This window comes from Rattus norvegicus, chromosome 1, assembly GCF_036323735.1.
Source record: "Rattus norvegicus strain BN/NHsdMcwi chromosome 1, GRCr8, whole genome shotgun sequence".
Taxonomy (NCBI): domain Eukaryota; kingdom Metazoa; phylum Chordata; class Mammalia; order Rodentia; family Muridae; genus Rattus; species Rattus norvegicus.
Window position 1 is genome coordinate 74,346,402 of NC_086019.1, and position 283,584 is coordinate 74,629,985.

Below are 283,584 nucleotides of genomic sequence, written 5' to 3' on the forward strand. Positions count from 1 at the left end.
TAGCCATTCTAATATCAAATAAAATCAATTTCCAACTAAAAGTCATCAAAAAAGATAAGGAAGGACACTTCATATTCATCAAAGGAAAAATCCACCAAGATGAACTCTCAATCCTAAATATCTATGCCCCAAATACAAGGGCACCTACATACGTAAAAGAAACCTTACTAAAGCTCAAAACACACATTGCACCTCACACAATAATAGTGGGAGATTTTAACACCCCACTCTCATCAATGGACAGATCATGGAAACAGAAATTAAACAGTGATGTCGACAGACTAAGAGAAGTCATGAGCCAAATGGACTTAACGGATATTTATAGAACATTCTATCCTAAAGCAAAAGGATATACCTTCTTCTCAGCTCCTCATGGTACTTTCTCCAAAATTGACCATATAATTGGTCAAAAAACGGGCCTCAACAGGTACAAAAAGATAGAAATAATCCCATGCGTGCTATCGGACCACCACGGCCTAAAACTGGTCTTCAATAACAATAAGGGAAGAATGCCCACATATACGTGGAAATTGAACAATGCTCTACTCAATGATAACCTGGTCAAGGAAGAAATAAAGAAAGAAATTAAAAACTTTTTGGAATTTAATGAAAATGAAGATACAACATACTCAAACTTATGGGACACAATGAAAGCTGTGCTAAGAGGAAAACTCATAGCGCTGAGTGCCTGCAGAAAGAAACAGGAAAGAGCATATGTCAGCAGCTTGACAGCACACCTAAAAGCTCTAGAACAAAAAGAAGCAAATACACCCAGGAGGAGTAGAAGGCAGGAAATAATCAAACTCAGAGCTGAAATCAACCAAGTAGAAACAAAAAGGACCATAGAAAGAATCAACAGGACCAAAAGTTGGTTCTTTGAGAAAATCAACAAGATAGTTAAACCCTTAGCCAGACTAACGAGAGGACACAGAGAGTGCGTCCAAATTAACAAAATCAGAAATGAAAAGGGAGACATAACTACAGATTCAGAGGAAATTCAAAAAATCATCAGATCTTACTATAAAAACCTATATTCAACAAAATTTGAAAATCTTCAGGAAATGGACAATTTCCTAGACAGATACCAGGTATCAAAGTTAAATCAGGAACAGATAAACCAGTTAAACAACCCCATAACTCCTAAGGAAATAGAAGCAGTCATTAAAGGTCTCCCAACCAAAAAGAGCCCAGGTCCAGATGGGTTTAGTGCAGAATTCTATCAAACCGTCATAGAAGACCTCATACCAATATTATCCAAACTATTCCACAAAATTGAAACAGATGGAGCCCTACCGAATTCCTTCTACGAAGCTACAATTACTCTTATACCTAAACCACACAAAGACACAACAAAGAAAGAGAACTTCAGACCAATTTCCCTTATGAATATCGACGCAAAAATACTCAATAAAATTCTGGCAAACCGAATTCAAGAGCACATCAAAACAATCATCCACCATGATCAAGTAGGCTTCATCCCAGGCATGCAGGGATGGTTTAATATACGGAAAACCATCAACGTGATCCATTATATAAACAAACTGAAAGAACAGAACCACATGATCATTTCATTAGATGCTGAGAAAGCATTTGACAAAATTCAACACCCCTTCATGATAAAAGTCCTGGAAAGAATAGGAATTCAAGGCCCATACCTAAACATAGTAAAAGCCATATACAGCAAACCAGTTGCTAACATTAAACTAAATGGAGAGAAACTTGAAGCAATCCCACTAAAATCAGGGACTAGACAAGGCTGCCCACTCTCTCCCTACTTCTTCAATATAGTTCTTGAAGTTCTAGCCAGAGCAATCAGACAACAAAAGGAGATCAAAGGGATACAGATCGGAAAAGAAGAGGTCAAAATATCACTATTTGCAGATGATATGATAGTATATTTAAGTGATCCCAAAAGTTCCACCAGAGAACTACTAAAGCTGATAAACAACTTCAGCAAAGTGGCTGGGTATAAAATTAACTCAAATAAATCAGTTGCCTTCCTCTATACAAAAGAGAAACAAGCCGAGAAAGAAATTAGGGAAACGACACCCTTCATAATAGACCCAAATAATATAAAGTACCTCGGTGTGACTTTAACCAAGCAAGTAAAAGATCTGTACAATAAGAACTTCAAGACACTGAAGAAAGAAATTGAAGAAGACCTCAGAAGATGGAAAGATCTCCCATGCTCATGGATTGGCAGGATTAATATAGTAAAAATGGCCATTTTACCAAAAGCAATCTACAGATTCAATGCAATCCCCATCAAAATACCAATCCAATTCTTCAAAGAGTTAGACAGAACAATTTGCAAATTCATCTGGAATAACAAAAAACCCAGGATAGCTAAAGCTATCCTCAACAATAAAAGGACTTCAGGGGGAATCACTATCCCTGAACTCAAGCAGTATTACAGAGCAATAGTGATAAAAACTGCATGGTATTGGTACAGAGACAGACAGATAGACCAATGGAATAGAAGTGAAGACCCAGAAATGAACCCACACACCTATGGTCACTTGATTTTTGACAAAGGAGCCAAAACCATCCATTGGAAAAAAGATAGCATTTTCAGCAAATGGTGCTGGTTCAACTGGAGGGCAACATGTAGAAGAATGCAGATCGATCCATGCTTATCACCCTGTACAAAGCTTAAGTCCAAGTGGATCAAGGACCTCCACATCAAACCAGACACACTCAAACTAATAGAAGAAAAACTAGGGAAGCATCTTGAACACATAGGCACTGGAAAAAATTTCCTGAACAAAACACCAATGGCTTATGCTCTAAGATCAAGAATTGACAAATGGGATCTCATAAAACTGCAAAGCTTCTGTAAGGCAAAGGACACTGTGGTTAGGACAAAACGGCAACCAACAGATTGGGAAAAGTTCTTTACCAACCCTACAACAGATAGAGGCCTTATATCCAAAATATACAAAGAACTCAAGAAGTTAGACCGCAGGGAAACAAATAACCCTATTAAAAAATGGGGTTCAGAGCTAAACAAAGAATTCACAGCTGAGGAATGCCGAATGGCTGAGAAACACCTAAAGAAATGTTCAACATCTTTAGTCATAAGGGAAATGCAAATCAAAACAACCCTGAGATTTCACCTCACACCAGTGCGATTGGCTAAGATCAAAAACTCAGGTGACAGCAGATGCTGGCGAGGATGTGGAGAAAGAGGAACACTCCTCCATTGTTGGTGGGATTGCAGACTGGTAAAACCATTCTGGAAATCAGTCTGGAGGTTCCTCAGAAAATTGGACATTGAACTGCCTGAGGATCCAGCTATACCTCTCTTGGGCATATACCCAAAAGATGCCTCAACATATAAAAGAGACACGTGCTCCACTATGTTCATCGCAGCCTTATTTATAATAGCCAGAAAATGGAAAGAACCCAGATGCCCTTCAACAGAGGAATGGATACAGAAAATGTGGTACATCTACACAATGGAATATTACTCAGCTATCAAAAACAACGAGTTTATGAAATTCGTAGGCAAATGGTTGGAACTGGAAAATATCATCCTGAGTGAACTAACCCAATCACAGAAAGACATACATGGTATGCACTCATTGATAAGTGGCTATTAGCCCAAATGCTTGAATTACCCTAGATCGCTAGAACAAACGAAACTCAAGACGGATGATCAAAATGTGAATGCTTCACTCCTTCTTTAAATGAGGAAAAAGAATACCCTTGGCAGGGAAGGGAGAGGCAAAGATTAAAACAGAGACTGAAGGAACACCCATTCAGAGCCTGTCCCACATTTGGCCCATACATATACAGCCACCCAATTGGACTAGATGGATGAAGCAAAGAAGTGCAGACCGACAGGAGCCGGATGTAGATCGCTCCTGAGAGACACAGCCAGAATACAGCAAATACAGAGGCGAATGCCAGCAGCAAACCACTGAACTGAGAATAGGTCCCCTATTGAAGGAATCAGAGAAAGAACTGGAAGAGCTTGAAGGGGCTCGAGACCCCAAAAGTACAACAATGCCAAGCAACCAGAGCTTCCAGGGACTAAGCCACTACCTAAAGACTATACATGGACTGACCCTGGACTCTGACCCCATAGGTAGCAATGAATATACTAGTAAGAGCACCAGTGGAAGGGGAAGCCCTGGGTCCTGCTAAGACTGAACCCCCAGTGAACTAGTCTATGGGGGGAGGGCGGCAATGGTGGGAGGGTTGGGAGGGGAACACCCATAAGGAAGGGGAGGGGGGAGGGGGATGTTTGCCCGGAAACCGGGAAAGGGAATAACACTCGAAATGTATATAAGAAATACTCAAGTTAATAAAAAAAAAAAAGAAAATGCAAAATGCAAAAAGGTGCTAACCCAAAACATCCAAGAAATCCAAGACACAATGAGAAGACCAAACCTGAGGATAATAGATATAGAAGAGAGGGAAGATTTCTAACTTAAAGGGCCAGTAAATATCTTCAATAAAAATATAGAACAAAACTTTCCTAACCTAAAGAAAGAGATGCCTATAAGTACAAGAAGCATACAGAGCTCCAAATACATTGGACCAGAAAAGAAATTCCACCCATCACGTAATAGTCAAGCAACAATCACTATTCCTTAATATCTCTTAACATCAATGGACTCAATTCCCCAATAAAATGACAGAGACTAAGAGGCTGGATCTGTAAAGAGGACCCAGCATTGCGCTGCATACAGGAAACACACATGAGGGACAAAGACAGACACTACCTAACAGTAAAAGGCTGGAAAACAACTATACAAGCAAATGATTCAAAGAAACAACCTGGAGTAGCCATTCTAATATCTAATAAAATCAACTTTCAATCGAAAGAAATCAAAAAAGATGAGAAAGGACACTTCGTATTCTTCAATGGAAAAATCTTCCAGGAAGAACTCATAATCCCAAATATCTATTTTCCAAATGCAAGGGAACTTACATTTATAAAAGAAACCTTAGCAAAGCTCAAATCACCCATTGCCCTTACACAATAATAGTAGGAGATTTCAACATCCCACTCTCATCCATGGACACACCATGGAAACAGAAATTAAACAGAGACAGAGAAACTAACAGAAGTTATGAACCAAATGGTCCTAATAGATGTTTATAGAACATTTCGGCTGCCGCTGCAGAGAGCCCGTGGGCAGCACCCCACGAGCGAACTTGAGCCTCGGGACCACAGGTAAGACCAAATTTTCTGCTGCAAGAAAGCTGCCTGGTGAGCTTGGGACACACGGAAGCAGAATTCCTCTAGGACCGGGCACGTTCTGTGTTTACCGGAAGTCCCACACTTGCGGATCCCAGCCCGCAGCAGCTCTCTGCTCCCAGACCCCGTGAGAGAGAGAGACCTCACCTCCTGGTCAGGTGGGCACTCCAGAGGCTGCAGAGCGGAAGAGACCACCAACACTGCCCACCCCTGCCCACATCCCTGGCCCAAGAGGAAACTGTATAAGGCCTCTGGGCTCCCGTGGGGGAGGGCCCAGGAGCAGCAGGACCCCTGCCTGAGACACCGCCTGAACCTGAAGGAAACAGACCAGATAAACAGTTCTCTGCACCCAAATCCCGTGGGAGGGAGAGATAAACCTTCAGAGAGGCAGACAAGCCTGGGAAACCAGAAGACACTGCTCTCTGCACACACATCTCGGACGCCAGAGGAAAAAGCCAAAGACCATCTGGAACCCTGGTGCACTGAAGCTCCCGGAAGGGGCGGCACAGGTCTTCCTGGTTGCTGCCGCTGCAGAGAGCCCATGGGCAGCACGCCATGAGCGAACTTGAGCCTCGGGACCACAGGTAAGACCAAATTTTCTGCTCCAAGAAAGCTGCCTGGTGAACTCAAGACACAGGCCCACAGGAACAGCTGAAGACCTGTAGAGAGGAAAAACTACACGCCCGAAAGCAGAACACTCTGTCCCCATAACTGACTGAAAGAGAGGAAAACAGGTCTACAGCACTCCTGACACACAGGCTTATAGGACAGTCTAGCCACTGTCAGAAATAGCAGAACAAAGTAACACTAGAGATAATCTGATGGGAAGAGGCAAGCGCAGGAACCCAAGCAACAGAAACCAAGACTACATGGCACCATCAGAGCCCAATTCTCCCATCAAAACAAACATGGAATATCCAAACACACCAGAAAAGCAAGATCTAGTTTCAAAATCATTTTTGATCATGATGCTGGAGGACTTCAAGAAAGACCTGAAGAACTCCCTTAGAGAACAAGTAGAAGCCTACAGAGAGGAATCGCAAAAATGCCTGAAAGAATTCCAGGAAAACATAAATAAACAAGTAGAAGCCCATAGAGAGGAGACACAAAAATCCCTGAAAGAATTCCAGGAAAACATAAATAAACAAGTAGAAGCCCATAGAGAGGAGACACAAAAATCCCTGAAAGAATTCCAGGAAAACATAAATAAACAAGTAGAAGCCCATAGAGAGGAGACACAAAAATCCCTGAAAGAATTCCAGGAAAACACAATCAAACAGTTGAAGGAATTAAAAATGGAAATAGAAGCAATCAAGAAAGAACACATGGAAACAAGCCTGGATATAGAAAACCAAAAGAAGAGACAAGGAGCTGTAGATACAAGCTTCACCAACAGAATACAAGAGATGGAAGAGAGAATCTCAGGAGCAGAAGATTCCATAGAAATCATTGACTCAACTGTCAAAGATAATGTAAAGCAGAAAAAGCTACTGGTCCAAAACATACAGGAAATCCAGGACTCAATGAGAAGATCAAACCTAAGGATAATAGGTATAGAAGAGAGTGAAGACTCCCAGCTCAAAGGACCAGTAAATATCTTCAACAAAATCATAGAAGAAAACTTCCCTAACCTAAAAAAAGAGATACCGATAGGCATACAAGAAGCCTACAGAACTCCAAATAGATTGGACCAGAAAAAAAACACCTCCCGTCACATAATTGTCAAAACACCAAATGCACAATATAAAGAAAGAATATTAAAAGCAGTAAGGGAAAAAGGTCAAGTAACATATAAAGGCAGACCTATCAGAATCACACCAGACTTCTCGCCAGAAACTATGAAGGCCAGAAGATCCTGGACTGATGTCATACAGACCCTAAGAGAACACAAATGCCAGCCCAGGTTACTGTATCCAGCAAAACTCTCAATTAACATTGATGGAGAAACCAAGATATTCCATGACAAAACCAAATTTACACAATATCTTTCTACAAATCCAGCACTACAAAGGATAATAAATGGTAAAGCACAACATAAGGAGGCAACCTATACCCTAGAAGAAGCAAGAAACTAATCGTCTTGGCAACAAAACAAAGAGAATGAAAGCACACAAACATAACCTCACATCCAAATATGAATATAAAGGGAAACAATAATCACTATTCCTTAATATCTCTCAATATCAATGGCCTCAACTCCCCAATAAAAAGACATAGATTAACAAACTGGATACGCAACGAGGACCCTGCATTCTGCTGCCTACAGGAAACACACCTCAGAGACAAAGACAGACACTACCTCAGAGTGAAAGGCTGGAAAACAACTTTCCAAGCAAATGGTCAGAAGAAGCAAGCTGGAGTAGCCATTCTAATATCAAATAAAATCAATTTCCAACTAAAAGTCATCAAAAAAGATAAGGAAGGACACTTCATATTCATCAAAGGAAAAATCCACCAAGATGAACTCTCAATCCTAAATATCTATGCCCCAAATTCAAGGGCACCTACATATGTAAAAGAAACCTTACTAAAGCTCAAAACACACATTGCACCTCACACAATAATAGTGGGAGATTTTAACACCCCACTCTCATCAATGGACAGATCATGGAAACAGAAATTAAACAGTGATGTCGACAGACTAAGAGAAGTCATGAGCCAAATGGACTTAACGGATATTTATAGAACATTCTATCCTAAAGCAAAAGGATATACCTTCTTCTCAGCTCCTCATGGTACTTTCTCCAAAATTGACCATATAATTGGTCAAAAAACGGGCCTCAACAGGTACAAAAAGATAGAAATAATCCCATGCGTGCTATCGGACCACCACGGCCTTAAACTGGTCTTCAATAACAATAAGGGAAGAATGCCCACATATACGTGGAAATTGAACAATGCTCTACTCAATGATAACCTGGTCAAGGAAGAAATAAAGAAAGAAATTAAAAACTTTTTAGAATTTAATGAAAATGAAGATACAACATACTCAAACTTATGGGACACAATGAAAGCTGTGCTAAGAGGAAAACTCATAGCGCTGAGTGCCTGCAGAAAGAAACAGGAAAGAGCATATGTCAGCAGCTTGACAGCACACCTAAAAGCTCTAGAACAAAATGAAGCAAATACACCCAGGAGGAGTAGAAGGCAGGAAATAATCAAACTCAGAGCTGAAATCAACCAAGTAGAAACAAAAAAGACCATAGAAAGAATCAACAGGACCAAAAGTTGGTTCTTTGAGAAAATCAACAAGATAGATAAACCCTTAGCCAGACTAACGAGAGGACACAGAGAGTGCGTCCAAATTAACAAAATCAGAAATGAAAAGGGAGACATAACTACAGATTCAGAGGAAATTCAAAAAATCATTAGATCTTACTATAAAAACCTATATTCAACAAAATTTGAAAATCTTCAGGAAATGGACAATTTCCTAGACAGATACCAGGTATCAAAGTTAAATCAGGAACAGATAAACCAGTTAAACAACCCCATAACTCCTAAGGAAATAGAAGCAGTCATTAAAGGTCTCCCAACCAAAAAGAGCCCAGGTCCAGATGGGTTTAGTGCAGAATTCTATCAAACCTTCATAGAAGACCTCATACCAATATTATCCAAACTATTCCACAAAATTGAAACAGATGGAGCCCTACCGAATTCCTTCTACGAAGCTACAATTACTCTTATACCTAAACCACACAAAGACACAACAAAGAAAGAGAACTTCAGACCAATTTCCCTTATGAATATCGACGCAAAAATACTCAATAAAATTCTGGCAAACCGAATTCAAGAGCACATCAAAACAATCATCCACCATGATCAAGTAGGCTTCATCCCAGGCATGCAGGGATGGTTTAATATACGGAAAACCATCAACGTGATCCATTATATAAACAAACTGAAAGAACAGAACCACATGATCATTTCATTAGATGCTGAGAAAGCATTTGACAAAATTCAACACCCCTTCATGATAAAAGTCCTGGAAAGAATAGGAATTCAAGGCCCATACCTAAACATAGTAAAAGCCATATACAGCAAACCAGTTGCTAACATTAAACTAAATGGAGAGAAACTTGAAGCAATCCCACTAAAATCAGGGACTAGACAAGGCTGCCCACTCTCTCCCTACTTATTCAATATAGTTCTTGAAGTTCTAGCCAGAGCAATCAGACAACGAAAGGAGATCAAAGGGATACAGATCGGAAAAGAAGAGGTCAAAATATCACTATTTGCAGATGATATGATAGTATATTTAAGTGATCCCAAAAGTTCCACCAGAGAACTACTAAAGCTGATAAACAACTTCAGCAAAGTGGCTGGGTATAAAATTAACTCAAATAAATCAGTTGCCTTCCTCTATACAAAAGAGAAACAAGCCGAGAAAGAAATTAGGGAAACGACACCCTTCATAATAGACCCAAATAATATAAAGTACCTCGGTGTGACTTTAACCAAGCAAGTAAAAGATCTGTACAATAAGAACTTCAAGACACTGAAGAAAGAAATTGAAGAAGACCTCAGAAGATGGAAAGATCTCCCATGCTCATGGATTGGCAGGATTAATATAGTAAAAATGGCCATTTTACCAAAAGCAATCTACAGATTCAATGCAATCCCCATCAAAATACCAATCCAATTCTTCAAAGAGTTAGACAGAACAATTTGCAAATTCATCTGGAATAACAAAAAACCCAGGATAGCTAAAGCTATCCTCAACAATAAAAGGACTTCAGGGGGAATCACTATCCCTGAACTCAAGCAGTATTACAGAGCAATAGTGATAAAAACTGCATGGTATTGGTACAGAGACAGACAGATAGACCAATGGAACAGAATTGAAGACCCAGAAATGAACCCACACACCTATGGTCACTTGATTTTTGACAAAGGAGCCAAAACCATCCATTGGAAAAAAGATAGCATTTTCAGCAAATGGTGCTGGTTCAACTGGAGGGCAACATGTAGAAGAATGCAGATCGATCCATGCTTATCACCCTGTACAAAGCTTAAGTCCAAGTGGATCAAGGACCTCCACATCAAACCAGACACACTCAAACTAATAGAAGAAAAACTAGGGAAGCATCTGGAACACATGGGCACTGGAAAAAATTTCCTGAACAAAACACCAATGGCTTATGCTCTAAGATCAAGAATTGACAAATGGGATCTCATAAAACTGCAAAGCTTCTGTAAGGCAAAGGACACTGTGGTTAGGACAAAACGGCAACCAACAGATTGGGAAAAGATCTTTACCAACCCTACAACAGATAGAGGCCTTATATCCAAAATATACAAAGAACTCAAGAAGTTAGACCGCAGGGAAACAAACAACCCTATTAAAAAATGGGGTTCAGAGCTAAACAAAGAATTCACAGCTGAGGAATGCCGAATGGCTGAGAAACACCTAAAGAAATGTTCAACATCTTTAGTCATAAGGGAAATGCAAATCAAAACAACCCTGAGATTTCACCTCACACCAGTGAGAATGGCTAAGATCAAAAACTCAGGTGACAGCAGATGCTGGCGAGGATGTGGAGAAAGAGGAACACTCCTCCATTGTTGGTGGGATTGCAGACTGGTACAACCATTCTGGAAATCAGTCTGGAGGTTCCTCAGAAAATTGGACATTGAACTGCCTGAGGATCCAGCTATACCTCTCTTGGGCATATACCCAAAAGATGCCTCAACATATAAAAGAGACACGTGCTCCACTATGTTCATCGCAGCCTTATTTATAATAGCCAGAAAATGGAAAGAACCCAGATGCCCTTCAACAGAGGAATGGATACAGAAAATGTGGTACATCTACACAATGGAATATTACTCAGCTATCAAAAACAACGAGTTTATGAAATTCGTAGGCAAATGGTTGGATCTGGAAAATATCATCCTGAGTGAACTAACCCAATCACAGAAAGACATACATGGTATGCACTCATTGATAAGTGGCTATTAGCCCAAATGCTTGAATTACCCTAGATCGCTAGAACAAACGAAACTCAAGACGGATGATCAAAATGTGAATGCTTCACTCCTTCTTTAAATGAGGAAAAAGAATACCCTTGGCAGGGAAGGGAGAGGCAAAGATTAAAACAGAGACTGAAGGAACACCCATTCAGAGCCTGTCCCACATTTGGCCCATACATATACAGCCACCCAATTGGACTAGATGGATGAAGCAAAGAAGTGCAGACCGACAGGAGCCGGATGTAGATCGCTCCTGAGAGACACAGCCAGAATACAGCAAATACAGAGGCGAATGCCAGCAGCAAACCAATGAACTGAGAATAGGTCCCCTATTGAAGGAATCAGAGAAAGAACTGGAAGAGCTTGAAGGGGCTCGAGACCCCAAAAGTACAACAATGCCAAGCAACCAGAGCTTCCAGGGACTAAGCCACTACCTAAAGACTATACATGGACTGACCCTGGACTCTGACCCCATAGGTAGCAATGAATATACTAGTAAGAGCACCAGTGGAAGGGGAAGCCCTGGGTCCTGCTAAGACTGAACCCCCAGTGAACTAGTCTATGGGGGGAGGGCGGCAATGGTGGGAGGGTTGGGAGGGGAACACCCATAAGGAAGGGGAGGGGGGAGGGGGATGTTTGCCCGGAAACCGGGAAAGGGAATAACACTCGAAATGTATATAAGAAATACTCAAGTTAATAAAAAAAAAAAAAAAAAAAAAAAAAAAAAAAAAAAAAAAAGACATAGATTAACAAACTGGATACGCAACAAGGACCCTGCATTCTGCTGCCTACAGGAAACACACCTCAGAGACAAAGACAGACACTACCTCAGAGTGAAAGGCTGGAAAACAACTTTCCAAGCAAATGGTCAGAAGAAGCAAGCTGGAGTAGCCATTCTAATATCAAATAAACTCAATTTTCAACTAAAAGTCATCAAAAAAGATAAGGAAGGACACTTCATATTCATCAGAGGAAAAATCCACCAAGATGAACTCTCAATCCTAAATATCTATGCCCCAAATAAAAGGGCACCTACATACGTAAAAGAAACCTTACTAAACCTCAAAACACACATTGCACCTCACACAATAATAGTGGGAGATTTCAACACCCCACTCTCATCAATGGACAGATCATGGAAACAGAAATTAAACAGAGATGTAGACAGACTAAGAGAAGTCATGAGCCAAATGGACTTAACGGATATTTATAGAACATTCTATCCTAAAGCAAAAGGATATACCTTCTTCCCAGCTCCTCATGGTACTTTCTCCAAAATTGACCATATAATTGGTCAAAAAACGGGCCTCAACAGGTACAGAAAGATAGAAATAATTCCATGTGTGCTATCGGACCACCACGGCCTAAAACTGGTCTTCAATAACAATAAGGGAAGAACGCCCACATATACGTGGAAGTGAACAATGCTCTACTCAATGATAACCTGGTCAAGGAAGAAATAAAGAAAGAAATTAAAAACTTTTTAGAATTTAATGAAAATGAAGGTACAACATACCCAAACTTATGGGACACAATGAAAGCTGTGCTAAGAGGAAAACTCATAGCGCTGAGTGCCTGCAGAAAGAAACAGGAAAGAGCATATGTCAGCAGCTTGACAGCACACCTAAAAGCTCTAGAACAAAAAGAAGCAAATACACCCAGGAGGAGTAGAAGGCAGGAAATAATCAAACTCAGAGCTGAAATCAACCAAGTAGAAACAAAAAGGACCATAGAAAGAATCAACAGAACCAAAAGTTGGTTCTTTGAGAAAATCAACAAGATAGATAAACCCTTAGCCAGACTAACGAGAGGACACAGAGAGTGCGTCCAAATTAACAAAATCAGAAATGAAAAGGGAGACATAACTACAGATTCAGAGGAAATTCCAAAAATCATCAGATCTTACTATAAAAACCTATATTCAACAAAACTTGAAAATCTTCAGGAAATGGACAATTTCCTAGACAGATACCAGGTATCGAAGTTAAATCAGGAACAGATAAACCAGTTAAACAACCCCATAACTCCTAAGGAAATAGAAGCAGTCATTAAAGGTCTCCCAACCAAAAAGAGCCCAGGTCCAGACGGGTTTAGTGCAGAATTCTATCAGACCTTCATAGAAGACCTCATACCAATACTATCCAAACTATTCCACAAAATTGAAACAGATGGAGCACTACTGAATTCCTTCTACGAAGCCACAATTACTCTTATACCTAAACCACACAAAGACCCAACAAAGAAAGAGAACTTCAGACCAATTTCCCTTATGAATATCGACGCAAAAATACTCAATAAAATTCTGGCAAACCGAATTCAAGAGCACATCAAAACAATCATCCACCATGATCAAGTAGGCTTCATCCCAGGCATGCAGGGATGGTTTAATATACGGAAAACCATCAACGTGATCCATTATATAAACAAACTGAAAGAACAGAACCACATGATCATTTCATTAGATGCTGAGAAAGCATTTGACAAAATTCAACACCCCTTCATGATAAAAGTCCTGGAAAGAATAGGAATTCAAGGCCCATACCTAAACATAGTAAAAGCCATATACAGCAAACCAGTTGCTAACATTAAACTAAATGGAGAGAAACTTGAAGCAATCCCACTAAAATCAGGGACTAGACAAGGCTGCCCACTCTCTCCCTACTTATTCAATATAGTTCTTGAAGTTCTAGCCAGAGCAATCAGACAACAAAAGGAGGTCAAGGGGATACAGATCGGAAAAGAAGAGGTCAAAATATCACTATTTGCAGATGACATGATAGTATATTTAAGTGATCCCAAAAGTTCCACCAGAGAACTACTAAAGCTGATAAACAACTTCAGCAAAGTGGCTGGGTATAAAATTAACTCAAATAAATCAGTGTCCTTCCTCTATACAAAAGAGAAACAAGCCGAGAAAGAAATTAGGGAAACGACACCCTTCATAATAGACCCAAATAATATAAAGTACCTCGGTGTGACTTTAACCAAGCAAGTAAAAGATCTGTACAATAAGAACTTCAAGACCCTGAGGAAAGAAATTGAAGAAGACCTCAGAAGATGGAAAGATCTCCCATGCTCATGGATTGGCAGGATTAATATAGTAAAAATGGCCATTTTACCAAAAGCAATCTACAGATTCAATGCAATCCCCATCAAAACACCAATCCAATTCTTCAAAGAGTTAGACAGAACAATTTGCAAATTCATCTGGAATAACAAAAAACCCAGGATAGCTAAAGCTATCCTCAACAATAAAAGGACTTCAGGGGAATCACTATCCCTGAACTCAAGCAGTATTATAGAGCAATAGTGATAAAAACTGCATGGTATTGGTACAGAGACAGACAGTTAGACCAATGGAATAGAATTGAAGACCCAGAAATGAACCCACACACCTATGGTCACTTGATTTTTGACAAAGGAGCCAAAACCATCCAATGGAAAAAAGATAGCATTTTCAGCAAATGGTGCTGGTTCAACTGGAGGGCAACATGTAGAAGAATGCAGATCGATCCATCCTTATCACCCTGTACAAAGCTTAAGTCCAAGTGGATCAAGGACCTCCACATCAAACCAGACACACTCAAACTAATAGAAGGAAAACTAGGGAAGCATCTGGAACACATGGGCACTGGAAAAAATTTCCTGAACAAAACACCAATGGCTTATCCTCTAAGATCAAGAATCGACAAATGGGATCTCATAAAACTGCAAAGCTTCTGTAAGGCAAAGGACACTGTGGTTAGGACAAAACGGCAACCAACAGATTGGGAAAAGATCTTTACCAATCCTACAACAGATAGAGGCCTTTTATCCAAAATATACAAAGAACTCAAGAAGTTAGACCGCAGGGAAACAAATAACCCTATTAAAAAATGGGGTTCAGAGCTAAACAAAGAATTCACAGCTGAGGAATGCCGAATGGCTGAGAAACACCTAAAGAAATGTTCAACATCTTTAGTCATAAGGGAAATGTAAATCAAAACAACCCTGAGATTTCACCTCACACCAGTGAGAATGGCTAAGATCAAAAACTCAGGTGACAGCAGATGCTGGCGAGGATGTGGAGAAAGAGGAACACTCCTCCATTGTTGGTGGGATTGCAGACTGGTACAACCATTCTGGAAATCAGTCTGGAGGTTCCTCAGAAAATTGGACATTGAACTGCCTGAGGATCCAGCTATACCTCTCTTGGACATATACCCAAAAGATGCCCCTACATATAACAAAGACGCATGATCCACTATGTTCATAGCAGCCTCATTTATAATAGCCAGAAGTTGGAAAGAACCCAGATGCCCTTCAACAGAGGAATGGATACAGAAAATGTGGTACATCTACACAATGGAATTTTACTCAGCTATCAAAAACAATGACTTGATGAAATTCATAGGCAAATGGATGGAATTGGAAAATATCATCCTGAGTGAGCTAACCCAATCACAGAAAAACACACATGCTATGCACTCATTGATAAGTGGCTATTAGCCCAAATGTTTGATTTACCCTAGATGTACAGAACACATGAAACTCAAGAAGGATGACCAAAATGTGAATGCTTCACTTCTTCTTTAAAAGGGGAACATGAATACCCTTGGCAGAGTTTAGAACAGAGGCAAAAGGAACACCCATTCAGAGCCTGTCCCACTTGTGGCCCATACATATACTGCCACCCAATTAGATAAGATGAATTAAGCAAATAAGTGCAGGCCGGCAGGAATGGGATGTAGATCTCTCCTGAGAGTCATAGTCAGAATACAGCAAATACATAGGTGAATGCCAGCAGCAAACCACTGAACTGAAAATGGGACCCCAATTGAAGGAATCAGAGAAAGAGCTTGGAAGAGCTTGAAGGGGCCTGAGACCCCATATGAACAACAATGCCAACCAACCAGAGCTTCCAGGGACTAAGCCACTACCCAAAGACTATACATGGACTGACCCTGGACTCTAACCTCATAAGTAGCAATGAATAGCCTAGTAAGAGCACCAGTGGAAGGGGAAGCCCTTGGTCCTGCTAAAACTGAACCACCAGTGAACGTGATTGTTGAAGGGAGGGCAGTAATGGGGGGAGGATGGGGAGGAGAACACCCAGATAGAAGGGGAAGGGGAGGAGTTAGGGCGATGTTGGCCCGGAAACCAGGAAAGGGAATAACATTCAAAATGTAATTAAGAAATTCTCAAGTTAATTTAAAAAAAACGAAATGCAGGACAACCCAGTTAAACAAATAAAAGCCCCTAAAGAGTATACACAAAAATCCCTAAAGAATTCCAGAAAACATAACAAAACAAGTGAAGGAATTGAACAAAACCACCCAGGATTTAAAATGAAAATAGAAACAATAAACAATGAACAAAGAAAGACAACCCTGGAGATAGAAAAGCTAATGAAGAGATCAAGAGTCATAGATGTAAGCATCACAAACAGATTACAAGATAGAAGAATCTGAGGGGCAGAAGATACCATAGAGAACATTGACACAACTGTCAAATATAATGTAAAACACAAAAAGCTCCTGGCCCAAAATATCCAGGAGATCTAGGACACAATGAGAAGATCAAACCTAAGGATAATAGGTATAGAAGAGAGTGAAGACTTCCAACTTAAAGAGCCAGGAAATATCTATAACAAAATTATAGGGGCTGGAGAGATGGCTCAGTGGTTAAGAGCACTGACTGCTCTTCCAGAGGTCCTGAGTTCAATTCCCAGCAACCACATGGTGAGTCACAACCATCTGTAATGAGATCTGATGTCCTCTTCTGGTGTGTCTGAAGACAGCTACAGAACTCATATACATAAAATTAATTAATTAATTAATAATTCTAAAATAACAAAATTATAGGAAGAAAATCCCTAACCTAAAGAAAGAAATGGCCTGCACCCAAATCCCAGGGGAAGAGATCTGACCATCCAGGAATGCAGACATCCTGAGACCACAGGACAAACTGCCACATCTGCACATCTCTGACCACATACCTGGTCCAAGGAAAACTGCACAGTACCTCTGGAAACAGGGATATAGAACAGACAGCCAACAGTACCTGTGGTTCTGGTCTGTGCCCAGGACCAAACTGAACCGGTCAAACAGCTCCCTGCACCCAAACCCCGTGGGGGGAGAGCTGGAACCTCAGAAGTGCGGGTACTCCTGAGAAGTCAGAGGAGAATACCCTCTGCCCACAGTCCAGACCCAAGAAGGAATTGCATACTGCCAACTGTGCCCACTGGGCACAAGGACCTACATGAGCAATCAGGGATAGGACCCTTTAATCCTGCCTGTGCCTAGAGCTGGAAGACAGTCTCCAGAAGCGCCAACACACCTGAAATCAGAACATCTGTTTCAGGAAAGGCAGAAAGAAAACAGGAAAACAGATCTATAGGAGTACTGAAACAGAGGCCTACAGGAGGGTCAAGTCACTCGCAAAAAAAAAAAAAAAAAAAAAAAAGACAAGCAAACACCAGAGACAACCCAATGGCTAGAGGCAAGCACAGGAACCTAAGCAACAGAAACCAAAATTACTTGGCATCATCGGAGCCCAGTTCTCCCACCAAAGAAAATACTGGATACCCAAACACACCAGAAAAGCAAGATTTTGATTTAAAAATCACATTTTTTGGTAATGATGCAGGACTTTAAGAAAGACATAAAGAACTCCCTTAAAGAAATGCAGAAAAACACAAGTAAACAAAGAAAATCCCATAGAGAGGAAACACAAAAATCCCTGAAAGTATTACAGGAAATACAGTCAAACATGTGAAGGAATTGAAATATGGGAATTAAAAACAATAAAGAAAGCAAAAAAAGGATATGGCTCAGTGGTTAAGAGCACTGACAGCTCTTCCATAGGTCCTGAGTTCAAATCCCAGCAACCACATGGTGGCTCACAACCATCTGTAATGAGAGCTGAGGCCCTCTTCTGGTGTGTCTGAGGACAGCTACAGTGCACTCATATATAATAAATGAATAAATCTTTTAAAAATAAACAAAAAAGATAGCAAAAAGGGAGACAACCCTGGATATAGAAAACCTAAGGAAGAAACAAGGAGCCATAGATACAAGCATCAACAACAGATACAAGGTATCAAAGTTAAATCAGGAACAGATAAACCAGTTAAACAACCCCATAACTCCTAAGGAAATAGAAGCAGTCATTAAAGGTCTCCCAACCAAAAAAAGCCCAGGTCCAGACGGGTTTAGTGCAGAATTCTATCAGACCTTCATAGAAGACCTTGTACCAATATTATCCAAACCATTCCACAAAATTGAAACAGATGGAGCACTACCGAATTCCTTCTACGAAGCCACAATTACTCTTATACCTAAACCACACAAAGACCCAACAAAGAAAGAGAACTTCAGACCAATTTCCTTTATGAATATCGATGCAAAAATACTCAATAAAATTCTGGCAAACCGAATCCAAGAGCACATCAAAACAATCATCCACCATGATCAAGTAGGCTTCATCCCAGGCATGCAGGGATGGTTTAATATACGGAAAACCACCAACGTGATCCATTATATAAACAAACTGAAAGAACAAAACCACATGATCATTTCATTAGATGCTGAGAAAGCATTTGACAAAATTCAACACCCCTTCATGATAAAAGTCCTGGAAAGAATAGGAATTCAAGGCCCATACCTAAACGTAGTAAAAGCCATATACAGCAAACCAGTTGCTAACATTAAACTAAATGGAGAGAAACTTGAAGCAATCCCACTGAAATCAGGGACTAGACAAGGCTGCCCACTCTCTCCCTACTTATTCAATATAGTTCTTGAAGTTCTAGCCAGAGCAATCAGACAACAAAAGGAGGTCAAGGGGATACAGATCGGAAAAGAAGAAGTCAAAATATCACTATTTGCAGATGACATGATAGTTTATTTAAGTGATCCCAAAAGTTCCACCAGAGAACTACTAAAGCTGATAAACAACTTCAGCAAAGTGGCTGGGTATAAAATTAACTCAAATAAATCAGTGTCCTTCCTCTATACAAAAGAGAAACAAGCCGAGAAAGAAATTAGGGAAACGACACCCTTCATAATAGACCCAAATAATATAAAGGACCTCGGTGTGACTTTAACCAAGCAAGTAAAAGATCTGTACAATAAGAACTTCAAGACACTGAAGAAGGAAATTGAAGAAGACCTCAGAAGATGGAAAGATCTCCCATGCTCATGGATTGGCAGGATTAATATAGTAAAAATGGCCATTTTACCACAAGCAATCTACAGATTCAATGCAATCCCCATCAAAATACCAATCCAATTCTTCAAAGAGTTAGACAGAACAATTTGCAAATTCATCTGGAATAACAAAAAACCCAGGATAGCTAAAGCTATCCTCAACAATGAAAGGACTTCAGGGGGAATCACTATCCCTGAACTCAAGCAGTATTACAGAGCAATAGTGATAAAAACTGCATGGTATTGGTACAGAGACAGACAGATAGACCAATGGAACAGAATTGAAGACCCAGAAATGAACCCACACACCTATGGTCACTTGATTTTTGACAAAGGAGCCAAAACCATCCAATGGAAAAAAGATAGCATTTTCAGCAAATGGTGCTGGTTCAACTGGAGGGCAACATGTAGAAGAATGCAGATCGATCCATGCTTATCACCCTGTACAAAGCTTAAGTCCAAGTGGATCAAGGACCTCCACATCAAAGCAGACACACTCAAACTAATAGAAGAAAAACTAGGGAAGCATCTGGAACACATGGGCACTGGAAAAAATTTCCTGAACAAAACACCAATGGCTTATCCTCTAAGATCAAGAATCGACAAATGGGATCTCATAAAACTGCAAAGCTTCTGTAAGAGAAAGGACACTGTGGTTAGGACAAAACGGCAACCAACAGATTGGGAAAAGATCTTTACCAATCCTACAACAGATAGAGGCCTTATATCCAAAATATACAAAGAATTCAAGAAGTTAGACCGCAGGGAGACAAATAACCCTATTAAAAAATGGGGTTCAGACCTAAACAAAGAATTCACAGCTGAGGAATGCCGAATGGCTGAGAAACACCTAAAGAAATGTTCAACATCTTTAGTCATAAGGGAATTGCAAATCAAAACAACCCTGAGATTTCACCTCACACCAGTGAGAATGGCTAAGATCAAAAACTCAGGTGACAGCAGATGCTGGCAAGGATGTGGAGAAAGAGGAACACTCCTCCATTGTTGCTGGGATTGCAGACTGGTACAACCATTCTGGAAATCAGTCTGGAGGTTCCTCAGAAAATTGGACATTGAACTGCCTGAGGATCCAGCTATACCTCTCTTTGGCATATACCCAAAAGATGCCCCAACATATAAAAAAGACACGTGCTCCACTATGTCCATCGCAGCCGTATTTATAATAGCCAGAAGCTAGAAAGAACCCAGATGCCCTTCAACAGAGGAATGGATACAGAAAATGTGGTACATCTACACAATGGAATATTACTCAAGTATCAAAAACAATGACTTTATGAAATTCGTAGGCATATGGTTGGAACTGGAAAATATCATCCTGAGTGAGCTAACCCAATCACAGAAAGACATACATGGTATGCACTCATTGATAAGTGGCTATTAGCCCAAATGCTTGAATTACCCTAGATGCCTAGAACAAATGAAACTCAAGACGGATGATCAAAATGTGAATGCTTCACTCCTTCTCTAAAAGGGGAACAAGAATACCCTTGGCAGGGAAGAGAGAGGCAAAGATTAAAACAGAGACTGAAGGAACACCCAATCAGAGCCTGCCCCACATGTGGCCCATACATATACAGCCACCCATATAGACAAGATGGATGAAGCAAAGAAGTGCAGACCGACAGGAGCCGGATGTAGATTGCTCCTGAGAGACACAGGCAGAATACAGCAAATACAGAGGCGAATGCCAGCAGCAAACCACTGAACTGAGAATAGGACCCCCATTGAAGGAATCAGAGAAAGAACTGGAAGAGCTTGAAGGGGCTCGAGACCCCATATGCACAACAATGCCAAGCAACCAGAGCTTCCAGGGACTAAGCCACTACCTAAAGACTATACATGAACTGACCCTGGACTCTGACCTCATAGGTAGCAATGAATATCCTAGTAAGAGCACCAGTGGAAGGGGAAGCCCTGGGTCCTGCTAAGACTGAACCGCCAGTGAACTAGACTGTTGGGGGGAGGGCGGCAATGGGGGGAGGGTGGGGAGGGGAACACCCATAAGGAAAGGGAGGGGGGAGGGGGATGTTTGCCCGGAAACTGGGAAAGGGAATAACACTCGAAATGTATATAAAAAATACTCAAGTTAATTAAAATAAATAAATAAATAAAATAAAATAAAATAAAAAGAATAGAAGACAGGAAATAATCAAAGCCAGGATTGAAATCAACCATGGAAAAATGAAAAGAATTATACTAAGAATCAACAAAACCAGGAGCTGGTTTCTTGAGAAGATTAATAAAATAGATAAACCCTTAGCCTGACTGACAAGAGGGCACATAGACAGAATCCAAATTAACAAAATCATAAAAGAAAATGGAGAAATAACAACAGACTCTGAGGAAATTCAAAAAATCATCAGAAAATATGACAAAACCCGATATTCAACAACACTGAAAAATCTGAAGGAAATGGAAATTTTTCTAGACAAATACCAGATACCAAAGTTAAATCAGGACAGATAAACCATGTTAAACAATCCCCTAATTCCTTAAGAAAAAGGTGCAAAATTCTATCAGACCTTCATAGAAGACATCATACCAATACTGCCCCACTATTCCACAAAATAGAAATAGACTGGGCACTATCAAATTCCTTCTATGAAGCCACAATTATCCTTATAACTAAACCACACAAAGACCCAACTTAGAAAGAGAACTTCAGACAGATTTCCCTTATGAATATGGATGTAAAAAAAATAAATAAAATTCTCACAAACCAAATCTAAGAGGATATCAAAACCATCATCCAAATACTGGCACGAGACCGATAGCCAACAAGTACCGTAAGGGAAAGTTGAAAAGAACTTTGAAGACAGAGTTCAAGAGGGCATGAAACCGTTAAGAGAATTATTTATTTTGTGTCTATGAGAGTACACTGTGACTGTCTTCAGACACACCAGAGGAAGGCCTCATCCCATTACCGATGGTTGTGTGCCACCATGTGCTTGCTGGGGATTGAAAACTCAGGACCTCTGGAGGAGCGGCCAGGGCTCTAAACCGCTGAGGCATCTCTCCAGCCCTCTTTTTCCAGTTTGAAATAAGCCTCCATGGTGACCAGACTGCCTTGGGGTAATCAGAATGGAGGCCAGAACCAGTCTTTTTTATGACGCACTGAGACTACATACCAGCCGATTTGGAGAAAAAGATGTCCCTCTCCTTCCCTTCCTCCCTCCCTCCCTCCCTCCCTCCCTCCTTGACCCATTTTCCCTCTTCCCCTATACACTCAATAAATTTAAAGTAAATAAAAAAAAAAAACCATCATCCAACATGACCAAGTGTGCTTCATCCCAGGGATGCAGAAATGGTTCAATAAACAGAAATCCATCAACTATATCCTATATAAAAAATTAAAAGAAAAAAACACATGCACATTTCATTAGATGCTGAGAAAATATTTGACAAAATTCAATACCCCTTCATAATAAAAGTCCTAGAAAGAATAGGAATTCAAAGCCCATACCTAAACATAGTAAAAGCCATATACAGCAAACCAGTTGCTAACATTAAACTAAATGGAGAGAAATTTGAAGAAATCCCACTAAAATCAGGGACTAGACAATGCTGCCCACTTTCTCCCTACCTAGCCAATATAGTTCTCGAAGTTATAGCCAGAGCAATCAGACAACAAATAGAGATGGAAGGAATACAGATAGGAAAGGAAGAAGTCAAAATATCACTATTTGCAGATGATATGATAGTATATTTAAGTGATCCCAAAAGTTCCACCAGAGAACTACTAAAACTGATAAACACCTTCAGAAAGGGGGCTGGGTATAAAATTAACTCAAATAAATTGGTAGCCTTCCTCTACACAAAAGACATAAAAGGCGAGAAAGAAATTAGGGAAACAACACCATTCATAATAGTCCCAAATGATATAAAATGCCTCAGTGTGACTTTAACCAAGCAAGTAAAAGATCTATACGATAAGAACTTCAAGCCTCTGAAGAAAGAAATTGAAGAAGATCTCATAAAAAACTCCCATTTTCATGGATTGGCAGGATTAATGTAGTAAAAATGGCCATTTTACCAAAACCGATCTACAGATTCAATGCAATTCCCATCAAAATACCAAACCAATTCTTCAGAGTTAGACAGAACAATTTGCAAATTCATCTGGAATAACAAAAAACCTAGGATAGCTAAAACTATCCTCAATAACAAAAGGTCTTCCAGGAGAATCACTAATCCTGAACTCAAGCAGCATTACAGAGCAATAGTGATAAAAACTGTATGGTGTTGGTACAGGGACAGACAGATAGACCAGTGGAATAGAATTGAAGACCCAGAAATGAATCCGCACACCTATGGTCACTTGATTTTTGACAAAGGAGACAAAACAATCCAGTGGGAAAAAATAGCATTTTCAGCAAATGGTTCTGATTCAACTGGAGGTCAGCATGTAGAAGAATGCAGATCGATCCATTTTTATCAATCTGTACAAAGCTTAAGTCCAAGTGGATCAAGGACCTCCACATCAAACCAGATACACTCAAATTAATAGTAGAAAAAGTGGGGAAGCATCTCGAACACATGGGCACTGGAGAAAATTTCCTGAACGAAATACCAATGGCTTATGCTCTAAGATCAAGAATCAACAAATTAGATCTCATAAAACTACAAGGCTTCTGTAAGGCAAAGGACACTATTGTTAGGACAAAAGGGCAACCAACAGATTGGGAAAAGATCTTTACCATTCCTACAACTGATAGAGGGCCCATATCCAAAATATACAAAGAACTCAAGAAGTTAGACGGCAGGGAGGCAATACCCTATTTAAAAATGGGGTTCAGAGCTAAACAAAGAATTCACAGCTGAGGAATGCCGAATGGCTGAGAAACACCTAAAGAAATGTTCAACATCTTTAGTCATAAGGGAAATGCAAATCAAAACAACCCTGAGATTCCACTTCACGCTAATCAGAATGGCTAAAATCAAAAATACCGGCAATAGCAGATGCTGGTGAGGATGTGGAGAAAGAGAGACACTCCTCCATTGTTGGTGGGATTGCAGACTGGTACAAACCATTCTGGAAATCAGTCTGGAGGTTCCTCAGAAAATTGGACATTGAACTGCCTGAGGACCCAGCTATACCTCTCTTGGGCATATACCCACAAGATGCTCCAACATATAACAAAAACACATGTTCCATTATGTTCATAGCAGCCATATTTATAATAGCCAGAAACTGGAAAGAACCCAGATGCCCTTCAACAAAGGAATGGATACAGAAAATGTGGTACATCTACACAATGGAATATTACTTAGCTATCAAAAACAATGACTTTATGAAATTCATAGGCAAATGGATGGAACTGGAAAATATCACCTGAGTGAGGTAAGCCAATCACAGAAAAACACACATGGTATGCACTCATTGATAAGTGGCTATTAGCCCAAATGCTTGAAAAACCCCAGACCCAGAGAAAACATGAAACTCAAAAAGGATGACCAAAATGCAGATGCTTCATTCCTTCTCTAAACGGGGAACAAGAATACCCTTGGGCGCTGATAGGGAGGCAAAGTTTAGAACAGAGGCTGAAGGAACGCCCAATCACCGCCTGCCCCACATATGGCCCATACATATGCAACCACCAAACTAGATAAGATGGGTGAAGCAAAGAAGTGCAGGCTGACAGGAACCGGATGTAGATCTCTCCTGAGAGACACAACCACAATACGACAAGTATATAGGCGAATGCCAGCAGCAAAAACTGAGACCGTGACCCCCCCCCCCTTGAAGGAATCAGAGAAAGGACTGAAAGAGATTGAAGGGGCATGATACCCCATATGAACAACAATGTCAACCAACCAGAGCTTCCAGGGACTAAGCCACTACCCAAAGACTATACATGGACTGACCCTGGGCTCCAACTGCATAGGTAGCAATGAACAGCCTAGTATGGGCACCACTGGAAGGGGAAGCCCTTGGTCCTGCCAAGACTGAAACCCCAGTGAATAGGATTATTGGGGGAAGGGTGGTAAGGGGAGGAGCATGGGGAGGGGAACACCCATATAGAAGGGGAAGGGGAGGCGTTAGGGGGATGTTTGCTTGGAAACCGGGAAAGGTAATAACAAATGAAATGTAAATAAAAAATAACCAATTTAATAAAGATGGAGAAAGGGGAAAAAAGAATAATTAGTTCTAAAAAAAAGAAGAAGAAGAAGAAGAATCATGGTCATATTCATACAGCGAAAACCTATATCCCAAAAAATTTAAAAAAAACCTGCAGACGTATTTGGATCAATATCCACAAGAAACTCTAGTAAACTTGGAGACGTGTCTCAAGAAACTCTAGTAAACATGGATAACTGCAGTCTACCCACGATCACATACTTTGTTGACTGAGCAGAAGGACTTAGGAAAATGATGATGGTAGGTGTTGGGCCAGAAGATGGCTCAGAACATAAGTGCCTGCTGCCAACCTAAGACCTGACTCTGATTCACAGGTCCACACTGTACAAGGGAAATGGATTACTGAAGTTTTATTCTGACCTCCATATATGTCCCTTGACTCACATGCACATATATAAACATACATAAAAACAAACAGTAAAAGATGAATAGAAATATGTTTCCATAAAATTGTAAATAAAACACAAATATTGAAGAAAAAAGAGAAATTTTAGTCCCCAATGGTAATGTGTCTTGTGAGACTATGAAGAAAAGGCTGTAAATCTCACTCCAAACTGATGAGCACAACAGGACCCTCCTCAGGGGCATCAAAATGTGGAAAAGAAGGAAATATTTCACATAAAAATGTGAAAAGAAAGAAGCAAAATGACAATTTAATTCTGTTCTGTGAGACGTTCCCACAAGTCTGCTACAATATGGTCTGACAGTGCTGTGCACAGGTGAAGCAGACACTGGTGGGCTGAGGAAATGTCGTCTGTGTAAGGCCTGATCGCAGAGTTCTACTGCCTGGCCTAGTCACAGCATTGAGGAAGTTAGAGCAGGGTGCCTGAGGAGGGCTGTTCCCCTTTCTGTAGGGCTGCTGAAAAATGACCAATCATGGGGACTGCCCTGCTTCCAGGGCCACACCCTGTTTCCAATCCCTTCAGAAAAGCTCTGTAGCTCTGCTCTCAAGCAGAGTTGCAGCCTCTGAGAGGAGATGCCATGACCTTCACCTTCACAGCCCTGCTCTGTCTTGGTGAGAAGTGAAGAGGAGGTGGGGATACTGAGGTCTAGAAATGAGCAGGGCCTGGAGCTCAGCACTCACCCATCAGGAAATCTCAGGGTCTCAGGCAATTCTGCAGAGGGGAGGACTTACTCAGTCTTACCTACAAATCTCTTACAAAGAACTCTCTTCCAGGACTGACTCTGGGCCTCTGGATCCCAGTGCTGACAGGTGAGTGTCTGCAGCTCTCCTGAAATGCTCTTCTCTTCGTATCCAGGAGCCATGTCTGGGCAGTGATGGTGGAAAACACCACATGTGTGTTATTCTGGGGGTAGCTGGAAGGTCACCCTGTTAAGGACTACAATCTGAGCATGTGTGTCCTGAGTCTTAGCTGCTCTGTTACTTGCAGGGTCCCTCCCTAAGCCTATCCTCAGAGTACAGCCAGATTCTGTGGTCTCAATGGGAACTACGGTGACCTTCATTTGTGAGGAGACCATTGGAGCCAAAGAGTCTGATCTCTATAGAAATGGAAACCTACAGAGAAGAGTTCCAAAGAACAATCAGAAGCCAACAAACAAGACTGAATTCTTATTTTTAAATGTAGGCCATCAAAATGCAGGGCAATATCACTGTTCCTACAAGTCTCAGGGTAAATCATCAGACTACAGTGAGCCCCTGGAGCTAGTGGTCACAGGTGAGTGAATACACAGGTCCCAAGGACTCTCAGATTTTGACTGTTTCCCTGTGTGGACATTTAACTGATTCCTCCTTCTCTCCTAGGAGCCTACTCGAAACCCAGCCTTTCAGTCCAGTCCAATCCTGTGGTGACCTCAGGAGGGTATGTCACCCTCAAATGTGAGCCCTCACATTATGATCACACATTGATTCTTACTGTAGAAGGATCTCAGAAACCCTCCTGGAGGCAGGAAACACAGTGTAACCACTACACTGGGAAGTGTCATGCCCTGTTCCCTGTGGGCCCTTTGACCTCCAACCAGAGGTGGATATTCAGATGCTACAGCTATGAAACTAACACACCACAAGTGTGGTCAGCTCCTAGTGAACCAGTGGAGCTCCTGGTGTCAGGTGAGGAACCCCAGCCTTTCCACAGAATGACATTCAGTGATACAGGTGCTCAGAGACTGCTTAGTATGTGCTGTATGTGAGGATTCAGGACTTTTTAGAACTTTCACACACAGCCAGGAAACACTGGGACCCAAAGTACAGAATCAAAGGCTGAGAGTGATAGCCAAGCCCAAGGTATAGAATAGAACGATGATTCTTCATGAGGTCTTCTGTTAGTCTGGATCAACTTCAGCATAATCCACTAGAGCTCAGGGAATCCAGAAGAACAGGGAGAGGAAGGATTGCAATAGCTAGAGTGGTTGAGGATACCAGGAGGAACATGGACCACAGGCTCAACTAAGCAGGAATCATAAGGGCTCACAGAGCCTTCATGGGTCTGCCTCAGGCCTGCTGCTGTGGCTGTTTTGAAATTTTGGTTTTTGTTCACTTGCTTGTTTGCTTGCTTGCTTGCCTGTTTTTTTGTTTGTTTGTTTGTTTGTTTTTGTTTTTGCTTTGCTTTGGTTTGGGTTTTTTGGTGTTTGGGGGATTCACTGTACAGTCATAGTTAACTGTCCTGGAACTCACTCTGTAGACCAAGCTCCCCTCCAACTCAGAGTTCCCTGCCTCTGCCTCCTGAGTGCTCTGATTCAATGTGGGTGCAACAACCACATGGCTTGCTTTAGTTTCTTCTTGGACTCCTAACAGTGGGAATGGAAATGTCTCTTCTACTTGCACCTACACGTGGGATCTTTTTTCTACCACTGGTTTGCCCTATCCAGTGTTAATATGGGGGTGCGTTCCTACTGTTCTGGCATCTTGTTCTGCCATGTTTAGTTGATATCAGTGGAAAACATTCTCTTCTCTGAAAGGAGACAGAGGAGCAGTGAACTTGGAGAACAGAAGAGGTGGAGAGAATTGTGTTATATTACGAAGGATGGAAGGATGGGAGGCTGTTTCCAGTGTATGGTATGAGAGAAGAACAATATTAAAAAGCAGCATCCACTGGTGGGACATTGTCTGTGCCACTTTCTAACCCAGCCATGTGCTTCTCTCCTACTTCTATGTAGGGAAACTGCAAAAACCAACCATCAAGGCTGAACCAGGCTCTGTGATGCACTCTGGAAGGGCCATGACCATCTGGTGTCAGGGGGACCTGGATGCAGAAATATATTTTCTGTATAAGGAGGGAAGCCACAATACACAGAGCACACAGACCCTACAACAGCCTGGGAACAAGGCCAAGTTCTTCATCCCTTCTGTGACACAAAGCCATGCAGGGCAATATGGCTGTTACTGTTACAGCTCAGCTGGTTGGTCAGAGCCCAGTGACACCCTGGAGCTGGTGGTGACAGGTAAGGAGACAGTCAGATTCTCATCACCAGGCTCTGCTCTCAGGAGTATTCCTTTCCCACAGAGTGGACCTAGAGAACATTGTGAATGTGTGAGAACATGTAACAGACTGCCTTTTTCTCCCCCAGGAATGTACAACTACTATCCACTCATGCTGTCAGGACTGCCCAGCCCTGTGGTGCCAGAGGGAGGGAACGTGACACTCCACTGTACCTCACTCCGAAACTATGATAAATTCATTCTCACCAAGGAAGATCAGAAGTTCACCAACTCACTAGACACAGAGTATATACCTTCTACTGGACAACACCAAGCCCTGTTTGTATTGGGACCCATGACCCCAAACTACTCAGGGACATTCAGATGTTATGGTTACTACAAGAATACCCCACAGTTGTGGTCAGTACCCAGTGAGCTCCTAAAAATACTCATCTCAGGTAAGTCCCCTCTGTCATTCTCCAATCATTTTCTGAGACCCTAAGCCCTTGCCATGTCATGCCCCTCTGTGGAGTTGCAGGTAGAGGAGGACCAAATGAGGAGCCTGTGTTCTCAAACACAGCCCTGCTGAGGGAAAAGTTGTGACATGTGCTGGGCAGGATGGGAGGGCAAAGACACTTGGTAAGAACCAAACCTCACTCCATAGCTCTCACCTTTCCTTTAGGACCATTGAGGAAGCCATCTCTGCTAAGTCATCAAGGACGTATACTAAATCCTGGAATGAGCCTCACACTGCAGTGTTACTCTGACATCAATTATGACAAATTTGCACTGTACAAAGAAGGGGGAGCTGACATCATACAGTCCTCTAGCCAGTGGACCAAGGCTGGCCTCTCCAAAGCCAACTTCACACTGGGATATGTAAACCACTCCACTGGAGGCCAATACAGATGCTATGGTGCACACAACCTCTCCTCTGAGTTGTCGGCCTCCAGTGACCCCCTGGACATCCTGATCACAGGTGAGGATCTATAGAGATTCAATCAGGTACCTAACCTCTGCTCAGGCTCTCATGGAGGATCCTAATAGCTGAGGGCTGGGATGAGGAACAGAGATCTTGAGGAGGAGCAAAGGCAGAGACAGATCAACGGGAAGTAAGCCCAGTCAGGTAAAAGAGACGGAGTTCAATGTTCTCAGGGTGAAAATGTGTGGTTTGAGCTGAGAACAAGGAAGCATGTCTTTCACCATCCCTCTTCTCTTTAGGACAGATTTATGACACACCTTCCCTCTCAGTGATGCCCAACTCCACAGTACACTCAGGAGAGAATGTGACCCTGATGTGTTGGTCAAAGTACTCTGTGGACACTTTCATTCTGTCAAAGGAGGGATCAGGCCAGCCACCCCTTCGACGAAAGTCAAAGTTCCAAGATCAACAGTACCAGTCAGAATTCTCCATGAGAGCTGTGACATCCAAGCTCTCGGGCACCTACAGGTGCTATGGTTCTCCCGACTCATCTCTCTACCTGTTGTCATTTGCCAGTGCCCCTGTGGAGCTCATAGTCTCAGGTAAGGTGGTGCTGACATCTCAGTGTCACCCACAAAGCATAAGAGATCTTTTGATTTGAGTGGGATTAAGAGGACAATATGAATGGATGGTCACAGGGCACAGTCCACAGCATAGAAATGGATAGAAGCAATAATCATTCCTGTAATGATCACTCTGTCTTAGGGAGCTTACAGAGCATATGTAGCACACACAACACAAAGAACATCCTCTTCTTGTTCTGTCTCATAGAATCCATCGAAGCCTCCAGCTGGCCAGCTAAAAGGTTCATCACAACAGCCAGTAAGTATTAGGCACCTCTTTATAGGGAGCATGCTACAAACACAGGCAGTCTAACAAACAGCTCTTATTAATCACAGTTCTCACTTCTGTCATTTGAGCTTGTGAGTATGAAAGAATAATAAAATGTCCCAAAGGACAAACCTTAGGCTGAGGCTTAACTGTTGGAATACAGAAGATAGCATCCAAACAGACTCATTTAGCCTCATCCTGGATGATCGGGCAGATGGGTAAGTTTATGAGCAAGGAACCCAGAAAGGCCCCTCTCCATGATTCCCCTAAAAAACAATATTTCACCCGCATAGAGTCAGGCCTAATGGGGCTAATATAGATTCTGTTCGCACATAGGCCCAGATAGGCTAGACCTAATTCTGGGATCAGGAGATTCTACTTGGAGAAGCGCTTCTCTCTCTGGGATGCTGTTCCTTTTCCTATAAATGAGAGAAGCCTAATTCACACGTCTTAGTTTTTTCTATGCTGGTGGTAGCTGTGACCTCTCCAGACTGAGGAAGTCTGCAAAACCTTACTCTGCAGTGAGTCTCATGAAAACATGCTGATGCATGGCAAGGGTGTGTCAAGTTGCCATGGCAGGGGATTCAGGCTCCTTCAGTCTTGCTCATGAGTCATAATTCTAGGACTCTGCAGAAGGTCTGTGACTCCAACCTCAGGAACATCTTCAGGTGCTATAGATACCTCCACTCATCTCTATACCTGCTGTCACAGAGCAGTGACTCTGCAGATTGGGGTCCCAGGTGAAGTTATCCAGATCTTTCTGAGCTGAATGGGTTTCTCAGCATTCTCCATTTACAACAAATATTAGCTAGCATAGGGTTTGAATGCTGGAGAGTGAGAGTCAGATGGGTATTTGTCCTCATAATGGTGGGGGGGGGGGCATTAACAGAATCATTCTGGAGATGAGCACTATTCTGCCTGCTAATGGAATGAAGACGAGTCATGGAGTTTGAAAGAGCATTTTTGAAAGGCAACAGACAGTTATAAGATCCTAAGCAGAAACTGGTCCACAGTGACAACATCATCTTCACACCCACAAATAAACAGTATTCACAGGATCTCTCTCATGCCCTTGCTCTCACTGCAGCCATAGACCACCCTACTTATAGGAGAGGACGTAGCCTTGGTGTAACAGTTACAATTGTTCTATACTATCCCTCTGTTTAAATCAGATTCAAACACATACATAATCCCTTCCAGACAAAATTCTCCATGAGGACTAGAACATAACAATTTTCACATTAAGGAAAATAAAATCCAACACTTGCAATCAAACCTATTGCATTAGGAAGTCTGAAACATTTCCTCCCAAGTTAAATAGAAGAAATGTATGATTCAGGCTTCATTTGAGAGGTGACAGCTAAGAATGCCCTCTGGTAGGCCTTGGTACACCTGTCTAAAAAAGAGAAGATTTTGGGATAGGATCTCCATGGACTCTCTTCCACTGATCCTTGAGTCTTCTAAAGTATAGGGGATCATCATCACTCTCTACTAACAGTGTGACACATCCTGTTGTCACAGTAATTATTATTTGTAAAGACAAGAATAGTAAGAGGTACATGTATAAGGCTTAGGTTCTATGCATAATGTAAGATAGCTGTGTTATGTGGAAAACTCTTAGATAAAATCCTAATAGCCTATCATTCACGCTCTTTCTGGTTTTTACACACACACACACACTTACACACACACACACACACACACACACACACACACAAACACACACACACACACTAGAGGAATGGTAAGATCAAGTTTGAAATGGAAGGGTCTAAATGTCACAAGGGAACCAACTCTCAGAAAAAGAAAAAAACCATATTGCTAATCAGAGTCTGCACAACCTCTAAAGGCCTCACCAGAAGAACCATACTAAGAAAATGGCCTTTTGTTGCTCAGAACAGTGACCTGCGGCCCACTATCTGAATGAATTGTCAATTTGTTCTACTCTGAATTTACTGGTATCACTGGTATGTCATAGGCTTTTTTATTAGCAAAATAGTCCTGAAGAATTTAGTAAGAATTAAGAGAGGGTACACAGGTACGCCACAGGGAAGGTTCATCCCAGAACTCCATGATTATGTATGGCAAGAATGATGGGCATCTACATTAAATGATTACGTGGAACTCAGAAGAAACACTAAGGTCTCTTAAGTACACACACATCCTACTCTTCTATTCTCAGGACTAGCTGAGACAATCTGTCCATCCTACAACATACGCAAACCTCAGACAATTGAATAAAGAGAAGTCCACCTCGTAGCATGGGAAAGAGTAGAATCTTATCCTCTTCAGGAAAACAAGGGCCCTGGAGGGATGTTTCATCCCTAACTTCTGTGACTTCTGTATCTAATACCACAGCTCCAGAAAACCAGGATCACACAATGGAGAATCTCATCAGGATGGGGATGGCTGTCCTGGTCCTCATAGTCCTTTCGATTCTAGCTGCTGTGGCCTGGCAAAGTCATAGACAGACCCACCACGCAGCTGGCAAATAATCTAAAGAGAAAGGACAGCTTTCAATGTTCTACACTCTGCGAAATGAATCTGATGATCCAAAATTTTCTGTCAGAAAAATGTGTTGTGATAGAAGTCCAGGGAGCAAAACTGTTTGGGGTTCTGAGGAAAGAAGTTTTATGATGAGGTGATTCCTTGGTGAACAAATATTTGTCCCTCACATACTGGGGGTCTTTGCTTCCTGAACCCACACTCTTCTGAAACTATGAAATAATAAAATATTCTGTCCCATCTGACTGGAATTTCTTTCAGCTATTGATTGTATTTTTTTAAGGGATTAACTCATTCACCTTTGAAGGCCTCTGTCATCTTTATAAATTGTATTTAGGGTCATTTCCTTGTTTGTTTTGTGCTTGTGTGTGTGTGTGTGTGTGTGTGTGTGTGTGTGTGTGTTATCTTAATGTCATCCGGTATGCCTGGGCTTAGGAGGAATAGGGTTAGTTGGTGTTCCTGGTGGCAGCAGGCCTCCTGGAAAGCATGCAGGGCTGTAGGGTGGGAATTTGGAGTATGCACTGTAGTTTATTGCTCTTTGCATTCAGCGGAGGTGGCAAGCCAAGGTTTGGTGGTAAGATGCTACCTGGTGTTCCTTAGGATTGCCGCCTGCTAAGTAAAGAGGAAGTGTTGTGGGTGCTACTATTTTTTAAAGGAACATCCCAATAAAATGATTCCTAGATCAATATCTTACTTAACAATTATCAGAGAAGCTTCCTACTGCAGGAGATGTGAACTAATCAGAGACCCACAACTGAACAAAGAGCAGATACAGGTCTAAAAACACTGAGTTATGAATGGAATGTCTGCATCTTTCTTGGCTCAGGGAACTTTGAGGAATAGGAATTGGAGAGACTGTGAGAGCCACAGGACATGAAGGACCCCAAGGAAACTATGCTTTCCAGACATAAGAGTTTGATGCAAATATGGACTCGAAATAATGTGGCAATATTCAAAGGGCCAGCACAGGTCGGTGTCACATCCTGTCCCAGTGCTGAGAGATGTGGACACAGATTTCTTCTGTACCCCAGAAGCCAACCACAATTGATAAACACTTGTAAAGAAAATTTCATTTTTCCAACAAAGTCACACTACTATGCAAAGCACACTGAAGAGCACATGAGGCCAACACAAAATCAACCCACGGGTATTTTGGGAGGTTTTGCTTATGATGCTTGTCTTATACTTATATATTATGATGTCCTGTTTTGTCCTTATATGATTTCAGGGAATTCATAATGTAGATGTGTTTTTAAAAAATCACAAAATTACACATCTGAAGAATATACAATTGTACCTAACACTAATTCATGTATGAATTAAAAAAAAAATTTTTTTTCAGTCTGGAGAGATGGCTCACCAGCTGAGGACACTGACTGTTCTTCCAGAAGTCTTGAGTTCAATAACCAGAAACCATAAGGTGGCTCACAATTACCTGTAATGGGATCTGAAGCCCTCTTCTGGTATGTCGGGGTACAGCAACAGTGTACTCACATACACAAAATAAATAAATAAATATTTATTAAAAAAAAAGGGGGGGGCAGCAGCTCTCTGCTCCCAGACCCGGTGAGAGAGAGACCCAACCGCCTGGTCAGGTGGGCACTCCTGAGGCTGCAGAGCGGAAGAGACCACCAACACTGCTCACCCCTGCCCACATCCCTGGCCCAAGAGGAAACTGTATAAGGCCTCTGGGCTCCCGTGGGGGAGGGCCCAGGAGCGGCAGGACCCCTGACTGAGACACCGCCTGACCCTGAAGGAAACAGACCGAATAAACAGTTCTCTGCACCCAAATCCCGTGGGAGGGAGAGCTAAACCTTCAGAGAGGCAGACAAGCCTGGGAAACCAGAAGAGACTGCTCCCTGCACACACATCTCAGACGCCAGAGGAAAAAGCCAAAGACCATCTGGAACCCTGGTGCACTGAAGCTCCCGGAAGGGGCGGCACAGTTCTTCCTGGTTGCTGCCGCTGCAGAGAGCCCGTGGGCAGCACCCCACGAGCGAACTTGAGCCCCGGGACCACAGGTAAGACCAAATTTTCTGCTGCAAGAAAGCTGCCTGGTGAACTCAAGACACAGGCCCACAGGAACAGCTGAAGACCTGTAGACAGGAAAAACTACACGCCAGAAAGCAGAACACTCTGTCCCCATAACTGACTGAAAGAGAGGAAAACAGGTCTACAGCACTCCTGTCACAAAGGCTTATAGGACAGTCTAGCCACTGTCAGAAATAGCAGAACAAAGTAACACTAGAGATAATCTGATGGCGAGAGGCAAGCGCAGGAACCCAAGCAACAGAAACCAAGACTACATGGCACCATCGGAGCCCAATTCTCCCATCAAAACAAACATGGAATATCCAAACACACCAGAAAAGCAAGATCTAGTTTCAAAATCATATTTGATCATGATGCTGGAGGACTTCAAGAAAGACATGAAGAACTCCCTTAGAGAACAAGTAGAAGCCTACAGAGAGGAATCGCAAAAATCCCTGAAAGAATTCCAGGAAAACACAATCAAACAGTTGAAGGAATTAAAAATGGAAATAGAAGCAATCAAGAAAGAACACATGGAAACAACCCTGGATATAGAAAACCAAAAGAAGAGACAAGGAGCTGTAGATACAAGCTTCACCAACAGAATACAAGAGATGGAAGAGAGAATCTCAGGAGCAGAAGATTCCATAAAAATCATTGACTCAACTGTCAAAGATAATGTAAAGCGGAAAAAGCTACTGGTCCAAAACATACAGGAAATCCAGGACTCAATGAGAAGATCAAACCTAAGGATAATAGGTATAGAAGAGAGTGAAGACTCCCAGCTCAAAGGACCAGTAAATATCTTCAACAAAATCATAGAAGAAAACTTCCCTAACCTAAAAAAAGAGATACCCATAGACATACAAGAAGCCTACAGAACTCCAAATAGATTGGACCAGAAAAGAAACACCTCCCGTCACATAATTGTCAAAACACCAAACGCACAAAATAAAGAAAGAATACTAAAAGCAGTAAGGGAAAAAGGTCAAGTAACATATAAAGGGAGACCTATCAGAATCACACCAGACTTCTCGCCAGAAACTATGAAGGCCAGAAGATCCCGGACTGATGTCATACAGACCCTAAGAGAACACAAATGCCAGCCCAGGTTACTGTATCCAGCAAAACTCTCAATTAACATTGATGGAGAAACCAAGATATTCCATGACAAAACCAAATTTACACAATATCTTTCTACAAATCCAGCACTACAAAGGATAATAAATGGTAAAGCCCAACATAAGGAGGCAAGCTATACCCTAGAAGAAGCAAGAAACTAATCGTCTTGGCAACAAAACAAAGAGAATGAAAGCACACAAACATAACCTCACATCCAAATATGAATATAAAGGGAAACAATAATCACTATTCCTTAATATCTCTCAATATCAATGGCCTCAACTCCCCAATAAAAAGACATAGATTAACAAACTGGATACGCAACGAGGACCCTGCATTCTGCTGCCTACAGGAAACACACCTCAGAGACAAAGACAGACACTACCTCAGAGTGAAAGGCTGGAAAACAACTTTCCAAGCAAATGGTCAGAAGAAGCAAGCTGGAGTAGCCATTCTAATATCAAATAAAATCAATTTCCAACTAAAAGTCATCAAAAAAGATAAGGAAGGACACTTCATATTCATCAAAGGAAAAATCCACCAAGATGAACTCTCAATCCTAAATATCTATGCCCCAAATACAAGGGCACCTACATACGTAAAAGAAACCTTACTAAAGCTCAAAACACACATTGCACCTCACACAATAATAGTGGGAGATTTCAACACACCACTCTCATCAATGGACAGATCATGGAAACAGAAATTAAACAGTGATGTCGACAGACTAAGAGAAGTCATGAGCCAAATGGACTTAACGGATATTTATAGAACATTCTATCCTAAAGCAAAAGGATATACCTTCTTCTCAGCTCCTCATGGTACTTTCTCCAAAATTGACCATATAATTGGTCAAAAAACGTGCCTCAACAGGTACAGAAAGATAGAAATAATCCCATGCGTGCTATCGGACCACCACGGCATAAAACTGGTCTTCAATAACAATAAGGGAAGAATGCCCACATATACGTGGAAATTGAACAATGCTCTACTCAATGATAACCTGGTCAAGGAAGAAATAAAGAAAGAAATTAAAAACTTTTTAGAATTTAATGAAAATGAAGATACAACATACCCAAACTTATGGGACACAATGAAAGCTGTGCTAAGAGGAAAACTCATAGCGCTGAGTGCCTGCAGAAAGAAACAGGAAAGAGCATATGTCAGCAGCTTGACAGCACACCTAAAAGCTCTAGAACAAAAAGAAGCAAATACACCCAGGAGGAGTAGAAGGCAGGAAATAATCAAACTCAGAGCTGAAATCAACCAAGTAGAAACAAAAAGGACCATAGAAAGAATCAACAGAACCAAAAGTTGGTTCTTTGAGAAAATCAACAAGATAGATAAACCCTTAGCCAGACTAACGAGAGGACACAGAGAGTATGTCCAAATCAACAAAATCAGAAATGAAAAGGGAGACATAACTACAGATTCGGAGGAAATTAAAAAAATCATCAGATCTTACTATAAAAACCTATATTCAACCAAATTTGAAAATCTTCAGGAAATGGACAATTTCCTAGACAGATACCAGGTATCGAAGTTAAATCAGGAACAGATAAACCAGTTAAACAACCCCATAACTCCTAAGGAAATAGAAGCAGTCATTAAAGGTCTCCCAACCAAAAAGAGCCCAGGTCCAGACGGGTTTAGTGCAGAATTCTATCAAACCTTCATAGAAGACCTCATACCAATATTATCCAAACTATTCCACAAAATTGAAACAGATGGAGCCCTACCGAATTCCTTCTACGAAGCCACAATTACTCTTATACCTAAACCACACAAAGACACAACAAAGAAAGAGAACTTCAGACCAATTTCCCTTATGAATATTGACGCAAAAATACTCAATAAAATTCTGGCAAACCGAATCCAAGAGCACATCAAAACAATCATCCACCATGATCAAGTAGGCTTCATCCCAGGCATGCAGGGATGGTTTAATATACGGAAAACCATCAACGTGATCCATTATATAAACAAACTGAAAGAACAGAACCACATGATCATTTCATTAGATGCTGAGAAAGCATTTGACAAAATTCAACACCCCTTCATGATAAAAGTCCTGGAAAGAATAGGAATTCAAGGCCCATACCTAAACATAGTAAAAGCCATATACAGCAAACCAGTTGCTAACATTAAACTAAATGGAGAGAAACTTGAAGCAATCCCACTAAAATCAGGGACTAGACAAGGCTGCCCACTCTCTCCCTACTTATTCAATATAGTTCTTGAAGTTCTAGCCAGAGCAATCAGACAACAAAAGGAGGTCAAGGGGATACAGATCGGAAAAGAAGAAGTCAAAATATCACTATTTGCAGATGACATGATAGTTTATTTAAGTGATCCCAAAAGTTCCACCAGAGAACTACTAAAGCTGATAAACAACTTCAGCAAAGTGGCTGGGTATAAAATTAACTCAAATAAATCAGTTGCCTTCCTCTATACAAAAGAGAAACAAGCCGAGAAAGAAATTAGGGAAACGACACCCTTCATAATAGACCCAAATAATATAAAGGACCTCGGTGTGACTTTAACCAAGCAAGTAAAAGATCTGTACAATAAGAACTTCAAGACACTGAGGAAAGAAATTGAAGAAGACCTCAGAAGATGGAAAGATCTCCCATGCTCATGGATTGGCAGGATTAATATAGTAAAAATGGCCATTTTACCAAAAGCAATCTACAGATTCAATGCAATCCCCATCAAAATACCAATCCAATTCTTCAAAGAGTTAGACAGAACAATTTGCAAATTCATCTGGAATAACAAAAAACCCAGGATAGCTAAAGCTATCCTCAACAATAAAAGGACTTCAGGGGGAATCACTATCCCTGAACTCAAGCAGTATTACAGAGCAATAGTGATAAAAACTGCATGGTATCGGTACAGAGACAGACAGATAGACCAATGGAATAGAATTGAAGACCCAGAAATGAACCCACACACCTATGGTCACTTGATTTTTGACAAAGGAGCCAAAACCATCCAATGGAAAAAAGATAGCATTTTCAGCAAATGGTGCTGGTTCAACTGGAGGGCAACATGTAGAAGAATGCAGATCGATCCATGCTTATCACCCTGTACAAAGCTTAAGTCCAAGTGGATCAAGGACCTCCACATCAAACCAGACACACTCAAACTAATAGAAGAAAAACTAGGGAAGCATCTGGAACACATGGGCACTGGAAAAAATTTCCTGAACAAAACACCAATGGCTTATGCTCTAAGATCAAGAATCGACAAATGGGATCTCATAAAACTGCAAAGCTTCTGTAAGGCAAAGGACACTGTGGTTAGGACAAAACGGCAACCAACAGATTGGGAAAAGATCTTTACCAATCCTACAACAGATAGAGGCCTTATATCCAAAATATACAAAGAACTCAAGAAGTTAGACCGCAGGGAAACAAATAACCCTATTAAAAAATGGGGTTCAGAGCTAAACAAAGAATTCACAGCTGAGGAATGCCGAATGGCTGAGAAACACCTAAAGAAATGTTCAACATCTTTAGTCATAAGGGAAATGCAAATCAAAACAACCCTGAGATTTCACCTCACACCAGTGAGAATGGCTAAGATCAAAAACTCAGGTGACAGCAGATGCTGGCGAGGATGTGGAGAAAGAGGAACACTCCTCCATTGTTGGTGGGATTGCAGACTGGTAAAACCATTCTGGAAATCAGTCTGGAGGTTCCTCAGAAAATTGGACATTGAACTGCCTGAGGATCCAGCTATACCTCTCTTGGGCATATACCCAAAAGATGCCTCAACATATAAAAGAGACACGTGCTCCACTATGTTCATCGCAGCCTTATTTATAATAGCCAGAAGCTGGAAAGAACCCAGATGCCCTTCAACAGAGGAATGGATACAGAAAATGTGGTACATCTACACAATGGAATATTACTCAGCTATCAAAAACAACGAGTTTATGAAATTCGTAGGCAAATGGTTGGAACTGGAAAATATCATCCTGAGTGAGCTAACCCAATCACAGAAAGACATACATGGTATGCACTCATTGATAAGTGGCTATTAGCCCAAATGCTTGAATTACCCTAGATCCCTAGAACAAACGAAACTCAAGACGGATGATCAAAATGTGAATGCTTCACTCCTTCTTTAAATGAGGAAAAAGAATACCCTTGGCAGGGAAGGGAGAGGCAAAGATTAAAACAGAGACTGAAGGAACACCCATTCTGAGCCTGCCCCACATGTGGCCCATACATATACAGCCACCCAATTAGACAAGATGGATGAAGCAAAGAAGTGCAGACCGACAGGAGCCGGATGTAGATCGCTCCTGAGAGACACAGCCAGAATACAGCAAATACAGAGGCGAATGCCAGCAGCAAACCACTGAACTGAGAATAGGTCCCCTATTGAAGGAATCAGAGAAAGAACTGGAAGAGCTTGAAGGGGCTCGAGACCCCAAAAGTACAACAATGCCAAGCAACCAGAGCTTCCAGGGACTAAGCCACTACCTAAAGACTATACATGGACTGACCCTGGACTCTGACCCCATAGGTAGCAATGAATATCTTAGTAAGAGCACCAGTGGAAGGGGAAGCCCTGGGTCCTGCTAAGACTGAACCCCCAGTGAACTAGTCTATGGGGGGAGGGCGGCAATGGTGGGAGGGTTGGGAGGGGAACACCCATAAGGAAGGGGAGGGGGGAGGGGGATGTTTGCCCGGAAACCGGGAAAGGGAATAACACTCGAAATGTATATAAGAAATACTCAAGTTAATAAAAAATAAAAAAAAAAAAAGAAAGAAAGAAAAAAAAAAAGGAAAAAAGAAAAAGATCGTCCAAAGTCACAGTTGTTGTACAAGCCTGCAATACGCCCAACAACAAAGGAGGGTTCCTCTTTCTCCACACCCTCACCAGCATCTGCTGCAACTTGGTTATTGATCTTAGGCATTCTGACTGATGTCAGGTGAAATCTAAGGGTTGTTTTGATTTCCATTTCTCTGATGACTAACCATGCTGAACATTTCTTTAGGTGTTTCTCACCATTTTGCATTCCTCAGCCGAGGATTTGTTGTTTACCTCTGTACCCCAATATTGGATAGAGTTATTTAGCTCTCTGGAGTCTACCTTCTTGAGTTCTTTGTATATAATGGATATTAGCCATTTATCTGAAGTAGGATTTGTAAAGATATTTTCCCTATCTGTTGTTTGACCTTTTGTACTATTGACAGTGTCTTTTGCCTTACAAAAGCCTTGCAATTGGGTTGGAGATTCAGCTCAGTGGTAGAGCACTTGCCTAGCAAGCACATGGCCCTGGGTTTGGTCCCCAGCTCTGAAAAAAAGAAAAAAAAAAGCTTTGCAATTTTTGAACTCCCATTTATCAATTCTTTCTCTTAGAGCATAAACCATTGGTGTTCTGCTCAAAAATAGTTCCCTTGTGCCAATGTGTTCAAGGATCTCCCCCATATTCTATTTGGTTTTATGTGGAGGTCTCTGATCCACTTGGATTTCAGCTATGAACAAGGTGATTAGAATGGATCAATTTAAAATCTCCCACATGCTGACCACTAGTAGAACCAGCACCATATGTTGAAAATGCTGTCTTTTTTCCACTGGATGGTTTTAGCTCCTTGTCAAAGATCAACTAACCATAGGTGTATGGGATCATTTCTGGGTCTTCAATTATATTCCATTGATCTACTTGCCAGTCTCTGCACCTATACCATGCAGTTTTTATCACTATTGATCTGTAATGCTGCTTCAGGTCAGGGATGGTGATTCCCCCAGAAGTTCCTTTATTCTTGAGAATAGTTTTACAAGCTGGTTCAACCACTCAGGAAATCATTCTGAGGGTTCCTCAAAAACTACACACAGCAATAGCACTTCTGGATATATACCCAAAAGATACTCCATGGTGAGGACGTGGAGAAAGGGAGACACTCCTCCATTGGGGTGGGATTGCAGACTGGTACAACCATTCTGGAAATCAATTTGAAGGTTCCTCAGAAAATTGGACATTGCACTACCTGGGGACCCAGCTGTACCTCTCTTGCGCATATACCCAAGAGATGCCCCAACATATAACAAAGACACATGCTCCACTATGTTCATAGCAGCCTCATTTATAATAGCCAGAAGCTGGAAAGAACCCAGATGCCCTTCAACAGAAGGATGGATACAGAAAATGTGGTACATCTACACAATGGAATATTACTCAGCTATCAAAAACAATGACTTTATGAAATTCATAGACAAATGGATGGAACTGGAAAATATCATCCTGAGTGAGGTAACGCAATCACAGAAAAACACACATGATATGCACTCATTGATAAGTGGCTATTAGCCCAAATGCTTGAATTACCCTAGATGCACAGAACACATGAAACTCAGGAAGGATGACCAAAATGCAATGCTTCACTTCATCTTTAAAAGGGGAACGCTCTGCTCCCAAATCCCGTGGGAGGGAGAGCTAAACCTTCAGAGAGGCAGACAAGCCTGGGAAACCAGAAGAGACTGCTCCCTGCACACACATCTCGGACGCCAGAGGAAAAAGCCAAAGATCATCTGGAACCCTGGTGCACTGAAGCTCCCGGAAGGGGCGGCACAGGTCTTCCTGGTTGCTGCCGCTGCAGAGAGCCCGTGGGCAGCACCCCACGAGCGAACTTGAGCCCCGGGACCACAGGTAAGACAAATTTTCCGCTGCAAGAAAGCTGCCTGGTGAGCTTGGGACACACGAAAGCAGAATTTCTCTAGGACCGGGCACCTTCTGTGTTTACCGGAAGTCCCACACCCGCGGATCCCAGCCCACAGCAGCTCTCTGCTCCCAGACCCGGTGAGAGAGAGACCCAACCGCCTGGTCAGGTGGGCACTCCTGAGGCTGCAGAGCAGAAGAGACCACCAACACTGCTCACCCCTGCCCACATCCCTGGCCCAAGAGGAAACTGTATAAGGCCTCTGGGCTCCCGTGGGGGAGGGCCCAGGAGCGGCAGGACCCCTGCCTGAGACACCGCCGGACCCTGAAGGAAACAGACCGGATAAACAGTTCTCTGCACCCAAATCCCGTGGGAGGGAGAGCTAAACCTTCAGAGAGGCAGACAAGCCTGGGAAACCAGAAGAGACTGCTCCCTGCACACACATCTCAGACGCCAGAGGAAAAAGCCAAAGACCATCTGGAACCCTGGTGCACTGAAGCTCCCGGAAGGGGCGGCACAGGTCTTCCTGGTTGCTGCCGCTGCAGAGAGCCCCTGGGCAGCACCCCACGAGCGAACTTGAGCCCCGGGACCACAGGTAAGACCAACGTTTCTGCTGCAAGAAAGCTGCCTGGTGAACTCAAGACACAGGCCCACAGGAACAGCTGAAGACCTGCAGAGAGGAAAAACTACACGCCAGAAAGCAGAACACTCTGTCCCCATAACTGACTGAAAGAGAGGAAAACAGGTCTACAGCGCTCCTGACACACAGGTTTATAGGACAGTCTAGCCACTGTCAGAAATAGCAGAACAAAGTAACACTAGAGATAATCTGATGGCGAGAGGCAAGTGCAGGAACCCAAGCAACAGAAACCAAGACTACATGCCATCATCGGAGCCGAATTCTCCCACCAAAACAAACATGGAATATCCAAACACACCAGAAAAGCAAGATCTAGTTTCAAAATCATATTTGATCATGATGCTGGAGGACTTCAAGAAAGACATGAACACACTTAGGGAAACACAGGAAAACATTAATAAACAAATAGAAGCCTACAGAGAGGAATCACAAAAATCCCTGAAAGAATTCCAGGAAAACACAATCAAACAGTTGAAGGAATTAAAAATGGAAATAGAAGCAATCAAGAAAGAACACATGGAAACAACCCTGGATATAGAAAACCAAAAGAAGAGACAAGGAGCTGTAGATACAAGCTTCACCAACAGAATACAAGAGATGGAAGAGAGAATCTCAGGAGCAGAAGATTCCATAGAAATCATTGACTCAACTGTCAAAGATAATGTAAAGCGGAAAAAGCTACTGGTCCAAAACATACAGGAAATCCAGGACTCAATGAGAAGATCAAACCTAAGGATAATAGGTATAGAAGAGAGTGAAGACTCCCAGCTCAAAGGACCAGTAAATATCTTCAACAAAATCATAGAAGAAAACTTCCCTAACCTAAAAAAAGAGATACCCATAGACATACAAGAAGCCTACAGAACTCCAAATAGATTGGACCAGAAAAAAAACACCTCCCGTCACATAATTGTCAAAACACCAAACGCACAAAATAAAGAAAGAATATTAAAAGCAGTAAGGGAAAAAGGTCAAGTAACATATAAAGGGAGACCTATCAGAATCACACCAGACTTCTCGCCAGAAACTATGAAGGCCAGAAGATCCCGGACTGATGTTATACAGACCCTAAGAGAACACAAATGCCAGCCCAGGTTACTGTATCCAGCAAAACTCTCAATTAACATTGATGGAGAAACCAAGATATTCCATGACAAAACCAAATTTACACAATATCTTTCTACAAATCCAGCACTACAAAGGATAATAAATGGTAAAGCCCAACATAAGGAGGCAAGCTATACCCTAGAAGAAGCAAGAAACTAATCGTCTTGGCAACAAAACAAAGAGAATGAAAGCACACAAACATAACCTCACATCCAAATATGAATATAACGGGAAGCAATGATCACTATTCCTTAATATCTCTCAATATCAATGGCCTCAACTCCCCAATAAAAAGACATAGATTAACAAACTGGATACGCAACGAGGACCCTGCATTCTGCTGCCTACAGGAAACACACCTCAGAGACAAAGACAGACACTACCTCAGAGTGAAAGGCTGGAAAACAACTTTCCAAGCAAATGGTCAGAAGAAGCAAGCTGGAGTAGCCATTCTAATATCAAATAAAATCAATTTTCAATTAAAAGTCATCAAAAAAGATAAGGAAGGACACTTCATATTCATCAAAGGAAAAATCCACCAAGATGAACTCTCAATCCTAAATATCTATGCCCCAAATACAAGGGCACCTACATACGTAAAAGAAACCTTACTAAAGCTCAAAACACACATTACACCTCACACAATAATAGTGGGAGATTTCAACACCCCTCTCTCATCAATGGACAGATCATGGAAACAGAAATTAAACAGTGATGTCGACAGACTAAGAGAAGTCATGAGCCAAATGGACTTAACGGATATTTATAGAACATTCTATCCTAAAGCAAAAGGATATACCTTCTTCTCAGCTCCTCATGGTACTTTCTCCAAAATTGACCATATAATTGGTCAAAAAACGGGCCTCAACAGGTACAGAAAGATAGAAATAATCCCATGCGTGCTATCGGACCACCACGGCATAAAACTGGTCTTCAATAACAATAAGGGAAGAATGCCCACATATACGTGGAAATTGAACACTGCTCTACTCAATGATAACCTGGTCAAGGAAGAAATAAAGAAAGAAATTAAAAACTTTTTAGAATTTAATGAAAATGAAGATACAACATACCCAAACTTATGGGACACAATGAAAGCTGTGCTAAGAGGAAAACTCATAGCGCTGAGTGCCTGCAGAAAGAAACAGGAAAGAGCATATGTCAGCAGCTTGACAGCACACCTAAAAGCTCTAGAACAAAAAGAAGCAAATACACCCAGGAGGAGTAGAAGGCAGGAAATAATCAAACTCAGAGCTGAAATCAACCAAGTAGAAACAAAAAGGACCATAGAAAGAATCAACAGAACCAAAAGTTGGTTCTTTGAGAAAATCAACAAGATAGATAAACCCTTAGCCAGACTAACGAGAGGACACAGAGAGTATGTCCAAATCAACAAAATCAGAAATGAAAAGGGAGACATAACTACAGATTTGGAGGAAATTAAAAAAATCATCAGATCTTACTATAAAAACCTATATTCAACAAAATTTGAAAATCTTCAGGAAATGGACAATTTCCTAGACAGATACCAGGTATCGAAGTTAAATCAGGAACAGATAAACCAGTTAAACAACCCCATAACTCCTAAGGAAATAGAAGCAGTCATTAAAGGTCTCCCAACCAAAAAGAGCCCAGGTCCAGACGGGTTTAGTGCAGAATTCTATCAAACCTTCATAGAAGACCTCATACCAATATTATCCAAACTATTCCACAAAATTGAAACAGATGGAGCCCTACCGAATTCCTTCTACGAAGCCACAATTACTCTTATACCTAAACCACACAAAGACACAACAAAGAAAGAGAACTTCAGACCAATTTCCCTTATGAATATCGACGCAAAAATACTCAATAAAATTCTGGCAAACCGAATTCAAGAGCACATCAAAACAATCATCCACCATGATCAAGTAGGCTTCATCCCAGGCATGCAGGGATGGTTTAATATACGGAAAACCATCAACGTGATCCATTATATAAACAAACTGAAAGAACAGAACCACATGATCATTTCATTAGATGCTGAGAAAGCATTTGACAAAATTCAACACCCCTTCATGATAAAAGTCCTGGAAAGAATAGGAATTCAAGGCCCATACCTAAACATAGTAAAAGCCATATACAGCAAACCAGTTGCTAACATTAAACTAAATGGAGAGAAACTTGAAGCAATCCCACTAAAATCAGGGACTAGACAAGGCTGCCCACTCTCTCCCTACTTATTCAATATAGTTCTTGAAGTTCTAGCCGGAGCAATCAGACAACAAAAGGAGATCAAAGGGATACAGATCGGAAAAGAAGAGGTCAAAATATCACTATTTGCAGATGACATGATAGTATATTTAAGTGATCCCAAAAGTTCCACCAGAGAACTACTAAAGCTGATAAACAACTTCAGCAAAGTGGCTGGGTATAAAATTAACTCAAATAAATCAGTTGCCTTCCTCTATACAAAAGAGAAACAAGCCGAGAAAGAAATTAGGGAAACGACACCCTTCATAATAGACCCAAATAATATAAAGGACCTCGGTGTGACTTTAACCAAGCAAGTAAAAGATCTGTACAATAAGAACTTCAAGACACTGAGGAAAGAAATTGAAGAAGACCTCAGAAGATGGAAAGATCTCCCATGCTCATGGATTGGCAGGATTAATATAGTAAAAATGGCCATTTTACCAAAAGCAATCTACAGATTCAATGCAATCCCCATCAAAATACCAATCCAATTCTTCAAAGAGTTAGACAGAACAATTTGCAAATTCATCTGGAATAACAAAAAACCCAGGATAGCTAAAGCTATCCTCAACAATAAAAGGACTTCAGGGGGAATCACTATCCCTGAACTCAAGCAGTATTACAGAGCAATAGTGATAAAAACTGCATGGTATTGGTACAGAGACAGACAGATAGACCAATGGAATAGAATTGAAGACCCAGAAATGAACCCACACACCTATGGTCACTTGATTTTTGACAAAGGAGCCAAAACCATCCAATGGAAAAAAGATAGCATTTTCAGCAAATGGTGCTGGTTCAACTGGAGGGCAACATGTAGAAGAATGCAGATCGATCCATGCTTATCACCCTGTACAAAGCTTAAGTCCAAGTGGATCAAGGACCTCCACATCAAACCAGACACACTCAAACTAATAGAAGAAAAACTAGGGAAGCATCTGGAACACATGGGCACTGGAAAAAATTTCCTGAACAAAACACCAATGGCTTATGCTCTAAGATCAAGAATCGACAAATGGGATCTCATAAAACTGCAAAGCTTCTGTAAGGCAAAGGACACTGTGGTTAGGACAAAACGGCAACCAACAGATTGGGAAAAGATCTTTACCAATCCTACAACAGATAGAGGCCTTATATCCAGAATATACAAAGAACTAAAGAAGTTAGACCGCAGGGAAACAAATAACCCTATTAAAAAATGGGGTTCAGAGCTAAACAAAGAATTCACAGCTGAGGAATGCCGAATGGCTGAGAAACACCTAAAGAAATGTTCAACATCTTTAGTCATAGGGGAAATGCAAATCAAACAACCCTGAGATTTCACCTCACACCAGTGAGAATGGCTAAGATCAAAAACTCAGGTGACAGCAGATGCTGGCGAGGATGTGGAGAAAGAGGAACACTCCTCCATTGTTGGTGGGATTGCAGACTGGTAAAACCATTCTGGAAATCAGTCTGGAGGTTCCTCAGAAAATTGGACATTGAACTGCCTGAGGATCCAGCTATACCTCTCTTGGGCATATACCCAAAAGATGCCTCAACATATAAAAGAGACACGTGCTCCACTATGTTCATCGCAGCCTTATTTATAATAGCCAGAAGCTGGAAAGAACCCAGATGCCCTTCAACAGAGGAATGGATACAGAAAATGTGGTACATCTACACAATGGAATATTACTCAGCTATCAAAAACAACGAGTTTATGAAATTCGTAGGCAAATGGTTGGAACTGGAAAATATCATCCTGAGTGAGCTAACCCAATCACAGAAAGACATACATGGTATGCACTCATTGATAAGTGGCTATTAGCCCAAATGCTTGAATTACCCTAGATCCCTAGAACAAACGAAACTCAAGACGGATGATCCAAATGTGAATGCTTCACTCCTTCTTTAAATGAGGAAAAAGAATACCCTTGGCAGGGAAGGGAGAGGCAAAGATTAAAACAGAGACTGAAGGAACACCCATTCAGAGCCTGCCCCACATGTGGCCCATACATATACAGCCACCCAATTAGACAAGATGGATGAAGCAAAGAAGTGCAGACCGACAGGAGCCGGATGTAGATCGCTCCTGAGAGACACAGCCAGAATACAGCAAATACAGAGGCGAATGCCAGCAGCAAACCACTGAACTGAGAATAGGTCCCCTATTGAAGGAATCAGAGAAAGAACTGGAAGAGCTTGAAGGGGCTCGAGACCCCAAAAGTACAACAATGCCAAGCAACCAGAGCTTCCAGGGACTAAGCCACTACCTAAAGACTATACATGGACTGACCCTGGACTCTGACCCCATAGGTAGCAATGAATATCCTAGTAAGAGCACCAGTGGAAGGGGAAGCCCTGGGTCCTGCTAAGACTGAACCCCCAGTGAACTAGTCTATGGGGGGAGGGCGGCAATGGGGGGAGGGTTGGGAGGGGAACACCCATAAGGAAGGGGAGGGGGGAGGGGGATGTTTGCCCGGAAACCGGGAAAGGGAATAACACTCGAAATGTATATAAGAAATACTCAAGTTAATAAAAAAAAATAAAAAAAAAAATAAAAGGGGAACAAGAATACCCTTGGCAGGAAATACAGAGGCAACGTTTAGAACGGAGGCAGAAGGAACACCCATTCAGAGCCTGCCCCACTGTGGCCCATACATATACAGCCACCAAACTAGATAAGATGGATGAAGCAAAGAAGTGCAGGCTGACAGGAACCAGATGTAGATCTCTATGGAGAGACACACCTAGAATACAGCAAATACATAGGCGAATGCCAGCAGCAAACCACTGAACTGAGAACGGGACTCCCGTTGAAAGAATCAGAGAAAGGACTGGAAGAGCTTGAAGGGGCTCAAGACCCCATATGAACAACAATGCCAAGCAACCAGAGCTTCCAGGGACTAAGCCACTACCCAAAGACTATACATGGACTGATCCTGGGCTCCAACCTCATAGGTAGCAATGAATAGCCTAGGAACACCACTGGAAGGGGAAGCCCTTGGTCCTGCAAAGTCTGGACCCCCAGTGAACATGATTGCTGGGGGAAGGGTGGTAATGGGGAGGGATGTGGAGGGGAACACCCATATAGAAAGGGAGGGGGAGGGGTTAGGGGGATGTTGGCCGGGAAACCGGGAAGTGTTGGGAGCAGCCTTGAGATGGCGAAAGCAGCCTTCAAGTTAAAAAGCAATTGTATTCTAGTATTCTAGCCTCATGCTGAAATAATAAGCAATAGTCTTCAGGTTAAAAAGCAATTGTATTTTAACCTTATGATAGAACAAAAAACAATAGCCTTAGGTTAGATCAAAGCAGCACCTGCGGCTCTACATAAATTCAATAGATAGCATAAATCTAGGTGTCAGATCACTGAGTACCGGTGGTCAGGCACTGAAGGTCAGGTCACTAAGCAACCCACCCTGCTGTTCCCCTGCTTGGCTGATTTACCCAGCCAATATCCTGGTTATCAAGCCAGGCCCATTCTTTTATGGTCGCCCAACCCCTCCCCACATTTTGCTTCTACCAGCATATCTTCAGCCTGAGAAAAATTAAAAATTGTCAGCTTGATCAGACTTCTTGGCTTGCTGTCTGATCTTTGCGTCTCTTGTCCCCCATTCTCTCCTAGGTGGACCCCAGACCCTGGTCGACTGCCCTGCAGGTCTGGGCAGGGAAGGGGAATAAAAATCGAAATGTAAATAAGAAATACTCAAGTTAAAAAAGCCTGCACCACATGTGGCCCATACATATACAGCCACCAAACTAGATAAGATAGATAAAGCAAAGAAGTGCAGGCTGACAGGAACTGGATATAGATCTCTCCTGAGAGATATAGCCAGAATAAGGGAAATACATAGCCGACTGCCAGCAGCAAACCACTAAACTGAGAATGGGACCCTTGTTGAAGGAATCAGAGTAAGGACTGAAAGAGCTTAAAGGGGCTTGAGACCCCACATGAACAACAATGCCAACCAACCAGAACTTCCAGGGACTAAGCCACTACCCAAAGACAATACATGGACTGACCCTGGGCTCCAACCACATATGTAGCAATAAATAGCCTAGTAAGAGCACCAGTGGAAGGGGAAGCCCTTGGTCCTGCAAAGGCTGGACCCCCAGTGAACGGGATTCTTGGGGGAGGGCGGTAATGGGAGGAAGATGTGGAAGGGAACACCCACATAGAAGGGCAAGGAGAGGGTTTAGGGGGATGTTGACCTGGAAACCAGGAAAGGGACTAACATTTGAAATATAAATAAGAAATACCCAGTATAATAAAGCTGGAGGAAAAAAGATTCTCCAACATATAACAAGGACACATGCTCCACTATGTTCATGCCAGCCTTATTTATAATAACCAGAAGTTGGAAAGAACCCAGATGCCCTTCAACAGAGGAATGAATACAGAAAATTGTGGATCATTTACACAATGGAATACTACTCAGCTATTTAAAAAAAGACTTCATGAAATTCTTAGGCAAATGGATGGAAATAGAAAATATCATCCTGAGTGTGATAACCCAACCACAAAAGAACAAACATGGTATGAATTCACTGATAACTGGATATTAGCCCAAAAGCTCCAAATACCCAAGGTACAATTCATAGCCCACATGATGTTCAAAAAGAAGGAAGAACAAAATATAGATGCTTCAGTCCTTCTTAGAGGGTGGAAGAAAATACTCACAGGAGGAAATATGGAGACAAAGTGTGAAGCAGAGGCTGAAGAAAAGGCCATCCAGAGCCTGCCCGACTTAGGGATCCATCCCAAATACAGTCACCAAACCAAACAATATTGCTGATGCCAAAAAGCACTTCCTGGGCACTCAGCAGACCTTGGGCGCTGGTCTTGAACATATTTCCACAACATCCAGAGAAAGTCCAAAACCCATGTGCTCTAGAATGGCCAGGAATAAGGAGAGGAGAGCACAACGTCTTCCCTAACACCTGGAGTAACTGGGTCCCCCGCGATACAGGGTCACAGGAACACCCCCAACCCCCACCCAGTTATTGGCATGGGTTCATTGCCATCTGAACTTATGCCCTGAGCAGATCTTAGGCACTGGTTGCACACCCATTTCCACAACACCCACAGGAAGCCAGTCACCAGGTGCTCCAAAACGCGTAGGATCACAGATAAGGAGGGCACATCTGCCCCAACACCCAGAATAATTGGGTCCTCCGGGACCCAGGGATGCAGGAACCCCCGCCTAGCCAGTAAAGCAGGTCCCTTTAAGTCTGAACTTGTGCTCTGAACAGACATTGGGCACTGGTTCTCCACCACTCCCACAACACTCAGAGGAAGCCTGTCACCCAGGTACTCTAACACATCCAGGACCACAGGAGCACACGATCACAGATGTGCTAACATGCCCAGGAGCACAGGAGCAGAGGAACACAGAGGAAGCTTGATTTGCAGATCAGACACAGGAGCAATGGAGCTCTGAAAAACTCACGATCACAGTTGAGCCCTCAACATCTTTCCCAATACCCAGCATAATTGAGACCCACATAAAAACCAGAGAAACACAAACCCCCACTCACCCAGAGGCACAAGTATCTTCCCAGAGGAAAGATCTGTGCCGAGAGAAAATTCAGGGCTCCGACCCCCCCACCCTCACCTATGCAGCACTCAGAGACAGCTTGACTCTCAGGAGCTCTGACACAACAAGATCTCAGGAGCTTGGTCACTCCAGGACTACAGAATTTCAGAGGAAATTTGACTCCCAGGACTTCTGACACATTCAGAATCCCAGGATGCCAGAATCACAAGATCACAAAAAACCCCTGGACTCTGAGGAGTTGTGACACAACCAGAATCACAAGAAGGACAGGCTCCAGACAGAGGCAAGTAGCACTAAAGATAACCAGAAGGCTAAAGGCAAGTACAAGGACATAAGCAACAGAAACCAAGGCTATTTGCAATCATCAGAACCCAGTTTTCCCATTACTGCAATTCCTGAATATCGCATCATACCTGAAAAGCAACACTCCTATTAAAGTCATATCTCATGATGATGATACAGTATTTTAAGAAGGATATAAATAACACCCTTAAAGAAATAGAGGAGAACACAACAAATGAACTGGTAAAGGAATTGAGTAAATCCCTACTAGATCTAAAAATGGAAATAGAAACAATACACAATACACAAAGGAAAACAACACTGGAAATAGAAAACCTAGGAAAGAGATAAGGAGCCATAGATGCAAGGATCACCAACAGAATACAAGAGATAAAGAGAATCTCAGGTGCAGAGGATACCATAGAAAACATTGACATAACCCTCAAAGAAAATGCAAAATGCAAAAAGGTGCTAACCCAAAACATCCAAGAAATCCAAGACACAATGAGAAGACCAAACCTGAGGATAATAGATATAGAAGAGAGGGAAGATTTCTAACTTAAAGGGCCAGTAAATATCTTCAATAAAAATATAGAACAAAACTTTCCTAACCTAAAGAAAGAGATGCCTATAAGTACAAGAAGCATACAGAGCTCCGAATAGATTGGACCAGAAAAGAAATTCCACCCATCACATAATAGTCAAGCAACAATCACTATTCCTTAATATCTCTTAACATCAATGGACTCAATTCCCCAATAAAATGACAGAGACTAAGAGGCTGGATATGTAAAGAGGACCCAGCATTTCGCTGCATACAGGAAACACACATGAGAGACAAAGACAGACACTACCTAACAGTAAAAGGCTGGAAAACAACTATACAAGCAAATGGTTCAAAGAAACATCCTGGAGTAGCCATTCTAATATCTAATAAAATCAACTTTCAACCGAAAGAAATCAAAAAAGATGAGAAAGGACACTTCGTATTCATCAATGGAAAAATCTTCCAGGAAGAACTCATAATCCCAAATATCTATTTTCCAAATGCAAGGGAACTTACATTTGTAAAAGAAACCTTAGTAAAGCTCAAATCACCCATTGCCCTTACACAATAATAGTAGGAGATTTCAACATCCCACTCTCATCCATGGAAACACCATGGAAACAGAAATTAAACAGAGACAGAGAAACTAACAGAAGTTATGAACCAAATGGTCTTAATAGATGTTTGTAGAACATTTCATCCTAAAACAAAAGGATACACCTTCTTCTCAGCACCTGATGGTACATTCTCCAAAATGGATCATATAATCCATCACAAAACAGGCCTCAACAGATACAGGAAGACAGAAATAATTCTACACATCCTATCAGATCACCAAGGACTAAGGCTGGTCTTCAATAACAACAAAAACGTCAGAAAGCCCACATATACATGGAAGTTGAACAATGCTCTACTCAATGATAACCTGGTCAAGGAAAAAAAAGAAAGAAATTAAAGACTTCTTAGGCTTTAATGAAAATGAAGGCGCAACATACCCAAACTTGTGGGACACAATGAAAACCATGCGAAGAGGAAAACTCATAGCTCTGAGTGCCTTCAAAAAGGAACAGGAGAGAGCATATATCAGCAGCTTGAGAGCACACCTGTAACCTCTAGAACCAAAGAAGCAAATACACTGAATAGGAGTAGAAGGCAGGAAATAATCAAAGCCAGGACTGAAATCAACCAAGTAAAAAAAAAAGAACTGTACAAAGAATCAACAAACCCAGAAGATGGTTTCTGGAGAAAATCAATAAGAGAAATAAACCCTTAGCCTGACTGACCAGAAGGCACAGAGACAGTATCCAAATTAACAAAATCAGAAATGAAAAGAGAGACATAACAACAGACTCTGAGGAAATTCAAAAAATCATAAGAAACTACTACAAAACACTATATTCAACAAAACTGAAAAATATGGAGCAAATGGACAATTTTCTAGACAAATACCAGATACTAAAGTTAAATCAAGACAGATAAACGTGGAAACAGTCCCATAACTCTTAAGGAATAGGAAAAGATGTGTTTAGGGCAGAATTCTATCAGACCTTCATAGAAGACATCATACCCATACTGGCCAAACTATTCCACAAAATACAAATAGACAGAGCACTACAAAATTCCTTCTATGAAGCCACAATTATGCTTATAACTAAATGACACAAAGACCCAACTTAGAAAGAGAACTTCACACCAATTTCCCTTATGAGTATGGATGTACAAATACTCAATAAAAGTCTCACAAACCAAATCCAAGAACACATCAAAACCATCATCCATCATGATCAAGTAGACTTCATCCCAGGGATGCAAGGATGGTTCAATAAACAGAAATCCATCAACGTAACCCACTATATAAACAAATTCAAAGAAAAAAGCCACATGATCATTTCATTAGATGCTGAGAAAGGATTTCACAAAATCAACACCCCTTCATAATAATAGTCCTGGAAAAATCAAGAATTCATGTCTCATACCCAAACTTACAAAAAAACAATATACAACAAAATTTCTGTGACCTCCAAACTCAGGAACATCTTCCGGTGCCATAGATACCTCCACTCATCTCTATTCTTGCTGTCACAGAGCAGTAACTCTGAAGATTGAGTTCCCAGCTGAACTTATCCAGACCTTTCTGAGCTGAAGGGGTGTCTCAGCATTCTCCATTTACAACAAATATTAGCTAGCATAGGGTTTGAAATGCTGAAAAGTGAGAGTCAGATGGGTATTTGCTCTCATAATGGTGGTGGGTGGTTTAACTGAATCATTCTAGGGATGAGCACTATACTGCCTGCTAATGGAATGCAGAGAAATTAAGGAGTTTGAAAGAGCATTTTTGAAAGGCAACAGACAGTTATAAGATCCTAAGCAGAAACTGGTCCACAGTGACAACATCTTCTCCACACCCACAAATAAATAGTATTCATAGGATCCCTGTCATACCCTTGCTCTCACTGCAGCCATAGCCTACCATATCTACAGGACAGGACACAGCCTTGGAGTAACAGTTACAATTGTTCTATACCATCCTTCTGTTTACATCAGATACAACCTCTTTCAGATAAAATTCTCCATGAGAATTACAACAAAGCAATTTTCACATTAAGGAAAATAAAATGAAAAACTTGAAATCAAACTTATTGCATTAGGAAGCCTGAAACATTTCCTTTTGAGTGAAATAGAGGGAATGTATGATTCAGCCTTCATTTGAGAGGTGACAGCTAAGAATGTCCTCTGCTAGGCCTTGGTACACCTGTCTGAAGAAGGGAAGGTTTTGGGATAGGATCTCCAGGAACTTTCTACCACTGACCCTTGAGTCTTCTAGATTATGGGGAATCATCACCACTCTCTATTAACAGTGTGAAACATCCTGTTGTCAGCATAAATATCATTTGTAAAACCAAGAAAACTAAGAGGAACATGTATCAGGCTTAGGATAATATAAGATAGCTGGGTTATATGGAGAACTCTTAGATAAAATCCCAATGGCCTATCATTCACACTCTTTCTGGTTTTTACACACACACACACACACACACACACACACACACACACACCAGAGGAATGGTATGATCAAGTTTGAAATGGAAGGATCTGAATGTCCCAAGGGAACCAACACTCACCAAGAAAAGCAAATTGCTAATCAGAGATGCACAACCTCTAAAGGCCTCACCAGAAGAACCATACTAAGAAATGACCTATCACTGCTCAGAACAGTGAACTGGGGCCCACAGTCTGAATGAATTGTCAATTTGTTCTACTCTGAATTTACTGGTATCACTGGTATGTCATTGATTTTTTTATTAGCACAATAGGCTTAAAGAATTTGGTAAGAATTAAGAGAGGGTACACAGGTATGCCACAGGGAAGGTTCATCCCAGAACTCCATGATTTTGTATGGCAAGAATGATGGGCATGATAACGTAAATGATAACGTGGAACTCAGAAGAAACACTAAGGTCTCTTAAGTACACACACATCCTACTCTTCTATTCTCAGAACCAGCTGAGACAATCTGCCCACCTTAGAAAATGCCAAAACCTCAGATAACTAAATAAAGAGAATTCCACATCATAACATGGGAAAGAGTAGAAACGTATGCACTTCAGAAAAACGGGCCCTGGATGGATGCTTCATTAGGAAATTTTGATCATGCCTAACTTCTGTAACTTCTGGGTCTAATACCACAGCTCCAGAGAACCCGGACCTCACAATAGAGAAACTCATCAGGATGGGGATGGCTGTCCTGATCCTCATAGTCCTTTCAATTCTAGCTGCTGAGGCCTGGCAAAGCCATAGACAGACCCACCATGCAGCTGGGAAATAATCTAAAGAGAAAGAAGTACATCTTTCAATGGTTTACACTCTGGGAAATGCATTTGATAATCCAAAATTTTCTGTCAGAAAAATGTGCTGTGGTAGAAGTCCAGGGAGCAAAACTGTTTGGGGTTCTGAGGAAAGAAGTTTTATGATGAGTTGATTCCTTGGTGAACAAATTATTTTCCCTCACATACTGAGGGCCTTTGCTTCCTGAACCAACACAGTCATGAAAGTATAAAATAATAGAATATGCTGTCCCATCTGCCTGGAATTTCTTTCAGCTGTTGATTGTATTTTTCTGTATTTCCATAAGAGATTCACTCATTCACATATGAAGGACTATGTCATCTTTATAAATTGTATTTCGGGTCATTTTCTTGTTTTCTTTGTTTGTGTGTGTGTGTGTGTGTGTGTGTGTGTGTGTGTGTGTGTGTGTGTGTGTGTTAGACTAATGTCATTGGGTGTGCTTGGACTTGGGAGGCAAAGGATTAGTTGGTGTTCCTGGTGGCAGCAGGCCTCCTGGAAAGCATGCAGGGCTATAGAGTGCCAAATGGCAGTATGCAGTGTAGTTTATTGCTCTTGCATTCTAGGGAGTTTGGCAAGTCAAGGTTTGGTAAGAAGATGCTACCTGGTGTCCCTTAGGATGGCAGTACTCCAAGTAAAGAGGCAGAGTTGTAGGTTCTACTATTTTTTAAAGGAACATCCCAATAAAATGACTCCTAGATCAATGTCTTACTTAGCAATTGTCAGAGAAGCTTCCTGCTGCAGGAGATGTGAGCTAATCAGACCCACAACTGAACAATGAGCAGAGAAAGGTCTAAAAACACTGAATCATGAATGGAATGTCTGCATGATTCTTGGTTCGTGGAACTTTGAGGAATAGGAGTTGTGAGAGCCACAGGACATGGATGACACCAAGGAAACTATGCTTTCCAGACATTAGAGTCTGATGCAAATATAGACTCACAAAAATGTAGCAATATGCACGGGGCCAGCACAGGTCTATGTGAGATCCTGTCCTGGTGCTAAGAGATGTGGACACAGATTTCATCTGTAGCCCAGAAGCTAACTGCAATTGATAAACACTTGCAAAGAAAATTTAGTTTTTCCAACAAAGTCACAGTACTATGCAAGAAGAGCAGATATACTGAAGAGCAGACAAGGCCAACACAAATGAACCCACTGGTATTTTTGGAGGTTTTTGCTTATAATGCTTGTCTTTTACTTATATATTATGATGTCCTGCTTTATTTTGTTTTGTTTTTTGAGATTTCAGGGAATTCATAATGAAGAGGTGTTTTTAAAAATCACAAAATTACACATCTGAAGAAAAAAGAAGTGTACATAACAGTAATTCGTTTATCATTTAAAAAAGTCTTTTGTGTCTAGAGAGATGGCTCAACAGTTTAGAATGCCAATTGTTCTTCCTGAAATCCTGAGTTCAATTACCAGGAACCACAAGGTGGCTCACAATCATGTGTAATGGGATCTGATGCCCTCTTCTGGAGTATCAGGAGACAACAACAATGTACTCACATATACAAAATGAATGAATAAATATTTATTAAAAAAATAGAAAAAGAAAAGATTGGCCACAGTTGTTAAATTAGCCTGCAATACCAACAATAACAAAGGAGTGTTCCTCTTTCTCCACATCCTCACCAGCATCTGCTGTCAACTCAGTTTTGATCTTAGCCATTCTGACTGATGTCAGGTGAAATCTCAGGGATGTTTTGATTTGCATTTCCCTGATGTTTAACGCTGTTGAACATTTCTTTAGGTGTTTCATGCCATTTTATATTCCTCAGCTGAGAATTCATTGTTTACCCCTGTACCCTATTTTTATTAGAGATATTTGGTTCTCTGGAGTCTAACTTCTTGAGTTTTTTGTATATAATGGATATTAGCCCTCTATCTGATATAGGATTGGTAAAGGTCTTTTTCAAATCTGTTGATGCTCTTTTGTGCTATTGACAGTGTCCTCTGCCTTACAAACACTTTGCAGTTTTTGAATTCCCATGTATCAAATCTTCCTCATAGAGCACAAGCCATTGGTGTTCTGTTCAGAAAATTTTCCTCTGTGCCAATGTACCCAAGGATCTCCCCCACATTCTATTAGTTTCAGTGTATCTGGTTTTATGTGGAAGTCTTTGATCTGCTTGGATTTGAGCAAGGAACAAGGTCAGTAGAGTGAATCAATTTGCATTCTTCCACAACTGACCACCAGTTGAACCAGCACCATATGATGAAAATGCTGTCTTTTTTCCACTGGATGGTTTTAGCTCTTTGTCAAAGATCAAGTGACCACACATATGTGGATTCATTTCTGGGTCTTCAATTTTTTTTTTTCGGAGCTGAGGACCGAACCCATGGCCTTGTGCTTACTAGGAAAGCACTCTACCACTGAGCTAAATCCCCAACTCCTAGGTCTTCAATTCTATTCCATTGATCTACCTGCCTGTCTCTGTACCAATGCCATACAGTTTTTATCACTATTGATCTGTAATACAGCTTGAGGTCAGGAATGATGATTCCCCCAGAAGTTACTTTATTCTTGAGAATAGTTTTGCATGCTGGTACAACCACTCTAGAAATCAGTCTGACATTTCCTCACAAAACTGAACACAGCTACACAGAGGCAAAATTTCTCTGGGACTGGGCACTTCTGGTTTCTAGCTAGGGTCAGAACCTCACTGATACTGGCCCACAGCTCCCTGCTAGCAAAACCCCATGGGAGAGAGAGCTCTTCGCCCAGACAGGGGGGCACTCCTGAGACTGCAGAGCAGGACAGACTGCCAGTACTGCCCGCCCTTACCCACATCCCTGGCCCAAGAGGAAACTGTATAGGGCCTATGGGAACAGGAAGATAGGGGAACTCAACTCTGTGGTACAGACACCGCCCAGATCTGAAGGGACCCAGTAAAACAGCTCCCTGCACCCAATTTCCATGGGAGGGAGAGCTAGACCTTCAGAGGGGCAGACACGCCGGGGTAGCCAGAGGAGACTACTCTCTGCCCACATTCCTGACTCTAGAGGAAAACACCTAATGCCATCTGGGCCACCTGTGCACAGGATACTGAGCAAAGGCAGGGCAGACCCTTCTGGTTGCTGCCCTCATGTAAAGCTGAAACCGGGCTCTGAGAATTGACTCCAGGCCTGAGACCAGAGGTAAGACCAACATTTCTGCTCCAAGTGACCTGCCTGGTGGACTCAGAACAAATACCCACAGGAATACCTGAAGACCAGTAGAAAGGAATGACTACACGCCTGAAAGCAGAATACTCTGTTCGCATAACTGGCTGAAAGAAAACAGGAAAACAGGTCTACAGCACTCCTGACATACAGGCCTATAGGACAGTCTAACCACTGTGAAATAGCAGAAAAACATAACACCAGAGACAACCTGATGGGAAGAGGCAAGCGCAGGAACCCAAGTAACAGAAACCAAGACTACATGGCATCATCAGAGCCCAATTCTCCCAGCAAAGAAAACACTGAATGTCCAAAGATACCAGAAAAGCAAGATCTAGATTTAAAATCATGTCTGATCATGATGATAGAGGACTTCAAGAAAGACATAAAGAACTCCCTTAGAGAAATGCAGGAAAACACAAAAAAAAACAAGCAGAAGACTATAGAGAGGAAATGCAAAAATCACTGAAAGAATTACAGAAAAACACAATCAAATATGTGAAGGAATTAAAAATGGAAATAGGAGCAATAAAGAAATACAAAGGGAGACAACCCTGGATATGAAAAAACAAAGGAAGAGACAAGGAGCTGTAGATGCAAGCATCACCAACAGAATACAAAAGATAGAAGACAGAATCTCAGGAGCAGAAGACTCCATAGAAATTATCGAAACAACTGTTAAAGATAATGTAAATCAGAAAAAGCTACTGGACCAAAACATACAGGAAATCCAGGACACAATGAGAAGATCAAACCTAAGGATAATAGCTATAGAAGAGAGTGAAGATTCCCAGCTCAAAGGACCAGTAAATATCTTCAACAAAATCATCGAAGAAAACTTCCGTAACCTAAAGAAAGCCCATAAACATACAAGAAGCCTACAGAACTCCAAATAGATTGGACCAGAAAAGAAACTCCTCCTGTCACATAATAGTCAAAACAACAAATGCACAAAATAAAGAAAAATATTAAAAGCAGTAAGGGAAAAAGGTCAAGTAACATATAAAGGCAGACCTAACAGAATCACACCAGACTTCTCACCAGAGACTATGAAAGCCAGAAGATCCTGGACAGATGTCATACAGACCCTAAGAGAACATAAAGGCCAGCCCAGGTTACTGTATCCTGCAAAACTCTCAATTAACATAGATGAAGAAAACAAGATATTCCATGACAAAACAAAATTTACACAATATCTTTCTACAAATCCAGCCCTACAAAGGATAATAAATGGGAAAGCCCAACACAAGGAGACAAGCTACATGCTAGACAAAGCCAGAAACTAATCGTTTTGCAACAAAACACAGAAGAAAAGCACCAACATAATCCCACATGCAGACACGAATATAACAGGAAGCAACAATCACTATTCCTTAAATCTCTCAACATCAATGGACTCAATACCCCAATAAAAAGACACAGATTAACAAACTGGATATGAAATGAGGACCCAGCATTTTGCTGCCTACAAAAAACACACCTCGGAGACAAAGGCAGAAACTACCTCAGAGTAAAAGGCTGGAAAACAACTTTCCAAGCAAATGGTCAGAAGAAGCAAGCTGGAGTAGCCATTCTGATATCGAATAAAATTGATTTTCAACCAAAAGTCATCAAAAAAGATAAGGAAGGACACTTCATATGCATCAAAGGAAAAATCCACCAAGATGAACTCTCAATCCTATGATCCAATTACAGGGAACCTATTTACATAAAAGAAACCTTACTAAAGCTCAAAGCACACATTGCAGCTCACACAATAATAGTAGGAGATTTCAACACCCCACTCTTATCAATGGACAGATCAGGAAAACAGAAATTAAACAGAAGCGTAGACAGACTAAGAGAAGTCATGAACCAAAAGGATGTAAAAGATATTTATAGAACATTCTATCCTAAAACAAACGAATATATCTTCTTCTCACAACCTCATGGTACTTTCTCCAAAACTGACAAAATAATTGGTCATAAAACAGGCCTCAAAAGATATAGAAAGATAGAAATGATTCAATGCATCCAACCAGATCACCACGGGCTAAAACTGGTCTTCAATAACAATAAGGAAAGAATGCGCAAATATAGATGGAAGTTGAATAATGTTCTACTCAATGATAACCTGGTCAAGGAAGAAATATAGATGTGAATTAAAGACTTCTTAGAATTTAATGAAAATGAAGGTACAACATAACCATCCTTATGAGACACAAGGAAAGTTGTGCTAAGAGGAAAACTCATACCTCTGAGTGCCTGCAGAAGGAATCAGGAGACAGCATATAACAGCAGCTTGACAGCACACCTAAAAGCTCTAGAACAAAAAGCAGCAAACACACTCAGGAGGACTAGAAGGCAGGAATTAATCAAACTCAGAGCTGAAATCAACCAAGTAGAAACAAAAAGGACTATAGAAAGAATCAACAGAACCAAAACCTAGTTCTTTAAGAAAATCAACAAGATAAATGAACCCTTAGCCACACTAAACAGAGGACACAGAGAGTGTGTCCAAATTAACAAAATTAGAAATGAAAAGGGAGACATAACAACAGAGCCAGAGGAAATTCAAAAAAAATCATCAGTTCCTACTACAAAAGCCTATATTCAACAAAACTTGAAAATCTGCAGGAAATGGACAATTTCCTAGACAGATACCAGGTGCCAAAGTTAACTCAGGAACAGATAAACCATTTAAGCAACCCCATAACTCCTAAAGAAATAGAAGCAGTCATTCAAGTCTTCTAAACAAAAAAAGCCCAGGTCCAGATGGGCTCAGTGCAGAATTCTATCCAACCTTCATAGACAGACTTCATACCAATACTATCCAAACTATTACACGAAATTGAAACACATGGAGTATTACCGAACTCCTTCTATGAAGCCACAATTACTCTTATACCTAAACCACACTAAGACTCAACAAAGAAAGAGAACTTCAGACCAATTTCCCTTATGAATATCGACACAAAGATACTCAATAAAATTCTTGCAAACTGAATCCAAGAGCATATAAAAAAAAATCATCCATCATAATCAAGTAGGCTTCATTCCAGGCATACAGGGATGGTTTATTATACGGAAAACAATCAACGTAATCCACTATATAAATGAATTGAAAGATAAAAACCACAAAATCATTTCATTAGATGCTGAGAAAGCATTTGACAAAATTCAACACCCCTTCATGATAAAAGTCCCGGAAAAAATGGGAACTTAAGTCCCATACCTAAACATAGTAAAAGCCATATACAGCAAACCAATAGTTAACATTAAACTACATGGAGAGAACCTTGAAGCAATCCCACTAAAATCAGGGACTAGACAAGGCTGCCCACTCTCTCCCTACTTATTCAATATAGTTCTTGTAGTTCTAGCCAGAGCAATCAGAAAACAAAAGGAGATCAAAGGGATACAGATTAGAAAAGAAGAAGTCAAAATATCACTATTTGCAGATGATATGATAGTATATTTAAGTGATCCCAAAAGTTCCACCAGAGAACTACTAAACATGATAAACACCTTCAGCAAAGTGGCTGGGTATAAAATTAACTCAACTAAATCAGTAGCCTTCCTCTACACAAAAGAGAAACAAGCTGAGAAAGAAATTAGGGGAATGACACCCTTCATAATAGTCACAAATAATATAAAATACCTCGGTGTGACTTTAATCAAGCAAGTAAAAGATCTGTACGATAAGAACTTCAAGCCTCAGAAGAAAGAAATTAAAGAAGACCTCAGAAGATGGAAAGATCTCCCATGCTCATGGATTGGCAGGATTGATACAGTAAAAATGGCCATTTTACCAAAAGAGATCTACAGATTCAATACAATCCCCATCAAAATACCAATCCAATTCTTCAGAGAGAATTCTTTAGAAAGAACAATTGTCAAATTCATCTGGAATAACAAAAAAACCAAGGACAGGGGCTGGAGAGATGGCTCAGTGGTTAAGAGTCCCGACTGCTCTTCCAGAGGTCCTGAGTTCAATTCCCAGCAACCACATGGTGGCTCACAACCATCTGTAAAGAGATCTGATGCCCTCTTCTGGTGTATCTGAAGACAGCTACAGTGTACTTATATATAATAAATGAATAAATCTTAAAAAAAAAAAAAAAAAACCAAGGATAGCTAAAACTATCCTCAGCAATAAAAGGACTTCCAGGGGAATCACTATCCCTGAACTCAAACAGTATTACAGAACAATAGTGATAAAAACTGCATGGTATTGGTACAGAGATAGACAGATAGACCAATGGAACAGAATTGAAGACCCAGAAATGAACCCACACACCTATGGTCACTTGATTTTTGACAAAGGAACCAAAACCATCCAATGGAAAATAGATAGCATTTTCAGCAAATGGTGCTAGTTCAACTGGAGGTCAGTATGTAGAAGAATGCATATTGATCCATGCTTATCACCCTGTACAAAGCTTAAGTCCAAGTGGATCAAGGACATCCACATCAAACCAGATACACTCAAATTAATAGAAGAAAAAGTGGGAAAGCATCTCAAACACATGGGCACTGGAGAAAATTTCCTGAACAAAACACCAATGGCTTATGCTCTAAGATCAAGAATCGACAAATGGGATCTCATAAAACTGCAAAGCTTCTGTAAGGCAAAGGACACTGTGGTTAGGACAAAACAACAACCAACAGATTGGGAAAAGATCTTTACCAATCCTACAACAGATAGAGAGCTTATATCCAAAATATACAAAGAACACAAGAAGTTAGACTGCAGGGAGACAAATAACCCTATTAAAAAATGGGGTTCAGGGTTGGGGATTTAGCTCAGTGGTAGAGTGCTTGCCTAGCAAGCGCAAGGCCCTGGGTTTGGTCCCCAGCTCCAAAAAAAAAGAAAAAAGAAAGAAAAAAGAAAAAAAATGGGGTTCAGAGCTAAACAAAGAATTCACAGCTGAGGAATGCCGAATGGCTGAGAAACACCTAAAGAAATGATCAACATCTTTAGTCATGAGGGAAATGCAAATCAAAACAACCCTGAGATTTAACCTCACACCAGTGAGAATGGCTAAGATCAAAAACTCAGGTGACAGCAAATGCTAGTGAGAATGTGGAGAAAGAGGAACACTCCTCCATTGTTGGTGGGATTGCAGACTGGTACAACCATTCTGGAAATCAGTCTAGAGGTTCCTCAGAAAATTGGACATTGAACTACCTCAGGACCCAGCTATACCTCTCTTGGGCATATATCCAAAAGTTGCCCCAACATATAACAAAGACACATGCTCCACTATGTTCATAGCAGCCTTATTTATAGTAGCCAGAAGCTGGAAAGAACCCAGATGCCCTTCAACAGAGGAATGGATACAGAAAATGTGATACATCTACACAATGGAATATTACTCAGCTATCAAAAACAACGACTTTATGAAATTCATAGGCAAAAGGATGGAACTGGAAAATATCATCCTGTGTTAGGTAACCCAATCACAGGAAAACACACATGGTATGCACTCATTGATAAGTGAATATTAGCCCAAATGCTTGAATTACCCTAGATGCACAGAACACATGAAACTCAAGAAGGATGACCAAAATGCGAATGCTTCACTCCTTCTTAAAAGGTGAACAAGAATACCCTTGGCAGGGAATAGGGAGGCAAAGCTTAGAACAGAGGGAGAAGGACTAACCATTCAGAGCCTACCCTACATGTGGCCCATTCATACACAATCACCAACCTAGATAAGATGGATGAAGCAAAGAAGTGCAAGCCGACAGGAACCAGATGCAGATCTCTCCTGAGAGACACAGCCAGAATATAGCAAATACATAGGCGAATGCCAGCAGCAATCCACTGAACTGAGACCAGGACACCCATTTAAGGAATCAGAGAAAGGACTGGAAGAGCTTGAAGGGGCTCAAGACCCCATATGAAAAACAATGCCAACCAACCAGAGCTTCCAGGGACTAAGCCACTACCCAAAGACTATACCTGGACTGGCCCTGGGCTCCAACCTCATAGGTAGCAATGAATAGCCTAGTAAGGGCACCAGTGGAAGGGGAAGCCCTTGGTCCTGCCAAGACTGAACCCCCAGTGAACGTGATTGTTGGGGGGAGAGTGGTAATGGGGGGAAGATGGGGAGGGGAAGCCCTTATAGAAGGGGAGGGGGAGGGTTTAGGGGGATGTTGGCCTGGAAAGCGGGAAGTGGAATAACTATCAAAATGTAAATAAGAAATACTCATGTTAATAAAGATAAAAAACAAAAGAAATACCAAGTTAATAAAGTTGGAGAAAAAAAAAGAAGAAAAACAATCTCAACAAACCAGAGCTCCCAGGGATAAAACCAATACCCAAAAACTATACATGAATTAACCCATGGCTCCAGCTGCATAGGTAGCAGAGGATGGCAATGCTGGGCACCAATGGAAGGAGAAGCCATTGTCCTGCCAAGGTTGGACCTGCAGTGTAGGAGAATGTTGCCTGGAACAGGAAGGGGGATGGAAAGGGAGGGGATTACCCTTACAGATGAAGAGGAGGGGGATGGGAGTCGGGGAATGGGAATAATACTTGAAATGAAAATAACTAAATAAACAGAAAGAGCAAGCATTTCCCAAAGACAGAGTGACTTACAAGAAGGAAAAGCATTCTGGTTTCCCAAATACTCAACAGTGTCCACTTGCTAATAGGGAAAAAAAGAAGAAGAAAAAAAAAAAAAAAACTCTAGCAACTGCTTTTATTTCACACCAGCAGATGGGGAAGACAGAACCCAGTTGAGTACAACATCCAGAAAGATCCACCCTGCAGTTGGTGCTGGGCTTTTGTGGTAGCTTCATCCAGCAACCACTTTGCTAGCTTCTCAAGTTTACATCTGCAACATGTTGATTGAGTCATGCTCAAAAATGATGCCCATGCCCGCACCACTACCTGTTGAACTGCAGCAAGAAGAATCATGGCCATATTCATACAGCGAAAACCTATATCCCAAGAAACTAAAAAAAAAAAAAAAAAACCTGGAGACATATTTGGATCAATATCAACAAGAAACTCTAGTAAACTTGGAGACATGTTTGCACCAGGGTCCTCAAGAAACTCTAGTAAACCTGGATAACTGTTTGCAGTCTACCCACGATCACATACTTTGCTGACTGAGCAGAAGGACCTAGGAAAATGATGATGGTAGCTGTTGGTCCAGTGAGATGGCTCAGAACATAAGTGCCTGCTGCCAACCTAAGACCTGACTCTGATTCACAGGTCCACACTGTACAAGGGAAATGGATTACTGAAGTTTTATTCTGACCTCCATATATGTCCCTTGACTCACATGCACATATATAAACATACATTAAAAAAACAGTAAAAGATGAATAGAAATATGTTTCCATAAAATTGTAAAGAAAACACAAATTTTGAAGAAAAAAGAGAAACTGTAGTCCCCAGTGGTAATGTGTCTTGTGAGATTATAAAGAATAGACTGTAAATCTCACTCCAAGCAGATGTACACAGCAGGACCCTCCTCAGGAACATCAAAATGGGGAAAAGAAGGAAATATTTCACATAAAAATGTGAAAAGAAAAAAGCAAAATGACAATTTTATACAGTTCTGTGAGACGTTCCCACATGTCTGCTACAATATGGTTCTGACAGTGCTGTGCACAGGTGAAGCAGACACTGATGGGCTGAGGAAATGTCATCTATGTAAGGCCTGTTTGCAGAGTTCTACTGCCTGGCCTAGTCACAGCATTGAGGAAGTTAGAGCAGGGTGCCTGAGGAGGGCAGTTCCCCTTCCTGTAGCGCTGCTGAAAAATGACCAGTCATGGGGACTGTACTGCTTCCAGGGCCACACCCTGTTTCCAATCCCTTCAGAAAGGCTCTGTAGCTCTGCTCTCCAGCAGAGTTGCAACCTCTGAGAGGAGATGCCATGACCTTCACCTTTACAGCCCTGCTCTGTCTTGGTGAGAAGTGAAGAGGAGGAGGGGATACTGAGGTCTAGAAATGAGCAGGGCCTGGAGCTCAGCACTCACCCATCAGGAAATCTCATGGTCTCAGGCAATTCTGCAGAGGGGAGGACTTACTCAGTCTTACCTACAAATCTCTTACAAAGAACTCTCTTCCAGGACTGACTCTGGGCCTCTGGATCCCAGTGCTGACAGGTGAGTGTCTGCAGCTCTCCTGAAATGCTCTTCTCTTCGTATCCAGGAGCCATGTCTGGGCAGTGATGGTGGAAAACACCACATGTGTGTTATTCTGGGGGTAGCTGGAAGGTCACCCTGTTAAGGACTGCAATCTGAGCATGGGTGTCCTGAGTCTTAGCTGCTCTGTTACTTGCAGGGTCCCTCCCTAAGCCTATCCTCAGAGTACAGCCAGATTCTGTGGTCTCAATGGGAACTACGGTGACCTTCATTTGTGAGGAGACCATTGGAGCCAAACAGTCTTATCTCTATAGAAATGGAAACCTACAGAGAAGAGTTCCAAAGAACAATCAGAAGCCAACAAACAAGACTGAATTCTTATTTTTAAATGTAGGCCATCAAAATGCAGGGCAATATCACTGTTCCTACAAGTCTCAGGGTAAATCATCAGACTACAGTGAGCCCCTGGAGCTAGTGGTCACAGGTGAGTGAATACACAGGGCCCCAGGACTCTCAGATTTTGACTGTTTCCCTGTGTGGACATTTAACTGATTCCTCCTTCTCTCCTAGGAGCCTACTCGAAACCCAGCCTTTCAGCCCAGACCAATCCTGTGGTGACCTCAGGAGGGTATGTCACCCTCAAATGTGAGCCCTCGCATTACGGTCACACATTGATTCTTACTGTAGAAGGACCTCAGAAGCTCTCCTGGAGGCAGGACCCACAGTGTAACTACTATACTGAGAATTGTCATGTCCTGTTCTATGTGGGTCCATTGACCTCCAACCAGAGGTGGATATTCAGATGCTACAGCTATGAAACAAACACACCACAAGTGTGGTCAGCTCCTAGTGAACCAGTGGAGATCCTGGTGTCAGGTGAGGAACCCCAGCCTTTCCACAGAATGATGTTCAATGATACAGGTGATCAGAGACCACTTAGTATGTGCTGTATTTGAGTATCCAGGACTTTTTAGAACTTTGACATACAGCCAGGAAACACTGGACCTAAAATACAGAATCCAAGGCTGACAGTGATAGCCAAGCCCACAGTGTGCAATAGAACGATGATTCTCTATGAGGCCTTCTGTTAGTCTGGATCAGCTGCAGCATAATCCACTAGAGCTCAGGGAATCCAGAAAAACAGGGAGAGGAAGGATTGCAATAGCTAGAGTGGTTGAGGATACCAGGAAGAATATGGACCACTGAATCAACTAAGCAGGAATCATAAGGGCTCACAGAGCCTTCATGGGTCTGCCTCAGGCCTGCTGCTGTGGCTGTTTTGAAATTTTGGTTTTTTGTTCGCTTGCTTACTTACTTGCTTGCTTGTTTTTTTTTTTGTTGTTGTTGTTGTTGTTTTGTTGTTGTTGTTGTTGTTGTTGTTGTTGTTGTTGTTGTTGTTGTTTGGGGATTCACTGTACAGTCGTGGTTAACTGTCGTGGAGCTCACTCTGTAGACCAAGCTCCCCTCCAACTCAGAGTTCCCTGCCTCTGCCTCCTGAGTGCTCTGATTCAATGTGGGTGCAACAACCACATGGCTTGCTTTAGTTTCTTCTTGGAATCCTAACAGTGGGAATGGAAATGTCTTGATACTTCCACTTACACATGGGATCTTTTTTCTAGCACTGGTTTACCTTGTCCAGTCTTAATATGAGGGTGTGTTCCTAGAGTTCTGGCATCTTCTTATGCCATGTTTAGTTGATAGCACTGAAAAGCATTCTCTTCTCTGAAAGGAGACAGAGGAGCAATGAACTTGGGGGACAGAGTAGGTGGGGAGGATTGTGTCATGTTATGAAAGATGCAAGGATGGGAGGCTGTCTTCCAGTGTACGGTATGAGAAAAGAATAATATTGAAAAGCAGCATCCACTGGTGGGACATTGTCTGTGCCACTTTCAAACCCAGCCATGTACTTCTCTCCTACTTCTATATAGGGAAACTCCAAAAACCAACCATCAAGGCTGAACCAGGCTCTGTGATCCACTCTGGAAAGGCCATGATCATATGGTGTCAGGGGGACCTGGATGCAGAAATATATTTTCTGCATAAGGAGGGAAGCCACAATACACAGAGCACACAGACCCTACAACAGCCTGGGAACAAGGCCAAGTTATTCATCCGTCCTGTGACACAAGGCCATGCAGGGGACTATCGCTGTTACTATTACAGCTCGGCTGGTTGGTCAGAACCCAGTGACACCCTGGAGCTGGTGGTGACAGGTAAGGAGACAGTCAGATTCTCATCACCAGGCTCTGCTCTCAAGAGTATTCCTGTCCCACAGAGTGGACCTAGAGAACATTGTGAATGTGTGAGAACATGTAACAGACTGCCTTTTTCTCCCCCAGGAATATACAACTACCATCCACTCATGCTGTCAGGACCGCCCAGCCCTGTGGTGCCAGAGGGAGGGAACGTGACACTCCACTGTACCTCACACCGCTACTATGATAAATTCATTCTCATCAAGGAAGATCAGAAGTTCAGCAGCTCACTAGACACAAAGTATATATCTTCTACTGGACAACACCAAGCTCTGTTTGTTATGGGACCTATGACTCCAAACTACTCAGGGACATTCAGATGCTATGGTTACTACAAGCATACCCCACAGTTGTGGTCAGAACCCAGTAACCTCTTAAAAATACTCATCACAGGTAAGTCCCCTCTGTCATTCTCCAATCATTTTCTGAGACCCTATACCCTTGCCATGGCCTGCCCTTCTGCAGAGTTTCAGGTAGAGAAGGAATAAATGGAGACCTGTATTCTCAAACACAGCCCTGCTGGAGGAGAAGCTGTGACATGTGCTGGGCAGGATGGGAGGGCAAAGATGCTTAGTAAGAACCAAACCTCAGTCCATAGCTGTCACCTTCCCTTTAGGGCTGTCCAAAAAACCCTCTCTGCTAAGTCAGCAAGGCTATTTCCTGGCCCCTGGAATCAGCCTCACACTGCAGTGTTACTCTGACATCAACTATGGCACCTTTGCTCTGTACAAAGTCGGGGAAGCAGACATCATACAGTCCTCTAGCCAGTGGACCAAGGATGGCCTCTCCATGGCCAACTTCACACTGAGCCACTCCACTGGAGGCCAGTACAGATGCTATGGTGCACATAACCTCTCCTCTGAGTGGTCAGCCTCCAGTGACCCCCTGGACATCCTGATCACAGGTGAGGATCTTAGAGATTCAATGAGGTACCTAGACTCTGCTCAGGTTCTCATGGGGGAGCCTAGTAGCTGATGGCTGGGATGAGGGACAGGGATCTTGGGGAAGAGCCGAGGCAGAGACAGATCCACAGGAGGTGATCTCAGTCAGACAAAAGAGACTGAGTTCAATGTTCTCAGGGTGAAATCATGTGTGGTGTGAGCTCAGAACAAGGAAGCCAGTCTCTGATCATCCCTCTTCTCTTTAGGACAGCTTCATCACGTTCTTTTCCTCTCAGTGATGCCCAACTCCACAGTACACTCAGGAGAGAATGTGACCCTGATGTGTTGGTCAACGTACTCTGTGGACACTTTCATTCTGTCCAAGGAGGGATCAGGCCAGCCACCCCTTCGACTAAAGTCAAAGATCCAAGATCAACAGTACCAGTCAGAATTCTCCATGAGTGGTGTGACATCCAAGCTCTCAGGCACCTACAGGTGCTATGGCTCTCACGACTCATCTCTCTACCTGCTGTCATTTGCCAGTGCCCCTGTGGAGCTCATAGTCTCAGGTGAGGTTGCCCTGACATCTCAGCATGAATCACAATCCACACTATAGCCAAGCTCTGGACTCCAGTGGGATTAAGGAGACACAAGAATGGCTTTGTCAGAAGACATTTTTCTTGGCAGTGTAGTGGACACCAGCAGTGGTTCGACTAATGTTCATTGTGTCCTCTATTGCAATCTATGTTTGCAGTAGTGAGTACGAGGGTCTTCGAGAGGTTACAGGGCAGATCGAAGACAGTGAACAGAGTTCGTATCCTGGTTTTGCATCTTATCCTCATCCTCTTCTTGTTCTGTTTCCTAGGACCCATCAGAACCTCTGACCTGCCACCCACAATGTCCATACCACCAGATGGTAAGTATCAGGCACCTCTGTGCAGGGAGTACGCTCCAAACCCCAGCTGTCTGGCAGCTCTTGTCCCACCAAAATCCTCATTTCTCTCACTTCAGTTTGTGAAGCTAGGCAGCAAACAGAGATCCCAACAAAGGCCACAGAAGCTGGGGCTTAGAGGTGGGCTATAGAAAGGGACATTCATAGAGAAATACTGAGGCTCAGGATGGGGAATGGGGCAGGTGGAGGTACTTGAAAGCAGGGAACACAGACACTCAACTTCCCATCCTGGCCCTAAGTCTCTGAGAACAAACATATCATATGCATGGAGTCAGAACCCAGAGAAGTAATAAAAATTCAAAGATGTAATAAAGACTCTGTTAAAATGTGGGCTCACATGAGTAATAGCTAGTTAGAGGCTTGATATAGCTGCTTCTAGAAATCCTGACTTGGTCAAGTCCTCTGTCAGGGTGCTGTTCCTCTGAGTGTCAATAGGAGAAGACTGACCCACATGTCTTATGTTTTTTTATTTTTTATTTTGTTTTTAAGTTTGGATTTGTTCCTTTTTTGTTTCCATGCTGGCCTTGGTTATGAATTCTCCTGACAGAGAAGATCTCCAGAACAGCAGACCCACAGAGCAGGGGGACAGACCCACAGTGTGGCAACATGTACGGGTGGGACACACAGCCATGACATGACATTCAGGCTCCTTCCCTCCATCTCACTGTACTCAGCTCTGGTGCAGAGACCAGGGCTGTAAGTCAGAGTCCCTGGGTTCAACTCCCAAATCTGTCACTTCCAGTAAGGTGACCTGAGGCAGGTGAACTGGCTAGAGAGGAAAAGACACAATTCCATGGTGCATGATTGTGAGGATGGAGATGATGTGTGCAGAGACCCAGCATGAGCCTGTCACACAGTACATGTTCAGGAAAGCAGCAATGGTACCCACTCATGATGTCACTTGTGCTTCAGGACTGCAAAGGTACCTGAAGGCTCTGATTGGAGTGTCCGTGGCCTTCCTCCTGTTCCTCTTCATCCTCATCTTCATTCTTCTCAGACGAAGACATCAGGAAAAATTCAGGAAGGATGATGAGGATGGTATGTGTAACTTGGGCTTCAGGAGGTGGTAGATTCCCCTGTGAACATCCAAGCAGGAACTCAAGACACCAGCCATAGGGAAACCTTAAACTGGGGCAGGATAGCTCAGAAACTTGTGCAGATCTCAGATCAGAGGGCAATTTGTCTCAAAACCTGTGCAATATCAGTGTTCTGTGAACTTTACCATGTTCTGGGACATTTGCTCGCTCACCCTTGTGATTCCTTCCCTGCACAGGCCTGGGGGAGGGGCTTCCCATCGTCCTAGCTCAGAATCCTTTCCCTTGCAGCCCAGAAAGGGAAAGAATTACAACTTTCTACAGGAGCTGCAGAGCCAGTAACCAGGGACAGAGGCCACCAGAAGAGGTAAATCAGTTAGAGACCTAGACTCCTGCCTGCCTCACATACCTCACTGCTAAGTGACATCTCCTTGTCCCTCCAGGTCAAACCCAGCTGCTGCCACCCAGGAAGAAAGCCTTTGTGAGAGAAAGGGAGTCCTGGGAGGGGAGATGGCTGAGGTTTCAGAATCGCAGGGGTGGTGGAGATGTCCTGAGGGTGTCACTGTGTGGGTTTGAACTTCACACAGTGGACCCAGAGATGTCACAACTTTCCCTGGTTCTTGGTCCCCACCTGAAACAAGACAGGAAACTAGGGGTCTGAGACATCCCTAGACTCTGCTCAGGAGAAACTCTGTTTGTTCTGCTATGACAGATGCTTCAGTGGAGGACATGGAAACTAAGGATGGTGTGGAGCTGGACACTTGGGTAAGGTCCCTGTCCCCATCCGCAGTGCTAAAACTTAGGGCTCAGTTTAGTCCAAGGGCCTTCTTTCTTTCACCTTCCCTCAGCCTTCAATTTCCATAGCTGACACTCCCTCCCTTCTGCCAGCAACTGCCTCCTGTGTGTTATGGCCTCTCTCCTTCTTGGCATCTGTCTTCTTCTCTTCTGAGGGGAAACATGGTGGAAGAACCCACAGAGACATCTAAGGGACAGCAACTCCTGGAAAGGAACAGAGAATCAAAAGAACTTAAGCAGATACTGTGTATGGGTCTTTTGCCTGCATATATGGCTCTGCATGATATGCCTGCGTGATGCTCACAGAGGTCAGAAAAACATGTCAGATACCCTAGAACTAGAGTTACAGATGATTATAGGCTTCTCTGGGGTTCTGGAATCTAAACCCAGGTCCTCTGCAAGAGCAGCCAGTGCTCTTAATCATAGAGCCATTTCTCTACCCACCAGAAACATGTTCTCAGGAAGATGGACTGTGTGTGGCTAGAGCCAAGACAACAAGGGTTAGAATCTCTCAGGTCAAGCCAGAACTATAGGAAGGAAGCCCAAGACGATCCCATCAGAGAGGCAGTAAGATAAACAGGTCATTCTAGCCATGCTATGAAAACTGACCACAGGAGATTCCCAGGGGAACACAGAGATGCTACCTGTACCTCACAACCTCTCTGCTACAGAAACCACCTGAGGGAGATCCCCAAGGAGAGACATATGCCCAGGTGGAACCATCCAGGCTCAGGAGGGCGGGAGCTATCTCACCTGTCGTATCAAGGGAGCAGCTGAACACAAAATATGAACAAGCAGAAGAGGGCCAAGAGGTGGACAGTCAGGTGGGTCCTATCCTCCACAGACCTGCAGGTTCCCCAAGCCAAGCAGATACCTTCCTCTCACCCTCTCCCACTCCAGGCTACTGAATCTGAAGAGCCTCAGGATGTGACCTATGCCCAGCTGTGCAGCAGGACACTCAGACAGGGGACAGCTGCACCTCCTCTCTCCCAGGCAGGGGAAGCCCCAGAGGAGCCCAGTGTATATGCTGCTCTAGCGACTGCTCGCCCGGGAGCTGTTCCTAAGAACAAGAAGCAGTGACACTCCAGTGATCCTGGTAGCCTGCCAGGATGCCTACCAGAGACCTCCAAGAGACTCTGGGAACTTTTGGAAACCTGACTGCACTAAGTAATGTAACCGTTTGGAAATAAAGGCAGATATTTCTCAATAATCAAGTGAAGTGAGAAATGAAATGGAAGGGAATGTTTTACATTGAGAGCTAACTTTAATGACATTTCTCAACAAAGTCATGAAATGAGAAAATTAACAGGCACTGTTGCACAGCCCCATAATTCCAACCCATGGGCGGCTGAGGAGGGGAATTTGTTTTGTGGCCATGGTGGGGTATCTAGTGAATTTCATGCCAGCCTGGGCTACAGAGTGAGACATGTTTTAAACATTAGCTGCCAACAGCCAGGGTAGAATACACTTGAAATCCCAGCCTTTTAGAAGAGTGGAAAGGAGGGTCAAGAGGTCAAGGCCACCTTCAGCTACATAACCTAGGAGTAAGAGATCATCCTGGAACACAGTAGATCTCTTCTTAAAATGAATAAATAGGCCAAACTTAGAAGTGTACGCTTTCATAACAATTGAAATGTAAACAAGAAATACCCAACTTAATAAAGATGGAGGGGAAAAAAAAGAAGTGTATGCTTCAATCTGAGCTCTAAGAAGGTAGAGCAGGCAGATCTCTCTGTTTGCTCAGTGAGATGGCTCAGTAGGTAAAGGCTCTTGCCACCAGGACTCTTATACTAAGCTCAATCATCAGGAACAGTGGAAGGAGAAAACTAGGAGAATTTTTCTCTCACTTCCACCTAAGTCCTGAGTGTCTTCCCCACGCAATAGGTAAATAAGACAATTAAAAAGTAGACAAAAGGGCTGGAGAGATGGTTCAGTGGTTAAGAGCACTGACTACTCTTCCAGAGGTCCTGAGTTCAAATCCCAGCAACTACATGGTGGCTCACAACCATCTGTAATGAGATCTGATGTTCTCTTCTAGTGTATCTGAAGACAGCTACATTGTACCTTAAATAAATAAATAAATAAATAAATAAATAAATAAATAAATAAATAAATAAATTGTAGGCAAAAATAACAAATGAAAGCTTGGTATGGTGATGTAGACCTGTGATGGCTGGCCTCAAACTTGCTGTCCCCCTGCCTCAGTTCCTGGCATGTACAACCCTATATTTACATTATTTTCTTAAAGATATATTTTGTTTTATTTGTGTGTATGTGTGTGTGTGGGCACATGCGCACACGCGTGCGCGTGTGTGTATGTATTCCATGTGTATATGAGTGCCCTTGGAGGACCAAGTGGACATTGGAGCTAGAGAAATATTATTTTTGAGTTGCACACTGTTGGTGCTGGGATCGAAACTCAGGGTCTCTGCAGAAGCAGTGCATGCTCTTAACCAGATCCATCTCCTCAGCCTCCCTATATTCGTTTAAAGTTGTAACAACAGAACACTACAATTTATTAGGAACATCTTAGGAGATGTACTTAAAATGGACAGATCCCGGGGGCTGGGGATTTAGCTCAGTGGTAGAGCGCTTACCTAGGAAGCGCAAGGCCCTGGGTTCGGTCCCCAACTCCGAAAAAAAAGAACCAAAAAAAAAAAAAAAAAAATGGACAGATCCCTTGACGTCAATAAGTTATTTCTATTGCTTAATAAATACAAAATCTGAGTTGATTTCAACACATTAAGCATGCTGCCACTAGAATAGTTCCCCTTTGGAAACTCTCTTTCAGGAAGCTTTGCTGGTGATTTTTCCACATGTTTGTGTATTTGAAATACATTCTCAAACTACAAAAAGAGGAAACAGAACCAAACATAGTTTATCAGACCAGGAAATAATCATTAAAAAACCAACACGGAAACTAGAAGCTCTTTCACAGAACCCTAGATGTGATACCTTAAAAATTAATTTAAAAATTCAAAATTAAGGTTCAATAACCTTTTTTAAAAGGATTATCACCACACTGGGGTTTGATTTTCTTCTTTGTTGTGTTTTAATATTGGTTTCAAAAACAGCAAGTTGCTTAAAATGTAAAAGTTGCTTGGTCTGGTGGCACAGTCCTAAGATCCCACCTACTTTGGAGGCTGAGGCGCAATGATTGAAACTACAAAATCTGCCTTGGCTACTGGGTGAGTTCAAGGCCCTTCTGTACAACTTAGTGAGATCCTGTCCCAAAATAAAAGGCAAAAGCAGGGCTGGGTTGTAGCCTTTCAAAACACTAAACTCTATCCCCAGTAGGTGTATTTCTGGGTCTTCTGTTACCTTTTCTTTTCATTCTTTTCATTCATCAGATATGATGCTGTAGCCCTGTCTGGCCCCAAACTTGATATTTAACTGTTGTGACCTTGAACTTCTGGTCATCTTGCTCCACCCTCTAAATGCCCAGTTCACAGGTTTGTGCAACCTTGTCGAGCTGTGTCCTTTTGTCTGTTCTGTGCCTGGTTTTGTGGCAATGACACTGGTTATATTGCTGTGGTTCTAGATTATAATATGAAGTTGGGTATGTTGATACGTCACTATTTAGAATTGGTTTGTGTTGTTTTTTTGTTTGTTTTTTTCATGTACTTCTTAGGTTTTTGGCTGTGTCCTCTGGGTCTCATGTGTAGCCCTGGCTAACTCTGTAGACTAGACTGGCCTCAGTCATTGATTGCCCTTCAGAATGTTGGGATAGGTATCCATTACCACACCCAGTTTAGGATTTCTAGTTCTATGAACAATGTCATTGGAATTTTGATAGAGATTCTATTGAATTTCTACATTGCTTTGGTTCAGACATTTTATAATGGTGACTCATAAACACAGTACCCTTCCCATCTTCCAGTGTCTACAATTTTACCTGTTGTGCATGTGGGTGTATGCATGTTTGAATACATGTGAAGTCGAAGCAACTCTGGATGTCTTTCTCAATGATTCTCCATCTTTTTGGAAGGAGGGGGAAGGTTGGGTAGGTTGGGTGGCCAGGGAGCTCCACCTCCACCTCCCCAGCACTGGGACTAGTAAAGCAATACTTTTTCACACAATATATTTTGAACATTCTTTCCCCTCCCAAGCACCCAGCTTTTAATGACAGTGCTGTGTACCCAAATTCAAGTTCACTTTTGTACACTGATGACTGAGCCATCACTTCTGCCTTTGAACACTTTTTCCCCAGTTTTAGCAACTTTCGCTGTGTCTTTCACCTCAACTGGGTTTAGAGGCTAAATTCATGAATTTTTTTTCTTTTTTTTTTTTCGGAGCTGGGGACCAAACCCAGGGCCTTGCGCTCGCTAGGCAAGCGCTCTACTGCTGAGCTAAATACCCAACCCCAATTCATGAATTTTTAACTCATATTTTAATACTGAAGCTATTAAGACTCACTCGTTTCTAGCCAAGAAAAAAAAAATTGTCTCTTTTAATTCTACATGGGGACAGCTTCTTCCTTTGAAAAAGCTCCAGTGTGGGCTAGGGACAGACTTCCAAATCCCTGCAGCGGTAGAGTCCAAACTCAGATATAAACCTGTTGAGAACTACCCACAGGCAGTTACCACCCAATATTCCAGAGCTGTGTATAGAGAATCAATCATGCTGAGTGGAGAATGAGGGCAGGACAGGCAACATGGACAGGTGTAGATGGGTAAGTAGTTTCTGATAAAAGGAGAGATTAATCTCCATTGTGAATGTCTATCTGAAGGGTCTTGGGAAAAATTGGTGCCAGGTCCTTCCTATTCACTCCTGTTGATGCCTAGTTGTACCAGTTTACTTCTGAAGGGGCCAGAAATTGAGGGGTCTCAAGTCTAACCCAAACCTTGTTGAATGTGCTTAGACACATTTCACTTTTTTTCTAGACACGTTTAATGAAATATTCTCAAGTTCCTCAAGATAACTCACATGGAAAAAACTTCAAAAGGATGCCATAATTAGTATTGAGAATTTTTTAAAGGTTTAACTCATCACTAGCTCCAGGAACTCCTGGAAACTATTGATACTAATTTGACATTTACTTTCCAGAGGCAAGATTAGCCCAAACCTTTTTGCTTGTTTACTCTCCCTCACACTGTGTGACAGCAACTCTTGAACAAAGGTAATAAGGAGCCCTTAGACCACAGCAGGCTCCCATGGAGCACCCTAGCAATGAAATCTAATGTTAACTGGAGTGCCCTGTTGAAGGCAAAGCCACTTTCCAGCCCTGACTTCTCCCTAACACCACAACCACCCAACACCTGTCTGTATCACAGGTCCTTGGAATACTAAAGAATCAAGGAAACAAAAGACCCCTGCTTTTACAGAGGACTCAATTCAACACACTCCAAAACTTTCAAGCTTCCCCCAACTACTCCACACTGGCTGCTATCCAGTCTCTATCAGTAAGGTGTTTTGCCATTTTTTCGGGTCAAGGGTCAAAGCCCTAAAACAGAATGCAGAATGTTACCATGAACTCTCAGCCCTGATAAACCCTAGGCTGCCTGGAGATTACTTTAATGACAGCTTGTTTTGGAAGGTGACTGCTTCCTGATCTACCCAAATCACATCCTCATGTAGCCCATCAATGTGACTTAACCATGGAAGGAATTACCATCAGCCAAACCTCTAGATAGGGATCATTTGCCATTGCCTGGAGACTGAGCCAGCTTCACAGTACTTTAACTGACTTGACTCCTCAAGAAAGGACTAAAATACAGAAGTAGCAAAACAGCTGTCCTTATTTTGACAGTTCCTTTTTTCAGTTTCAAGCAGCTCTTATTTCCTCAGAGTTCACACGGCATATCCGCTTATCTTCCCATCTGACTCAAGCTTCCCAGCAAGGCAAAACAGAAAATGAGGAAGCCAAGCCTCTCTCCTGACCATGACAGCAAAGCTTTAGGTAAAAAATTTCTTAACTAGCCCTGGGCAAACGTCTCACTAGCTTATTTCCTGCTCACCAAAACCACATCTTGAGACACACAACTTACAAAACAAAATGCACCCTGCAAGCTTTCTCACTAGGCTGGAATCTGGCTCCAAATGGATAGGTTTATAATGCTTTCCACTGCATCACAGGGCAGGTAACATGTCCAGTGTCTGCTGCCTTGGGAACATTTAACAAACTAATAACTCCATAGACCACTTTGTCACCTCAACATTGACTTCTTCACAAGGTGTACGGCTTGAGCCACAGGGACCCTTGCATGCGGCCTACATGTAGTGCTTGACCCAACTATAGAAGTTGCACTCACCACAGAGCACACCAATAAACCAAGTATCAATTCTGTTTTATTTGTTAACTGGAAAACTAGACAATCCTCCAGTGCAACAAGATATTAATTAATCCTCTTCCTCATCATCACCAGCTCCAGCACCACCCTGGCCTTTCTTGGCATTCTTCCTCTTCACTCTGCCTGGGCGGCCGCCACCATAAGGAGAACGGAGGGAGAAGTCAATGTGCTTCTGAGAGTCCAGGCGAACAATGAAAGATGGAATGTTCACCACCTGCTTGCGGACCCTGAACAGGAAGAAAAGGTTAAGAAGACAAAGTGAGAGGCTGAACCAATTGTCCTTTGACAGCAGGCTCACAAGTACTCCTGACCTCACTGACTCAGATCTCTTATGACAACCTGTAAACCAGTTTGCTTCTTGACCACACTGTACTGTCATGTGGCCTCAAACCACCTCAGACAAGAGTCTATCTCTGCCCATAAGTGAAAGCTGGTGAGGAAGAAATTTGAGACTACATTCTATATAACTGTCATGATTGGTGTTCATTTACAGAAGGGTTAATGAGTATGCAAGTTCCATTTACCCTAGAGTCTTTGCACTAGTCACTTCAGACAGGTAGATAATCAACTGGTAATTTAACAAGTAGGAATATAGCAATGAATGTCTCTACATTGTACCTCACATGGCAAACTCCATGTGACTACTTTGTCACCTCAACACTGACTCCAAACAATCCTCTCCCTCCAAGGGGTCACCAAGAGCTGTTACCTGTCCAGCTGCTTGCATGCCTGGCAGACACCTTCACAAGGTGTACGGCTTGAGCCGCAGTGACCCTTGCGCTGGGCTATGGGGAAACAAGGCTGTCCCCAGTTCCCCCATAAGCTGCTTGCACGATTCTGAACCCTCAAGGGTAAGCTCACATTTGTCAGCTCCAAAGGCTGCACAGGAGATAGGGATGGCAGCTTAGCAATGGGAACCAACAGCACAGATAAGGAAATAAAGATTTACAGGCCCAGCTGCAGCTTACCTGATGTGACGTTGGCGGATGAGCACACGGGCATGGTGAATAGATTTGGCCAGGCCCAGCTTAAAGACCTGGGTCTGCAGCCTTCTCTCCAAGAAATCCTCAATCTTCAGGCCCAGAATGTAATCCAGCTTCATCTTGCCCTCATCCAGCACCCCAATTCGAACAAGTCGTCTCAGCAGAGCGTTGCCTATGATGGGGGGACATGACCTCATGAGACCTGACCTCAGACTTCCTCAGTGCTCCCTTAAGGTAGAACACTCATTTCTGTAAAAGCTCAGGAAAAATGTCAGTGAAGTACTGAATAACTTTCCTTCGAAGAGCCCTAGGCTTGAGACACTGACACAGCCACTGGGCCACCCTTTTACCAATAGGCACCCCACAGGCTTACAACCTTTCATTCAGCCTTTAACATAAGAGCTCTAACTTTCAACTTTAAAAACAAATTCTACTTTCACAACATGAATCAGTGTCTGGGAGGCTAGGGCAAGCAGAGCTCAAAGTTTATCTGAACTACACAGTACCACAAGGCCAACTAGATAAACACACACAGCCCACACCTATTCCTAAGACTTTTCTCCCAGGACTTAAATGAACTGTCCGTGCAGGCCAGTCACCTAATAAGAAACTAAGTATGGAGAACCAAACCACAAAATACACCATCTACTATCTTCTTCCAGATCCCTAAAATATAGGGCTCACTCTCTAATACCCTATAAACACTAGTCAGATGCAGATACAAAAATATGTCACCCAGAAGAGTATACCATTACTCTTATACCATCTAAAACTAAATAAACATCCATTGTTAGACAGAAACAGAAGTGCACCTCCTACTGTTATTCTTTGGCCTCCATTTGTCCAAAGCAGATAGATGGAGCCAGAATTCTAGAAAGTAACTCATAAAAAGAATCCTTGTGGTAGGATGGCATAGAGGGTTTGAGGGGAAACCGGGAAGGGGGATAACGCTTGAAATGTAAATAAAGATTACCAATTTAAAAAACAGACCCTTCCTAGCAGTCACTACTACGTGGGAAATGCTGGATCTGATGAATTAAATCAGTGCCAACTCCAAAACTCTAGAACTTCCCCTCCTAACCATGGCTAGATGGTTTCACTATGATTCCTGGGAAGCTGCCTTGGCCGACTTTCATTCCCGCTCAATAAAACTGAAAAAAATTCTCATACCTGAAGCTCCCATTCTCATGTAACTCTGAAACATCAATCTCTATTAAAGTCTGTTCGAAAATTCTAAGTCACGCAAGGAGGCTCAAACCTGCATACCCACCAACACCCTGTCTCAAATAATCCCCATTAGCCAAACTTGTTCAGTGTCACACCTCCCAGTGGTTAAAAGCACTGACTGCTCTTCCAAACGTCCTGATTCAAATCCCAGCAACCAGATGGTGGCTCACAACCATCTGTAAAGGGATCTGAGGCCCTCTTCTGGTGTTTGAAGACAATGCAGTAATATACGGGAAGGAAGGAAGGAAGGAAGGAAGGAAGGAAGGAAGGAAGGAAGGAAGGAAGGAAGGAAGGAAGGAAGGAAAGAAAATGGGCTCATACACACCTTCAAACAGACGCCGAGGATCCTTCTCGTCCAGCGTCAACAGCTCCCGGGCAGCCTTACGAATCTTCGCCAGGGTAAATTTGACCCTCCACACCTCACGTTTGTTCCGGAGCCCATACTCTCCTGCACGTGGTTGGGAGGAAATCATAGGGCCAGAACCATGAGTTAGTAACATTTGCATGGGGACTGGAGAACACAAAACTAATCTAAAACGCTATCCTCTGTGGATCTCCAGAGGATTTTCACATCCCATAGGATTCTCCAGAACGAACACGTGGGAGAGAGACATCATGGCTACCTAACTCTTCCCCGATCCGCAATCCAAAATTCTACCCACTCACCAATCAACTTTAGCTCCTGGTCGAGACGCGATTTCTCGAAGGGTCTCCGTGGGGTCACATAGGTTTTGCGACAAACCCAGCTTCTGGCGACCGGCATGTTGACTAGGCTAGGCCCGCTGCGCCTGCGCAGTAAAGAGTCGTTTTTAAAAAAAAACAAAAAACAAAAAAAACCAATGTAACCTTGTTGCGCATGTGCAGCAAACCCCCTCTAGGACATGGCGGCACCACCTCGGCTCTCGGGAGAACCTCCTTTGAAAATATGAAACTGGGATTGTTCCATATCCGAGTTCTAATAACTTCCAGTCACCTTCTTCCCACCCCCTCTTCCTCAGCCTGTTCGTGAAAATTAGAATGGCTCCGCTACCTTACACTATTACAACCCCACCCCATAAAAAAAGGAGAACTCGAAGTAACCAAGACGCTCACCTACGAACTCAGGCCCGTGACAAAGAGAAACGTGGCCGCCGGATCGCGCCCTTATAGCAACGTCGCCTGTCGTGATGTCATCACGCACCGCTTGCGGCTGCGCCAATCAAAAGCGGAAAAGCAATAGAGACGAGCAGGTGGGCCAGAGCGGCACTTTGCTGGGCGGACTTACCAGCGAAGTGATTGGGCGATTGAAGAGCTATGGTAACATCTTGGTTATTTCAAGAATTAACGAGGCTGCCCCTTCTAGGGCGAAAGCATTGATTGAGTAATCACAGTTGTCACTTTTTGTTTTAACAAAGACTCTTAGTATAAACTTACAGGGAATTCAGGGCAGCAGCCAAGGTTCCCGACCACCTCAATCTCGTGGCGATGCCCTTGCCTTTAAAAGTGCTAAGATTTGGGATTTGGGGATTTGGCTCAGTGGTTGAGCGTGGGTTCGGTTCCCAGCTCCAAAAAAAAAAAAAAGTGCTAAGATTTTAGGTGTGAGCCACTAAATATAATTTAAAAAAACATAATATATTATAAAAATAAAATAAATACATAAGTCGTGTTGGGCTTATTTTAAATATGCATATTGTGCTGGTTCATTTTGACAGCTTGACACAAACCTAGACATATGTGGAAAGAGAAACTCATTTAAGAAAATGCCTCCATCACCTTGGCCTATAGGCAAGTCTCTCCTAATCTATTTTATTTATTGTTTTTAATGCAGGGTTTCCCATCAAACGACCATAAATTCCTGATCCTTCTACCTATACCTCCCAAGTGCTGGAATTACAATCTACTTTACAGGCTGGCCTCAGACTCAGACATAATGTCCTTGCCTCTGTCTTTGAATAGTAGGACAGGCCTATACCACTAGGCCTAGCTCAGATATTTTTATTTTAGCCAGTATGATTGGTAAGAATTTACACTTGCATTTGTATACTCAGAAGGCAAGGATCTTGCTCATTTAGTCTGGGAGGACAGTCTGGTAGGTACAGGGAGTCAGACTAGTTTACTTTCTGTGTCAAACATTTGCTTTTTAATTTCTTTTAAAGATGTATTTATTTATTTATTTATTACATATAAGTACACTTTCCCTGTCTTCAGACACACCAGGAGAGAGCATCAGATCCCTATTACAGATGGTTGTGAGCCACCATGTGGTTGCTGGAATTTGAACTCAGGACCTCTGATAGAGCAGTCAGTTCTCTTAACCACTGAGCCATCTCTCCAGTCCTGGTTTTTAATTTTTAAAAATGATTTCTTTAATGTTTGCAAGTACTTTTCTTACCTATATCCACACAAATGCCCCCTGTGTGTATCTAGGACCTTCAAAGGACATAAGGAGTTGGATGCCCAAATACTAGAGTTATGAGCCTTGTATGTGCTGTGAACAAAACTTGGGTCCTCTGCAAGAACACCAAGTACTCTTAACCACTGAGCCACCTCTCCACCCCGTATTTGTTGATGTATTTGAGACAGGCCTTGCTGGCCTGGAACTTGACCTAGCCTTGATCTCAGAGATCTCCCTGCCTCTCACACCTGAACACTGGGATTAAAGGCATAAACCACCACACCAAGTTGACTTTTTTTAAATTATGCATATGTCTGTGTGGGTATATACAACTGAAGTACAGTTGTGCTTAGAGGACAGATTAGGGCACCAAATTCCCTTTAGATGGAGTTGCAAGCACTTAGGAGCTGTCCTCTAGGTGTTGGGAACTGAACTCAGGTCCTTTGGAAAAGCTCAACTGCTGAGGCTCTACAACCCCACAAATGTAGCCCAGGCAGGCCTCAAACTCATGATCTTCCCACCTTTGCCTCTTCCACATTTCTTTCTGGACTGGTTTACACCACCACAACCAGCTCATGCAATAGTTTATTATAACCTTTACATCATGCCTCTAAGATGGTTTGTAGTAAAGACCAGTAAGATGGCTCAGCCCTTAAAGATTCCTGATGGCAAGCCTGGTAACCCGAGACCGACATGGTAAAAAGAGAACAGGCTGTCTCAAGTTGTCCTTCACATAAGTTCCATGGCACATGCATGCTCACATACATACACAGTTATACTTACAATAAATGTCACATGAAAAGATCTTCAAGGCAACCCTTAGTGCAATGCAAAGAGGCAGATTTCTGAATCACAAAGACCAGGTATAAGGCCCAGGTCCAGTACTTATTTATTAGTTTTGTGACCCTGGTCAAGTCATTTCCCTTTTCTCATCTGAATATAGAAATAAGAACCCCACATTTCAAGGATTGTTGTAAGGACTCAAAACACAAACACTTATTCAACAAATTTATTGAGAACTGCTGGGACCTAAGCCCCATAGGAAACAGAGAAGCCAAACACAAAACAGTCTCCATTCTCAACAAGTTCAGTTTGGAAACAGAATACAGAGCAACACAGGCAGTAATTGCCTTAAAACAGGAAAAAACAAAACAAAACAAAAACAAACAGAAAGGATGTAGTGTTCAAAATCCTGGAATCAGAACCAGGCAGGGTAGGAGAGCACAAGCCTCCATGAGGAGAAGAGCTGGGGTGACCATCGAGGAGGGTTCTTGCCACGCACAGCCACATCCCCCTCAGTCGCCAGCTCACTGCAGGCTGGCCCACTGCAGGGAAGTATAAACCACCTTCCCATCAGGCTGAGGGGAGCAGAGAAGCAGAGTCTTTCTGACACTGGTTCCCAGGCGGCCTGCAGAGACCAGGTCCTGAAGTGGGATGGGGTCCTCAGCAGACCAGCACTGAGCAATGTAGTGAGCATGGAAACGCAGCGGATCACCTGGGGGAAAGACAGATGCATAGCAATTCCCATCTGCAGGGGCTGGGATGGGATCTGACATGGGATCCTTGGGCTTACTGCATTTTTGTTTCCTTTGTAGTATGGGGTATGGAAGCCAGGGCCTTGTGTAGATAAGTATTCTACCACCTTTTTATTTCTTTATTTTAAAGTATATGACTGTTTGCTTCCCTGCATGTATGCACGTGAACCATTTGTGGCTGGTACTTGCATAGGCCAGGTTAGGACTCATAGAACTGGGGTTACAGAGGGTTGTGAGCTACCATGTGGGTGCTGGGAATCATATCTGGTCCTCTGTAGAGCACCTAATGCTCTTAACCATGGAGCCATCTCTCTAGCACTCTCTTTTTACTTTTGGAGACAGGGTCTACATTGTCCTTGCTAGTCTTAAACTTGCCCTGTAGCTCACACTGAGCCTTGGCATTCTCATTCTCCTGTCTTAGCCTCCTGCGTACTGGGTATCATAGGCTACATGGATATTTCAGCTTTCAGCACACACTGAATATTTTGAAACCCATATCCTTGGACCCAGCTACTTTTTTTTGGAGACAGGGTCTCTCTATATAGCTCTGGATGTTCTCCTCATTACACAGACCAGATTGGCCTCAAACCTACAGAGATCTACCTGTCTGTTTCCTGAGTGCTAGCAATAAAGGTGTATACCATTACCCCTGGAACAGCTACTCTACTCCTAAGGATCTTCTATCTTCTATTTTTCTTTTTTTGAGACAGAGATTTCATGTGGCCCAGGGTGGTTTTGATGACCCAAGATGGCTTCACGATTGCTAAGAAACAGAATAGAAAGCATAGAAGTTACTTCCGTGGGACAAGGTACATCTCTATGACTAAACAATACACAACTATCATGATTAAAAGATGTGGTGAGATGCACTTGTACCCTCAAAGCAGTGAAGAAGCTTGGGGTGGGGATGGGGGACACAACACGATACTCCTTGGGCTTGGGAGTTCAAGACTAACCTGGGTACCATAAAGAGATATTGCAAAAAATAAATAAATAAATAAATAAATAAATAAATAAATAAATAAAACAAGAGATGAAAAAAATGAAAGGAAGCCAAGGTTGTTTTTAAAAAGCCACAAGTACAGGGATGGAGCTCATTAGTAACAAGGTCTGATCCCTACTACTGCAGTCATAAAACAAAAAACAAGATCAATCCGAGACTCGGGCTAGAAAAAGAAAAGATTTTATACTAGGATAATGCAAAAATTAAAGCCCATTGTGGTAGCATATGTCTTTAGTCCCAGCACTAGGGAGGCAGAGGTAGGCAGATCTCTGTGTGTTAAAAGTCAGCCTGGTATATATACACAGTGAGTTTCAGAACAGCTAGGGCTGCTACACAAACATTGTCTTAAAAAAAAAAAAAAAACGCAAATAAATAAATGATAAAAAAAAAAAGTTAATAAAATCTCCCCAAAAAAGATCCAGATAGTAAACACGGTTAGTTTTGTGGTCCTTACTGCACAGACTTGGCTCTGTCAGCATAGCACAGCAGCCATATGTGTTATGTAGACAGAGGCAGGGATGCCCTCTGATGACTAGTTACTGAATAGCTGACAGTCTGTCCCTGGGTGAATCTGAACTAGCATGACAGGACTCTAAATACGACTATACAAGAGGGTAAATCATAGGCAATAGAAATTTAAAATACAGAGCTGGAGAGATGGCCAAACGATCAAGACCTCAAACCACTCTTCCAGAGGGACCCAAGGGCTAAGTTCCCAGCACATACATCAGTCAGCTCACAAGTGCCTGTAACTCCAGGTCTAGGGGAATCCAATGCCATCTCCAAGTCTCCTTAGACACCCACACACATGTATACACACACAAAACATAAACAGAAGAAAAGAAATGAAATCGAACTCTTTAAGAGGGTGAATGAGAATCTAAACCATGAGACTGTAGCATGCTAAGGGAAACTGTTGCTATGTCCGTGCCTGGCAGCTGGGTTCTTGGCAGAGCCCAGGCAGTAACTAGGTTCTCTGGCTGTTCCAGGGCTCCAGGTGAGAGGGTACATCAAAATGCTTGAGAAACTAATCCTGTAACTATTTTCCTGGAGGCTTAGCAACTCTGAGCCTCAGGCAAAACTTTAGAAGCATTACAGTGAGTGAGGCTTTAGACACTATTTCGTAGAGGCAAGGAGTCTCTCAGTGTCCCGCATACTTAAGTACTCACTGTTTTAGAAACATTGACACATCAGAATGAATTGGTCAGTGCTGGGCATGAATGCTTATGCATTCTAATCACCTCAGCACTTGCACGGTTGAGGCCAGCCAGGGTTACACGCAACCACCCTGTCAAAGGAAAGAACAGAGGCAAGAAAAGAACAGAGAGTTTAGCTTATGGTTCAGTTTAGTGAGCGTAGAGATGTGTGTGGTGGCATATATGTGTCATCCTAGCACATAGAGGGCTGAAGCAAGGAGAATGCTTCCAACTGTGTCATGTGGGAAACTGGACACCCACCAGTTTGGGATTCAACAGTGAGACAGTACATTTAAAAAAAAAAAAAAAAAAAGAGGACTGGAGAGTTGGTTCACTGGTTAAGAGCACTGGCTGCTCATTCAGAGGAATTCAATTCCCAACAGCCACATGACGGTTCACAACTATCTCTAACTCCAGTCCAGGGGATCCAACACCCTTACACGAACATATAACAAGCAGTGGACATAAAAATTAAAAAAAAAAAAAAAGCTCTCCCTATAGGCTCTCCTGCAGCAGAAGACGTGGTGATGCCTGTCAGGCAGTCTATGCTTCTGTCCCCAATTTAAGCAGCTGCTTCAGCCTGGGGCTTCTGATCCCAGTACGTTTTCAGACGTACCTCGGATGTCAGAAGCAGAGGCTGCCAGATATAGGTAGGGTCTAGGACAGTAGAATTGACTTTGGTGACCTTAACCTAGTCATTGTTTTAAGTTGTTTTCCCTGCCTTGGGATAGAGGCTCCATTTTTTTTTTTTTTTAATTTTCTAAATAAAAGCGACAAGAGTTTAATGAGAAGAAGAAAAAACAGTCCTGATATGGTTACAGATAGCTTTGATCCCAGCACTCGGAGACAGACAGGGAGATCTCTGTGAGTCTGAGGCCTGCCAAGGTTACATAGTAGACTTTACCTCCAAAACTGAAGAGATTCCCAGACACATGGGTGGTGCAAGCCTTTAATCTGAGCACTGGGGAGACAGCAGCAGGCTCTTTGAGTTCTAGGCTACTCTGATCTACACAGTAAGTTCTGGGTCAGCCAGAACTACACAATGAGCCCTGTCTCAAAAATAAACAAAAAAGTAAGGTATAAGATTAGGTAATTAAATGATTTCAACTACTCCTTTTAAGCTGCAGTGGCTTTGTCTGGAAACAGGAATCTCACCTATGTTGCATCGATTGGTTTTTAACTCCCACATCCAAGAAATTCTGTTTCAGTTTCCTAGATAGCTGAGGATACAGGCACATATCAGCATACTCAGACCTAGCTGGAATTTTGATGTCTGGAGCTACTTAAAGGGCATGTATGCATCTGCACATCCATATCAAAATATAATCTACCATATATTTTCAACTACCTGTCATTTTTTTTCATTTTTAACTATACTTTTCACATACATGACCCTACAACTTTTTTTTCCTCTTTTATTTTTTTCCACACAGTCTCGATATCCAGCCCTGATTCGTCTGGACTCACTATGTTGCTTATATAGGTCTCAAACTTACAGCAATTCTTCTGTCTCAGACTCTCAAGTGCTAGGACTACAAACATGGCCATCACATGTGGCCGTCTTTTTTTTTTTTCTTTGTTGAGCTAAGGTGTCATGTAGCCAAAGCTAGCCTCAAACTCTTATCTATGAGATAAGTCTATCTATGTCTCCTCTTATCTAGAGCCGAGACTAGAGGCCTGTGCCACAATACCCAACTCTAATCTTACACATTAATTCTTTGATAACTAATACTGTTTCCCAGACATCTGGAGGTTTTTTGGTTTTGGTTTGTTGGATTTGATTTTTCATGACAGGGTTTCTCTGTGTAGCTTTGGCTGGCCTGGATACCAGGCTGGCCTCAAACTCACAGAGATCTGACTGCTTCTGCCTCCTGAGTGCTGGGATTGAAGGTATGTGCCATCACTGCCTGGCAACAACTGGTTTGTTGCTGTTGTTGTTGTTCTGGCTTTTGTTTTGAGGCTCTCTCACTATGCAGCTTGGCTGGGATTACAGGCATACACCATTTCTTCCAGCTTAATAACTCTGTTTTGTTCCTAACTTATCAGTAACAGCCCTACTTTTAATCTTTCAATTCTATAACTAATCCTGCAGTGAATGGGCTCATATGTTTTGTGCACATTATGTAAGGATTTCTAAGTCACTTTCTAGATCACAGGCAGTATTTATAAAAAGTTACTACACTAAGCCAGGTGTTGTGACACAAGCCTGCAGTTCCAGCACTTCGGAGGTAGAGAAAGGAAGACCTCGCATTCCAAGGCTAGCCTGTGCAGCATAGCAAATTCCAAGCTAATTTTGGCTATGGGATGAGAACCTGTCTCTGACAAAACTATCCTCCTCGAGTTCAAGAGAACTCTGGTATATTCGATGTCCCTGTTTTAGGTTCCCTGGGCATAGAGGTGGGACAAAAGAGAAAATGTGCAACAAATAAAGACCATCAGAAAAGGTACAGCCACCACAGCCCCAACTCAAACTCACCAGGATAGACCAGGAAGTCACCACCAAACTTCCCAGCTGCGCTGAGGAAGAAGCCTCTCTCCCACAGGTCTCTGTAGATGCTGTAGCGAAGCTCATGAGCAGGACGGCCAGCATGGGGCCAGTCTTTGGACTGCACACGCCAGTCCAGAGGCTTAGCTTTTACAGGCCGAGGCCTGGCAGTGGCCAGCTGGATAAGCAGGGCTGATCTGGGCAAGGGAGTCACCCCATTTGAAGGTCCTGGTTGGGGGGATGAAGAATCTGGGGGTGGGGGTGGGACAGAAGAATTTACTGAGTCCACAAGGTCTTCTTATCCCCAGAAAAACCCAGCTAAAATTCTCCAAAGCTTCCCTCCCTCCAGCCCCAAATCTTAACTCTAAATCCTACTCTCACCTGCTCCTTCCTGCTCCGCAGAAGCCTGACCATCATCACTGGTCTCACTTCCTTGGGTAGCTTCACTTCCACCGGCTTCTTGGCCTTCTTCATCTGCCCCAGAATCCTGTTCCAGCTTCTGCTTCTTGGCAGCCTGGCCTTCTACGATCTTCTCCAGAAGCTCCTGACGCCGGGTCTCCCGGGCCTCTGCTGCCAAAGTGCTCTGATCCTGGAAACTCTGCTCTTGCTGGCGTTTGAACGACGCTAGGGCCTGAGAAGTAAACTTAGCTGGAATCCCAAGACACAGCCTGCAGTCCCTTAGGAAGGCAGGAATTCTGACCCTGTTTACAACCTTCCAACTGCCTCTTTCTAGAACAGGCCCTCCCAGGCCTTCCCAATATACCGGCCTTTCGTTTCTTACCAAGCCATGGTTGCGGGGATCCGGACGCGGGGCGCTGACTAAGGTCACAGCGCCTATCTCCGCCAGGAGCCGGGCTTCTTCAGGCAGCAGCAGAAGCGGAAGGCCCAGGCGCGAGTTCTGGCGGGGCCCGCGGGGCAGGGCGCCCACCGTGCGTCCCCCGACTCCCAGGCGCTCCCGCAGCGCCTGCACCGCCTCGGCTCCCCATACCAGCGAGCGGCCATTAGCGACCTCCACCACCAGCATCTTCCTGCGGAGTGGGGGTGCGTCGCGGTCACCCAAACAGCTCCACGGACCGGACTGAAGTCGTCCAAGCCCTCAGGGCAAGACCCCGCCCATGACCCCCCAGGGGGCGGGGCCAAGGTTGCTACCTGCACCCAGGCCAAGATCTACCCTGGGACGGTCCAGTTAAGACCACGCCCCTCACCCAGGTCCCACTGTTCCGCTCCCCCTCCGCTCCAGGTGACCATCATCTCTGCCAATGCGTGCCACCACATCTCAACTCCTCAGAGAGACCTCCCGCCATAGTGGTGCACCGCCCTTTTTGCAAAGTGCGTATCTTCTTTCTGTTGCGTCCGTCAGGTCTCGGAACCTCAATGTAGGGTGGAGGTTTGCTCAAGCCACACCCTTTTCTAAATAGTTGGAGCCCAGCCCCGCCCCTTTCGAATTTCTGAGATTCTCCCTTCCCGCCTATTCTGAGTCGGGCTTTTTAAAAGAAACCCAGTCCTGTCTTGCGCCAGCTGTACGATGTTCCAGCACCCTAAATAAAGCTCAATCGGGAGCCCTGCCCACCCTAAACAGCAAGCGTTCAGCCTTCGGAAGATTTCGACTCTACTTCCGAACGCTTGCGGGAGATCTCGGCTCAGTCGAATCAGCCACCCCCTCTAAGTTGCAAGAAGTTCGGCTTTCGAGCCTAGCCAGATCCGGTCATTCTTCAGTTGTGGCCCCGCCCACTTCCTACCCAATTTAAGGAGTTCACGCCTACGATTGAATCCACAGTCGCACACTGTGCACGCTGTGGCTCCTCTTCAATCTGCCGTACTGTCCCTGGGCACAGGCAATAAGTCAACACCTAGCCAACACCAAATCCCGATTAAGGCGGAGCTGGCCCTACGTAGCGCGTCCTCCGTCATCCCGTCAGGTCAGCAAAGCGGAAAAGCTAAGGGAGCCCTCACCGCCACTCTGGTCTACATAAGTGGGACCTTGAGGGTCATTGATCTGGCCTCGCCCCTAAATCCATGAGTTATGGAGGCCCCGCCCCTTCGCCTTTTTCCGGTCTTCCGTGGCTCCGCCTTCCTCTCGCCAGCAAGGCTTGACGTTTCAATAAGCTATTAGCTCTGCCTGTTATTAAACCAAGTCTACTGACACTCTAGTTCCAAAGCTAGGCCAAAACTTCTGCCCTCACTGGCATTTGACCTGAAAAGCATTCAGTTATCTGAAATAAGTCCAAATATGTGACCCCGCCCACATCCCGCCGTTATCTGACTCTCCTACGTCGCCGGATTCCGACTATCTCCGAAGTAAGCCGAAGCATGCGGTCCCGCCTACTTCGTGCTGCGTTCCTAGAGCCCGCCTAACACTAAACAACGACTTTTGGACCCGATCATTTCCGAAACAAGCCGAAGCGTGTAGCCCCGCCTACATCCGGCCGAGTTTGTGAATGCATCTAATTCCGAACGGTGACTTTAGAACTCGGCTATCTCCGAAGTAAGCCGAAGCTTGTGGCCCCACCTCCACGCCGTGAGCTTGAATGACCGAGTGTGCCCGAAGGAATCCGAAGCTGAAAGTCTGTCTTTTTCCGAAGCTGAGCTCCAGGTCCCTCCTCCTTCTCATGTCTCAACCAGACTCGAAGCTCTTGGTCCCGCCTCTCTGACCCGAAACCCCGCCCCTTCACGTACTGGCAGCTCTTTGCCCGGGGGCCTCCTAGAACGATCGCGACCGGCATCTTGCGGCATACTGGTGTTCTGGGTTCCTTTCTTACGGTGCTGTATCTCGTAAAGCAGAGGCTCTCGGGGCCTGGACCCCGCAGCCCTGCCGGCGCCCTCCAGAACGAGCAGTGCGGGGGCGTGCTGAGCTGGGGAGGCGTGGCCCGAGCCAAGGCGGTCTCGAAAAGGGGCTCCGCAGTCTTCTGCCCGGCGGACGGTTCAGGTGGGCCCAGGTTGGGTTGTATGACGGCGTCACGAAGATCGGTAGGGTGGCGGGGTGCGGGGACAGCGCCCAGAGCGTGGCCCGGCTGGGTGGCGTAACCGCCTGTGGATCTGCCGGGGCGGAATCAGATCCACGCTGGGCTTCGCTGCGTGGGGCTGGGCTACCGAAGGTGCCTGCAGATCGTACAGGGTCATTGCCTTCTCTCCGAGGTACTGGTTAGAGAGGATCCCAGAGCTCAGAAGACAGGATACTAAATGTTAGGTTTCTCCGAGCTGGGCGGGGGTGGGAGTACTGGGTTCTTGGGTGCTGTAAGATGCCGAGGAGATTGGGGATCCAGACAGGACTCTGAAGGGTTCCTATGTACTCTGGAGGGTGGGAATGATAGAGATTCCTGGGGTATCAGAGAAGAGGGGTCTTCTGGTCCGTTTTTCTGGCCTGAAGATATAGGTCGTAAATGGGAGTAGAAGTACTTTTGATTTCAACATTAGCAAAGGGGTGGGGTGGAGGCTTGATTTTTGGGGGCCTGGAAGGAGGAGTGAGCTGGAGGCCTGGGTTCTCAAAAGTAGAGGGTTCTACTGTCTTCAAAAGAGGAAGGTACTGGAATACTGGTTCTCACTGTGAGTCCTTCCTCCCCCAGACCATGACACCCGAAGAATGGACATATCTAATGGTCCTTCTTATCTCCATCCCTGTTGGCTTCCTCTTTAAGAAAGCTGGTGAGTCAGGTTCCGTGTCTAGTGGAAAATTAGGGTGAGGGAGCTGGTGTGGGGAATCACCCCTCCCTAAGGTTGTAGGCTTATACTTTACCTTTTCCTTTCAGGACCTGGGCTGAAGAGATGGGGGGCAGCAGCTGTGGGCCTGGGGCTCACCTTATTCACCTGTGGCCCCCACAGTTTGCATTCTCTGATCACCATCTTGGGAACCTGGGCCCTCATACAGGCCCAGCCCTGGTGAGAACTAGGTGGTGAGAAAGGAAAGAGGATGCAGAGAAACAGCAACCTGTTTCCTCTTTGGGTCTTCCATTTCTTCTCCTAAGTCTCTTGCTGTCTCCTGTTAGTCTCATGTGTCTCTATGTCTTGGCTGTTTTTCTTCCTCTCCCATCTTGTTCTGTACCTTCTCGACCCTGTGTCTTTGCCCCAGTCCTCGATATTCATGTGACAGACTTTTCATAAGCTAGTCCTGAGCTCTGGATCTTACAGAGGGCTGAAATACCTTCTTCACAAAGCTTCTCTTAATGCCCCTCATTCTTTTCTTCTCTCTGGCTGTGCCTCTTCTATCCCTGTCATCCACGGGTCCTCTCACCTCTTCTTTTCTGTCTGAATGGGGGGGGGGGGGTAATGAAACCAGACTCAGGAGAAGGAAACAGAGGCTAAGGTCCCTGTACCCAACACTATGACTTCCCACCTCTGTCCTAGCTCCTGCCACGCGCTGGCTCTTGCCTGGACCTTCTCCTATCTTCTCTTCTTCCGAGCCCTCAGCCTGCTGGGCCTGCCCACTCCCACACCCTTCACCAATGCTGTCCAGCTGCTGTTGACACTGAAGGTGAGACTTGGGGAACACTACTCCCTTTCGTCTCCCTGGGAGACGGGGAGCCTCCTTGTTTTCTCCTCCCAGACTTTCTCATAGTGGAGGGTGGGGTATGGAGTTTTATCTTTCACAAACCCTAACCTTGGGACGTCACTTCTCCCTGGGGACAGAGTTCACCTGACACATCCTCTGGAGCAGGTCTTCTCCTCTCCACTCATTCCAGGGCAAGGAGATATCCTGAGTGCTCTATCACAAGCCATTTGGCACAGCTAGAATATACCTTCCCAGCATGCTTTGCTAACATGCTCTTCTTGAGTCTGTAGCAAACCATGATCCAAGGAAGAAAATTACTTTGGAGAGAGGTATCTGGCCCAAAGCACAAAGCTGGGATAAAGTGCAGTTTTGTGCTTTTCATGTTTGAAACAGAGTCTCGGGTAGCACCCTGTGTTGGCCCCAAACAAAGAAAAGATGATGTTGAACTTTGATTCTGCCTCCAGCTCCCGAGTGCCACCACCATGCCTGGTTTATATGACTCTAGGGACTCAAACCAAGGACCTCAAAATACTAGGCAAGCACTTAACCAAATGAACTACATTCTTAGCCCTGAGTCTGAATCTTAATCACCTAAGAAAAGGGCAAGAAGTGACTGGTTCCCGGTCCCTAACCCAGACCATAACGGTTGTGAACTTTTGCTATGTTCTAGGCTCCAGCAACATAGCCATGGACAGTCCTGCCAGGTTGAGAACTGGTTTCTCCGGAGTTCTTGGTTCTTAGGTCTTGGTTCTTGTGGCAAACACAGTGTTAGGCAGAGATTGGTCAGCCATGCATTGGAAGAAGAGCCTTTTGGGTGTGTATGGACCTGCACATGTAGATAGGAACAGGCTGGGCATTACAAACTATGCTTGCCACGTTCACCCACTTTCTGAATAATGTGGTTGAATGACTAGCAGAAGCCAGGTCAAAAGGGGCTTTGTTGCCCATGATAAATATGGACTTCCTCCTATAGAGGGCTGAGCTCCCTCAGGAAGAAGTTTGTTTGTTTTTGACTTCTACGCCAAAAGATAGGACAACAAATTTGCCTCTTAGATAATAATTTGTCATGGATGCTGAGAGAGGTGAAGTAGAATAGAATGAGATGGGTTAAGATAAGATTCTTTTATCAAAATAAAGCATGGGGCAGGAGAGATGGCTCAGAGATTAGGAGCACTGGATGTTCTTCCAAAGGTCCTGAGTTCAATTTCCAGCAACCACATGGTAGTTCATAACCATCTATAATTCTATCTGGTGCCCTCTTCTGGTGTGCAGGCACAGATGCTGGCAGAATACCATATATAAATAATAAATAAATCTTTTAAAAAAATAGTAAAGCATGGTAGTATCGGATGTAATCCCAGCATACCTCCAAGATGGGCATGGTGGCGGCATATGCCTTTAATCCCAGGACTTGGGACACAAAAACAGATCTCTGTGAGTTGAGGCAAGTTTGCTATACAAAGAGAGTTCCAGGACAGCTAGGGCTATTTAGAGAGACCCTGTCTCCAAAAATGAAAAGACGCCTCACCTCAAAAACAAACCAGCTGGAGAAGGAGCTTGGTGCTTGAGAACACTGCTCTTCCACAACACCAGCTCCACAAGATTTGACATACTCTTCTGGCTTCTGGGCATCTGCACACATAGACCATACACCCAGAGACACAAAAATGAAAAGGGGAAAAAAAACCCTTGGTAATCCCAGCAATCAGGAATTGAAGGCTGGAGGATGAGGAGTCTGAAGATAGTTTGGATTATACCAAGATCCTGTCTGGAAGAGAAAAAAAAGTCTAGGTGACTATGAAAGCAGCTCGATCTATATACACTGTGAGCTGTAGGCAGGTGGTTCAGAGTCATGTGGCACACGTTGCTTTGAGGATGATTAGAGAGCTCTGGTTTATGACAATGGCTTGGTGAAAAGGAGACAGTATTGTTTAAAAAAAAAAACACTGGACAGGTAGCTGGGTCAGGGGAAGAATTGTATGTTGTGGAGCCTAAAAGGGAAAAATGTTTTTAGAACCCCATCCTACCCCTTGTAGGAGAAACCATCTTGTAGGAGAAGTGTCAGCTTCATTCTCTTGCCTCTCTCTATCTGCTGGGGCTCTTTCCACTGAGACTAACATGAAGCAGGAGGTCACAGATGTGGCCTTTTAAGAGTTTTGTCTCGGGGTTGGGGATTTAGCTCAGTGGTAGAGCGCTTGCCTAGGAAGCGCAAGGCCCTGGGTTCGATCCCCAGCTCCGGAAAAAAAAAAAAAAAAAAAAAAAAAAAGAGTTTTGTCTCTGGCTAATATAGGTTGAACGGATCTGGAAGGGCAGTTAAGACATCACTCACCCCCCCCCCACACACACACACGCACACCCAGTGGAGTCAGAAAAGAACATAATCTCAGCTCTCCTACAGGGGAGCTGGGAGGACCACAAGTTCAAGGCCAGCCTAAACAACTTAGCATGACTTTGTTTCAAAATATAAAAGCAGGGAGAGGGACCTGGGATACAAGGCCCTGTGTCTGAGTCCTAGAACAAGAAAGAAGGAAGGCAACCAGGCAAGCTGTGGAATTGTATGAAAGCAGAAAGAAAAAAGGGAGAGAGAGAAAGAGATAGAAGAGAAGATGATTCTGGCAGCTCTCAGAGACTGAGCCACCAACCAAAGAGCATTCATGGACTGGACTGAATCCCCCAGCATATAGGGCTTCCTCATCTGGCCACTGTGGAAGAGGAAGTACCTAACCCTGTAGAGACTTGATGTGCTGGGGGTCGGGGGCGAGGCACCCTCTCAAAGGAGGGGGTTAGGGGAGGAACCGGAAGAGAGGACAGCATTTAAGATATAAATACATAAATAATTTTTTTTAAAAAGAAAAAAAAATGAAGAAGAAGAAAAGGGTCTAGGGCTGAGCCCTGAGGATAGCCACCAACTAAAGGTTCCTCCTACCACTCTTGATATGCAGTGCCATCCATGAGGTAGGACCTCAGCCCTACTCCTCTTTCTGCCCATAGTTGGTGAGTCTGGCCAGTGAAGTCCAGGATCTTCATCTGGCCCAGAGAAAGGAAATGGCCTCCGGCTTCAGCAAGGAGCCTACCCTGGGCCTGCTGCCTGATGTCCCCTCTTTGATGGAGACACTCAGCTACAGCTACTGTTATGTGGGAATCATGACAGGTAAGTAGCCTGCCCAGCACTTCTGGGTCACCCTCTGCCTCACTCTACCCAGAGTTCTGTTCCTGTTTTATGTCTCTTGCTGCCCTAGGCTACCTGGACACTGTCAGCTATTGTCCTGTCAGAGCATATCTCTCTACTGTGGGAATTAGCCCTGAAGGATTGCTTCCTTTTCTCCTATTAGGGGGCCAACAGGAAGAGTTAAAGGAGATAGGCCTATGTAAGCCTGGGGTTTCTGCCATCCATGGAGTAAATATTCACAACTCAGGTTCTTTCAGTTTCAGAAAATACATCTTTTTCTGTGGGAGTGAGATACTGGGGCCACAATAGTTCAAAGATTGAACCTAGGACCTTGTATGTGCCAAGCAAATGCTCAAGAACTGAGTTATATCCTAGCCTTTTTGTTTAGTTTGGTTTTGGTTTAGACAGGGTCTCACTGTATAGCCTATGTTATTCTGAATCTCTCTATGTAGCAGGGTGGCCTCAAACTCACAGATCTGCCTACCTCTGCCTCACAAGTAAATTCTTTACCTTTTGTTTTCTTTTGTTTGTTTTTTGAGACAGGGTTTCTCTGTGTAGCCCTGGCTGTCCTGGAACTCACTCTGTAGACCAGGCTGACCTCAGACTTAGATAGATCAGCCTGCCTCTGCTTCCTGAGTGCTGGGATTTATAGGTGTACACCACCATGGTCCAGCAACTTTTTTATCTTGAGGCAAGACCTTTATAGGTAGGCCTTGATCATTCGATTGTCCTACCTCAGCTACCACCTGACCTGACTTAGAAAGTCATCATGACAGGTTTGTTTCTAGGGACTGATGCTAGGGCTTTGTGCATGCCAGGTAGGTACTCTAACAAGTGAGCCACATTGCTAGACATACCTCATTGGCGTTGCCTTTGTTCCTTTTGTTTTTAATTTTTTTTTCAGTGTTCTATGTGTGCTTCTGTATGTGTGCTTTGGTGTGCATGTGGTAGTCAGAAGACAGTGCTCTGAAATTGGTTCTTGCCTGCCATGTTGTAAGATCAGGGATAGAATTCACATGGTCACTTCTGTGTGTGTGCCTTTACCCACTAAGTCACCTTGCATTGTTTGGCTTGATTTATTTTTAACAACAGATGTGTATCTGTGTGTGCCTGCTCGTCTCTGTGTACTCCACAGTGCCCATGGATACCAGGAAAAGGGGTTGGATTCCCTAGAACTGATTGGGACCCAAACTTGGGGCTTTTGGAAGAGCAGTAAACATTCTACTTGGGTATCTTTCTAGCCCCCTTTGCTTTGTCTGAGGTAGGGTCTCTCTATATAGATAATCTGGGATGGTCTTAATTAAACTCAGGACCTGGCTCAGCCTCTCAGGGTCTCAGATTACAGGAATTACCACCATACCTGCCAGATTCCTTATTTGTTTCTGTTTGTTATATGCGATACTGGGGATTGAACCCAGAGCCTATGCATGTTAAACAGATGTTCTACCACTGACCTATATTCCTCAGCCCTGGTTTTCTTTTTGTCTATTTTTTTCATTACAGCCTTATGGAGCTGTTATTCACATATGCATCCATTTAAAATGCCCCAACTTACTGGCTTTTATATATCCATAGACTTATGAAACCATAAGCAGTATGCATGTGATTGCAGAACAGCCTCATCTTTGAAAAGGAGCCACTTAACCTTTAGTCTTCAACACCAAACCTCTTCCATCCCTACAAACCATTGATTGACTTCTGTCTATAAAGATGTTTCATGTAAACGGAATCATACTTGTGGTCTGTGGTGAATATGCAAGGGCTTTAGCATCCATCCCTTCATTCATTTCCCATCGATGCTTCCTGATCTATATCCCATCATACCTTAGGATCCTCAACTATCTCCTTATCCTGTTTGTCTCCCCTCTACCCCCCAAGCCCTCTCAGCATGCAGAAGGAGCTTATGAAAAGTGGTCAGGTACCAGCTCTTCCCTGTAGGGATATCTACACTGGTTTCCTGGTATCTGTCTGTCTCTCCTTTCTCTGTCCATCCTTTCTCGCTCTCCCCCTCCGCCTCTTCCTCCATCTCTGTCTCTGTCTCTGACTCTTTCTCCTCTTCCCTTGACCCTCGTTTACCAGCTCTCCATGTCTCCCTTTCTCTGTGGTTTTGAACTCATTCTGTTCCCAGACCTCCTATCCTCAACTCCTCCTCCTGTTCCCCTTCCCCCTTTTCCCATCTCTCTATTCTCCTCATTTCACCTCCCACCTCCCCAGTAGGCTCAGATACACAGCACCCAAACACCTGCTCCTTGCCACCCTCCACAGGCCCATTCTTCCGCTACCGCACCTACCTGGATTGGCTGGAACAGCCCTTCCCGGAAGCCGTGCCCAGCCTGAGGCCCCTGCTGCGCCGCGCCTGGCCAGCCCCGCTCTTTGGCCTGCTCTTCCTGCTGTCCTCTCATCTCTTCCCACTGGAAGCTGTGCGTGAGGATGCCTTCTACGCCCGCCCGCTGCCCACCCGCCTCTTCTACATGATCCCGGTCTTCTTCGCCTTCCGCATGCGCTTCTACGTGGCCTGGATTGCGGCCGAGTGCGGTTGCATTGCCGCGGGCTTCGGGGCCTACCCTGTGGCTGCCAAAGCCCGGGCCGGTGGCGGCCCCACCCTCCAATGCCCACCCCCTAGCAGGTCAGGTGGCGGGAGGGAGGCTTCCCAAGACCCAGCAGGCCCCACCACCAAGGGTTGGCTCTGCCCCTAGTAGGGAAGGGAGCAGGGTGTAGGGCTACCACCTGCAGTGGTTGGCAGCATATTTCCCCCCTGGTGACTTGTCACCTGCCTTCCCTGGCCACTAGGGAAACTATGTGTTCCTGGTTTCTACAGATTGCCCCTTGTTGCTAGCACTTGTCACCCCTCAGTATGGCTAATTGTCCTCTATTGCTAGGGAAAGGACAATGATATCTTAGCAACCACATGCCTACCCTGTGTTGCCATGGAAGAGTCACCCCCAAGATCCAGGCTGTTCCCAGTTGCTAGAGATAACTATCTTTTGGTAGTAGGGGTCCATCATCTGTTGCTAGGACAACAATTCCTTAGCAATTAAACAACCCCTCTGCAGAGGATGCTATATCCCTAGCAACCATGGTTGCTTCCTTCCTGCTGAGAGCCCTGCTGTTTGTGGCTGGAATCTACCCCCTGAACTGCCTGCCTTGCTTAGAGCCAGCAGCTCACCATGGGATGTTCTTACACAGGACCTCCCAGCTGCCCTGTTTCTAAGGAAGTAACATCTTTGGCTGCTCCTCCAGCTGTGGAGAGCATCACTCTCAGCAACCACAGGTTGTCTCCCTCTGATTGCTGAGGCTTTCCCTTTACCAGTAAAGCTAACCCAACCCCCAGCACCATCCCTCCTAGGAAAGTCACAAAACTAGTAACTATAAGGTTCTTACTACCTAGGAAGTATCACTCCTTGTTGCTAGGGAAATGGTATCCCTAGCAACCAGTAGTGAGTTCACTGAATCTCTGTTTCTAGAATCCATTGTCAGCCTTCCTACTGGGGAATGGGATTGCAGCCTCTCCTAAATTGTAAACCACTCCTTGGTAGGGTTGTATCCCACCCTGGTTGTCATAAACTGCCATTCTGTTGGTGATAATGGAACCTCCCCCATCCCCATATAAACTGATTACCACTGCCCTAGTAACTATGGATAGACCTCCCACTGCTAGAGAGAGGGTGTCCTGCAGTGAAGTCAGGCAGAGATTAAATGCTTTTTAAAGCTACAAGTTCCACTGGTAAAGGATGCCTTCCCCCAGCCCCCATGTCCAGAAGCCACTGGATGTTCACATAGGTCTAGCATCTTTCTCTGTAGCTGACAGTGTTGGTGTCGGAGATCTGGAAACCTCTGATATTTCTGGAGGTGACACTTCTTGAACAATTACAGGGACCAGATTTTTCTGAACAGCCTGGGCCTTGTTGCTAAGGAATGCCTTTTCCCTAGCAACAGAGATCATTGAGAGTCACAAGACCTAGAATATCTCCCTAGCAACCGTGAGCCACCTTTTCAGAGTGGATATGTTCCTCACAGCTGCTCTGCCCCACAGTTCAGAAGGGACCATACTTGGAAACCATTCTCAATATTACTGAGCTTGGTTGCCAGTGGACTTGATAGCTTAGCAACCATAGCCCTTCCAGGATTTTTTTGGCTGTATCAGGCGCTACTAGTTACCAAGAGCACTCCACTATTAGTGAACTGTGCCCCACCCACTCGACTCCCTCAGGCCTGTCCTCTCCTGTGGCCCTCGAAAGTCAGAGAGGGAGGGAGCCATTGCCTGGCCAGAACCCCCTCTTTAGCGTCGGGCTGGGACAGAAGCAGGTGTCAGGAGGGGCCTGGCTGAGCTGCATGTCTGTCCCCATCCTCATGTCCACTCCCACCCCCACCCCCAGTCCGGAGATTGCAGCTTCCCTGGAGTATGACTATGAGGCCATCCGTAACATCGACTGCTATGGCACAGACTTCTGCGTGCGTGTGCGGGATGGCATGCGGTACTGGAACATGACCGTGCAGTGGTGGCTGGCACAGTACATCTACAAGAGTGCACCTTTCCGCTCCTACGTATTGAGGTGAGGGAGCCCACCTGGTGTCAGAAACTGCAGAACTTTTATCTCCCAGTATGTCCTGTGGTAATCTGGGGTTTCTCTAGCTGGGCCCTAAGTCCCAAGGCTCATGGAAGCTGTAGTTTCTTGGGCCTTCGAGATAAATCCTCTGGGCCTACCTCATTCAAGTGTTGTCAACTGTCAGGCTTGGGTCCCATAAATTGATGAGGTCATCTGACAACAGGTATCCTTTTCCCCCTGGGCTATTTTGACAGATCTTGTTTGTTTTTAGACAGAGCTTCATACAGGCTAGTCTGGCCTTAATCTAGATTGCTGGCGAACTATGACTTTCAGTCCTGATCCTCCTACCTCTCCTCTGTCTTCGTGGTGCAGGTGTGCACTACCATGCCTGGCTTGTTGGTTTCTTGAGATAAGGTCTCATTCTGTAGCTCTGACTGGTCTGTACTTGCTATATAAACCAGACTGGTCTCACACTTAAACTCCCTTCTTGCCTCTGCACCTCAGTGTTGGGATTTCAGGTTTGTGTCACCATGCCTGGCCAACTTTGTTGTTCTTTGTTTTTTGTTTTTTTCTAATTGGTTCTTTTCCATCCACCTTCTCCGCATTTTGCTCAAGTGCCTGCAGAACAGCACTCTGCCATTAAGTGGTGCCTTCGACTCATCCAGTGGCCTTAGTTGTGGGACCTGCAGACTGGTCCTCCACCTGACCAACTTTTAAATTGTTCTCATCCTTCTGGGTTTTTTGTTTGTTTCTTTTTGAGGCCAACACTCAACCCTTTCCAAGCTGCCAGGTGTGATCAGTGGCCACAGAGATACCATCCCCTGATAAGTAATGATGACAGTTTATGAGCTAGATTTGCCTGGCATGATGGGAACTGTAGTTTAAAGAGACACTCTTAGGAGTTGGAGAGGCGACTCGGTGATTAAGATTATGTATGGCCCTTACAGAGGACACTAGCTCAGCTCCAGCACCAATATCAGGTTACAGCCACTGGTAAGCCCAGCTCCTAGTGATCAAACATACTTTGTTCTGACCTCTGTAGGCACTGCCTTCATCTGCATAACTCCCAGCTTGTGTGAGCAGACACCCTTGAGCATGTGCGCGCACACACACACACACACACACACACACACACACACACACAATTAAAAATAAAACTTTTGGGGCTGGAGAGATGGCTCAGTAGTTAAGAGCACTGACTGTTCTTCCAGAGGTCTTGAGTTCGGTTCCCAGCAACCACATGGTCGCTCACAGCCATCTGTGATGGGATCCGATGCCCTCTTCTGGTGTGTCTGAAGAGAGCTACAGTGTACTCACGTACATAAAATAAATAATAAATATTTTAAAAATAAGAAAAGTAAAAATAAAACTGTCTTTTAAAAAATATTCACTCTGAATCAGGCATGATGGCACACACTTATGACCTCAGCACTCAGGAGGCTGAGGCAGGAAGTTTGACATCTTTTTTTAAAAAAATCAATGATGCACTGTATGTCTGATGCACACCAGGCCCTGGACTCCAACTCCAGCATCATAAAAAATTAGAAACGATCTCATCTGGCTCTGTAGGGAGAATGCATAGGGGGGTTGTGGGTGGCAGAGGCGAAACAGGAAGGTGAATGTGAGCCTGTGGATGTCCGGATAGGGGTAATGGAGGGAAGGAGTTCTTCAATAGGCCCGACACTGGCTTTGAGGGGAAGAGTTGGGACTTGGGGTGCTCAGCAGAAGCAGAGGAGAAATGAAGCCTGCTTTCCAGGCAGTGGGTTGGCAAGTGACCCAGAGCACAGGAAAGCCTCTTCAGAACAGGGGAAGACCTAGCAGGAAGCAGCTGTTGGGACATGTGTAAGGAAGAAGGACTTGAGTTTTATCTCATTAACTTGAAGACTATCAGATCTCCTCCTGGGGATCATTGGAGAGGTAATGGGTAATGCGATGCGGGCACTTTAAGAAGAGGTGCTAGAGTAGACACTGAAGCCAAACGAGATGCTGCTCACTGCACTGGGCAAGTGGTGGGAGGTGGGTAAGGCAAGAGGATTGTGAGTTCAAGGCCAGCCTAGATAACAAAGTGAGACACTATTTCCAAGGAACAACAAGAAAAACAAAAGAAGAAAACCATGCTGATGACATTGTTTAACTGGTAAAGGCACTTGCCACCAAGCCCACATGGTGGTCATCTCCAAGACCTACGTGGTGGAAGGAGAAAACTGACCACAGCAAGTTGTTCTCTGAACAATAAACATAATTTGTGACACAGAGGAGTGCATACACACACGCGCGCGCGCGCACGCGCATGAATAAATGTCAAAGGAGTGTAGGCTGGGAATGTGTGTAATTCAGTTAGTAATTACAAGTAGTGATATATATATGTATAATAACACTTGGAAAGTAGAGGCAGGAGGATCAGGAGTTTGGGGCAAGCTGGGGCTACATAGAAACCCTGTCTTTAAACCGTGGTACCAGTTATAGATGATACTATTAAAACCCTGGGGATCAGGGTCAGGTCAAAGCCCAGGGCACCACAATATGTTGATCACTTATTTTCAATCAGCAGTAATTATGCTACACCCTCAGGGAACATAGGCAACATCTGAGACTTTAAGTTTCCAGGGACCCAGGCATACCTGGCAAGTGCTTCATCACTGTCTTAGGTTTCTATTGCCATGATAAAACACCACTATGAAAAGCAGCTTGGGGAAGAAATAGTTTCCTTTAGCTTACAGTTGTCCATCATGGAAGGAAGTCAAAGCAGAAACCGGAAATAGGAACTGAAGCAGAAGCCATGGAGGAGTGCTGCTTTCTGACTTATTCTCCATGACTTGCTCACTTTGCACCCCAGACCCACCTACCGAATAGTAGCACTGCCCATAGCAGGCTAGGCTCTTCCACAGCAGTCATCAATCAAGAAAATGCTCCACAGACTTGCATAGGCCAATCCGATGGGGTTGTCTTCTCAGTCGAGATTTTCTTTTCTCAGGTGACACTAACTTGGGTCAAGTTGGCCAAAATAAATAAAATTAAATTGAAAAACAACACAACAATACAACAATACAGGACAACCACTAAACTACGGACGACTTTTTTTTTTTTTTTTTTTTTTGAGTTGGTATGTCAAGAGAGACAAGTCTCTAAGCAGGAAAAGAACGCATGAGCTCATGGTCCTTCCAGAATTACTGGTCACTGCTCTGTTGAGGAATGTAATAGAGAATGCTTCACTGTTTGTCCTTCTTAGAAAAGGATCAGAACCTGAATTTGTGGACTGAAAAGTTAGGGAAGTAAGTTTTGAGAGATGGCTCATTGGTTATGAGCGCTTGCTGCTCTTGCAGAGGATTGGAATTTGCTTCCCAATACCCACGTGACAGCTCACAACTTTAGTTCCAGGGGAGTCCTTTCCTGGGCTCCAAGGGTGAGCATGTACTTGGTACACAGACATACACGCAAGCAAAAAGTTCAGATGTATAATTCCTGTACCAGGGGAATCTGACCTCCTCAGATACTGGCCACGCACATGGTGTGCACATACACGTTTAAAAATGTAATAATTTAAGAAGCTGTCTCAGCATGCTAGGGATACGGCTTAGTAGTGCATTGTTGTCTGGTGTGCGCAGGGTCCCAGTGACAATCATAGACTCCTCGACTTTGAGGATGCAGGAAGGAATGGTGGGCCTGAACTCAGTCTGAGGGAGGGACTCAGGAGAAAGTGAGGGCTGAAGCTTGGACTTGTGTGTCCTGACTCAATGTCTTCCTCCAGGAGTGCTTGGACCATGCTGCTGAGTGCCTACTGGCATGGCCTCCACCCTGGCTACTACCTAAGCTTCATGACCATCCCGCTGTGCCTGGCTGCTGAGGGCTATTTGGAGTCAGCCTTGCGGAGACATCTGAGCCCCGGGGGCCAGAAAGCCTGGGACTGGTTCCACTGGTTTCTGAAGATGCGTGCCTACGACTACATGTGCATGGGCTTTGTGCTCCTTTCCATGGGTGACACACTCCGGTACTGGGCCTCCATCTACTTCTGGGTCCACTTTCTAGCCCTGGCCTGCCTGGGGCTGGGGCTGGCTTTGGGTGGGGGCAGCCCCAGCAAGAGGAAGACACCATCCCAGGCCACCACCAGCCAAGCCAAGGAAAAGCTGCGGGAAGAGTAAGCTGTGCCGCACTGGCCTGCCATCCAGCTCAAGCTGTTCTTGGGAATTCCGTGAACCAGGCTGTATTTTCCTTTACCCAGCAAGAATCCCTTGTTTGGCTAAGAGCCTGGAGAGGATTCCTTCTTCCCAACTAATCCTTCCGCCTCCTATTTAAAGCTGGGGTACCCTTCTCCCGGGTTCTCCCTGCATCTTGACCTTTTCAAGCCTCCCTCTGCTAGCATCAGGGTATTACTGTCCATTCTTGGCCCTATTATCTCTGCAACAGTCCTCAGGTGTTCAAACACCACACGTCCCAAAATGCCCTTGCAGGGACCAGTGGTCATCCGGCATCTTAGACAGACTCCCAGTGGGTCCCCAGTATTGGGGCAGGAATTTCAGGGCCAGGTTCTGGGAGAGGGGAGAGATGTCCTTCTTGTTTTCCTCTTTGCTTTTATCATCAAACCAGTGTTTCAGAGACCGTGGTCTCACACATCCTGAAGAAGAAACTGAAATGTGCAAGTGAAAAGCCCCGGGGAACATGCTCTTAGAGTAGCTTCTGTCTGAGCCATTTCTGGGCTCCCCATACAACCTACCACCCAGTGTCATCCTTGGCCTCTGACAGGTCAGAATGTATAAATCTTTCCCAATAAAGTGTTACACATGCAACTGTTTGTGATTATAACTGTCGGCGACAAACCGAAGACACTTAGCCCAGAGTGGCAGTGTGGCATATTGGGGTCCTGGCTGCTATGAAGTTTGGCAGGCTAAGGAGGCTGTAAGGACTTCACTTCCCAGGAGACCTTGAAGGAAGTGTACCATAGTCACACCGGTCACCTAGTGGCCAGGTGCAGATCTGCAGCAGGCCCCTCCCTTACCTATGGCAGTCCCCGCCCTGGGGGCCTCTAGAGACGGAAACAACGGGTGCAGAAAGTACAGTCCATCCACAAACATGGAAGAAAGTCCCAGGGAAGCCTGGGCCCAATTCCCGGCCTGGTCTAGTTCCCGGAAAGCCAGAACAGGTAGGAGAGAATCCTGGAAAGGCAAAGCCATTTATAAAGAAAAGAGAAAGCTGAGTTCCTGAACCTGGGAACAGAAGCGAAATTTCACTTCCTGGGTTTCCTGAGAAGGAAACTCAGGTCTCCCGAAGAAGAACAGTACAGAGACCTGGTTACAGTCTTGGAAGAAAGAGTCAGGGATTGGGTTCCTAACATCAGATGTGAGGGACCAGGATTCCAAGCCCATCAATAAGGGAACAGGAAGTTGTTGAAGTTTCGGTTTACATTAGGGTGGAAGATATATGGGAGTTCATACCTAAACACTGTAGGAGGAAAGCCTGGGGCTTGAACCCCAGTTTGAAGGAGAAATGAACTATAGCCCTGAATCTAAGGGAAGAGAAACTGAGTCGACTCCTGGGTCTGAGGGAGGTGGCTTGAGACCTGGCTCCAGGGTCTGAGGGAGGAGGACTAGGTCTGAGGGAGGTGGCCTGAGGCCTGTACCCTTGGATCTGAGGGAAGGTGGGCTAAGGCCTGGACTCTGGGTCTAAGAGGAAAGGATTGTAGCCTGGACTCTCTGTCTTCCAATTCTCTGTTTTCATGCCTAGGCCCATCATTGGCGTCTGTGCTGAATGACCTCCCGAGTGCTGCTACGCTTCGATACCGTGGCCCTGGTGTGCTCCCTTGGGGGACACTGGATGAAAATGATGATGAAGGAAGAAGCCTTCAGGCCTTTGCAGAGACTGCCCAAATGGAATCTCAGCCTTCCCGGGAACTTCCCTGGCCTATGCAAGCAAGGCGGGCACACAGGTGAGCAGCTCTTTTCTGACACACCCTCCTATCAGGTAACTCCTTTCCTGATTTCAGTAGGTTATCCTCTTTACTGCCTTACCACCAGCCTGGTAGGGTTGGCCTGGCCTGCTCTGAACCTTGTATTCAGAGACTCAGGAAGAGTTAATCATTTTTAATTTTTGTTCCTTCCCCTTCTTCCAAACCTCCTTCTTGGTGTTTTGTTTTGTTTTTTCTTTTCTACATTTCAGTGTATACCTCTGTGTGTGTGTGTGTGTGTGTGTGTGTGTGTGTCCGTAAGAGCATGCATATATGTGGCACAGCTTTCTGTGACACGCAGGGGACAAGTTAAAGGAATCAGTTTTCTCTCTCTCTCTCTCTCTCTCTCTCTCTCTCTCTCTCTCTCTCTCTCTCTCTCTCTCCCATCTAAGTCTCAGGGATCAAACTCCAGGTTTGAGTTGGTCACAAATGCCTTACTTGCCAGCCATTTTGTTTCATTTTGTTGCTACAAAAACAGAGTGAGGGTCACACTCTGTAACCCAGTCTGCCCTGTAAGCACTATTTATCCCAAGTTGACCTCTAATTTGTACTGATCCTTCTACCATATTCTCCCAGTTGAGGGGACTACAATCATGCATGGTGCACCACATTGGACTCCTTCATTTTCTTTCTAAGGCATGTCACTAATCTACCAGCCTGTCCTTGGACTTTCATTTTCCCTGCCTCAACCTCACTGTTGGGATTACAAACATATACTGCTATACATGGCCCTATTGTTATTTTGTGTCTGGCTTCTTATGCGTAAATTAGATTTGGTTCCTTTTTAACTGCTAAAGAGTATTCCACTTTATGGATATAGTGTACCATAATGTCTATCCTCATTATATCCAGTTGTTTTCTGACTCTGACTCTGCTTTCTTTCCAGGAAGAGCCAGGCTAGAGAGCAGGTGGCTTCTGGCTCTGAATCTAGGGCTGCCTACTGGACCCAACAGCTTTCCAGAACCAAGGGGAAAATGAAAGAAGGCTTTCAAACTATACAGCCCTGGGCATGGACACTGAAGAAAATTGGGGGTGTGTGGCCTTTAAAGGAAGAGGCCCGGGGCCTGGACTCCTGGGGTCTGAGGCTAAAGTGTGATTTCCTGGGTCTGACAGAGAGTGGGGTTGAGATTACCCCTGGGCCTTAGGGAGAAGGGCTGGGTCCTGTACCCCTGGTCTGAAGGATGACGACTAGTGCTTGAACCCCTCTGAATCTGAGAGAAGAGGACTGGAGTCTAGGGTCTGAGGGAGGAGGGCCAGGGCCAGGACTCTGGGTCAGTACTGCACTAGTGAGGGACCTAAGGCCCCTCTGCTGCCCTCTGCAGGCCAGTTTGGAGCAGGCACTGAGTCCTACTTCTCTCTGCTGCGCTTCCTGCTCTTTCTCAACCTGGGGGCATCTGTAATTGAAGTCTGCATGAAGCTGATCCCCACCTGGTTGGAAGGGGCTCCTCCAGGTCCACCTGGCCCTAACATCTCCTCACCTTGTGGTTCCTATATTCCCCACACTCAAGGCCTGGTCACCTTCCCCACCCAGCTCTTCAACTTGCTCTCTGGAGAGGTAGGTGCCATGGCCCCCAGAGGAACCTCCTTACTTTTGAAGCCTGGTGTCCTGAATGACACATTGTACAGATCGCCTAACTCCCTGATCTTTACCTTCACCTAGCCCCGCCATGACCTCTGCTCTGCCTCTTCCTCCCCAGGGTTACCTAGAGTGGTCCCCTCTGTTCTATGGGTTCTACCCACCCCGATCGAACCTGGCCATCACCTATCTGTGCTCCGTCTTTGCCATCGGCCTCATCTACTTGCTGTTCATCCTACACCGGTTAGTGAAGCCCACATCTTGATTCTGATAGGAAAGGGAAACTGGAGGTAATACAGGGCCCCTCCCCCAGGAGTCATTTCTTCACCATCGAAATCTATTTAGAGCCAGGTGTGGAGGCCCAAGCTTGCAGTCTCTTTACTTAGGAGGCAGAGGCAGGATGATGATTTTGAGCTCAAGGTCAGCCTAGGCTACAGAATAAATTGAAACCTATCCTGAGCTACACAGAAAGATCCTTATCTGGCTGAGTACATTGGCCCATGCCTTTAATCTTGGCACTTGGGGAGCAGAGGCAGGTGGATCTCTGAGTTCAGTGATGGTCTACATAGAGAAACCCTATCTCAGAAAGAAAAGGAAGGAAGGAAGGACAAAACAGGAAGTCCCCTGCCCCTAGATTATCTAGTGGTAACCTAAGGTGAGGCAGTTCAAGCCTGTTTAGAAGGTGTGTATTTGCAGTCCTAGTGCTTGGGAAGTTGAGGCAGGAAGGTTACTCCAGACTCCATCTCAAAATATCCAGTGATATCAAGAAGTAAAACACTAGGCTGGCAAAATTTTGCATTGGATGGGGACATTTCCTGCCAAGCCTGAGCGGCTGAGTTCCTTTCCCAGAACCCCCATAGTAAGGAAAGGAAATCAGCTCCTGGGTTGGGGATTTAGCTCAGTGGTAGAGCGCTTGCCTAGCAAGCACGAGGCCCTGGGTTCGGTCCCCAGCTCCGGGGGAAAAAAAAAAAAAAAAGCAAGCCAGCTCCTCCACAGGTTGTCTTCTGACCACCACGCCCATGGCATAAACACACAAGCACACAACATAAATAAACGTAAAAAGAGAAAAAATATTAGAATTCTAAGCCTACTGGCATGGCTCCTGTCTAAAGCCCTAGCACTTGGGAGGTGGAGGCAGGAGAGACAAGAACTCTAGATTATCCTTGGCTGCATAGTGAGTTTGAGACTAACCTGGACTATGAAACCTTGTGTCCTGTTTTTGCCCTTTATGTAAATGGAGGGTCTGAGTATATTGTGAGGGAGAGCACCCAGGAATTCCCAATCAGCATGTGAGGGAGGTAGAAGCTAGAAGAGTCACTCCCTGTGGACGCAGGTTGTTGTTTGTGTTTGATAAAGTAGCATGCTGTAGTTTAGGCTGACCTCAAATCTGCAGGCTTGACTGGCCTTGAACTCACCAATCCTCCTGCCTCAACCTCCTGAAGATTACAGACATATACCAGTGTGCCTGTGGGGGGGAGGGGGAGGGAGGGAGGGAGGGAGAGATTATGTGTGAGAGAGAAGAAAGTTTGTGAGTGTGTGTGTGAGAGAGAGACAGAAAAGAGAGATTGTGTGTGTGTGTGAGAGAGAGAGAGAGAGAGAGAGAGAGAGAGAGAGAGAAAGAGAGAGAGAGAAAGGAGACAGATTGTGTGTATGAGAGAGAGAGGAGAGAGAGATTGTGTGTGTGTGTGTATGAGAGAGAGAGAGAGAGAGAGAGAGAGAGAGAGAGAGAGAGAAAGGAGACAGATTGTGTGTATGAGAGAGAGATTGTGTGTGTGTGTGTGTGTGTGTGTGTGTGTATGAGAGAGAGAGAGAGAGAGAGAGAGAGAGAGAGAGATTGAGAGAGAAGAGAGATTATGAGTGTGTGTGTATGAGAAAGAAAAAGAGAGAAGAGAGAGTGAAGGATTGTGTGTGTGGGGGGGGGGGGTGTTTTGCTGTGGATGGAATCTGGGGTCCTCATGTATGCTAGACAATTGCTCTACCATAGAACTGCTCCCACACCCAGGCTCTGAGGTAACTTTTAGATGTACAAAGGAAGTGTTGAGCAGGTACTCATTTGGGTATGTGGACTCTGCAAAGGGTGAGCACCAGAGATAGATTGTCTCCCTCATGCCCTCACAGATGGGGATGGAACCCAGGGCTTTCGAGCTTACTTGGCAAGACCTCTGCCACGGAGCTAAATCCCTAACATTGAGATAGGTATTTGAATTGGCATTCAGTTACGGCTGGGAGATCCCCAAGGAGGAAGACCAAGTATTTTAAAGGGGGTTAGAGGTGAGGGCTATGGATGTAAAACTGGGTGGGGCCATGCTCCCAAATTGCGAAAAGCTATTTAAAAACTTGTCTCCTTGCCAGGCATTTTCCCAGCTTGCAATCCTGAAGGAGAACAAGCTATAAGGCAGACTATTTAATAATGAACAAATATAGATTATGAACAAGTATAAAACATGAATAAAAGGATCTGGGAGCCCAGTCCTCTACTAGGTAGGTGAAGGCAGGCATTAGGATCAGGATTTTGAGGCCAGCTTTATCCTCATAGTGAGACTTTGTCTCAAAAAATAAAGCAGCTAGGCAGTGGTGACACAGACCTTTAATCCCAGCACTGGAGAGGCAGGTGGATCTCTGATACGAGGCAGCCTGGTCTACGGAATGAGTTCCAGGAAGCCCACAGAAGAGCTAGGTATGGGGCTGGAGAGATGGCTCAGTGGTTAAGAGCACCCGACTACTCTTCCAGAGGTCCTGAGTTCAATTCCCAGCAACCACATGGTGGCTCACAACCATCTGTAAAGAGATCTGATGCCCTCTTCTGGTGTATCTGAAGACAGCTGCAGTGTACTTATATATAATAAATGAATAAATCTTTTAAAAAAAAAAAAAAAAAAAGAAGAGCTAGGTATGACAGTAGTACATATCTGTAGCCCCAGCACTGGCAGCTGAGGAGGGCAACAGAGACAAAGAGGATCCAGGGGCTCACTAGCCTGCCAGTCTATCCTAAATGGAGAGTTCCAAGTTGAGTGAATGAGTCCATTTGAAAGACAAAATGGAGAATGATAGAGGGAGACACCTAGTATACATCTCTGACTTCCAAACACACACACACACACACACACACACACACAATATCACTATGTATTTATGCATACGCCACATGCACAAATGCACATATTCCCAAGTTCACCCTTACACTCATGCATTCACTAAACATACATACACATGCTCAAATACATTCCTGTATTCATGCATGCACACTCATATTCCCAAGTACATGTATATGCTCATACATACACTAAACACACACATACCTTGCTGCCTGGTTATTTCAGGAAGATACTTAAATATTGGGACCTGGGAGAAGTTCTAGGAGAGTTTTTTTTTAATATAGAAATTCCTTCTGATTTTCATGGAAAGGATATTGCCTGGGGTTCAAATACTGAGAAGAGAATCTCTAAAGATGCAGAGTTCATGTGGGAACACTCCCCAGTTGTCCAGGGGAGCAAGGAGAGGTTATTGAAAGTAGACATGGTCCCTCTGTGTAGTTCTGTTTTTCTCTTCTTTTTGTTCTCATCCTTTCCTCCTACTCAATCAGGCCCTCTAGGTCTTCACCCCGTCTCTTGTCTGAATGGGCAGTTCAAGACAGCCACTGTGTTACCCTGTACACCTCTCAGCCTAGAACTCAGCAGAAATCCTCCTAAATCAGTTTCTTTTGTGCTGGGATTACAAGTGCATGCTGTCAGGCCGGCCAGCTCACCTCTTCTCTAGAATGTATTTTTCATTCTTTCTTCTCTTATCTCTTCTTTCTAGGTATCTCCCTCTTTCCTCTGGAGATCTGGCAGTGTCCCCTAAGTTCTTCCATCCCTATGCGCTGTCTGCTTCCCAGATCTCTTAGCCTTTGGTTGCAAAGACTTTGTGTAAATATCTGACTTCAGCAGGTGGCACCTAGTCACAGGATTTTGAGTCTGTGTTCCCTAAGTAAGGTGCCCCCACTGACACTTCTCCCGTGATCTTTCAGTTCGGTGTCCGGGTTGAAAGAGACACTGTTGGCCGAGTCAGATGTTCTGACCAGCTACAGTCATCGAGTGTTCTCAGCTTGGAATTTTGGCCTCTGCGGGGACATGCACGTGCGGCTGCGCCAGCGCATCATTTTGTATGAACTGCAGGTGTGCACAGGAAGGCGGGGCTATCACTAATTGAGGACTAGACAAGACCCAACTAAGACGAGGAGCAAGGCATTGCTAGGAGACAGAGCTAAGCAGAAGCCAGGCTAGGAATGCCTGCGGTGGAGGGAGGGGACTGAGGGGGCGTGGGTGGGGGTGGGGAACTAGGACCTGGAATTCACTTAGGAAAGGGAAGGAACCTAAGATTGGTTCCAAGTGAAAATGGAGCGTGACTTCAAAAAGATGAACTGGCTGGGAGTCTCAGAGGAGGAGAATCCTGGGGTTCTGTGTTAGGCCAAAGAAGGATAGGCCTTGGACAGAAGGCAGGGTGAGGTTTGAGTTCTGGGTTGAACTAAGGAGTGGCAGACTTGGGATACAAGTCCAGACTTTGGAGGAACAGTGGCCCAAGAACTAAATAGTCCAACGGACAGTCCTGGAGATTATGGAACAAGAAGAGGGCTATATTGGTTTAATCTGAAGAAACGTCAGGCCTGAAGGGATGGATCCGCCGCAGCAGTCCCTCTTGGCTTTAGGTGGACCTAGAGGAAGCAGCAGTCCGGCGCCGTGCTACGGAGCAGACGCTGGGCCAACGAGTCAAGGTGTGGTCGATGAGGGCGCTGCTCAACTTGCTAGTCCTCGCGCTCCTGGGGGCTGCCTTCTATGGCATCTACTGGGCCACAGAGTACACCGTGACACTGCAGGTGCAATGGGTCTTGGAGGAGGAGGTCCTGGGGTCCTAGAACTCACATTTCCACAGGTTAAGAAGCCCTGTGGGAGCTGGGGTCTAGAATTACTGGGATTTAGGGTCTTTTAAGAGGCTATGGACAGACTTTCGGCTTGCTTATCTCTGTGTTCCATACTCCCTTTCTTTCAGGAGACACCAGTTGTCCAACAGACCCCACTACTCAAGCTTCTGGTGAATTATCTTCCATCTATCTTCATTTCCGTGTTCAACTTTGTGCTGCCTCCTGCGTTCGCGTTCATTGCCTCACTAGAGGGCTACACTCACAGCCGTCAGATCGTCTTGATCCTGCTTAGGTTCTGGACTCATGGGACGGGATGTGTGTGTGTGTGTGTGTGTGTGTGTGTGTGTGTGTGTGTGTGTGTGTGTGTGTGTGCGCGCGCACGCGCGCGCGCGCGTGTCCCTTCAGGGGGGGAGGTAGAAATAACTTAAAGGGAGGGAGATGATGAGTGTGTATCCAGAAGGAGACATTACATCAGTGTGAGTCCCTTCATCTTGCAGGACTGTGTTTTTGCGTCTGGCCTCCCTGGTGTTTCTTCTGTTCTCTCTGTGGAATCAGATCACGTGTGGAGGAAACATGGAGGCAGAAGAATGCAAGGCTTGTGGCTACAATTACAAAGAAATTCCGGTGAGAATGCTGATGGTGCACAGGTGCTATTCTTGGGCCTAGAAGTAGGATAGGGAATATTGAACTGGGTGGATGGTTTCTTGGTTTGGAAAGAAGCCGAACATGGCATGAATGCTCATAAATAGTGAAGCATAATGAATAGTCACAAAATTCATGACTGGGGTTCTGGAGACTCAGGAGAGTCTGGTTTACCAATTTCTTACTTCTTAGTGCTGGGAGACTCGACTGGGCCAGGAGATGTACAAACTTGTGCTCTTTGATCTGCTGATGGGCCTGTTGGTCACGCTGTTGATCCAGTTTCCTAGGAAGTAAGTGTCCTACCCTTCCTGGTAGCCCTGCCCCTATTAGAGCAGGCCCCACCCCAACCGCTCTTATATTTTGCTCCACCTGTTTTCTTTTCTTTTTAACTGAGATTTCTGCATAAGCAAGGCAGTTTGTCACTGAGGTAGATACCCCAACTGTCTTTATAATTTTGTTTCTCTTATTTATTGGTGTGCCTGTGTGTTTGTTTGTATGAACATATATTGTGTGCTTGTGTGGGGGTGGGTGTCAGAAGAGGGCTTTGAATGTCTTCCTCTATCACTCTCTGCCTATTCCTTTGAGACAGGGTCTCTCTCCCTGAACCTGGGACTCACAGCCAAAAACCCCCACCCCCACCCCCTGCAATCTTATCTCTTGTCCTCTTGGTACTGGGGTTACAGGTGTGCCAGGATGTCTGAATTCTGGGATTTTCAACTTTGGTTTTCATGATTGTCCAGCAAATGCTCTTAACTGTTGAACCATCTCTGCCAATTTCTCCCCCCCCCACCTCTCTCTCTCTCTCTCTCTCTCTCTCTCTCCCCCCCCACCCCTCTCTCATGTGATTTGTTTTATTTATTTATTTATTATGTGTGTTAGGGGATAGGTATGTGCGTATGAGTACAGGTACCCATTGAAACAAGAAAAGGATGTCATTCCTTAGAGTGGAAGTTACAATTAATTGTGAGCCACCTGATGTGGGTGTTGGGCGTTAAATTCTGGTCCTCTGGAGAAATAGTATCCCTCCTCCTCCTCCTCCTCCTCCTCTTCCTCCTCCACCTCCTCCTCCTCCTCCTCCTCTTCCTCCTCCTCTTCTTCCTCTTCCTCCTCCTCTTCCTCCTCCTCCTCCATTACTACTACTACTACTTCTTCTTCTTCTTCCTCCTCCTCCTCCTCCTCCTCCTCCTCCTCCTCCTCCTCCTTCTTCTTCTTCTTCTTCTTCTTCTTCTCTCTCTCTCTCTCTCTCTCTCTCTCTCTCTCTGCAGGGTCTCTACACAGCCCTGGCTGTCCTGGAACTCACTCTGGCCTTGAAATCACAGAGATGCACCTGCCTCTGTCTCCCAAGTCCTGGAAATAAAGGAGCCACTCTGTCTGGCTCAGTGAGGCTCTTAACCACTGAACTATCCCCTTTATCTCTCTAGACACTGGCTGACTGTAGTTTATGCTGGCCTGGAACTGGTGGTGATCTAGCCTCCCTAGGGCTCTGATTACCAGTATAAGTCATCATATCCAGTCCCCTATCCACTTTTTAAACCCAGTTTTTACTTTGTTTGTTCTTACCTAATCCCTACCCCCTATTTTTTGGTTACTTCTCCCTAACTCAACTCCTACTATCTTTGTTTTTTTCCAAGACAGGATTTTTCTGTGAAGTTTTGGGTGGTCTGGAACTACTTACTCTGTAGATCAGGCTGGCTTTGAACTCAGAGATCCAACCTGCCTCTGCTTCCTGAGTGCTGGGATTAAAGGTTTACCCCACCACCACCACCCAGCCAACACCTACTACCTTAGTGTTTCAGCTAAATATAAGATCAGGCTTGTCCTGAAAATAACCTCACAGACCTAAAAGCTCAGCTCCTCAAAAGCCTTTTCAAAAGAATGGGCTGGGTGGCAGGGTTAAGAAAACCAAAAGGCGGGTCTATGACTGTCCCACCCTGCCCTTCAGGATACTCTGTGGCCTCTGTCCTGGGGCATTGGGTCGTCTGTCGGGAACTCTGGAGTTCCAGGTGCCCGATGAAGTGCTGGGACTCATCTATGCTCAGACCGTGGTCTGGGTAGGAAGCTTTTTCTGCCCTTTACTACCTTTGATCAACACCGCCAAGTTCCTCATACTTTTTTGGCTGAAGAAGGTGAGTCTGAGGAGTATTCTAGGGTCTGAGCTGACAGGTGTTGCTCCTGGGCTAGGGAAATGAGGATGGATACCAGCCTGGAGGGAGAGAGGGAGGAGAGAGCTGGAAGTCAGAGCCCTGGGTTCAGAGGAAGAAGAACATGGGATAGTTTGACTTCCTAAGACTAAGCGAAAGGTGGCTCAGAGATCTGGGCCCTGCCCCCAAAGGGGGCCAAAGCTCCAAGATAGGAAATAAGGAAAAGCAAAGGATTGATTCTTGGTCTCAAATCTCCATCTCCTCACCTCTCCCCACCAGATCACACTCTTCTCCATCTACTCACCGGCTTCCCGAACCTTCCGAGCATCCACAGCAAATTTCTTTTTCCCCCTGGTACTCCTTGTGGGTCTGGCAATCTCTGCTGTCCCTGTGCTTTACAGTATCTTCCTGTAAGTATGAGAGACGTCTGTTTCTCTTTGCGTTCACCCACGGTATTCACTGTGGCCCTAATTGATTGAATCCAATGTGTCTCCTCCTACAGGATCCCACCTTCTAAGCTGTGTGGCCCATTCCAAGGGAAGTTGTCCATTTGGGCCCAGATCCCTGAGTCCATTGAGAGCCTCCCTCAGACTGCCCAGAATTTTCTCTACTTTCTGGGAACCCAGGCTTTTACTGTACCCCTTCTGATCGTCTCTAGGTGAGCGGTCAGAGTTTGAATGTGTGCGATTTAGTGTTTGAAAGAGAAAGGAGTAGGGTGCGGGGCACCTGAGTGTTAGAGAGGACTGGATGCCTATGTACAACAGAGGAGAAGTTGGGCTGGCCTGGATGCCTAGATCAAGAGCAGGAGAGTTGCAGTACGAATGCATAGGATCTAAGAAAAGACATCTGGGTTTGGACTCCTGGGTCTGAGGAAGAAGGGCTAGGGTATGGATTTATGGATTTGATGAAGGGGGAGGTGGTATGGAACCTGAACCTCTGGTTTAAGCAAAATCCCCAGACCCATCCAAAGGGTCTGTACTCTTGGGTCTGAGATGAGAGGATAAAGGGTGGCATTCAGAGTCTCAAGAAGGGTTTTAAGGGATTTGGGAATCCTGATAGTGATTTCTTTAATTTACTTATTCATTTAGTTTTATGTGTGTTGGTATTTGGACACATATGTCTGTGTGAAGTAACGAACTTGAGTTACAATCGTAAGCTGCCATGTGGCTGTTGGGTGCTGGGCGTTGAACCTGGGACCTTTGGAAGTGCATCTAATGTGCGGGTTACGAGCCATCTCTCCAGCCTCCTGATCCTGGTTTCTAAGGAGCCATATGATGAAGATGATTTCTAGAGTGATTTTCATTCCTGTTTTCTTTAGCATCCTGATGATGTATACAGTAGCCCTGGCTAACTGTTATGGACGCCTCATCTCTGAGCTCAAACGCCAGATAGAGACGGTGAGCTAGGCTGATTTCCCCAGGCAGGGCTCTCTCTATGAGAAGATGAAAGGGGAACACTGGTGAGGAGGTGTGCTTCACTTTCACTCTTTTTTTGCCCACAGGAAGTACAAAATAAAGTCTTCCTAGCCCAGCGAGCTGTAGCTCTGAGCTCAAGGAATGGAGTTTCCTGATTAGTCTGGCTGGACCTTCAGCCCCTCACACCCATCATAAACTTCATTGACTTCATATACCAAGCAGTGGGGCCCTCTCATCTCTGGAATCAAACCCCACGCCTTCTGCCACCGAATGCCACACTCTCAATTGAACCATGTTAATAAACAATAGCCAAGTCCATTAAGCGTTTTGAAACCCCGTTCTGGTGGCGTGGACGAGGTTTGGGGAGGGGCCAGGTCCATGACGGCTTGAAGGGCTTGGTTGTGTCTGCATAAAGGGATAGACAGGCAAGGCAGATCTTCGCCAGCCTCTTCCTGCAGCGACCGGTCAGGTTACAAATGCTTAGGATTGGCTGAGATGGAAAGCTTCTCAGCCAATCATCTCTAACAAAGGTTTAGGGGGGTGTGGCAATTGGCCCAGAACCAATGCACGGGCTAGGGTGGAACCATGGGGCGGGAGCATCCTCGAGCCAATCGGAAGTGCTGAAGAGTGGGCCTGACAGTCGGAGGTCGGCTTTGGAGCCATGAATATCTTACCCAAGAAGAGCTGGCACGTCCGGAACAAGGACAATGTCGCTCGCGTGCGACGCGACGAGGCCCAGGCCCGGGAGGAGGAGAAGGAGCGTGAGCGGAGGGTGCTGCTCGCTCAGCAAGAGGTAAGCCTGGGGCAGGCCCAGAAGCGCGGCCGGCCTGCCTATCACTTGGTGTCAGGTGCGGCTCGGTGTGTTTGGCGTGTTCGGCGATGTTTCTCTGAAAATCCTGTGCTAACTTCCATAAAACCTTCCTAGATTTCCCCACCGGCGTTGAAGGGGCCATAGGCTAGCACACAGGAAGAGTTGGACAAATATTCTGATTACTTTATAGGTTGCCCGCACAAGTTAATACTGATCACCCACTGTGTGTATGCTCCCTTCAGAGCTCTTGATTTGAGAAATTCCTCTTAGAACATTTTAGAGGGGTGCAGTCACCTTGCTTTGAGTGCCACGGCTTCAGCAAGAGAGCGAAGGACATCTGGAAGCATTATTTGAAACAGGGTCTCTGTTGCTGTACTGGAACTGGCTGTGTACACTAGGCTGGTCTCGAGCTCAGAGATCCGCTTGCCTGTGCCACCTGAACGCTGGTATTGAAGTACACTCACGCATTAACACAGACTTTAATAGTTACTCGATCAGTTTGGTTTACCCTTAAGTTCTTTGCCAATCTGATCATGAATTAGTGTGGGCCTTTAAAATTTTAAAAAAAAAAAAAAGGTGAAGCTTGTAATTACGCCCAGATACTAAGGCTACAGAGAGGGGAGTATTGTGAATTGGAGACTATCCTGAGCAATTCAGACTCTATCTGGAGTCGGTTTGTATTTGGAATGGTGACCTGGAGCCATGCCTTGGGTTCAGATCCTTTGTCCAGAAAGCAATGTTTGGCTACAAGTTTGGGAATATGCACATACTTGTGCTGGGGACTGAACTTCGAACTATACACACTAAGCAGGGGCTCTATAGCTGAACAAGCCACCTCTACCCTATTACTCCAGGCTGGAAAGTCTTCTGTTTTAGGCCAGAGGTCTTCTCCCACCTATCTCTGATAGCCCAGTTTACTGTTTAAAAACAATGGTTCTCCACCCAAAGTTAGAAGTGGTGTCTTTTTTGGCTCCCAATACCTCCATTCCCCCATCTCTTTTTTTCCTTTGATTTTTCAAGACAGGGTTTCTCTGTGTCGTTCTGGAACTAACTAACTCACTCTATAGAACAGGCTCACCTTGAATTCAGAAATCCCCCTGCCTCTGCCACCAGAGTGCTGGGATCAAAGATGTGTGCTACCACTGCCCTCCCTGCCCATGGACCCTTCTTATATCCTCAGCACTTCTGGACTCAGAATGTACTGCCTATAACCCTTCATAGGCCCGTACGGAATTCCTACGGAAGAAAGCCAGGGGCCGAAACTCACTGCCCGAGCTGGAAGCAGCAGACCAGGGAGCTCCATGTTCTGGCCCTGTGGACCTGTTTCGGGAGCTGCTGGAAGAAGGAAAAGGAGTGCCCAGAGGCAATAAAGAGCATGAGGAAGAGAAACGACAGGAAAAAGTAAGCTGGCCTCATTTGTTGGTGGAATCCTGGGGGGATGGGTGGGTGGGGTAGAGACTGGCTGTGACTGTTAGGATATGGTGATAGATGAGTGCATAGAAAATTTAGCAGTGAGAGGTATCACCTACAAGCTGGTTATTGCTATACAACACTTAAACTGGCTAAACCTTTTTCATGGGACTAAAGAAAGTCTTAAGCTATTTTATTTTGAGAGGAGATCACAACTACATAGACCAGGGTGCCTTCCAGTTTTTAATCCCCCTGTCTTGGCCCCCTGGGCCAAGTGTTGGGATCACAGGCACAAACCTCCAGACAGCAATTGTGCTTTTTAAACTATGACTTGTACTGTGGCTCTCCTACACCTCACCCAACTTTGAAGGTGCTGTCTCCCACTGAAAATCACTCCTCTGCTTGGCTTTTCTGTGGACTGTTCCCAAATTAAGCTTCTTCCATCTTCCATTACTGCACAGGCCACTGCATTCCTTTTCTTCCTCCTGCAAATAAGCTCCTGATGCTTTGCAAAGCTGGTTCCTGAACGTTCTTGTAATTTCCCTTGTTAAATGTCTGCCTACCAATCCGTCTCTAGAAACTCAGGCGCTGGGTTTTTCTATTGCCACACCTAGGGCTCCCAGAGGGACTGAAAAGACTATTTTGTTTTCTTGCCCCTGCAGGAGAGACAAGAGAAAGCACTAGGTATTCTGACATACTTGGGCCAAAGTGCAGCAGAGGCCCAAACTCAACCTCCCTGGTACCAGCTACCCCCAGGGCAAAAAGGCTGCCCTCCAGGCCCAAGCCCAGATGAGAAGATCAAAAATCGACTGGACCCCTTGAGGGAGATGCAGAAGCACCTGGGCAAGAAAAGGCACAGCAGCGAAAGCCATCCTTCCAGAGAGGAACGGCCTCCAAAACAACGGCCCAGAGAGTAAGAATAAACATGGCCCACAGTAGAGCAGAGTGAGACTTTGTGAAGATCTAGCACACCAGCCAGGGTACCACAGAAAGGCTAAACAGGTCAGGCAAGATGAAGTGGTTCTTGGTATGCTGTCTAGGGACCTCTGTGGAGACACTTAAGGATTCTAAGAACAGTAGCTTGTATACAGCATATATATATTTTTTAATGTGTATTTTAATGAGTACTTGTTACATGTCTATGTACCACGTAATTGCCGATGCCTTTAGACTAGAAGGCATTGGGGTCCCCTGAAACTGAATACAGTTGCATTGAGAATCACCATATAGGTTGCTGGGAATGAAACCCAAGTCGCAAAGAACAGCCAGTACTCTTAACCACTGAACCATCTCTCCAGCCCTTCAGTTTTTCCTTTGGGACAGGATATCACTATGTCACTCTGTCTGGCCTTTGCTTCCCAAGTGATCTTTGTGGCCCTCAGGTTTATGGTTTGTTTTTAGAGTTTCAATGTTACACTGGCTGTCCTAGATCTATGTAAAAACCAGGCTGGTCTCGTACTCAGAGATCCATCTCTGCCTCCTGCTTCGATTAGAATGTGGCCCAATCACATTCAGCTCTTCTTTTATTAAGAGCTTTTTATGAAACCTTCATTGCCACAGTAGAAGGCACCCTGACAGTAAAGAGCCTATTTGACTTTGGTTCTCAGGTTTTTGTGTTTTTGAGACAGGGTTTCTTTGTGTAGCCCTGGATGTCTTGGAACTTGCTCTATAGACCAGGCTAGCCTCAAACTTGGGAGATTCACCTGTCTCCACCTGGAGTGCTGGGATTAAAGGTGTGTACCACCACTGCCAGACAAAGATTTATTTTTATTTTATGTGCATTAGTATTTTGCCTGCTGGTGTGTTGGTGCCAGGTCCCTTGGAACTGGAGTCACAATTTTGAGCCGATGGGTGCTAGGATTGAGCTCAGCCACCAATCCTCACTTTTTGAGACTGAAGTTTTAAGAATTATTGGGGTTAGAGAACAAAAACACATTATTCGAAATGGTAAAGGGGACCCAGGATACTGCTCAGAGTGCTTTAACCTGAAGGGACACAGCTCTTAGTGTAGTTCAAGGACTTGTTCGTGTAACCCAGGACCAGGTAGGTGGCATCTCTCAAACTTTCTGCTCTTGCTTTCCTCCCTGCAGGCCACCTTCCCTAGAAAAGCTCCGTGCTGAGCGTCTTCAGCGGGAAGCAGCTGAGAGAGCTCGAGCAGAGGCCCTGCTGGCCCGGGTACAAGGACAGGTATCCCAGCAAGGTCAGGTGGAAATGGAAGAGACAGATGAACGGAAGCGGCGATACAACTCCCAGTTCAACCCCCAACTGGCTCGGCGACCCCGCCAGCAGAATCCAACTCCTCCCCACTGAACTCTTTTGGGGGGATAGGGGAGGCTGCAGGTGCCAGCCGTCATATAAAACTATTTATTCATAAATATTTTCCAAAATGAAAATAGGTTTACCAAAAAATGTCCCTCACTGGGGAGGGGAGGAGGGGGCAGCCCTTGCCCCCAGGCCCCCAGGGTAGGGCAGAGAGGAAGAGAAAACTTCCCTATCCCTTCTCTGCTTCCTGGGGCGGGAGGGTGTCCCATGGCCTTGGGCCTCCCCCAGTCTTCCAGGGCAGGGCCCTCACCTGGGCAGGGGGATCAGCATGCGGGGGAGGGGGAGGGTAAAGGGGGCCGGTGTCACTGGAGGTCCCGGTCCTCCAGGTAGCGATACTCAAAGGTGAAGCCTTCCTTCTTCCGCTGGCCCCACTTCTCGTAGTCAAAGTAGATGTAGGTGCCCTGGCCGGGGAAGAAGGTGGTCAGTGAGTGGACGAAGAGGGGGGCTGAGATCTGGGCCAGGCAGATGAACAAGAGGCAGTTGTCAGGGACATGGAGGTACCAAGCCAACTGTCCTACATGCTTGCACTGTCACACTCCACCCTCAGTGACCTTAAAAGTGAAGAAGGGGGCCAAGCCTCGCCTTTTTGGGCCTGCAGGTACAAACATGAGGCCTAAGCTTATGTTAAGTGACAACTGAAGAGTGGGCACCAACAGGTGGCCTACAATGCAACATATGCACCATAAACATCTAAGTGCTCTGTGGAAATACACTACTTAATTCATTGTAACTGAGATTCTGAGGGATTCAATGCCCTGAGATAGTTATGTCAAAGAACAAACCAGGGCAAGATAGGAAGGCTGAACTCAAGGTTGGAGAGCATACAGCAAGAAAGCAGCTAGGTCAAGTGTCTGAAATGCTTCAAAGTGGTCAGGAAGAATATAGGGGACAGTCCAGATTTCTCTAAGAATGGGAACCGGCTTGGAACCTGGAAGTGTAGGTGGGGAAAATATCTATGGGGAAAGCCACTGTGAAACACACCAACTGAAAGCAATAAAATTCATGACGCTCACTATATAGCAGGCACCATTAGTACTTAAATGTTATTAACTCATTTAATCCTTGTAACAACTGCATGAGGTGGGTGCTATTACTCCCATTTTTACAGGCAGGGGAACAAACGGAAGAGAGGCTAAATTGACTTGCCCAAGATCACCCAGCAGGGGTTGGGCTCAAACCCAGATCAGCTGGCTTTGGGGTATGTAGGGAGAGTGGAGTTTCCAATCAACTAGTGGTTAAGACTCAAGAAGGCTAACTATGAACTAAACAAGACTTCCAAGTACACTTAGTCCCTGCTCTGCTGTTTGCCAGGAAATGAAGGAGAAGGGGGCCATGGAGATCAAGTTTGGGAAATGCCAACTAGAAAATTTCTTGCTCCCAACAAAAGTACCCAGGGCTGCATGGTGGTGGCAGTTAGCAGCTCTAGGAAGGCTTCTCTTTGGGAGCAGTAACAATTGCTCAAAACTAAAGCATTGAGAAATGGACAAATGGAGAGGGACCATATCCCAGGATAGGTGAACAACTTAGGGAACCAGATTTCTCGAAGTTTGAGAAAGGCCAACAAGGATTGAGGGTTGGGATTGGGGACACTAGCCATACTCAATGGGACCAGGTTGGGCGGGCCCCTCACCTGCTCAAACTCATCTGTGATGGTCTTGGGCTCCTCATGCCTCTGAAACCACATCATATACTTGGTGTGGAATCGCCAGGACTGCTTCTTTAGGGCCTTGGCTGCCAAGTACTGTGCCTTGGTTCCCTGGGGAAAAAAATGCAGAGGAAGATCAGAAGGTATCCAAATTGGGTATTTAGCAGGGGGACAGGGCAGGGCATCAGGGCTGGACCCAGACCCCCACCACAGACCAGCTGGGGTGGAGTCCACTTGGAAACAGTGCTGGAAGCACAAAACATACCATGGTCAGAAGAAAATGAGACAGGAGGTGAGAATTGCTTTCAGAAAAGCTTTGAGAAAGAAGAGAAACTAATGCATAATGAAAGCTGAAAGGAGACACGTAGTAGTAGAAAACTCAAGGGGAGAGGGAGAGGGGCTGACCCACTGCTGTCAAGAGGTCAGACAGCTCTGCAGAAATCTCTAGGGAGGCCTTGGGAGTGTCTACTGCACTTCAGCAGCTATTCTAAAGGGTTTCCCAGCAGCTGAGAGCTCTTGACAGTGGAAACTGTACGTGGCCTAGGGCCTGCAGCCTCTCCCTGAATCTTAGCAATTAGAATGTTTTGGGACTGAGTCAGGTTTGATTTGTGGGGGCCCAGGACTGGGATAGGGAGGGGTGCGGTCCCAGTGGCCGCAGTGGGACACCCACCTCGCCCCTCCAGCCCGAGGGGGGATGGCAGCGGTGGCGGCGGAGCTGGGGGGCCCGAGGCTGCCCCGGGGGCCCTGCTGTACCTCCAGATAGTAGAAGATGAAGAAGAGCGTCTCAGTTGACAGGCGCTGGTAGAACTCCACAGTGTCCGAGTGCGGGGGTGGCATCTGGTGGTGGTAGGGGGGTGTCGGGCAAGGGTTCCGGGGAAGGTACTGCCTGTGAACCAGTGAGGATTTAGTGCCAGGTGGCTTTGAGCTCTTGCCCTGCCTTCAAGAGGGTGTTCAGAAGCACATTTCAACCTGCTTTAGGGAGCCCCAAGCCAAGTCCTCAGCACTTTGAGACGAGTACTCTACCTAGTCTCTCAGGACCCAGGAACCAGCTCCTCCCTCAGACTCGGGAGTCCCGGTCCCAGCCCCTTTTGCAGCCCCTCACCGAATGCGCTCGGAGTCAGAGGGGTGGGGCATGTGGTGCCAGGCGGCCTCTTCCATGGCCTGTTGGTATAGCTGCTCCTTGGTGAGGGACACTGGCCCCAATGGACAGACGCCCAGTGACAATGGTATGTTCACCTCTGATAGCTGCAGGGGTGGCTGGGATGAGGTGGGTGGTGCTGATGTGCTGCTCAGGATGATGTCTGTAGGGGATGGGCCATCAGGCCCTTCAATGATGAGGATGGGGTCAGCTCCTTTTTTGCCTTTGCCCTCCCCACTATCCCATGACTGTCACCTCTATCAGTTAGGTGTAACGTTGGCACAGGGTCCTCAATACCAGAGCTGATAGCTGCCCGTTCTGCCATGGATTTCAGAGAGCTCAGAGGTTCAGGGGCCTGGGAAGAGAAAGGGGCCGAGCCTTAAGACCTGAGCAGAAACTGAGCTGCACAAAAATGTACAGCCTAGGGGCTGGAGCAGTCAGTGGTTAAGAGCACTGACTGCTCTTCCAGAGGTCCAGAGTTCAACTCCCAGCATCCACATGGTGGCTCACAACCCTCTGTAATGGGATCTGATGCCCTCTTCTGGTGTGTATGAAGACAGAAAGTGTACTCACATAAAGTAAATAAATCTTTAAAAAGCACAGCCTAAAAGGTTCCGTATTCTCTGCATAACCTGCTGTTGCCAGTTCCCTATTTGCAAGAACTAACCATATAATTCTAAAAACACGGCTATAGGGAAGCTGTAAATCTGAAATCACCAATCACCATCAGATTTGTGAGAGTTCACTCCTCTGTGCAGGGTCCACAACATTCCAGAGGAAATATGACCCTACAAAGTACAGTGGACAAGCACACACTTCCATAAAGACACCACATGCTGGGGGAACACCCACTGGACTGCCCACAGTAGTATAGCATTTTGAGGGAGGTGGTTGGTAGAATTTCAGGCTCTCTTGTTGCCTTAAGGGTGTCGGCCATCCCTTGGGCATTCAGTCTCCTTGGGAACATCAGTAGGTTGGGTCTGCAACCCCCACACTGTGTTCCCTGGTGAAGCAGCTTAGGGCTGGCTCTTCTACCCACTCTGTACAAGTCTTCTATCACTGAAACCCACCCACAGACCTGCACCCCAGATCTCTTGGAGGGACATGTTCTGCACTAGTCGTAGCCAATAAGGCTGAGTCCTTCAAGCTACTCTTCCCCCATCCCACCTACAGCCTTCCAGGAGTCTCTCCACAAGGTGTCACTTTGCTTCTCCTCCCCTCAAAACCATGCCAAAGCCGTATCGCCCACTCAGGAGAACTTTTAAGATGTTTCCCCACTAGGGGTTCTCATTGGATTTCCTGTCCCAAGATGGGCTCAGGGCTCACACCTGAGGAACTTACCTTGATTTCTGGGGTGGTGCTAAACTGTGGGGGACCATTAAGAAGAGTGCCAGCTGCCTTGGCTTCACTGAAGCTGGGCGTTGGAGAACTGGGGGGATTTACAGGCAGTGGCACCAAGAGGCTGGGTCCCCCTGAGTTGTTCCCTGAGCCTGAAGCCACACTCCCAGCCCCGGATGGGGCTGCTGTACTGGATTCCTTTCTGGGTAAAGAATGGAGGGGAATCAAATTAATGTCCTTGAAGACGGACAGGCACAGAATATGGGATCCAAAAGAGGGAGCTGAAAGCTAGACAGCTGGAGCATGCAGAAGTGAATCCAATCTCTAGGATCCCCCAACAGCTAATGAAGCTAAAAGACAGAGGAAAACTAGGGGATGGGATCATTCTAGAACTACCAGTGAAACAGACTGGGAATAGACAGTTTCTTTCTGTTATAGAACAAGTAGCCTTGCACAGATGCACATGGTGCAATCCCACTAGGGCTGGTAATGAGGATGGATGACAAGGCAGCAGATCTTTTCCTTAGTAATCTGATGGTAGGCTGAAGAAATGGAAGACTAGGACATTTTTTTTCCTTTTTTTTCGGAGGTGGGAACCGAACCCAGGGCCTTGTGCCTAGCACTCTACCACTGAGCTAAAAATCCCCAACCCCTAGGACATTTTTCTTGGAAAAGCCCCCACACTCCTGGGAGTCAGGTTGCCTCAGAGCAAAGAACAGAAATGGGATGACAGCATAGTAAACCCACAGTAAAAAAACAAAAGAGCAAAGCTGGGAACTAATGTACACATGTCCTAGTCCCTAAGAAGCAGGGACAAGAACCCTTGTGGAGGTGAAAGGATACACTGGATACTACACAAGAAGGGCCGAACTTGGAACCCAAAACAAGAGTGGCATGAGAGCCTGTGCCCACACACTTGTTACCCCACAACTCACAAGGTGCTGGGAGCTGGGTTATGAGGGCCCGATGTGGGCCCCAGGGCTTGGCTGCTGGCACTGCTGCCCCCACTGCTACTCAGGGCCACCTCTGCAGGGCTGTCTGCCACAACCGAACTATAGCCTGGGGAAAAAAGGGCAAGTGTAAACAGGCTGTCAGCTACTGCCCACCTTGCCCTGTCCCCCAAACTGGCCTCCACTTACTGGTGGCACCGTTCTGCTTGCCAGCCCCTCCGCCTGTGCCACTGTTACTATTGCTGCTGCTCCCTCCGCTGCCACCACCACTTCCCCCGCTTGGCTGGGCACTGGGGGGCCGGGGCTGGGCATTGCTGGGCCCGCTGGCATTGGGTGGGGCCACAGCCTGGGCATAGGGGGCAGGAGTACCCGAGTTGTGGCTGGGAGCTGGACTGGCCTTAGGGCCCAGGGCACTTGGAGGTGCTGCTGGGGTAGAGGCCCCATTGTTGCCAGGGGTGGAGCTCAAGGCAGAAGTGGCAGGTGGGGGGCCAGAGGGGTAGGTGGGCGGCACAGCTGGGGACTGGGGGTGCTGGTTGCTGTGGACAGGCTTGGAGCCATTTTTGGCTGGAGACTGCAGGAAAGAAAAAACAGAGGGGTCAGGTACTAGACCAGCCTGTTCCCTACCCACCACTCCCTTACTGTCTTCCTGCCTCACCTCTGACCTGCTATCAACTGCCTACATTCTCTGGGGTACTAGGAGACTTCAATCATCTTTGTGTTTAAGACCTATTTATTTCCAGCCCATTCAGCTGTCCCAAGTTCTCCCTGGACATTGTTCCCATAGTCCACATGAATCTGACAGAGGTTAGGTTGTTAAGACAAGAGACCAAGGGAAACTCTCAAATACCCGGAACTTGAGACCTGAAGTGGTGGCACATGCCTTTGATCCTAGCATTTGAGAGGCAGAGACAGGCAGATCTCTATGAGTTTGAGATTAGCCTTGTCTATTTGGAGAGTTCAGGCCAGTATAGGCTACAAGTGAGATGCTCTTCCAAAAGAAACAAACACCAAAAACAAAAACCCCAACCTCAATTTGTGATTAGTTGGATCAGCCTAAATGTTTTAAGAGTAAGGGAACTGGGGCTGGAGAGATGGCTCAGTGGTTAAGAGCACCCGACTGCTCTTCCAGAGGTCATGAGTTCAATTCCCAGCAACCACATGGTGGCTCATAACCATCTGTAAAGAGATCCGATGCCCTCTTCTGGTGTATCTGAAGACAGCTACAGTGTACTTATATATAATAAATGAATAAATCTTTAAAAAAAAAAAAAAAAAAAGAGTAAGGGAACTGGGACAATCAGATACTTATAAAATGCAGTGCTCTAGAACCAGGGCATCTCTTCTTCAACTAAGCTCCAACAACCAGGCTGCCATACCAAACTGCCTCCTAGCCTTCTAACCACCACACAAAAATCTCACTTACCAAGTACCTAAGGGAATTGGCCAGTCACTTTTTTCCTGGGACCACTGCTTTACAGTCCCGGGGTGTGGGGCGTGGGGCGTGGGGTACCTGACAAGATGGCAGAGCTAGGCCCACCCCTAGGATTCCCTGTCCCAGCCCTGCCTCCTCACTCCATTACCCTTGCTACTCCCCAACCCTGGTCTCCACATTAACTTCATTAGTGTGTACTTAGGTACTCCCACAAGGGACTGGTTCCTTCTATTAGCCTAGAGATGTTCTGGGCTCTTTCAACAACATTCCTGTCTCCTAAGATATGTTCCTATCTTAGGAGAAATTGACAGAGCTAAGAGTTCACTCACTAGGATCTAAAGGAATTCAGAAGTGCCACATACTGCCTTCCTCTCTCAGGAAGTACTTTCTGCAGTCAGCATAGCACAGGCAGTTTTGACTTCTGGATCACTTCTCAGGCTGCTTGGCTCTTTCAGAGACCAAAGAGTCTTTAGTCCAAAGCCCACCTATCATACTTCCTAACTTCTTGCAGCAGTTTCCTGTGTGACCTACTGCTGCAGACAGTACCATCCAGTCTTCCTCTACAGGTCAGACAACAGGCCACCTCAACCACAACACCAGTCATCACCCTGCCCTTAGGGTAGCACTGTTTCTGGCACACCTGTCCCAAGAGCCCAGCATTGTGGCCAGCCCTCCAGCTTCAGTAATTTTGGAGACCACTCAATAAACAAGTTACAAGCCATCAGATTTAGACTTGGACCCACCTGGCTGACTTCACTATCTGTAGAGCGGCCTCTCTTCTTATCATCTTCAGAGTTTTCCTGAGGCAGGGGAAGTAAAGTAAAAAACTGTGACCTCCAGGGTCCCAAAACAGAGGGCAATCCTTTAGGGACACAGGAGGGCCCTTACTACTCTTAATCTCTCATAGGCCCATCTGACTAGCCTTGTACTCCAGAGCTGTTCTAATACTCAGCCACAAATTTTGATTAACACCTAAAAATCTGAGCTTATCAGTACCACCTTCTGAGGGCCAGCACTCACTCCCATCCTGTGATGTGCCCAGGACTCCTTCCCTTATAGACTTTGACCCAGGATCCCTGTCGGAAGGGAAATTCCCAGCTGCTCAGCTCTTCTGGCACTCCACACTCCAGCTCTTCCTGACTACCACCACCAAAGATCCACATGCACCCTAAACCTGAGTGGAAATCCAGGATCTATCTTTTAGCTTTTTATATTCATCCCACACTAGGGAGGACCCCAGAGCACAAAAAGCCTAGAGCTCACTTCCTGAACTGTCATCTCTAAGGCAAGACTGGCTTTTGACTCCCCTATGGCCACCATCTTGGGAACCTAAATTATTAAAAACCTTGGACACTTACCGTAGTGCAGTTAGCTGGGCTGGGTGGGATGGGAGAGCTGGAGGTTGTTGAGGTGGGTGTACTGCTAGACTGGTTGAAGATCTCGTCCTCCATGTGGCTGTGGCTGGGGGGGGAGGTGGCGACCAGCGCCTGTGCTGTGGGGGTAGGGGAGCAGCATGCTTAGTTGGCACAGCTATGCCTCCTGCCCTCACCCTCTGTGCCATGAAGGTCAGCCCAGGGCCTCACGAATGTCCTCGAGGTCCAGGTCGTCATAGAGGAACTCATTCTCTTCAAAGTCGGGGTCCTGGGATGAGTCAACGTAGTACTCTACATCATCCTTGATCTTGCGGATGGCATCAACCAGGATGGAGTCATTGTCCAGCATGCGCAGGATGGTCTCCAGCATACGTACATGGTAGCGGTGCTTCTCGATGTGCCGCTTCAAGCCCTCAATCCGGTCCTGCTTCTGCTGGCGAGCCCAGGGCCAGGCTCAGGGGCTGCAGAGCACCTGGCCAGCCCTCCTGCCCCCACAAAACCTGTCCTCAGTCCCCCATCTCCAAGATACCCCAAAGGTGCCTCTGCTCCAGCCCCTCTTAACATGGGCCAATGAGAAGTCTGCCCACCCTCTGTCCCAGTGAGGACCAGTGTGAGGTTTCTGACATCTGAAGGATCCATTTCTTTCTCCTCAAACCCTTTGGACTCTAGAAATCCCTAGAAACCTATAATACCGGGCTACCCTACAACTTGGCTTCTACCTGGCTCACCTGTCAGCAAGTCTTATCCAGGCCTCCCACCATTCTGACCTCTGCCAGAAATATACATCCTAGCTCACTGCAATAGTAATGATAGTAATAAGGATAAAGCCCATGGGAAGGAAACTTGCTGTCAATTTACCCCTTAAGGCAGCCACAGAGAGCTCCTGGCTCTTCTCAAGGTTCCAATTCCTTTACAACTTAACACCTTAGTGCCAGCTTCAAATTCCTCCTTTTGGCAAGGATCCACTCTTTTCTCTCCCAGTAACATCTCTCTCACTTTCCATCCCATCAGAACTTCCCTTCCCTGGTGATGCCATTAAGAAGACATAGTTGACACCCTTTGAACTCACACCTTTACAATCCTAGAGGTTTAAGATTTGAGACCTTAACATATGACTTTGGTCCAAACCATTTCTGGGTTTCCTACAGTGTCTGGTTCTTAGAGACACACCAACCCCTTCCTGAGAACCTGGGGATCGTTAGAGTGCTATGTACCTTCCCAATTTGGTCCTCCCTTCAGGTCTCACTCTGTGGTCCCAGCTAAACCTAAGTCTATCTTCACTTAAACTGCCCCGACAATGCTACAATGTCTATCCAGATATCTCAATATCCTGGTCTCACCTCCTCCCTATACCATAACTCAGCCAGCTAAGCTGCCTCATCCTGCCTCTCCAATCTCTCCAGAACCAGGATCCTATGAACCTCCAGATGTCCTCTGTTCACAGGCCACATCCACCCCTACCCTGTGGGTAATGGTACCCCACCACTCACATCCTTATCGCCTTTCTTCTTGCGCGTCTGTACTGACAGTGACTCCACCTCACTCTCAAACTGGTCCACCTGCATATTTAAGGTGTCAATGGTGTTCTGGGGGAAGAGAAGGGAAGAGGGGTTTGTCCTCAAGGCCCTAGTATATATTTAAGTCTGGGCCCAAGTGCTTCCTTTCTTCTCTGTCCCAACTTACCGTGAGCCACTGGCCAACCTCTTCCTTCTCCTTCTGGGCAGGGTCCACCTTCTGAGCCAGACCGAGACCCTCCTTGCTATAGGCTTTGGTTTTGGTCTCTCGTTCCACAACTTTGAACCGTTCCATTTGCTGTAGAGAGTACAGTTGGCAGACAGTGCTCAAAGGTGAGAGAGGGGATATAAAGGCCAGCAATGCTAGAAACAGCCTGAACCCTCATCTCTGCCCTTCCCTTAATTATGGAAACATTACTCCTCCCAAGGACTCTGTAGTGACCACCCCACCTCTGCCTTCTTGAGTCCCAAGAGCCTGACCATATCCCCACCCCAGAAAATCCCAGGCTCTAATTTCCTACCGTTTCAATGAGCTTGCGGTTTTCGATAAGCTGCCTTTTGTCCTTGATCTCATTGGATGCTACCCATGTCTTGATCTGGTCCCTCAGCCGCTGAAGGGAAAAGCAGCAAAATAATTAGGCTGCAGACCTGGAAACTGGGGCCCTCAATGACCTTTTCTCCCTGGGACCCAGCAGTCCACTGTCCCCATCCCTCCTCCCATAGGACACAAGAGTCCATCCCCAGCCCCCTCACTTGTAGCTTCTTAATCTCCTTCTTTAGGTCAGCCTCATACTTTTCTTTCTGGTTCGCGTTGGCTGCATTGTGGAGCTGAGGGATGAAGAATTCAGCAGTCAATGTGAAAGTGGCTGCCCAGAACTCGCCATAGCAGTAAAGGTCGTCTCTTTCTTCCTCGTCTGGGAAATCTAGGACCCCCTCCCCACAGTCGATCTCAGAGATGCTTCCCTGGTCAAGACCCCAAGACCCTGAACCTCTTGATTCTTCGCCCCACAGACAACAAATTTTGAGGTTCCTAGGCCCTTACCTTTTGCCAAATATCTTCAAACTGCTCCACACCTTCGGACACCTTCTTGAGGCAGCGATCAATCTCACCTGGCCAGGGAGCAAGACTGTTAGGACCCTGCTAAGATAGTAAATATCCAGAGAAATTCCTGGAAGAAAGGGCATATGGCCACATGAACAGCAGACAGTCTATTACCTTGGAGTTTGCGCTTGTCCGCCATCTTCCCTGCCCTACAGACGCACTCTCTTCATACTCTCTTAGAAACGGACGCTGCCAGGAAAAATTGAGAAAGACTTAACATCCATTCCTTGGCTGGTCCAAACTCAAGAGTTATGAACATGGGTAGGAATCATGGGGCAGGTAGGATGGTAGAGGGAAGAAACATTTACTTGCCCTTCCCCACCTGATAGAAGTTAGGGCCTTGTACATGCTAGTGCTCTCATCTAGCTACATCCCCAGCTACAGTTCCTATCTAACAAGGGAAATCTGGCCTACTCTTACAGTCCTTCAATTGGCGGACTGGAATCTGGGAAACTGTTGAAACAAAGAATAGTATATCTTATTTGTGAGCCTCTGACTTAGGAAGTAGAAAATTTCTAAAATACAGAGTATCTGTGCCCTAATATCACTAGAGCACATGTAGCACACAGGTAGACTGCTGGGATGGAAGCATTAGCTCTAGAAATGACATTTTCTAAACCGAGGGTTTGGGAGCAGAAGTGACTGGAAGAGGCCACTCCAGGTAAGTCAAAAAATACATGAGGCTGGTGGCTCCTGGAAAGGCTAAGAGGTGTAAGCTGAAGGGGAAGAGAGATGGGACACTTCTGTAACTATGATGATCAAGACCCATTCATACAAGACAAGGTAGGATGTCCAAACAAAGGGTACTACACTTCCAAGAAATTTATTCCACAGCAGAAGCCTGATACAAAAAATGGCTATAGAAACTTGGGAGCAAGAGGCAGCAGCTCAAGGAGGGTTAGAAGAAGATAGACATCTCAAAAAGATAAAAGTGAAGAACCACCTTAGCTGTGAGTGAGCAGATCTGCACACGTGGAGGAAATCCACATCAGATAGACTAGCAATTTAGACTCAAAAAACACAAACCTATCAGGGCAGAAACAAAAATGTACAGAGACACCTATTTTTATTCTGAAGGTAGCTGAGTTTAATTCAGAGGAGCCTGAGGACAAAGGACTGAGGAGGGGAGGTCTGTCAGCAGGGAAATCCACACCACAAAAGTTGACACTGAATAGGGCAACCTGGAAAGGAAGGACCCTAAAAGGGTTTTGGACCCTAAGAGAGTTTTTGAGCTTCTAGCCCAAGCTGTAATCCTCTCCCCGATGGGTATAATAAAAAGCAAGGCTCTGAGAACTAGACACATAGCAAGGGTGCCCCAATATAGCTCTTAGCTATAAAGGCAGAAACAGTCTCACTCCTAGGATCAAGAGTTCCAACCAGGAAGGTAGCCAGATTGAGGCTCCTTAATACCAAGGAAACTGGAATACTTAAGTCTTAACAAAAGGTGTGATGTGGAAAACCTTTCAGCTAGCCACCTAATGTACTATAACCAGTACAACAGACAAAATAAAATCTTTCCTTTTCTAAGACAGAGTCTTAGTATATATCACTCAGGATGACTTTGAACTTACATTTTCACTTTGTTCTCCCAAATGCTAATGTTACAGGAATGTACCACAATGCCTGGCTCAGTATTTTCATTTGTACTAATCACAGCATGGGACACTGCCATTAGGGGGCAGATTTAGAAAGACGCCTAGAGTGGATGGGGCTGGTGCCTTCTCTGAAAATGAATTTAAAAAATTAACTCTGTAGGGTCCCACTCTGTGGGGAGGTAGCTATGGGTGGCAACTCAGACTGTGGGAACTTAAATATCCTTAGTAAAGGACCTATCAAAAAGAGTGCACACAGCACTCTCAATTGAGGATTAGCTGACACCATACTACAGGAATCTCCGGAACATGAAGTAACCACCAAAGGAACTCAGCAAAGAGCCCCAGAGAGAAGACTGAAGTAGGATAAGGACCTCTGATCTAGGGACCTTGCCTGGACAACAGCAGGAGGTATTCAGGACCTTGAGCAGGAATAAGTCTTGGCTCTAATATCCATGAGCACAGAGAAGTCTCTTTTTATACCAACCAGGGAAGGAAGGAATGTTAAACAAGAGCTTATTACACTACCCACTTTGTCCCAAGAGCCCGCAGGAGGGTTCTGGACAGGCACTGCAACCTGGGCAAAGAACTCCATCCTTAAAGAGGTGAGGCCCTATCCTACCTCCACATTGAAGTGGTTGGTACTGTAGCACTGGGGAGGAGGTGATCCAGGCCTGCAGCAAGAGGAATGAACGGTGGCCACAAAAACTGACAGTAGTCCTAAAGGTTCCAGAAACAAGGCACCAAAGAACAGGGACAACAAAGGACCAGTGAGTAGGTTCTACATAATTTCTTGCCACCAAGCCTGACTAAATTCAATTTCCAAGATTTACATGGTAAAGAGAGCGCCAACTCTCAAAAGGTGTCCTCTAGGGATTGGGGATTTAGCTCAGTGGTAGAGCGCTTGCCTAGCAAGCGCAAGGCCCTGGGTTCGGTCCCCAGCTCCGAAAAAATAGAAAATAGAAAAAAAAAAAAAAAGGTGCCCTCTACCTTCCACATATATGTTGCTGGCATGTATACATGTGTAAAAGCACCTGGGTAAACACATTCTCTCTAACAACCTAATAAACAAATGATGTTGGTCCAGTACTTTTAATCCCAGCACTTAGAAGGCAGAGGCACACAGACCTGTGAGTTCAAGCTTGGTCTACATAGTGAGTTCCAGGCCATCAAGAACTACATAGACTAGATTAGATAGATAGATAGATAGATAGATAGATAGATAGATAGATAGATAGAGAGAGAGAGAGAATGAATGAATGAATGAATGAATGAATGAATAAAAATTAAGGGCCAGTGAGCCAGCTGAGTAAGTAAAGGTAGTTGCTATGAAGATTAGTGATCTGGATTCAACCCCTAGGTCCCAAATAGTGAAAACAAGAATCAACTTCTCAAAGTTTTTCTGACTCCCCACACATATCTGCCAAGGTATGCACGAACATACAGAAAGACAAGATTTAAGAAAATACATAATTAAAAAGTTTTAGAGGCTAGAAATGACTCAGAGATTAAGAGTACTTGTTGCCAGGTTCATTTACCAGCACCTATAAGACAGCTCACAACTGTGTATAACTCCGGTTCCAGGGGGACCAATAGCCTTCTCAGGTACAGCACACATACAGTGTACTTACATGTGTGGAGGCAAAATGCATGTAGACTAAAAATAAATTTAAAAATTAAAAAGCAGGTAATATGGGCCCAGCTGTGTATAACGAAGACAATATATGGCTGGCAAAAGGCTGACTCTGCAGAGCAGGGCAAGGCCCACAGACAGGAATTTGTGTTTTAGAGGTTGCAGTCTCAGCCAGAGTGGAAGCAATACACTCTTCCCACATAAAACAAAACAAAAACCACTTTACACAGAAAAGGTGCACGTACCTCAGAAGCTCAGCAGACAGAGAGAGGGCTGGTGTTGGAGCCTCAAATTAGAGGTGCCACCATAGAAGACAGCCCACCCCATTTTCCAAGACCTGCTTTGGGAGACCATCACTACAGGGCCCTTTTGAGGTAGGCAAGCACCTTCAAACAGACTATACAGACAGATGGTGAAGGGTCTCAAACAGCATGGAGGAAGCTGGGCATCTGGTGGAAGCTAAATCATTAGGCTACTCTGTCCACAGCTGTAGCAAATCAAGACTCAATATAGGAGCCAAAAACAAAACAATCTACAGAACTTTTCACCACAGGTGTCAAGGCGTCATACAGAGACCTGACGAAGGGGTACAACCTTAATTTTGAAGCCTGGTACTGCTTAGTGGCCACACAAGCATCTTGGAGCATAGTGCAAGGCAGCTAAGAGGGCTCACACTGAAGCCAGGAATGGTGGCAAGCAGCACTGAAAGTGGAACTTGAACCCACTGGAGGATGCTGGCACTGCCACATGAGGTTTCTATGAGGTGGATAAAGTAGATCCTGGTTAGAAGTAACTGTTGCCCCTGGAGAGGCCCCAGAGCAAAGGTAAGGAGGAACCCACACCTTGAAAAGTCACCCCTTAGAATCTTTAGTCCCAAGCAAAGTGACCTCGGTGGTCTCTCACCCAGGTCTCAGATACAGCACAAGGAACCATCACTTCAGAAGCATAGAAAAACAAAGGAGTCGTCACACTAGCTATGGGCACCCACACCCAGGAGTATCCTCGCCTCACAGTGGGTACAATGGTGGTGTGGCCATCTCAAATCCAAGAAAGATGATGCCAATAGCAAAGACAGAAAGAACTTTACCTGGCAGGTGACAACACTACCCCACAAAGACAACACAACTACAGGGAGAAAGGCAGAAGACTCAGGCGAGGAAAGCTGGCAGTCCTACAGGGTGCCAGTTGGTTTCATTCTAGCTATGAAACAACGCTTTGACCCAGTGGATTTCAATTATAGAAGATCACATATTCACAGACTGGGAAGATGAGAATGTAAATACAGAGAGATGGCAGTCAATGTGATGAGTGGGGAAGGGAGACAGTGAGGAAACCCCTAGACAAAAGGGCAGAAAGCTAATCCTAAGAGGAGATGACAGCTGTTTAGAAGAGGTGCTTCAACTGTCCCAACAGGAGAGCACCAACAACTGAAAGCATGGGAGCTCACATTCCACCTACACAGATCTAGGCCCTCACCACACACAGCAATACTAGTAAACTTGACCACTAGGAAGCTTCAACCACGGAGGCGACAGCGTGCACCTTCGTGGAGCTTGCATTCCCCAAAGCTAGAGGCCGCTGATACCCCACCTCAAAGATGTAAAGATGTGAAGACAGGAAGTGAGCAACACAGTACAGTCCTGAATCCAAGGTTTGGCGAGGGAGTGTTAAAACAAAACAAAAAACATGCTTCCTTTAAAAGAAGACTTGTGGAAAGGGACCTCTAGGAGACTTCACTGCTAGAGCTGTGAGGACTAGGTGGAAACTTTGGCTTAGGCTCCAACTCACAACGGGAACTGCACCTCGGGTCTTGGGGACTTTTTCCTCCACAAGATCCATCTCTTCCAAAGAGGCTTCCCCCTATCAAGACACCAACAAACTGGAGCTTTCGGGTGCACTGAGGCAACGCTCCCAAATGGAGCTCCCGGGGAAGGAATGACTGCAGGAGTGGCCCCCGCGCCCACAGCAGAAAGACCCCTCCGCGGACCGATGCGCGCCGACCGCTCCAAGTCCAGCCAGACGCGGAGGAGGGCGGGCACCTCACACCCGGGGCCGGCGCTCTGCCACGCGGGAGTCCGGATGCGGGAGGACAGAGAGGAGAGGGTCCCCGCCCGCCCGAGCCAAAGCCGGGCCCGAGCGCGCGGCCAGGGCCCGGAGGGAGCTGAGGCCGTGTCGCGACAGGCGGCGGAGTCGCGGAGCAAGAAGTCGGCCGATGGAGCTGAGGGAAGAGGGGAAGGGGTCCGGCCCAGTCGAACCTGACGCTCACCGCAGGAGCTGGCGCCGCCGCTGCGGAGCGTATCGCGACAGGCGAGGAGGGGGGAGAGAGAGGCGAGCGCCCGCCCGCCGCCTTTTTTTTTTTTTCCTCTTTCCTCGCGCCCCGAGTCCGGGCGCTATCGCGATAAGAGGGCGCGAAAGCCGGAAGTGGGGTTGGGTTGTTGATAGAGGAAGTGAGCCCGGGATTGTTCTAGACGACCGAGTAGGGGATTCAGGGATCAAGGAAAGGCCTGGCAGCGGCTGCCGACGGCTCCACGGAAGCTGAACGGGCCCGGTCCAAGATGGCGGCGGCGGAGGAGGCCTCCCCTCCTCTCTTCTCGTCTCTGGCGCCGGCCCGCCCCCGAGCCCCGAATATAGGTCCGTCATTGCTCCCGCAGCACGTCGCTCCGCGCCGTTAGGCGCGCCCCATTGGTTCCTAGTGAGAATGAGGCTAGTCCTCTCGCTAGGATTGGCTGCTCTCTTCAGGGCGCGGCGTTCGATTGGCCTCCCGCTCAACTTGCTTGGATTGGCTCGGGTTTTTCTTCCCGGCTCCTCCTCCTCCTCCCCTCCTCAGAGCACAACACGCCAGCGCGAGGGCCTGGGTGTCAATCAGAAGGCCTATGCGTGCTGATTGGATGTGTCCGCCCCCTTCTCCTAAATCAATTGGCCGCAGGGAGGAGTCAGGATGAGGGGCGGGAAGTTGCTCGTCAAGTTTAAAGGCTTCTGTAATTGGTTGCGAGGTATATTCTACCCTGAACTCATTGGTTGGTCATGAAAGTGAGTAGGGAAAAACGACCGAAGGCATGAAGCATGAGTGTTAAAGGCAGCTTGTCTAGTGGAAGACAGAGAGGTACCTGAGGGTTGGGTGGTGAGGGGAGGGGGACGAAGGGGAATTAAACCCAAGTCATCTACCAATCAAAAGAGCCGCCAGGCCTAAGGGGGAGGAGCTAGACAAAACGCCCCGCCCCCTCCCTTGGTTGGCCAATACGGTAGCTACTAACAGAGAATCCTGCCGACAGGTGTGGTTGTCGGAGCATCCTTCCTTTGCCTGTAGTCTAGGATGTTTTCTGATCCACATAGTCGTTCCCCAAGCGCCTCTGCTTGGCATATCTCTAAACCTCGGTGCTTTCTAAAGGATGGAAGGAGGAGAAAAAGAATCAAGAACATTGCACAAGCGACTGAGAAATACAAAGCATGGAACTGTCGTTTCTCTGGTTAAGTTAGCAGACAGGGTCGCTCTCCTGTAGTTGCAAGGACTCTCGCTGCAGAAGTTGCAGAGGAAACTGCACTTTGCCCTACCTCGATTACATTTGTAATGTCTACTCACTAGAGTTCTGTTATGCTTCTAGAGGAGTAAACTTCCCTGACCACCCTTGCCGAATGCTTAGGTGAGCGTCTTTGGCTTAATTTTGTTCGACTCCTGCATTTACTTGCATCTCCCTCTCTGAATTTCTCAGTGTTTGCTGAATTAGTAAGTGAATAGTCTGAGCAATGACTTACGTCGGAAACGTGAGCACCACGTTTTCATGAACTGGAAAACCCGATCTACCTTTGCCTGCTAGGCGGAGGAAAAGAAGATAAATCCACATTTGAAGAGAACGTGCATTTACCCGCATCAGAATGCCATAAAGCAGGAGAGGAAAAAATGACATTAAAAAAACATATTCTTAGGCTGGAAAGATGGCCCAGCAGTTAAGAACATTTTTTTCCTGCAGAGGACCGGCACTTGCACGGTGGCTCACATGCTTGGAACTCCAGCTCCAGATCTTTTTCGCCTGGCATCTGCTCACACATTTACATAATTTTAAACGCATACTTAGGGTCACTAGATTTAAGAAAGTGAAACTTAGGGACCTGTGTTTGTCCAGATTTTTTAAAGTTTCCACACTCTTTCGAGTTTGCTGTTCATGCATAGTTTTGCTATTTCATTTGGACCCGGAGAATGTGGAACTGCTTCTAGCTTTATCAGTAATTCCCCACCAAATTAAGATGCAGCTTCTTATCTAGGTGGTCCCTGATTCTGCTTTTCCTAACAAGGTCCCAGGATATACTAATGGACCTAAGAACACAGTGATGATTCTCAGGCCTACTCACACTTTAGAATCACCTGGGGAGTTGGTAGAGGTAGAATCCAGATACTTAAAGACTTATGCTAGAACAATTACATCAACCTCTGGAGTTGAGAACCAGTTATTCTTTCCCTGAAATGATCCCATGGAAATTCCTTTTTATTCTTTCCAGCAGGGAGATTTGAAACCAGGGCTTAACATGTTAGGGAAGTAGACTACTATTTTGCTATTCCCAGTCGATTCTTGCCTCTCCCTTTTGACAGGATTTCATATAGGACAGGGTTTTGTAGTGGAGAACGACCTTGAACTTTTACTCTTCCTGGTTTCACTTCTCAAGTACTGTATTACAGGTATGTACTTACCACCATGTGGCCGTTTCTTCAACCTGTAAAGGAACTGGAACTCACTGTACACTAAGTTGGCGTCCAACTCACAGAAATGTGGTCTCTGCCTGGGAATGCTGGGACTAAGTGTATGCCACCACACCTGGAAGCCCTTTTAAAAGGTTTGAGACAGGGCCTTGACACTGCTAGGCAAACACCCTGCTTTGAAATATATTCCTGGCCCTTTAAAAACGTTTACTGTGTATGTATGTATTTAGCTTATGTATGTCTGCAACACATATATACCTGGTGCCCAAGGAGACCAGAAAAGGATGTCATATCCTCTGGGACTAAAGTTATAGACCATTGTGGACTGACTTAAGGGTGCTGGGAATCAAACTCAGGTTCTCTGGAAGAGCAGTCAATGTTCTTTATCACTGGGCCATCTCTCCAGCCAACTCTCCCTTAACATTTTGTATGTGTGTATATACATATGAATGTATTGTGTGCAGGTACACATGCATATGCTTGTGAAGACCAAGTCAAGCTCAGCAGCTCATTTTTGTTGTTTTTGAGATTGTTTTGCTTTGTTTTAGATAGGCCACTCACCAGCACCATACATACCCCAGGAGGACACTTGTGTCCACCTTCTCAACACTGGGATGGCAAACACATGCTACCAACTCCTTACCTTTTATATGGGTGCCAAGTATTGCACTCATGCTTTTATGCTGTTGTTTTGTTTTGGTTTTGGGGTTTTTCAAGACAGGGTTTCTCTGTGTAGCCCTTGATGTCCTGGAACTCACTCTGTAGACCAGGCTGTCCTTAGACTCAAAGATCTGCCTGCTTCTGTCTCCCAAGGTTCCCATGTTTTCTGAAATGCACTTTCCCAACAGTGCTATAATCTTGCCAGATCCAGACCTTTACCCAGCTTTCTTTTTTTGGGGGGACATCGGTTTTTCCTATAGCCTAGGCGGACTTTGAACTCAACTGTTTAGCCCAAGTACTTCCAATCCTCCTGTCTCAAAAGTCTCCTGAGTAGCTTAGGATTACAGGCTGAAATACACATTTAGAGCTCTATCTTAGCAAAAGTAAATTCAACTTTACGACTAGCAACCATCTTAGTGAGCCTCAAGACATTCTACAGCATGGTGAATTCTGAGACTCACATCTTCATATTTCATTCCACTCAACACTGGCAATGTCAGAATCAAGTCAGGCCAGGGACAGAGTAGGGATTCTAAAGGAAGTGACAGAAAAAGGCCTTTCCCACAAGAGACCCACAGGGAACTAGGATTAAGATAGTGTGCAGAGGGGGTCGGGGATTTAGCTCAGTGCTAGAGTGCTTGCCTAGCAAGCACAAGGCCCTGGGTTCGATCCCCAGCTCCAAAAAAAAAAGAAAAGAAAAAAAAAAAAAAAAAAAAAAAAAGATAGTGTGCAGACAGGTGAAAGCCTAGAGAGAGGAACAGAGGCCAAGAAGCCCAAGATAGAAAGCCCTGACCTCGCCAGCTACATCTACATTCAGACCAATAGAGCTAAGTTCAGGCAGAGAAAACAGCCCAGCAACCATTCTCCCTCACCTACACAACTACAGATTCATAACACACCAAACACAGTTCACACTGTTCTTCTTTTCCCTTGATGAAGCCCCAGTTTGCAAATCAAACTGGGTAGTGTGCACTGCACTTCTTTTGCTTACCTGGCATTGGTACCTCATAGGGCAGGGTACCCACTTGCCTCACCCTTGCTGAGGACCTAGGTGTGGCCCCCTAACGAACATGAATTAAAAATAGGCTGCACCATGAATGCAGTACTGGGTGGTGCTTTCTGAACATACTTCCCAAACCTTTTAGGTGCTTCACTTTGTGTGGGTGAAGTTTCTAGCCTGAGGGACAATAATCCTCTGGCTCTTGTTGGGTCCGGAATTTTGTGGTGGCCATACTGTTTGGCCATGATGCTGATGTTCTCATTAAGTGTGGTGTTAAGAGATAGACAGGGTTTTTCTTAGATTCCAGGACAAGAGCAAAAGAGAGCTGGGTCCATGCTACTCACTCTGGAAGCCCCACAGCTCTGAGTCCTCTGGTTCTTTCATAAACAAATCATACCCTCTGTTCAGAGCTAGACACTATGCATTTAATTGTATTCAGTCTAAAAAAAAAAAAAAAAAAAAAAAAAAAAAAGCACTTCCTTTTTCCCCTGTAAGTAAAAAAGCTGAGTGTGTGGAAGACCTTCCTGCCCGATTGGAACAGCAGCAGCATGAGTGCTGGGGGAGACAGGCTAAGGTTCTTCATCCTTTTCTTGGATGCTGTGGCCTTGGGCCAAGGACAGAGCATGGAAGGCTGCCTCCACCACACCAAACTTCCTGGCTGGATATCTGTCACTTCAGAAGCTCCAGTCCTTTATGTCCTTTCAGTGGATGGCCACCTGGGCTGTGGGCCCCTTCAAGTAGACATGGTGCCACTTTTCTCACCCTTGACCTTGAGGAACTCGGCCATGCTAGAGAAATACTTCTGATTGGCCTCTGCCACCTTCTTCTCGGCTGCTTGTGGGTTCACAATCTCCAGACCCTGGGTTGGAAAGGAAGAGGGTGACAGGTAAAGTAGGGAAGCTCAAACCTCCCTCTAGAATGAAAACCAGACATGCAGAGTCTCCCAGACACTCTTGTGGACAAGGAACCATTTATAGTCAGTAAAGACTCCCTCAATTTGGGAGAGTTTTGACCCAGTGGATGTAGGGGTAGGTCCTGGATATCAGAACTGTTAACCTTGTGTGATGCTAAAATCACCACTCCTGCCTGGTTCTAGATAAGGAAACTGAATCCCAGAGGGACGTAGCCAGCCAGTTTCCTGCAAATCCCATACCATCACAGTGGTGACAATGCCAGCACTATCTTGATTGTTTCTGGGCTTTCCCTGGCCCCATCACCTTTCACTCCTGCTTTTCCCTGACACCCATGCCTTCAAATACATTGTGTATTAGACTCAATCATATGTACTCTCCAACCCACAACACCCCTCTCCCCACAAAGCAAAGCTTGTCTCTTTGTAGGCAGCTGCTCAGTAGGCAGTTCTGGCAAGCTGGGAGCTCTTTAGTTCCTTGTGACATTATGGGACACACTTGCCTATCTCTCTGGTAAGTAACCTGAGGCCATTCTGCTTCACACTGCTCAGTGCTACTAGTATGATACTCAAGCCCACCCTGATGACCTTGACTACAGGGCTATCTTAAAGCAAAGACTGGGAAGCTCAGAGAGTATCTGGATCACACAGGCAGAGTCCTAGGCCTGGTTCCAAAGTTGGTCTGAGCTTGTCACAACTGTCACGGTCAACTGTTGGGCACTTACTGTGCGGCTATGGATGCCTAAGCTCATGTGCTAGCTCAACAGGCCTCCACAGCAGCCTTATCACATGCCTGGTAGAAAAGGGTACGGTACCTGGAGTGGAGTGAAGGCCACACTAGAGGCAGTCCCCGAGGAGCGGTCACGAATTGTTGACTTCCCACCATACACCACACTCTGTTTCTGTAAGGTCCGCTGTAAGGGAAAGAAGAGGCTGTGATTCAAGCTTACTGACCTCCATGTCCCATTTGCCTCCCATTCTCATGGGCCCAGATCATACCTGTAGTGTCTTGGAGATCCTAGCCTTGGTGGCCTCATTCACCTGTGTCTGCCGCACACGCCCACTGCCTGACTTGCCCAAGTGGCCCAGGCTAAAGCCCAGGTCTTCTTGATAGGCATCCTCCTCAATCTGGTGAGATAGGAGTAACCTGCTGTTAAGAAGCTAGGTATATTCAGCCGTACCCTGGGGCAGTCCACTGAGAACCCACAGATTCTCCAATCAGCCAGTCTCATGGGCATCACCTCATTAGCCAGGCTGCACTAAATAATCTTTTAAGAGCCTACCCTAACTCTGCTTGGGTATAGCTAGGAACCCTGGGAAGAACTAGTTCCTGACCTGAGTAGAGTAGTCATTTTTTTCTCTACATTCAGATTAGGTTGCCAAGAATTGGGATGAGCTGCACTACTAAGGTAGCACCTACATTTATTCTTTCAGGACCACCTAGATGATAGATATAGATGCAGCCTGGGAAGCTGCAAAGATCACCATGGAGGTGGTTTGAGAGGAGAGGCCAGTCAGGATGGAGGAGGCTAGGGTAGCCCTAGATCTGCTGTTGGATTACAGGGTAGAGAGGAGGGATAGCAGCAGGATGTGCAAAGAGAAGATCCTACAAGGTCCTATTGGTGCTATGGATGGAACCTGACCTCTCCAAAGCTCATGCGGTTGGCCTGCTTCCGGATCTCAGTCAGTCCTAGCCGTTCTTTCATCTTGCGGTACCTAGGGTAAGGTGGGTATCAACAGGATATAGGCAGTTGGCTGGGAAGAAGTTTCCCTTTCCCAACTCCAAACATCAAACTCCTTACCTTCGGCCCCCTCGCTTCTTCCGCTGCCCATCAAGGGGTGCAGGCAGGGGCTTCACCTGCTTCACAGGTGGTGGCTCCTGCCACTTGTCAAACTTGCGCTCAATCTCGTCCTTTAGTTCATAGCCCACCTAGCAGGGAGTTGAGAAGCTGTGGCCAGCAATGTAGACTGTCCCCTCAGCTGCACATCTACGTATCATCAACCCATTTACTGTATATCTGACCACCTGATGGTGTACCCTCCCAAAGACATGTTCTCCCTTTCTCCAGGAATGGTATCCTGTGGGTTCCAGTGTCTACTGCTCTTGAACTTGTAGCTTAGCCTTCACATCTAAGCTCTGCACCCTCTGGAAAATTTCCTCTGCCTGAGTTCTTCAAACATAAATGGGCCAGGCAGAATCCCCATATCCCTAGTCAACAGACAGAATGTCATCTCCACTGTCTTACTACCACACTACTGATCCCCTGGCCTCTTAGAGCAGGTCCCAGCTAGCTTGCTTTCCAGTACCTCCACAGCAGCCAGAGGCCTCCAGAGGTTGTACATATCTGCTCCTGGGTACAGCAAGTTCCTCTCCCTGCTGGGTTTCACCAAACTCTGGCCTCAGGTTCTTTGCACTCACTATTCCCGCTGTCTGGAACACTCTTCCAAGTAGATAGCACAAGTATCCACAGAACTGACTGTAACTTCACACAGGCCCATACTAAAATTTCCTCAAAGCTCTTCTTCACATCCTAAGTCAGTCAAAATCTAAGCTTCCTCACCCCACAATTCCCCTTATTGTCCCTGGTATTCACACAGCACTACTGAACCCACTACAGGTTCTTTTCAGGACTACTGCCTTGTTTTGGTCCCAACTAGAACATAAATGCTGTGTAACCACTGACCTCCATTCCTAGCTACCAGGGAAGCTGGGGCAGGAGGATCAAAAATCCTTCAAAGCTTTCCTGGACTAGAGATGAGACCTGTCTTGAAAAGGGTGAGGGTGAGGGTGAGCTGAGGATGCAGCTCAGTGGTAGATCAGTTGTATAGTACGTGTAGAGTCCTAGGTTCAATCCCAGTATGCCCACCACAGACATATACAAGAGCCATGGAGGCAGACCTCTGACACCTATGTAATCCCCTGCTGTATGCTGCCTTGTTTAGAAAGTGGTAAAAGGCAAAAGAGACTAAACCCCTGACTTGGGCTATAATGTAATTTCTAGTAGGGAAATGCACACAACACTATTTCTTAAGCCTACCCAGAAAAACAGAAGGTATCACTGGAATCATGCCCCTGCTAGCACAGGACAGGTCCTACTGTAGTGGGCAAAACACTGTTCCCTCAAACACAGGGCTCCACCTTGGTGTCAGGTATCCTGGTCTCTAGAATTCGTGGCTACAGTTCACATGGCAGAGGATCTTTGCAGATGTGATTAAGGACTGAGATGTGACAGTACCTTGTATTGACAGTATGAGCTCAACAAAGGGCCCAAAACGAGCAGTCAGGGGCTGAAGGTGCTGCCTTGCCTAGTAAACTCTGATACAGACAGGGGCAGGAGTGTTTCTTCCCAGGAGCCTACAAATGGGAACTGCCCGTCTAACACCTAATGTTAGTCCAGTGAAACTGTGTACGTGCACATGCGTGCACCCACAAAACACCAAAGATTTGGTATCACATGGCTTCTACACTACCTCCTTACCTTATTTCTTGAGACAGGGTCTCTTCACTGAATCTGGAGCTTACTGATTTGGTTGAGAGGCCTACAAGCTCCAAATGTCCTCCCTCTTCCATCTTCCCAACAATGGGGTTAGTTAGTGGTATGTACTATTGGGCCTGTTTGTTTTTTAACAGGAGTACTAGGAATTGAACAAGTCTTCAACGCTTGCATGCAGGAACTTAAGTTATGGAGTCACATCTCTGGCTCTGTGCTTTTTCCTTTTTCAAAGACAAGATCTTACTATGCAGCCCAGTCTAGCCTGAAATTTATTATATAACCCAGACTGCCGAAAACTAGTGACCTTTCTGCCTCTGCCTCCCAAGTACTGATGTTAAAGATATGAGCTAGCAGGTCTACCAAACTTTTATATGTAGTTACTCCATCTACAGTGAGTTGTCATAGCTGTTCTATAACTGATAGACAGAGCTGAGAATGTGATGACCTTAGTTGGGGTTGAGACACACACTGCCGTCTGCTAGTCTGGACAGCTCTCTGAAGTAGCATCTTCCTATGAAAAGACCCCAAGCACAAGGAAAAGATCTTCTCCTCACCTTCCCCTCTGTGCTCTCATGGAAACTGTCCACACGAGCTGCCAGTGTACATTTGGCAGCCACTAGGCGGGCTGCCTTCCGCCGAAGATCCTAGAGCAATGGGAAGGGGAAAGGAAACTGAACCTCTAGCAAAGGTAACAGCCACTACAATAATCACTTCTCATCTAGGGCCAGCCATACCCCAGACTCTGGGAGGTAGGCCTTATGCCTGTGCGCTTTCCTAATAACTGCCTCTTGAGGGGTATGCTCTAGCTGCCCCTGGTTTCCAGCCACCCAACCATCCTCATTGCCAAGTGGCAGACCCAGAATAGTATCCTTGCTCTTCCAACCATGTTGCCTCATCCTCCAGGAGCCTGAGGGCTATTGCCAGCCAAGCCAGATAAGGCCTAGTGGCTGGGGCTAGGGGTCAAGGTGAAGTACTCACTGGGGGCAGAGACTGCACAATGTCACTGTGGTAGATGTAGCCAGTGTGAGGCAGCACTGAGGTAGAAGAGAAGCCAGACAGTGTCTTGCGCTGGGCTCCCAACAGCATGATGTTGCAGGCAGGCATCTTAGACAGGTTGGTCAGCCCTCCAGCCACACCTGCAAAAAGAGGTGAGGTCAGAACACAGGGTTTACATCCAGGAACTCATGTATACCTTTGTGGATTAAGTAAGAATGTCCCTCATAGGCTCATACAGTCACCACAAAGTAAAACTCATTGATAGATTAGAAGGTTCAGAAGGCATGGCCTTGTTGAAACAAGTGTGTCACTGGGGGTGGGCTTTGAGGTTTCAAAAGTCCACGCCAGGTCCAATGTCTCTCTCTCTCTGCTTGTGGTTCATCTATATCTCCAGCACTATGCCTGCCTGCTGCTGTGCTCCCTGCCATGATAATAACGGCTTAAGATTCTAAAAGTGTAAGTAAGCCCCCAGCTGTGTCTTCACAGCAAGAGAACAGTGACTAAGACAACTTTGCACCTTCATTTGTTGGCTGGTTTGATATCAAGTATTTCACTCAGTAGCCAAGGCTGGCCTCAAATTCAAAGCAACCCTCCTGCCTCAGCCTTCCAAATAACAGTTACTAGTATAAGTCACTGTATCCAGCAGGACATGGGATCTTTTCTGGTGGGGAGGGGGATTTTATTTTTATTATTTTATATGTATAAGTAGGGTGTGTGCATGGAGATCAGAAACTTATGGGACTTAGCTCTCCCCTCTTGTATGTGGGTTTGGGGGAATCACCACACTCAGGTTCTCAGGTTGTCAAGCCTGGGCAGCAAATTCTTTTACCAGCTGAGTCATCTTTCTAGCTCAGGACACAGAATCTTTAAGGAAATGACTAAGGTAAAATGAGGTCATATGGATCCTGACTCTATCTGACTGGCATTCTTGTAAGAAAAGGAGATAAGGATACAGATACAAGTGGTGTGGCTACACAGCCAAGCAGAGGCCTCTGGAGAAGTCTCACAGCAACTTGGTCTCAGACTTGCCAGCTCTGAAACAGTAGCCTCAGGAGTATATGCATCTTGGCCTGTGGGACTCAAGCCTGAAGCTCAGTGAGCAAAGATGGTAAGTTTTCCCATATTCCCTTTGCAAGCATCTCTCTGCAAGGAAGGAAAGGACTCTGCTACAGGAGCTTCCAGGAGAAAGAGCATAGCACATGGCAGGGTTTGCTGCCCTATCCAGTAGGAAAGCTTGAGCTGACATCAGTACTCTGTGGCTGCTCCAGGGTCTAAAATGGGCCTATTGGCAGGAAGAAGTTGGCTTGCCATCTGTGCAACCTGATTCAGCCAGCCAGCTAAACCTAGAAGGGAGTTGCTATGCTTCTATCGTGTGTACATACCAAGCTGGCTGATCTCAGTCTTCAGGGGACAATACAATCGCGCTAAGGCCAAACCCCACTTCCCCAAGGCAACCTAACCTATCAGCAGCCTCAGCCAAAGGGACCTAGCTGGGACCTCACCCATGATCTTGGCAGCCGTGGAAGCTCCAATGATGATGGACAAGTTGGGTGCAATGAACGACATCCGGGACTCCACGTACTCATAGATGCGGTGCTTGGAGGCATTCAGCTCCAGTGCCATGTCACAGGCCTCCTCTAGTCGCTCTAGTTCCTCATCTGACAGCTGCTGCCTGCATTGTGGGGCAGGTAAGGGTTGGGAACAGACCCCAGTTTTGCTAGGTACAGTTCTAACTAGTGTTCAGTCCCACCCACCCTCTCAGCTGTGTATGCAAGTGTGTTTGTGTAGCTCTAGGACTATCTAAAATTCCATCCGCCTAGGGGTCATAATTCTCAGTCAGCACCACCTTGACCATGACCCCCATTCTGCCTCTCTCTCTTTTGTTAATTGTCCTATTGTAGGCTTGCTGCACCTTACCATATGGCATACATACCCCTGGGTGGTAGAGGCAGTAACACTAACAACCATGATGGTAGCATTGGTCAGGATCTGCTGGAGATTCTCATTGTTCTTACACTTATCCAGGCTGTTGCCCAGTTCCTGGGGTAGGAAGGGGAAAAAGAAATTCTAGGAACACTAACACAGGTCTCCCCTTGAGGAAGTTGGAAAAGCTAAGGTCCATATACTGGAGACTTCTCGTGCCTTTTACAGTTTTACAACATCCCTGCCTAAAGCATCAGTGCTGCCTACTCTGCTCTGCTGATGCAGAAGTAGAACCTAGGCAGAGCAGCCTCCAAGGAAGACATGTGCACTAAAGAGGCCTTCAAAAGTGCACTTTCTTCCACAGACAAGACTTCTTCTGCCACCATCCTGATCTCTTGGGCAGAGACAGGACCCCTGCTCTTTCACCTCCACCTGCTCCCATCACTTCTAGAGAAGCCAACACCTTCTACGTCTAATGTTCTCTGACCTTTCTAAGCTTCCCTCCCTGCCCCTTCTGACTTCATCCTTACTTGTTCCCACTCAGGGTCTTAGCTCTTATTCAGCTGTGGCCTCTGCCAGATCAAAGGACTCCTGCTCCAACTGCAGCTAGAAGTAAGGGCCAGGTCAGTGGTTATCCTCCCACAAAACCAAGGGGAGGAGGGAAGCAAGGGATGTGTATGACACATCCATTCCAGTATCTGTCTCTCACCACTGAGCCCCGTTATTTCTAGACTTGAGGCTTCCTGGTCTAGTGGCCTCAGTTCTTCCCAAGCCAGACTCCTCTCCACTCACCTTGACTGTGCGGATGTAATCCAGAGCGTTGGGCACCAAGGATTCTAGCTCAGGGAATCTCTTTGAGTATTTATCCCGGATGAACTTATGGATAATGTCTAAATGGGACATGGAGGGTAGGTGTCCACTGAGGGGGAGGCAGACTCTGCTGCTATCCCCAACACCCACTTCCACCACTTTAGTAACCAACCCCAAATCATGTGTGGGGACATGGATGCCAGCATGAAATATATATTTCCTAGCTGTCCCCAATGCTATGTGGAGGGGGAAGTTTGTTCTACAAAGGTCTACAAAATATGAACCAAAGTGACATTTTTCAACTTCCAGATCATGGCCATAAGGAAACAACCATGCCCTATCTTCCCTCCACATTTTCTGGTAAGGATATGGAGGTGAGCGATCATCCTAGAGCATGAACAGGTGCAGAGCCTGGCTGCTGAAGGGGGTCAAAGGATGATTCGACTTGCTTTCCTTATTCAGACTTTTATGGAGGAGGAGAATGCAATTTCTCTTTATGTAAGTTAGTCTGTTATAGAAGACAAACCTAATCAGGAGTATTTTTGCCCAAGAAAGACAAACAAAAGAGGGCCAGGTTCATGCCTGTTCTTCCCTTTGGGTCATAAAGAGTGAAGAGCACAGGATAAGGGTGTCTCCATGGTTCTTCCCATCACTCACTCAGCTCGTTTTCTATCTCCACAGTCAGGTTGTTGGCATCCACAATGACTCGGTACTCAGGGGCTGCCTCCACCGGTCCCATCACTACAAAAAAAGAAGGGGTGTGCATGGAGGAGGGGCAAAGCCAGGGACTGGGGCTACGGTTGGATGGAATCAGAAAGCAGGGGCTGAGAGGCTACATAAGGGGTTGAAGCATTCACTAGGGCTTGTAATCCTCCCCCAGGAACCTTATTCCTGCCCCTCATCTTTCTCCTACAGTCTACCCTCGTCTTGACCTCATCCTCTCTAAAACTAAACCTTCCTATAGCTCTCCGAAGCCCTGAGGCTAGAGAGCAAGATCTTCAGACTCGCACTCAAGGTCTCCCATACAGATGGTGGTCCATGTTCCCGACACCTGCAGCCTTGGTGCACACAGCTCAGGAGTCCCTTCAGTGAGATCCACTGACTCATCAGCTCTACAGCATTACTCTTTCTGCTTTCCTGCTTCATCCTCTCAACTATCAGGCACCCAAGGCTATTTCACTCCTCCTGGCCTTCAGGTGTACGGTTCCATCTCTCTGGAACATTCCTTCCTTAAGTCTGTTTCTAGAAACCACTTCATGCATAGGCAATTATATTGGGATTGAGTAATGTGGCCTCAAATGTCCCTTTAGGTCATTAAAACTCATAGGACAGTAAAGACACACACACACACACACACACACACACACACACACACACACACACACTTTTAGAAGGCTGACTATCTCTACATCTACATGAATTGGGCCACCTCTGCTAGAAATGCTTTGTGTCCACTAGATAAGACACCTGACACGGGCAGGCCTGATTAATCAGACCTGCCATCAGGAAATTCACTTTCTGTGACTTACTTTGGCTTTATGGAACAAGAAGCTTCTCAGCTTCCTACTTGGAATGCCTGTAGAAGCTATTATCTTTCTGAGACTCCCAGCACTCAATGACTTGGGACAGCCCTTGCTCCTTCCCCAGGGTTAGCACAAGTACTCAAACTCCAATATGGGGTACTTTTTCCCTGACCCAAGGGTCAGTCAGTTCCTTCTGTAGGGACTATAGAGTGGGCATGGTTGCTTGTGCCTCACACTCAAGAAGCTAAAAAAGGATGGTTTCTGAGAGTTCAAGGCCATTATAGGCTATCTAGTAACTTCCAGGCCAGTCTGAGCTAGAGTGAAATCTTCTCTCTATACTTAAAAATATATTTACATACATATGAACATGTGTACATATACATGGTCTGTGGATGCAGGAAAAGCCCTATAGTTCAGGGAACCCAGAGGTAAGTCTCTCACACTAGAAAACACATAGGGCTTAAGCAACAGTTTTATAGTATACATTTATTTTCTTTCTTCCTTTTTTAACCATAGGTGTTATCTCACTTTCTTCTAAAAAAATGTGTTTTGCCTGGTATGCATAATGTATATATAATGCCCATGGAGACCAGAAGGTGTCAGATCTCCAAGAGCTGGAGTTACAGATAATTGTGACCCATGTTGATGCTAAGAACCAAACCAAGACCTCTGGAAGGGCAGCAAATATTCTTAACCATCTCTCCGACTCCATGAGTGTAAACATTTCTGAGACAGGATTTTACCCAGGCTGACTCTGACCTCATTAAGTAGCCCAGGACTTCAACTCATTCGTGCACCTGCTGTCTCAGCCTCCCATGTGGTGAGACATAAACACACATCTTGCCTGGATACAATGCAGTATGTTTTCAGAGGGTTAGTAACTGGATTTAAAAAAAAAAAAAAAAGAGTGAGTGCTCTGGGGAAAGCTAGAGACATTGGTGTTAAAAAACCATGAGGAGCAAAAGAGTCATGGGATCAGGAGAATGGACAGAGGAAAGTGAGGGTGAGGAGGTACCTTCTGAAGCTTTGGCTTGCTTGCTGATATACTCCTCAATCTTCATCATGATCTCAGCAAACTGATTTGGAAGGAAAGCACAGTCAGAAACTAGGCCTCTCAAAAAGAAGAGCTGCTGTTCCTGCCACTCCTCCTCCTAGGAACACTGACTTAAAGGGTGCCACCTCACCATCTTGCTATCCCATAGCTTGGCAATGCTCTTGACTGAATCTCCAGAAAGATCCAGTTGTGTCTCCTCTTGTACATCCTCAATTGCTGGCTCCTCCTCTTCTTCTCCATAGCTTCCTCCTTCTTCTTCTTCTGCTGCCTCCTCAAGGTCAGCCAAGAGCTCATCTGCCAGCGACATCCCAAGACCTATAGGAAAGTGAAAATGGGGTTCCCTAATATTGCACCTTGATTCTGTTCCATCAAATCACCACAGGAAGCACCTTCTCCTGGAGCCCTGACGTTTCTTCTTCATCAGTTCCTGTAGCCACATGCTTAGTTCATAGAGGTTGTCTCCTGTTCCTACCCACACGGAACACAGTACATACCTCCACGTACCACCTGACCTGACAACTTTTCTCCACACCTCTGGGTCTTTGAGCAACCATTTCCCTTTGCCTGACCCGGGTCTTTCCCTCACCCTGCCTTCAGTTCTCTCATTCCACCTATCTGGCCCACAAGCCCCATTCCAGCCTAAAGTAAGTTATGTTGTGATCCACACACATCCTGAATAGTAGTTCTAAGGTGCTTCATACGTTTATTATTACTTAGACTATGATTTAAGTCGGCCACTACACTTTCTCCTCCAGACCCAGTAGTTTGGCTTCCCGCCCTCCCTTCTTTTCCATCCTACTTACCGCTTCAATCCTCTCACGATCGTTTCTAAGAAATCCGCTTCCCCAGAGCTTCGGCGCTCTTTGATGACGCTTTACTTGCCGCCGATAAATTTGTAACTTGATTGGCCACTCCACGACATTTCCGGCAATGTTTGAACAACAACTTTATTAGCAGCCGCCTCGCGGGATGGCGACAGGGAGAGCTGGGATGTAAGTAGGGTTCAGGGAACTCATACGCCGCCGTGAGTCTGTTAAGCGGAGAACCGCTTTGGCTCGTCGACACTGCGAGAAGACAGGAACAAAGAAGTTGACAACATAGACGATCGGTGGAGGCGCTAGAGAATAAGTCAAAGGCTTCAAACCTCAATTTGGAGTCGGGTGAAAACGAAGGTGGTGGGTAGGAAACTAATTCCCAGGTTTCCTGTGTCGCAAGGCCTGATGGGACAGGTAGTTTTGCGCACGGCTCCTCCCTTCTGAGACTTCAGTAGTCTCCTGACCAGAGAAATGGAGTTGGAACAGAGAGAAGGGTGAGTAGCTGAGCTTTGTGTAAACGGGAACTCCAAAAAAAGCAACGATCAACGACGTTGGGGATTAAAGTTCGTGCACTTGCTTCCTTTTAGAATCTCTATGGGGGTACCGGAAGCAGTACTGGAGCATCCTAGGGGAGATTAGGAATTTGGTGTTCTTATGGATCTGAGAACAAGGAGATGGGAGTGTGGGCTCCGAGTTCTGAGGGATGAGACTAGAGTCTGATTCCTGGGTGTTAGGGAGAAGAACTAGGGCCTGGATCCCTGGCAGTGACGGAGTAGGGATAGGGTCTGAGCCCCTTGGTATGAGGGAGGACTAGAGTCTGGGCTGCTGGGTGTGAGCTCCAGGCTGTAAGAGGGGAAGGCTGGGGCCCGGATCTGAGCGTCTGGGGAGGGACTGAAGAGCCAGAATGTAAGTTCCTGAAACCTCTTGGCCCTACAGGACCATGGCAGCCGTGGGCTTTGAAGAGTTCTCAGCGCCACCAGGCTCAGAGCTGGCTCTGCCTCCCTTGTTTGGTGGCCACATCCTAGAAAGTGAGCTAGAGACAGAAGTGGAATTTGTGTCCGGTGGTCTGGGCGATTCAGGACTCCGGGAGCGGGATGAAGAGGAAGAGGCAGCCCGGGGTCGCAGGCGTCGCCAACGGGAATTAAACCGTAGAAAGTACCAGGCACTAGGTCGGCGCTGCCGGGAGATCGAGCAGGTAGGTAAGTGTGGATTCCCATTTGGGGGTCCTCTGGCCTGAACTACGGCCTCCTTCTCCTCCTCTTTCTCCTCCTTCTCCTCCTCATGTCCTTCTTTTTCCGTTTCCTCTTAGACTTGAACAAATGAACATATCCATGTGGGTCTATTTCTGTGCCAGGCACCTTAAGTGTTCTCTTCCGGGAAAAGGCTTAGAGTTTAAGGATCCAGAAAGACACAATGTCAAGAGTATGAGACTGTTGGTTATGTTGCATCCATAGGCAGGAAGCAAAGAGAGATGAATAGTGGTGCTCAGCTTGACTTTTCCCTTTTATTCAGTTCCAGAATCCAACCCATGATATGGTGATGCCCACATTTAGAGTGGATCTTCCTACCTCAGTTAAACCAACCTGGAAAGCCCAGAGACATGCATAGGGTCTTGTGTCTTAGATGACGTTTAGATCTTGTCAGGATGAAAGATCGGTAATAACCATCATGGCACCAGACACGTGCTCTGCCCTTGGGTATGTCACAGGTGACTCTCAGATAGTTTACTCACCATAGTCTTTCACCGAAGGCACCGCAGGCTCACCTACTCTGCCTCTTGAACCTCACTTCAAGATTAACTCACCACACGAGTCTTAAGTTCACCTCCTTAGTAAGAAGGAGGAAGGAGTGTTGGGCAGAATGTACACCTTAGTAAGGCAGAAACACCGGGCAGGAAGTTTGGAATTTGCCCTTTGGATGACTAGGAGCTGGCAAGGGGTTTGAAACTAGTATATACATGCGTGGTGGGGCGGGGGGATGATAGGACACACTGCACCTGCAGGGGGACAGAGGCAGATCTGCAAATGATTGTACCCAGTGTACTCTGGCTGCTGTGACAAAGTGTCACAAACTGGTAGGTGAACAAGATATTCTCTCCCTGACAGTTTTACAGACATGGTTAAGGTGTCAGCAGGGCTTATGAGGGAGAAGTGGTTCAGGCTTTTTTCCCAGCTTCTGCAGTTGCTGGAAGTCTTTGGTGTGCAGAAGTGCCATTCTATTTCGTGTCTTCATCTCACAGCTTCTGTGTAAAGTATCAGTGTCTCAGTTTCTCCTTTTCATGAGGACAAAGGTCAGATTGGGCTCTGCACCAGTGACCTTGGTTGAACCATGCCTGCTGCTGGGACAACTCTGTTATCAAAATACTCACTTTCTGAAGGCTGGGTTAGGAATCTTTATGGGGTTGGGGTGACATCCTATAACAAAGTGTGTACAAGTCCTGGAAAGGGAGAAGTTGGGGATGAAGAGATTGGGAAGGAATTCTAAACACTCTTTAACAAGTGGGTACAAAGTGGGAATGGGTTCAGCAGAGTTCAGAAAGGGGCACTGGATCTTTTAGAGCTGGAGTTACAGGTGTTTATAAGCTACCTAGTGTGGATGCTGAGATGTGAAATCTGGTCTTCTGAGAGAACAGAAAGCTCTCTCCTCCTCTCCATACATTATATGTGTTTATTTATGTGTACATATATGTGTTTATATGTGTGTATATACTTACAGTATATGTGTATGTGTATACACACATACATACATACATACATACATACATACATACATACATACATACACACACACACATTTTATGCTTATGAGAATTTGTCTGCATGCTTGGTACCTACAGAGACTGGACCAGGGCGTTAGATACCCTGGAATTATAGTTACAATGGTTGTTAGCCACTATGTGGGTATTGTGAATTGAATCCGGGTCTTCTGGAAGAACAGTCTTTTATAGATGAGCCATCTCTCCAGCACCCCCTTCCCCAAAATAAGCATTCCTAACTGCTGAACTGTTGCTCCATCCCCTAAGCCTCCATTCTTAAACCACCCCACTAAGGTCAGATTCCATGTGCAGAAACCCAAAGTTCAGTTGAGTAACTTGCAAGAATCCACAGATGAATGGCAGATGGTGGGTAGATGGTCAGGAGACCAAATAAAGAAGGTTGTGAGTGTTAAGTAAAAATAATGGGGAGACAGAGCTCTGGGAGTTCCAGGACAACCATAGCTACATAATGAGATGTTGGGTATAAATAAGTAAACAAACAGAGTGAACGGGTGGCCAGGGTTCTAGTGTGATAATTCAGGAAGTATCACAGTTAGGTGGGAGGCCTAAGATGACTTCCTGAGTTGGTGTTGACTTAAATTTGAGTGTGGAGGGAATGTGAGCCAAAAATAGAAGAGAGACCATGTGGAAAGATCGTACTTAGGCTAAGAGTATGCTTTGGGGAGTCAGGTGGAGGCCAGCTCTTGGCACTTGGTGGAGATGAGGGGAAGGATCAACTCATGATTATTGATTGACGTTAGGTATGTTAGGTGCCACAGTAGAGAGAGAAGCTCACCAAGATGCTATGCCTTCATTTTCTGAAGGAGCAAAGGGGTACCACCTCTTGGGGAAGATTGACACCCAGCTACTTGACTCCAGTTACTTTATTCAAACATTACACAAGGTTAATTGGGGATGAGAAATGTCCCATCTACCAAACTTATCTTGCCCTTTCCTGCTCATCAGAACAGACAACCCACACAAATCTTGGTCCCTTTAGACCATGGCTGGCCATAATCAAAAGTAAGAACTCCAGGTTTGCCAGGAATGTCTTAGGATTCATGCAGCTGCACATGAATAGCACCTCACATAGCACCAAGTTCAGACCTTCCAGAGAGACATTTCTTCAAGGTTCAAACAATCTCAGCCTCTACTGATTGACCCGAACATATCAAAGGCTTTGCTGAAACATTTCACTCAAAGCCAGACATAACAGCTTTACTAGACATTTCATTTAACGCCAGACATAACAGCTTTACTGTACATATCACTACACTTGATGGACAGGAGAAAGGAATAAATTAAGTAGGGTCTTGGGCTCTAGAATGTCTCCATAGAGCCAGATACATGGAAAGCATACCATTAGAAACACTGAATAAATTAATAGGAGAGTGGAGGAAGTCCAGCTGTCCTGGGCCTCTGTATTAGTTACTTTTCTGTTGCTGCCATAAAATACCAAGGCCAAGACAAGAGTTTCGGCTTAAGAAAGAGTTTGTTTTGGCTTAGGGTTCTAGAGCATTCAAGTCCATAATGGTGGAGTAGAGGCATTAGGAAGCCAAAAACTCACATCGTGAACAGCACTGGGAACAGGGTGAGGCTTTTGAAACCTCTGAGCCTGCCCTATAATGTACTTCCTCTAGTACAGCCATACCTCCTTGACCTCCCCAGAACAACTGGGAACTAAGTATTCCAATGCCAGAGCCATCCAAACCATTACCATTTCTTCCTGCAGGTGAATGAGCGAGTCTTAAACAGGCTCCATCAGGTGCAAAGGATAACTCGGAGACTCCAGCAGGAGCGCAGGTACTGTTCTGCATACCCTGTGGGCCCAGCCCTTCTGCTCCCACAGGTTTTCACCACCTTTCACCCTTTGTGCTATTATCTCCCATCTTCCTAGTCTTCATAAGGCACAGGGACAAAACTGAGAAGGGCCCAGAGTGAGAGAAGTGGAGGAGTGGAATTGGGTCTCAGAATGAAGAACTGGCCCTGGGACTGGGGTAAGGGTTAGGACAGAGTGTTTGCCCACTGTAAGTAGAAGAGGACAGCTGGAAAGAAGCAGCACAGACCTTACTTGCTATGTCTCAGAGCTGCATACTTCAACACTAAGAATCAAGAGGCTGAGATGGAGGGTTGAACTAAGGTTCACTGTGACAAGCTCAGGTCAGTATATCCTACAGACCACTGGTACCACCATGACCGGGAGGGGTGTGAGCTCTGCAGCCCGATGCCCACTTGCTGTGTCCCACTGACCCAGGAACACACTTATGATTCAGAGTACGTAAGGCCAAGTCCACCCAGCTCTAGACAAGGAGGCCAGAAGAAGGCATTGGACCCCCAGGGTTGCAGAAGGTTGTAAGGTGCCATAGCTTGGCACATTTGAGCCTGTGGGCCCTGCCTTAGAACACTTTCCTAGTGTCTTGGTCCTCCTAGGCTGTTCCCTCTCAGGCATCTCGGCTGATCATTCTTCACTCTCCCAGATCCTCATCCAGGATTCATTGTCAGGTATGGAAGCTGCTACCTATAGAGAGCTAACTCTGCTTATATTTGGTAAATTAAAATTGAAATTTAAAGACTGGAGAGGTGGATTGGTGGAGAAGAGTACTTACTGTTCTTTAAGAGGACCCAGGGTCAGTTTCCACCACCCACATGGTGGCTCACAACTGTCTGTATCTCCAGTCTAGTAGATCCAACCTCCCTTTTCTGGCCTCTGTGGGTATCAGGCAGGTGCATGGTGTATATATTTACATACAAATATCTATACACATAAAAATAAATCAAGTTTGAATTTTAAAAAAGGAGAGCTGAGGATATAGTTCAAAGGTAATAACATGCTTGCCTAGGTTCCTCCAGTGAGGATCTGAAGTGGGTCATTAGTAGATCACCTGCCTAGAGTCCCCCGGGAAGAACTGGGAATGAGGCCCAGCAGTAGAGCATTTGCCTAGCATCTGCAAGGCCCCGAGTTCAATCTCCCTATCCTTTTAAACTTTTTGTTTTATTTGTATGAGTGCCTGTGTGCTTGTGCACCACACTAGTGAGGTAGACAAGGGGGCCAGAAGAAGACATTGGATCCCCAGGGTTATAGAAGGTTGTAAGGTGCCTTTTGGGTGCCAGGACACAAACCTGGAAGGGCATCCAATGCTCTTAACAGCTGTGCCATCACTCTCGCCCCTGGGTTAAATCTTAGTACTGTAAAAGGAAACAGTATGGTACTAGAGAGGACGGTCAGTGGTTAAGAGCACTTGCTGCTCTTCCAGAGGACCTGAGTTTAGTTCCCAGCACCCTTATCAGGCAGTTCACAACCTCCTGGTAATCCTCACTCCAGAGAATCTGCCATCTTCTTCTGGCCTTCTGAGTCACAGGTCTACATGACATACACATATTTGTATAAATAAAAAAATCTCCTAAAAAATTCCATTTCTTGAGTTGTGCTGATGACATTGCATGTGCTTAGAAGCCACTGGGTGTATGTGTGGGTGGCGGTGGTGACTAATTTAAAATAATTGCCATTTAACAGTTATTTTAATAATTGAATTAAAAGTCACCTTCTCTGTGTTGCCAAAGGTGGCCATGCCTGCTCTGTTTGATAGCATGGGTCTCATACACAGTTCTATGGCATTGGGAAGAGAGGGTTAAATATGGGTGTGTATATCACGGTGCACATGTAAAGGTTAGAGGACAGGTTTTTTTTTTTTTTTTTTTTTAATTTAATGCGAATCTCTAGAGCTTCCATTCCTACTTTTTTTTTTTTTTTAAGATTTAATTATTTTTATTTCTATGCGTTCACTTCAGATACACACTAGAAGAGTGCTTCGGACCCCATTACAGATGAGTGTGAGCCACCCTGTGGTTGCTGGGAATTGAACTCAGAACCTCTGGAAGAGCAGTCTAAACCCTGAGGGCAGCCCCAGAGGGCAGCTTTTGAGAGTCTGTTCTCCCCTCCCTCCTTAAAGATCAAATGTAGATTGTCCGGCTTACATGACAACCACTTTTACCCCCTGAGCCATTTTGCCAGCCTGTTTGTTTGTTTGTTTGTTTGTTTATAATTTCATGTATCCCCAGGCTGTCCCTGAACTTGAGATCTTTCTCCTTCTCCAGACTGCTGGGAATTTTGGCATGTCCAGTTTTACGTGATACTGGGGATTGAACCAAGGTTCCCTGTATGCTAGTCAAATTCTCCACTACTGAGGCACATCCCTAGGTTTTTCTCGTTGTGAAGGCTTATGTGGCCATGCCCACATGTGTATGTGAATACAGATGCCAGAAGAGGACATCAGATCAGTGGAGCTGGAGTATGAGAGTGCTGGGAACTGAACTCAGGTCTTCAGGAAGAGCAACATGTACCCATTCCTCCAGCTCTTGTTTTTTTCCTTTTTTGTTTTTTTGTTTTTCAAGACAAGGTTTCTCTGTGTGGCCCTGGCTGTCCTGGAACTCGATCTATAACCAACTTGGCCTCAAACTCAGAGATCCACCCATCTCTACCTCCAAAGTGCTGAGATTGAAGGCATGTGCCACCATGCCTAGCTGTTTGTTTTTAATTGGTTTACTTTTAAGAAATTATTTGTTTTTGTGTGATTGTTTCTGTGTACAATGGTGCCTGTGGAGAGCCTTGAAGCTAGAGTTAGGGGAGTTTGTGAATCACCTAGTGTGGGTACTGGGATCCTCATGATGGAGCAGCAAGTGCTCTTAACAGCTGAGCCATCTCTCAAGCCTTTTTTTTTTTTTTTTTGGCTTGAGAGCCTGAGAGAATGGCTCCCCCTGTGTATTTCAGGCTGGCCTCAGTTTGACAGTCCCCTTTTGTTTCCTCCTGAATGCTGGGATTATAGGGATGCTCACTCCCTCTGGCCACCCAAGATTTCCTTTACAGTAGGATCAGGATAGGGATGATTGGCCTTCATAGATAAAACCTGAAGTTGAGAAATTAACCACCCAAGCTGAATGAGCTCTGACAATTCAGTAAGACTGGTGATGCCTTTGAGCTCTCACAGCTGCAGTCTCATGGGGCCTCTGGACCATGTGTCACACCCTGCCACCAGGGGTCTTATTACCAGCTCAAATTCCCAGCCTCACCCAGACAGACAAGCCAGGGGGGTGGGAGGGCTTTAATTCCAGCATTCAAGGCAGTTCTACCACCACCATATTGCATCTTACCAGGATGATGGCAGCCAAGGCACTGTTCAAGGCTATCCTGGTCTATAGAGAAAGGTCCAAGACAGCCAGGAATACATAGAGAAACCCTGACTTGAAAAGCCTACAAAAGCGTAAGTGTGGGTATGCAGACCCACACTAACACACACACACACACCAGCCTGTCCCTCTGATCACATCCTCTTGGTACCCTTACTGGCACAGTAAAAGCAAGCACCTTCATGACAGCATCGAGGCCTGACTTGGGTGGCCTTGCCTCCTTTATGTGGAACTCAGCATCCCTTAGAGCACTCAGGGCCGTGACAGGGGTTTCTGCTGTCAGAAGTTTTCTCCTGCCACGCCCTCCTCTGCGCAGTTACTTTTCCCACACCTCACATTCCCCAACCCAGGGAGGGCCTCCTGAAGCCCAAGCTGGCCTCAAACTAACCTTCAATTTGTGATCCTCCTACCTGACTATAGTTCTTGCTGGGATTATAGGTGTCAGCTACCACACAGTTTTATTTCATGCTGAGTATTGCAGTGTCTCAAAAACAAAATCCTTTAATCCAGCACTTGGGAAGCAGAGACAGGTGTATCCCTGAGTTCAAGGCTGGTCAGGGGTATACAGTAAGACTCTGCCACAAAGCAAACAAAAAAGTTTGGAGCTGGGCATGGAGGTATACACCTTTAATCCCAGCATTTAGGAAGTAGAGGCACAACTCTTATCTGTGTTTGAGGCCAATCTGGTCTAAAAATTGAGTTCCAGACACCACGGCTATTACACTAAGAAACCCTGTCTTAAAGAGGAGGAAGTAGTAATAGTAGTCGTCGTCGTCATCGAATTTGTCGAATTTGTTTGGGACTCTAGCTCAGTGGTACAGCACTTGTGAAGCATGTTCAAGATTCAGTCTTCATTACCAACATTAGAATTTGAATGTTTGCCAGATGTTTGTGTACTGTAGAGAATGGTCTATGGAATGCACCTTCACAGCACCTAGCCCAGTAAAGGATGTCACCTATCATTTACTGTATAGAAGATTTGGGGTCAGACTGGTTCCCAGGCTGGGATCTCAGGCTAAAGGTCCAAACCTTTCTAGTTCAAGTCAACTTTGGATAGAAGAGACCTGGACTTTATTATCTTTTACTTCACTCCCTCAGAAGATGCCCCAGTGCCTGTATCTCTGTCCACACAGATTCCTCATGCGAGTGCTGGACTCATACGGGGATGACTACCGGGATAGCCAGTTCACCATTGTGTTGGAGGTGAGCTCTGGTCTCCAAGCAGGTTGGGAGAATGGGGGAATCCAGGAGTCTTTAACCACCACCATATTGCATCTTACCAGGATGATGGCAGCCAAGGCACTGATGTCCCTACCCCAGGCAATGTTGAGAATGAACCTCCAGAGAAAGAGGGACTTTCCCCACCACAAAGGACAACTGCAACCCTAGACCCCAGCAGCCCAGCCCCTGGCGAGGGGCCCAGTGGGCGGAAGAGGCGGCGGGCACCACGAGCAGCATCTTCATTGACTCCAGAACTGGCCCCAGTGCAGGTGGGAGCCGAGGGCTGGGGCCAAGGCGTGGTGAGAATTCTGGGCTGGGCTTTGGGGGGATCCGGGACTGGGGAGGGTTAAGCAGACTGACAACACTGGGTTGATAGTAGATAGGGTGGAGGAGTTGGAAAATCAGGCTAGTGCTTGAAGAAGAAAATAGGAACAGCAGATGAGGAAGTCAGCTGAGGGATGGTTGCCAGTGTTGCCTGATTGTGGAAAGTATATAACCTGGGAAAACATTGCCCACAGGCTGATGTGTATGTTTGGGGGCAGTATGTCCCCTAGGTCTCCATGTCCACTCACGTCTTGTTCCTTATCTTTTCAGATTAAGGTCGAGGAAGACTTTGGCTTTGAAGCAGATGAGGCCTTGGATTCAAGTTGGGTTTCCCGAGGGCCAGACAAATTGCTACCCTACCCTACCCTAGCTAGCCCACCCTTTGACTAACCCTGTCTCCCCAATAAACAGATTCCCCATGTACACTTGTCAGGTCACTGTCTATTGCTCCCACCTATGATCGTACGCAGGTTCCAGGGTTTGAGACCACCCTGACTACACACTGAATTCCAGGTCAGCCTAGGCTACATATATGAAACTTCCTTGTCTCAAAACAACAAAAAAGGACCCCACAAAAGAAAAGATTGTAGGATTATTAGTTTTCACATTTCTATTGGAGGGCAACAGGGAAGGGACGGATTCCATCAACAGAAGCATTCACAGGTTCTTGAGCCATTCCAAGCTTGGACCCAGAGGTTCCTGTGGGTGGCTGGGCACATCAGGCATGTTCCCATTATCTCTCACAGGCACTGCAAAACAGAAGGATGAGCCACTGAGACCCGCAGATCTCCAGGGTGCTGTAGGAAACAGCTGGTTTGTCTATGTGCCAGGTGGGAAAGGAAAGTGAGGGCCAGAGATTCAGATGAGGCAAAGACACAGGAAAATGAGGGAGATATCTCCAACAGGGGAGAGGAACCTGGAGAAGAACAGAAATCTGGAGAGAGAAACTCAAAACGTGTTATGGTAAGTTAAAAGTGCGGACAAAGAACATGTCAATGCATCAAGGACTCTTTCTACACAGATATGTCTTCCCCCTCCCCACCCCCCAATATAGGTCCCTGCTCACCTGGGTAGTTGTAGGGTGTGGCCTTGTTGATCATGCTAGCATACTGGGTGTAGGGGCTAATCATGGGCATAATTATAGCTGTGGAGAAAGACAAACATGAGACCCGGGGATGAAGTAGCTCTCCAGAGATGGGGAAAGGATAGTAACAGCCCTGGCAAAGGGAGCAGGAAAAGACCAGCACAACCAGAAGGGCCCTCTGATGGGTCCTCAGCACTCCACAATCCCCCCTTAACATAGGTCAATGTAAATCCTAAGAGTGAGGAGTAGCATAGAGGCTGGAGACAAGCACTCAGGAACACATGAGGCCCAAAGGCTGGTCACAGATGGGCAGCTTTTATCATGTGGCTACAGCCAAGAGTCTCCTGGAATGAAAGAGGGTGTATAAAAGGAATGTTACAAGCTAGTGTTGCTGATAGTAGTTAATAGCCACATGTTAATTTCACATCTTCAACTACACATGTTAAGGGGCTAGAGAGGAGGCCAGAGATGGCTCAGTGGTTAAGAGCACTGACTGCTCTTCTAGAGGTTCTGAGTTCAATTCCCAGCAACCACATGGTGGCTCACAACCGTCTGTAATGGGCTACAAGATCTATAATAAATCTTTTTAAAGGGGGGTGGGGTGGCTCAGTAGTTAAGAACACTTGCTACTTTGCAGAGTTTGCCTCCTAGCACCTAGGTTGGATGGCTCACAGCTTCCTGTAACTACAGCATCCAACAAACTTACCTTCTTTTGTGAGCACTCCCACATATGTGGCATACAGAAACACACATACATAAATTTATTTGAAAAAGCTGAGGGGGCGGGGTGAAGGCTCTTCAGGCACTTCCTAATCTTCCAGACTTGAATTTAATTCCTAGCAGCCATGTCAGGTAGCTCATAAATGCCTATATCTCCCATTCCAAAGGAAAAAGAGCCTATGACCTCTTCTTGCCTTCATAGGCTCGGCATACACACAGGCACTTTTAAGAAAAGATATGCAGGAGTGGAGGCTCAGACCTGTAATATCAGCACATGAGAGCCCAAAGCAGACTGCTGTGGGTTAGAGACCCACTTGAACTAAGTAAATTGTATTCCCTATAAAAAAGAAAACCGAAAAGGTACAAATAAAGTCAGTTCAAGGAAGTATTTAACCTTAGAGTTGTGAGGGCTCAGCAGTTAAAATTACCTGCTACCAAGACTGTTCAGTCACTAGAACTCAGAAGGGAAGGTGCGCACTGATTCCAGTAAGTTGTCCTCTGAGTCCCAAAACCAACTGGTAACGCACGCGCACACATACACATACACACACACAAAATCTAGAACAATGTAACTTTAACTTTAAGAAATGAACCGAGTGCAATTTAAATCATCATTTCAACATATACAACATATGATCAATCAAAACCACATACATTAGAGCATTCTAGGTCTTTGAAAGGGTGGTAGATAGCTAGTGGTGGGTTTTAGAACGTCAGCAATGCTGACAACTTTGGGACTGTGATGACTGCTAAATACAAGGCGTCACTCCAGACTTTCGGAATTAAAATTTGATTAACAGGGCACCCCCACTCCCTATCTCCCAGGGATTCAATCCACCAGAACTGTGAATAGCCCTACCACGTTGCAAGTTCTACACCAGGGAGGCTTACTGAGAGATTTGTATTAAGTCAGACTTCACCGAGGAGTTCTGCACTACAGGATCAAAGTACAAGCTGGGTTAAATGTGCACTTCTTGTGTAGGTGTATGTGGTGAGGGAAGAGCGACAGTCATGTCAGGATATGGCTGGCAAGGGGATGCGAGAGAATATTGATGACTTCAGGGTGGAGGATACACGTTCGCTCCGGGGAGTACTCACCGAGGCCCCAGACAGTGAAGGACACCACCAGCACCGGCTCCTTTGCCCAGGCATTCTTAAGGAAGGCGGAGATTCCTAGAGGTGAGAAAAAAGTCGCCCTTGGGGACTGCTGCGGTGACCTCTAACACTCTCGTATCACCCCTGCTCTGCACCCTATTGGCTGCTGCGCCCCTCTTCTGGGACGGATCCTACCGCTCCCCAAGGCTCTACTGAGCCTCAGCCACGGGTCAAGCCACGGTTTCCTGGAATTACTTGGTCCCCGCGCGCCCAGAACGCGTACTTACTAGCAGCCATCTTGGTCTTGGACAAGAGCAGGGAGCTCTCTGGGAGTTGTGGTTCTTTTCCTTGCATGAGGCCCCGCCCCTTGGGCAAGGACGTGAAGCCTTTCGGGAGTTGTAGTTCTAGAGTGAGGCTTAGGAGGCCAGAAAGAATTAAACCACCTTGCACACCTCCTGGTCTCACCTTTCTCTTATAGCTTATACCTTAGAAGATGCGTCAGAGAAGTAACTTCAAGATCTTCTGCAAGAAAGTCCTCATTACATTGAGGTCGCGTCTAGACATGAACTCATTCCAGAAATTCTAAATTGATCCCAAATAGATTAAGAACAGTCTGTGCTTTATGTTACTAGCATGCGGCTCATGGTTTTTTCCACCCTCTGCCCCTCAGTGTTGCAGATTGAAACCAGGATAGGCTACCCATCTATGACTGAGGCACTCCTCGGTCCACTTGCTGGTAGATTCCATGACCCAGGCTCCGGCTGGTGGATTCTAGGCATATTTTGTATTGTTGAGCCACATTTGTCAACCCTTTCATTGCTTTTTATTTTGAGATAGGGTCTCATTAAGTATCTCAGATTGGCCCTGCAATCTTTAAACTTGGCATCCTCCTGCTTTACAAGCCTGAGACCCCAAAACCATGCACATCACTTTAAAAAATTAACGTATCTGAACTGGACAATGAGAGCAGTACTGGGGTCTGAGCCTTCTCTCACCAGCACAGTACATATTGTACACCAAAGATTTTTGTTTCCCTTTCTGCCTTTTTGTTTTGTTTTGTTTTGTTTTTATTAACTTGAGTATTTCTTATTTACATTTCGAGTGTTATTCCCTTTCCCGGTTTACTGGCCAACATTCCCCTAAGCCCTCCCCCTCCCCTTCTTTATGGGTGTTCCCCTAATTGCCGCCCTCCCCCCAACAATCACGTTCACTGGGGGTTCAGTCTTAGCAGGACCCAAGACTTCCCCTTACACTGGTGATCTTACTAGGATATTCAATGCTACCTATGAGGTCAGAGTCCAGGGTCAGTCCATGTATAGTCTTCAGGTAGTGGCTTAGTCCCTGGAAGCTCTGGTTGCTTGGCATTGTTGTTCATATGGGGTCTCGAGCCCCTTCAAGCTCTTCCAGTTCTTTCTCTGATTCCTTCAACTGGGGTCCTGTTCTCAGTTCAGTGGTTTGCTGCTGGCATTCGCCTATGTATTTGCTGAATTCTGGCTGTGTCTCTCAGGAGAGATCTACATCCGGCTCCTGTCTGCCTGCACTTCTTTGCTTCATCCATCTTGTCTAATTGGATGGCTGTATATGTATGGGCCACATGTGGGGCAGGCTCTGAATGGGTGTTCCTACTGTCTCTGTTTTAATCTTTGCCTCTCTATTCCTTGCCAAGGGTATTCTTGTTCCCCTTTTAAAGAAGGAGTGAAGCATTCACATTTTGATCATTCGTCTTGAGTTTCATGTGTTCTAGGCATCTAGGGTAATTCAGGCATTTGGGCTAATAGCCACTTATCAATGAGTGCATACCATATGTGTTTTTCTGTGATTGGGTTACCTCACTCAGCATGATATTTTTCCAGTTCCAACCATTTGCCTATGAATTTCATAAAGGCATTGGTTTTGATAGCTGAGTAATATTCCATTGTGTAGATGTACCACATTTTCTGTATCCATTCCTCTGTTGAAGGGCATCTGGATTCTTTCCAGCTTCTGGCTATTATAAATAAGGCTGCTATGAACATAGTGGAGCACGTGTCTTTTTTTATATGTTGGGGCATCTTTTGGGTATATACCCAGGAGAGGTATAGCTGGATCCTCAGGCAGTTCAATGTCCAATTTTCTGAGGAACCTCCAGACTGATTTCCAGAATGGTTGTACCAGTCTGCAATCCCACCAAAAATGGAGGAGTGTTCCTCTTTCTCCACATCCTCGCCAGCATTTGCTGTAACCTGAGTTTTTGATCTTAGCCATTCTCACTGGTGTGAGGTGAAATCTCAGGGTTGTTTTGATTTGCATTTCCCTTATGACTAAAGATGTTGAACATTTCTTTAGGTGTTTCTCAGCCATTCAGCATTCCTCAGCTGTGAATTCTTTGTTTAGCTCTGAAGCCCATTTTTTAATAGGTTTATTTGTCTCCCTGCGGTCTAACTTCTTGAGTTCTTTGTATATTTTGGATATAAGGCCTCTATCTGTTGTAGGATTGGTAAAGATCTTTTCCCAATCTGTTGGTTGCCATTTTGTCCTAACCACAGTGTCCTTTGCCTTACAGAAGCTTTGCAGTTTTATGAGATCCCATTTGTCAATTCTTGATCTTAGAGCATAAGCCATTGGTATTTTTTTCAGGAATTTTTTTCCAGTGCCCATGTGTTCGAGATGCTGCCCTAGTTTTTCTTCTATTAGTTTGAGTGTATCTGGTTTGATGTGGAGGTCCTTGATCCACTTGGACTTAAGCTTTGTACAGGGTGATAAGCATGGATCCATCTGCATTCTTCTACATGTTGACCTCCAGTTGAACCAGCACCATTTCCTGAAAATGCTATCTTTTTTCCATTTGATGGTTTTGGCTCCTTTGTCAAAAATCAAGTGCCCATAGGTGTGTGGGTTCATTTCTTGGTCTTCAATTCTGTTCCATTGGTCTATCTGTCTGTCTCTGTACCAATACCATGCAGTTTTTATCACTATTCCTCTGTAATACTGCTTGAGTTCAGGGATAGTGATTCCCCCTGAAGTCCTTTTATTGTTGAGGATAGTTTTAGCTATCCTGGGTTTTTTTGTTATTCCAGATGAATTTGCAAATTGTTCTAACTCTTTGAAGAAATGGATTGGTATTTTGATGGGGATTGCATTGAATCTGTAGATTGCTTTTGGTAAAATGGCCATTTTTACTATATTAATCCTGCCAATCCATGAGCATGGGAGATCTTTCCATCTTCTGAGGTCTTCTTCAATTTCTTTCTTCAGAGTCTTGAAGTTCTTATTGTACAGATCTTTTACTTGCTTGGTTAAACTCACACTGAGGTACTTTATATTATTTGGGTCTATTATGAAGGGTGTCGTTTCCCTAATTTCTTTCTCGGCTTATTTCTCTTTTGTGTAGAGGAAGGCTACTGATTTATTTGAGTTAATTTTATACCCAGACATTTTGCTGAAGTTGTTTATCAGCTTTAGTAGTTCTCTGGTGGAACTTTTGGGATCACTTAAATATACTATCATGTCATCTGCAAATAGTGATATTTTGACTTCTTCTTTTCCAATCTGTATCCCCTTGATCTCCTTTTGTTGTCTGATTGCTCTGGCTAGAACTTCAAGAACTATATGGAATAAGTAGGGAGAGAGTGGGCAGCCTTGTCTAGTCCCTGATTTTAGTGGGATTGCTTCAAGTTTCTCTCCATTTAGTTTAATGTTAGCAACTGGTTTGCTGTATATGGCTTTTACTATGTTTAGGTATGGGTCTTGAATTCCTATTCTTTCCAGGACTTTTATCATGAAGGGGTGTTGAATTTTGTCAAATGCTTCCTCAGCATCTAATGAAATGATCATGTGGTTTTGTTCTTTCAGTTTGTTTATATAATGGATCACGTTGATGGTTTTCCGTATATTAAACCATCCCTGCATGCCTGGGATGAAGCCTACTTGATCATGGTGGATGATTGTTTTGATGTGCTCTTGAATTCGGTTTGCCAGAATTTTATTGAGTATTTTGCGTCGATATTCATAAGGCAAATAGGTCTGAAGTTCTCATTCTTTGTTGGGTCTTTGTGTGGTATAAGAGTAATTGTGGCTTCATAGAAGGAATTCGGTAGTGCTCCATCTGTTTCAATTTTGTGGAATAGTTTGGATAGTATTGGTATGAGGTCTTCTATGAAGGTCTGATAGAATTCTGCACTAAACCCGTCTAGACCTGGGCTCTTTTTGGTTGGGAGACCTTTAATGACTGCTTCTATTTCCTTAGGAGTTATGGGGTTGTTTAACTGGTTTATCTGTTCCTGATTTAACTTCAGTACCTGGTATCTGTCTAGGAAATTGTCCATTTCCTGCAGATTGTCAAGTTTTGTTGAATATAGGCTTTTATAGTAAGATCTGATGATTTTTTGAATTTTCTCTGATTCTGTAGTTATGTCTCCCTTTTCATTTCTGATTTTGTTAATTTGTACACACTCTCTGTGTCCTGTCGTTAGTCTGGCTAAGGGTTTATCTATCTTGTTGATTTTCTCAAAGAACCAACTTTTGGTTCTGTTGATTCTTTCTATGGTTCTTTTTGTTTCTACTTGGTTGATTTCAGCTCTGAGTTTGATTATTTCCTGCCTTCTACTCCTCCTGGGTGTATTTGCTTCTTTTTGTTCTAGAGCTTTTAGGTGTGCTGTCAAGCTGGTACATATGCTCTTTCCTGTTTCTTTCTGCAGGCACTCAGAGCTATGAGTTTTCCTCTTAGCACAGCTTTCATTGTGTCCGATAAGTTTGGGTATGTTGTACCTTCATTTTCATTAAATTCTAAGAAGTGTTTAATTTCTTTCTTTATTTCTTCCTTGACCAAGTTATCGTTGAGTAGAGCATTGTTCAACTTCCACGTATATGTGAGCGTTCTTCCCTTATTGTTATTGAAGACCAGCTTTAGGCCGTGGTGGTCTGATAGCACGCATGGGATTATTTCTATCTTTCTGTACCTGTTGAGGCCCGTTTTTTGACCAATTATTATGGTCAATTTTGGAGAAAGTACCATGAGGAGCTGAGAAGAATGTATATGCTTTTGCTTTAGGATAGAATGTTCTATAAATATCTGTTAAGTCCATTTGGTTCATGACTTCTCTTAGTCTGTCTATGTCTCTGTTTAATTTCTGTTTCCATGATCTGTCCATTGATGAGGGTGGGGTGTTGAAATCTCCTACTATTATTGTGTGAGGTGCAATGTGTGTTTTGAGCTTTAGTAAGGTTTCTTTTACGTATGTAGGTGCCCTTGTATTTGGGGCATAGATATTTAGGATTGAGAGTTCATCTTGGTGGATTTTTCCTTTGATGAATATGAAGTGTCCTTCCTTATCTTTTTTGATGACTTTTAGTTGAAAATTGATTTTATGTGATATTAGAATGGCTACTCCAGCTTGCTTCTTCTGACCATTTGCTTGGAAAGTTGTTTTCCAGCCTTTCACTCTGAAGTAGTGTCTGTCTTTGTCTCTGAGGTGTGTTTCCTGTAGGCAGCAGAATGCAGGGTCCTCGTTGCGTATCCAGTTTGTTAATCTATGTCTTTTTATTGGGGAGTTGAGACCATTGATGTTGAGAGATATTAAGGAATAGTGATTATTGCTTCCTGTTATATTCATATTTGGATGTGAGGTTATGTTTGTGTGCTTTTCTTCTCTTTGTTTTGTTGCCAAGACGATTAGTTTCTTGCTTCTTCTAGGGTGTAGCTTGCCTCCTTATGTTGGGCTTTACCATTTATTATCCTTTGTAGTGATGGATTTGTAGAAAGATATTGTGTAAATTTGGTTTTGTCATGGAATGTCTTGGTTTCTCCATCTATGTTAATTGAGAGCTTTGTAGGATACAGTAACCTGGGCTGGCATTTGTGTTCTCTTAGGGTCTGTATGACATCTGTCCAGGATCTTCTGGCTTTCATAGTCTCTGGTGAAAAGTCTGGTGTGATTCTGATAGGTCTGCCTTGACCTTTTGCTTACTTTTCCCTTACTGCTTTTGACCTTTTGCTTACTTTTCCCTTTACTTGACCTTTTGCTTACTTTTCCCTTACCGCTTTTAATATTCTTTCTTTATTTTGTGCATTTGGTGTTTTGACTATTATGTGACGGGAGGAATTTCTCTTAGGTTTGATCTTCTCATTGAGTCCTGGATTTCCTGTATGTTTTGGACCAGTAGCTTTTTCTGCTTTACATTATCTTTGACAGTTGAGTTGATGATTTCTATGGAATCTTCTACTCCTGAGATTTCTCTCTTCTATCTCTTGTATTCTGTTGGTGAATCTTGTATCTATGGCTCCTTGTCTCTTCTTTTGGTTTTCTATATCCAGGGTTGTTTCCATGTGTTCTTTCTTGATTTCTTCTATTTCCATTTTTAGTTCCTTCAACTGTTTGAGTTTTCCTGGAATTCTTTCAGGGACTTTTGTGATTCCTCTCTGTAGGCTTCTACTTGTTTATTTATGTTTTCCTGTGTTTCTCTAAGGGAGTTCTTCATGTCTTTCTTGAAGTCATCCAGCATCATGATCAAATATGATTTTAAATCTAGATCTTGCCTTTCTGGTGTGTTTGGATATTCCATGTTTGCTTTGGTGGGAGAATTGGGCTCTGATGATGCCATGTAGTCTTGGTTTCTGTTGCTTGCGTTCTTGCCCTTGCCTCTCACCATCAGATTATCTCTAGTGTTACTTTGTTCTGCTATTTCTGACAGTGGCTAGACTGTCCTATAAGCCTGTGTGTCAGGAGTGCTGTAGTCCTGTTTTCCTGTTTTCTTTCAGTCAGTTATGGGAACAGAGTGTTCTGCTTTCGGGCGTGTAGTTTTTCCTATCTACAGGTCTTCAGGTGTTCCTGTGGGCCTGTGTCTTGAGTTCACCAGGCAGGTCGCTTGGAGCAGGAAGGTTTGTCTTACCTGTGGTCCCGAGGCTCAAGTTTGCTTGTGGGGTGTTGCTTATGAGCTCTCTGCAGCCTCAGCAACCAGGAAGATTTGCTCCGCCCTTTCCGGGAGCTTCCGTGCACCAGGGTTCCAGATGGCGTTTGGTGTTTTCCTCTAGAATCAGTAATGTGGGCAGAGTGTAGTCTCTTCTGGTTTCCCAGGCGTGTCTGCCTTTCTGAAGGTTTAGCTCTCCCTCCCACGGAATTTGGATGCAGAGAACTGTTTATCTGGTCGGTCCCTTCAGGTTCCAGCGGTGTCTCAGACGCAGGGGACCTGCTGCTCCTGTGCCCTTATCTCCAGGAACCCAGAGGCCGTATACAGTTTCCTCTTGGGCCAGGGATGTGGGCAGGGGTGGTGATCTCTTCTGCTCTGCAGTCTCAGGAGTGCCCACCTGTCCGGGCGGTGAGCTCTCTCTCCCATGGGGTTTGGGAGCAGTGAGTCTTTGTTTTGTTTTTTGTTGTTGTTTCTTCTCTTCCATTTCCCTCCCTCCCTTCTGCTCCTTTTCTTTCTCTCCTCAGTGCTGAGGCGAGAACACACTGGGCAAGCAGTCTCCCACTTAGCTGCAACATCCACAGCCCCCCTCACCTACTTTAAATCGAATTAAGAGAACACCAGAGGCTATGACTGTTCTGTCTTGCAACTTTTTCCAAGACAATGAGGCTATGACACAGTTACCCAGGAGCCTCCATCTGACTCCTCTGTTCCCTAAACAAGACTCTCACACGGCTTTCTGGTGTTGCTTCATTTCCTCAGAGGGTAAAAGGCAGGGCCAGCCTTTCCCCAGCTCCACTGAGAGTGCCCGCCATGGTCCTGTTGCTGATACTCCAGCTGTCTACTCTCTGTGAGCTGTCCCTCCCCTGTGTGGGGGTCCTAGGCTAGGCCGAGGGCTATATCTGATCCTCTGGAATTCAACATACAATTTAGAAAAAGGAATCAGGACTTGTACCCAGATACTTGAGTCTTAAATGGGGGAAGACAGATTTCTGGGTCTGGGGTGAGCATAGCTTTCTCTGAATCTCCAGGCAGAGGAGAATAAGGGATATCTAGGGGTCAAAGAATGTACTCAGTTCTCATGGCAAATGGGCAGGACTAATGTGCTAGAGGGAGGAGGGCATCTAGACATCCTAACTCCAAGGCAGCGAAACCCCAAGGAGCAGAGTACTGTTCTTAGGAAAGGTGGCAAACAGAGGCCTGTCCTCTTGGGTCAGACAGCTGGCTTCTTAAGTATGGGGAATGAAAGGCTGGAGTTTTTGTTTTTTTTGTTTTTTGTTTTTTTGGTTCTTTTTTTCGGAGCCGGGGACCGAACCCAGGGCCTTGCGCTTCCTAGGTAAGCGCTCTACCACTGAGCTAAATCTCCAGCCCTAAAAGGCTGGAGTTTTGTTTGATCTTAAAGAAGGCAGGCAGAATTCTTGTTTTTCAGAGGAAAAAGGAAACAATGTAGTCATGGTCTAGGGCTCCCAAGGAGGAGAGACTGGTAGTCATACAGGGCTTTGTAAAAACTGGCTCCTCACCTTCTGCAGGGCCTGTGTGTCATGCTGACTTCACATCACCAGGTGAGTGGAATACTCCGAATGCTCTCCCTTATGCTGCTCACACCTTGCCTCCAACAACTCATTTTATTTTGATGCCTAGGTTCACCCCAGATTTTCTCATTTCCCTTTCTTCCTTTCCTTCTCTGTCCTTCAACCCCTTCCTCCCCTACATACCCCGCTTCTTTTCCTTCTCCCTTTTTCTCCTGTCTCTTTCCTTTACCCCCTTTCAGATCCTTCTTTTTCTTCCTCCTCCATTCCCTCCTCCCTGCTCCCTGCCTGTTCCTCTCTTCTCTCTTCCCGTTGTCCTTCATCTCTTTAGTAGCCATTATAGTGAGTAGGAAAGACCATGAACGTGGACGTTAAGGAGACCTATTACATGTAATCATTATTACAAGTCCTTGAACACGCCAAGGGTCTCAAATTTCCTTAAGAAAATTGGCTCCAGTGAGGATTTAATATAATTATACAGGTAAACTATAGACTTAGATCCTGGCATATTTCAGGGCTCCAAACATAAGAGTTCCTCAGTGCCAGTTATACCAGCTTCTCTTACTGGAGCCCGCTTCCCACAAAAGGAAGGTTCCCCCACCCCAAGACGGTTTCTTCTCGGGTTTTCCAATAGAGGAGATATTTCTTTTCTCTCCAACTTTCTCCCACTATACTTCCATTTCTAATGAGAAACACTGGGAAGTCATTCCTACCCGAGTCATCAGCTAATTTAATTTTGTTTTATGTATATGAGTGTTTTGCCTGCATGCATGTATGTACACCACATACATGCTCAGTGCTTGCAGAGTTCAGAAAGCAGGAGGACTCTCTGAAACTGGAGTTACAGAGACTGTGAACCACCATGTGGTGCTGAGAATCCTATTCCAATCTTTTGCAAGAGCAACAAGTACTCTTATCTGCCAAACCATTTCTCCAGCACCCTAATTTTAAATCTATTTAAATGATAAAGCCAATAGGTACTCATGGTTATAAAGACTCGATCATTACCAAAAGATACAACATTCTTCCTCTTCCCCTTCCTGTGTTCCTGAATCTTACGAAAAGCTTTCCGAGCATTCACACACATACATACTTCCTCCTTTTCTTACCAGCTCAAAATCAGTGTTTCATGATTCATTCTGTGCTGGGTCTTAAGTGTTAAACTTACATTCTGTCTTACAGATATTTCTCAAGTGTTTAATAGTTATTTTTCCTTTTTAAAATTTATTTACGGGCTGGAGAGATGGTTCAGTGGTTAAGAGCACTAACTGCTCTTCCTGAGGTCCTGAGTTCAATTCCCAGCAACCACATGGTGGCTCACAACCATCTGTAATGGGATCTGATTCCCTCTTCTGATGTGTCTGAACACAGTGACAGTATACTCACATAACATAAATAAATAAATCTTTAAAAAATTGATTTACAAATAAAAATTGCCTATAGGGGTAGGCAGTGATGGTACACCCCTTTAATCCCAGCACTAGGAAGGCAGAGGCAAGAAAATTTCTTTTGAGTTCAAAGCCAGCCTGGTCTACATCATGAGACCATGCCTCAAAAACAAACAAATGAACAAACACAACCCAAAACCATCGCCAACTGCGGGCCTTTAGTTCCAGTGCTAGTGAGTCAGAGACAAATGGATCACGGAGTCCAAGGTCAGCCTAGTCTACAGAGCAAGTTCCAAGACCGTCAGGACTACACAGAGAAACTCTGTCTCAAAACACAAACAAACAGGAATTTGCCTGTTGCGAAGCAGTGGAAGTATCGGGTCATTGACTATATTATGGTTTTGTCGTTTGGCTATGTACTAGGGATGGATCAAACCAATGGCCGTGTACATGGTGCTGGTGCTCTCACTGAACAACACTTCTAGTTCCTCACTGAGACATTCTAGGCAAGTGCTCTACCACTAAGCTCACCCCAGCCCTTCACTGGTTGATTATAGGCAGGCGCAATACCACTGAGACACACCGCAGCCCCTCACTGGGGGCATTCTAGGCAAGTACGCTGCCACCCAGCCACAGCCATGCCTCAGTCCTGACTGGGGGATGATTACAAGTACATCACTACACTGATACTCTATTCCATCACCTCTTTAGGAAAAAAGATTTATTTGTGTTATTTTAAATTATGTGTATATGTTTGTGTCTGCGTAGAAGTATATGTACATAAGTGCAGATGCCTGTAGAAGCCAAAGGTATCAAGATCCCCCTGGAACTGGAATTACAGGTAGTTAGGAGTTGCAATATGGGTGCTAGAAAGCCAAACCGAGGTGCTCTGCAAAAGCAGTAAACACTCTTAAGTATAAAGTCACCTTCAGCCCCCTACCCTATTACCTGTTAAAGACCCACCTTTCAACATTATTATATCAAAGATTAAGTTGGGGAGCTTGTTCAAACCATAGCAGTAATTATTGATATATTGAAAACTTCAACTGCTTCTATCAAGGTGTGGTGCTACAGATCTGTCATCTCAGCACTTGGAAAGCTGAGGCAGAAAGAAGAATTACAAGTTTGAAGCCAGCCTGCACCATTAATGGGCTTGAGGACAAACTGGATTACATAGTGAGGCTTTGTTTTAAAAACAACAAAACAATAACAGTACATTAAGACAGAGTAACCATTCTGGTATGACATTTTGAAACTATGCCTTAAAATTGTGGAGAAGGGTTTGGGAATGTAGCTCAGTTGGTTGAATGGTTGCCCCAGTTCAGCATAGATGGGAGGGAGAGAGAGGTGGTGGTCCTGATGATGGCACAGGATTATAATCCAGCAGGATCAGGTGGCACAGGCTTATAATCAGAATCTAAGGTCATACTTCATTACATAGCAAGTTCAAGGCTGATCAAGGGTACACAAGACCTTGTCTCAAAACAAAAAAGCAAAAGCAAAACTAAACCAAAAAACCAACAACAACAGCAACAAACAGAGATTTGAGTCTATATCTTAGTGGTAGAGTGAATGATTACCCACAATGCATAAGGCCTTGGATTCGATCCTTAGCACAAACAAATAACTATGGGGAAAAGTTTAAAGTTAAGAGTAGTACTCCTGTGATTGTCAGGTAGTTTGGGCCAGCTATGATTATATTCCAGACCCTCCCCTTCTTTAAAGAGGTTCATGGTGTCTGACTTCTGCTTAGGCTCCTGGGGCTTCTGGGTTGGAGGGGCATAAGGACCCAAGCACTCTTCTTTATTAAGTGCCCCTAGCCTCATACCCCAAGCCATGGCTGGGGGCTCATCCTGCTGCAATTGTGACTCCTGGAATCAATGTAACTTTGATTTGCCGTGCACCCCAACCTGCCTGGGGATTTGGACTCTTCAAAACTGGCCTTGCCACCCCTCTGCTCCTCCGGAATGTGTCCATTGGGCTGGCTGAGTTCTTCCTGGAAAAGGTGACTTCGGTCCAGGAGGGCAGTTATCACTGCCGCTACCGCAAGACAGACTGGGGGCCTGGTGTCTGGTCTCAGCCCAGTAATGCTCTGGAACTGCTGGTAACAGGTGAGGTCTGGGAAGAAATGGGAGAAGGGCACAGGAGTGAGATGAAGGCAGAGGGTAGGAGAGGGTAGAAAAGGAATACAACAAGGAGATAGGCGATATGGGGAGTGGGGTAGATTGAGAGATTCTTAAACTTACTGAGGAAGAGGAAGGTGAGTTTAAGGGATGGGAAGAGAAGCAGGAGGAAAGGGAGGATGATTAGAGCCTATCTAAGCCCTTGCCTGTATTCCACAGATCAGCTACCCAGACCATCACTGGTGGCAATTCCTGGGCCTGTGGTGGCCCCAGAAACCACTGTAAGCCTGCGCTGTGCAGGCCGCATACCAGGCATGAGTTTTGCGCTGTACCGCGCGGATGTGGCAACCCCTCTGCAGTACATCGACTCTGTGCAGCCCTGGGCTGACTTCCTTCTGAACAGCGCGAATGCACCTGGCACCTACTATTGCTATTACCACACCCCCTCTAGCCCCTATGTGCTATCAGAGCGCAGCCAGCCACTGGTCATCAGTTCCGAAGGTAAAATCTCTGCCTCTCCTCCTTCAGACCCACGTGATCAGGGAACATGAAGTCCATTTAACTTAGAGACAACTCCATCTGTGTGTCAGAAACACAGAAGGGACTCTGGGATACCGGACCAATACCCGTCTCCCTCTTTTCGGCTCACAGGTTCTGGCTCCTTGGACTATACCCAGGGAAACCTCGTGCGTTTGGGGCTGGCAGGACTGGTCCTCATCTGCTTGGGCATCATAGTTACTTTCGATTGGCACAGCAGGCGCTCTGCCTTTGTTCGTCTCCTGCCCCAGCAAAACTGGGTATAGGCCTGTGCGATGGGAAGAGACTTCCTGGAGACGGACAGAGAAACTGGGACTCTTGGTGACCAGCCCCTCCGGAACACTCTAAGCTTCCAGACTCCACTGGATTAATTATTCTTCACCTCAGTATTAGGCTTGTTGAAGGATTAAAGGAAGTGACCGGCCTGTGGTAAATGATGTTCAGTTAATGTTAGTGACCTTGTCCTCCCTTGAAAACCTCTATTTCCTTCATGTGTCTTATCTCCACCCCCCCCCACTCCACCTCTCGTTTCTTTCTTCATGGCTATGTTGGGATCATAGGTTCATTCTACCACACCCAGCAAAATATATAGTTACGTATTTTAAGGGATGATACGCATGCCTCAGCCTGTGTGCAAAGGTGAAAAGACAACTTCCAGGAATTGATTTTCTCTGTCCATCCTGTGGGTCCCAGGGTTTGAACTCAGACTGTTAGTTAGGCTTATCCACAAGAACTTTACCCACTGAGCCATCTGGCTGGCTCCTGGTAATTTTTTTTTTTTTTTACATGTATGAGTGTTTTGCCTGTATGCATGGTGTCACTTGAAGGCCTCGCTCCCCAAGGAAGCCAGAAAAAGGCATCTGATCCCTTGGAATTAGAGTTACAGATGTGTGTGAGCCACCACCATGTGGGTGCTAGGAGCTCCAACCCAGGTCCTCTGGAAGATTAGCCAGTACTCTTTTTTTTTTTTTCTTTTTCTATTTTTCGGAGCTGGGGACTGAACCCAGGGCCTTGTGCTTGCTAGGCAAGCACTCTACCACTGAGCTAAATCCCCAACCCCTAGCCAGTACTCTTAACTGCTAAACCACCTCTCCAGGGGCCCAAATCTATAGGATTAAAATACCCACTCTCTCTTCTCTTCCAATGTTTTGGGGGTTTTGCTTGTTTGTTTGTTTGGTTTTTAGTGCAAGGTATTAAACTCTCGTCCTTCTAGTTTACCCCTATGCTACAACTCCATCTCCCTGGTAATTTTTAAAATATTAATAATTAATTACAGTCTTATTCTGTAACTTAAGATGACTTGAACTTGAATAAATGTTTCTGCCTCGGGCTCTTGAATATCAGAATTACAGGTATGAGCCACGGTACTCAGCCTGAAATCTTTTTTTTTTTTGAATTGTGTTTACTACACTGGAATTTACATTGAGGTCGTACTTGTTTATTATGCACATAATACTCTTACATTGGATTAGGAAGCACCAGGCTATGTTGGTCCCGTCCTGACCTGACACTGTCTGGATAGTGAGAATCTCCAGAAGTGAAGACGCCTCCGTTACTTAGAAAGAAAGCAAGAACTGTTCATCTGGGGCTGTGGTTTCAGAGGATTCTGTTCATAGTCACTTGGGTCCATGTTTCTCGGCTGCTCATGAAGTAGAACCTGATGGCTGAGAAGTTTCTTCATGACAGTCAGGAAGCAGAAGCTCCATCATTTCCTTCATGACATCTTCCTGGATTCCCAACCAAACCGTGTCTAACTCTTCCTCCCACCTTACCCCAAAGCAGACCAAACAGAGCTCCCACCTCAACTACAGTCACATTTGCAAGCTCTGCTAGATCTATCATTTCATTACTTCCAATGGGGATCCGTTGCCAGGGCAACAGTAAACAGCTTCCATCGTAGAACTTTGACCAGAAAACTGAAAACCCCCAGCTTGGTCTGCTTCCCACTAGGCTCTTGGCTGCCCCCACCGCTACAAAAATAACACAAACCATTCTTGCAGCCTGTTTTCTCAACCTGTTATGTCTCTTACCTACCAAAACATGGCTGGCTTCCAGTATCTCCTGACTTTACCAACTTGACTTTTCTCTTTTATCTGACTGAACAATAGTTGGCCATTATTAGACACACAAATCTGGAAGCCATTCCTACCACTCAACATTCCTGCTGACTTATGTTTCAATTCTGATGGAGCGCATATCCTATCCTGCTTTCTTGATTCTCCACTTCCTCCTTTCTTTTTCTACTTAATGAAGATTCAGATTCGTGAGCACTGTTTGTTTGGTTTGCTTTTTCAAGACAGAGTTTCTCTGTGTAACCTTGGCTGTCCTGGCACTCCCTCTGTGTAGACCAGGCTGTCTTTGAACTCCCAGAGATCTGCCTGCCCTGAGTGCACCGCCATATACAGCTTCCATAAATAATACACAAAACTTACAGTTTTGAAAAAAAAAATCCCAGCTCCGCTACCCTGGGTAACCTTAAACAAATACAGAAAACCTTCTAAGTTTTCGTCTGTGAAAATGACAAACCTTGTCAGCTCTGGTGAGAATTAAATAACACACATATTCCCAACACATGAAAAAAAAGTCAGAAAATTAATTTCCTCACACCCCCTTCACCGTTTTTCCTTCCTCCTGATTCCCGCTCCCTCTCTTCCTTCTTTTAAAAATACTTTAATATTTATTTTTGGTCAGGGACAGTGTAAAGACAAAGTTTACATCACAACCCTATATACAAACTTTCTGCATTTGGGGCTGAAGAGATGTCTCTAGGTTTAATTACACTTGCAGAGGATTTAAGTTCAGTTCCCAGCATCCATGTTAAGTAGCTCATATCACCTGTAATTCCAGCTCCAAGGAATCACTGCCTCTTGCCTCAACTGGTGCTTGTCTGTATATACATGATTAAAAATGATAAAAACAAATCTTATAAAACAGATCATATATGTATAGTTTGTGTGTGTAGAACCAAGTTGTACACAAACGGATATATATATATATATACATATATATAATGAATATGTTCATGTTTTATGATCTAAAGTATATACTTGTACAGTGTCATGGTTTGTCTTATTTAAAATGCTACTTATAGGACTGGAAAGATGGCTCAGGGTAAGAGCACAAACTGCTCTTAGAGAGGACCCAAGTTCAGTTCTAGGTACCCACACCTGGTAGCTTACAACTGCCTGTAACTCCAGCTCAAAGAAAAACAAAATCACTAGAATTCAAAAGAAAAGCCCAGGACAGGCAAGCTATAAATCGCAGCAGCTGCTCAGAGGAAAATGGCGAGAAGAGAAACCAGGCCATGCTGTTTGGATTAAGTCAGCATGGAGGTTGGCTATACAGTGGGAAGGGGAGCTTTAGAGGGGAAGTAAGGAAGCCCAAAGTACCAGGAAAAGAATAGTTAAGCACTGGTTTAAGAAAATGACAGAGTAGAAAGAGGCATTCAGATCGTTGGGCAAATCCAGCTGAACCTCAGAGTAGCTTATAGGACTCTGTTGGAGCAAGAAATCTGGGAAGGCAAAGTGCACACTCGCATTAAAGGGTTAATCATTATCCTTATTCCTTTAAGGTGGACTCACCTTCCTCAGGGGCCTGAGTGATTGACCTGCTCCACTGGAGTACCTCTTAAGAGGAGGAGATGGTGTCAAGTCTCCACCTAGTGGTAGATTCCATTCTTCACACCACAGCACGTACATGTGGAGCTCAGAGAACTGTGGAGAATTGATTTTCTCCGGCAACTAAGTAGGTCCCATAAATAGACTTCGCGTTGTTGGTGTTGGTTGCAAGCACCTGTCTTACTGTTCTCTTGTGAAGAGACACCATGACCATAGCAAATCTTATGAAAGAAAGCGCTTAATTGAAGGGTTTGCTTACAATTTTGGAGGGTTAGTCCGTTATCATTAATGGGTTTTTCTGATGACAAAATGAGCCAGTTCAAGCCAAATCAAGATTATAAAGCCAGGTTTATTGAGAGGCAGCTCTTGGGTGAGTTAATCTATCTCACAGATGAAGGTCAATGGAGTCAAAAGCCTAGGCTAAAGTAAGAGGGTTTAATGGGTCTTGGGCATGGGGTGATGATGTGTGAGCTAGGAGCTGGGATTGTATACCCAGCATATATAACCATATAAGGTAAAAAACTGAGACCCTGGGTAGACACTCATGGGTGGTTGCTGGAAATGAGGAAACGGGTAGAGATGATATGTTAGCCTGGAGTTTTTTCCTTGCAGGTGGGGTTAGGGGAAGAAGAAGAGCAAACAGAGTTTCTCAGCTTATACAGGAGATGAACCTGGGGTTCCTCACAGTCATCATGGTGGGGAGAATGGCAGCATACACTGAGCTAGAGCAGTAGCCAAAAGCTACATCCAGACAGAGTGAAACATTGGGCCTGGTCTGAGCTTTGTGAAATCTCCAAGCCTAGGCCCAGGAGATACATTTCCTCCAACAAAATCACCCCTATTCCAACAAGGCCACACCACCTCCTAATCTTAATCCTTCTTAAATAGTTCCACTCCTAGGTGACTAGTCATTCAAATATATGAGCCTATGGGGGACGTTTTTATTCATTCCACCACAGCACCTTTATTCTCAGTGGAGCCATTTCGTAAGGCCTCATATGGTCCTCTTGTGAGCCTTTTGCAATGGGTTAGAAGCTAGAGGAGTAGAGCCAAAAATTTCATGATCGTGTTTTTTGTCTTAGAGTTTCTATTGCTGCAATGAAACACCATGACCAGAAGCAATTTGGGAAGAAAAATATTCATTTCACTCACACTTAACAGTTCATCCTCACAAGCAATACAGGCAGGAACTCAAGCAGGGAAGGAACCTGGAGGCAGGAGCTGAGGCAGAGGCCTATTGGCTTGCTCCTCCTGGCCTGTGTGAAATCGAAATAGAAGCCACACTGTTACTAAGTCTCCATGCCTTACAAGGGTAAGTTTCTGTCTCCTAAGCCTAATGTATCCTGAAAGCCCTGTTTCTCAACCTGTTTTGAACTTGTGACCCATGATGGGTACCCACCCCTTTGCCTTGCTGAACTCCCAAACACCTGTGATGTATGATTACACTTTGGCCTTATGAAAATGTGTTTTCCCAGTGATGCCTGTTCCACACGATGCACTTGCACTTGTCTATACCACAGGCAGCCATGAGCTCCGAGTCCCTGACTCTTTTGTCCAAGTACTAACATCTAACAATAGAGACCTCAAAAGCCAGTGAGGGGCTGCTTTTTGAAATCACAGCTTTAGGAGAAGCAGCCAGCTGGCCACTTTAAATAAAGATTGCCGAATCGGACAGCTATGGAAATGTTTTCTTCTTAGGTCTGACACTTGCTCATCCTGCTTTCTTATAGAGCCCAGGACCACCAGCCCAGTTATAACACCACCAGGATGGGCTGGGCCTCCGCCCACCAATCACTAAATTAAGAAAATGTTCTTCAGCTGGGTGGTGGTGGCACATACCTTTAATCCCAGCATTTGGGAGGCAGAGGCAGGTGGATTGATGAGTTTGAGGCCAGCCTGGTCTAGAGATTGAGTTCCAGGACAGCCAGAGCTGTACAGACAAAACCTGTCCTGAAAAAAACAAAAACAAGAACACGGAAGCCAAGCCAAACCAAACCAGTTCCCCTCAGGCTTGCCTACAACCTGATCTAATGGATGCATTTTCTTAATTGAGGTTTGCTCCTTTCAAATAACTTTAGTTTGTGTCAAGTTGATATAAATCTATTCAGTTCCTGTTTGGGAAAGGCATTATGGGCTGTGAGGTGTCTTTTGCTTTTTGTCGTAAGACAGAGTCTCTCTATATAGTTCTCTATAGTTCTGGCTCTCCTGGAGCATGCTATGTAGACCAGGTGGACGATGAACTCACAGAGATCGCCTGCTTCTGCTGGGACTGAAGGTATTCACCATACCTGGAGTGGACTTTGCGTTTTCACAGACTTCTTTCTCTTTAGATGGAAGGATGGGTATGCATCACACGGAAACCATAAGTTGAGTACAATGTAGAGGATAAATCTCAACCTGCCTCCAGCTAGAGAGCCATAGTGAAAGCAGTTAATTCTGCTTTTGGGGCCTCAGATCTTTTGACCTCTCTGTGGCTTACTGCCGCTGACTCTGAGAACTCATATCTGCCTTCATAAAACTGCATCCTCCATGAACCGGGCAGCTTCAGGCTAGGCAAGCTGGGGAGGGAGGCGGTATACTGGCGATTTCACTGGCCCGCCCTCAGGGACCTAGCGATTGCTAAGGTCATAACTTGCCGCCAGGTGCAATAGGTGTGTGCTTCCAGACAAAAGGACCACGGCCATCCCAACCCCCACCCTCCGTTCCCTGGGGTGCTTCCTCTCTTTCTCTCTGTCCTCACTAACCCCACCCCCTTCTCTGCCCCTCTTCTCTCTGCCCTTATGGCTCTGCTCCGTCTGTACCCATTCACCTGGTTCTTATTCCTCCCGGCTTCTCTGATAAACCCCTTTCATACCAGGTCTGTTGCATGGTGTAACAGCTATTCACCCCCACCCCCAAACCCAAACTCTGCTCCACACTCTCCCCCCGTACCCTGAGAGGGAATGTTTCAGGTAGTAGGAATCTGGCATAGAACCGTCAACAGAATTTAATGTTTGACTGGGCGTCACTGTAAGTGCTGGAGACTCTCTTATCTGAGACTCAGTGCAAGGTCCTTCCTTTCATTCAGAAATCCGAGGACCTGGTGAGGCCCGTAAGATGTCATACCCTGACCTAGGATGACAGCCACAGCTGTGAGGCTGTGTGAGTGCTGTGAGACAAGGAGCCAGCCATGACTCACCATGTTTAATAACTTAGAAAGATAAATGACTGGTTCTTGGGACATCTGAGGCAGTGGGTCTCAACCCGTGGGTCTCGACCCTTTGACAGGGGTCATCTAAGACCATCTGCTTATCAGATATTTTTACATTATGATTCATAACAGTAGAAAAATTACAATGATGAAGTAACAACAAAAATAATTCTGTGTTGGCCACAACATAAGGGACTGTATTAATGAGTTGTAGCATTAGGAAGGTTGAAACCACTGCTTTAGATCACTCAAGGATCATACATAAAGACAGAGACTACAGTGACTTACATGGCTTGAGGTCCTCAAAGGGGAAGGAAATCTCTTTCTCCACTGCATTACTGATAGCTTAGGAACACAGTCAGGGACAATTGTCTTCTTGTGCAGGCTTGACATGAGGGCAAAGTTGTAAGGCTCGAAGTGAGTCTTAACTGTTGGGAGACCCTCCCACCCCCCAAGTGAAACAAGAGAATGGAGTTCAATGCAAACACAAGAGGTCATGGGGGGGGGGGTCAATCTTCAATCAGCCCCTTGTGGAGAGTGACTAGAAGGTGACCCTGAATGGCTATAACAAGCAGTTTTTACACTTTTTAGGGGTACATGTTACATCAACAAGGTTACAGTTTAAACTTATTGGCTAAGCATATTGACCTTCGAATCTATTGGCTAGCAAGCGTGTGACATGCATTTGGACTCTATCTGGGACCAGAGGGTCAGGTAACTATCAGTCAGTACATTATGTGGATTTTCAAGAATGTCCCTGCTCCTCCCAAGAACTGTGGGTGGAGAATAGAACTTGGCCTAGCCTTGACCCAAGGCTGGAAGCTGGTACTTGGCCTAATCTTGAGCTGAGGCAGTGGGTGTAAAACTGGCAAAAGCCCTTAGGGTCCTCATAATCTACCTACTTTGTACCAGGCCAAGCCTCTCAATAGCTCTTACACTCCAGTAAGAACTAGGGTCCTTCAAAGTCTTTGGCTGGAGCCTGACCTTCCCTTGCAAATTAGAGGACATTTTCACTTCCAAGAGTTCCCTACTTTGCAGCTTGAACATGGCTCTAGAAGAGGCTTATATAGTCTGATAGCCTGTAAGTCCTGTGTGTGTGTGTGTGTGTGTGCACTCATGCGTGGGCCCCCGCACAAGTACACATGCCAAATCACATGTGGAAGTCAGAGAACAACTGTGTGGAACCAGTTTTCTCCTTTCTTTACATGGGATCTAAGGATAAGATTCAGGCTACCAAGTTTGTAGGGCAAGCACCCTTACCCACTTACCCTGCTGCTGGTCCCCCATCTGGCTTCTTTTTTTCTCCATGTTTTATATTTATTTGTGTACTTAATGTATTTACTTCTTTATTGGGAGAGTGTGCATGCACACATGTTTACATGCATGCTATAATTCTCATGTAGAGAACAGAGGCAAACTTGAGGGAGACAGTCAACTATTGGCTGCAATGTCCTAGCCTACCCTAATGGTAACAGGAAAGAGGCTTTTGACCCTTTGATTAATCCCTTAGATTGGTTCCTACCTCACTTGGCTATTTCCTCCAGCCAAGAGAAGCTTCTGCACGAATCTGTCAAACCTGCATGCAAGTTAAACTGTCAGCATGCTACTGCCACCTTGTGGCTGATTCTAGAATCCAGGCCATCACACCCACGCAATTAGGACCCTAGTTGTTGGCTGGTTATTGTCTATTCCAGACAATGGGTTGTGCTGGGTGGTGATACCATTCTCACAATAAAGCATCTAATTGAAAACCTTCCACACCAGCTGTCCCAGGCCCCGGGTTTGGGGTATGGTGACAAGCAGTGTTGGAAGCGGTGGTAGGTCTATCTGTGTGTGTCTGAATGCAAAGGGGTACAGTGTCCTGTTAGTGGCCTCTAGCAGTGTTGTAGACCTATGTCCTCTGAGGAGAACAATTAAAATCATCATTAGATCTGCTATGTTTCCTTGTGTCCATCACAATCAGGTCCATGGACCACTGACATTCCCTCGTGGAAGGAGAGGGCCATTGGCCCTTCACTTGAGTGTTTATTTACTCCTCTCAGGCATTTTGTACGGGATTCTGTCGTAACTGATATAGTGGACTGGGCTGGGTGTCTCATGGAGAGGTTCTATAGCATTGGAGATGCTCTATCTTTGCAGTCACAGAGGAGCTAGGTGCAGACCTTCCAATGCTGTGGCCCTGCCTCTGCCTATACCCACTCACTTGTGTCTTGTAGGAAGCATAAGAACTCAGTGGTTTTCCAGGTTGGTCAGCTTTGGTGAAATTCTATTTTGGCTTGTTGCTGGGATCTTTGGGAAAAAGTAGTGGGCATTATTTGTATCTCCCCAGGGAAGGTATTTTCATAATACACAGACTCTCACTTCTGCAGGGCTCAAGTCTTCCTTCTAGCAGTTAAATAACGTTATTATTTTTGTATTTGTGGATCCATCCCAGTCTGCCATATGTGTCACAGACAGCGGTCCAAGGTTTGGGTACTGTCTGGCATCATAGGGTTCTAGAGAAGGCTATTCTTACTTTGTAGATGGATGGCTGCCTTCTTGCTGTAGAAAGGATAGAGAGAGGCAAGAGGAGAGAGGGAGAGAGTACCTTTCTTCTGTTTTGTGAGACTGAGTTTCAGGTATTCCTTGATGTTACTGGGATTATAGTTCAGTTAGTAAAGTTCGTGCCTAGTTTGATGAAAGCCTTGGGTTCCATCCCTAGCCCCTCATAGAATGGTGTGTGGTGGCACCTGCCTGTAATCCTAGCATTTGAGAGACAGAAGCAAAGGATCAGGAGTTCCAGCATTTCTAGAATATATATAAAATTCAAGGTCAGCTTGAACTATTTAACTTTTTGACTTTTATCTTTAAAGCAAGCAAGCAAGGAAACAACAGCAGCAACAACAACAACAATAAAAACCAGGGCTCTAGAAATGATTCTGGTTAAGAACACTTACTACACTTTCAAAGGACCCAGGCTTGGTTCCATCATCCCCATGGTGGCTCACAACTGTTTGTAGCTAGTTCTAGGGCAACTCTATGGAACACTGCATGCCCACGACACACAGATTTACATGCAAGCAAAAACATCCACAGACATAAAATAAATAAATCATTTAAAACAAACAATATAAAAATGGAAGAAAGCAAACAAACAATATCTATTTCAGTCTGGAACTTGTTATGCAGCCAAAGATGGCTTTGAACTCCTGTCAATAACATTTTTTAAAATATTCAGTTACTTAATATATAAGTACACTGTAGCTGTCTTCAGACACACCAGAAGAGGGCATCAGATCTCATTACAGATGGTTGTGAGCCACCATATGGTTGCTGAGATTTGAACCCAGGGCCTCTGGAAGAGCAGTCAGTGCTCTTAATCACATCTCTCCAGCCCATCGATAACATTTATTACATACAGTCTATTATGTCTTTATGGTTTTGGAGGTGAAATCCACCAAAATCTTTAAAAATTTTTTTAAAATTTATTTTTGCATTATGGTGTGTGTACAGGGATGATGGGTTATGGGCATGAGTAGGTACATGCGAATGCGGGTGCCCCTGGAAGCCAAAGGCACTGGATTCCCGTGGAGCTAGTTACAGACAGTTGCGAGTCACCCAAATATGTGCTGGAAACTGAACTTTCATGCTCTGTGAGAGCAATAAGCACTTTTAACCACTGAGGCATGTCTCCGGCCCCAGTACCCAGGGATTTAAAAAACAGATTTGTTTGTTTATTTATTAGCATGCATGCATGTGTACGCGTGTAGGAGCACACGTGAAAGTTGGTTCCTTCCTTCCACCATGTGGGTTTAGGCATCAAACTTAGGTCATTAGGCTTGATGTCAAGAGACTTTACCTACACTTCATCTCACCAGCTCCAGAACCTCGGGTCTTACAGTAGGCAAACACTCTACTTCTGAATTACGTCCCCAGTCATTTTAAACGTTATTTTTTTTTTATTTTGAGACAGGGTTCCCCTAAATTTTTGGGGCTGGCACTGAATTCACTTTGTACTATGGGCGAGCCTTGAATGTACCATGTTTCTGCCTTAACCTCCTGAGTAGCTGGTATTTACAGGTGTGAACCACCAGGCCAACTTATCCTTATTTATTCATTCTAGACTCTGGCAATGTCATTGTCGTTGTTAGGGTTTCATTGCTGTGAAGAGGCACCATGACCAAGACAACTCTTATAAAGGCAAACATTTAGTTGGGGCTGGCTTACAGTTTCAGAGGTACAGTCCATTATCATCATAGCAGGGAGCATGGCGGCATGCAGGCAGATAGAGAGAAGGAGCTGAGAGTTCTGCATCTTGGTCGGAAGGCAACCAGGAGAGATGGCATCCTCAGGCAGTTAGGAGGAAACTCTCTTCTGCAATGGGTGGAGCCTGAACATGAAAGCCCACTCCCACAAAGACACATTTCCTCCAACAAGGCTACACCTCCTAATGCCAAGCATATTCAAACCACCACAGACATATTTGTATATAATGCATTTTAGTCATTGTTGCCTTCCCCCAACCCCGCACCACCCCACCCTCATCCCATACCTTTCCTTATCATCCTGCCATTCCCACAGAACCTTAGTGTTTGTTTTCTATACTAAACTATAATAGTAAGGGGTGTTTTCCTGAAGTCTCCTAATTCTAACCCTAAGATGACAAGGGGTCATTTGATCTGTAGTCAAGTCAGGCAGATGTCTGGGTAACAGAGAGACTTACCACTTTTAACTGACACTAGGCATGGGCCTGGGGGACAGCGCCCTCCTCTGGTGGGTCTGCACCGAATCTAGGGAGTTAGTGTCAGAACTAAGTCTAATTTTTGGACACCAGTCAGTGCCTACAGAGAACTAGAGTTTCTTCTGATCTGGAGAGGTAAATGTTGCACATTTAGTGTCAGACTCACTGTGGTTAGAAAAACAGTTTTCCTTGCCTCTCCTATCACCCACAAAGCTGTCACAAGGCTGCCCCATGCTTCCTGTTTCTGATTTATTACACTCTGGAGCTGCAAGAATGTAGAAATGCCATCTAGATATAGCACCTCGGCAGTGAGGTCTACAAAGTGGGCTGAAGACATTGGGCTGTGTGTGTGTGTGTGTGTGTGTGTGTGTGTGTGTGTGTGTGGTGTGTTGTATTTATTGTTTGTTTGGTTTGGTTGTTGTTGGTGGTGGTGGTTGTGGTGGTGGTTTTTTGAGACAGAGTTTCTCTGTGTGTAACCCTGGCTATCTTGGAACTTACTCTGTAACAAGGCTGTTCTCAAACTCAGAGAGATCTACCTGCTTCTGGCTCCTGAGTGCTGGGTTTAAAGAAACATGCCACCACCACCTGGCTGTGTTTTGCGGGGGGTTTGTTTTTGTTTTTTTGTGGTTTTTTTTTTTGTTTTGTGGTTTTTTTTTTTTTTTTTTTTTTTGGTTCTTTTTTTTGGAGCTGGGGACCGAACCCAGGGCCTTGCGCTTCCTAGGTAAGCGCTCTACCACTGAGCTAAATCCCCAGCCCTTGTTTTTTGTTTTTGAGACAAGGTCTCTGTTTAGCTCCGATGCTCTGGCTGCCCTGCAACTCACTATGTAGACCAGGCTGATCTCAAACTCACAGAGATCTCCCTGCCTCTCTGCCTATGGCTTCCATTTCATGGTATGTTTTTATGAGGCAGGACTAACAGGGAACTGGTAGCCTTGACTTGCTCTTCTATTTGCTCTCTAGGTCTATATAATACCCCATTTAGGTCTAAAAGAGTCATTTGGGGGCTGGAGGTTGTGGCTCAGCAGCAAAGTCCTGCCTGGAATCCTCCCGTGAGCTGCTGGGGGTGTGGCTCAGTGATAGAAGAGCATTTGTCTATCATGCACAAGGCCCTGGTTTCCAAAAAGTTCAAATCTCTATGCCTAGCATGGTAGCATATGTCTGTAACCTTCTATCTTTTGGGAGGTGGAGGTGGGAAGATCTCAAGGTCTGCCTGGGATACATAATGAGGCCATATCTGGAAAAATAAATTTTTCCAAGACTTTTTTTTTTTTTTTGGAAACAGGGTTTCTCTGTAGCCCTGGCTGTCCTGAACTCATTCTATAGAACAGGCTGGCCTTGAACTCACAAATCAACTTGCTTCTGCCTCCTGAGATTAAAGGTGTGTGCTACCAGGCTGGAAAGATGCTCAGTGGTTAAGAGCACTGACTGCTCTTCCCAAGGTCCTGAGTTCAAATCCCAGCAACCACATGGTGGTTCATAACCATCTATAATGAGATCTGATGCCCTCTTCTGGTGTGTCTGAAGACAGCTACAGTGTACTCACATATAATAAATCTTTCCTTAAGAAAAGGGTGTGTAGGGGTTGGGGATTCAGCTCAGTGGTAGAGCGCTTGCCTAGAAAGCGCAAGGCCCTGGGTTCTCAGCTCCAGAAAAAAAAAAAAAAGAAAGAAAGAAAAAAAAGAAAGGGGTGTGTGTGTGTTGCCACTGTCTGACTCTTTTTAAGTCTTTGAATCTGGCTGTAAGTAATTCAAGGAACATGAGCTAGGGAGATGGTTCATTGGTGAAGACGCTTGCTGTCAAGTCTGATGACCTGAGCTTGAGTCCCAGGAACCATGTGATGGAAAGAGATCCAGAGCCTCAGACTTCTACATGCACACACACACGCACACACACTTGCTTATGTCTGTACTAAACAAATGTAATACTATTAATAAAAATAAAGCATAAGGGGGAGTAAGAAGAAATTGCTGCTTGGAATTTATTAACATTATATTTATGGTGTCATGTGTGTGTGTGCGTGTGTGCACATGTGCCTGTGTGACAGTTCGTGTGTTGTGTTCAGAGGACAACCCTGGAGAGTTAGTTTTCTCCTTCTACCAAGTTGGCCAGGGAGCTGAAATGCAGGTCTCTCTCCCTCTGTTTTCCAACTACGGAGAGGGAGGAAAGAAGAGGAGAGGGAGCAGAGGAGGAGGGCAGGGGAGGAGAAAGGAGGAGAAGGCTGAGGATAGAGAATCTCAAGCCATGAAACTATAACTCGAGTCCAATTTGATAAAATGTTAAACTGAAAATATTCGGAAGACTATAAATGTATTTGGTAATCCCACATAGTGTGAGAGCCATGGATGTTAATTATGGTTGTCAGTGCATTACCTTCTTTGGTGCTATGGCTCTGTCACTTAAAGTATAATTCCCACAAACTAACCTTGCAGGCATCCAAAGGCATTAGAGATGGTGGTCTCCCTTGATCCTCTGTTGCCCTGGTAACTGTGTTATAATTGATATCTCTGAGTTCCCAAGCACCATAAAGTCTGGTATTTTACTTCTGTCAGGTTTGAAGGCATTCATTAGCACACCATGTTGTTTTTCCTCCCACACTTATGATGTGGAAAGATTAAAAGACTCAAGACAATGCCAGAGTCTTTTTTTTTCCTCTTTCTATTTTCCAGTGTGGGAATTGAACCAAGGGCCTCATGCATGCTAGGCAAATGCTCTCACACTGTGCTATTCCTCCAGCTCTAGTGTTTCATTTGAGTGAGAGAACCAATGACCCATATCAGACTGAGGAGAGTTACCCTTTGTTTTAGCTGTTGTGAAGAATAGTCTGGTAAGGCATTAAAAAACAGTGGTAGCCTTGGTGAGTTCATGACAGTTTAAAACTGATAGTAAGTCAAATCCTGGCACTTTGGAGGTGGAGGAAGACAGATCAGGAGTTCAAGGTCAACCTCCTCGTATGTAGAATTGGAGGCTTGCCTGAACTATATGAGCCCTTGTCTCAAAACAAAAACATGAAACAGAGACATAAAGAAAATAATACTTTCTCTCTCTCTGTCTGACCAGACTCTCCCAAATTTCTCTCTCCTTTGTAAGTGTGCTCTTTAAAATTTTAAATTACATGCTACTTATTTATTTATTTATTTATGAACTTGTGTGTGTGTGTGTGTGTGTGTGTGTGTGTGTGTGTGTGTGTGTGCGCGCGCGCGCACATGTGTGTCTGGCACACATGCATGTGCCATGATGCAAATGTGGAAGTCAGAGGACAACTTGCAGGGCTCAATTGTGTTCCTCCACCATGTGAGTCCCAGGGGTTGATCCTGGTGGTCAGACTTGGCACCAAGCACTTTTATCTGCTGGTCCATCTAACTAGCCCATGAATATTCTTTTTTTGAGTCAGGCTCCCTCCATCTATATAGCTCAGACCATCCATGAATTTGAGATCCTCTTGCCTTGGGCTCCTGGTACTAAAAGCTTTAGTTAAGATAGCAGGCGAGTTATATCACACTCAGGTGAGAAAAGGACCTTAACTGGTTTCTGAAAGAAACATAAGCATAACTCCGTCAAATAGAGTTAAATGGGAAAACTATAGGTAGAGGAAACAGCCTATCTCAAAGCCTGAGACCAGAAGGAAGGGATATGCTTCAACTGCGTGATTCTCAAGCATGCTAGACTAAGGAGTCTTCTAAGAACATTTAGAATCTATAGTAAGAGGCAGGTCTCATTATTACGCCCCTTGTTAAAAACTAAAATTACAGGATGTGTATCTTGGGACTGGAGAGCTGACTCAGCAGTTAAGTGTCCTTTCTGAGACAGAGCATCAAGTGGAGGGATGGGGTTGCCATCCCAGTCAAAAACTCTGACACAGAATTGTTGCCATCTAAAAGAACTGCAGGGACAAAAATGGAGAAGAGACCCGGGGAAATGAGGTCCAATGACCGTCCCAAATTGGGATCATCTCAAGGGGAGGCTCCAAGGCCTGACACTATTACTGATGCTATGTTGGGCTTATAGACAGGAGCCTAGCATGGTTGCCCTCCGAGAGGTCCAACAAGCAACTGACTGAGACAGATGCAGATACTTGTCGCGCCCAACCTCAACCAGCAAGGAAGACACGACCAGCGAAGATCTTCTTCAAGCAGTTTTAGTCAGGAACCTTGATACAATCTTCTGACCCCGGGGAACCCCCGCACCACACTTAAATAGCTAGCGCTGGCCAATCCCAGCAAGCCACGTGGGTCATGCAGATAGACTGTCACTATGTGGAAACTAGCAGGCCAGGCAGGCATAGCCAAATAAGGACTTGTTTACTACAAGGAACGCTCACCATTGGGAGGGTGGAAGGTGGAAACCAGCGCCATCTTTGGGGCGCGGCACGTCGCAGCTCCCTACAGATACTTACACCCAACAAATGGTCTGAAGTTGAGGACCCCTGTAGTTCAATTAGGGAAAGGTTGGAAGAAGTTGTGGAAGAGGGCAACACCATTGGAAGACCAGCAGTCTTAACTAACCTGGACCCCCGAGATCTCTCAGACACTGAGCCACCAACAAGGCAATATACACTACCTGGTATGAGGCCCCCTGACAAATACATAGCAGAGGATGCCTGGTCTGGCCTCAGTGAAAGAAGATGCACCTAACCCTTGAGAGAATTGAGGCTCCAGGGAGTGGGGAGGTTTGGTGGGGTTGGGTGGGGTGGGATGGGATGGGGTGGAGTGGAGTGGGGACAACCTCTTGGAGACGGGGGAGGATGAGGAACTGTTGAGGTCGGATTGGGAGGGGGATAATGACTCAACTGCAAAAAAAGATTAAAGATAATTTTAAAAAGAAGAAAGAGAGGGAGTGGGGGGAGAGCACTTTCTTACAGAGGAACCAAGTGGCTCACAACTTCATGTCATTCTAGCTATAGAAGAATCTAGCGCCCTCTCCTTGCCTCCAGGGACACTGCACCTACATGCACATACCTACATGCAGATGTATTCATATACACAATTAGAAATAAAAATTCTTTAAAGTTGAGAAGGCAAGCTAATAAAAAGTAAAATAAAAAGAGCTGGGCTAGAGAAATGGCTCTGCGGTTAAGAGCACTGACTGCCCTTCCGGAGGCCCTGAGTTCAGTTCCCAGTAACCACATGGTGGCTCACAACCATCTGTAATGGGATCTGATGCCCTCTTCTGGTGTGTCTGAAAATAGCTATTAAAAAAAAGTTTTCTTGGATCTTTAAAAAAAAAAAAATCTGCCATGTGAAAGTATCACCCACATTTGGAGTGAATCTTTCTACTTCAAATACCTGGTCAAAAAAATCTCTTATAGATGTGCTCAACAGCTTCTCTCTTAGATGATTCAGTGAATTTGATGGCCAAGATATGAAGTATAAGTTTGTCCTTATAGAATGTATAAGGACATTCTCTGCCTCTGTGGTCTCCTGCACATATGAAGTATACATTCAGATGTAAGTAAATAAAAATGAATCTTAAAAAAAAAACCCACAAGGTTGAAGAAGGTGAAGATCAATATGTTAGGTCATTCATTGATCTCCACATGTGCATGGTGGCAATTACATATATGATTGCACTCAGGTGCATGCACATAAAAGAGACATGAGAGCATACACACACACACACACACACACACACACACACACAGAGAGAGAGAGAGAGAGAGACAGAGACAGAGAGACAGAGACAGAGACAAACAGAGAGAGGGAAAGAGAGCAAAAGAGAGAGACATGGAAAAACAGAGAGAAAGAGAGGTGAACTCTGAAAAACTGTATATGGATAGAAGATTGTTATCAGATCTGTCTTCTACTTTATTTTTATTTGATTATTTTTACTTTTTTCGAGACAGGGTTTTCTTTGTGTAGCGCTGGCTGTACTGGAACGCTGTAGACTAGGCTGGCCTCAAGCTCACAGCGATCTGCTTGCGTCTGCCTCCCAAGTGCTGGGATTCCAGGACTACCCAGCGTCATCTTCCACTTTAAACAGGCTAAATCCTGATTGGTTCCTCTCCCATTCCTACCGTTGAAACGTGACATTAAAAGAACTTTCTAGTTGACTAAGGAATTGCTGGAGTTTAAAACATTTCCGGGGTTGGGGATTTAGTGATAGAGCGCTTGCCTAGGAAGCGCAAGGCCCTGGGTTCGGTCCCCAGCTCCGAAAAAAAGAAAAAAGAAAACAAAACAAAAAAAACCACATACATTTCCAGGCCATCGGGTTAGGGTGTTTGCTGCCAAGGCTGGTACTCACAAGGTAAAAAGAGAGAACTAATTCCCCAAGGTTGTCTTCTGACCTCCATATGTACATGGTGGCACATTTATTTCCTCCTATAAAAAAGTAAATATAAGAAATAAAAATATATTTCATTGTTACCAAAAGAAATGTTAAGAAGCAATGTAGATGCTTTTGAGAGGCAGAGGCAAATGAATTTCTGAGCTCAAGGTCAGCTGGTCTACAGATCGAGTTCCAGGACAGCCAGGGCTACACAGAGAAACCCTGTCTCGAAAAACTTAAAAAATAAAAATGTGACTTATTACTGTGTCAAGGAGAAAGACTGTTTTTCTGAGTCATAAAGCTAATTTAAGGAATTGATTTGATAAGGTGTTGAGTTGAGAACATTCCCAAGAATATCAATCTTGTTTTTCTGGTACAATATGGGGTGACATGAATATTCATGACGTTACTGAACCACTTCTTTCTGTTGAGTAAGTCTATACACAGAGATATGTTGAATACAAGGGTCTGCGGGGTGTCTCAGGCCTTTAAAGATTACTGCCTCACCTTATAGAGATGACCTTCAAAGAAACGCCTGTAGTTATAATTGGTTTTACTCTCTGATAATTCTTTGCTTTGCTGATTCTTTCTTCTGTATCCCAAAGAAGTAAGACCGAATCAGCTCCACCAAGACAGAAGACCCTGAGGGGCATTTTTTTCTTCTTCCCCATACAAGCTGGGAGAAAAGCAATTAAAAGCTACGACTCACTTCCTTTCTTATTTTAACAAGGAGACTGGGGATTGTTTTCTTCTGAATTAGCATATCTGGGAGGACGGTATAACTGAGTTCGTTAGAGTACTTGGATTTGCATACATGAGGCCCTGGGTTTGATCCACAACAACCTTGCCCCAGATCAGCATATCTCTTCAGAGACATTTGTAGCATTTTTTTGAATGTCTATTTTATACATTTGTTATAGTTAATTCTCGATTTATTTATTGTTTATTTATTTATACTATGTGTATGCATGTTCTGCCTGCATGTATGTATGTATGTATGTATGTATGTATGTATGTATGTATACCATGTCCATGCCTAGTGCTGGAAGAAGTCAGAAGGCATTGGATCTCCTGGAACTGGAGCCATCATGTGGGTGCTGGGAACAAGGTCAGGGAATTTGGTATGGGGAGGGAGTCAGAGGGGAGGGGGAAGAGAAAGATCATACTCACTCCAGAAGAGAGAAAATTCAGGGCAGAGGGTAGGATATGCCAGCCATATCCTGTAACAGGTAGGGACAGAGAGATGCTGGGAGAACCTAGAGGCAGGTCTACTTTGGTATATAAAATATGCAGGTCTGAATCCCAACACTGGGAACTGACCTTCTGCCCTTTGCAAGAACAAGTGCTCCTTACTTCTGAGCCATCGCTCCAGCCCAAGCTAATTTTTTTTTTTTTGGACAGGAACTCTGCCTTAGTTACACATTGGTTGTTGTGACAAGACACTATGACTAAGACAACTCGTAGAAGAAAACAATTTGGGGCTCACAGTACATGATTACAATCAGTGCCATGGTCAAAGGAAACTCAATTTCCTCAAATTCTATCGGTAAAAGCCTGCATTCCCTAGGAACTTGAAAGCCAGTTCCCTACTACCAAAAGGAACCATTCCTCTTATCACTAGCAGAAGGTACAAAAGGCTATCTGTGGTGCCTATTAGCATACCAAAGTGCATGCTGGCCTCCAGGCTCCCTCAGTAAAACCTGCTATGCATTTCAGAGTTCATCCTAACTCTCCTCACCTCTTCTGCCCTGACCTCATAACCTCTTCCAGCTCAGGAGCTTCCTTCCCACCAGCCTCTCCTTTCAAACAATTGCTACTCTGCCGTCTCCCTTCTCCCCTCTCCTAGTCCCCCTCTCTCTTCCCTGTGTATCTCCAACTGGCCTCATCCTCTCTTCCTCTCTCTCTCCTCTCTTTCTGTCCTTCCCTTTCCCCCTTCTGTCTCTGCTTCTACCCTCTCTCTAGGTCCCCATTCCTTCCCCTAGCCCTTTTGAACTAGGACTATTGCATGGTGGTGGTTCCTCAGGGGAAGACCTCGGCAGGCCCTGCTGAGGTGTTCCCTACCACCACATTATATCACACCATTTTATGAAACACAACAGAAAGAACAAAGTAGACGCAGGTAAAGACAGAATGAGTCAGAAGATTAGAACAGATTGCTAAGGTTAGTATGAAGCCAAACAGAGCAATTCAGTAGTAAACTGAGAGAAGCCAGACTGAATCAGTCAGATTAGAGAGGAGTTTGAGCCAGAACAGCTGAGCTGAGTTCAGAAAGAAGTAGGAGGGGTGAACTTGTTCAGCAGCAAGTACTGAAAACATTCTAGGCCTAGATTAGATGGTACAGAGGCTAGAGGCTTCCAGTACCAAACCTACGTTAGCAAACAGAGGCAGTATGAATAAAAGATATTTACACACACACACACCTTCTACAACAAGGCCATACCTCATAATCCTTCCCAAGCAATTCCTTCAACTGAGGATCAAGCATTTAAACATACAAGGTTATGGAGACCATTCTCATTCAAATTTCCACAGTCTCATGAAGCCCTGACAGTCCTGGAACTTGCTATATGACAGGTTGGCCTTGAATTCACAGAAAGCTGACTGCTACTGCCTTTCAAGTACTGGGATTAAAAGGTGTGCATGACCAGACATGGCTTTAGCTAATTAAAAAAAAGATTTATTTTTATTTTTAAAATTGTGTGTGTGTGTGTGTGTGTGTGTGTGTGTGTGTGTGTGTGTATAAGACAGACGGAGAGAGGGGGAGGGAGGGAGGGAAGAAGGACAGGAGGGAGTGGGGGAGACAGAGAGAGAAAGAGAGAGAGAGAGAGAGAGAGAGAGAGAGAGAGAGAGAGAGACTCAAGCATGAAAGTGCCCATGGATACTAAAAGAGTGAGTCAAATCTTCCAGAACTGGAATTTTAAGCTGCCTGATGGTGTTCTTCCTGTTGGCTTACAGGCAGTTCTGCTAGGCTCTGTCCAGAGACCTAGCAATGGCTTATGTCATCACCTGCCACCATTACCTGCCACCAGGTGTGAGTGGCATATAAAAAGACTGCCTTGCCACCCCAGGTCTTTCTCTATTCCCACATGTTCCCAGCTCGTCTCTGTCTCTCCCCCTTCCTGTCCTTCTTTCTGTCATTCTCTGTCCCCTCTTCTCAGCCCTCATGGCTCTGCTCCTTTCTGTCTGCCTTCACCCTTTCTCCAGGCCCACATTCCCCTCCCTTTCCCCCAGTAAACCTCCTTTAAACCAGATATGTTGCATGGAGTGATTTCTCAGGGAAATACCTTGGCATGGGCCTGCCAGGTATACCCTCATACACATTATATCTTATAACACTTCCTCCTCCTCTTAGTGCTTTTAAATTCCTTCTTCCTCCTCCTCTCCTTTTTTTTTTAAAAAAGGATTTATTTATTATTTATAAGTACACTGTAGCTTGTAGCTGTCTTCAGACGCACCAGAAGAGGGCATCAGATCTTATTATAGATGGTTACTATGTGATTGCTGGGATTTGAACTCAGGACCTCTGGAAGAGCTGCTAGTGCTCTTAACCACTGAGCCATCTCTCCAGCCCTCTCCTTCTCTTCTGAAGTGCTTTTAAATTCCTTCTTCTTCATCCTCTTCCCCCTCCCCCCTCCTCCTCCTCCTCTTCTTCCTCTTCTTCCTCCTCTTCCTCCTCCTCCTCTTTTGAGCCAGAGTCTCAATGTGGCCCAGACTGAACTGGAACTTTCTGCATATATGAGGATTACCTTAAACTACTTATTATCTTAGCTTTAGCTCCTGAGTTCTGGAACCAGGATTAAAGATGTGCACCACCATACCACGGAGACAGTTTATATGGTGCTGAGGATCAAACCCAGGGCTTTATAGATGTTAGGTAAACATTTTACCAATCGACTTACTTCCCCAGCTTTGGTTCTCCATGTTAGAAAATGATAAAAGCACATTTTAGTGACAACCTAGCAAATCTGAATGCTGACTGGATATGGGCTGGTGTCAAGGGAGGTGTGAACTCTGATGTGATGCTGTCAGTGGTGGTTAGGTTACTTTCAAAAGTACTTCCTGTCTGATAATGATAGCCATGCACTGAAATATTTGGGGATTAAAGAGATGAGTCCGTGGGGTTGGGGATTTAGCTCAGTGGTAGAGCGCTTGCCTAGCAAGCGCAAGGTCCTGGGTTCGGTCCCCATCTCTGAAAAAAAAAAAAAAAAGAGATGAGTCCGAAACAGAGACTCCCTCCATAAAATGGAACGGTTTTGCTGTTACCATTGCTTGTTTGGTTTGGTTTGACAGGGCTTATGTTTCCCAGGCTGGCCTCAAACCTGCTCTACAGCCACAGATGACCTCAATCTCCTGACCCTCTTGCCTCTACGTGCCCAGTGCTGAGATTACATGGACCCTGGTGGATTTTGTCTGGGGGATTGGTTATGCATGCTGGGTTAGCACTTTATCCATGCCTTGTAAATTACTTCTTTCATAACTTCAGAATAACCCCAGCTAACCCATGTCCCTCCATCCTGAACACTACAAAGCTTGGTCCCTGTCCACTCTTGAGTCACATTCCAAAACTGTTCTAGACATTTTGTTTGAAAGATTTATTTATTTCATGTATGTGAGTACCCTGTCACACGAGAGCAGGGCCTTACAGATGGTTGTGAGCTACCATGTGGTTGCTGGGAATTGAACTCAGGACCTCTGGAAGAGCAGCCAGTGGTCTTAACCACTGAGCCATCTCTCCAGCCCTGCTCTAGACATTTTTGCATTCTTCCAGAAACCCACCCTGTTGGGGTAATCTACCCCCCACACATGTTCTACCAACTGGCTATGAAGGTGTGCCCCTGCATTCTGGATTGTTAATTGCTATGGTGCAGTGCCAGGCTGGCAGGGTATGTTTGCTGCTTCCTCACCTTCCCCAAAAGAAAAGGCTCAGCTATACCACTCCTAGGCATACACCAAAAAGACAGGGACATTTGCTCAACTACATTTACAGTTTTATTTGTAATAGTCAGAAACTGGAAACAACCCAGATGTCCCTCAGCCAAAGAGTGGATAAAGAAGATGCAGTTCAGTTACACAGTGGGGTACTACTTAGCTTAAAAACAAGGGCATCAAAAAGGAGGGGGGAGGAACATCATGAATTTTGCAGGCAAATGGATGAAACTATAAAACATCATCCTGAATGAGGTAACCCAGATCCAAAAGGAAAAACATGGTGTGTTCTCACTGATAAGTGGATATTAGCCATAAAGTTCAGGATAACCGCACTATAATCAACAGACCTGAAGAGGCCAAACAACAAGGAAGGCCCAAGGGAGAATGGCTGAATCCTTCTCAGAAGTGGAAATAAAATAGAGATTGAAGGTGGATGGAAGGAAGAGAACTGGGTGGGAGAGGTGATGGGGAGGGGAGCGGGAGTCAAAAATCGGGCTGCTGATTGGCTCAGCTGTGTAACCTCTCCGACAGAGAGACTGGAGCTGGACTGAAGAGCCAGGAGGTAGAGCAGAGGGAGCCCCATGGTAGGAAGTCAGTGACAGGGAAGTCAGGTTAAGTGAGATGGCTAGCTGAGGGATTGCCCCAGTGTCTTAGTCAGGGTTTGTATTCCTGCACAAAACATCATGACCAAGAAACAAGTTGGGGAGAAAAGGGTTTATTCAGCTTACACTTCCACTTTGCTATTCAATACCAAAGGAAGTCAGGACAGGAACTCACACAGAACAGAAACTTGGAGACAGAGACGCAGAGATCATGGAGGGGTGCTGCATACTGGCTTGCTTCCCCTGGTTTACTCAGCTTGCTTTCTTATAGAACTCAGGACTACCAGCCCGGGGATGGCACCACCCACAATGGGCCCTCCCACCATTGACCACTAGTTGAGAAGATGCCTTATAGCTGGATCTCATGGAGGCATTTCCTCAAGGGAGGCTTCTTTCTCTGTGATAACTCCAGCTTGTGTCATGTTGACACAGAAAACCAGCCAGTACATCCAGCAACCAGGGCAATAGCCATAGAGTATGCAGATGTCTCTGTGTCTTTATTGTGAAGCCCCAAGTGGGAACCCCTCCCCCCACTTTGAAAAGGCCTCACAATACCATCTCAAGAAAAGATCTAAGTTCAAGATTTGGGGGAAAATTCAGGTACATGAATGAAGTTGCTAGGTACATACCAACCAGAATCAGCTGCTGCAGTCTCTTTATTACTGCAGAAACCCTGAAGGCCACTGGGAGGTAGAGGGAACACACACACACACATACACACACACACATACACACACACACACACACACACACACACACACACACACACTCTTCAGGCATTTTTCCCTCATCATTTTTGTTTTCCTCTCACAGCAAGGAGTGGAGGTATTTCTTCATGAACCCTTGGCAGATGTTGGTTACTTTAACAGTCGACCTCTGGAGGAAGGAGGTTGGGAGGACACTCTAGAATGTACCAGAGACCTGGGAAGTGAGAGACCCTCAGGACTCAAAGCAGTGTGTGTGGGGGCCTAGATGAAATGCCCTACAGTGGGGAGAGGGAACTGACTGAACCCACCTCCAGCAGAAAGACAGGGCATCAAGTGAGGAATGGGGTTGCTAACTCACAGTCAAAGCTCTGACTCATAATTCTTCCTGTCTGAAAGAAATGCAGAGATGGAAATGGAGAAGAGCCTGAGGAAAAGAGGGGCAAGCAATAGGCCCAAAGTGGGATCGAGCTCAAAGGGAGGCCTCAAGACCTGACACCATTACTGAGGCTATGGGGTGTTCACAAAAAGGAACCTGTCATGACTGCCCTCAGAAAGACCCAACAAGCAGCTGAAAGAGTCAGATGCAGATGTGTGCACCCAGCCAATAAACAGAAGCTGCTGACCCCGCTGGTTGAATTAGGGAAGAAGCTGGGGGCGGGGGTGGCGACTCTGTAGGTGGGCCAGCAGTCTCAATTAACCTGGACCCCCAAGATCTCTCAGACACTGGATCACCAACCAGGTAGCATCCACATCCACTAGCTGAGATGAGGCCTCCAACATATATACAGCAGAAGACCACCATGTCTGGGTTCAGTCAAAGAAGATGCACCGAACCCTCAAGAGACTGGAGGCCCCAGGAAATTTAAAGGTCTGGTGGGGTGGGTGGGGTAAGGATGTCCTTGTGGAGACACCGGGAGGTGGAAGGGAGGGGGTATGGGATGTCATACAGTCTGGGGGTGGACTGGGATGGGAATAAAATCTGGTGTAGAAATAAATAAATTAATTAATTAAGAAAAAAGGTACCAATTCTGTTCACTGGAGACTGATAAATTCTTTCTCCATGAGTGAAACGGGTCAACTGAAGCCAGATTAAAGTATACACAGGCAGGTGGTCCCAAGGGACAAGACCAGGGAAGTTGCTATGGGAAGGGAGACACAGGGGGAAGTGAAAGAGAAAAAGTATGTGAATGTGACAAGAGAGGGAGAGAAGAGAGAAGGGGAGAGAGAGACCAAAATGTCTGGATTATATAGGAAAAAGCCTCTGGGGGAGGGAAAAACCAGTCTCTGGGCTGGAAAGTTCAGAGTAGAGGGCAGGGTATGCCAGGTAGGGACTGGGGGATGCTGGAAGAACCTGGAGGCCATGTCTACTTTGGTATGTTAAATACACAACTCAGCTCTTCCTTCAGGGTCTGAGTTAGGTTTCTATGTGTGAGTTTGGAGTAAACATCCAGAGCAAGCATTGTCTCATTCCTGATGTTAAGAGACGTTTTCAAGACCTGGAGCGATGACCGAGGTTAGTCCTGTTCCAGTAGACCTGAGTTCAGTTCCCAACACCATGACAGGTGACTCACAACTGCCCATAACTCCGGTCCCAGGGACTCCAGTGCTCTTTTCTGGCCTCCCCAAGAACCCACACACATGGCATTAACCAGCACAGGCACTCACATACAAATATCTTCTACGTATTAAAATTATTCCTTGAGCATTTCATACATGTAGGCAACCAAATATGGTAATATCCCTACCAGCTTTCCCCAGATCACTCCAACATATCTTCCTCCCAAGTTTATGCGCTCTCTCTCTCTCTCTCTCTCTCTCTCTCTCTCTCTCTCTCTAGTTCACCATCTTAGTCACTGTTCTACAGCTGTGAAGAGGCACCGTGACCAAGGGAACTATAATGAAAGAATATTCAGCCAGCTAGGTAGGGGGCAGGCAGAGGCTGGCAGATCTCTGGGTTTGAGCCAGCCTGGTCTACAGAGTCTCAAGATAGCCAGGACTACACAGAGAAACACTGTCTTGAAAAACCAAATTAAAAAAAGAAAAAGAAAAAAGAAGAAAAAGAAAAAAGAAAATTGATTGAATTAGGGGTTTGATTACAGTTTTAGAGGTTTAGTTCATTATTACCATGGCAGGGAGCATGGCAGCAGGAGGCTTGGAGGACATGATGCTGAGGAAATAGTTGAGAGCTACACCCTGATCTGTAGGCAGCAAGGGAGAGAGAGAGAGAGAGAGAGAGAGAGAGAGAGAGAGAGAGAGAGAGAGAGAGAGAGAGACTACAAGTGGTGTGGGCTTTTGAATCCTCAAAACCCATCCCTAGGGACATAGTTCTTTCACCAAGCCACACTTTCTAATCCTTCTAATTCTTGCAAAGGGTTCCACTCCCTGGTGGCTAATCCAACATGTGAACCTACGGGGCCTGTGATGGTTTGAATAAAAATGATCCCCATTGCCTCATGGATTTGAATGCTTAGTCATCAGGCAATGGTATTACTTGGGAAGGATTAGGAGATACGGCCTTGTTGAAGTAGATAAAGCCTTGTGTCACTGGAGATGGGCCTTGAAGTTTCAAAAGGCCCAAGCTAGGCCCTGTCTCTCTCTGCCTGCTGCTTACAGACCACTGTATAGATCTCACTGACTTTTCTAGCATCAAGTCTGCCATGCTACTGACATGCTTCCTGCCATGATGACTGCCCTGACGGGGTGGGGGTGGGGGGGTTCAGCAGAGACCTGGGAGGGGATGAAAAGATGGGGGGCAGGAGGCACAAAGAAGGAGAGCAAGTCTATGGTCTGATCAAGCTCTCAAACTTTATTTCAGAACAGTGGCTTAAAAAGACAAGCATGGGCTGGAGAGATGGCTCAGAGGTTAAGAGCACTGGCTGCTCTTCCAGAGGTCATGAGTTCAATTCCCAGCAACCACATGGTGGCTCACAACCATCTGTAGTGAGATCTGGTGCCCTCTTCTGGCCTGCACGTGTACATGCAGGTGGAACGCTGTATACATAATAAATAAATCTAAAAAAAAAAAAAAGACAAGCATGTGCTTGGAAAGGCCACACAGGGCCCAGGATGATTATCACCTCCAGCACCATCCTATTAGCCATAAGCCGCAAATTGCAGGTGTAAACTGATAAGAACAGACAGCTGGAGGTAGAGGCTATAAAAGTGATAGGGAAAAATAACTGGCTAGTTTTCCTGGAGACAAAAGGCTGTAAAAGTGAGCCTAAGAAAATTCCTTGAGACAAGGCTCGTGCTTGGCTCCTGGCAGATGACAATGGATTAAACCTTTAAAATGGAAATCAAGGCCCCAACTAGATGCCTTGGTCATGGAGTCTCTCCCAAACAGTAGAACAACTAAGACAAGATCATACATATTCAAAACACCATACCCACTATGTCAAACTAGTGCTGCCCATGTGCCATGGGTATGTGGTCATTCAGTGAAGCATTGTAATGGCTTAGCCTGATGCTGTTTGTATACTAATCCTAATACTGGTTCCTCAAGACCTGGTTGCCCCATAGACAGAGAGAATCCGTATATAGACCCAAGTGACACTATGTGACCTCACCCCCAACTTCTTTCTGATTGGTGAATGAAGGTGCCAACAGCCAATAGCTGGACAGAAGAGACATAGGCAGGGTTTACGGTTCCCAGGATTGGGGGGTCCGAGGAGAACCATGAGGGAGAGAAGAAGGTGAGGAGAAAGGGAAAGACACCATGGGTTAGGAGTCAAGAAAACACGTCCCTGAGGGCTGGCCAATAGAAGTTAAAAAGCAGCCCAGATGAACCATAGTAAGTAATAATTCAGGGTTGTCAATAAGAAATAGATTTTAATAGTATGGAAGGTAGATATTGCCCAGCTCTAGTGCTGATTAAGGCTTATTGTAAATATATAGGTGGTGTGTGTCTTTTATCCAAGAACTAAATGGTCAAAGGTGGGGTAGAAACTCCAGATCAGGACTAAACATTTCTACAAGCATGAGCAATCTACAAGTCTCCCTACCCCCTAAGAGAACGATTCTCTGGGGCTGGAAAGGTTGCTCAGTGGTGAAGAGCACTTGTTCTTGCAGAGGACCAGGGTTCTGTTTCCACAATCATCTGTAATTCCAGTTACAGGGGATCCAAAGTCCTCTTCTGATCTCCCAGAGCACTGGGCACACGCATGGGCTACACGTAAGCAAGACACTCATACACAAGAAATAAAATAACTTTGTTTTGTTTTGTTCTGTGTAGCCTTGGCCATCTTGAAACACACTCTGTAGACCTGGCTGGTCTCAAATGTACAGAAATCCACCCGCCTCTGCCTCATGAGTGTTAGGATGAAAGGTGTGCTCCACCAAGGCCTGGCTAAACAAATCTTACAAAATATAAAAAAAGAACAATTCTTCCTTTCCCCAGCAGCTGTAAACTGCTAAGGAACAGTTCCACAGTTAGAGGCAGGACCTCAACTCCTCCCCTATCCACTGAGTTCATCTTGGGCAGGTAACCATAGCGGCTGTGAATTCATGGCTGCAGTGCCCACACCGTGTCTGACTCCCCCTTTTCTGAGCATCGCCTGTGTGTGCCCAAGGTCAGAAGAGAGCACTGGATTCCCCTGGAACTTGAGTTATGGATGACTGTTAGCTGTGGGTGCTGTTGACCGAATCTGGGTGCTCCGAAACAGCAGCCGGGGCTCTTAACCATCTCTCCAGCACCTGCTTCTCACTTTCGTAATAGACTTTTCACTCTCATCAAGATAGCCTCTGGTTGTCAATTCTCGGTTAAAAACAATAAAAACCATAAAAATTTCTTCACACGTTACAGGAGCATGGAATGGGGGTTGCAGGTGACAGCTGGTTCCTCGGGGGGGGGGGGGGGAGGCTGGGGGGAGCAAAGGTTGATGTTTGAGTCTCTTCCTTTGAGGTTCCTATTGTCTCCTGCAGGGAGGTGGCACTGTTGCAGCATTTCTGAAGCTGGGGTTGGAAGGGAGAGAGGTTTGTACTGACTGGAATACACAGTCACTTACGTCCCCCTCTTCTCATTGTGAGCCATCTGTTTCCTTTTTTCCGGAGAAGAAACTAGAATTTTCTCTAGACCAATACATCTTAAAAGAAAAACTTCAATATTCTTCTAGGTTGAAAGAAGGTTAGTAGCTTTATTTATAAGCCGGCTGGCTGGTGGTAGAACAAGCTTTTAACCTCAGTGTTTGGAAGATAGACAGATCTCTGAGTTCGAGGCTAGCCTGGGCCATTCAGATTGAGTTCCAGGATAGCCAGAACTACACAGAGAAACCCTGTCTCAAAAAACAAGCAAATAAACAACAAACAAGTCTAGGCTGAAGAAAGGGGTCCCTCGGGCATATTGTTAAACTGCCTTTTTGATATGTTTAATAGTGCTGTTCTCAACCTTGGCCGGGGAAAATTCTCCGCAGTAGTCAGCCATTAATGCAGAGATGCTGAGAATAAATAACTACAGAGTGCCCTAAATGGGACATTTATATCACTCCTGACCTAACCGAGGCTTAAGGAACACCAGAGGAGAGGAAAGATAGAACACAAGAGTCAGAGGACAGACTGGCATGCTATATCCCTCAGGATGGGATGTTGTAGTTTCACGCTGTGAACTCACTGCAGCTGTGACTATTTGACAAAATTGAGCCACAACAGTCCAACAATTACTCAATATTCTGACAATTGGCATCACTTGGACTCAGTGGATGCCTTAGGGTTACTATTGTTGTGATAAAACACCATGAGCAAAAGCACCTTGAGGAGGACAGGGTTTACTTGGCTTGGACTTCTGGAGCCACAGTTCACTGAGGGACTTGAAGGTAGTAACTGAAACCAGGCAGAACCTGGAGGCAGGAGAAGCTTACTGGCTTGCCCCTCAGGACTTGCTCAGCCTGCTTTCTTATAGAACCCTGGACCACCGGCTCAGTGGGTGGCACCATCCATGAGATGTCTGAAACAGGCTGACTCCATGACAGTCTTCAAGAAGTCTAGTCTTCAGAAGACTAGACCTAATGTTCTTTTTCCCAGAACTGGCCAAGCTCAGGCTAGTCAGTTACTGGAAAAACCCCCTGAACCTGGCCTGAGGCAAGGGCAGAGTCAGCAATGGTTCTGGGATGACCCTAGAGATAGAGCCAATCAATTAAGATAAAGGTCACCTGCCTTTCCTTGGAATTCCCCTAAGGTGCTTTAAATTGCACCTTCCAGCTCACCTGGGTGTCTCCAGCTTGGTAAATGACAGACCCCAGCATGCTGGACTTCCCCAGAATAAAATCTCTTTGCTTTTTTTTTTTTTTTTTTTTTTTTTTGTTTTGTTTTGTTTTCCTATTTTTTTTTTTTTTTATTAACTTGAGTATTTCTTATATACATTTCAAGTGTTATTCCCTTTCCCGGTTTCCGGGCAAACATCCCCCTCCCCCCTCCCCTTCCTTATGGGTGTTCCCCTCCCAACCCTCCCCCCATTGCCGCCCTCCCCCCATAGTCTAGTTCACTGGGGGTTCAGTCTTAGCAGGACCCAGGGCTTCCCCTTCCACTGGTGCTCTTACTAGGATATTCATTGCTACCTATGGGGTCAGAGTCCAGGGTCAGTCCATGTATAGTATTTAGGTAGTGGCTTAGTCCCTGGAAGCTCTGGTTGCTTGGCATTGTTGTACTTTTGGGGTCTCGAGCCCCTTCAAGCTCTTCCAGTTCTTTCTCTGATTCCTTCAACGGGGGACCTATTCTCAGTTCAGTGGTTTGCTGCTGGCATTCGCCTCTGTATTTGCTGTATTCTGGCTGTGTCTCTCAGGAGCGATCTACATCCGGCTCCTGTCGGTCTGCACTTCTTTGCTTCATCCATCTTGTCTAATTGGGTGGCTGTATATGTATGGGCCACATGTGGGGCAGGCTCTGAATGGGTGTTCCTTCAGTCTCTGTTTTAATCTTTGCCTCTCCCTTCCCTGCCAAGGGTATTCTTTTTCCTCATTTAAAGAAGGAGTGAAGCATTCACATTTTGATCATCCGTCTTGAGTTTCGTTTGTTCTAGGGATCTAGGGTAATTCAAGCATTTGGGCTAATAGCCACTTATCAATGAGTGCATACCATGTATGTCTTTCTGTGATTGGGTTAGCTCACTCAGGATGATATTTTCCAGTTCCAACCATTTGCCTACGAATTTCATAAACTCGTTGTTTTTGATAGCTGAGTAATATTCCATTGTGTAGATGTACCACATTTTCTGTATCCATTCCTCTGTTGAAGGGCATCTGGGTTCTTTCCATTTTCTGGCTATTATAAATAAGGCTGCAATGAACATAGTGGAGCACGTGTCTCTTTTATATGTTGAGGCATCTTTTGGGTATATGCCCAAGAGAGGTATAGCTGGATCCTCAGGCAGTTCAATGTCCAATTTTCTGAGGAACCTCCAGACTGATTTCCAGAATGGTTGTACCAGTCTGCAATCCCACCAACAATGGAGGAGTGTTCCTCTTTCTCCACATCCTCGCCAGCATCTGCTGTCACCTGAGTTTTTGATCTTAGCCATTCTCACTGGTGTGAGGTGAAATCTCAGGGTTGTTTTGATTTGCATTTCCCTTATGACTAAAGATGTTGAACATTTCTTTAGGTGTTTCTCAGCCATTCGGCATTCCTCAGCTGTGAATTCTTTGTTTAGCTCTGAACCCCATTTTTTAATAGGGTTATTTGTTTCCCTGCGGTCTAACTTCTTGAGTTCTTTGTATATTTTGGATATAAGGCCTCTATCTGTTGTAGGATTGGTAAAGATCTTTTCCCAATCTGTTGGTTGCCGTTTTGTCCTAACCACAGTGTCCTTTGCCTTACAGAAGCTTTGCAGTTTTATGAGATCCCATTTGTCGATTCTTGATCTTAGAGCATAAGCCATTGGTGTTTTGTTCAGGAAATTTTTTCCAGTGCCCATGTGTTCCAGATGCTTCCCTAGTTTTTCTTCTATTAGTTTGAGTGTGTCTGGTTTGATGTGGAGGTCCTTGATCCACTTGGACTTAAGCTTTGTACAGGGTGATAAGCATGGATCGATCTGCATTCTTCTACATGTTGCCCTCCAGTTGAACCAGCACCATTTGCTGAAAATGCTATCTTTTTTCCATTGGATGGTTTTGGCTCCTTTGTCAAAAATCAAGTGACCATAGGTGTGTGGGTTCATTTCTGGGTCTTCAATTCTATTCCATTGGTCTATCTGTCTGTCTCTGTACCAATACCATGCAGTTTTTATCACTATTGCTCTGTAATACTGCTTGAGTTCAGGGATAGTGATTCCCCCTGAAGTCCTTTTATTGTTGAGGATAGCTTTAGCTATCCTGGGTTTTTTGTTATTCCAGATGAATTTGCAAATTGTTCTGTCTAACTCTTTGAAGAAATGGATTGGTATTTTGATGGGGATTGCATTGAATCTGTAGATTGCTTTTGGTAAAATGGCCATTTTTACTATATTAATCCTGCCAATCCATGAGCATGGGAGATCTTTCCATCTTCTGAGGTCTTCTTCAATTTCTTTCCTCAGTGTCTTGAAGTTCTTATTGTACAGATCTTTTACTTGCTTGGTTAAAGTCACACCGAGGTACTTTATATTATTTGGGTCTATTATGAAGGGTGTCGTTTCCCTAATTTCTTTCTCGGTTTGTTTCTCTTTTGTGTAGAGGAGGGCTACTGATTTATTTGAGTTAATTTTATGCCCAGCCACTTTGCTGAAGTTGTTTATCAGCTTTAGTAGTTCACTGGTGGAACTTTTGGGATCACTTAAGCTCTTTGCTTTTATAAACCATTTGAGTCTGGGGTATCATTCTTTAGTGAATCATGGACCTTACACCCAGAATGGACTGAATCCTCCTCCATCAATCACTAATTAAGAAAATGTTCCAGGGTTGAAAGATATGGCTCAGAGGTTAAGAGCACTGACTGCTCTTCCAGAGGTCCTGAGTTCAATTCCCAGCAACCACATGGTAGCTCACAACCATCTGTAATGAGATCTGATGCCCTCTCTGGTGTGTCTGAGGATGGCAACAGTGTAGTCACATACAAGAAATAAATAAATAAATCCTTAAAGGAAACAAAAGAAAAGAAAAGAAAATGTTCCACAGGCTGGCCCACAGTCCAGTCTTAGGGAGGCATTTTCTCAACTGAGGTTCCCTCCTCCCAGATGACTCTAGCTTGTGCCAAGTTGACATAAAACTAGTCAGCACAATGGTTTACGAAAAAGTTGGGAGAGAACAAGCAGTGAGGAGAACAAGCAGTCAGGAGAAGGATACGTTGGAGGTGTCTGACAGAAGTGGGAGTTTAGAGATGGGGATAGATATGATGTATGGAACTGTCAAAAAACAAATAAAATTAATATTGAAACAAACCAAAGAACAAAAGGGCAGGGGACAACACCAATTAGTCTATGATTAGCATCGTCTCAGAAGCTTGGTGAGAATTCATAAGTAAGCTTAGAGGTAGGTGGTCTGAATTCTTTCTGTGTGGTAAGAGGCCTCAGTAAACCAAGCCAGTAGGAAGTGGCGTGACATATCGATAGAGATCACATCCCGATTATCACCATGAAACAGAAGCTGAGGGCTAGCTCTGAAGATTACGAGCTGAAGGAAAGGCCTTACTGCTGGTGTGGGAATTAAACTTTAACAGGAATGGCAACCTGAAGATGCAGTCCGGGGAAAGTATGTTAACGTGGGGTACCATGAATTCCCAGTTCTTGCTCTTGTTCTGTCTCGGTAAGTCTGAGGGGGAGCAGGGCGGTTTGTGGTGGGTGGGTGGATTGGTTGTGGAGGCGAATGGAATTGGTAAAGACACTGAGGTAGCTAGTGAGTCCAAAAGGATAAGTGAATATATTTCACTTTGTGAACGTGTGAGGAACATATCGGATACTTTACTGTGTGGTAAATTCTTTCCCTGTGTCCTCCAGATCAGTAGATTCTGAACGTCTCAATGGTTTTCGGCCAAATGAATGAGACTCTTTCTTTTGTATTTGTTATATGCATGGTGTGTGTGTGTGTGTGTGTGTGTGTGCACATGTATCCTCCTCTTGGCCAAGGAGGATACAAGGTATCTTTCTCTGTTCGCCCCTCCATTTTTTGAGGGTTCTCATTGAAGTTAAAACTTCCTGTTTCAGTCAGGCTGGATGGCTAATAAGCTTCCTGGATCTGCCTTTCTCTGTCCCCAGTGTCAGGGTTATATGTTTTCACAGCCTTGTCCTATTCTTTGTGTAGGTACTGGAGAACTCAGAGCCTCTTGCTTTCACAGGACTCATTCTTACCCACTAAGCCAGTGGCTAGCTACATCAGTGAAGAAAATGTCATTCTCTCCCCCATATGTGGCTACTGCCAAAAATTTTAATAAAAGCAGCCCAGATACCCAAAAGAGATGAATGGATAAAGAAAATGAGATACATATGCCAATAGAATTTTATGTAACCTCTTTTCCTTTAGAAAATGAAGTTGCAGGAAAATAAATGCAACTGTTGATCATTGTGTTAAGGAAAATAAGCCAGGCTCAGAAAGACAAATTGTGGGGGTTGGGGATTTAGCTCAGTGGTAGAGCGCTTGCCTAGCAAGCGCAAGGCCCTGGGTTTGGCCCCCAGCTCCGAAAAAAAAAAAAAACAAAAAAGAAAGACAAATTGTGTGTGTGTTTGTGTGTGTGTGTGTGTGTGTGTGTGTGTGTGTGTGTGTGTGTGTGTATGCAGTTGCAAAACAGGTCATGAGAGGAAAAGAAAAGATCGCTATGGAGGTGGATAAAAGAGAGCAATGACATTCATGTAAAAGGAAAACAGAAAGGATGACTGGCAGAGAAGAACAGGAGCGAGCTGGAGGTGGCGCTGAGGGAACAGGGGAGAGCATTGACAGAAAGGAAGAGTTGAGAACTAGAACAATAACACAAATGAATGAGGAGGGCATTATGATGGCTCAGCGGGCAAAGGTGTTTGCTGCTGTGCCTGATGACCCTTTAGAACCCACGTGGTAGAAGGTGAGAACTGTCCAAAGGTGTCCTCTGACCTCCACATGTGCACCACGGCACACATCTGAATCCCTAGTCAATAAATGTATTAAAGAGACACGATGATGAAACTCCATGATCTTCTCCTACCCTGCAAAATTAGTGTGAATAATGGGAGGGAAACATCCTTTAGTCACTCAGGCTATTTATGCATCCGTCATCAGTATGCAAGATCGTCCACTTGATTGTGACATTTTCACACGTACAGATCATTATACCTTGCTCGAATTTTCTCTCCCAGTCACCTTTCCTTGTCTTTCCTCCCTACCTCTTTTTGATCTTTCTTAGCCCTCCGCAAAATGTCCCCACTCTGCTTTGATGTCACATCCATATAGACTTGAACCATTATTTTGAATATGAGAGAAAGTGTGTGATCTTTTGTCATTTTTTCCCCTGCCCCTCCTCACCCACCTTCTCATTTCTCTCCTGTTATGGTCTCCAATACACACACACACACACACACACACACACACACACACACACGTAACTTCAAGGAAAGCAGGGATTTGGGCTCACACGATGGGGGAGGTCATATTGCTGTGCTCACGGCAGCTGGCCACACTGCATACATAGCCAGAATGGTAAATGCTGGTGCTCAGGACCCCAGACTATCGGAAGACACTGCCCACGGTTAAGGTGGGTTTTCCCAACTCAACTAACCCAATCTAGACAATCCTTCATGGGCATTCTCAGAGGCTAATCTAATCTAGGTAACCCCTCATGAGCATGATCAAAGGCTTTTCACTTAGGTCATACTAGATCCTTTCAAATTGACAATATTAACCATATACATACATATAATATATATGTGTGTCTAATATATGTCACATATGTCTGATAATTTCTATAAATATTGTATATATTTATAATATTATTTATTTATTTATTTATTTATTATAAGTACACTGTAGCTGTCTTCAGACACACCAGAAGAAGACATAAGATCCCATTACAGATGGCTGTGAGCCACCATGTGGTTGCTGGGATTTGAACTCAGAACCTCTCGAAGAGCAATCAGTGCTCTCAACCACTGAGCCATCTCTCTAGCCCCGAATATTGGTTTTTCAAGACAGGATTTCTTGGTGAAGCCCTGGCTATCCTGGAACTTGTCCTGTAGACACCTCAAACTCAGAGATCCACCTACCTCTGCCCCTCAAGTGCTGAGACTAAAGCTGTGCGCCATCACCACAAGGCTCTATAAATATATTCATATAAAAATCTGTGTGTGTGTGTGTGTGTGTGTGTGTGTATTTGTGTTCCAAGGATATAACTGTGGTTGCCAGATGTAACGCACACACACACACACACACACGTACACAATACACCTGTGGAGGTCAGGGGACAGCTTTCAGGAATAGGCTCTCTCTTTCTACCATGTTCCAAGAACTGAACTCAGATCATCAGACTTGACAGCAGGTGCCTTTATTCAATGTGCCGTCTCTCTGGCCCTGCTGTACGTTAGCAGATAGAAGAATTCTTCTGGTGGAATCTTTAGGATCTTCTAAGTAATAAAATAGATCTTGTCCTTGAGAGTCTAGAAAAGAACATCCAGGCTAGACATCTTGACTTCAGCCTCTACGATCCATGTAATTCCCCTCTTCTGGCCACCATGGGCACTGTAGGCACGAGAACTGACTTACACGATAGATAGTAAGAAAGTGAACTTACAGCATTATACACGTGAGGCATATATTATTTTGTTACAGTGTCCCTAGGAAATGGACATGCAAGTAGATATTGATGACAACTGTGTTCTCATGAAGGAGATGAGCTGGTGGTGAGCAAGAAACATGCCAGAGTCCAATGCGGGGAACCCAGCAACTCCTGGTTAAGTGGAGCCACAGTCTGAGCTCAGCAATGGAATCCTGGGATCAGGGAGGGTGGTGAGGGAGCTCAGGCAGGGACTGTGTTTCATAAGTCATTCTCTTGCAGGGATATGGACTGGGCAAACAGACATAAGTGTGTTCGGTAAGTATCTCTTTAACCAAGCCCCCCTTGACCCTTCATCCCAAGTGTTTAAATGGATCCATCCCTTTATTTAATTGGTTCCCAGGGAGCAGGACAATATGTCATATACAACTCTTAAGTTTTACTTTCTTTCAGGATCCTTTTTCAATCCCATCTTCAATGTCTGGCCTAGCTCTGTGGTTCCCGCCAGGGGCAATGTGACCCTGCAATGTACAACTTATAAAGAAGATGCAAACTGTGTTATTAAAAAAGAAGGTACTAATTTGAATCTCGAGACACCAATTGGTGTGACAGACAGGACATCTAAATTACATCTCCCTAAGAATTGGCCGAGAACAGTTGAGTTGTATCTCACAGGGTTAGAACAGAGTGATGCCGGATGCTACACCTGTGAATGCTATGAGAATGAGAACCCCGATGACATGCTCAGTGTTGAAATCCTATTATTGGTCACAGGTGAGGAGGGGCTTCCTTAGAATGACACTTGTCAATCTAGCAAAGGGAGAAAGGGGAAAAGAGAGTGATCGTCTTCAGAGCGGAAGGGATAGAATTGAGTACTTTTAGTTATTGTTTTCATTTTTGTATGTGTGTGTTATGTGTGTGTGTGTGTGTGTTATGCATGTGTGTGTATATGCATGTCTGCATGTGTGTGGACACCTTTGGCTGGGGGGAGTATGCGTGCATATATGTGTGCATGCATGTGGAGCTTGAAAGTGATTGGTTGTTCTTCCACCTTATTCACCACGGTGGGATCTCACAACCAAACCATAGCTCCTGGGTATGGTTACTTTTGTTAGCCAGATAGCTCTGAGGGAATCCTCTCTCTCGGGCTTCTGAGGGTGGAGTTACAGGTCAGCCACTCACCTAGAAATTAAGTAGTTTATGGGGATCCAAACTCTAGTCCTCATGCCTGGGTAGTTTGAGGATCAGAAGTAATCAAATTTATAGGAAGAAATAAAAGATGAGGATTTACATGACCTCGAATAGCTGGTCCACACTTTATTTAATGCCAGAGGAGTGTAGTCTTTAGTTCTGACCATGCCATGATCAGGGCACAGGACCCAGTCACTCAATGACCAGAGTTTAAAAGGACATAGATTCCCATGCTTTCAGCTGAGGTTTTAGTAGCTAGGGGGAGTGAAGGGGAAAGACAGGTTCCATAGGGCAGCCCTGGAATTGGTGAGTGAGTGTGGTAATCCACCTGTAAGTCCAGCTTCAGAAGACAGAGGCAGGGTACTCTCAGGGCAAGCCAGCTGGTGAGAGTAGTCACATCCAAGAGCTATGATGTGATCGCAACACCCTGCCTTGTTGAATAAGGGAGCAGAGCGACTGAGGAGGATTCTGACTACATCCATGTCCAGACTCAGTATGGGTGCACACATAAGAGGTTAGCTGCTTCCTTAGGCTGGTTTTGAGACCACAGAGCTTACTGCATTATTTTTACAACCACCTAGTGTCTGGGTTAGAGGGATCAGCTGCTTTCCTTCTGCAACTCCAAAATAGCTGACCTTCTGGACTCTTGAGCTTATCTTAGGGCCTTGGATGGTTTCTTTGTTTGCGGTGGGGGGGGGTCTTTTTTTTTCCTTTTCTCTTTTTTCTGGAGCTGGGGACCGAACCCAGGGCCTTGCACTTGCTAGGCAAGCGCTCTACTACTGAGCTAAATCCCCAACCCCCAGCGGGGGGAATTCTTTCTCCACAGCAAGTATTCTAACTGCTGAGCCATCTCCCCAGCCTTGATACCTTAGTTTTATCTGAAACTTAAAGGAAAGGGGAAGAGTCTCCATTTTTACCTGGATGCTGTGACTCACACCTATGACCCCAGCACTCAGGAGGCAGAGACAGAGGATCTCTGTGTGAGCTCCAGGCCATCTTGGTCTACACAGTGAGTTCCGGGAGGGCCAGAGATAGACAGTGAGGCCAGACACATAGTAGAAGAGATCAGACGTCACAAGAACAAGGGTGGGAGTATAACCCGGGCCTTCCTCTCCGTGACCACAGGGTTCTTCTCTCTCAGGACATTTACCTAAGCCTTCCCTCCAAGCTCACCAACGGAGCAATGTGACAGCAAAAGAGAATGTGACCCTGCATTGTCAGAAGCCAGATAATGTGACTGAATACAAAATGTTCATGCTATTGAAAGAAGGCACCTCATCACCTGTACAGGTTCAGAGTTCAGAAAGCAACAGAGCTGACTTCTTACTTCATAATATGATACCATATGACACAGGAAATTACAGTTGTGTCTATCACAAGAAAGAAGCCCCTTTCTGGGCCTCACACCCCAGTGATCACATTCAGATCTTTGTGTCAGGTAAGTTTTAAATATTCTCCTCCAGGCACATATGTAGCAGATATGAGGCTCAGTCTCCATGCAGGTCCCCCAACAACTGGAGTGGGGAGGGGGCATTTGCTATCCCTAAAGCGGTTGACTGTCTGTGAAATCGATTCCCCAACGGGACTGCTTTGTCTGGCCTCAGTAGAAGAGGAAGCACCTAACCCTGAGGAGATTTGATGCACAATGGTGAGGTGGATATTAGAGAAGGGGACAGGGGGTGGGGAGGAACTTTGTGTGTGGGAGAACTGAGATGGGTTACAGAAATTGGGATATAATTTAAAAAATTAAAAATATATAAATAAATATTTTATAGTTACTATAGAGATAAAAGAAATTGTATAAGGGGCTGGAGTTAAGTACACTTACTGTTCTTGCAGAGAATCAGAGTTCAGTTTTTGGGATTCAAACCAGGCAGCTTACAACCACCTATAACTCCAGCTCTCCATGGAATCTGACACTCAATTCTGGCCTCTGAGGATACTAGTATTCATGAACACACCCATACACACATATACAGGTACACACACACACACACACACACACACACACACGCCACACTGCACACTTATGGAGCACACACTTACTCACCCCAGAAAGGGAACTCATGACAAACCAAAGAAACAATCGCACCAAATGTCCAATTGATAGAGCAATGAGTTATTATTGGAGTTTTAACAGGAGTCTGGGTGAGGGACTTCTTACACGGAGTTGGGATGATGAAAAAGCACAGCTGTGTCAGCAGAAAGTCCACTCCAACAGGGCTGACTGATGGACGACTGACTCATGGAAGCTCCAACACTGGAACTCTCTGCACAGCTTATAGGCAGTCGGACAGTCCAAGAATTCCCTTTTCTCTGTGGTTAGTTTGGTCATTTTTAAAAATGTTCTTCTTGAAGGTTTTTATTTATGCATATGAACATTCAATTTGCATGTATGCCAGCATGCCAGAAGAGGACATCAGATCCATTATAGATGGTTGGGAGCCACCACGTGGCTGCCGGGATTGAACTCAGGACCTCCAGAAGAGCAGTCAGTGCTCTTCACTGCTGAGCCATCTCTCTAGCCTGATGACTCTTCTTTTTTATATGACTTCTTTGAGAATCTTCCATCTCCTATGAGCTTCCTCCTCCTTTCTGACTGAATGTTTCACTTTGGATGAAACTGCCTCACAACAATGGCCTAAACATGGTCTATTTTCGTAAAAGTTGTGAAGAATGTATATTTCAGTCCTGTTGGATAGAATATCATTTAAACGTCTGTTAGATTTACTTTATTTGTGGTGCAGGTCAGTTCTGAGGTTTCCTTTTTGATATTTTGTCTGGATGGTGTATCTATTGATGACAGTGGTATACTGGAGTTACCTATTATTCTTGTATCTGGACCTTCCTTCCTCTTTATATCCATTAGTATTACTTTTATGGAAATGGGCACATCTGTCTGTTTTGTTTGTTTGTTTATTTTTGAGACAGCATCTTGCTATGTAGGTTATGCTTACCTGGAATTTTCTACCTAGTCTAGGCTGGCCTTGAACCCACAGCCTCCCTGTGTCTGCCTTCCAAGTGCTAAGTGAAGCCATGAGTCACTATGCCCAACTCAATCATTAAACCTTTTTCTTTTCTTTTTACATTTATTTATTGTGACATACAAGCACATATGCGTGTGCCCATGCCCATGCCATACCATGCATGTGGAGTTCAAAGGGCACTATGACAGAGTCAGTTGTCTACTTCATCTATGTGGGGATTCCATTGAACTCACCAGGTCATCATTAAATCTTGGTGGCAAGTGCTTTTACTTGAGATATCTCACAGGCAGAACTAATCTTTACATTCTCTTGGTGGGTCGTTCCCTTTGTTATTATATTATTATCTTTGTATCCCTTCACTAATTTTTTTTGAGACAGGCTCTCACTATGTAGCTCTGCATGGCCTGGAACTCACTCTACAGTTCAGGTTGGCTTTGAACTCACAGAGTGACTGCCTCTGCCTCCCAAGTGCTTGAATTAAAGGCATGCTCCACCATGCCTGTACCCTGTAACTAATTTTGACTTGACGTCTACTTTGTGAGATATAGCTATTCTGCTGGTTTGGGGGCTGTTATTTACTTGGTATATAATTCTCCATCCTTCCACTTTCAGTGTGTGTGTGTGTGTGTGTGTGTGTGTGTGTGTGTGTGTGTGTGTGTGTGTGTTTTCACAAAGGAAGGTGTATTTCTCACAGAGAGGGCACAGTTGAATCTTGTTCTTAAAATCCTATCAAATTGAAGTTTGTCTTTTGAAAGGAAAGGAAAGACCATTATATTTATGGCTTTTAAATTATATATATATATATATATATATATATATATATATATATATATATATATGAACTGTCTTAAGACACACCAGAAGAGGGCAGCAGATCCCACTACAGATGGTTGTGAGCCACCATGTGGTTGCTGGGAATTGAACTCAGGACCTCTGGAAGAGCAGTCAGTGCTCTTAAGCACTGAGCCATCTCTCCAGTCCCCTCTTTCAAATTTTAATATTATTTCTTTGCTCTGCTGTCTTAGGACTTGTCATGGACAGGCTCTTTTCTTGTATATCTATTTATAGCCTGGTGTTTGGATATTCATTTTTTTTCCAAGATTCAAAAAAAGATTTTACTACCATCCCATGGAATGGGTGGTCTGTGTATTTTGTTTTATCTTGACTGCTTCTCCTGTTCCACAGATTCTGATGCTCTCTATCTCTCTGCTGATCTCAGTTATACGTGTGTGTGTGTGTGTGTGTGTGTGTGTGTGTGTGTGTGTGTGTGTGTGTGTTATTATTCTTTCCATTTATCCTGAGGTGGTGGGGTTTGCTCCTCACCATAGGGTATCCTGTATCCTTCAAAGTCCAAGCTTCCTGCTGCCTCAACTTTTCAATATGTCTACACTTGGATGCCCCCTCACTACAGCTGTTTTCCACACAGAAATTATAGCAAGGTGTAGGCTTCCCAGATTGTAATTATTCTGTTTCCTGAATCTCTAGAGTATCCGAGTCTTTAACAGTAAGCTCCCTTTCAAAATAGTGCCTGGGTATGATACTGTAAGGTATGGAGAAGGGGTAGGGAAGAGGGCTGTGGGGATAGTTTATACTTAGACAATGTGGACATCTGGCATGGACCAAGATAGCTAACACTGGGACATTCAGGGAGCATGAGTCAACAACCAAAACAAAAAAAGGTTGACACTGAATGTCCAGAAGACCCAAAACTAAGCAAGTGATGTAATCTGCTATACAACTATTTATGGCAGGATGCCACTTTTGGGTGGTTCTGTATAAATATGACCTTGAGGTCAGAAACAAGAGCCTTCATCTTGGCAAACTTTGTGTGTGTGTGTGTGTGTGTGTGTGTGTGTGTGTGTGTGTTTGTCTGCATATATATATCCCCTGAAACTGGAGTTACAGGTGGTTGTTAGCCTGGGTCCTCTGGAAGAGCAGCTGGTGCTCTTAACTTCTGAGCCATCTCTCCAGCCCATCTTTTATGATTTCTCTCCTCCCCTCTCCTCCCCTCTCCTCCCCTCTCCTCCTCCTCCTCCTTCTTCTTCCCCTCTCTCTCTCTCTCTCTCTCTCTCTCCCTCTCCCTCTCCCTCTCCCTCTCCCTCTCCCTCTCCCTCTCCCTCTCCCTCTCCCTCTCCCTCTCCCTCTCTCTCTTCACTTTATAGCTCAATTGTAGTGTCTCCTCCTCCTGGTCCTCACACAGCTCCCCCCTTATTCCTCTTCCCTTCTCTTCTAAGAAGGTGGGGGAGCCCTGGATACCAACCCACTCTGGCACATCAAATCATGGTAGTACTAGGCATACTGTCTCCTACTGAGGGATAAGGCAGCCCAGTTAAGGGACTGGAATCCATAGGCAGGCAACTCTCAGGGACAGCTCCCACTCCTGTTGTTGGGGGACCTGCATGATTTTTAGTGCTCTTCCTCTTTTCCCTTTTTTTCTAAAGATTTATTTATTTATTATATACACTGTAGCTATCTTCAGATACACCAGAAGAGGGCATCAGATCTCTTTACAGATGGTTGTGAGCCACTGTGTGGTTGCTGGGAATTGAACTCAGGACGTCTGGAAGAGCAGTCAGTGCTCTTAACTACTGAGCAATTTCTTCAGCCCTCTCTTCCTTTTTTTCATTTTGGGATAGAGGTGATTCATTGATATCTGACTCTTTATTTCCAGTATCACTCACTCAATCACTTATCCATGCTTTGGGAATAAATGTCCTAAGTCATGTCATCTGAAGCACCAGCCAGCCATTACTATGAGAATTACCCTGTTCTAAGAAATTTTCAAGGAACCCCCAGCAAATGAAAGGCATTTTCATCATCAGGAAGAAGCCAGTCTTATATCCAAATCCATGGGAATTCCCCAGTGTCCTGCATAGCTTCTGCTTATTCCTGGAGTGGAGGTTGGAATGCATACCCTGCTCTAACAGAAGTAGTGAGAATAAGTAAAATTTGGGGATAGAATGAGTGTGAGATTGGAAGGATTTGTGGAATATTTGGAGACTTGAGTAGCACTGAAGTATTAGAAGTGAAAACAGAGAGGTGGCAGAGGAGAGTCTCAGGCAACAAGGAGGTGCTAAGTTGGCCTAAGCATGCAAACCCTGAACCTATGAACTCGGGGTCTGAGCTCAGCCAGAACCTCTAGGGTGTTCCTCAGAACCAACAATAGCAACGAGATGCCTCTCATCAGGCACCTGTACCTCATTCATGACTGTTTTACAGATCCAAATGTTGGCCAAACAGACACGAAGAGAGACGGTAAGTGACTCAACACGCCCACTCTGAGTTTTCATCCCAAATGTTCTGTTTCCTTCCTGGGCTTCCTGGGAGCAGGTGGATGTGTCAGATCTAGACTGATTTTTGCTTCCCTCCAGATACCCTTCCCAAACCCTGCCTCAGTGCTTGGCCCAACTCAGTAGCATCAGAGAATGGCAACGTGACCCTGCACTGCGTGAGTCCCACCCCAGACATACAGCTTGTTCTCAGAAAGGGAGGCGTTATTTTGGATTCCAGGCTTCCACATCATTTGACACAGGCGACAGCTGAGTTTCGTCTGACGAATCTGCGGCAGGCTGATGCTGGATATTACACCTGTGAATACTATCTAAAAACGTCCCCCGATAGAATCTCACCTTCCAGTGATGGGCTCTTACTATTGGTCACAGGTGAGGAGAGGCTGCCTCAGAATGACATACAGCAATTTTCAGAAGAATGGTGAGCGGGGAACCAAGGGAATGCAGGTAGGGAAAGGAGTGTGGTTTAGGGCTGGTGAGAGGGCTCGGCTGGTAGAAGCTTTGGCTGTCACATCTGTCAACCCAAGTTGTGACCCACACGGTGAAAGGAGAGACACAAATTGTCCTGAGACTTTCTTATTCATGCTCTGGTACGTCACCTTCCCAATAAGTAAATAAACTCATAATTTTAAAAGAGGTATCATCCAAAGAGTTGGGGAGTTGGGGAGGACATGAAATTACAAGGACAAAATTGAATACTCCAGTTTTCCTGAGATCAGTAGGAGTAAAACAAAACAAAACAAAACCCTCTGTTCTTCACTGGTCTCACACAAAAATGATTCTATTAACAATAAAGTCAAGGGAAGGAAAGGGCTTACAGGGTCATACTCTTTATGACTAAACTATTGGCTATGGGTAGACTCTGGAAGAGAGGGGCTTTGGTTAGTCTCAGTGGGCCCTCAAACCCAAGACAGATTTATGGAGATAAGGAAGGTGTTGGGGGTGGTGAAAATGATCAGTCTGTAATGTGTACATGTGCAAAACTGTCTAAAAACAAATTTAATTAATAAAAATATGACTGTTGAGAGTCAAGATAGACCTTCAGAAAGATTGAGCATCAGCAGGACCCTTGCAGAATGAGAAGAATGAATATAAGATGCCAGGCTTCACCCCTTGCCCGTGGACTGTGTTTCTCTTACAGGATACTTGTATAAGCCTTCCCTCCGAGTCAACCACTCGGGCCTGATGACCACAGGAGGAAAGGTGAACTTACAGTGTCAGAAGCCACACAATTTGACAAACTATAAAATGTTCGCTCTGCTAAAGGAGGGAATGTCATCACCCGTACAATTTCAGAACTCAGAAAGTGACACAGTGGATTTCACCCTTCAGGATGTGACAGTCAATGATACAGGAAGGTACAGCTGTGTGTACCTTCAGACAGAAGCTCCTTTCAGAACCTCATATCCAAGCGACCATCTTGTTATCTCAGTGGCAAGTAAGGATTTCATCATGGCAAGAGGATTTTTCCTAATAATTTAAATTATATTTTTATTATATGTTTATGTAATATATATTATATAATTATATAGCAGTTACATGTTACATATAACATATAATATTATATGTTAAATATTATTTTATATTATATATTGTATAATACACATTATAGATTATATATTATAATATAAACAACACATAATTTATTATACATGATATAAATTATATGTAATGCAAATGTATAAATTATATTTATACATTATACACCAATTATATTATAATGCAAATATAGCTGCATATACAATATGTATAATCATATTATATATAAAATATATAATTATATATTTATATATTATATAATTATGTATATGTATACTTATATATACTAAATACAATATTATATAATTTATGTTATAGATAATATATTATTATAATTGTAGTTATTCCATAATTTTATTGCTTTATCACTGTACCTTTTTTCCCCTTTTAAAAAAGATCTATTTAATTTTGAAAATTATTTGTATGTCTGTGTGTGGGTATATGTACATGAATGAGGATAGGTCATTGGTTTCCCTGGAGCTGGAGTTACAGCCAGCTCTGAGTAACCTGATTTAGGTGCTGGGGACTGAAATAAGATCTTTGCCAAGGCCTATATATTTAAATGTTTTCCCCCAGGCCTATATATTTAAATGTTTTCCCCTAATATTTTCAGTTTCAGTTCTTACATTAAGGTCTTTGATTTACTTGGAGTTGATTTTGAGCAGGATGAGATATAGGGATCCGGTTTCATTCTATACGTGGGAGTCCAGGTTTCCCAGTACTTGTTGAAGAGGGTATCTTCTTCAATGTGAATTTTTGGCATCTTTGTCAAAATAAAGGGGGGCTGTAGCTGTGTGAGTTTATGTCTGGGTTGTCTGTTGTGTTCCACTGTTCTTTGTGTCTGTTTTGTTCTATTGCCATATTGTAATAGCTTTCTTGAGTGAAGCAGGGACACAATGTTCCAGGGATTCAGATGCCAGGTGAAGTTCTGCTAGGCTCAGAGTGGCATTTTGTCGTCTGAGGAAAGATGCTGATCTGCCATGTATTTTGGTGTTCTGTGAATATCTTTTGGTCTACATTTTGCTCATAAAACTAATTCCTAAAGTATCAAAGGAGATGAGGGAAAGGAAATCAGTGACGGTATAGAAATGAGATAAAATAAATAAAGGAAATAATAAAATAAAGTAATAAAATAAATAAAGGAAACGAGCTAAGGCAGTATGGTCATTCAATGAGAAAGGCCCCCATAGGCTCATGCATTGGAATGCTTGATCTCCAGTTTGTGGAAGTGTTTGGGAAGGATCAGGAGGTGTGGCTTTGTTGGAGAAGGTATGTCATAGAAGATGGACTTTGAGGTTTCAAAATCCCAAGCCATTCCCTGTCAGCTCTCTCTGCCTCATGCTTTTGGGTCAAGATGTGAGTTCTCAGTTACCACTTGGACTCCATGTTGCCATGTTCCCCACTATGACGATCATGAACCCTAACTTTCCCATACTGTGAACCCCAAATTAAATACTTTCTTTTGTGAGTTGCCTTGGTCATGGTGTCTTATACAATAATAGACACCCTAGACAAGATGGGCAGTGTCCTAGTTAGCCTGGATTGCCAACCTGACTTAGCCTAGAGTCATCAGAAATAAGAGGTCTCAATTGAGGAATTTCTGTGAGGCAAGTCTATGAGGGACTGTCCTAATTACTAATTGATGTTGGAAGGCTCAGCTCACTTTGGATGACATTACTCCTCAGGCAGGTGGTCTGGAGCTGTACAAAAAAAGCAGCTAAGCATGAGGCAGGGTAAGCCAAAGGGCGAGCTGGAATTTAGTGTTTCTTTTTTCTTTTTAAAGATTTATTTTATGTGTATGAGTATTTTCTTTGTATATATGTGTGTGTATTGCATTCATGCTAGGTACCCAAGAAGGTGAGAAGAGGGTGCTGAAGCTCCTGTAACTGGAATTATGGATGGTTGTGAGTTACGTGTGGGTGCTGGGACTCAAACCCAAGTCCTCTGGAACAGCAGCCAATGCTCTGAACCACTAAGCTATCTCTCCAGTCCTTCTCCATGGTTTCTACTTTGAGTTCCTGCCCTGACTTCCCTTGATGATAGGTTTTAACTTGCATGATGAGATAAACCCTTTCCTCCCCAAGACTGCTTTTGGTCAGAATGTTTTTTTATCATGGCAACAGAAAAGAAAGTAGAATAGACAGAGTGTACAGAAAATAGGTTTAAAATAAAAATCTCCATTCATTTCAACTCTCATAAAACCTTACATTTTGTGTTCAAGGATTAAAACTGCAAAGAATGGACAGCTGCCCACTGGCCAATGCCCAAGTGGGTGGAAGAAAGTCCTTGTGGTAAGGAAAGATGCTCCCTACAAAGAATGTAGCTCATCTTCTCTCTTTCAGTAACCCCAAGTGCCGTATCAGAATGTTATACCAAGAGCAATCACATACGGCTGGGAATATCCGCCATGTTTGTGGTGTTTATGGCAGTTTTCCTGGCCGAAGCCTGGTACAGTCAGAGGGCGTCACTAAGCAGACACAGGTAAAATAACAGATTTTTCCTTATGTCACTGACTGTTGGGTAGTTATAAGGAGTTTTTGACCACCAAATTAATGGAGCTATAATTGAAAAATAAAAAATGGTCAGGTGTGGTGTTGCACTCAGGAGACAGAGGCAGATGAATTTCTATGAGTCCCAGGCTAGCCCAATGTACAGAGTGAGTTCCAGAACATTTAAAGGTACATTGTAGGGCCTTGCCAAAACAAAACAAAACAGAAAATAAAAACAATAGAAAATAAATAACACATCCTGTTATGATATATTTAAATTTTGTTAATTATACATTAATTGACATGGGTAAAAGAATTAAGTGATTCATTATATATAAAGTAGTTACACTAATAATTAAATGATCACCACGAAGCAGCTAATGAACCTACTTGTAAAGATTTATTTTTATAGAAAATTTCCATTATTCATTACTGTCACAGTGCTGTACTTTTGATCATTATGGGGAGTTACTAAAACATCTGGCTTTACCAGGGAGACTGCTCATGGCTTTCCACATGGGCACCCATGTCATTTTATGTAGAGTAGATTTTATTTACCATGTTGGGTGATCCTGTTTGTTTTAGGCATAGATATGTTTAACATATCTAGATTACTAAGCAGTACAATGTCCTTTCCCATTAAATGTCACCTGAGGTCTCAAATGTGTGAAATAAGAAATAACCAATGGGGCTGGGGAGATGGTTCAGGGGTTAAGAGCACTGACTGCTCTTCCAGAGGTCCTAGGTTCAATTCCCAGCATCCATATCACAACTGTCTACAACTCCAAGCAATACCTGACACCCTCACACAGACATACATGTAGGCAAAACACCAATGCACATAAAATAAAAATAAATTAATTTTAAAAAGAATACACAAAAGGTTGCTCACAACCTGTGGTCACCTGTAACTCTAGCCCCAGGGGATCTAATGTTCTCTTTTGGCCGTTGCAGCACCCCCACCCCAATGTGCACATATCTACCCCCCTGTATGTATGCCCCCACATACAGGGTTTCTTTGTGTAGTCCTAGCTGTCCTGGAACTTACTTTGCAGACCAGGCTGGCCTGGAACTCACCAAGACCTGCCTTCCTCCGCCCCTCGAGTGCTGGGATTAAAGGCATATACTACCACTAAACAGCTAAAATGCCTGTTTTTAAAACACCTTATACCTACTGTAGCTTTCAAATATCTCAAGTTGGAGGGGATGAGAAGTGGGAGTAGGGACTCTCTCCTCCCCTAAAGTAGAGCCTATGTTTGGAGACCCTGTAAAATTAATATTTTTCGAGTAGTGGACATGGCTTAGTGGGTAAAAGCATTTGTTGCTGGACCTGACAGTCTGAGTTTGATCCCCAGGATCCATGCATAGAAAGAGAGAACTGATTCCCACACATTACTCCCTGACCTCCACACATATAATGTAGCACCCACATATGGCCACACGCGTACATGGGCATATGCACTTAAAATAAGTAAAACATAACAAAAGAGTTAATACTTCTCAACCAAATTCAGATCTAATCTTCTTTACCCACAGGCCCTACAGCACCCCAGGGCCACCATGAATCATTGGTCAAAGCAGACAAGTTGCTCTTCAGTTTTCTATGAAGCCTGTACCGCCCGCTCTTTGAAAGCTATCCTGGGATGGGATGACATCCATCTCTTCATTCCTTACACGGCACAGAGGACAGAACTGGCCATAGATGTTCACCGGACTTCACTGTTTTACAATAACTACACTGAAAACTACTCCTATTTTCCCCTACAGATAGGGCATGCTGCCTAGAGCATAAACCAAAGCCTTGGTACTATGGATCTGTTTCTGTGTTCATAATTATGTTAGTATGATCTATAAGGCTTTATTTTATATTTCTTTAGAATGTATTTTGTGTACCCTCCTGGATATCATTGGCACTATGTATGTAGTATGCAAATTAGGTACCTTTTGCAGTGTATATTACATGTATCTAATATACAATTAATTGTAATGGTTTTGATAAATTATTAGGTTGATGCTTTGTCCATTCTCTCTCTCTCTCTCTCTCTCTCTCTCTCTCTGAGTGTGTGTGTGTGTGTGTGTGTGTGTGTGTGTGTGAGAGAGAGAGAGAGAGAGAGAGAGAGAGAGAGAGAGAGAGAGAGGTGTGCAGGTGCCTACTGCAGCCAGATCACCTGGAGTTGGAGTTACAGACAGTTGTGAACCACCTGATAATGAATGCTGGGAACTGAACCTAGGTCCTCTGGAAGAACAGCAAGTGCTCTTAACCACTAGGCTCGCTCTCTCTTCCTCCCTCCCCCTCTCTCTCTGTCCCCCTCCCCCTCCCTCCAATCTGTTTTTTGAGGCAGGGTCTCTCAGTGAACCTGGAACCACTGATTTGCCTAAACTGGCTAGACAAGAGGCACTAGACTTCCTCCTGTCTTCCTCTGCCCATCAGGAGATCACAAGGCCAGTTGGAACATCTGACTCCTTATGTGGATACTGGGGATAAGAACTCAGGCCCTCTCCACAGTCAGACATTATGTGGAGAAAGAGTTCTTGGAGGTCTCCATTGAAGCTCTGGGAACACAGTGGAAGAGGTGGAGGAAAGATGGTGGGAGCCAGAGGGGTCAAGGACACCAGGAGAACTGTGGGATCAACTAAGAAGGATTCATAGGGGCTCACAGAGACTGAAGCAGCGATCTTGGAGCCTACATGAATCTGTGCTAGATCCTCTGTGTATGTGGTATCGTTATTTTGGCTTGGTATTTTGGGCAGACTCCTGGCAGTGGGAGAGGAGGTGTCTCCATCTCTTTTGCCTGCTACTGGGATCCTTTTCCTCCTATTGGGTTTCCTCTCCCAGCCTTGATGCGAGGGTCTGTGCCTGCTTTTATAGTACCTTGTTGTGCTGGGTCAGCTGACATCCCTGAGAGAACTGCTTTATTCTGGGGGCGGGGTGGGGGGAGGGCAGGTGTGGATCTGGGAGAAAAGAGAGGCAGGAGAGAACTGGGAGGAGTAAAGGAAGGGGACCTTGTCTTCAAGATATATTCTATATAAAAAAAGAATGAAATAATAATAATAAAGCAAAGAACTCGGTCTCTCATGCTTGTACAGCACCCATTTTTCTGGCTCTCCCTGACCCGTTCTAGCTATTTTATTTACTATATTTGCTTTGAGATGTAAGAATATAAAGATTGTCTTCTTTGTGATGTCTTTTTAATGCTAAGCAGTTTGAGCTTCAGTAAATACCAACAATCAAAGATGCCTTTTCTTTAAAGTCAAGCACTTTTGGGAGCTGGTGACATCTCCAATCAAGTAAAGGCACTTACCACCAAGCCCAGTGCCTGGAAAGAGATAATTGACTCTTGCAAGTTGGTCTTTCCCCTCAGCACATCTCTTACATGTGTGCATGGACTTGCACTAACTAAAAAAATGTATAATAAGAAAAAACAACTTTTGTATGCTGTCAGTTGAAATTGTTGCCTTAAACATGAGGGCTGTCAGTCTCACCTAGCAAAAAAGCACACGTTGGGGCCTGAGAGATGGTTCACTTGCTAGATTACTTGTTGCTCTTTCAGAGGTGTTTCCAGTAACCACATGCTGGCTCAGAACCATCTATAACTCCAGTTCTAGGAGATCTAACAACCTCTTTTGATTTCCACAGGTACCAAGCATACACATGATATACAGACATCTGTGTAGGCAAACACTTCCTATTCATGCCAGAAATTGTAAATGCCTTGGTCTTGTGCAGGTAGCCACAGTTGCTATGAGTTGACGTGCATAGGTAACAGGCCGTGCCTCACCCAGAAGGCAGCATTTGACAGCCCTCCTTCTATCCACAGGCGTTAACATCTTCTTTACCCTCTCCTCCTTGATTTGCCTGTGCCCCATCTTTTTGTATGTGTCACATCTTTGTGTGTGTGTGTGTGTGTGTGTGTTTAGTTAATAATTTTATATAAATTAGTGCTCTGTCTCCATGTATACTTGCATGCTGAAAGAGGGTATTAGATCCAAGTATAAATGGTTCTGAGACACCATGTAGTTGCAGGGAATTGAACTCAGAACCTCTGGAAGAACAGCCAGTGCTCCTAACCCCTTGATCTCCAACTTTGGTATCGTCATGCATCTAGAATACTCACAGTCAAATACTCCTCTCTGGACTTGATATTCCTATTCGCTTACCTTCAAGAGGAAGAACACTAGGGCTCAAGAGCTGAAGAAGCCCATGGAGTGACATGCTCAGCTGGGTGTCTGAGCTGTGAGTGAGATCCCTTACAGTCAGACCAGGCAGTCTCACGATACTCGTGTGTGCTCAGTTCAAGTACAGGAAGAACTAAAGCCTGAGGAAAGACATCAGATGAGGAAACAGGGGTGGGCCAGAGGCCACACTGGGGTTCCCTTTCTTGAAATTTCCGATGAAAACATTTCTGTCTTGTAAAAAAAATTTATTTAATAATGTGTGTTGTACAGGACTGTCCTACAGGCTCAACAGACACTATTTTTGTGAGGTCAAGAAAAACTTGTCACAGCTGTGTTTGGTGACTGTTGGCTCTTCCCCATAGAAGGAGATGTGGGGAGGGTCATGGCCCTTTCACCGAAGTATCCACTACCTCAAACCAGTTTTTTGCAATTCTGTCTTGACCAAGCTGGCTCAGTCAATGGGTTCTCCAGGGAGGGAGCAAGGATTGAAAAGAAGAAGACAATTAGACACCACTATAACACGGCCCCAGGCAGTTCTGAAGCTGAAGCAGGTTTATTTTCTTTCCAGTCCTCTTTTATATCATTCTAGGTGCATACAAAAGATACAGCCAGTCCTAAGGAATAAACAAAGTAGTTAAGGAAAAATGAGCATAAACAAAATGGTCAAACAAGGCAATAAACAAAATCCATCATCTATCTATCTACTTCTATCTATCTTTCATCCATCTATTACCTATCCTCTACCATACCTATTATTTATCAGATCTTTTTCTCCCACCCTGGTGTACATGTTATGTAGATAAAAATTAGACTCTTTAGCACTCCTCAAAGTTCTCTTGGCCCTCCTCTCTCCAGTCAGTTTCTGCTTCCTCTTTTTTTTTTTTTTTTTTTTTTTTTTTTGGAGCTGGGGACCCAACCCAGGGCCTTGTGCTTGCTAGGCAAGCACTCTACCACTGAGCCAAATCCCCAACCCCTTCTTTTACCTTTTTTTTTTTCCTGCTTCCTCTTAAAGAATCCATTCTGGACTTTTCTGTGACCAAGTTCTGCCTGCAGTTGACCTGCATATCTAGAGTTGCCCACATGCATTCTTTGTGTCCAGGTTCTTTCACACTCCTCTTGCTTCTGAGATTTCATGATCTTACATGTATTTATTCTTGCAGAAGCTTGAGATCGTTCTCTTTTATGATTGTATCATGATTTATTTATCATTCTCATTGGGCTCCTTCTAATCTGATCTTTTTATGGCTAATGCTGTCAATATCATTCCCTTTGGGGGTTGTTTTTGGTAATGGCACTGGGGTTTAAGCGTAGTGACTCATGCATTGCACACAAGCGCTCTGCTCCTGAGCCATGGGCCTGGTCTTGTCATGAGCATCTTTGTGCTCAGCAGCTTCCCTGACTGAAAAATTCTATCCCCAGTACCCAGGAGATTGAAGCATGAGGATAAGAGGTTCAAGACCATCCTCCCTAATGGTAAATTTGAGGCCAGCATATTGAGACCTAGTCTCAAAACAAAACAAACAAACACTAAACTAAACTCTCACACCAAAACCAAAATCAAGGGCAAATGCCATCATGACTAATGCTCACTCATTAGTTCGAACTTGAAATGCATTTGGGGGCCCGTGGCTGTGGCTTTGTTGGTAGAGTGCTTGCCTAGCAAACACAAAACCCAGAGGTTCAATTCCCGGAACTACCTAAAGCATATGTAGCGTCAGATGCCCATAATCCTATCAGGAGATGGAAGCAGGAGGACCTGAAGTTCAAGGCCATCTTCAGTTACATGGTGATTTTGAGGCTACCCTGGGCTACATGAGATCCAGCAAAAGAAATGAAGGTAAAAAAAGAGAAACTTTCTGGGCTCTGTCACTCTTCCTCAATAAGGAGAGGCAGATCACCTCTATTGGGAAAGGAGTATTGGCCAATATCTAGTGACATGATATCTGATTCTCAATTTACATAAATCTCAGCATTGACATGCTTGCATCGTCTCAGTATGAATCCAGCAAGCATAGTATTAGGCCCTTTGGAAATTACTTGTGTACGGTCTGAAACTTGACTGAGACAGAAGAGGACCAAGTGAGTCAAGTCTCTGAAGGGGTTTATAGGAATATGTTGCAACAGATAGCATCAGCACATTTCCTGAGAGTGAATGTAGGAGGAAGGAACCAAGAAGCCACTTCAAAACCAATCCTGCCTACTCCCTGAGGTTGGAGAGACTGATGCCCTGGCCACACTCTTCTGCCGATAGTAGACCAGCGGAAGACCCTTGAACCAGCCTCTGAGCCACCATGATCTGTAGGCTCCTTTCCCTTCTCTGCCTGCGTAAGTTGTTCAGGGTTGGCCACTCAATCTCCAGGAAAACATAAAGCTGGTGAGATACTTGGGTGGGGATTGAAGCCAGAACTCACATCAGATTAGTGTGCTGAGTGCATAGGACAAACCAGAAATCTCAGTGAGTACACTGTAGATGTTAGGCCAAAACCAATGCCTAACATGTAATAGACAGAGATGGGGAAAAGAGAGGGGCTGGGGCTAAAAGTATGTTGGCAGTGCTTATCCAACATATGTGAAGCCCCGGTACCATCTCCAGTTCTATAAATCAAGCACAGCAACATGGAACCTGTAGTCCCAGTACATGGGAGATGGAGAGAGGCAGATAAAATTTGAAGATCATCTTCAGCTAAGTAGAGAGTTCAAGGGATGCCTGGACTACTTGAATACCCCCTCTCCTCTCTCTCTCTCTGTCTCTCTGTCTCTGTCTCTGTCTCTGTCTCTGTCTCTCTGTCTCTCTCTCTCTCTCTCACACACACACACACACACACACACACACACACACACACACACACACACAGCAGATGGAACCTAGATGATATAATGTAAAGGAATCTAAACTGGGAGTTCTATGTGCTGTTGCTAGCCAAGGTTGAGTCAGCAGGCGGCTATTTTCTATGAAGCCAACTTGTTATGATTGAGATAGGACAGAGACCAACCTCAGAAAGACCTTCTTGTTTCTTATTTTTATACTTGATCTTAGCCAAAAGGCCGAGAAGCGATTGTTTCTTATTTCTAAAATTTGTTGAGACAGGCTTTTACTATGCAGCCTTCGTTGACCTCACTATGTAGACCAGGCTGGCCTTGAGCTTACAAAGATCCTACCTATATTCTCAAATGCTGAGATTACAGGTATGTGCCACCATGTCCAGCTATTTTTTAATAATAATAATAACTAGAATAGGTGACAAATGGTATTAAATAACTTTTATTAGTGGGGTGTGATGGCTCACACCTGTAATCCCAGTTCTAGAGGAGCAGGAGGATCAGAACTTCAAAGACATCCGATTGCATTGTGAATTTGAGCCCAGCTGGGTTACATGAGACCCTGTATAAATCAAAATTAAAAAATAAAATAAGTCATGTACTATAGAACATCTTTAACCCAGTTCTGAGGAGGCAGAGACAAGTGGATTTCTGTGAGTCTGAGGCCAGCCTGGTCTACACAGCAAGTTCCAGGCCAGCCAGGGATATACAGTGAGACCATTCTGACCTATTCCCTAGTTAAAAAAAAAAAAAAAAAAACCCAACCAACCAACCCCAAAAGCCTTCTGAAGGAGATTAAGTTTACTTTCAGGTTAGAAATTTGATCTGAATTTGCAAACTGAAGTGATTTCTTACAGATTTCAGAGATTTTTAAGGAAGCCAAATTTCAACCCAGCTTTGTCTAACCCAAACAGTATTACTAGTTCCATGTTGCCCTGATGTTCAATGAACAGGGCTGAGCTTACAGGGTTCCCTGTGGGACCATCTTGGGGATGTTTGATGAGACTTGGGGTTTGTCTTGATTTCGTTGTTGTTAACTTGACACATGTTGGGTTATCTGGGAAGAGGAGCTTTACTTGAGAAAATGCCTCCATCAGATTGCTTGTGGGTAAATCCGTAGGGGCATTTTCTTTTCTTAGGGTATACTTCACAAATTTGCATGTCATTTACAGAGACTACACCAATCTTTGCATCATTTCAACTTTAGTGTAGTGTACACAATGCATCTTCTTGATTAATGGCTGATGTTGGATGGCTCAGACCATTGTAGGTGGTGCCACCCCTGGGCAGGTGATCCTGGGGTAGATAAGAAAGCAGGCTGAGCAAACAACCTTGGGGAGCAAGCCAGGATGCAGTTCTTCTCCATAGTCTCTGCATTAGCTCCTGCCTCCAGGTTCGTTTTCTGACTTCCTTCAGCGATGCAGCATGATCTGAGGGTTGTAAGCTGAAGCAAACTCTTTCCTCCCCAAGTTGCTTTTGAGCATGGTGTTTTAACTGCAGCAATAAAAACTGAAATTAAAGTTAGGGAGTGGTGATACACATCTTTCATCCCAGCACTCAGGAAGTAGAGGCAGGTGGACCTTTCAGTTCAATACAGTCTGGTCTACAGAGTAAGTTCTATGATAGTAGCCAGGGCTACACAGAGAAGCCCTGTCTCACAAAGAAAGAAAGAAAGAAAGAAAGAAAGAAAGAAAGAAAGAAAGAAAGAAAGAAAGAAAGAAAGGAAGGAAGGAAGGAAGGAAGGAAGAAAGAAAGGAAGGAAGGAAGGAAGAAAGAGAAAGTGTAATGAAAGCAGGGTTGGCTTTGATGAGGTATATAAAAATGAAATGGAGAAGAAAGTGGAAGCTTCTTGAGTGTCGGTGCCCCAGGCCCGCACCGACACGGTACCGAGAATCGGGCGAAAGCCTGCGGGATTAAAGAAACACACACACACACACACACACACACACACACACACACACACACACACACACAGGTTATTCGTGTCAAGCCAGAAGAGGAAGAGACTCCTGTAGCTTTATTCACCACTTATATACCCAAGTTCACCAGATAGAAAATATCTGGGAAGCACAGTGGGAAACCCTGGCTCATGACTTCGGTAACAAAAGACCGACTACGTGACCTGAGTTAACTAGGGAGAAATCTGGGAAGACCAGCCTAAATCTCAAGGACAAAGGCCGAGAAGACAAAAAGCAGGAACGAATTGACCACCACCCAGGTGTGGCCCAGGTGTGGCCCAGGTGTGGCCCAGGTGTGGCCCAGGTGTGGCCCAGGTGTGGCCCAGGTGTGGCCCAGGTGTGTTGGTACCAGGCCAGACTGCTCCTTTGTTAGGAACAAAAGGCTTCCACATGCATCAGCCGGGCTTAGCAGGAGTCAAACCCTGCAAGAGACCCAGAAGGGTCTGACAAGGGTGGGTGAAACATCGCAGGGAACCCAGGAGGCTCTGACAAGTCCCCTTATTTTATTTTATTTTTATTAAGCAAGTCCCCCTATAATAATTTCAAGCAGCAGCCTGTCTTAGGTCACTTTGAGATAACAAGCTTCTTTCCCATCATTGGAATATTCTGCCAGCCTCAGAATTTCCTGCTTTAGGCAAATCCTGGTCCTAAAGAGTTGCCGTCATGAGCTAACTGCTTCTCGTGAAGGCTGAGCCCAATTTGGGCAGAAGGTTTGTCTCCTATCAAGGAGAACAACACCTGCTTAAGTGCTGTTTGCGCATGTGATAAGAAGCACAAGGGCAGAAGCCCCCCTCCCCCATCTCTTTCTCTCATTTTTTTGAGGCAGGGTTTTTCTGTGTAGGCTGGGCTGTCCTGGAACTTGTTCTGTAGACCATGTTAGAGATCTGCCTGCCTTCCTCTGCCCTCTGGGTGCTGAGGATTAAAGGCATGTGTCACTACCTACTGCAATTTTTTTTTTCTTTTTGAGAGAAGCTTTCTCAGGATATAAAGTTAGGTACTCGGACAATCTACAGCCTCAAAGACAACTGGGGCCAGTGGTTTCTGGATGCTTAGTTACATGAACTTGGAGTGAATTTCACAGACAATATATATGAAGGTTTTTTTTTTTTAGTTTAATGTTTTCTTTCTGATAAGATCATACATGAACACTGCCTCTATATCACTCCTGCCCTCATCTCCTTCCAACTCTTTACATGTCTGACTCCCCAATTCACGATCTCTTCTTTAATTATATATATATGTTTGTATGTGTATGAGCACATTTATCCACATATAGGTGTACACACAGACACACACACATATATGTATATATATATAAAACCTACTGAGTCCATGTGGCTTTACTCGCATGGATATGTATGACCACTTGGCATTGGACAACCTATTGCGGGAGCTCATCCCTGGAAGAGACTGATGCTCCTTTCAGCAACCATTTGCCATCTGTATGTAGGTCTTCATCTAGGTTGACCCTAGACATGGCATGGGGAGTTTTATTATAGACTTATTTTTATTACATTTATTTATTTGTGTACATAGTAAATAAATTGTGTAGTGTGTGTGTGTGTGTGTGTGTGTGTGTGTGTTCACATGGGTGCAGGTGTGTATGCAGACTCTCATGGATGTGTGGAAGGCAGGAGGTCAACCTCAGGTGTCACTCCTCAGGGACTACTCATATTGCTGATTGAGACAAGGTCTCTTTTTGGGCTGAGACTCACCAGTGGTCTAGGCTGGCTGGTCACTGAGTTAAGGAGATCCTCCTGTCTCCACCTCCCCAGCAACTGGGGCTACAAGCACATGCCACACAGTGATCTATTTTACCTGGGCGTTGGCAATCAAACTTGCTTATAACAGAGATTTACTGACTGAAAAGCCTCTCCAGCCCCCCCCCCCCCCACAGAGTCTTTTTAGTCTGTTTGTTTTAAGACAGGGTCTCTATACCCAGTCCAGGCTGTTCTTGAACTCACTATGTAGACCAGGCTGGCCTCAAACTCATAAAGGACCTCTTGTGACTGACTCTAAAGGCATGCACCACCATGCCCATTTTCCCCCATGGGATCTTGATACCACAGAAGTAGATTAACTTCTCTTCTCCTCAGTGTCCTACAAGGCTTGTGCCCCTTCCCTGGAGGAGAAGTAATGACCCAGACCATGTGACCCATGATCCAGCAGTCATGGTGACTTATGAAGCTTGGGGATAGGGATGAACATTGGAAAGGTTTCTGGGAGTTTGTAGGACTATGATGGGACCCTTGGAGTAAGATCAACATGATGATGTGGTCAATCCCAGACACAAGCCGAAGAAGCTACAGCCCAGAGTAGGGAACATGAAGTTCTTGAAAGGGAGACCCCAAGTGATAACATTATAGTGTTTTCCGGGTGCCTCTCAGGACCTGGGAGGATGACTAAGTGACTCCAGGCAGGAACTTGTGCCTCATGAGTGATTTTCTTCCCCCAGGGCTGTGTGTTGGGCAAATAGGCATTCCTGAAAATGGTAAGTGGTTCTTTAGACAAACTCCTTCATCCTTCCCCCCAAAACCCTGTTTTTCTTCCCCCTTTTATATCATTTGTATGTATGTCCACATGCATATGTATGAGAACACATGTGTATGTACATGCATGTAGAAGTCATAAGTCAACAATGCTGCTGTTATTTCTTGGGAGTCCTTTATCCTTTTTATTTTATTTTATTTTACTTTGGGATGGTGGTGGTGCTGTAATTTTTTTTTTGAGACAAAGTCTTTCATTGGATCCAGGGCCTGCCAATCAGGCTGAAAGGTTCTCAGAGAGAGCCTTCCCTCGGGAAGGAGACCCTCAAGCCCATCGACCAGACCGAGACCACTGGATGCAATCAGCAAGAGGGTTTATTATCAGGTTACATAGGCACCTGTGGGTGCTTCAGTCAACTCGGGGGACTGGCGCGCCCCGTGGAACCAGGGACAGGTTTTTTATAGGGTTCTGGGGAGCAGAAGCAAGCATACAGAAGCAGATGCATGGTTACAGGGACATAATTGGTGGATTCTAATGAGGCGAGGGTTCAGCCCGGGGGGCAAGTTCCCTGGCTGCCTTCCTGGAACATAACGACTGACTCAGCCCTCCACTAGGGTGTGGGACCTCTCCCGGGGCTTTTCATTTCTCCCTTTTGTTGTCAGGTGCTCAACTACAAACATCCTGTTTGGCAGCCTCCGTGTTCTCAGTGTTCTGACCCTTCCCTGAACCAGTCATCTAAGTACAGCCTTGCAGAATGGCATTACTGCTGCTAAGCTGGGGTCTCTCAAGGCTAGACTAGCTGACCTGGAAGTCCAGGGATCCATCTCTCTCCACTTCCTTAGCAATGGGATTACAAGCATGGACGACCACACCCTAATTTTTTTTCTATTTCCAGGAGTTCAACTTAGGTATTTGAGACTATATAACAAGCATGTTTCTAATTGAGCTATCCAGACAAAGCTCCAGTCTGTTTCCTTCCAGGGCCTCCTTCCAAGCCCAGCCTCAGTGCCTGGCCCAGCACAGTGCTTCCCACTAAGAGCAACGTGATACTGCGATGTAAGAGCCCTACCCCAAGTAAACACTTCATCCTCAAAAAGGAAGGTTTTGTTTTGGATACTGTAAAGCCGTACAATTTGACTGAGGAGATGGCTAACTTTCATTTCACTGAGCTACGACAGAGTGATGGCGGACACTATACCTGTGAATACTACAGCAAATGGTCCCACAACACACTGTCACAGCCCAGTGATGCTCTTTTCCTGTTGGTCACAGATGAGAACGGTCTACCTCAGAGAGATGGACAGGGACTGAGGGAGGAACTAGAAGGGAGGAAGTAAAAGGGCAGTATCTCCAGAGCAAGAGTTAGAGGAGCAGGAATGTGGTTCCACCCAGAGCTTGTAGGAGGGGAAATATCTCTGTTCTAGTGTCACAGTAGATGGTGAGAGGGATGAGATTCATGAGATCGCTGCCACCAGAACAAGAATGGAAAAACAAAACAAAAAAGCCTTGCCCCGAAGTGGTGGCACATGCCTTTAATCCCAGCACTCAGGAGGCAGAGACAGAAGGACCTCTGAGTTCGAGGCCAGCCTTGTCTACAGAGCAAGTTCCGGGACAACCAGGGCTACACAGAGAAACCCTGTTCTTGGAAAAAATAATTAAGAGAACAGGAATAAACATAGGGCCCACAGCTTCCTCTCTTTAGCTCAGAGCCTCTTTCTCTTCCAGGGTACTTGCCTAAGCCCTCCTTCCAAGCCCACCACAGGGGCACAGTGACTGCAGGAAGCACGGTGACTTTGCAATGCCAGAAAGCAGGCAGTGTACTCGGACCCATATGGTTTGCATTGCTGAAGGTGGGACACTCAACTCCTGTGCAGACGAGGGGCTCAGCAGGAATGGTATTAGACTTCTCTCTTCAGAATGTAACAGCCAGAGACGCCGGGAAATACAGCTGTGTTTACTATCAGGCAAAGGCTCCCTATCGGGCCTCAGATCCCAGCAATCTCCTTGAGATCTCTGTGATAGGTAAGGTTTTGTGTAATTTTGTGACCACCTGTGTGTGTATGTTGGGTGCGGGGTTGTCGTAGTTAGCAGACATGTTTTATTTACCTACGCAGTATTTATACTTTTATTAATTTTTTTAAAGATTTATTTGTTTTATTTATGAGTACACTGTAGCTGTCTTCAGACACATCAGAACAGGGCATCAGCTCCCATTACAGACAGTTGTGAGCCACCATGTGGTTGCTAGCAATTGAACTCAGGACCTCTGGAAGAGCAGTCAGTGCTCTTAACAGCTGAGCCTTCTCTCCAGCCCTTGTCATTATTACTTTGAGACAAGGTAGACTATGTAGTCCTGGCCTGGCCTTGAAAGTCACTATGTAGACCAGGCTAGCCTCTAATTCACAGAGATCTACCTGCCATTGCCTCAGAATGCTAGGTCTGAAGAAGTGTACTACTGCTCTGGCTTATTATTTTAATTAAGCTTTCAGGTTAATAAAAAAGTTAATCTTAATGGGATTTAGAATCAACAAGAAAACCAACCTCTGGGCTTGTTCATGGGGGGTTATCTAGATTAGGTTATGAGGTTAGAAGACTCATTCCAAGCATAGGTGATACCATCTAAGGGCTGGGATCCCAGACTAGATAAAAAGACTAAAGTGAACTGAGCCCCAGTATTTATCTCGTTCTCTCCTTCCTGACTGTGGATGTAAGACAACCATCTACCTCAAGATTCTGCTGCATCAACTTTCCCACCACAACCAAAGGAAACCTCATACAGTGAGTCAAAACAAACCCTTCCTTTGGTTGCTTTAGTTAGGCATTTGATCAGGAGTACAGTTAGCACACAAGGCAATGGGTTTCATCAGTGTGACTCTACAAGGCATTTATTCTCCTTCCTGCCCACACTGCTTTGTCATCCTCCACTGCCCCTCTGCTTCCTCCCATCTCCCCATTTTAGTCCCAATGTCTACTTCATTATTCCATTATGCACTTTTATCCCCTCCTAATTCTCATACCCACTTCTCATGATCCCCTACAGAGTTTAGTGACCCCCATATATAAATACACACACACACACACACACACACACACCCTCACACACAGGCACGCATACATATAATTTTAAATTTTAAATCTAGGCTCTACATTTGAAAGAAAACATGATATTTATCTTTCTGAATCTAGTTTATTTTATTTAACACAATGACCTCGAGCAGGCACCATGATTTTGATTTTCTTTGTGCCTGCATAAAATTCTATTATGCATACACACGTCACTTGTGATGGACATCTAGGCTGGTTTAGTTTCCTGGCCATTGTGAATAAGGGAGCAGTAGATATGGATGAGCAGGCATGCCATTGACATACTGACCTAAGAGTCCTCCGGGTATATACCAAGGAGTGATATAGCTGGGTTTATGGTGGTCTTATTGTCATTTTTTTTGAGAAACCTCCATATTGATTTCTATAGTGGCTGTACAAGATTACATTCCCACCAGCCAATGTTTAAGGATGTCTTTCTCCCCACATCATCACCAGCATACTTTTTCAGCCATTATGATAAGATAGAATCTCACAGAATCTCTTTTTTAAAATTTTTAAATATTGTATATTTAAATTGTATTTATGTATTTTAGGTATATGGTGCCTTATTTGCATGTGTGCTTACATGACAGAAGAGGCATCAGATAGAAGAGGGTATCAGATCTCATTATAGATGGTTGAGAACCACCGTGTTGTTGCTGGGAATTGAATTCAGGACCCCTGGAAGAGCAGCCAGTGCTCTCAACCTCAGAGCCTGGTGTTTGGTTTACAAGACAGGGTTTCTTTGTTGTAAACAGTCCTGGCTGTCTCGGAACTCACTTTGTAGACCAGGCTGGCTTCAAATTCACAGAGATCTGCCTGCTTCTACCTGACGAATGCTGGGATTAAAGGCATGTACCACCTTGCCCTGTTGCAGTAAAAATAAAAAACGGTTTCTTTTATCCTGTGGTAATGCTGGCACTGTATGGCCACATGGGACCTTCGGGATATTTTCATCTTAGTCAACAAAGCATCTCACCCGCTAAGCCCTATTCCACCTCACATTGTGGATGGCTACTCTCTGAGCCTGGCAGCAATCTCTCTACCCATCTAGTTCCCAAGGCAGGTCGCTACCACACCATACAGAGACCGCCTATCTCTCGGCTCTCTTACTATGGACTCAACTAAGTTGTCACATAAAAGAACACACCACATAATAACCTCTGATCCAGTTGACAAGATATAATTTGCCCATTTAGAGAACACAAAGTCCTATACACACCCATCCCTTAAAAATAGTCATAACAGCCTGTATCTATGCACAGAGAAGAATCTTAACATCTGCCGCCATGTTCTCCCAGCTCCTCCCCTCCACCATCCCCTCTCTCTTGTTACTAAAACTTTGTTTCTGCCTGTCCTTCCTTCTCGTCCAGTGACAGGCCTTGTTCTAGCCTGTACCTGCCTTTACCTGCATAATGACATCAACCTACAATGCCCAGTCTCATAGCAGTTTTAATTAGCATTTCTTTGAACACCTTTTCTTCTATTTTAATGGCCTTTTGTGTTTCTGGCTCTGAGAACTACCTGTTCAGTTTGTTAGCTAGTATATTGTTTGGATGATATTTGTTGTTTAATTTTCAGAGTTCTTTATGTATTCTATATATTAATCCTCTGTTGTATAATCACACAAGATTATTCTTCATTCTACATGATGTCTCTTCATGTCGTAGAGCATTTTGTTTCCTTTGTCATATAGAAAAAGCCTTTTAGTTTTATGAAATCCTGCTTGTTAGTTTTTGGGTCATTTAATGTGCTATCAAAGAGTTTTTCAGTGAGTCCTTGCCTGTGTCTATCGTCCTGAAGTGTTTTCTGTCTAGCAGTGTCAAAGCGTCTGGTCTAAGGTCTTTGCTGTATTTAGAATTGATTTTTGTGCAAGATGAGAGAGGTGGATCTACTTTCATCTTCAATAAGCAGATTCAGTGCTCCCAGCATGCTATGCTAAAGAGGGTGTCTTTTCTGTAATTTTTGTTTGTTTGTTTTTGAGACAAGGTTACACTCTGTAGCCCAGGCTGGCTTAGAACCCACAGACATCTGCCTGCCTCTGCCCCCCAGAGCACTGGGATTAAAGGTGTGCACCACCATGCCTGGCTGCAATGTGTGTTTTTGGCCACTTTGTAAGAATTAGGTGAATCACACCACATGGGCTGATTTCTATTCTGTTCGACTAGGACTGGTCTACTTGTCTCTTTTTACACTAGGGCCATTCTGCTTTTTGTGGGTTTGTTGCTGTTGCTATGACTACAATTTGAGACTGGGTATCATGATGCTTCCAACATGGCTTCTTCTGCTAAGGATTGGTTTTGCTATTCTAGGTCTTGTTTGCTTTCATATGAGTTTTTAGCATTGTTTCTTCTACTACAGTGAAGAATGTCATTAAGATTTTGATAAAGATTGCATCAACTCTGTGGATTGCTTTTGGTAATCTAACCATTTCAACAATATGAATCCTGCCCGTTCATGAGCAGGGGAGTTCTTTTCATCTTCTCGTGTCTTCTTCTGTCTTTGGCGTCTTAAAGTTTTCTCTGTGGAGGTCTTTGATCTTCTACACTGCTGTTTGTAAGCAGGTGAGGGTAGGTGAAAGACAAGGCTAGAGCCTGTGATTGGACAGTAGAAAAGGAGGGCGGGCTAAGAGTTTTTGAGAGGCCGAAGAGATAGGAGGGAAGGGAGAAGGGAGGAAGATGGAGGAAGAGGAGGATGACCTAGATTCAAGTTGCTTTAAATAGCCACAGGTAGCCATGAATATCATATCAGGGATGGACTATTACAGCACAATTTGTCCAATCTAAATCGGCAGCTTATATCAATATCAATTGGCTCTGAGTTCTTTGGGCATTTTATAGGTTGAGAATTTATGGATATAAATCTGACTGATAAGTTACAAGCCTCTAGACTTTTGATTATACCAGGTTATAGCAATTTGTGACAGCTAACCTCAAGATGGGTGGTAGCTGCATGGGCCTAGCCATGGAGGCAGAGAGACCGCTGGGGCCAGACAGTAGCCATTGCTAGCATGGGATGGTGCATCCTTTTCTATTATTTAATGCAACACACACACACACACACACACACACACACACACACACACACACACACACACACGTACATATGTAAACAACTATAAGTGGGTTTTCTCCCTGATATAGTTCTTTTACTGTTTTAAGTCTCCAATACTATCCAGAGTTTCCTGCTAGAATGTTGCCCCTTTAAATGCTACACACTTTGCTTGTGAATTCCCCCTTTCCCCTTGGGATTTTCAACAGTGTGGTCACTGTTAGATAAGAAGGTCTGGGGGTTGGGGGTTTAGCTCAGTGGTAGAGCACTTGCCTAGCATGCGCAAGGCCCTGGGTTTGGTCCCCAGCTCCGAAAAAAAGAAAAAAGAAAAAAAAAAAAAAAAAAAAAGAAGGTCTGTGTGGTCAGTAACAAGAGTTGAAGAATGTGATTTTCCTATGTAGTGACAATGTTATCTACCTTTCCCTGTGGGTCTTGCTCACAGGTAACCTTGCTGTTCATGTGTTTAGTTACGAACACATCTTTGAGATGAGGCGATTCATGTGCAGGCTCTTTTAAGACAGAGCCAAGTATTATATCAGCACCTCTTCCTCCTCCCCTCCTTCTTCCTCCTGCCTTCTTTTCCCCTCCTCCTCCTCCTTCTGCTTTTGGGGTGTGTCTGTGTTCATGTGTATAAGTGCAGGCACTCATATGCCAAGATTCATGTGTGGAGGTCAGAAGACAACCTTAATTAGTATTAGTCCTTGCTTTCTGTCTTGTTTGAATCTAGGGGCCCTTGTAGTTCATGGGGTCAGATGCCAGGCTAGTTGATCCACAAGCTACTTTGGAATCTCCTATCTCACTGAAGTGCATATGGGTTGTAGATGCACACTACTGTCTTCAGCTTTATGTGTGCTCTGGGGTTCATGCACTTTACCCATTTAGCTATTTCCCTTGTCCCTTGCCATAGTTCAATATCGCCTTTTGAGTGAAGGGGAGATACACAGTGAACCAGACTTTCCTCTGCTCAGTTCAAATTCTCTGAAGCTCACTGCCAGCAGTGCATGTTGTGGTCTGAGGACACATGCTGACCTGGCACTGATTTCTGTGTTCTGTAGATCTATGTGTAGGTCTATCTCCTTTGATCTATGTATTTGCCTAAGATCAACTCCTACTACATCAAGGGAGACAGAAATGGAAAAGAACAGAGGCAGAGTTGAACACAAAGAAAAGAAGGTGTGTTGGGGATTTAGCTCAGTGGTAGAGCACTTGCCTAGCAAGCGCAAGGCCCTGGGTTCGGTCCCAGCTCCGGGGAAAAAAAAAAAGAGAGAGAGAGAGAGAGAAAAAAGAAAAGAAAAGAAGGTAAAGGAATACCCATTTCAACTCACAGTTAAATGTTTAGAGAACACAGGCCAGGACGCAAGTCAACATATGGGACTTAGATTCTGTACATCTCTCTGTGAAGGAGGGTTGCCCGCTGTGGCCAGTGATGATCATCTCCCCCCTTTCAGAGCCCCTCGATACCATGACAGAAGACTATACCATGGGTAACCTCATCCGGATCGGTGTGGCTGCTGTAATCATACTGATAGTAGGAGGCTTTCTGGTCGAAGCCTGGCATAGTGAGCGGCTATCTCCAAATAGACAGTGGTAAAATAACTTTTTTTCTTTTTTCATTTTTTGTTTTGTTTAAGATTTATTTATCTTATGTATGTGAGTACACTGTAGCACACTAGAAGGCATGGGATCCCATTACAGATGGTTGTGAGCCACCATGTGGTTGCTGGGAATTGAACTCAGGACCTCTGGAAGAGCAGTCAGGGCTCTTAACTACTGAGCCACCTCTCCAGCCCTGTTTTTGTTTTGTTCAAGACAGGGTTTCTTAGTGTGACCAGTTCCAGCTGTCTTAGTCTGGCTTTGTAGACCAGGCTGGCCTTGAACTCACAGAGAGCTGCTTGCCTCTCTCTCCAGAGTGGTGGTATTAAAAGTGTGCACCACCACTCCCGGCTAACACTCCTTTTTTAAATGGGCCATTGTGTAATTATGACTATTTTCTTCTATCGACAGAGGTATAATTGACAAATTATTGAATGTATTTACTATGAACAAAGTAAGATCTTGACATAGTTAATTTAAAATTCAATGTGTATGTGTGTTTTGCCTGAATGTATGTCTGTACCAGTGTGCATGCTTGATCCCTTAGAGGGCACAAGAGGGTGTTAGATTCACAGGTGAGTGTGAACCACCATGTGGGTTCTGAGAAATTGAACCAGGGTCCTCTACAAGAGTATACAGTGCTTTTAACCACTGAGTCATCTCTCCAGCCCCAACATTATTGGATTTTTATGTGTCGGTTATAGTTCAATTGCCCTAGGAAAAAATAAGTAATCTATTGAATAAGAAATTTCATCAGTCAGGAAATGGCTGCCACAAAGCAGCTATCAAGCCTACCTACCCATACAGAGCTATTTTTGTGGCAAATTTCAATTGTTCAATTTAGCCTTGCTACTTATAGGGTAATGCTGTATCCTAAATCAATATGGGCTCATCTAAAAAAAAAACCAGGTCCTACCCAGTGGTGTTGCAGGTGTCTCCACATAGGCACACAGGAAGATTCTTTTCACTGTAGAGTAGTGGTAAGAAACAGGAGCTGGAAAGATGATCCAGTGATTAAGAACACACGTTGCTTTTACAGAGGAGTGGCACTTGGTTCCCAGCACCCACATCGTGGCAACAACTGCCTCTTACTCCAGGTTCTGTGAAGAGGAAACTTCTGGTTTCTTTGGAGAGTTATGTCAAATGTTGTTTTCCGGAAAGTTATGTCAAATGTTGTTTTCCAGGGACACACAGGGGAAAGGATGTCTTCCTAAAGCAAACACGTGAAAGACTGTTTTCCTGAAGCAGACACAGGAGAAAGGACGTTTCGATATAGGGAACTCGTGAAAGGACGCTTGATGAAGGAGTTTAAACGTGACCCCCACAGAGAGTGGGAGAGATGCACTGAGCCTTGGTTTGGTTTGCCCTGCCTTGCTGTTTTTCACTAAACACACACACACACACACACACACACACACACACACATCGGTTCGCCTTACATAGCACTGTTGAGCTCAACTTATAATGCTGCCATTGTGAGATGCTCGCCCAAGAACTGCTTGTGGAGTTCTGGTGGCATCTTGCCACTTCTGTGGCCTCACCTTAGGCTTGTTGGTGAGCCTAGTGGATTCCTCAGGATTGAACTACAGCTGCTGGCTCGTGCCTCATGTCTGCCTGCCTAGACTGGTCTGCAGCTGCTGGGTCTTTTTGGTGTTTGCTACAGGACTGACCTGTTGAGAAAGATCGAGCTCACCCACAAAGAACTATTGCCGAATAGGTCCACTTCCCCCATGTCCTAATAACTTTTCTCTTCTGCTACCTCTGTTGGTTGGTGGGTTAGAGGAGAGGTTGTGAACTCCAAAAGACTACCAAGGACCCAAGTCCAATGCAGTCGCATTAGGGTCTCTTTATTCAAGCTGGGGCTTGGTCTCCCCGCCAACCTTGACACAGCAGGAAGGGGGAGCCCTGAGCCTAGTTTCAGGCAAGCAGTTATAGAGGCAAGGAGGTGGTATCTAGCCTAGTATACCTCTGATTAGGGGACCATTATGGACTTTAACATAATTGACTGCTGCTGGGAGCCAAACCATAAACTTAACTTCTGCTTTCCTCCTGATTGGTGGTTGTTAGGAAGAAGTGAAGTGTCAGGGGCAGGCTTGTAACCTGGAGGTGCAGATTTGTTGGGGAGTAACCTGGAAACTGGTGCTAGGTACCGGCCTGTTTGTTTACTTGAGCTCAACCTTACTTAGGTTAGGTTCTCTAAAACGTTGTCTGAACCCAAAACGGAGCATTTAGGAAAGATTATGTCTTTCAAACATCTCCAGATAGGAAGGAAGGGAAAAGGGGGTGAATGAGAATCCCTCCAATCTAGAAATTGCCTTCCTCTCAATTCAGTTCTGTCCTTCCGTCCCACAGTGCCCCGGGAGAAAAATGGATCCTTGCATCAAATTATCTCTATTAATTTACGTGCAACCTTGATGCAGGGTTTGGGGAATCATCCAGGGACAGGCTGCCTCATCCTGACTCTTCACATAGAACAGAGGCCTGGACATACATGTCTGCGTGCACACACACACACACACACTCTCTCTCTCTCTCTCTCTTCTTCTTCTTTTTTTTTTTTTTTTAAGTACATTTTCCCCCTTTAGTGTTTTGGAGACAGATCTCTCTATTATATAGTCCTGGTGGTTGTAGAACTCCCTACGTATACCGGACTGGCCTTGAACTCACAGAGATCCAACTGCCTCTTCATTCCAGTGCTGGGAATAAAGGTGTGTGTCGCCACCCCCAAACCCAATTTGCATTTTCTTAAGAATATACATGTTGCTGGGCAGTGGTGGTGAACACCTTTAATCCTAGTACTTGGGAGACAGAATTAAGCGAATCTCTGAGTTCGAGGCCAACCTGATCTATGGAAACAAATTCCAGGACAGCCAGGACTATGCAGAGAAATCCTGTCTTGAAAACAGAACAACAATATACATGTTGAACATCCTCTTTGGGACTGTTGGCTATCTAGAATATGTAAATTATATATTTACCTCTGTATACAATGTATTGTGTGTTTCTTACATATATGCTTATATTCTTCTTTAAGATTTATTAATTTTCATGTGTGAGTGTCCTGACATTTATAAGCCAATGTATGAGTGCCGGGAATTGGAAGAAGTTTCTCTGCAAGAGCAGTAAGTGCTCTGAGCTGTTGAACCATTGCTCCAGCCCCTCCCCAGATATATTCTTAGTGAATACTTCGTCCACTCCTTTTTACATTATCAATGTAAAATAGTAGTTTATAGTAAGACTGTTCAATATAGGCATATAATGAACTCAGATCATATTCACCTCGCTATGGCTCTTTCTCACCCCCATCTTTCTCTATTTCCCTTCTACATCTTTAATGGTAAAGGCAAAATGTACCCCACAGGCTTTTGTGACTGGTCCCCTGGAACCTTTGGTACAGGCAGCATGGCTGGTATAAGGGGACCAGTCTAACCTTGAGGATTATATTTGTGTGATGGTTAGTTTTGATTGTCAACCTGACACATCTGGAATGACTTGGCACATCTTAATTAGGGACCCTCTACATTAGGTTGGTCTGTGGTCATGTCTATAGGGTTCTCTTAACTGGGTTAATTAAGGTGGGAAGACCTACTCTGGGTTTGGATGGCACCACTTTCCTAGGTCACCCAAATTTCCTGAGAGCTGCATGCATTGATGTAGTACTTTTTTTTCTTGACCATGGATGTAATATGACAACTGCATCAAGGTCCTAGTGTTTTAAAATCCCCTCGATGCTAGACTTTAATCTGGAGTTGTGAGTCAAATTGTATTGGGCTGTTTTTATTGTGAAATGGCCTATCACTGATCACCCTGACTGTTCTGGAACTCACCATATAAACCAAGATGGTCTTAAACTCACAGAGATCTACCTCAGGTTTGCTGGGGTTAAAGATGTGCACCACTAGGCCTGGTCCTTTTTTTTTCTTTTAAGATTTATTTAATTACATATTTTACATATATGAGCACTCTAGTTACATGTATTCGTGTATGACAGAAGAGAGAATTGGACAGAAGAAAACAGCAGATTCCATTACAGATGACTGTAAGCCACCATGTGGTGGCTGGAAATTGAACTCTGAACCTCTGCAAGAGCAGCCAATGCTCTTAGGCACGGAGCCATCTTGCCAGCCACTAGGGCTAGTATTTGCTGAAGTGTTCTATCATACCCTTATGGAGAATGAAACTTTAGACAGTCTGCTTCTTGTTCCATCCCAAGCTCCCTGCTTGATGTGAAAAGCCTCCCACCACTACAACCTCCACCGTGCCGTGATGGACTGAAACTATGAACACAAGTATAAATTTCCTCCCTCGAGTTGTCTCTGCCAGATATTTTGTCACAGAGATCATGAAGATAAGGAATATGATATCGCTAATTGTCCCTCTTTCGTGCCATTTTTCTTCCTTGATCCCATGTATGAAAGAAGGAATGTGACACTGTCTCTGTGGGCTTGCCATTTCTCTGGACGTGGCTGGGTCTATTTTTGGTGGTTTGAATATGCTTGGCCCATGGAAAGTGGTAGTATTAGGAGGTGTGGCCTTGTTGGAGGGGGTGTGTCACTGTGGGGTGGGCTTCGAGGTCTTCTAGGCTCAAGCTCTGCTCAGTGTGGAATTCCGTTTTCCTTCTGGCTGTCTTCAGAACAAGATGTAGAACTCTCAACTCCTATAGCACCATGTCTGCCTGCATGCTGCCGTGCTTCCTGCCAGGATGATAATGGACTGAGCCTCTGAAACTGTTAGCCAGCTCCAAATCATATTTTCTTTTAAAGGAGTTGCCTTGGTCATGGTGTCTCTTCACAGCAATGAAACCGTAATTGGGTTGTTTCTGATGAAAGCAGAAAGAGGGACTATTGGGTGGGGGAAGAGGACTGGAGAAGCTGGGAGAGAACTGAGATGAAGAATTGGGATGAATAAGAACAAAAGCGCCTGGGTATATATGTGTGAAAATGTCCATAAAATTCATCACTTTGTACATTAACTTAAAATAAATAAATAATGCCAGGCAGTGAGCGGTTGGAGCACACCTTTACGCCCAGCACCCAGGAGGCAGAGCAAGGTGGATCTCTGTCATTTTGAGGGCAGCCTGGTCTACAGAGGGAGTTTTAGGCAGCCGAGGCTACATGAAGGAACCCGGTCTTGAAAAACCAAAAATAAATTTTAAAAATCATTTTAATATTTTATTTTTGTTGTTTAATTATATGTATGTAATTAATTATTTATATAAGTGTGTGTGTGTGTGTGTGTGTGTGTGTGTGTGTGTGTGTGTGCATGGAAGAGCAGGTGCTCAAAAACAGAGATGTCGGGTCCCCTGCAGCTGGAGTTGCAGGCAGTTGTAAGCCACCTGACTTGGGTGCTGGGACTGGAACTCAGGTTTTTTGGAAGAGAGATGTGCTCTTAACCACTGAGCCATCTCTCCAGCCCTTAAAATGAATAATCTTAAAAGGAAGACGAAGAGACTGGGGAGAGTTGAGAAGCTACATGATCAAGATACACTGTATACATTGATGAAATTTTCACAGGAAACAAATTTCAGGATAAGACGCAATCAATCCATGCTTATCACCCTGTACAAAGCTCAAGTCCAAGTGGATCAAGCCCTCCGCATCAAACCAGATACACTCAAACTAATAGAAGAAAAAGTGGGGAAGAGCCTTGAACACATGGGCACTGGGGAAATTTTCCTGAATAGAACACCAATGACTATGCTCTAAGATCAAGAATCGACAAAGTCATAAAATTGCAAAGCTTCTATAAGGCAAACGACACTGTTATTAGGACAAAATAGCAACCAACAGATTGGGGAAAACATATTTACCAATCCTACCTCTGACAGAGGGCTAATATCCAATATATACAAAGAATTCAAGAAGTTAGACTCCAGAGAATCAAATAACCTTATTAAAAATGGAGTACAGAGCTAAACAAAGAATTCTCAGCTGAGGAATATTGAATGACTGAGAAGTACCTAAAGAAATGTTCAACATCTTTAGTCATAAGGGAAATGCAAATCAAAACAACCTGAGATTCTACCTCACACCAGTGAGAATGGCTAAGATCAAAAACTCAGGGGACAGCAGATGCTGGCGAGGATGTGGAGAAAGAGGAACACTCCTCCATTGCTGGTGGGATTGCAAACTGGTACAACCATTCTGGAAATCAGTCTGGAGGTTCCTCAGAAAATTGGACATTGCACTATCTGGGGACCCACATACACCACTCCTGAGCATACACCCAAAAGATGCTCCAACATATAACAAGGACACAAGCTCTACTATGTTCATAGAAGCCTTATTTATAATAGCCAGAAGCTGGAAAGAACCCAGATGCCCTTCAACAGAGGAATGAATACAGAAAATGTGGTACATCTACACAATGGAGTACTATTCAATGACTTCATGAAATTCATAGGCAAATGGATGGAACTAGAAAATATCACCCTGTGTAAGGCAACCCAATCACAAAAAAACACACATGGTATGCACTCACTGATAAGTAGATATTAGACTAAAAGCTTGAATTATCCAAGATATAATCCACAGACCACATGAAACTCAAGAAGGATGACCAAAGTGAGGATGCTTCAGTCCTTCTTTGTTTTTTTTTTTTTGTTTGTTTGTTTGTTTTTTTTCGGAGCTGGGGACTGAACCCAGGGCCTTGTGCTTGCTAGGCAAGCGCTCTACCACTGAACTAAATCCCCAACCCCACCTCAGTCCTTCTTAAAAGGGGGAACAAAAATATTCATAGGAGGAGATACGGAGACAAAGTTTGGAACATAGACTGAAGGAATGGCCATTCATAGCCTGCCCCACCTGGTGATCCAGCCCATAATACATACAGTCACCAAACCCAGACAATATTGTTGATGCCAAGAAGTGCATGCTGACAGGAGCCTGAGAGACTCTGCCAGAGCATAACAAGTACAGAAGCGAATGCTAGCAACCGACCATTGAACTGAGAACAGGGTCCCCAATGAGGGAGTTAGAGAGAGGATTGAAGAAGCTGACGGGGCTTGCAACCCCATAAGAACAACAATACCAACCAATCAGAGCTCCTAGGGACTAAAACACCATCCAAAGACTACACATGGACAGACCCAGGGCTCCAACTGCAAATGTAGCAGAGGATCGCCTTGTTGGGCACCAAAGGAAGGAGAAGCCCTTGGTCCTGCCAAGGTTGAACCCCCAGTGTAGGGGAATGTCAGTGCGGGGAGGTGGAAGGGGTAGATGGATGGGTGGGGGAACACCCTCATAGAAACAGGGGAAGGGGGAAGGAGATAGGGGGCTTATGGACAGGAAACCAGGAAAGGGATAACATTTGAAATGTAAATAAAAAATCCAATAAAAAAAAGATATGACTGTTATAGAATAAGCAGACTAAATAACCAGAATGATAATAAAAATGTAACACCAGAAAAAGAAGGAAAACAAGGAAAGAAGGGTAGGAGGGATGGATAGGAGAGTTGTGAAGACAGGAAGCTGGGGCTAGTTTGGAAAGTGGGGGCTGGTAGAGTAGAAAGTAGGGGTGAATGTGGCCACAGGATACCATATGCAAGCACGAGATTGTCCAAAACGAACAAATGAAAATGTAAAACATGTCAGGGGGAAATTTCAGTTAAGAAAGGTAGGTCCCAAGATGGACAGGGCTGCCCTCGGCCTGAGGGAGAAGATGTTATCGTCCACAGTTTCTTGCGTCCTGGGTCAGTTCAGGAAGGAAATTGTGCAAACAGCTATGCAGGCAAGCTAAATGTCAGGGCAAAGCTTCAGCCTGCAAGCTCCAGGGACAAAGTGGGGCCAGGAGAGAACTGTGATAGCCTTCTGCCCTGCTTCTTCTTCCCAAGAGCAGAAGACTGGATCTTGACTTGGGGATAAGGGAAGCTATGGACATAGATTTCATATACCTGCTTTGCCTGGGTGAGTCTCCAAGGCTGTGACAGTTGCTTGACTATGTGAGAAAAAGTCCCAGTGGGGGGTGACTATGGAAATGCACAAATGAGTGTTTGTATGGATGTGAGAGGCAGGGGTGAGGTGGGGGTAGGGCAGGGGCGTCTCAAGTACATCAGGACCAGCGTCTCACCTGAAAGACCCTGTTTACCGCAAGAAGTGCAAGCCCCATGGAGTCTCTGCATCTCCTTTCTGGGCCCCAGAGTCTTGTTTAGTCACGCACTAGATTAGAAAGCTGTTGAGGCATAGGACCTGCCAATCACAGAGCTAATGGTGTGATGCAGATTCTCCCAGCCATCCGAGTCCTTGAGTCAATTTCAACACCCTAGGTTTGAACGTAACCTAGTGGACCTGGCCTCAGTGCCTGAAGAGGAAGGTGGAATCCTTGGCTTGGTTATATTACATAGCAGCTCCCCTTTAAGAGACCTCTAGTTCCTCCCTGGAGTAAGGTTAGGGATAAGGTGTGTGGGGTGAGGTGACAATCAAAATGCTGCATCTGCCCTGTTCCTTCCTCTTTTTCTACTCACAGCCTTCCCCTCCACCACCCCCAGGCCAGCGCTCTCCTCTCTGTTATACCTTACAGAGAGAGTCTCCATCCACAGTACCGCCAAACCTCCGGCGGCCGTAGGACACAGGGTAAACAGCTCCTCCAGGAAATATCCTGATACACACTCTGTTGGTTCAAAATAAAGGAAAGTGATTTTCTGTGTTACACAAGCTCCAGAGATCAAGGCATAGATGGGAGGGAGATCCTGCTCCGTGCCTTTCTTGTTGTAGCTTTTGTAGCTTCTGGTGGCAACTGGCAATGTGTTCGGGGGCATTGCTTCTTGTTGTATTGTTTTACAGTTTTTTGGGTTTTTTTTTTTAAGATTTATTTATTTTATGTATGTGAGTACATTGTAGCTCTCCTCAGACACACCAGAAGAGAGCATCGGATCCCATCACAGATGGTCGTGAGCCACCATGTGGTTGCTGGGAACTGAACTCAGGACCTCTGGAAGAACAGTCAGTGTTCTTAACCGCTGAGCCATCTCTCCAGTCCCTGTTTCACAGTTCTAAATTATATTTTTAAAGACAGGGTGTCTTAGTAAGGGCTTCTGTTGCACTGAAGAGACATCATGACCATGGCAACTCTTACAAAGAAAAGGATTTTATTAGAATTAGCTTATAAGGGCTGGAGACTTGCTTGGTCCTGTGCTGACCGCTGCTGTGGCGTCACAAAACTTCCCACGAGAGAGGGTAAAAATATCCAAGGTACATTGATTTTTAAACAGTTACTGAGGTGAGAGTCTCAGAACATTAAACCAGCCACTTGAAAGTCTACACAGCAGGGACAGTTGGTATATTCACAGTATTGTGCAACCAGCACCTCATTTCTAGTTCCAAGATATTGCCATCACCCCCACAGAAACACTTTGCTCATTAAGCTCCCCACACCTCCTGCTCCTGGCATCTACTAACAAGCTTTCTGTCTCTGGATTTGCATATTCTGTATAAGGTATGAAACAAAATGACACAATGTCTAATCCTTGGTTCCTTGCTTTTTAGTTAGCATGGTTTTTTTTTTTCCAGTTCATCCTCTTCCCTGTACCTCCCAAGGGCAAAGATCACAACACTAATTAATGCCCACTCTATATGAAGACTGGGGTGAATCTAGTGTTTTGTGCATGCCAGGTGAACACTCTACCAACTGACTTAGAACCCCAGTCCCGGATCAATGTCTGTCCTGATTGGTGTTAATTGCAAATATGACATGGCCTAGAGTCACCTGAGAGGAAAGCTCCCCTAAGGAATTACCTAGGTCATCTTGGGCATGTCTGTGGGGGATTGTCTTGATTATTAATTTATACAGGAGGGCCTAGTCCACTGTAGATGGCACCATCCCTAGTCAGGTAGGCCTTGGATATATAAAAAAGCCAGCTTAAGTATGAACCTGGGTGTGATGGTTTGCATATGCTCAGTATATGCTCAGCCCTGAGAGTGGTACTATTAGGAGGTGTGGCCTTGTTGGAGTAGGTGTGTCACTGTGGGTATGGGCTTAGGACCCTCACCCTAGCTGACTGAAAGTCAGACTTTCACTAGCAGCCTTCAGATGAAGATATAGAACTCTCAGCTCTGCCTGTACCATGCCTGCCTAGATGTTGCCAATCTCCTGCCTTGATGATAATGAACTGAACCTCTGAACCTGTAAGCCAGCCCCAATTAAATGTTACCCTTTATAAGACTTGCCTTGGTCATGGTGTCTGTTCACAGCAGTAAAACCCTAACTAAGACACAGGGTGAGTGAGCCAGCAAGCAGTCCCTCCATGGTTTCTGCCTCTAAGTTCCTGCCCTGTTTTCCCTCAGTGACAGATTGTAAGCTAAATAAACCCTTTCTTTTCCAAACTGCTTTTGATGGGAGTCTTTTTGACCACAGAAACAGAACAAAACTGGAACAGATTAGAACTTAAACAAATAGCTATCATTCCAGATAGGACACTGATATGAGGTCAAAGAAATGATTCTGTTACAGATGGTCTGTCTGGACCAGGTATTTCCAGGTTTGGGATGTTTTGTTCAAATAACTGGAGGCATATAAACAAAAGGTAAAGTAGCGAGGGGTTTTATTCAGAAGTAAAGAGAAAACAGCTCAGATACACTGCAAGAGCACAGCAGGCTACTTGACCTAGAGGGCTCAAGAACCCGTGATCACCTCCTGGACCTTTTTCCTTTGTTGTGGGTCTAGAAGGAGGAGCTGGTAGATGGCTTTTTGGATCTGATTGATCATCTTGGATATGTAAGCCTTTGTTCGCTGTGCATGTCTTTACCCATGATGCATCTGATTTTAGTCATGCATTGGGATAATATTACTATTATTGTTAATTAGCAATTAATATTGCTAAGTTACAGGAATTTCCCCCTAAACACTTATGGGAAGGACATGTTTTGACTTACTTTATATGCACCCCAAACCTCTTCAGCCTGATTGACCTATTTCCTTTAGTTTCAAGAAAAGCTTTAGGATGTTTTGGGCCACAAAAGAAAAGTTACCAAGCAATTGTTAGGCGATGACCTAATGCTGTTTTGTAGCCAGGTGTACGTTTGTACATGGCAGAGGTCCCAGGTTGATACATTTATTGTATGGAAAACCGTGTGCACATTACTCTAGTCCAGTGGCATCCTGGGCTGCTCAACTGTCTCTACAATTTCCTACCTGAATTCCACCCAACTCTATCTTGGTAAACCAGTTAGTTTTACTGAGAGGATAAGAGATTACTTACAAGAACTGGGCTAGCAGAGTCAGCCACATCATGAAAAAGATGACTCCAGCATAAGGCACAACTCCTAAAAGCTGCATCTCGGGGTTGGGGATTTAGCTCAGTGGTAGAGCGCTTGCCTAGCAAGCGCAAGGCCCTGGGTTTGGTCCCCAGCTCCAAAAAAAAAAAAAAAGAAAAAAAGAAAAAAAGAAAAAAAGAAAAGAAAAAAAAAAGCTGCATCTCGTGAACTGTCTGCAAATTCTACAGACTGGAGAGTTTCTTCTCACAGCAGTGGTTACTGCCTTTCTTTTATATATGTATATGTATATGTATATGTATTTATGTATACAGTGTTCTGCCTGCATGTATGCCTGCAGGCCACAAGAAGACATCAGATCTCATTACAGATGGTTGTGAGCCACTATGTGGTTGTTGGGAATTGAACTCAGGTCCTCTGGAAGAGCAGTCAGTGCTCTTAACCACTGAGCCATCCCTCCAGCCCCGGTTACTGCCTTTCTAACCACCACCACCACCACCACCACCACCACCATCACCACCACCACCACCACCACCACCACCACCACCACCACCACCACCACCACCACCACCACCACCACCGTGTGGGGATTGGGGAGGTGTCTTGTGAATATCCTGAGCTGGGAAAACTTCTGGAACCTTGCCGGTTTTGTTTACTCCCCGAGCCTTGTGAGTTCCATTCACTCCTCCAGTTTTATACTCTCTTGCTTCTAAGCCAGGAGGTAGGGTTTCAAGTCAGGGGAAACAGGTACTGAGCAGTGTCTTACTGAGGTTTCTCTTCCAGGGCTGTGCCTGTGTTATGGAGATGAGGACGAGAACGGTGAGTTTCCGTCCACGTGACCTTCAAGTGTTCCGGTTCCCATTCGCCACTGTCCTGTCCGTGACCTTCTACTTCTGTAGCAGCTGTAAAATGTTATTGCTCTGAAGGGAAAGGTATCCGGGCAGTCGGGAGCCAAGGAACACCACAAGGTCACACTGCACAACAAACTTCACACTAGAGATTTATTGGGACAGACACAAGAGGGTGACTGCCTCTGCTCAGGTGAGGAGCATCAGAAAGCTGAGTAGAATAGACTTTATACAGGGTTTCTTGGGGGACCGAGTTTTCCAGGGTGGGGATTGGTGGGATTTCAAGTCCTGAATTTGAGACGAACTGAGACAAAGCAACTTTAGGGAGAAAGGGTTTGTTTTGGCTTTCCGTTTGAAATTGCAGCCCATCCTGGTGGGGAAGTCACAGCCACAGGAGCTTGAGGAAACTCATCTCATTCCATCAACAGTCAAGTATTAGAGAATGGTCAGATGAGATGGTTCACCGACAACCTTGAACCCACAAAGTAGAAAGAATCAACTCTCAAAAGTTGTCCTCTGACATCCATATACACATTGTAGCACGCATGCATGTCATACAAACGCGCCCCCCCCACACACACACACACTAAAATGTTTATTTTATGTATATGAGTATTTTGGTACACATTTGTGCAGTACCAAAAGAAGCCAGTAGAGGGCATTAGGTCACCTGGAACTGAAGTTACTACAGGCAGTTGGGAACTGCTATTTTTGGTCCTCGCCAAGAGCAGTCAATGCTCTCAAACTTGATCCGTCTCTCCATCCCTAATATTAAACAACAGCAACAACAACAAGAAGAACAAAATAAGTTAAATATTTTAATCATGTATATGCATGTGTGTTTGTGTGCATAAATGCAGGTGCTTTTGTAAACCAGAGGTGTCAGATGCCCTGGAGCTGGAGTTATAGGTGATTAAGAGACACTTGACATGGGTCCTCTGGAATATTCTTAGCTATAAAGCCATTTCTCCAGCCTTAAGGATATTTTAAGAATGAGAAAGCAATAAATCCTTGTGATCAGATCTCTTTCTCCTTCAAAATATTCTTGCATTTATTAATGTACATGGGTTTGTGAGATGTGAACATGTCACAGCATGTATATGGAGGTCAGAGGATTTTTGAGTCAGTTTTCTCCTGTCAAAATGTGAGTTTAGGGGATCAAACTCAGATTATCAGGCTTCGCCGTGAACACTTTTATCAGCTGAGCTCTCCTACTAACCCTCTTCATTTTATGCAATTGAAGGCCACAGCCTAGAGAATGTTTCCACCCATAGTGGATGGATCTTTCCAACTCAATTAAACTAGTCAAGATATTCCCCCACGGGCAAAAAGCCTGTCTCCGTGTTGATTATAGATTTCATTAAAGCTCTAATTGAGATTAACCATCACACTTTTAACCCTCACAATTCTAGAAGGGGTTTACTGTGATGAAGAGTCAATTAACTCTGAATTCTTTTCAGAGGAACTTCCCAGGCCTTCCATCAGTGCCTGGCCCAGCTCTGTGGTCAAGTGCAGGAGTAACGTCACTCTCCGATGCGGGACTCATTTCCAGAATGTTACAGTCACTCTGGGGAGGTTGCACAACTCTCAGTACCAGCAACAGAAGAAGTCACCGGGAAAGGAAGCTGAGTTCCACCTCACTAACCTGCAGCCTGAAGACGCCGGGGGCTATTTCTGTACTTACAGAACAGCAGCCTCCCACACGTGGTCAGGACAGAGTCAGCACTTACAGTTGGTGGTCACAGGTGAGCAGAGCACCCTCAAACCTGCTCCTTGTATGTTTTAAAATTACAGTTATCTGCTTATCATGCGTGTACGTGCGTACACATGCATGCCACAAGCATGTGTGAAGAGGTCAGAGGAAAATGTGTGGTACTTGGTTCTCTCCTTCACTGTGTGGGTCTGGGGATCAAACTCAGGTTGTTATACTTAACAGCAAACACCTTCACCCATTGAGCCTTGAAGTTTTAAAAATCTTTTTGATGTTGGTCCTCACCACCTGCCGTGTGTGAGGCAGGGTCTCCCTTTTGTGTTGTTGCCTCGTACTCCAGGCTGACTGACAGCCTTCAGGGGTTCATCAGTCTCCGCCTCCCACCTCACAGTAGGAGTACTGGGATTACAAAACTCATTTCTTTTATTTTTAGTTGTTTTATTTATTTATATTCCAAATGTTACTCCCTCTCTAGCCACCCCCCAAGAGTTCTTCACCCCTCCCTTTTTGCCTCTGAGAGAGTGCTCCCCCCCCACCCTCTCCCAGTTCCTCCCACGTCCCACTTTCCTGGGGCTTCAAGTTGCTACAAGATTAGGTACATCCTCTCCCACAATCCTCTGCTACATATGTGCTGTGGGCCACAGACCAGCGCCTGTATGCTCTTTGGTTGGTGGTTCAGTCTCTGGGAGTGCCCAGTGGTCCAGGTTAGTTGACACTGTTGGTCTTCCTATGGGGTTGCAAACCCCTTTAGTTCCTTCAGTCCTTCCCCTAATTCTCCCATAGGGGTCCCCGTACTCAGTCTAATGGTTGGCTGTGAGAATCTGCATCTGTTTCAGTCAGGTGCTGGTAGGGCCTCTCAGGGGATAGCCATGCTAGGCTCCTGTCTTCTGCCATCCTCCTGATTGAATTTATCCTGATATCCAGCAGTTTCTGCCCTCTGGCTGAATGAGATGAGTCTTTGTGGAACTCGGGTTCTTAATACTTAGTCCTTTATCCACTAAGTCATCTCCCAGCCTTACTTCTTGAATTTTATAATAATAACAAATATAATTATGTTTTTATGTTTATATTATTATATAAACATATATTTGTAACTAATCGTATTTATATCTTCATATTCTTAGTTTTATAATTAGAATTGTTATAATTAATAAATAGATATAATTGATTATATTTATAACTGAAAAAGAAGAAGAAGAAGAAGAAGAAGAAGAAGAAGAAGAAGAAGAAGAAGAAGAAGAAGAAGAAGAAGAAGACGACAACGACGACGACAAAGTTGGTGTTAGCCAGGATGTCTTTTAACCCACTATGTAGTCAAGAATGGCCTTGAACTCCTGATGCTCTTGTTTTTGCCTTCTGCTGGGATTATAGATGTTCCCAATACCTTGTCCCCTCTTTTAATTAAATTTTTATTATTGTACATTTCTTCTACACAGTGATAGGGTTAATGACATTTTCCTCCAAGTATATAATTGTTTGGCTTTATCGGCCCCTTACTACCTCTGCCCCAATATACACCCTCTTCCCAAATGGTCAGTTTAGTTTCATTTGTGGACACGTTCCATATTCTGTAATAGGACTTGGCTGGAGACTCCAGGAAGCAATAAAGGTGCAAAGTCCCCTCAGCAGGGACTGGAGAAGTGGGAGCTGAGTGTGGAGAATGAGGGTCTGTCTGATGATTCCAAACAGGCCTTGATGCTGTTACCATAGATGAATGTCTCAGCAAAGTGAATTAGAAAATCTGATGTACAGTAAGGTCAGTAGATCAGGAGAGGAATATATGATGTGCCAGAGGACACAGAAGAAACAGAAACTTATCACTGGAGTTTTAGAGCTAAATACAAACACTAGAAGTTCTAATGGCCGTGAGTTAAAATCTATTATGGCTATAACATGTGACTGATTTCTAGGTGATGAGCACGTGATTGGAGCACCAGTGGTTACAGGACTCAGGAAGAGGACAGTCAGAAGTGAAACCTCAAAAAGGAAATCATAGGTGGTGAAAGTTCACGATTAGCAGGCCATAGCAGTGTGGCAAATAATCACAAATTTGGAAGCTCAAAACATCTATGTTTTTTTAGACAGGATCTCAGGTAGATCAGGCTGGCCTCAAACTCCTAATATAATCAAGGATAACCTTGATCTTCTAATCCTTCTGCCTCCACCTCTCAAGAGCGGAGATCACAGGTATGGACTACCTCATCCAGATAAGTGGTGCTGGGGGATCAAACCCAGGGCTTGGTGCACAGCAGGCAATTAATCAGCAACTGAACAACATACTTAGCCCCAATGGACATCCATTTATTTGTCTTACAGTTTGTGTGGGCCCAGAGGGCAAATGCAGTCTAGTTGAGATTTCAGCTTTGAGTTGTACAAGGCTGCAATCCAGTTTTCATTCAGGGCTGAGTTTTCATGTGGAAGCTGGATTGGTATAGACTCTTCTTTTTGGTGCTTATTTGGTGACGGTTCTTCAATAATAGCATACTGTCATTGGGATGACACTCCAATGTTCTGCTGTATTTTCGTACTTGTTGGTAAGAAGCAAGGTCTGACCATCTGCTCTCAAAGACGGAGTGTACACAGCTGATTACCAGAAGGAGCTGAGGCTCTTGAGGCTACTTGGAGTCTGTCCATCACAGTTTGGGGGGAACAAGAAACATTCAACCAAAATTACATCTGAAGATGAGCCTTTGGGAGAGAGAACAGGAAAGGCCACTTATCACAGAGTGTTCTGGAATAGAGAAATGATGTAGAAAGGAGGACAGGAAAGAGAAAGAGTAGAATAGAAGATGTTGGAAGATGACCTAGAGCTTAGGCCCTTTCCTAGTTTCATTCCTATTGCTGTGATAATCCCTGACCAAAACAAAACAAAACAAGCAAACAACAACAAAACCCAACAGTTTAGGGAAGAGCTTACTTGGCTTATAACTTTAGATTACAGCCCATCCTTAAAGGAAATCAAGGCAGGAAGTTAAGACAGCTAGTCACAGCCCCAGCCAAGAACTCAATTCCACAGTCAAGAGCAGAGAGAGAATGAACGCACACAAGGCTACTGCTCAGTTCATTTTCTCTACTCTTATACAATTCAGGACCCAAATGTAGGGAATGGTACCACCCACTTTAGGCTGGCTTGATCTTCCCATATCAGTGACCATAAAAGTCTATCTCCCACCCCGTGCTCACAGGCCAACATGGCCTAGAGCATTGGTTCTCAACCTTCCTAGTGCACCGACCCTTTAAAACAGTCCCTCATGTTATGATGACCTCCCAACCATAAAATTATTTTTGTCGCTACTTCATAACCATAATTTTGCTACTGTTAGGAATTGTATTGTAAATATGTTTCAAGGTAGATGTTTGCCAAAGTGGTCTGGACCCACGGTTTGAGAACTGCTGTTCTAGCCAGCCCTTCATTTCTCTCTTCCCAGGTTATCCTACACGGTGTCAAATGCCAATTAAAACTAATCATCACAGGTGTTTAAACTGACTATGGACTTTGTCCAACAGAAAAGGACTCCACTGGTAGCACTGGAACATGAAAATGGAGTGATTTGTTTATATGTGAAGAAATAAAGTTTCATAGTTTCATAGATATGAGAAACAAAGTTATAAAAACAAGGTTTTGAGAAATACATCTGGTGGTCAGGATGCCTATGACAAACTTTTGACCTTTCTGAGAGATACATCTGATGTCATGATGTCCAGTGATATGAAATAAGTTTTGGTGATCAAGATTCTGACTAAGCTAATTAAGACAAAACAAAGAAAAACAACTGTTCTCAGAAAGACCCCCCTACCCCTCCCTGTGGTAAATTCCAAGAACAACTGCAAGATGTCATCCTGACCCTGCCTGACCACCCAGTTCACCCCCTCCCTCTAAGGGACATGCCAACTTAGCCCTTTCCCAGTGATTCACCAAGGCCAGGTGTAGGACTTGATGAGGAAAGTGACCAACTGAGCCAAGAACAGCCCCTTGAGCAAGTCAGCCAATACTTGACCAGATCCTTTGTCCTGTGTACCACCAATGAGAATAGGCCAGCTAACTCTGTTGCTGAAGTTTGCCCTCTGCAACGAATAAAAGTTGTGTCCTTTTTGGGTTCAGGGTTGCCTCTCCCTTCATGGATGAGCAACCCCATGTATGTGGATTAAAAACCTTGTATCCTCATGCTATTGCAGCGGTCACTTTGTCAATCTGTGCTCTGTGGGTTGTGCTCCTGAGGTAAGGCCACTATGGGGTCTTACAACATATGTCTTAAGGGTTCAGGATTTTGGCAAGTAGATTTGGAGGGGACACAAGACAATATTAGTTACTGTGTTTTAGAGAGTGGAGTGCTTTCTCTTTTACTTAAAATCTACTTAATTGACAAAGATTGTACTCTAGATGCACACTGTGTAATGATTATTACAAATGGAATGCATCCCTCAACACCCATACTGTGCATCAGACTCCCACAAACTGATCGCATTATGAATGAACATGTCCCATCTTTCTGTACTGTACATTCTGGAGAGTGATCTCTGATAGTTGTGTTTTCTGTCTTGAATGAGTGAGTTTATTAAATAATAAATAAGGAGAAGAAGAGGGCAATGAGGAAGATGGAGGGAGGGAAGGGGGATGGGAGGGGGTGGAGAATATTGGATACTCAAAAACATGGTGATGCTGTCTTTAATCACAACATTCAGAGGCAGGTGGATCTTTGTAAGTTTCAGGCCAGCTAGGGGTACATGGTAAGACTCTGTCTCAAAAAAAAATAAATAAATAAATAAACTCGATATAAAACCTGATACCAAAACATTCAGTGATAAGCCTAGAAGAGGAGAGGTTGGGCCATAAGTACAAATGAATTATAACTTTCTCACTGCCCCACCCCTTGACCCTGCTTCAGCTGATCAAACCCCTTGTCCAAAAGATCCCACCGCTTCCAAAGCAGTGCCACCCGTTTGGTAACTGGGCTTTCTGGCTCTTGGCTTTTGTTTTGTTTTTCTTTTTAGAGGCAGGGTTTCACTACACACTCGAGGCTAGCCTGGAACTATATAGCGAGACTGGGCGTGAACTCAAAATCCTCCCACTTGTGACTGGAATGCTGGGATGCTGGACATGTGCCGCTGCACATGGAGCCTCTTAGCCATTCTGTTCAACTGTATCAGTGCATTTGGGAGAAGCTACAGATTCTGTGACCTGGTTTTTAATAAACGATCATGTTTATGGCTGGGTGTGAGATGCTTCCTTGGAACTTGCCACGTGTGAGACTCTGCTCAGCCTTCCAGCTCTTCTGACATGTGCTCTCAGGGTCATCTCTTGACGCAGCCACCATTGCTGTCTCCACCATGCAGATGGACTGGGAGGAGGTGGATGCCCCAGACCATCAGACAGCAAACTCATCTTCCTGACCACCTTCAGCTGCCTCTGCATCTCTCTTCTCTTTGTCTGCATCTTCTTTATCTACAGATGCACTCAGCAAGGTGAGTTAAGAGGAGTTATCCGTGCCTTGGAGGGAGAGGCAAGAGAAAGATTCGAATAAGATATGGATGTGGTGGTGCCCACCTTTAATCTCAGCACTGGGGAGGCAGAGGCAGGTGGATCTCTGAGTTTAAGGCAAGCCTGGTTCACACAATAAGTTCTTGGTCAGCCAAGGCTACATAGTGACACTCTCTCTCTCTCTCTCTCTCTCTCTCTCTCTCACACACACACACACACACACACACACACACACACACACAAACACACACACGAGTATACCTATAAATATGTATGTAAATATATGTACATTCTTCTAATTCTTCTTCCTGGTATGTTTTATAGGTTCATCACATGAAGAGCCCCCCAAGAGGTAGATGAATGCACAGTCCTTGGCAAGCCTCACACCCCCATTTCCTCAGCCCTACCTCCCTATAGCCTGTTTCTGCCTCCCTTCCCCCAGAGTCTTTACCCTCTCCCTCAAGCCTTTCTAACCTATAATTCCATGTTCCATTCATATCTTTCTTCTATCTCCCACTCCCCTTCCCTTCATCCCTCTCTCAAAACTAACTATTCTAATTTACCAAGGCAGGAGAAGGAGGAAGAGGAGGAGGAGGACGGAGAGGAGGAGGAGGAGAAAGAAGTTATAGGTAAGTGATAAGATACCAGAGAATCATGACATGATATGATGGCTGCCTGTAACTTCAGTTCCAGGGGATCTGATGATTTCTTCTGGCTTCCACAGACTGCTACATACACACACTCAGGCACATACACACACAAACATATATAATATTACACACACACACACACACACACACACTGAAATCTGAATATTTGGAGCCTTTGCAGCCCCACAGGTAGAGTGTTGTTGTAAAAATATAAAAAATAAAAAGTATTGTGGTCTTTTACCTCGCTGGGTCTGGCACGGCAGTGTCCCAAGGTATCTACTAGATATCGTGGTAGAAACACATCCCAGCCACGCACTTTCCTACACTCAACCCTCACATAAAAGAACATACAACACAATAATCTTTGACCCAATTGATAAGATATAATTGCCCACCTAAACATACAAAGCCCAGTACCATCCATCCCTTAGGAACATTGATAACAACCTGTAAATACACAGAGCAGAATCTTAACGTCACCTGCCATGGCTTCTCTCTCCTCTGTCCTGTCTCTTCTTCTCTGTCCTAGTCTCCTCCTCTTCCTTCAAACTTCTCTCCCGCTCATCCTTCCTTCTCCTCTAATGATAGGCCTCCTATCCTGTAGTAGAGGGAGAGGGGGTCGCTTTGTCTAATGCCAGCATGAGATAGGTAAGCTATCTCTGAGTTTATTATGTGTATGCTGTTAGCTAGAGGCCACAATTTGATTGTTTAAATGCATCATTGTAAGGTTTCTCTGGGCTTCTCTGTTTCAGTGACACTGAATGATCACACGTGTAAGCACGAACATGAAACCAGCTGTGGTGAGTGACATCTGGAATCCAACACTCAGGCTGAAGCAGAAGACTGAATTTGAATTTGAGGTCAACCTGAACTGCATAAAGAGAGCATATCCAACACACACACACACACACACACCACAAACACACACACACACAGATATACACAGAGACACAGACACATAGACAGAGTCACGGGTATACACACACAGAAACATACACCTACACAGAGAAACAGAGACACACATACATAATATACATAGATACATACATACCGAGATACAAGCTGACATATAGAGACACAGATACATACACAGACATATACAGAAACACACACATACACTTACACATAATTGATATACGCACACAGAGACGCATACACAGAGACACTGATACACACACACACACAGAGAGAAAGAGAGAGAGACATAGAGATGCTGATACACCCAGACAGACACATAGAGACACATGTACATACACACAATCTTTGCTCCCAAAGTTCTGTCGCTCTCGGGTTTGCAAGGCATTGTTTGAATATAGGAAGGCATGAAAGTGTGAACATTTGGATCATCTATATAAATATCCTTAGCTCATGATCAGATTTGGGATAATTTTCTCTTTGTATGATTTTTGGTGTTTGGGTTTTTTTTTTTTTTATCTTTGTTGCCTTTTCCTTTCTTGAGATAGGGTGTCACTATGTAGCCCCAGCTGGCCTGGAGTTGATCGAGTAGACTAGGCTGGCCTTGAACTCTCAGAGATCTACCTGCCAACTACTATGATTTTTTTAAAAAGGCATGTACTATTTTGCTTGACCCTATTTTAATTCTTTAATTTCAAAATAATTCAATCATAATGAAAAAGTAAATAATAAAAATTGAAATACATAGCCTGACATTGTCTAAACAGTGATATTTTGCTTCCTCCTCTTCCTCTTCCTCCTCTTCCTCCTCCTCCTCCTTCTTTCCTCCTTCTTCTTCCCCTTCTCTTCCTCCTTCTTCTACTCTTTTTAGTTTTAAAATTTTTTCTTTTTTTGCAGTATTGAGATTTGAACTCAGGGCTTCACATGTTAGGCAAGCACTCTCCCACTGAAATATATCCCCCCTCCACATCTACCCTTAATTTATTTTCCTTCTCCTCACTCTCCCAGGCACCCATAGGCAAACACTGTGTAAGGCAGTCTATACCTCTCCCATATTTGTTTGTTTTCTTTTTCTGTTTGAGACAGAGTCTCAAGCAGCCCAGGCTACTCTAAAACCAGCCTGAAGATAGCCTTGAACTTCTGATCTTCCTGCCTCCGTCTCCCAAGTGCTAGTACTATAGGCCTGGCTTCATTCCTGTGTATTTTTCCATACTTTTATTAAGTAGGCATAATTTTATTAAATAGTCAATGTATGGTAATATTTATGCTATTAAATACATGCATAAATACATACAAAGTCACTTTTTTTAACCTTTGCAGTATTTGGTACATTCGAAACTTTAAGGCGCTTTTAAATTTATTATTATTACTCTTATTTCATGTGTGTGAGTGGGTACATACCTGTGGAGGTCAGAGGATAACTTGTAGAAGTTGGTGCTCTCTCCTTCCACCGTGTGGGTTCCAAGGATCAAAACTTAGTAATCAGGCTTGTCTGCAAGCACTTTTATCCACTGAGCCATTTCCTGGCTCCATCTGAAATGATTTTGCTGTTGTTGTTTTCAAGATAAAGTTTGCTCTGTGTAAGTCTGACTATTGTAGAATTCTCTCTGTAAACCAGGCTGCCTTCAAACTCAGAGATCCCCCTGCCTCTACCTCCCGAGTGCTGGGATTAAAGTGGTAGCCACCAGGTCAGCCTTGGTATTGCTTTAATCTAAGCTGTAGATTCGAGTTTGGGTCTGAGTAGGAGTTCTGATGTTTCTATATGTTAACTTATATTTTAGGTGTACCCTCCTTGACAATTAGCTTAGTTTAGCCTTTTGGATAGAAGTGACAAAAGGAAACATCAAAGTAAAAAACCTTGAAGGAAGGAAGGAAGGAAAAAAGGAAGGAAGGTAGGTTATGTAAGCAAACTGAAGTAAAAACTGAGCTGTAGAAACATCCTCAGATGCCTACATCCACATAATGAAAACCATTTCAGCTTCCCTTCCTTTGCCTCTCATCTCCATTTCTATTTTTGTGTTATTATTATTCAGACCAGCTGTTCCTGTGAGTCTATGACTGATAATGACAATTCCAGGCTTACAGACTCACAGACTTTTAGCCAAGGAGAAAGGGGAGGGGTTGGGGGATCTTATTTCCTGGATCTGTTAGGGGAAAAAAAATTATTGACTCCCTTCAGAAGAGGCTAGAAAACTAACTCATTGAAGTGTTGAATATGGGAGTTTAAAAAAAAATCAAACATTGAGATTCAGCTGGTAGAGTGCTTGCCTAGCATACCCAAGCCTTGGATTCCATCTCCAATACCACATACACTGAATGTGGTTGTGCAAAGCTGTCATCTCAGCACTCAGGACATGGGGAAAGGGGGATCCGCAAGTTCAGGGTCATCTCTGGTTTCTTACTGAGTTCCAAGCCAACATGGGGCACATGGCATTGCACTGCAAAAGGAGAGAGGCTGGAGATGTAGCTCTGCAGTTAAGAGTGCAGAGAACTTGGACTCCCAGCACTTACATTGGTAGGGTCCGGTTCCAGGTGCTAGGATGCCCTCTTCCGGTCTCTTTGGACAACTTAACTGATGGGCACACACAAACACACCTGCATACACAGAACAATACTTTTTAAATAAAGCATAAAACCAATCATTTATTGCCTGCTTTATTTTTTAGCTTATAACCAGTGCTAAACAATAGTTATAAGAAAAACTGTTATCTGATTACATTACATTAATGAATTCTTAAGAACATAGTCCACGGGCTGGAGAGATGGCTCAGTGGTTAAGAGCCCCCGACTGCTCTTCCAGAGGTCATGAGTTCAATTCCCAGCAACCACATGGTGGCTCACAACCATCTGTAAAGAGATCCGATGCCCTCTTCTGGTGTGTCTGAAGACAGCTACAGTGTACTTACATATAATAAATAAATAAATCTTTAAAAAAAAATTAAAAAAAAAATTTTAAAGAACATAGTCCAAATCCTACCTCTGACTAGAGCAAGCCCACATCATCAAGAATAATAACAGATGCCCTGTTTCAGTGTCTACCTTTCCGAAACATCAACGTGGGATTTGAGGCTTGGGAAGATCCAGAGGAAAAGTGGAAGGAATATGAGGTAGTCATCATTCTCACTTTCACAGTGATGAATGAAAGACCCAAAAGTTTTCATAATCAAAAATATTTCTATGTCCACAGGGCAGTGGTGGCACACTCCTTTAATCCCAACACTCTGGAGGCAGAGGCAGGCAGATCTCTGAGTTCAAGGCAGCTTGGTCTACAGAGTGAGTTCCAGAACAGCCAAGGCTACACAGAGAAACCCTGTCTTCAAAAAAAAAAATTATCTTTCCAAAATCATGAAGACTCTGATCTAAATCCCAGCTTTGTGAAGTCCTAGAGCCTTAGAAGACAGACGTTTTTCTGAAAAGGAGCAAGCAAGAGTAATTTCAGCTTTGTGGCTATAATATTTCAGCATCCATAACGGATATAAAAACAAGCACGGGTGACTATATTCAAATAAAGCTTTATATACCAAAAGGAGTAGAGAGCCATAGTTTGCCAGCTCTCATTCTAGGCAAATGCACTGTGTGAGTCTGAAAGGATTACCAGAATTAGAGAGACAGAATGATGTGTCCTAGGATATCAAGAAAGACTTCTTTTGGGGTTGGGGATTTAGCTCAGTGGTAGAGCGCTTGCCTAGGAAGCGCAAGGCCCTGGGTTCGGTCCCCAGCTCCAAAAAAAAGAACCAAAAAAAAAAAAAAAAAAAAAAAAAGAAAGAAAGACTTCTTTTGTGAACCTCAAGGTGGGATGGCTTCTCAGGACCTTCTCATATTTGATAAACTGGGGCTCATCTATTTAATGGTGGGTGTGGTATGTCCCGTAAGAAGGCTAAAGCCCACGATGCTTCGGAAAGAGACTGAGCAAGCTCTGCAACTTGGTTTTGCTCATGCTTTCCCCTTTGCGGACTGAGTCATTGCCACTTTAAATGCGGAGATGGAAGCCAAATGAACGTGCTGTCCTATGCACAGACCCACAGGAACTGCTCCACACAGTCAACACGGGCAAGCCTACGGCCTTATACAGAGCCACTCGCATATCAGAACCATAGAGCAAAACTACAGTCACACAAGCACAGGACATACATGTACACACACACACACACACACACACACACCCCTTATTGCCTATATTCCCCAACTCAAGGGTTCTGAAATCAGAGGTAATGATTTTTAGCTCAGTCTGAATGCCTAGGCTGTAAGCCCTAGACCATCCCCCTCTCCATGCCTGTACCTGATTACAGTCTAGGGCATGAAAGACAAGGAGAGAATATTTCATGTCATCCGGATTGCTATAGCACAGCACTATAGACTGCAAGACTTATAAATAACAGATGCTCATATTCTGGAGGCTGCAGTCCAAAATGGAGGTCTGACAGATCCATTGTCTGCTGAGGGCTCAGTTGCTTCATAAATGGCTTCTTTGTGCTGATACTTTTTTAATGGGGGTGGAGCAGGGCCCATGGGACGCCTTATAATGTAAAAGGTGTCAAAGGTGCTTACCGCCAAGCCTAATGAGTTATATCCTCAGGAAGTACAGGTTAAAAGAAGAAAACTTTTACTTCCGCAACTTGTCCTCTGAGCTTCACATGTGCAGTTACAGGCACACACTCATATGCATGTGCACGCACACACGAATAAACAAACAAGCAAACAAATGTCATTTTAAAACAATATAAGTGAACCAGTGAGACTGAAGAGACGGCTCAGTGGTTAAGAGCACTTGCTCTTGCAGACAGAAGACCAGGACTTGGTTTCTAACACCCACATCTGAGGGCTCATAACTGTCTGTAACTCAAGCTCCAGTTCTGATGTCCTATTCCGGCCTCCATGCATACCTACACTCACGTGCGTGCACGCGCACAAACACACACACATGAAACATAAACAGAAAATATTCATAATCAAAAATATTTCTATGTCCACAGGGCAGTGGTGGCACACTCCTTTAATCCCAACACTCTGGAGGCAGAGGCAGGCAGATCTCTGACTGAGTTCAAGGCAGCTTGGTCTACAGAGTGAGTTCCAGAACAGCCAAGGCTACACAGAGAAACCCTGTCTTAAAAAAAATTATCTTTCCAAAATTGTGTGTGTGTGTGTGTGTGTGTGTGTGTGTGTGTGTGTACAGGTCTTGTACATTCTTTTTGTCAATTTTATCTCTAAGTAACTTTAGATGTTTTTATTTCTAAGTGCTAGTATAAATGGCATTCATTTGGACATTTCAATTATTTCTTCAAGGGATAGAGCATACGAATCAGTCACTGTCATTAGGGTTACTTACAGGAGTGTGGATGAGAGGTAATTACAACAGAATGGACAGTTTACCAGAGGCTATGGTGGGATAACATTATTGTGCACCATGTAAAGGTTGTCTTTGTATTCAAAGATTTCTGATTTCTGTGCTAACAGAGTTTTGAATGCAGATCGGACTTGGATACTCTTACTGTTCATATGGCTGCACCACATCTTGTAAACACTCCCTCCAACAGCTTCTAATTGGTTTAATAAAAAGCTAAACAGCCAATAGAGGGTAGTCAGAACTTTCGGGGAGAGAGAGGATTCTGGGAAAGTGTCAGGTGCTGGAGGATTCATCAGCCAGACTCAGAGGAAGAAGTAGGTGCCAGTACCCAGAACATAGATTAATATAAATGGGTCAATTTAAGGTATAAGATCTAGTTGGGAACAAGCATAAACAAAGGACTTAAGCATTTATAATGAATAAAGTATCCATGTCATTATCTAGGAGCTGGCAAGCCAATAAAGTCATGCTATGAGGCTACAGTATTGAAGAAAATGTCTATGGGCAACAGTCAGCTCCCTGGAGAGCCTCAGGGAGAGCTGTTCAGCTCTCCCTACTTTGTAGATCTTGGGAATTAAACACAGGTTGTCAGGCTTGGCAGCAGACACTGAACCTGCTGATACACACACACACACACACACACACACACACACACACACACACATACACACAGATGAGATCTGGAACTCATGACAATCCTCTTGCCTCAGCTTCCCAAAGCTGAGACTACAGAGACGAGCTAGCACCCCTGGCTTCACACCTGTGTCCTTGCAATGTGAAAGAGGTAGCCAGACTCTGGGGCCTCTGATAAGGGTGCTGATCCCATTGCTTCCCAGGGGTCCCATCTCATGCTGGGAATTACATTTGCTGTGATAAAACACCATGACTAAAAACAACGCGGGGGGAAGGGTTTGTTTTGTCTTATTCCTCTGTGTTACAGTCCATCACTGGGGGAAATCAGGTCAGGATTCCAAGCAGGAACCTGGAGGCAGGAGTTGATGCAAGGACCACTAAGGAATGCTACTTACTCTCTTGCTCAGCACGGTTTCTTTCTTTCATTTTTAAAAAAAGATTTATTTACTTTATGCATGAGAGTACACTGTGGCTGTCTTCAGACACACCAGAAGAGGGCATCAGATCCCACTACAGATGGTTGTGAGCCACCATGTGGTTGCTGGGAATTGAACTCAGGACCTCCGGACGAGCATTCAGTGCTCTTAACCGCTGAGCCATTTCTCCAGCTCCCCCCACCACCTTTTTTTAAAGATTTATTTACTTTATGCATGTGAGTACACTGATATTTTCTTATAGACCTCAGGACTACCTGTGCAGGGTGGCACCATCCCACATCAACTATCAGTCAAGGAAATGCCCTACAAACATGCTCACAGGCCAGTCTGATGGAGACAATTCATTCCTCTACTGAAGTTTTCCCTTCCCAGGTGATTCCAACCTGCATTAAGCTGACAAAACGCATACATTTGGGATGCAGTACCCTCATGGCCCATGCATGAGTTTCAGAAATATGGCTCTTAAAGGAACCTCTTCCATCCATCCAGGCCTCTCTTCTTACCAGCCTCCCTGTGACAGAGGGCCCAAGTTTCCACAAGGGTAGCAGGTGGTGAGGGAAGAGCATCCGTAGTCCTCTCCTTACAGTCAGTCATGCTCTTTAAAACTTGGGAGCCCTCAGAACCATCTGTCCCCGCCATGTGGAGGAAGCTGGTCTTTAACAAGAAATAAGAAAGATGATTCAAAACATCCAGGAACCGGGGGTGAGTGGTGATGCCTTCAGCTTCGTTTTCGTGATTCTAATTGCTTCCAAACTCAGCATCCCTCTGTTCTCTGAAGCTCCCTCAGTCTATTAATCTCTCTGTCTCTTTATCTCTGTCTCTTTATCGCTGTCTCTATATCTCTGTTTCTCTCTGTCTGTCTCTGTCTCTGTCTCTGTCTCTCTCTCTCTGCGTGTGCACGCATGTGTGTGCTTAGGTGCACATGTGGGTGAGGGTGCTTGTGCAAGTAGAGAAGTCAACCTTGGGTGTTGTCCCTCAGGGGTCATCAACTTTGTTTTTTTGAAACAGCATCTCTCACTTGGCCTGGAGCTTATTGTTTAGGCAAGGCTTGTTGACCAATAAGCCTCAGGCATCTTCCTGTCTGCACTTCTGCAACACTGGGTGTGTTAGGGTTTTGCTGCAATGAACAGACACCATGACCAAGGCAACTCTTATAAGGACAGCATTTAATTGGGGCTGGCTTACAGGTTCAGAGGTCCATTATCATCAAGGCAGGAGCATAGCAGCATCTAGGCAGGCATGGCACTAGAGATGGAGCTGAAAGTCCTACATCTTGTTCTGAAGAGAACCAAGAGAAGACTGGCATCCTTAGGTAGCTAGGAGGAAGCTCTCAAAGCCCTCAACCACAGTGACACACTTCCTCCAACAAGGCCACACCTCCAAATAGTGCCACACCCTGGGCCAAGCATATTCAAACCACCACACTGGTATTACATGATATGTTATCATCATGTCTAGTTTTTCCTCCTGCATTCTGGGGGAAAAATCAGGTCCTGAAGCTGAAAATATGGCCCAGTGATAAAGAGTATCTGTTATTCTTGCTGAAGACTCCAGTTTGATTCTTAGCACCTACATGTTGGTTCAAGTACTGTCTGTACTCTCAGTATCAGGATCCCCAATACACTTTCTGACCTTCTTGGGCACTAAGCATACATGTGCATGTGGTGTACATTCATATATGTAGGTAAGGTACTCTTACACATACGATAAAGTATTTTTAAAAATTATAAAGACTTAAAAAAAATTGCCAGGCCCTCCTTGTGTTACTGATTGAGCTGCCTTGCTCACCCCAGTCTATATTCTTGACTGAAACAAAAAGAGAAAGAAAGGTCCTTGCAAATCCATGTTTACTGTAATACAAGCCACAACGGCCAAAGCATGGAATCAGTCTAGTTGTCCATCTAGATGAACAATGGATAAAGAAAATCTGGTATATACCCAAAAGAGAATTCTGTATCTTTCAGGAAAATGAACTGGGGATCACCGTGTTAAGTGAAATTAAACAGACTCTCACAGCCAAGTCTCAGTTATTTTCTCTCAAATGTGGAATCAGGAGGTAAGAGGAGGACACAGAGTTAGAGGGAGGATGACTAGGGATAGAAAAGGAGGGCACTGGCGTATGCTGGCTTCTAGCTTGCTGACAAAGTGCAAGCCCTTCAGTAAAGGGGAGACCCTGCCTTAAAGTAGTTAGCGGTGTTCTACTTCCCTTTCCTTTTTTATATACAGTTTATGTCTTAGTCAGGGTTTTTATTCCTGCACAAAACATCATAATCAAGAAGTAAGTTGGGGAGGAAAGGGTTTATTCAGCTTACACTTCCACATTGCTGTTCATCACCAAAGGAAGTCAGGACAGGAACTCACACATGGTAGGAACTTGGAGGCAGAAGAAGATGCAGAAGCCATGGAGGATGCTGCTTACTGGCTTGCTATGCTTGTTCAAAGTGCTCTTCGTGAGATTTAACCAGAGAACGAAGTCTACGATGGGTGTCTCTGAGGCTTCTTTTGTCAGAGAATAGTCTCTCGGCCACATACTAAAATTATTCTTCTCTGAAACCTCTAGAACAGTTCACAGTTCAAATGACCCCCAGAAACAAAGTCTGCCTTATTCCTACTAAGATGGCCCATTAAGCCCCACTTAAAGCATTCTACTACTTTCTAAATCCAAAATCCTAAAAATCCTTATTTCTTCCAAACAAAAGCATGGTCAGGCCTATTACAACAATATCCCAACACCAACTTCCATCTTCGGGTTTTACTGCTGTGAACAGACACCGTGACCAAGACAACTCTTATAAGAACAACATTTAATTGGGGCTGCTTACGGGTGCAGAGGTTCAGTCCATTATCATCAAAGTGGGAACATGGCAGCATCTAAGCAGGCATGGTGCAGTTGGAGCTGAGAGTTCTACATCTTCATCTGAAAGCTGCTAGCAGAACACTAGCTTCTGGGCAGCTAGGATGGGGGTCTTATAGCCCACACCCAGTGTCACACCTACTCCAACAAGGCCACACCTTCCAATAGTGCTACTCTCTAGGCCAAGCATATGCAAACCATAACAATTTATTTATTTTTATTTTATGTACATAGTGTTTGATCTGTATCTCAGATCCCTGGAACAGGAGTTAAAAACAGTTGTGAGCTGCCATGTGGGTGCTGGGAATTGAACTGGGGTCCTCTTTAAGAGCAACCAGTGCTCTTAACTGTGAGCCATCTCCCCAGCATCCGTCTACTTCCCTTTCTGCTGCTGTAATACAATGTGCTGGCTAAAAGCAACTTGGCTTACACTTCTGGATCACAGTCCATCACTGAGGGAAGTGAAGACAAAAGTTCAAGGCAGGAACCTGAAGGCAGGCGTGTTTGATTTGATGCAATCAAGGAATTCACTCTGCAGCCAAGGAAGTAAAGCAAAAATCATGGATGGTTCCTCTTGCCAGCTCACCAGCCGACCAGTTTTCACTTAGCCAGCTTTCTCATACAGCACAGGCTCATCTTGCCTAGAGAGGGTGCCACCTAGAGTGGGCCAGGTGAACCTACATTGATTAGCACAAGACACGTCCTTGTGGAAATGCCCAAGGGCCGATAAGGTCTAGGCAGTCCCTCAATTGAGATATTCTTTTCAGATGGCTCTAGACTGTGTTAAGGTGACAGTTAAAACTAATTGGGACCAAAGTGACAAAGGAAGCCACCTGATACCCTCTTCTGACCTCTGCACATGCACATAGGTGAGTTCACCTGCACACACATATATACACACCCACACACAAGTACATGCACAAATGTATGCATGCACATGCATACAATAGGCATGCACGCACACGCACACACACACACACACACACACACACAAATCTATCTTACATATATAAAAAAATAATGTTAAGAGAAGAAAGAAAGACATATGAGGCCACAGTGGGAAGGCTGCCATCTGCCAGCCAAGGACAGCAGCTTTTGTAATTTCATTGCTCTTGAACAACAACAAAAACTTCCTTGGAGAACTAGTGACATTTGATCCCCAACTTTCAGCCTCCAGACTGTGAGAAAAATGAATTTGTCCTGTTTTGTTTTATCATCTGCTCTATCCCCGAGGGACATACTGGAGAAGAAGCTGAGAATTATTATGGGACTAAAACTCTTTTGTTTGCAGTTTTGGATAAAAGGTTGGGCTGAGTGAAGATGGATAATTTCCTTTCTCATTGTGATCTCCAACGAGGTTCCTGTTAGTGGTGAGGCCAGCTGTCCCTGACTTCACAAGAATGTTCTATGGGGGGTGAGGGCTGAGGGGCTCTCAATATGTTGGCATCTGTGTTCTTAAAAGAGTAGGGAAGGATTTCTCATGACGCATAGCAGTTGTGGCTGCCTGCACACACACACACACACACACACACACACACACACATGCACACACACATGCATACACACACATGCACACACACACACACGTTAATGGGGGTGAATTTGTTCATAATGCATTGCATATGTTGAGAAGAGTTGGTCACCCTAGCTGTGAGCACAGAGGTTGTCAAGATGTAGGCAGGCCAAACAATACATCATCCAGTCGGTAAATGGGCCAATGGAAGGAACACGCAGTTCTCAAGAGAAGAAAAAAGCGAAGAGCCAAGAAATACACGAAAAGCATTCCACATCTTTAGTCATCAGGGAAATGCAAATCAAGGCTACATTGAGATTCCATTTCACCCCACTCAACATGGCTGTCATCCAGGAAATCAAAGACAAAATGCTGGAGAAAAGGAGCCGAAATGGACCTTTATTCATTGCTGCTAGGACTGTAAGCTGATGCAGCCAGTATGGAAACGGGGATAGAGGTTCCTCAAAAAGTAAAAAGGAGACAGAACTAGCCTATGTATTCTGGGCACACGCAAAGGACCCTAAGTTAATACAACACAGAGACACTAGCAGGTACATGCTTGTTGCAATACTGTTCACAACAGCCAAGATTTGAAACCAACGGTGTTCATCAACCAAGGAATGAATAAAGAAGACACGGTACAAATGCACAGGAGATGAGAATAAGAGACTTGGTAGTACTTAGCCCTAAGAGGGAGATCTATATCCCATCCCATCCTCACAGAGCTTGGAGCTAATAGAGAAAGAGAGGGCAGAGCCTGCATAGTGGTGCACACCTTTGAACCTGGTAATTAATTGGGAGGCAGAAGCTAGTGGATCTCTATGAGGTCAAGGCTAGACTGGTTTACACAGTAAATTCCAGGACAGACAACCAGGGCTATGTAAAGAGATAGCATCTCAAAAAAGAAAACAGAATGCAGGCAGATTGAGGGGTCAGAGGTGGTGAATGGTTACGAGACAGTTCTGTGGACACAGCAGGGCAGCTAGCTGCATATATAAACTCAGAGAAGTTATGGCAGGATGCACAAGACCTGTGCAAGCTCAAAGTGCCACACCCTGGCTGAAGAGCTCTTGATAGCTTCTGGGAGAGGAGAGAACCAGTTTTGCTCCGGGGTGTGGCCCCTGGTGGGTTGATCACGATCCGAGGGATGGTCCTACCTCTGAGTATTTAGGCAGCGATGAATTTAAAAAGATTGAAATCGAGTAGGCAGGGAAGGCGGTGGATCTGGGAGGAGTTGAGGGTAGGTGGTAAATACGATCAAAATACATTCTGTGAAATTTTCAAGGAATTAATTAAAATACTATTTTAAAGGGCTGAGGGATAGCTCAGCATTTAAGAACATTTGCTAGTCCTCCAGAGAACCTGAGTTAGGTTGTCAGAACCTGTACGGAGGTTGGGTGTGTCCACAAGCACCCATAACATCAGCTCCAGGGGATCTGACATACTCCTGTGCACACGATGAAAAAAAAAAAAAAGAAAACCCTTTAAAATACTATCTCAAAATTTAATAAACATGCAAGATAGTTTCATTTAGACTTAAAGAAAAATTATGTCCCTTTCGGGAAAATAATGGTTGGAGCTGGAGATCGACCAGACTCAGAAAGAAAGATACTGTGTGCTTTCTCTCATGAGCAGAATCTAGATTCACATACATGGAAGTTAAAAAGAGGGGAGGGGGGGTTGGGGATTTAGCTCAGTGGTAGAGCGCTTGCCTAGCAAGCGCAAGGCCCTGGTTTCGGTCCCCAGCTCAAAAAAAAAAAAAAAAAAAAAAAAAAAAAAAAAAAAAGAAAAAGAAAAGAAAAAAAAAAGAGGGGAGGACAAGAAAGAGTCACGGCAGACGGTGACTGTGAACAAGCCACAGTGATATACACAAATAAGATGCCAAGCTGAGGGCTGGGCTGTATGTAGCACAGCTGGCATCATTCATGAAACCCACGCTCCAGGCCCAAGCACATCTGGATATAGTGGTGTGCGCCTGTAATCCAAGCACTGAGGAGGTGAGGCAAGAGGACCAGAAGTTCAAGGCCATCTTTGGTTACACAGCCAAAAAAAGGGGGGGGCAGCATGGACCCTATCTTTAAGAAAAGAAGAGAAAGAGAAAGGAAGAAAGAAAGAAAGAAAGAAAGAAAGAAAGAAAGAAAGAAAGAAAGAAAGAAAGAAAGAAAGAAAGAAAGAAAGAGAGAAAGAAAGGAAGGAAGGAAGGAAGGAAGGAAGGAAGGGAGGGAAAAGAAATCATACGGATACCATCCCATACCGCACACCTTATTTACAAGATGGGGTTGGACTAGAAGCTTCTTCCCTGCTGGTTAGACCTCGTCTTTCCCAAAAAGTGCTTGCTCTTCAGAATGGTGGGGAGAATCGCCTTCAACAGCGCATTATTCAGCCAGAGACCCTGTGTGAACACTACCGAACAGCCAGGCATGATGTGCCGTGGTAATGGCAAGTCTGCACTGGGTAAGTAATTGCTTTCTGATGGGACCTGAGGCCCTCCTCACAGGAGGGAATCCATGTCTGGTACTATAAACACAGCCAAACACCAGTGGCTGGCTGGGTGCTGCCACCCGTAATTTCAGTACCCAGGAGGCAGAGGTAGGTGGGACTCTGTGAGTTTGAGGACAGCCTGGTCTACATTGGGAGCTCCAGGCCAGCCAGGGCTACATAGTAAGACCCTGTCTTGAAGCTAAACAAATAAATAAATAAAACATGGCTCCTCATCCACTTTCCTCTTCCAGTGCTGGGATTTTGTCTGGCTTGAGGCTGTGCAGCAGGTCTTGTGTATGTTGTCAAGGTCTGGGAATTCATTTGTGTGCCAGGGTTTGGGTTTTTTTTTCCCTGTCTGGGCTTGTGTTAGAGTTAAACAGCACCTTTGGCTTTTGTAGTCTTTCTCCCCTTCTTCCAAATAGGTCCCTGAGCCTTGAGGGATTTGATGAAGACATCCCATTTAGACCTGAACGTTCCAAGGTCTCTCACATCAGTATCTCGCAGCTACAAACCTTTCATCCTATAGTTGTTACCTGCCCGTAAGACATACTGGTGCAATCATGACACAGGTATTATGAGAGTAACCAACCACTTTTTAAAAAAAAAATTGTATTTAAGGCCCACTCCATGAGACGGTACCCATGTCTGACACTGCTAGCCTGTCATTGCAGAAGACCTGGGCTTGGTTTCCAACACCAACATTAAGAGGCTCACAGTGGCCTGTAATTCCAGTTTCAGGGGATCTGACACCTCTCCTGGCCTCTGTGCATATTCATACACCCAGGTGCATGCATGTGGACACACACACACACACACACACACACACACACACACACACACACACGCACACACGCATGCACGCACACACACTACATACCTTTTTAAGTT

General features: G+C 44.7%; 15 protein-coding genes and 1 non-coding gene across 61 annotated transcripts; 10 read left to right on the top strand and 6 right to left on the bottom strand.

Annotated features, from left to right (window-relative positions):
• Positions 1–26,370: 26,370 nt before the first annotated feature.
• Lilrb1 (leukocyte immunoglobulin like receptor B1) lies at positions 26,371–33,470 on the top strand. 7 transcript variants are annotated; one of them, XR_010062963.1, is made up of 10 exons: positions 26,371–26,546; positions 26,709–26,744; positions 26,923–27,207; positions 27,294–27,599; positions 28,646–28,930; positions 29,057–29,365; positions 29,590–29,886; positions 30,129–30,431; positions 30,661–30,938; positions 33,085–33,278. XR_010062963.1 is itself a non-coding variant. In XM_006228040.5 (10 exons), the coding sequence occupies exons 1-10, from the start codon at positions 26,513–26,515 to the stop codon at positions 32,959–32,961; spliced, it is 1,965 nt and encodes a 654-aa protein (XP_006228102.1). In that variant the 5' UTR covers positions 26,371–26,512; the 3' UTR covers positions 32,962–33,470. The 7 variants fall into 7 exon arrangements, 6 of the variants coding, with proteins under 6 accessions (XP_006228102.1, XP_003748759.1, XP_006228104.1 ...); XM_006228040.5 differs by having other exon boundaries at positions 30,661–30,711; positions 32,903–33,470; XM_003748711.6 differs by having other exon boundaries at positions 30,661–30,711; positions 33,079–33,470.
• A 34,684-nt stretch (positions 33,471–68,154) lies between these two features.
• On the top strand, positions 68,155–86,614 carry Pirb (paired Ig-like receptor B). Of its 11 annotated transcripts, none has more exons than XR_010057604.1 (16): positions 68,185–68,322; positions 68,485–68,520; positions 68,699–68,983; positions 69,070–69,375; positions 70,428–70,712; positions 70,839–71,147; positions 71,371–71,658; positions 71,902–72,204; positions 72,501–72,551; positions 73,500–73,625; positions 73,913–73,988; positions 74,065–74,102; positions 74,334–74,386; positions 75,088–75,240; positions 75,317–79,818; positions 80,204–86,614. XR_010057604.1 is itself a non-coding variant. In XM_001076302.8 (15 exons), exons 1-15 carry the CDS (start codon positions 68,289–68,291, stop codon positions 75,494–75,496), a joined length of 2,523 nt encoding a protein of 840 aa, XP_001076302.3. In that variant the 5' UTR covers positions 68,185–68,288; the 3' UTR covers positions 75,497–86,614. The 11 variants fall into 11 exon arrangements, 8 of the variants coding, with proteins under 8 accessions (NP_001300853.1, XP_063129867.1, XP_006228130.1 ...); XR_010057608.1 differs by having other exon boundaries at positions 75,317–77,868; positions 79,690–86,614; XR_010057612.1 differs by having other exon boundaries at positions 75,317–77,868.
• Rps9 (ribosomal protein S9) lies at positions 80,683–84,112 on the bottom strand. Of its 3 annotated transcripts, NR_132729.2 has the most exons (6): positions 84,009–84,036; positions 83,583–83,704; positions 83,242–83,364; positions 81,675–81,861; positions 81,416–81,585; positions 80,683–80,933 (listed from the first exon to the last, which is right to left on the bottom strand). NR_132729.2 is itself a non-coding variant. In NM_001313935.2 (5 exons), the coding sequence occupies exons 2-5, from the start codon at positions 83,677–83,679 to the stop codon at positions 80,756–80,758; spliced, it is 585 nt and encodes a 194-aa protein (NP_001300864.1). In that variant the 5' UTR covers positions 83,680–83,704; positions 84,009–84,036; the 3' UTR covers positions 80,683–80,755. The 3 variants fall into 3 exon arrangements, 2 of the variants coding, with proteins under 2 accessions (NP_001300864.1, XP_063143047.1); NM_001313935.2 differs by lacking the exon at positions 81,416–81,585; XM_063286977.1 differs by having other exon boundaries at positions 80,687–81,585; positions 84,009–84,112.
• On the bottom strand, positions 86,286–94,152 carry Tsen34 (tRNA splicing endonuclease subunit 34). 9 transcript variants are annotated; one of them, XM_039103683.2, is made up of 5 exons: positions 94,019–94,152; positions 92,291–92,537; positions 91,891–92,140; positions 91,501–91,758; positions 86,286–86,785 (listed from the first exon to the last, which is right to left on the bottom strand). In XM_039103683.2, exons 2-5 carry the CDS (start codon positions 92,531–92,533, stop codon positions 86,598–86,600), a joined length of 939 nt encoding a protein of 312 aa, XP_038959611.1. In that variant the 5' UTR covers positions 92,534–92,537; positions 94,019–94,152; the 3' UTR covers positions 86,286–86,597. The 9 variants fall into 9 exon arrangements, with proteins under 9 accessions (XP_038959611.1, XP_063139005.1, XP_017444128.1 ...); XM_063282935.1 differs by lacking the exon at positions 94,019–94,152 and adding an exon at positions 93,463–93,600; XM_017588639.3 differs by lacking the exon at positions 94,019–94,152 and adding an exon at positions 93,273–93,410.
• A 64-nt stretch (positions 94,153–94,216) lies between these two features.
• Mboat7 (membrane bound O-acyltransferase domain containing 7) lies at positions 94,217–108,495 on the top strand. 3 transcript variants are annotated; one of them, NM_001134978.2, is made up of 8 exons: positions 94,217–94,435; positions 95,073–95,151; positions 95,256–95,385; positions 95,851–95,977; positions 98,987–99,146; positions 101,430–101,790; positions 103,541–103,717; positions 107,460–108,495. In NM_001134978.2, exons 2-8 carry the CDS (start codon positions 95,076–95,078, stop codon positions 107,848–107,850), a joined length of 1,422 nt encoding a protein of 473 aa, NP_001128450.2. In that variant the 5' UTR covers positions 94,217–94,435; positions 95,073–95,075; the 3' UTR covers positions 107,851–108,495. The 3 variants fall into 3 exon arrangements, with proteins under 3 accessions (NP_001128450.2, XP_038966897.1, XP_063144742.1); XM_039110969.2 differs by lacking the exon at positions 94,217–94,435 and adding an exon at positions 94,506–94,644; XM_063288672.1 differs by lacking the exons at positions 94,217–94,435; positions 95,073–95,151; positions 95,851–95,977 and having other exon boundaries at positions 95,272–95,385.
• A 238-nt stretch (positions 108,496–108,733) lies between these two features.
• Positions 108,734–120,642, top strand: Tmc4 (transmembrane channel-like 4). Its single transcript, NM_001034104.2, has 15 exons — positions 108,734–108,848; positions 109,430–109,631; positions 110,536–110,681; positions 110,972–111,204; positions 111,347–111,468; positions 115,232–115,379; positions 115,910–116,077; positions 116,251–116,414; positions 116,620–116,746; positions 116,957–117,054; positions 118,707–118,890; positions 119,185–119,315; positions 119,408–119,563; positions 120,224–120,302; positions 120,407–120,642. Exons 1-15 carry the CDS (start codon positions 108,779–108,781, stop codon positions 120,473–120,475), a joined length of 2,097 nt encoding a protein of 698 aa, NP_001029276.2. The 5' UTR covers positions 108,734–108,778; the 3' UTR covers positions 120,476–120,642.
• Positions 120,643–120,941: 299 nt separating this feature from the next.
• Positions 120,942–125,874, top strand: Leng1 (leukocyte receptor cluster member 1). Its single transcript, NM_001106218.1, is given in 4 exon segments — positions 120,942–121,113; positions 122,353–122,532; positions 123,204–123,454; positions 124,632–125,874. Coding segments are annotated over 4 exon segments (783 nt in total). The 5' UTR covers positions 120,942–120,981; the 3' UTR covers positions 124,852–125,874.
• Cnot3 (CCR4-NOT transcription complex, subunit 3) lies at positions 124,883–141,126 on the bottom strand. Its single transcript, NM_001107471.2, has 18 exons — positions 140,847–141,126; positions 135,470–135,544; positions 135,296–135,363; positions 135,007–135,081; positions 134,775–134,864; positions 134,423–134,551; positions 134,230–134,325; positions 132,950–133,169; positions 132,725–132,858; positions 132,110–132,166; positions 130,124–130,505; positions 129,920–130,043; positions 128,988–129,186; positions 127,902–128,001; positions 127,611–127,809; positions 127,262–127,394; positions 126,494–126,619; positions 124,883–125,264 (listed from the first exon to the last, which is right to left on the bottom strand). The coding sequence occupies exons 2-18, from the start codon at positions 135,492–135,494 to the stop codon at positions 125,166–125,168; spliced, it is 2,256 nt and encodes a 751-aa protein (NP_001100941.2). The 5' UTR covers positions 135,495–135,544; positions 140,847–141,126; the 3' UTR covers positions 124,883–125,165.
• Mir3572 (microRNA 3572) lies at positions 130,024–130,131 on the bottom strand. The gene has a single exon (NR_037362.1). It is a non-coding gene; the product is annotated as a microRNA 3572 (primary transcript).
• Positions 141,127–144,845: 3,719 nt separating the features above from the next.
• On the bottom strand, positions 144,846–156,521 carry Prpf31 (pre-mRNA processing factor 31). The gene is made up of 14 exons (NM_001106219.1): positions 156,447–156,521; positions 155,774–155,958; positions 155,605–155,665; positions 153,724–153,807; positions 153,049–153,146; positions 152,267–152,373; positions 151,836–152,005; positions 150,316–150,473; positions 149,892–149,981; positions 147,646–147,773; positions 147,487–147,559; positions 146,843–146,971; positions 146,659–146,757; positions 144,846–145,792 (listed from the first exon to the last, which is right to left on the bottom strand). Exons 2-14 carry the CDS (start codon positions 155,948–155,950, stop codon positions 145,667–145,669), a joined length of 1,500 nt encoding a protein of 499 aa, NP_001099689.1. The 5' UTR covers positions 155,951–155,958; positions 156,447–156,521; the 3' UTR covers positions 144,846–145,666.
• A 71-nt stretch (positions 156,522–156,592) lies between these two features.
• Positions 156,593–166,365, top strand: Tfpt (TCF3 fusion partner). 7 transcript variants are annotated; one of them, NM_138870.2, is made up of 6 exons: positions 156,593–156,952; positions 157,395–157,653; positions 160,946–161,016; positions 165,531–165,600; positions 165,681–165,917; positions 166,213–166,365. In NM_138870.2, the coding sequence occupies exons 1-6, from the start codon at positions 156,930–156,932 to the stop codon at positions 166,330–166,332; spliced, it is 780 nt and encodes a 259-aa protein (NP_620225.2). In that variant the 5' UTR covers positions 156,593–156,929; the 3' UTR covers positions 166,333–166,365. The 7 variants fall into 7 exon arrangements, with proteins under 7 accessions (NP_620225.2, NP_001385582.1, NP_001385584.1 ...); NM_001398653.1 differs by having other exon boundaries at positions 165,681–165,887; NM_001398655.1 differs by lacking the exon at positions 160,946–161,016 and having other exon boundaries at positions 165,496–165,600; positions 165,681–165,887.
• Positions 166,366–166,526: 161 nt separating this feature from the next.
• Ndufa3 (NADH:ubiquinone oxidoreductase subunit A3) lies at positions 166,527–169,157 on the bottom strand. Its single transcript, NM_001401694.1, has 4 exons — positions 169,129–169,157; positions 168,845–168,919; positions 167,009–167,086; positions 166,527–166,691 (listed from the first exon to the last, which is right to left on the bottom strand). Exons 1-4 carry the CDS (start codon positions 169,136–169,138, stop codon positions 166,600–166,602), a joined length of 255 nt encoding a protein of 84 aa, NP_001388623.1. The 5' UTR covers positions 169,139–169,157; the 3' UTR covers positions 166,527–166,599.
• Positions 169,158–175,224: 6,067 nt separating this feature from the next.
• Positions 175,225–182,718, top strand: Oscar (osteoclast associated Ig-like receptor). 3 transcript variants are annotated; one of them, XM_006228020.5, is made up of 5 exons: positions 175,247–176,573; positions 177,253–177,285; positions 180,452–180,751; positions 180,983–181,264; positions 181,415–182,646. In XM_006228020.5, the coding sequence occupies exons 1-5, from the start codon at positions 176,537–176,539 to the stop codon at positions 181,564–181,566; spliced, it is 804 nt and encodes a 267-aa protein (XP_006228082.1). In that variant the 5' UTR covers positions 175,247–176,536; the 3' UTR covers positions 181,567–182,646.
• Positions 182,719–214,156: 31,438 nt separating this feature from the next.
• Tarm1l1 (T cell-interacting, activating receptor on myeloid cells 1 like 1) lies at positions 214,157–232,371 on the top strand. Of its 2 annotated transcripts, none has more exons than XM_002728680.6 (9): positions 214,157–215,030; positions 218,242–218,277; positions 218,413–218,733; positions 220,292–220,588; positions 225,357–225,392; positions 225,509–225,799; positions 226,569–226,865; positions 229,309–229,447; positions 230,992–232,371. In XM_002728680.6, the coding sequence occupies exons 1-9, from the start codon at positions 214,961–214,963 to the stop codon at positions 231,017–231,019; spliced, it is 1,515 nt and encodes a 504-aa protein (XP_002728726.2). In that variant the 5' UTR covers positions 214,157–214,960; the 3' UTR covers positions 231,020–232,371. The 2 variants fall into 2 exon arrangements, with proteins under 2 accessions (XP_002728726.2, XP_038956311.1); XM_039100383.2 differs by having other exon boundaries at positions 218,413–218,532.
• Positions 232,372–235,701: 3,330 nt separating this feature from the next.
• On the top strand, positions 235,702–253,802 carry Tarm1 (T cell-interacting, activating receptor on myeloid cells 1). Of its 6 annotated transcripts, none has more exons than XM_017589925.3 (7): positions 235,702–235,956; positions 240,865–240,900; positions 241,878–241,952; positions 242,622–242,918; positions 243,609–243,674; positions 248,480–248,618; positions 249,809–253,802. In XM_017589925.3, exons 1-7 carry the CDS (start codon positions 235,923–235,925, stop codon positions 249,849–249,851), a joined length of 690 nt encoding a protein of 229 aa, XP_017445414.2. In that variant the 5' UTR covers positions 235,702–235,922; the 3' UTR covers positions 249,852–253,802. The 6 variants fall into 6 exon arrangements, with proteins under 6 accessions (XP_017445414.2, XP_038956341.1, XP_063136975.1 ...); XM_063280903.1 differs by having other exon boundaries at positions 235,714–235,956; positions 241,878–242,165; positions 242,619–242,918; positions 249,809–253,801; XM_039100413.2 differs by lacking the exon at positions 240,865–240,900.
• A 2,187-nt stretch (positions 253,803–255,989) lies between these two features.
• Vstm1 (V-set and transmembrane domain containing 1) lies at positions 255,990–273,073 on the top strand. 4 transcript variants are annotated; one of them, XM_002728681.7, is made up of 7 exons: positions 256,252–256,528; positions 260,615–260,650; positions 262,140–262,424; positions 267,725–267,853; positions 268,194–268,221; positions 268,437–268,498; positions 269,272–273,073. In XM_002728681.7, exons 1-7 carry the CDS (start codon positions 256,495–256,497, stop codon positions 269,325–269,327), a joined length of 630 nt encoding a protein of 209 aa, XP_002728727.3. In that variant the 5' UTR covers positions 256,252–256,494; the 3' UTR covers positions 269,328–273,073. The 4 variants fall into 4 exon arrangements, 2 of the variants coding, with proteins under 2 accessions (XP_038956366.1, XP_002728727.3); XR_010062962.1 differs by lacking the exon at positions 269,272–273,073 and having other exon boundaries at positions 255,990–256,528; positions 267,681–267,853; XR_005498367.2 differs by lacking the exons at positions 268,437–268,498; positions 269,272–273,073 and having other exon boundaries at positions 255,991–256,528; positions 267,681–267,853; positions 268,194–268,430.
• The last annotated feature ends 10,511 nt before the right edge of the window (positions 273,074–283,584 follow it).

Bases quoted from the DNA above. Each gene is read 5' to 3' on its own strand.
- Lilrb1 (XM_003748711.6), top strand. From the start codon at position 26,513: ATGACCTTCACCTTCACAGCCCTGCTCTGTCTTG. The intron at 26,745-26,922 runs GTGAGTGTCTGC...TGTTACTTGCAG, and splicing joins CTGGATCCCAGTGCTGACAG to GGTCCCTCCCTAAGCCTATC. The intron at 29,366-29,589 runs GTAAGTCCCCTC...CCTTTCCTTTAG, and splicing joins CCTAAAAATACTCATCTCAG to GACCATTGAGGAAGCCATCT.
- Pirb (XM_001076302.8), top strand. From the start codon at position 68,289: ATGACCTTCACCTTTACAGCCCTGCTCTGTCTTG. The intron at 68,521-68,698 runs GTGAGTGTCTGC...TGTTACTTGCAG, and splicing joins CTGGATCCCAGTGCTGACAG to GGTCCCTCCCTAAGCCTATC. The intron at 75,241-75,316 runs GTGGGTCCTATC...CTCCCACTCCAG, and splicing joins GCCAAGAGGTGGACAGTCAG to GCTACTGAATCTGAAGAGCC.
- Rps9 (NM_001313935.2), bottom strand. From the start codon at position 83,679: ATGCCGGTCGCCAGAAGCTGGGTTTGTCGCAAAACCTATGTGACCCCA. The intron at 81,862-83,241 runs GTGTGTATGAGC...CCCCCATCATAG, and splicing joins TCCTCGGCGTCTGTTTGAAG to GCAACGCTCTGCTGAGACGA. The intron at 80,934-81,674 runs GTAAGCTGCAGC...CTTCCTGTTCAG, and splicing joins ATCCGCCAACGTCACATCAG to GGTCCGCAAGCAGGTGGTGA.
- Tsen34 (XM_039103683.2), bottom strand. From the start codon at position 92,533: ATGCTGGTGGTGGAGGTCGCTAATGGCCGCTCGCTGGTATGGGGAGCC. The intron at 92,141-92,290 runs GTAAGAAACGAA...TTTACTTCTCAG, and splicing joins ATCCCCGCAACCATGGCTTG to GCCCTAGCGTCGTTCAAACG. The intron at 91,759-91,890 runs GTGAGAGTAGGA...CCCCACCCCCAG, and splicing joins TGCGGAGCAGGAAGGAGCAG to ATTCTTCATCCCCCCAACCA.
- Mboat7 (NM_001134978.2), top strand. From the start codon at position 95,076: ATGACACCCGAAGAATGGACATATCTAATGGTCCTTCTTATCTCCATC. The intron at 101,791-103,540 runs GTCAGGTGGCGG...CCCCACCCCCAG, and splicing joins CAATGCCCACCCCCTAGCAG to TCCGGAGATTGCAGCTTCCC. The intron at 103,718-107,459 runs GTGAGGGAGCCC...GTCTTCCTCCAG, and splicing joins TTCCGCTCCTACGTATTGAG to GAGTGCTTGGACCATGCTGC.
- Tmc4 (NM_001034104.2), top strand. From the start codon at position 108,779: ATGGAAGAAAGTCCCAGGGAAGCCTGGGCCCAATTCCCGGCCTGGTCT. The intron at 109,632-110,535 runs GTGAGCAGCTCT...CTTTCTTTCCAG, and splicing joins CAAGCAAGGCGGGCACACAG to GAAGAGCCAGGCTAGAGAGC. The intron at 111,205-111,346 runs GTAGGTGCCATG...CTTCCTCCCCAG, and splicing joins TCAACTTGCTCTCTGGAGAG to GGTTACCTAGAGTGGTCCCC.
- Cnot3 (NM_001107471.2), bottom strand. From the start codon at position 135,494: ATGGCGGACAAGCGCAAACTCCAAG. The intron at 133,170-134,229 runs GTGAGTGGTGGG...GCTCGCCAGCAG, and splicing joins AGAAGAAAGGCGATAAGGAT to AAGCAGGACCGGATTGAGGG. The intron at 129,187-129,919 runs GTGAGTTGTGGG...TTCTTTACCCAG, and splicing joins AACCCAGCTCCCAGCACCTT to AAAGGAATCCAGTACAGCAG.
- Prpf31 (NM_001106219.1), bottom strand. From the start codon at position 155,950: ATGTCGCTGGCAGATGAGCTCTTGGCTGACCTTGAGGAGGCAGCAGAA. The intron at 153,147-153,723 runs GTGAGTGATGGG...TGTCCCATTTAG, and splicing joins GGAGATAGAAAACGAGCTGA to ACATTATCCATAAGTTCATC. The intron at 146,972-147,486 runs GTCAGGTTCCAT...CTATCTCACCAG, and splicing joins ACCGCATGAGCTTTGGAGAG to ATTGAGGAGGATGCCTATCA.
- Tfpt (NM_138870.2), top strand. From the start codon at position 156,930: ATGGAGTTGGAACAGAGAGAAGG. The intron at 161,017-165,530 runs GTACTGTTCTGC...CTGTCCACACAG, and splicing joins AGACTCCAGCAGGAGCGCAG to ATTCCTCATGCGAGTGCTGG. The intron at 165,918-166,212 runs GTGAGAATTCTG...TTATCTTTTCAG, and splicing joins AGGGCTGGGGCCAAGGCGTG to ATTAAGGTCGAGGAAGACTT.
- Ndufa3 (NM_001401694.1), bottom strand. The intron at 167,087-168,844 runs GTGAGTACTCCC...CTTTCTCCACAG, and splicing joins CTTCACTGTCTGGGGCCTCG to CTATAATTATGCCCATGATT. The intron at 166,692-167,008 runs GTGAGCAGGGAC...TCTGTTTTGCAG, and splicing joins CACACCCTACAACTACCCAG to TGCCTGTGAGAGATAATGGG.
- Oscar (XM_006228020.5), top strand. From the start codon at position 176,537: ATGGTCCTGTTGCTGATACTCCAGCTGTCTACTCTCT. The intron at 176,574-177,252 runs GTGAGCTGTCCC...CACCTTCTGCAG, and splicing joins ACTCCAGCTGTCTACTCTCT to GGCCTGTGTGTCATGCTGAC. The intron at 181,265-181,414 runs GTAAAATCTCTG...TTCGGCTCACAG, and splicing joins ACTGGTCATCAGTTCCGAAG to GTTCTGGCTCCTTGGACTAT.
- Tarm1l1 (XM_002728680.6), top strand. From the start codon at position 214,961: ATGCAGTCCGGGGAAAGTATGTTAACGTGGGGTACCATGAATTCCCAG. The intron at 215,031-218,241 runs GTAAGTCTGAGG...ATTCTCTTGCAG, and splicing joins CTTGCTCTTGTTCTGTCTCG to GGATATGGACTGGGCAAACA. The intron at 218,734-220,291 runs GTGAGGAGGGGC...CTTCTCTCTCAG, and splicing joins AATCCTATTATTGGTCACAG to GACATTTACCTAAGCCTTCC.
- Tarm1 (XM_063280903.1), top strand. From the start codon at position 235,923: ATGATCTGTAGGCTCCTTTCCCTTCTCTGCCTGC. The intron at 242,919-243,608 runs GTAAGGTTTTGT...TGTGGATGTAAG, and splicing joins CCTTGAGATCTCTGTGATAG to ACAACCATCTACCTCAAGAT. The intron at 248,619-249,808 runs GTAAAATAACTT...GTTGTTTTCCAG, and splicing joins CTATCTCCAAATAGACAGTG to GGACACACAGGGGAAAGGAT.
- Vstm1 (XM_002728681.7), top strand. From the start codon at position 256,495: ATGGACATAGATTTCATATACCTGCTTTGCCTGG. The intron at 256,529-260,614 runs GTGAGTCTCCAA...TTTCTCTTCCAG, and splicing joins CATATACCTGCTTTGCCTGG to GGCTGTGCCTGTGTTATGGA. The intron at 268,499-269,271 runs GTAAGTGATAAG...TCTCTGTTTCAG, and splicing joins GGAGGAGAAAGAAGTTATAG to TGACACTGAATGATCACACG.